The following is a 215010-nucleotide window of genomic DNA, read 5'->3' as shown; positions in this document are numbered from 1 at the left end:
CAATACTTTATACCGTTTGCAATAAGTTAATGTTTTTTAGGTATAAATTTCTTGGAAGAGGCCACTGTTCTGAGGTAGTTTTTGTAACAGTTAATTCAAGAAGTGGTTATTACATGTGGAGCCTGTGCCTCTTGAGCTGAAAGTTTTGTGGAGAATGATGGGTGTGTGCATTTAGCTGGTGAGTTGTGATCTATTTGTCTTCTGTCAGGAATAACACATTTGATGCTACATTAGTTCCATCTAATGGAGATACAGGGAAAATTAACATCTGGTTTTGCAGTTGCTTTTGACTCTGTAGCTGAAGAATGTTATCTACTGTGTGCCTCTGTTTTAATTCAAGAAAATGCTCCTGCGAAGCAGATTGCTTCTCATTCTGGGATGTACCTTGTAGACTTCTGTGGTGTTTTGCAGGATTGAAATTCCTTCCTGTGAGCAAATGTTTACATATCTAAACTCTAAAAGGCCTAGAAAAATCTACTTTGAATATAAAAAGAGGGTGGTAGGGGAATATATTTCAACATCTTTCCTAGGTTACACATGGAATACATTGCTCTTTGGCTTTAGAATCTCTGGCTTTTAAGCTGGCTAAACTTCTGATATCAGTGAATAAAATTACTGCAACTTGATGTCATGCCAAGACTTTTCCCAAGAGAAAGCTGTCTTTATCTTGTTTGGCCAAAAAAGTTGTTTAGACTTGCTTTAGTTTCTGAAGAAAGGGTGAGGTCTCCTCAAACACAATTTTTTTTCAGCTCAGCTTAAGATCATGAAGCTCAAAGCTCCCTGTTGTATCTTGCCTTGTACTTTTTTATTTCCTGAGGCAACAGAAGTCAAGTGACAGGTACTGAAGAGCTTTTAAAAACTGTGTCTTCATTTCCTGAATTAGTCAAGTGTTACTTCATCTGTCATGAACTTATGTGCAGTATTCACCTACATTCCTCCATTTTTCACACCTTTTTGCTGTTACCTGGGGTTGCTCATGTTCCTGAAATTATTCCTGTAACAATGCTGAATGATGTTATGGTAGGTGGTGACTGGAGCCAAAAACTGCAGTAGTTCCTTGTTTTTTTTTAATCAGAAAAACATCTCAGCTTCAGTGACTTAGTTCCTCAAGAGCCTCAAATGTTGAATTTCCATTAGTACAGCAAACTGAAGTGGGTTGATTTCCAGTTCTGGTTCTGATATATATTTGTGTAACAGTAATGCAGAAATACAGTCCTTTTTGAAAAAAAGAAAATTAGCACTCTTCCTGCGTGGTCTTTCAAATGATTATGTGAGAACTTGGTTTTGCCTGTACTGCTCCTCTGGTGCTACAGATTTACCTGTGGATTTGTGATTGCTGGAAGCCTCAGTGGTTTTACTGTGACTGTCTTTTAAAGAAGCTGCTGCTGGGGGTGATGATTTGGAAGTGGTATGGAATACAGGGATATGAACAATTTAAATGTACTTATTTGGAGTTCACTTTGCTGCTTGGTTTGGTTTGTGGCAGTTCCCAGGTTTATGCTGGTAGCCACATGGACTTCTGGAAGTCCACATGTTGGAGGATAAAGGAAACCTGGGCAAAGAGGTCTTGTCAGGCTAGTTGGGAGGTAAGTTCTTCATGTTTTATTAAACAGATGGGATCTTTCAAGAGCCTGGGAGAATGACATTATTACCCACAATTTTCAAATAATGTGTTTTAAAGTGATTGCCATGTAATTTAGTTAATATTTCTCCTATGGTTTTTAAATGAAAAAGGATGGAGTAAGTCATAATTGGATACAGTGCCCTGGTGAGTTCTGGTGGATGGCTGGACCCTGCCCTCAGCCTGTGCTGGGGTTTTAGTCCTCAGATGAGTTGTGGACATGACCAGTTATTTAAAAATAGGTAACCAAAATTGTGTCATGTACCTTGAGTAAGGCATTTTTATTCATGTGCAGGGGAGATAATGACAGATTGAAATCACAGCTGGTTTGGGTGGTTGACCAGTGCTTTTGTTTATCTGCACAGTGGGGATCACACCCACCTCAGGAGCTCCTCTGGGGGTCAGTGGTAACTGGCCCCAGGTGCTGATTCAAAAGGGGTTCAGGAGTGCAAGGCTGCTCTGACAGGGAATCTTCCAGGCTGCCAGGACTGAAAGGAAATACTTCAAGTGGTAACACGAGAGAGATTCTTGTACTGGCATATGGAGGTGCTTTTAACAAAGGAAAGTCCCTGAAGTAACACTAAGATAATTGCTGCTTCAAAATAACTGCAATATCAGAACAGAGACAGCGTCTCTGTAAGGGTTAAGGTCAAAGTGAGATGATTTTCCAGCAGGAATTTTCCTTTCTGGTACCTTCACTTAGTTACTTCCAAGTCAGTGTAATGTAAGTGCTGTCATTTGCCTTGTGGATGCTGGTTCTATTGTGTCTCTTACTGCAACATTAATGAAAAGGCATAATGTGACTGGCTCGAAGAGAGGACGCTTCCTAAGCTTCAGCCAGCTGGAAATAACTGAATTTCTAAGGAATAGCAATTTGTTTTCAAAGCTAAAGATGAAAACATGCCTCCTTAATCATCATGTGAACAATGAATCCAAGTATTTTTCTTAGAATTTTAGGTAGTGACCTCTTCTCAGTACATGTGTATAAGCTGCTGTGGTGTACTCTTGTGGAGTATTAATCTAGACCCATTTAAATAACTTGGGTTATTATTAATTATATTACCAGCATAATTAATGCATTTAATTCTCTGGTTTATTGAAGTTTGTTCATTCTGCCTGTAACGAGTTTCCATTGTGTTCTGATAGAGAATAATCAATCCTTTAGTGTGTCTTGCTTTTTAGTACTTTAGTGGCAGAAGGAATTGGTGGTACAGAACTTCTCCTGAGTGATTAGGAGGTAGGAGTGTGAGGATAAATGGGAGATGGAATTTTGATCCCTGTTTTCAGTTCTTGATTGACCTCCAAGATGTTTAATTACTGGAGTTTCCTGGTTTCATCCCTAGCAGCGTGGGATGGTCATCTCACTGTAACATAGAGGTGCTGGGAGCCCCACATGGTGTTTATGGAATGGTTGAAATCCCTTTAAGGGAAGAGTTTTTCCTTATCCTAGAAGGATTTCAGTTTACGTGGGAGTGGTGAGGTGGGGCGGGTGGTGCTGTGAAGGGACTGGCTGGGTGTCACAGATCCCAGAAGGGAAGGTCAGCAGGTGCTGGAGAAGGACAGGGGATGTGTCTGAGTCAGTGAGGGGCTGCAGGGGGAATGGAGACTGTGGGAAGAGCTGTAGGTTTAAACAATCCCAATATGAGCATGACTTTGGGGTCCTGGGGAAAGGCTAAGGCTGTGGAAGCCTAAGTAACAAAGAGTTTATCCTTTGGAAAGGAATATTCTTCAGGGAAACATGGATACAAAGGATACGCTTTGTGGTGAATTTTGTGTTGGTTTTGGTGGCTTAGATCTCCCCCCTTCCAGCACCCAGTCCATGGATCCCATCAAAGCACATCTTGAAGGCTCTTGAAGGATCACTCGAATAAGAAAACTTCACCGTTTAAGAAACTGAGACAAAACAAAACTGGGACACTGACTTGCCCTTCCAGCCATCCCTGCCTTTTCCCAGTAAGGAGGAACACCAGAACATTTTGGAGTCCACAACCAGGCTTGGTGATGTTGGATGCCCAGACAAGAACAGCACCATGAGTTGGCCACTCTGCTTTTTGTGTTCAGAGCTACATCTCTGCAGCTCTGACAGGGGTCTGGGCACTGTGGTGCAATGCCCCTTCCCAAACAGTGACAGGCTGTTGGGGACTTTTCCTGAAGATGTAGAGAGGTACCAGAGCAACTTTCACAACTGCAAACAACAGCATCAGCTCTGTGGGACAAGCCACTGGATCTGTGGGATACCACGTTCCACTGAACCTCCATGCATCATTCCAGATACAAAAATCTGACAGTGGCAAATCCAGCTGTGGCAAGGATTGTTTATTAGCTGGCACTTTATTTTCAGCTGTGAATGAAACAGGACAAGAGAAGACTGAGTCAAACCCTCTTTTTTTTGTGCCTTGTGCTTGGAATAAAGAAGACATGCTCTCTGTGACAGCCATAAGTGGCAGAGACTGGCATGAAGAAACCCTTAGTCACAGAAGGATGACCAAGCTGAGGCTTTTCTCAAACCAATGGTATCTCTCCTTGCCTAACCCTTGCATTTCCTGGAGTCTTGTTCAGACTTCCAGATGCTTTATGCATTCCTTGCTGGTGGAATTTCAACAACAGGTGGAATTGTTTGGTGTCTGAGTCTTCCAGACAGCTGCTGAGAATTGTTCTGGTCAAATGTCATCATCCTGAGATGGATTGTAAGCCCACTTTCTGTAGCCATCTTCATAAACCCCTTCATCTTGTAATGGATGGATGAATAATCAGAAAAGCAGCTTTTATTTAAGGGCCACCCTGCAGCCAGGCCTGTGAGAGATCAGTGGGGCTCCTTGGAAACCCTCAAGGTTTAGAATGCTAAAGCTCCGTGTGAAAACTGGCTTTGTCACAGGGAACGGGTTTTTCTTCATTTTGACTTTTAAGAAAGTGGCTCTGTGTGTGTCTCAGGGGTACAAATTAAAGAGTAAAATCCTGTGGGTTTGAGTAAGATGCATTTAGATGACAAAATACTTCTGCAAGTTCCTGAGAGAGCAGATGTTTACCTGTGTGCAGATAGGTATCATTTGACTTCTTAATGCCCAAGCCTAAGGGATAAAAGAATTAAAACAACTGTATCACATTATGTAAAATTTCCCTTTAGTCTACCCCCGAAAAATGTGATGCAACAGAGAATTCCCTGAGGATCAAAATAGTGATTGGAGTTTTTTAAAAAATAAAATGCCAAGATTTTTTATAATTAATCCTAGATTAGGAAAAATAAAACACTGGTCCTGTTTGTGTATATTTAACAATTCTCTTTCATGATCCGTGTTAATATTAAGGCTAGTGTTTAATTCAGATGCTGCACAACTCATGTTGTGCATAGAGGGATGTAACACAATCCTTGTGTTCTCCAGACCAAAAAACCCCATTTTTCTCTAGAAATTATTTTGCGGGTATTAAGGGCTGTTATTAGTGGAAGTTGGGAGAGGTGGCTGGAAAAGATGGGTTTTCTTTGCCCTTTCTCCCTCCTTTATGCAAGTGCTAATTGAAATAATATTGCTGATGCATAGATTTTGGAGTAAAAATTGTGATGAGGGAAGCATCTGTGTCTGGGGAAGTTGCAGGGAGCCCCCGGTCCCAAATCAAAGGTGGATGTGACAGATGGGTCAGCAGCCAACACGTGGTGGTGTAAACTCTGTCCTGTGAGTTTTGTGCTGGGGCTGGAGGGAGATCCCTGACCCCAAACCTGCAGCCTCGTGCTTTTGACAGCCAGGCGAGCAGCACAGCTGGGCCTTGTCCTCCAGCTGCACTGGCCATGCTGGAATTCAATTTTCACACAATAATCCAAAATAATACACCGATATTACAAATTATTTTATTCCACCATGGTTTTTGAGGTGTTGGTGTTCCCCACCAGGCCTGGGGCCCTGCAGGGCCTTCGCTGTGTCTCAGCCCTCGCCGGATCCAACCTCCAAGGCCACAAGAGCCTTGTGCCGACACCTCCCGCCCTGCCTCGGCCTCGGTGCGGCCCGTCCCTGTGCCCTGGAGCCACTCCATGACACCGCTGAGGTACCTGCAGGGCCCGCACGGGCCGGGCACGTGTGAGTGTGCGGGAGCCGGGCCTTGCGCGCCCAAGGGGGTGCCAGGGGTGGGTTTGGCGGCGCGATGGCCGCTCTGGTGGCGTGTCCTGGGCGGTGTGTGGGGACAGGAGCCGTGCCGGGGTCGCGGACCCAGCGACGGGGAGTCATAACCTCCCTCACGGCCCGGTCCCTGCAGAGGGGCAGCGCCGCGGGGACTTTTGTCTGGCCTAAGGTGCGGCTGAGCCAATGGCAGATCGCCGGCGGTGAGCGACAGCCTTCCCGCCAATCACCAACAAAGGGGCGCCACCGCCCACAGCCAATCACCGCAGAGCAGACGTAGTGCTTCATCAATGGGCTCTTAGCGGTGAGGCAAGGCGCCTCGGAATAGACAGGGAGGCGAGGCAAATGGGAGAGTGGCAGGGCGTTGTCCAATAGGAGCTCCAGACTGTCTTTGAACCGCCCAATGAGGAGGCCGAGGGTGGGCAGGGCTTGTGGTGTCTATAAATAAGGCGGCGGTGCGGGCGGCGGCCGCAGTTGTCACCGGTAGCGGCAGGGTCGGTTGACGCGAGGCGCTCGGACCCCGGGACCGTCACTGTACAGAGCCCTTCCCTTGGTCCGGCCTCCCGCCATGACCACCACGGCTACGTTCTCGGGCATGGACCCCAATGGCAGGAACAGCTCCAGGTGTGCGGGGGCTCCAGGGCCGCTGGGACCCAGAGGGCGGCGGGTCTGGGGGTGCCGGGGAAGGCTTGTCCGGAGCGGCTCCCGGCGGTGCCAGGGCGCGGTGCTGGGGCGGGGGCTCCGGCCGGGCCGGGGCTGCGGGCGTGCGGTTCCTCCCGGCCTCTCGGGCGGGTTGGCCGGAGACGAGGGCGGCCGCACCCACCTGGACGGGCTGTGGGGGCATCCCGGGAATCACCCCGTGCCCGGGGGAGAGAGGCGCGGGAGCTGCCGGGACCCGCCCGGGCCGCTCGGTGCGGCCCCGCCGCCGAACAAAGGAGGGAGGAGGCGGCTCCCGCCTCGCCGCGCAGGCACGGCGCGGGGGCGGGGGGCACCGCGCCCCTCCGCCCAAAAACCCGCCCGCCTCTCCCCCCATGGCCGCGGCCCCCGCGCCCCTCAGCCCCGGAGCCGCCGCGGGCTGGGTGGGGCCGGGCGGGGCCGGGCGGGCTCCATTGTCTGCTCTCCCGGCCCCCCTGCCCGCGCCGCTCCGCCTGAGGGCCGCTCGCTCCGCCCGGAGGCCGCGGGCCGGGGTCGCCCCTTCCCGGGCTCAGCCCCGCTCCTGAGGGCGGCAGGGGCCGGGAGGGGAGCGGGGGAGCGGAGCCTGTCTGCAAACAAAGAAAACTTGTCAGGTCGGTGCGGGGGAGATGCACCCGCGGTCTCGGCAGCCGCAGCTGGAGAGGATCGTGTCGCTTTCCACGCGATCGTGGCTTTTTTCTCTGAGGTTTTGGCCTGACAAAGCGGATGCTTCCTCTTCCCCTTTGGCTTTTCAGCGTGCATTTTAAAGCGAAAAAAAAAAAAAAAGTCTTTACAAAGCCCGTCTCCAAACCTTTCAGCAGAGCTCTTCCTGGAGCTGTGGGTGGATTTTCGGTGTGGACGTCACTGGGTATCAGGTGGAATTTTAACAGCGTTTCATTGCTTGGAGTGTTAAACGTGGCTTTCATAAAGCAGGTTACAGCATTTCCAGGCTGTAAGAGGCTTCTAATAAAATCTGTCAGCCTTTACCTGAGGCTCCTAAAAGGGATTATTCCTTTTTAGCAGTTCGAGTGATGGATGTATTTTCCCCTTTCAGTTGCCTCTTCTGTTAATGTCATTAAGTCTGTCAGTGGAAACTGTTGTGGCCCTTAAGAGAGTACTGGTTTCACTGGTCTGGTAAAAGAGGGGATCTAAGGTTTGGGAACAAGCCCTGCTTTGAACCTGTTCTTCAGATTAGTAACTGCAGCAGCTATAACGATGAAAATAAACCCTCTATACGTTTCCTCAGAGAATAAAAGATAAAGGAGTGATTCAAGACCATTACACGACATCTTGATTCAGAAAGGAGACAAAACAAGTCATAATAAACCCTACTCTCCAGTCAGCTGGGATCTTCCCGTTAGCAGCTGAGCATTAGTAATCCTTAGAAAAAGAATTTTGCTAGGAAAGGTATTTTTCTGGTTATGTAACAGTAAATATCCATGTCACACACGTTTAGGAATTTCCCTTGCCCTTGGGGTGTTTGAGCTTTGTAGGCTGGAGAAGCGTTTTTGTGTTGCAGCTGGAATGTAACAGGCAGGAATTCTCCCAAGATGTGAATTGTACAACTGGACACACTTTGTGTTGAATTCCCAGGTTTAGAGCATTAACAAGCTGGGTACTGATTCCTGTTATAACTTCAATTTCTTAAATTATTTGTTAAGAAGGGCAGGTGTGCACCATCCTTAGTTTGTCCTGGTGTTCATTTTGGAGCCCTGAGGTGTTGAAAGCCCAAGAAGCCCCAGGTTCTGTTGGTGTCCTCACATCTCTCTGGGAGTTCTGAAAGTTCCCACTCACAGTTTTGTTCTCCTGCCTTTTGTCTGGCTTCTCCAGCTAACCCAAGATCTCCTGCTTGTGAAAATAAGATCAGGAGGAGTTTATGTTTTATTTTCTTTGCTGCAGCTGTTCATTTTGGTTGGATTCTGCAGGTTGGAAAGCAGACTGCAGTCAAGCTCTTGAAGTACTGAGCAGGCTTCTTTTGTGTCTAAGAGCAGATTGTTAGATTGAGGTTACATATCTGGAGCTTTGTACACGTGTCTCTCCTAATAATAGTCAACTCCAAGCTGTTTAATTTCACCTTTTACTTCCAGACCAGCAGCATGCTGCAGACTTGGGTGTTTTCCTGAGGAAACAAATCTAAATAAAGGCTGCAGCCCCCAGCCATCAGTGGTGCAACCTGTCTTTTGATTCAAACTTCAGTCTTCACTCTGCAGCCAGTTTGAAGATTAATATTAACCTTCCCAGGGTGCTCTTAAAAAAGCTGGAATTTGACATGCCTGCATAGTTATTTTTGTTTTTTTATTTGGCTCACAGTGGTGGGAGCAACCCTTGGTGTGATACTGGATGGAACCAAGGGCACAAGAGGAGCGTGAGAGTGTTTTATTTTTGTAAGTGCCACTGAAGAGCAGTGGAGATAACAGTGCCAGGATGGGATTCTGTCAGGAGCTCACCTGGCTGGTTGCAGTGATGTGCTGGGAGGGGAGCTGGGGCTGGCACGGGCTGTAAAGGTTTTCTGTCCACAGGGTGCTGCGTCCTCCCGGCGGCGGCTCCAACTTCTCCCTGGGCTTTGATGAGCCCACAGAGCAACCCGTGAGGAGGAACAAAATGGCATCCAGCATCTTTGGAACTCCTGAGGAGAACCCACCTTCCTGGGCTAAAGCTTCAGGTAAGGCTGTAGTGCTTTGTTTCCACATCTGCTGATGGGCATTGATTCATTTTGTGGCTGATGCTGCTGGTGTGGAAACCAGAGTTCCCTTCCTGCTTGGTGCTTTGGGGTTATAAATGATGTCTGCTTGCAGGGGATTGTTTATTTCTCATTAATTTCTTCCAGAAGGGGGGTTATGCAAGTGTTGGGCATGTTGCAAGCAGAGAATTGTATTTTGGATGCAATTTCTCCAAGTTCAGTCACACAAGTGGACTTGTATCTTAACTATTTGGAGTAGCACTGATCGGTCTTGGTTATTCAGAGGAATTTTAGCCTTGTGTTCTCACAGATTGGGTTTAAGCTTTCCTTTCTGCAGAGCACTGCCAGTAAGGGTGGCCTTGGGACCCCAAACTCCATCTCTTTAAATAAAGACACCCTCACTGCATGGGGTGCTGCTGTAAGACAATAATTTGTAAGTTATCATCTAAAGGACCAGAACTTTTTAGAGTGGTAAAGTTCTAATTTCAAAGAAAAGCTTCTCCCTAAGTACCCAAACCTGTGGCTGTTCATGATCTGCTTTCACATGAAGTTTATCTTGCAACCTGATTAGAATCGATCTCTGCTTGTAGGGGCTAAGCCAGGTGAAACCAGAGACAGCTGTGAATCCTCTGGACCACAAAGAACAAACTCAACTGAGGCAAACTGTGGAGACTTTGTAGATCCCAAGGTCAGTACTTGACTACAAAGAGCCTGATAATGGACAATTGACACTCTGTGTGGGGTTGATTTATCACGGATGTTCACACAGTCGGAAGCATTGTAGGATTTGAATCCTTTCTCTCAAATTTGTTTTTTTCCTGGAGGTTCCCCTTTCCATCCGATACTCTTCCAGTATGCTGAGGAAGGAAGGGCTGGATTTTTCACAAGGACCACTTTGTAGAGCTCTTAACCCATCTCATTGCTGAGACAGTAATGAAGTGATGTGAAATCTAATTTCAGCTCTGTGTGATTGTGGGTTTAAACATCTCAGAGACAACAGTTACTACAGCAGACTCTGTGTGAGTCTGACAAAGAACTTGGTTTCACATCCCAGCAAAATCTTACCTCAGCAGTATCAATGCTTGTTTTGTTTTAATAACACCATCAGGTGTGTTATTTTCTATATAATCTCTTTACCTGATAGCAATATGGAGCATGATTTGTACTGCTAATGGTGTTAAGTAAAATTTGTTAATGTGTAATTACATTTAATGTGGAAAACAGGGTTCTTTTGAAACACAGTAAATTCAGTAAAAAAACAGTAATTTGTCTGAACTTAGATCCCTAGAAATGTAGGATAGCCTGTATTTGCATGAACAAAATGGAAAAAAAAGAAATCTTGTTTAAAACTCTCCAGCCTTTGGTTTTCTGAAAAGAACTAGGTAGGTAAATAATTATCTCAAACATTGTAGCAGACACCTTTTATCTTAGGTTTTATTTTGGTAATTGGCATCAACCACCACAATCCATTTTTGTTGTTAATTGTAGCTTTGAGTCACAGAACTGTTCTTTGTTACAAAGAATATCATGTTTCAATTTAGCAAATATAAGTGAGTTTGTTTTCTGTGGTATATTTTCAGCTATAAATTTAACAGTTTAGTCTAATTCTTTCTACTTAATTGTTTTAAATACTGTGGTTCTCAGCTTTGCAACAGATTCTTCCCATGTGGAACACTTCACTTTTTTTCAGTAGTTCAGCTGCAAACAGCCTGAGACTTAAGGTGATACAATTGTGTCAGATTCTGTGCTTTTTTAAAATCCCAATTTCTGCAGTTTCACTGTGTGATTAGCAATGTTAAATCTATGAAAGTTGATAAACCTGATGCCATTGAGGAGCCTTGGCTGCTGCCAAGATCCTTTTCTTTATGTCAAGCTGCAGCCTGTGAACACATTCAGCATGTAAAGAACTGTTTATGTAGTGAAGGAAACTTCATAGGGAAAAAAAAAAAAAAAAAAAAAAAAAGCTGATTTCTGTTTCACAAATGAAGTCAAATACCCTGGACAGAACAAATGGTCTTGGCCTTGCCAGCAGATAAATGTTTGGTGTTGCAAAGAGTTGCTCAGTAGAAAGCAGAGGACACTCAACTCTTGCTTGTTGCTGTCAGTGTAATTTTTTTGTCCTTCCTGCTGAGCAGTGGGAATATTCTGAATCCTGTCAGTGCTGCTTGATGTGGGATGCTCTATACAATAAAGTGTTTTTACCCACCTCTGTCCCTCACTGTGGCAATAACAAATGTGCCACTTGTCATCAGGATTACTCCAATATCTGTTCCAACTTTTAGAAGTGTATTAGACAAATAAAGAACTGGCTAAATTATAAGTCAATCCATAAGAAATGGTGCTTTCAAGCCATGATTTCAATCTGCAGAATTATGAGTGCAGAGCCCACTGTGCCACTCTGGGTTCTGTCCCTCAGAGCCTGTTGCTGCACTAAAAGTGCCTCCCTGAGTCTGTGGCTCAGAATGTGGTGCCACATAGAGCCCAGTCACCATGGAGGAGTATCCACTCCATGGAATAGGAAAATGCTTTCTGAAACATGGAATGTAACATGTTTTTCTCTCTTTTCTAGGGAGGAGATGTTGGTGGTGACATTTTTGGTGAGTAACTTCCTTGGACTCCTCTAGTAAAAGCCTGTTGCAGGTGGCTTTGCAGTAGAAGAGGATGTGGGATCTATAAATGGTCATTTGTTAGGAGAGAGGCAGCCTGGGCTTGTCCTTGGAACCCATCAGATCATCAAAGTGACCAACTGCTTCAGTGGAGTTTGGGCATGGAGGGAAATGGTGCTGTTGTTCATCAGGGTGTAGAGAACAGTCCTGTTGGTTTGTTTTGCCAGCAGCTGTTGGTGTCAGGATTTGTCTAAGTACCAGAAGGTAAGGTGGAGACTCTTGCAGAGAGTTCAGGTGACTGAAAGGCCACGCTGCTGTTGAAGTTGCTTCTAGTTAAATAGGACAGTCAACAGAAATGGTTTTAGTTTAGCAGTTTCCTTCTTCCCCATACAGCAAACTCCACGTTCACAGAAAGAATCAAACCCAGCTACTGCTCCTGCAAGTGTTTGCATTAACCAGCTCTTGACTTCCTGTTGTTTTTTAAATGCTGATTTTTGCCAAGGAAGTTCATCTGCATACTGCAAATCTCCTGTAAACAGGCATTTCCCCTTCAAGTGCTTTTTCTACCTCTGAGGCTGGAAATGTCTCCTTTGCAAGATTCACTTCAGGAATATCTGACTTCCTGATGACAAGAATGTGTTTGTTGACTGCTGCTTTCCAAGTGCTACTTTCAACACCTAAGACTGGTGGGACGTCCCTGAGGCCATTAGCACCTCCATGTCCTGAAAAGGCTTTGCTGGGAGGGGGGGGAGAGCTTTTCCAAAACATTTCCACTACCTCAGAGTGATATCTGTGCCCAAAATAAGTGTTGCCTTTCTAGCAGGCAGCTTCTAATCCAACTGTACAGGCTCTAGGATTTCTTTCCCATGTCTGTGTGATCTTAATTAGCACTTGTAGGCATCTAGAGTTTATGCATTGAGTAGGAGGATGTGGTTTGCTAATACAAGAAAACTGCTCTGAGGGCTGTGCTGTTTTTCCTGGTGCTTGTTTAAACCAGCTCCCCACAGGGCAGAGGAGATCCCACAAACAGCAGGGAGGTGAGAAGGGCTGAGGTGCCAGGAAGCAGAAACAGGGTTGCCTGGGATCAGGACAGCTGCCTGAAATTTGGAGTGCAAAGTGGTATTCCTCACTTTTTTTTAAAAGTTCACATTTTCACAGGTGTTGTATTTGTCTTTTGGTTTGTTTCTGGCAAGTGACAGTGAAGGAAGTTCTTACTAAGGGTCAGGTGAATCTATGCTGGGAGGAAGTTAAAAAACAAGTGTTATGGAAGGTAACTGGGATTGTTTCCTGTTGTGGCCATGACTGAAAATTAAATCTTTCAAGGTGCCCAAGATGAAATAAAAATGGCAGTCAAAGGTTTGAATGTTAAACTTCCACTGATGGTACTTAGGAAGGAGCAGAAATTAATAACTCCTGGAAATGGTGTCTGTGGCAGATACCTGAACATCCTGATGGATTGTTAAAGGAACTCCTACCATTGATTGCTTTGTGTTGTAGCTCAGTCTTGTTAATCTGGTTGTCACTCCCCTGGATTTTCCTGCTGTGGGGTGGCAGACCTGGGCTGCTGAACATCCCCCTGGTACACCTGTGACTTTGTACTGGCATTGTAGGGCTGTCTCTGGGGTTTGGGAAGGAGCAATGAACACACCTCCAAGCAAAAGCTGTCTGCTGACAAATTCACAGCACAACCAGATTCTTAATAGGTTTCTGTCATTAAAAATGTTTATTCCTTTGAATGTAGAAATTATTTTCTGTATGTAACTGATTATAAAACCCCAAGTATGTGTCAGGTGGGATGTATATATTTATTAATCAAGATTGTCTAGGGAAAAGAAATACTTTGCAGCAGGGCTCTTGTTTCCTCTTTGGGAGCTGTAGTTCCTTTCTGGACATCAGAGTTCCCAGTGGCTTGCAGTGCACTCAGCAGGGAGATGGTTCAGGGATTAGACCCTTTCTGAGGAGGGAAGAGCTTAAATATCTTCTCTGATCCTGTTGGTTTTATCACTTCACACATCAGGTTGGCAAACTTCCTTTGATAATGTGGGAAGGGCTAACATGTAGCAGCTACACAAGGAGCTACAGAAATTCCCCCAAAGCCTCCTGGCCTGGTAATTCTTGTTTCTTTTGTGATCCAGGGGCAGTGTGAGCTGAGTGAATGTGAGCAGCTAAGGAGAATTAGACAGAGCCCAATTGAGTGTCAGCAGTGCCTGACTGTAGATGACCCACAGGAAGGTGGAGCCTGGATCCTGCACAGTGCTGGGACTGTCCCCAGGCAGGGACATTCAGCACTTGCTGAGTCAGCAGCTACAGCAGCTTCAGGCTTAAAGTGTGGGATAACTGTTTGTTTGAGCTGTGCTGGGTTAGGGAGCACAGCAGGGAATCTGGAGTGGGGATTATTCCTGATTCCATGGGGCTGTGCTCAGATGCTGGAGTTCTTTGAGGTTATTGTAAGTGTGGATATGGAGGGAGTTCAGTGGACACAAGTGGGGTTTTGGTGTTTTTGATAACATTTTGCATTGAATAAAATAAACTGAGTTCTCACAGGATGAGAGAAAAGCTGCTGTTGGGGGTAGGAAGAATAGGAGGCAGAGGGTAGGACTTAGTTACTAACTTTCAGGTTGGAAAAATGAGCTATGGGAGGTGATGCTGGATGTGGTTTTATTCACTGCCTTCTTCTGTGACCTGGAAAAGGCAATGAACAGTGAAGTCTCCAATTTTGTTAGTGATATTACCTCTTTCAAGCAGTCAAATTGTGCTGATGGTGGGAAAATCTCACTGCCAGGACTCAGCTAAATGAGACAGGCAGGTATAAAGGCAGGATAATCCCTGTGTAAGGAAGTGTAAAGTAATGAATCTAGGGGAGAAAAAACCCAAAAGCTAAACTATTGCAGCCTCATGTTCAGCTCTTTGCTGTGGTGCTCCCAGGATCTGCCTCAAGCCCTTCCCCTTGAATTTCTTTGAGTTGTTTTGAGGTGCCAGCAAAATACTGAATGTCATCCAGGAGAGGATGGAAAATTACATCATTTTTTCTGTAAACAATGATAATACCCCCATATCTTGAATTGTATAGAGTCCTTGACACATGAAGGGCAGGGGCTTGTAGTGGAGGTGACAGGGAAGGTGAAGGGGAAGATGAAGGGATGCAGTGGCTGCTCTGTGAGGGGAGATTGGGATAGTTGTGCCTGTTCAGTTTGAAGAGAAGGCTGGGGAGGGAATTTCATCAAGATCTACTAAATCATGAAGCTTAAGCTGAATGTGCAGCAGTTCTCTGAATTCTCCCAACCCAGAATTAGTTATCATGAGAGAAAACAACAGGATCTGTTGAAAACAGGTGAGGTTCATCCTCACCCCCAATATCAGGGGCTACTTGGTGCTGATTTGGGCCTTTGGCTCAGAACTGGTCATGCTAATCTGTAAAAATGGAGATGCTGATGTACTTGCTGTACTCAATTGTCAACAGTGCAGATACATTAGTTGTTTGCTCCAGTATCTAAAGTGCTTCCTGTGAAGAATTCCTTCTGTGCCCTGTCTTCACTTGTGGTTGCTCAGAAGGATTTAAAAGAAACTCTCAGGAGCTCTCCAGGGAGTGTACAATCAGAGCCCCCCCATGCATGGCTGTTCCCTGGTGTGTCCTGTGTGAAGCCTCAGAAGTGTGTCAGATCTCCTTCCCTCCAGTGAGGAAACTGCACTGGGGATGCATTTGAGCTTTTGGTGGTGCTGCTGTTGACTCCCAGCACCTGCTCAGACCTGAGTGACAATGCCAGAGTCACAATGCTGGCTGATTATATGTAGAAGACTTAAACCTTAAGCTGCTTTCCATCGAAAAGAATGAATTTGCTGGTGTCCCCTAATAGCAGCTGGGTGAATGTGGCTCTTGCTGAAGGCCTGAGACTGAACTGTAAGGCCTCAAATTTGATCTGAGAAACACTTCTGAGAGCTGAGTCTGGCCTGCCAGTGGGTGACAGCACTGGAGTGTGTCTGTACCCCTGGACAAAACCGACAGGAGCTGAGCTTCCATCTGAGCCAGGCAAACATCTGGCTCTCATCATCCACATCAAACACTTTAAAAGCTTCTTTTCTTCTAGAAAACACTGAGGCTGATGTAGAAGCTGCCCCAGGTCAGAGTGAAGAAAAGTCCCTGCCTGCTGCACCTGTTCCTAGCCCAGTAGCACCAGCACCTGCACCCTCCAGGAGAAATCCACCCGGTGGCAAGTCCAGCCTAGTGCTTGGTTAAACCTTTCCCTTCCTGACTGTTTTGAACTTGTGTCTGTTTTTTTCCCCCCATGCTTGTGATCTGCACAACTTGAGCCTGACTGTACATCTCAAATTTCTTTCATTAAAAAGAAGCACTTTATGTACTCCATCTTTTTTTGAAATCCAAGGGTTTTTTCCACTTCTGTCCTGTGTTTCCCCCAGATCTACTGGAAGTGACATGAGTGTTTTCTAGTGATAGACTTGAGGGAAAGCTTTATGAAGTATTGTAATGTAATTCAAAGGAGAGTAGCTTGGTTATAAGTGTGCTTAGAGGGTTTTTGTACTGAGATTTTTTTTTTTAGAACCCCTTAGCTTTACAAGGGTCTAGAATCCTGGTTAACCAGGCCAGCACACAATCAGCAAGAGCAGTCCCTTCCTCCACATGTGGGATGTAGGGATCTAAAAGGCTTCATTGACTGCATGTGGTAAATGCCTTGAGCCCTGCTGTGCCATATAAATCATTAAATGGTTAATGTACACCATGCTGCCTTTAAAAACAATCCTGATACGGGACTACTATGACACAGGGTCTGTGCCAAATAGAGGGCTGATGACCAGAGCCACCTGGCCTAGTGCTGGGAAGGGGCTGATTCAGACTTTATTCAGTAAAGGTGGAGTGGATCATATGAATAAGAATTACAGGGCATTTTTTTTTACAACTTGACTCAATGATGTGCATGATCATGCTGGTGCTTGACCATGAGGTGAAAATCTCATCCTTTAAAGTGTGTGTTGTAATTTCACAAAGCTGGATTGTTGCTTAAAAGTAAATAATATAGAAATTTTGAAGCAGTGTTTCCTGTGTGGGTTTTATTTCACGGGTTTGGGTTTGCTTTGTTCTCTGTTGTCCTTGTCTCAGCCAACCTGCCCTGCTCTAACAGAGGAGAGTTCTTTCACCTGGCTTGAGGTCACCATTTGCCACCTTCCCCTGAAGAGAGAAACTCACTTCTCTCTTCATTTTTGTCTTCTGGATCAGAGAACTGTGGAATAAGGCTTGATACATATAATCTGTTTTATCCAGAATACTGTTTTTTTTTTTTCCTCAAGAAAACCGAGAAAAGCTTATTTTCCTCATTAAAAAGGAAAAAAAAGGGGACCCTAAAAAGGGAGGGGATGGAATTGAGGGTGAACCATGAAGTTCTCTGCAGCCCTGGAAGGGCTCTGCTGCACAGAGGATCTGTATGGAGCTGCCGTGTCTGCTGGTGCCTTTTCCACCCTTCTCCTGGAAGAACAAGTGCCTGAAAGCAGCCTGGCTTTCCAGATTCCTGCTGGAGAAGCCCTGCCCTGGGGTGCTGAACCTGCCGGACTGGATTTGCTCTGACGTGCCCCTCCTTTCCTCCATCCCTGCAGCTGCTGTGCGCCATGCCCTGCACCGGCTGCATACAGAGCACGGGGACTAACCCTTAAATTAATATTTCCTTTGCCAGCCCCTGCCCAGGGGCCCTTGTTACTGTTCCTCGGTGGCTGCCGAGGCTCCCTGGGCTCTTTCTCCTCGGGGCGGGGTCCTGGCAGCCGCATCCCCCCACTGCGGGGTCCCGAGGGGTGGCGGGGGCGGCTTTTGTGCCCTTTTGTGCCCTTTTGCTCCATTTCCGCTGGAGCCCAGCGCTGTTCCCACCAGGAGCTGCCCTCGATGCCATCGCCCCGCCCCCTCATGCATATTCATAGAGCTCGTACATATGGATGAGCCCCGCCCGTGCCGGAGCTGGGGGCGCTGCTGTGTGCCGGGAGCGGGATCGGGATGGGCAGCGCGGCCGCTCCCCTGCGGGTGCTGGTGGACATGGACGGGGTCCTGGCCGATTTCGAGGGCGCGGTGCTGCGGGGATTCCGCGCCCAGTTCCCGGCGGAGCCGCGCGTGGAGCTGGCGGAGCGCAGGGGCTTCTCGGTGCGGGAGCAGTACCGCAGCCTGCGGGAGGACCTGGCGGTGAGTGCGGCCAGCACACCCCCTCACCCCGCTGGGAAACCCCTCCCTGACCACTGCACTGTACAAAGCTCAGCCTGGCACCAGGGTTTTTTAAAAAAACCTTTAATTACCTGCAGGTTTTTTTGTCTGTGTATGCCTAGATGGGATTCCTTTAAGGAATATTCACTTAAACAATAAGTCGTGTTTGTTTATGTAAGGTAATAACCAAATTCATGGCTACTCAATATACTTACAAGTTCCTAGTTCCAGGAACTTTTGACCATCAATAGTCATCGATCAGAGCTCTGGCAGTTTGGAGCCTGTGGAAATGCTGACTGGATTCATACTCTGTCTATCAGCCACTGCCAGGAGCCTGTACTTCTCTATAGGACAGAAAGGAAATTAAATTATCATTTCTTAGCAGTAAAAACGCCCAGGGCCAGTACAGGATCTTAAAGTGAGCAATGAACTTCTCAGGGAATGTGTTCAGCACAGCCTGGATCAGCATCTGTTCCATTTCCTTACAGAGTCATTGACTATCCTGGGGTGACCAGAAGGAAGGCTGGAGTCTGGATTCACAGTATTTCTAATTTTGCTTTGCAAACCTCTCTGTTACTCATTCAGCCATTAGCAAACATTAGAAATGGCAACAGTTTGCATGGCCAGAGGATGTTCCACCAGCTTTCTCCTGCTGTTCCTGATCTCTGACCTGCTGTGCACTCGGCTTGTCAGGGCATGCAAAGGGAATATGGATACAGGATTTCATTCTGTACAAACCCAGATAAGACAAATATAGTTCTTGTCCTGCTGTGGAGCTGTGTGAGCCCGTACAGAGTGCTCAGGGAGCTTTGAGTAGGTTATTATTCTGCTGCAAAGCAAGAGCAAGAACATGAGTAGGTAAAGAAGAAGATGGTTCAGTGAATGGTTTGATGGCAGAATTCCCACACACACATCCCTCTGTAAAGGGCTGCTTTTCCTTCTGGAAGAAGTCACTGATTATCAGTACACAAATTAAGGCTGCATGAAACACAAAATCAGAAATACTGTGAATCCAGACTTCACTTTTCCTTCTGGTCACCCCAGGACAGCCAAGGACTCTGTAAAGGAACTGGAACAGATGCTGATCCAGGCTGTGCTGAACACTTTCCCTGAGAAGTTCATTGCTCATTTTAAGATCCTGTACTAGGCCTGGGGTTTTTTTACTGCTAAGAAATGGCAATTCACAGTCATTTCACTCCTGTTCCATAGTGAGGTAAAGGCTCCTGCATCAGAGTAAGGGACAGGAGTGCTGGATCCAGTCAGTGTTTCCACAGGCTCCAAACTGCCAGAGCTCTGATCGATGACTATTGATGATCAAAAGTTCCTGGAAGCAGAAACCTGTAAATATAGTCAGTAGACATGAATTTGTCTATTATATTACATAAACAAACATGATTTTTTGTTTAAATGAGTATTCCTTAAATTAATCCCGTGGACAAAAAAAAAAAAAAAAAAAAAAAAAAAAAAAAAAAAAAAAAAAAAAAAAAAAAGCTGCATGTAATTCAAGGGTTCTATTTCTGGAATCCTCATTCCCTAATTTGGTTCGTGCTCATCCTGTTCCTCCCCAGACCTTAGGTGTGGCAATGAAATAACCAGATAACTGGTTTGGATCCCACCCACACCAGCAGTGGTAGAAAGCTCTTATCTTGCTGTTCTGGCCTGACTTCCTTAGGAAATGAGCTTTATGGAGCTGTGCTGTGTGTCTGTCTCCTTCAGTAATCTCTGGAGCTTTGGGCTGGTTTAGGTATGTTTAGCAAAACAATAAAGTTACAAAGATTTGAGGCTCCTTTGGGTTTTATGTAAATGCCATACATTAGTTTAAAAACAGAGCCTAAGTTTGTTCTGCTGTGACTCTACAGAGTGTCTGTGGGACAGGAGAATCCCTGTGGAAAGTCTCTCACTGGCTCCAGCTGCAGGGAAAGCTTTGGCAGGAACCAGCAGCCCACACAGGGCAGTTTGTGGGGCCATGTCTCCATGCAGGGAAACTGAGGCTGCACTTTGTCAGTACTGAAAGGAGGGGGTGAGCTGGACACCAGGGGGTCAGATGGACACCAGAAGGTCAGATGGACACGAGGCTGTGTCAGGCATTGGCTGTGTCTGTCCATAAACTTCCAGGGTGAGGGATATTCTGATATTCTTGTGCCAGGGCCTGGGAAGTGCTGTGGTGATGATTTATGCATCACCTCTTCCTGAGTGGTGTTCATGCTTAGTTGGTGCTGAGCAGCTGCCCCTTGAAACTTGAGACATTACTTCATTTTTGTTTCTGCTTTGATTGCAAGTTGATAGTTATTTTCACACTGTAAATCCATTTTATTTAGAAGGACTTCTAATCCATTTTATTTTGTTGAAGATTTTTTCACTGCCCTCCTGTGTGTGACCATTTTGTTGGTGGGGATTTATCCCTCTGTTTCCTGGCCCCAAGCAGTTTCAAGAAAAGGATTCAACATCCCCACCAGTGGTAAAAATTTCCAGAATTATTTTTAAGTCCTGCAAATGGGAAAGCATAGGGACAGATACAGTCCCTCCAGTTTTGTATCCAAATTGTTCTCTTACTAATAGAAGTTAAAGGGAGATGTTCAGCATCGATGGCATAAAAATGAGGAAAGAAAATGGTTTTACTTTCTTTTTCTGGTCACTTTTTTGTGAGAGGAAGTGGCTTTTGGTTCCAAGAGTCATCAAATCAAGTTTCTTTCACCAACAAAGCCAGACTTTTCTGTGACGTGGTGGAAACTTGCCAGTTTCTGGTGTCTTGCTGTAGGATAAAAGAGCTTTCAGACAAGAGCCCCAAGTCTGTAATTCAATCTCCTTGGGAAGAGCTCCAGGGAATTGTTGCTGGGATCAGGGAGGCTTTGCATGGAAACAGAGATTGGGGCAGATTTGATTGCCACGTCTGAACCTAGACAGGCTCCTTAACCTCTTTTGACTGCCCTGTGAAATCAGGCAGAGCTTCCAACTTTCTTGCTGTTGATTTATGAGCATTTGTAGGTGGTGATAACTGAGTGAGCTTCAGGATCTGGGAGTCTGGTTTAATGCTGACTCTTCCTCACTGCTGCTGAATTGAAATGGGTTTTTGTTGATGTGCTGCTGCTGATACAGAGCAGGGAGACCTTCAGCTGGACTCTTCTAAGCAAAGGCTGCAGCCTGCCTTTAAAGAATACTAAACAAGAATTACGTTTTCCAAACTGTTCAGTGGCATGGGAATGTATGACTTTAATGCTTGCAGAAAAATGCTGCTTTGACAACTCTGAAGTTCACTGTGTTACCCCAAGGAAGTTAAGATTCATGTGTCTCAAGGTAAAGATATATTGGAGGCTGAACCTCTCTGAAGGTGAAACTTGGGCCTGGAAGGGGCCTCAGCCCTTTGTGCTGTTGTGGGTCCTTTGCCATGATGGGATGTGGGATAAGGAAGGGGAAAACCCATCAGCTGTGACCTGCTGTGAAACACTCACTTAATACAGGCCACTGAACAGTCACCAGGGAGCAATTCCTAAAATTAACTAACCAGAGCTGGATTCAAACCAGTAAATTTCCTAATAATAAAGGGTGTGAAAATGTCTTACCAGTAAATTAAGAAGAAAAAGGACTGGAAGGACAGTCTTACCTGGAAATTGCCCTGGAGATACTGTTCTTCCTTTCAGAGGTTAAAGATTCCACTGTACTGTATCCTATTAAATACCTTTTTGTCCCATTTTTGGTAACATTGCTCCTCCAGTAATCTTGTTTCTTTCCTATTTACACTCACTTAAAAATTATTCTACTTTTAGAGCTAACCTCCTTCACCACTTGTTTATCATTAATTTCCTCTTTGGTTCATGTGGCATCCCACCTCCCTGTATGGAAGGTGGATTTACACTGAGAGCAGGTGCAGACACAAAAGGGATAAAGCCTTTAATTGCAGAGCTCAGCCCAGTGCTGAGCCAGGTGAGGCACCCTCAAACCCAGCCCAGATGGGGCTCATGGGGTGCACAGGTCACCTCACAGAACCAAAGGTTCTTGGGGAAATGCAGGGATCACCTCTGAACTTCCTGCTGCAGTTTCAGACTCTTTGGAGCAGACTTTGCACCAGCCCATGACCTCAGGGGAGCAGCTCCATCCAGGCTGGAGCCAAGGCTCCTTCAACAGTATTTTAAGTGGGTGATTGAAAATCAAAAAGCAGCAAAGACATGGAGCTTTCCCAGTGTTCTCATCCTCATCCTTCCCTCCTGCAGAAAGAATTCCCCCCAGGTGTGGCTGTGCTGGCCTGACCTTGGCACAGTCACCACTGTGCCCTGTTTGCTCTGAAGAAAAAGCGCAGTGCCTGTGTCTGCCCACCCATCCCGGGTGAATTCCTGAGCCCTCAGCTAATCTCAGCCAAATGTGACAGAGGAGGAGAAGTCTCCAGCTTGTTCCTTTGGTTTTCACCAGAGTCAGATGAAAGAGCCCTGCTGGGAAGGGGTGGGGTGGGAGCTCTGCCTCTCTCAACCCCCCCAGAGACTCCAGTGGGTCAGGGCTGGTTGTGGGAGCAAAGCCAGGCCAGGGTCAGCTCTGCCTCCTTATGAGCCACCAGAAAGTGACTTCTCCTTCTTGAGTGCCCAGGCTGGACCTTTCCCAGAACCCAAAGGTGAGAAATTTTATAATTCCCTCCTGGGCAGAAGCACCAGGCTGTTACACAGGGGGTGACTGGAGGGTGCTGTGACAGAGCACAGCCACTGCTCATCATTCTCTGCCTCCTGCAGGACAAGGTAGCCAGTGTCTATGAGTCACCTGGCTTCTTCCTAGACTTGGATCCAATTCCAGGAGCCCTGGAAGCTGTGCAGGAGATGCTCCACATGCCAGAGTAAGGACAGTTTGCACCCTGCAGCCCTTTTCCAGGACTTTCCCCTGCCTAACAAAGGCTGTTTCTTTTCAGTACTGAAGTCTTCATTTGCACGAGCCCTCTCCGGAAATACGAGCACTGCGTCGTGGAAAAGGTGGGAGAGAATTGTTTTTATTGTGTTTAATGTTGCTTTTGCAAGGTCTTTCTGTTTCATACTACCCCAGTTGGAACTACTCCTTTCTAAAGACAGTAGCTGCTCCAGCTTCCAGGCTTCCCTCAATCCCTATCTGAGCAATAGCTTCCCATACACTGAGCAGTAACTCAGGACAGGGAATCTCCAAGTGCCACATGGTGCTGAATTACTGTGGAGCATGTGAGCCCTGGGCTCTTGGAGCTGAGCTGGGACCAGCTGTGTCAGCAGGTTAACAGCAAAGGAACTGTTGTAGCATGGCCCACAGGGGATTCCACTCTGGAGAACCACCAACCAACAAAACATACTTCAGTCTAAATCTGGAACCTGAGATATCCCAAAGAGGTCAGTGCTGTGTTGAGGAGGGTGTAGTGTTGGAACAAGTCCTTTTTGCCCGTGGCACGAGAATGGAAGGGGGACTTTGGTCACTGGAATGACTTAGATGAGTACAACCCACGTGCTCTGGGCAAGCAGCCAGTGCTTCACACAAACTCAACAGTTGAGCACAGCCAGGGCAGTGCTGAGTGAAGGCTGTCACATAAACAGGTTTAATCAGCATCCTGGGCCACAGCCAGTCTCCACGTGGGGATTCCTAGACATAGATGAAGGTTTACAGGGGGAAGAAATTTCTCTGTTAGGGCTGGTCTGACATGAGTGATCTGCAAACAGCACAGTGGGATTTTCTGCCGTTCCTTGTCTCTGCAGTATAAGTGGGTAGAGAAACACTTGGGACCCGAGTTTGTGGAGCGGATTATTCTGACCCGAGACAAGACCATGGTGGCTGCTGACCTGCTGTTTGATGACAAGGACACCATCCAAGGTCTGAACAGCATTTCCACAGCTGGCTGCTGGCTGGGGAGCCACCCCCAGCTGATTCCAGCTTTTCCCCCTTCCCACAGGGGCAGAACCGAACCCGAGCTGGGAGCACATCCTGTTCACCTGCTGCCACAACCGGCATGTCCAGCTGCCAGCCCCGCGCCGCCGCCTGCGCTCCTGGGCCGATGACTGGAAGGGCATCCTGGAGAGCAAGCGCAGGCACTAGTGCAGGAAGGGGATGTTGCACTCTTCCCACTGCCAGGGAACAACCGGCCCGTGCCCTGCCATGCCCAGGAGGCACTGTCACTGCAGGGATCAACCAAAGTAAGAAATGAACTGCTCCTGTCAGAGTGCTCGGGGTCTCTGGAAGATTGCTCTGCACTCAGTTAATTTCTGTAGTGTTTGGGATGTTTGCTGATGGAGAAGAGAAACTATAAACTCCAAGCAGCTGTGGTTGGATTTTTGTGTGTTTAACCTCGCTCCTGTTTGGTTTGTGCTGTCTGGGGGCAGAGGGGAGAGAAAAAGAGGAAGAAGGCTCTCAAACATGAGCAGATGCAGTGTGGGTGTCTGTCAGGAAGCACTGGCCTCAACAGTCAAACCTTTTAAATTTTAGGTATTTAGCCACCCTGGCTATTGGGTTTTCTCTTGCCTCATGGCTGATAATGAAAAGAGACTAGGCTGACTTCAATTTCTTGGCCCGTGTGCTTGAGTAAGAGTGGGCAAAGGCTGCAAGTGCAGGTAAAAATATTCATGAGCTCACACAGAACTGATTACACAGCATTTAAGTTAATGTTTTATTAACAGAAGCTTTTACAAGACAGCTGTTCTCATGAGCCAGACTGCCATGAGCCACTTTTTTTTTTTTTTTTTACCTTTCTCACCAGTGGTAATGAAAGACAAACTTACCACTTCTTCATTTATAGGGTAGCTACAGCGTGCCCTATGCAGTGATTCCCTAGCTGGCTGCCTGTGCCATAATTAGAGGATGGCATAACTAGTGCCACAGGGATGGAGAGATTGTGAACTGCCAGGGCAGGGAAACTCCCTTCTCTGCAGGAGGAATAAATTTCTGTGACATTTCAGTGACTTGAGTCAACACTTAATGACACTTGTCAAAGACACTGAAGGGGAGAGGTACAGCACAACTACCCCAGAAACTGGAGTGGATCTAATTTTGCCCAATAACACAAGCAGAACACCCCTCATTGCTGGGAAGGGTAATTTGTGCAAGCCGGGAGCTGAGCTGCACTTGGCAAAGTACTTTCCAATGTGCAGCCATGACCTGCTTTATTTTAAATATTTGCTCGCAGGCTTAGCTGTGTGCTTGGCCCAGCTGCCATGTGTTAGTGCTGTTCCATCCTGTTTGTTAACACCAGCACTGGTGGGATGAACTCCCCTCTTTAAGGCTGCTCTTGACCTGCAGAGCAGAGAGCGACAACAGCCCCGCTCAGTCCTTGGGCAGAGGAATCCCCACTGCCGTGTGCCTGCTGAGGTTCCTGGCCTCCTCCACCTGCGGGGGGCTGCAGTAATCCTGCAGGAAGATGGATGCCAGGTTGCTGAGGCGCGTGTTGGCCGAGAGGGAGAAGCGGAGCATGCACTCCACCACGGGCAGCGCCGTGGTCTGCGCCCGCGAGCGCGCCGTGGTCAGGAACATCAGCGCGGTCACCGCCGACATCACCGTCTCCTCGTTGGGGCTGGACAGGCAGTTGATGATGGGCTCCACCCCGCTGGCCTCCAGGATGTACTCTTTGTTTGTTTTATCCAAGCACAGGTTGCAAAGGCCACCTGGAACAGCAAGAGGAAAGAGTTTGAGGTGATGCTCATCCTGTTTCTAACATCCAGATCTTCTGTATGGATGGAAAATTCTTAACCCTAGTTCCCTAGGCTGTGTTTTTTTGATCCTTTCCAACGATTTTCCAGCAGCACATTCCTCCTCCTGTGTATCATTAGAGGGCACTGTTAGTGCTGTACATAACTGCTTCCACAGAATGATTCCAGGAATGCTCACTCATCCCTAAAGGAAGACACAAGCCAGCAGTTTATTGCAGGTGCTATAGAAAGGCAGATAATGCACATAACAGAGTTAGTAGCCAAGCACAGAATGTTTGCAAATTGAAACTTTGAGATGCAGCCACAAACCTTAAAAATCAAATACACTTAGTATCATTTCACAGAACTACTCGCAGCATCTGGCCCTTCAGCTTATATTCAGACCATGAAAAATCACAGTAAGGCAGTTCCTCAAATGATTTATTAAAAAATGTCAAGTAAGTATTCTAGCTGACCAGTTGCCAACAGCAGAATGGTTACATGGATCTGTACAATGTATCCGGCAAAAATCTATGTATTAATGACTGCCTCTCTACAAGGAGAGACTTCAGTAAAATATTAATCAGGTAGTGTTTAGGGGAAAAAAAACCCACCAAAACTTTTTCCAGATAGTGTATCTTCATTAAGCTCTGTAAGGACATGGAGGGACCTGCCTGTCTCTGACTTCTCTTCCGCTGTGCACTAAATGAGGTTTTATCAGCACAGTGTGGGTTTGTTTTTGGAGTCCTGCGTGAATTGGGGGCGGATTAAGGAGCAGGCGGAGCGCGGGGCCGGTATCCCCCGAGGGGGCTGGGGCAGCCCTTACCCATGGCGAACTCCACCAGGGTCTCGTTCTCCTCGGTGAGCATATCCAGGAACAGATCCAGCACCTGCAGCTGCCGCAGATACTCGTAGTTGCTGGGATCGTAGGCGAAGTTGGCCAGGTTCGCCAGCACCTGCTCCTTGGCCTCTGCAAGGGAAAAGGGCCGGTGTGTGTGAGGAAACGCTCCACACGGAGAGGGCGAGAGAGCGGCGGCGTTTGTTACCTGTGCTGTCCGTCACCTGGAACTCGGTGACGAGCGCCTGCAGATACTCCAGCCGCCCCAATTCCATGGCGGGGCACCGCAGCGGGCTGCCCGTTCGCCCGGGCAATGTCGGCTCAGGGCCCGGTGCACCGAGGACCGGGCAGGAACCCGCCGCCTTCGCCCAGCAGGAACAGCCCGCCCGCCGCCATTTTGTGGGCGGGACAAGGCGGCGCCGTCTCCCCCCAAGCGGGGCGGGAGCGGCCGCCATTTTGTGGGCGGTGGGAGGGTCTAGTTCTCTCAGGGGGAGAGGTGGTGGCTGCTCCTCCTCTCTCTGTAAATAAATTATCTATAATTATATATTTTATAAATTATATATATTTATATTTTATAAATTATTATATTAAAATGTATTAAATATAGAAAATTAAAAAATGAGCCTGTGTCGAGGTATTTGACTGTCCCATTATATGGCAAAGCTTTGGTGTTTAAACGCTTTGTTCTGTGAAGCAGCTGACCCTTTCCCCACTGATTACGCACTTAAAGAATTTTCACCTCTGTATATGTTTTGCTGCTCCATCCCAATGATGCTGTTCCAGTAGTAGTGCTGCTCTTGGATCAGTTCCAGTTTAAATAACGAGATTGTTCATGAAGCTGAGGGAGAAAAGGTAAAAACAGCACAATACGTGTACAGTGAGGTAAACTACCTGGGGAAAAAAAGAAACAAAGCCAAGGAGTGAATTAAAAGAGCAGCAGGTGATTCCACCTGGGTCGTACAATGGAGCAATTCCCTTGTTTTGAACTAACACAGCTCAGCAAAACCACCACAATTTACATGTTGCAAGGGGGTTCAATTGTGGTTCATGTCGTGTAAATATACAAGGTAAAGGTTAATAAAGATCATAAACTGTAGGAGTGGACTCTGCAGAAATTTGCACTGCTTTTATTGAAGCAATTACATGCATGGATGTTCTCCTGTGGATAAGGCAAGGAACAGGCCGTGAGAACATGTTGTCTTTTATCTCAAATACAATTGATTTTCATATCAAGCAAATTAGTCATGGAGTGATCCACATGGCACCGGTGACAAGAGTGGTGCTGATAACCCACACAGCTGGGGGCACTAAAATGTTTGCCCATGACTACATGAAATAGAAGGATGAGCTAAGAAGCTTCACTGAATGCATTACTGCTAAAAATGTTAACATTGTAATGTTAACAGAACATGAAAAGGAAGATATTTATTTCTACCTGGTATAAAAGTTTAAGCCATGCTAAGTGCTGGTAACTTCAGCTCTTAGCATGATTATTGATCAACTGAAGTCAATATGTATTTAATGTCTAAATACATACCTGTATTTTAACTGCATATTTGAGTATATCTATCTGAAAATGATCAGCAAAGGTGCTACAAACTATTTCTATATTAGAATGTTTTGCTAATGTAGTAAGAAATCTTCTAATGTGTGCCTTTGTAAGTGGTAAGTGTTGATGTACTTTGAAGCCTCGTCTGTCATTAAACAGAGGGTGAATGAGTAATGTGGGAAAGCAGGAGCAGAGAAAGCAAACAGGGAGCCAGTCCATACAGAGCTACTGGGATTGACTGATAAGGGGGGAAACCGTGTTTAAAAAGGAAAAATGTGATTACTTCTGTTTGTAAGAACTGCATTTACCCCCCAATATTGGCTGTATAGTTTAATGGTCTGAGTACTCAAAGCACTTGCTGTTTGCCAGAGCAGTTCCCAGAACATGGGCTGGTCTAGCTGGGGTAGTCACAGCTCCAGGGCCTATTCTCGTGACTTCCACAGCACACTGAAGTCAGAATTCGGGAAATTTTAATTTCTAGTATCTGTTTATTTTCTTATAGCTACTAGCCATGTCTGCAAACAGCAAGCCAAGCTCTTAAGTTATTTTGCACTTCAGAGGTGTCTTAGAGTGTGTAAGATTGCTGTAACTCTTATTGCTATTAAATTCAAACAAATAATATTAATATTAAACTTTCCCAAGTATTTCCTTGGCAGAGAATCTTAGGCTTTTAAAGATCGTGATCTTGCAGTATTTCAGTGTGAACTTTCCAGTGAATGTTTAATTTTAGTGAGGAAAGGTTCTTCTTGCCAAAAATGCTTATTTTGCGATGGTCAGAATAGCTGCAATGATAAAGGGAGCTGGGGAGGGGAAAGATGGGGAGCAAGGAACATTTAATTCTGTTCAATTTTTGTGGCTCTGCTGTTTTTTTTTTGAGATCTGTAACCTGGCTGAGTCATTAGTGCTTGTCCCAAATTAAAGCCAGGGTTATTTTACTGTCTGCAGGTGTTAAAGAAACTGCTTCAGTGGGGCTGCAGTTGCCTTTGTGTAAAGGGATGACCTTAAACTAATGAGGGGAACTTTTATTGCTTTATTTTCCTTTTGGTCCCTAAGATTCCTAAGTGAGTGTTGCTGCACCTGTAGGATCCTCTGAGGGGGAATATTTATTATTCTGTAGCGTGCTCAGGTCCCTCCTGTTATCCTTTGCCAAGCTCCTGCTCAAGGCAGCTTGGAGTTCAGGTTGGAAACACACATGGGAGAGGAAATCTGTGGAAAGGAGAGGAGGGGGGTTCTTTTCTCTGCTATGGGAACTCAGACATCTTATTCACCTGTGGAAATACAGCACAAAACGTTCTTTATTGTCTGCTGAGGATTTGCTTCAAACCTGTGGGTTGTGGAGTACTTTTAAAGGGTCTGTTAAAAGTAACCAGGGGAGACAACTCTGTTTTCAGGCTTGAGTTCTATTAAAAAGGTTTCAGTCAGCAAGTTGAGAAATGTTAAAATAACAGGTTTGTGAACTGGTTGTTTTTCTTCCCAGAAACCTCTTTGTGCCTGCAAATAAGTCCCAGTGACGCCAGTGATGTGTCTGGGAGTCTAAAAAGCATTTCTGAAAAGCACACTCCTCGCCTTCCATCCCGAATTATCTTGCACTGCTGTGCACAGTCAAGAAATGATCAAAACAGGTCTCTGTGCCTTGGTGAAGGAGGAGCTGATCTCTGTGTCAGCTTCAGCTGGTGAAGATTTTTTGGTTTTGCCCTGTTTACATTTCTTTATGTAGCAGCCAGGGCAAAAGCATTACAGGTGAATCAATTGGTTCCATGCAGGAGGTGCCTTCCATTGCTCCTCCACCTCACCTTTGTTTCCTGTGAGAAATTTTAGTGGAAATTGTAGCTTACACCATATCTTGCCTGTTTTGCCCAGGACATTTGTAGCTGTGCGATCTGGGGCCTCATATTTCTATAAGAAAACAAAGAGAATCTAGAAAGATGAACAGAATTTAAAATTTAAGAATTACACACAGAGAAAGTGGCAATCTGTTCAGCTGCTTAGCTGTTTATTTGCAATGGCAAGAAGAGATTTGGGACTGAATCCCTTTTTATTGCTTTGTTGTGAGAGAGAAAACCTCCTCATTTTCCTAGGAATGTACAGCAGTCTGTTTTGGTAAGCTGAGAAGCACCAGTCTCTGTTTACTTCATAGTTATGGACCATGTAAGCATTACATAAGTTAATAAATACATGTGATGAGAGATTAGATATGTATATCTCCCACTAATCATCTTATTTAAGGATAGGTTTGATCAGGAAATGCAAATCCCTCTGGGTCCGTAATCCCAAGGCAGTATTGGAGAAGATACTGAGCTGTGAGAGCAGGAAGGGGTGATGGCCCTTCTGTATAAAAGCCACCTGTGAAGCCATCATAGTCTCTGAAGATCTTGGAGTCAGTTTTCCAGTGGTTTCATCCAGAGTGGTTTTTTAAAATTGGTTTGTTTGCTTTGTTTGGGGAGCTCTAATGAAAACTGTGGGTTTGTCACTAGGAATCTGATAGGACAGTTCTCCAGATATGCACTGCAGCTGAGTTTGACACAACAGTTTTTAGACAGGCACTGTAGTTCCATTTAAAGCTGTTACTTCTTCCGTTTCACTCCTATTTTGTGCTTCCATCTTTTTGATTGTTCTGATGTGTTGGGTTATCTTTATCTGCATGCTTTATGAGCTGTTATCCACGCCCATTGGATCAGGGATGATACAGAATATGAACAGTTTGCATCTTGAGCTGATGCTGCTGCAGCCATTGCAGGGACAGGCCTAAATCCTGGGAATGTGGCAGAGAAAGCCAATTACAGTCAAAGCTGTATGGATAGAAAGTCAGAAACACTGCCTTATCTCAGTATGCTTTCCCCACAGGTTTCTTTGTAAGTTCCGCTTGTGCTTATAAGAAATATAAGTTATGTTTGTACAAAGTTCAATATAATGAGAATGCTGATGTAATCAAGTTCAAAAGTCTAAGACTAAAGAGCTGAATTGATCTCCTCAAAGAGGAACTACAGTTGCTTTGAATTTTGCCCTATAAAAGGATGTGTATCCTTATTCTTAGGTCTGATGTCACCCCAAACGGGTTCCAGTTACCACTGAAGTTTACATGAGCCATGTAAACTTCAATCCTCTTTTATGATATATTAAACAGCACTTGAGATATCAGTAGTTATAGAAAGCAGGCACTCCAAGGCTTGGTGTGTTGTTTTTTTGGGTTTTTTTTGAGTCTCTGGAGTTGAATTTTGAGGCTTTGAAACTGTCCTTGTCATGAAGAACTCCTGTATACACTTCGTAGGAGAAAATAGTTGATCTTACTAGAGGAGTTCTACAACCCACGCAGCTGCTTTTGTATAATATTTAGAGATGTGGAAAAATAATAACACACTTCCTATGGAAGGTGTTTGTCTTGCCACGCCCAACATGGGATGCATACAGGAAGCCTGTGCACCAAAATTGCATATTCAGATACGGCAGCAATACCTCTTTGTGAAGAGCTACCCATTAATATGTGTTATCCAGCACTTCCAACTGGAACATGCTTGTGAAATTCCAGTGACTTCTTAAGGTAGTGACTTAACCCAGTTGAACTGTCACAGCTTTTGTCTCCCATCACTGAGTCCCTTGGCTGTTATCCCATGGCTGTTATCCCATGGCTGTTATCCCATGGCTTGCTTTAGGAGAGCTCAGATCTCTGTGCTTTGTCTCCTTGGTTGGTACTGGGTTTTGGGCTGGGCCCATGGTCTGGATCACTGTCTTGGAATCTGACAAGGTCCTGTGGAGTGGAAGTGCAAAAGGAAGATGGCAGTTGTGGAAAGCAGACTGGTTTTTCCTCATCTGCCATGAGTGTTGGGCAATGTGTTGCTTTGTATAGACCCCTTCATGGTGTTGCTTTTTTCCCCCCTTTATTTTCATATGCTCGTGATGTACTCAACTGCTGGAGGGGATTGTCTTTCAGCCTTTGGTTCTGTTGCCGTTTCACTGTATTGATATCTGGAGGGATTGTCCAAATGTGCTTTGGAAGCCTCTCTCAATTTGTTTTTTTTTTCCAAAGCACAGAAGCTGAGCCCCATAAATAATGCAGCCGATATCAGGAAGAAGCTGGAATTGTAGAAGACGTAGTGGAAATCACTGGTTATGTCTACCAGGAGACCTGAAATAGAAGTCATAGCTTAGCCAAAGAGAAGAGGCACACTAAAGGCCTACATCTACATGAATCTTAAACCTGAATCATTCAGCAAACTGCCATATACAAAAGACAAGCATTCTCTGATTATTTAAGTTCTCTTCTCAGGATTCTAGTGGTTGTTTAGTTTGTTATTTGTAGTTTGATACTTCTGTAGAAAGTATTTCTCAATACACAGAGAAATCAGGAAAGAAAGGAAATTATTCTTTTTCCCCAACCTGCTGCTTAATTTTGTTTGCTCAGCAGAGGACCCTTGTGCCACTGCCACTCAGTGGCTTTTGAAATGAGTGACCCTAGTACATCCTAGGGTAGAAAATAGAACAACTAGATAGAGAAATAGCTCAGAAATTTACATAGTAAGGTCTCTACACTGAACATTTGTCTCTAATCCTGGGTAATGAGGGATAAGGAAATTCAGAGAACAGCAAGATTATGACTAACATTAAGTGACCTGGATATAAACCATTTAGAAGCGTGAGATATCAAGGGAGTAATTTAACACTAATGTTGGAGATGGAAAAGTGATACTTAGGCCAAACACAAAAGCCTTCCATAGGCTGCTTATCCATGTGGAAATGCTGGAATAATGTTTATTTGCTTGTATTTTTCAGTCAAGATTGGTGATGTTTCTTTTATGTAGCAGATTTTAGGACTATAAACAGAAATGGAGCTGGTTTTACTGTGCTTTGTTTTGCCCATCTGCTGCTCCTGTCAGAGATGACTAAGAAGGAACCTTTTTTGCTCTTAGAGAAAAGTGACTGACATGCTAATACCAGGAAGTACCATGAAATACACTGCATGTTATCATCACATTATTGAACCAGATATAATTTTCCTGCTGAGTAGCCACAATTCATTGTCTGGAGAAAAGAACTGAAGCCTGAACTGAGGTTGACATGCTCAGGTTGACAGTTGTTGTTTGTTAGTCTTTTGAATTTACTGCTGTGCTGCAGGAGCAGGTGTGTCTTGGACAGGTCACTTAGTGGCATTTGGAGTGAACTGTGAATAATTTATTGGACTGAGAGTCATAACTAGCTCCTTTCTTGTCTCCAGAGAAAAAATAATACGCTCCAGAACTTGGAAAAAGATTGAACAGAAGCTTTTACCATGGGGCTTTTGAATAATGCAGGACTGGTAATAATTTTGAAAACAAATAATTTGTTTAATGGGATGTTTACAATTCCTTGAGACTCCATGGATAAAACTGGCAAAATGGTAAAAAAAGTTCATAGTAATTCCTATCAGCTTCTTGCCACTGGAAAAAAGCTGTCATTGCTCTCATATGTATCAAATCACTTACCAAGTGAGTAATTTTTTCACTTTGCTCTTCATGCAGCTGCAGAAATTACTTTCCAGCTGTCAGAAGAGGCTGATGATTCCTTTCCAACTCTACCTTTTATACTGCTCCCTTTGCAAAACTCACCTACACCATGGGTCTGGAAACTCCCTAATTCCTCTTCTTGATGCTCCCAAAAACTTGTCACCAGTTTCCAAACCACCACCTTTCCCCCAAAGCACAGCTTTTATAGCCTCTCTCACCTGTGAGAGGGGGCCCAATGAGGTGGGCAATGCTCTCTAGGATGGTGAAGAGCCCAAGAGCACTGGAGAACCTGTCCATATCCACCACATCCATCAGCACCTGGAAGAGGAGCGCCCCGACACCGCTCATGGCTATGCTGAGGATGACACAGTAGAGGATGAGCACATTGAACTCAGCTGAAATGACACAGATGAAGTTGCTGAGCCCACAGAGGAGCGCGGCCAGGCTGAACACGTAGATGCGTCTCCCTGTGAAGACTCTGTGTCCTGAGAGCAGCCCCGTGAGAGGGCGGATGAAGATGTTGATGAACCCGATGATGGAGATGAGGAGGGCTGCCTTGTGTTCCTCCACCCCACTGTGGATGGCATAAGGCACAAGGTAGACATGGGGTAAGACAAACCCCATCATCATCCAGGTCACTCCAATAGTGTAAATCTGGTAACCTTTGTTTTCACAGAAGATGTCAAAAGCCAGGTACTTCTGCAGCACCTGGAAGCATTTTGTCCTTCTGGTGTCCTGCTGGAGCATGGGGTGGTGAGGAGATGCTCCATTGGACAGTTGTGTCTCTTCTGCTTTACTCTCTGGCTCCTCTTCGGCCTTGGCAGAATGTGGAAGTGACTCTGATGCCATCTCAATGGGTCTCATGATGGCTCCACAAACACAGCAGTTCAGTAGTATTCCTCCAAAGATGAGGAAGGTGTTTCTCCAGCCCATCTCGTCCAGCAGGTACTGGGACAGCAGCGGCCACAGCGTGAAACCGAGGGAGACGCCGGTGGAGGCCATGGCATTGGCCAGTGTTCGCCACCGGACAAAGTAGTAGCCCAGCACAGTCACTCCTCCCTGGAAGCTGAAACATGCTCCCAGACCTAAAGGTGAGAATAAATGATCCTTCTTTGTTGTCTTAAAGGGTGAAAAGAGCCCAAATTCAGGGTGTACCCACAGATTGCTTCATCTGCCATTGAAGCATTTTCTGACCTGCCAGGCCACACAGCCCCCAGGGATTGATTAATTCTCAGAAATCCCACACCAGGGTTGAAGAAGAATGTTCTGTGTAAATTAAACTATTTGTTTTCTTTGGTATAGTAAATATATTGATTTAAACTGACATTTTTCTGGGACACACTGCAATTCCTAAAGTTGTTATGGAATTGTTCATTAAAAACTTGGGGTTTATACCACATGCAACAAGCAGTGCTGCTTTCCTGATGGTTTAATCAGGGCTCAGGGAGTTGCTTCTTTTTCTCCTTATGGAGCAACCACTGCTTAACTTGCAGGATCCAGCAGGACTGGTTCTAGAGTAAGGAATTAATTTCTCAGTGTTATTAAAAACCAAGAGTTGAATGTCAGTTACATAGGAGAAATATTTGGAAAGGAAAAGTTCCCATCTGTTACTTCTGTTCAAAACTAACAGGGTCTTTTGTTAGAAAAAGATGTCTCCATTCTCCCCCAGTTTGGGAGTGGTGAAATACAAGCCCAAAGAACCTGGGAAGGATATTATCCCAAAACATTATGTTCCAAGATTGGAAAAACGACAAAAAACCCCTCCCTTCTTCAAAGACAAAAGACTGAGAAGCTACTAAAGAGAACAGACATCCTTTTTCTCTGTTTTATCCTCTGGAGACCTGTAGCTTTTTCCAGAGAGAAGCACTTCCCAGTGAGGTTGAGTGGGTGAGGTGTGCGCTAAAGGGATGTGAAGGCCGAGTCTAGTGGCTGTAGGATTCCTGCTGTGCTGGGAGGCTGTTGAGTTCTCCTATTTCACAGATGAGTAGGAAAATGTGACCACTTAGTCGGGGCTCTCCCATTTCCCACCTCCCATTTCCCTGCTCTCTAGTACATACCAGTGATGAGGCCAGCTGTGAGGTACAGCTGGCTGATGGACTTGCAGAAGGAGCTGGACACCATTCCCAGCCCGCTGAGGAGCCCACCCAGCATCACCACAAACCTGCAGCCAAATCGCTCCACCAGGATGCTGCAGAGGGGCCCTGGAAGTAGACAAGGAAAAGGGAAGCATTTAGGGAGGAAGGAAGTATTTTGTACCAGCTGGATTGCTGTAATTATTAAATAATGTAGTCTAGAGACCCTGAGGGTTGTCCCAGGAGCTTAATGTAGTGGGGGAGACAGGAAGAGAAAATATATTCTATGATCCTCCCAAGTGCTTGGCCAGCTTGTTGGCTGAGGGGAGGTCTGTGTTCTGCTGGGATTTTGGCCATCCAGTAGGATATGATGGATTTTCATTAAAACCCTTGGAAATGGACTTCTGGTAATTCCATGAGGTTATGATAAATTGCTTGTTAATGACATTTAACATCCTTCATTTTGGGGCAAGGAAAGATTAATTCACACCTGCAGCCCACCAGTGGGAAGGTGCTTCTCACTGCACGCTCTGGCAGAAGAGGATCTGAAGGTAGAGTTTATTTTTCTGTTTCCTCAAGGATCCTCAAGGTTTTCAAGATTTTACTGACCTTTTTCCCAATCCTGAACATTTAAGGTTATGGAAGCAAATGCAAAATTACTGTAAGCTGCAGAATTAGGAGTCAGTCAGTGAAGGGAATATAACCTGTGGCATTTTTGTGACCTAAATCAATGTCTGGTATGAAATAAAATCCCCACAGTCAACTGAACAGTGGAACATTATTAAAATTAGGAGTGCAGCTGTCTGTATTTTGATCTGCTTGGGAGATTTTCGCCTCAGACTTCACTGGCCTTTGAAAAAGTGTCCAGCAAATGTGACTGGATTATTTTTCCTTCTGCTGAAGACATTAAGGATGGCTCTGCTGTTTAACTAGCCCAAGAAGGCATGAATTGAACACTACAAAATAATGAGATTGGTTCTAAAAACCATTAGGGCTTTTCATGATTACTGGTTACTCATGATCCTGGTTACTTGTTGTTTGGGTTTCAAATGTTATTTCTCACTTGCCTGGGGCTTTTGTGCTTTCTTTTGCAGGAATAATATCAACAAAAGTGCTGCATTTGTATGAGTTAGTGCAGAGTGTTACGTGTGCATGGATATCTAGGAGAAGGAACCTGTTAGAGCCTGAAATCCCCTTTTGGAGACCAACGTAGGACCCTGAGGTCCCTCAAATTATCATATAACAAAATAATCATTAATGGCTTTTACCTAGGAACGTAGCACCAATAATGGAATATGTTTGGCTGGGTTATGAGCTATTGTTTGCCCAGTGCCCTTGCCCATTTCCTTCCATACCTCTCCTGCATGAAACCTTCTCCAGGTACTGGCTGCTCTGAGAACAGGCTGCTCTGCCCATACCCTTTCCTCTTCCAATTTTTGCAACAAATAAAATTTTTCCGCTTCAATTCCTCTGAATTAAAAAGCATACAGGTGAAGAAAAGAGAGTGGCACCTCTAAGAGATACTGGTGACAGCAGCATGCAATTTTGGGAAAGAATTAAGTGCTGAAATGATGGATGTAACAGGAGAACCTGAATCAAGTAAAGCCTGGCCCCCTACAAAGGAGCTCAGAAGTTACAGCAAAAGCCATTGCTTTGCCTGTGAGGGAGGCTTTGCTCTTTGTTTATTTTGTTGTTTTTTTCCTTCTGGTTTATGTTACTGCTGCCTCGTGCTACTGGAGGACAAGAACAAGCCCTCCTCTGCTGTAGCATCCTCCAATAGGAGACATGACTGGCAAGCAAAGTAGAACTTTCTGGTTGTGCCCTGACAAATTCTATTGTGAATATCAACACAAGGCTATTCTTTCCTTACCTAATTTATAACTTTTGGATCTCTGTATTGGCTGTCTTTGTATTACCTTTTACTGTGGTTCTAATCTCCTACACAACAATTACTTCATTAAAGATGACAGGATAATTGACATTCCTGTGGATACTGCCAGAGTTCTCCTTCCTGGACATGCTGGGACCAAGCTGCTTCTGAGACCATTTCCCAGAGCCAGCAGGTCCCAGTTGGATCCTTCCCACTAATCACAGAAGGATCACAGGGACTGGAAAGCAGGATGGGGAATGCCCAACAGCTTCCAAATTCCAAGCCCCGAGGATACCAATCTATTTCTGCTGATTCTCAGTGGTGATTCCTCCTTTTGTCACTTCCCTCGACATTTCTTTCCATCTGCACTTTGATATTCTAGACTCAGCTGTTTCTGCTAAGGTGCAAACTCTCAATTCCATGTAGGAATTTATATCCTGCATAGGACAGACTGAACCTGCCACAGCCTTTGCATTGGTGTGATTCAGTGCTTTGAGGTTGGTTTCTTTTCCTTTATAATCTAGTATCAACTTTCACCAGTATTGGAAGGGGGCAGGAATGAACTCAGAAGCTTGGATACATGGGCAACACTGGGAACTTTCCTTCTGTTAGCTGGTAGGGTTTGGGTTGTCTGTTTATCAGACAAGCACAGGATTTGTATGGGTCACAAAACACAGACCACTCATTGGGAAGTCCTTGAGCTGCTGTGGATTTGGTTTTCTCTCTGCAGAAAGAGAAAAGAATCCCCACATCTGTGTGTGGAATCTGAGACCACTGCCCTGTGCTGCTCCTATATTTTATTTCAAGGGGAAAACCAGTGATTCACTCCACTATCCTCAGAGCACAATGCTCCTTCCAGCCCCACAGCCGGAGGGTGCTGCCTGACCCACATTCTGCACTGATCCAGCCCTGCTCACGTCCACCCTGATGCCTGCGTAGGTGTGCACTCCGTGCCACCGCCCAAGGAGCTGCTTTTAAGGCTTTGCCTCAGCTGGCAGCTCTGAGGAGCTCAGCTTTTGGCATCTCTTCAGCCACAAAGAATGGAGCTGTCATGTGGCACTTGGAAGGAGATGTGTTCTCGTGGACAAGATGAACCAAGCAATCACCAGAGCTCCAGCACTGTGTGCTGGCTTATTCAAAGGGCTTCTGTGAGAAATAACTATGTTCTTGCTGGTCTGGAAAAACTGGGCTGAGAAAGGGATTTGCCTTCTTTGACCAAGGGTCTTGGCTGACTCTGAGAGTGACAAAAGGGAACAGGGAATCTGTGGACATTTAGCTTTAGACTGTGGGATCCAACTGGCCTGGAGATGCTGTGTGCTGCCAAACAGCCACTACTTGGACTTCCCAGTCCCTTCCACCACCCACCTTAATGAAATGCTGAAAGTATATTCATTACATCCCCCCCACCAGCAGCACAAGGGCAGGAGGTGGAGGAGGCCATTCCCTGCCATCACTCACCCCCTCCGTGCAGCACGGCCACCATGATGGATGGGAACCACGATGTCTGGCTGTTGCTGGCCTGGAACTCATGCTGGAGGTCCGTGAAGAAGACACCGATGCAGCAGGGGAAGCCCAGTGTCAGCCCCTGCAGCAGCACTGCAGACAGCAGCACCATCCATGCCCATCCCTGGTCCTGGGGCTGGGCAGTGCCACGTCTTGCTGCTTCTCCTTGGCACATGATAGCTCCGTTCTCCTCTAAGCCAGCCTGCTGGGGAAGGGAGTGCAGCTACCAGGCAACCCTCAGCCCAGCAAACAGGCCTTCAGGGAAGAGCTGATGGTGTTCCCGAGGCTCAGAGCACCGGTGTGTCCCACACCTTTCCCAGCTGACACTCGACTTGCTCTGCATTTCTTCCAGCACCTCCCTTCCTTCTCGCCACAGGATCCTGGCACCGGATTGTTTAAGAAACCACTGCCTTCTCCTTTTATATTTCACAAGACTGTGACCACAGCCAGGTAGAGGACAGGACCACACCTCCTCTGAGATATGCTTTGGCTTTACCTAGTTCCGCCCTTATTTTCCTTTTCACCTGCTTTCATCATACGGAGTCCCCTTGCTGGCAATTGCTAAGGTCACTCAGGCAGAGGAGGAAAAACTGCGAATGCCAAGAAAAATAGAAACCCATAAAGGTTGTGGGTAACAGCAGAGCTCAGTGTGAACCTTTCAGGAAAACTACACCTACCTACAAAGCGCTGGTGGTGAAAAAACATTTTAAAAGTCATTAATTAATTAGAATCCAGTGATGGCAGATAGGCTTTTGCTTTATCTCTCTAGATCTAGAACTGCTTCTGAGAGATCCCTGTTTGGATTTCTGTGGAACTGACAGCATGAAACATATAGCAATAGCATTCCCCATCTTCTCCACATGAATAAACATGCATAAAATAATAATCTCTGGCAGCTGGATGAGCTCAGAAAAAGTGCCTGTAAGGTTACTGCACAGTGCAATATTTACTTAGCACTCAAATAATAGTTTTGTTTTTTTTTCCCTAAAACAACAGCTGCATTTAAGTTTTGTGTGCAGCTTTAGAGATGAATAATAGTTTGATTTTGCTCATTATTTCAAATATGCCATGGTGGCAGAAAGTTAGTTTCGTACCTCAGGCCGGGACCAGAATTGGTCAAACGAAGGGCGGCGCAGCCCGGTCAGCTCATGGCCCACGGTCAGACCCTTCTGCTTCAGTGGCGACTACAGCCTTTGATGAAGCCTTTTGCAATATTAACCTAGGCATCATTTCTGTAAACAGGGCTCTTATGCTGGCTGGCTCACAGCCAGAAAACTAAAAAAAAACAAACCCCAAGGCTGGGAGCAGAGGGGGCCCGTGGGAAGGGGCTCTGAGATGCAAATCACGGTGCTGGTGCTCAGCACACTTTAATCCTTTGTCCACTTTAGCTGGCCGCAGATAATGCAACTAATTCAAGTGCTTGTCTCTGTGGTGTGAATTAGCTGGATGACAGCCTAAAACCTCTCCCTGGCAACAGCAAACCTGAAAAAAAAAAAAAAGAAAAAAAAAAAAAAAAAAAAAAGCAGAAGCACAGCTCTTCTCTGTTCCCAGCTGCCCTGTCCAGCCTTTGAGTTTGTCCAGCAGATTCCTGGCTCTCGTCACATCTCCCTGGGCGCCTGCTTACGGGGGAGAACTCTCCAGTGGGGCTGTGCACCCCGTGGCTTTCGTCCACCTTCTGCCCCTGGCTGCAGGACACCTTTCCCCTGCACAGCCCGAGCTGCACAGTCGCTGAAGGACCCTGGGGACGTGCTGCCAGGCGCCACATGACCTCCTCGCTGCCTCCTCGCTGCCTCCTGCCTGCACAAAGGTAAAGGAACAAGTTTTTTCCAGCTCTGGCTTAGCAACAAGCAGCGCCGAAAAAGCTCGGGTTAACCCTTCCAAGGTATCCGGATAGGATGGACAGTATGAAGGTGGAGGTCTGGTGTGTGTTGTCCTGCTCCTGTGGGCTGGATGCTCTCAGGTAACATGCTCTCAGTGAACGTGACAGGACTGGGACAGCTGTGAAATGCAGGCAGATTTTCACACGCACGTGATCACCCCCTGTTAGCAGGGCTGGGAATGAGATTGGAGTTCACAGCAACAGGCACACCTGGGTGCCTACAGCAAACAGCGTGCTTTTGTTGGGAGCGGGTGAACAGTGCAAAGGTGCTTCTCTCTACCAGCCTGTGGCGCACCTGAGGACATGTGAGTGCCTTGGATGGACACGGGGAACAACTGCCTTTCTCTCCAACCACTCTCTGGCAGTCACTGTCTGCCTTGGTAAGCTCATCCTCTCCTCTTCGTGTCTGAACGTTGTTTCTTCTTCCAGTGATCCCCAAGACATCAGTGTTCAAACCTTGGATTTCCCTTGCTGTTGTGGAGCAGTAGTGGTAGCTGTTTATGGCAGCAAACAAGAAGGGTTCACATAGTGACTCTCCCTTCTTCTTCTGTGCCTCAGTTTCCCTCAGCTCCAATGGGGGACAAACAGCTGCTGGCTGCTCCCTGCAAGAACACAGAGCCCTTTATGCCAAGAGACATGAGGGCCTGGGGAATTTATGTAGCTCACCTCAAAAGAAAAGGTTTATATTTCACAAATTCAGGTTTATGTTATGCAAATTATATTTATAGTCTTCAGTAAGAACTTGTAGCTGGTGGCACCTCTGCAGGGAGATGAGCAGCCCATTTTTTTCTCTAGAGCCAGTGAGGAGGGAGACCCAGGCACATTGTCCAGCAGGGAAGTCAGGAGTGTGGCTGGGGGGAGGCAGAACCACTGCCCAAAGCAATGGGGCTTGGAGGGGTGTTTAGAGACTGCACAATGCCTGCAGCTTGAGAGCAGGAATGGGAATGGAGAAGAAAGTTTCTCGCACCTTCCTGCCTTTGAGCTCAGCCCTGGCATGTGCTACACACATATTTTATGAATGTGTAAAATAAGCTGCATGTACAGAAGCAAGATGTTTACTGTAAACTGAGGGGGGTGGAAAACTGCCTTTTGGGGACACTCAGTGTTTGTTGAGGGTAGGAAAGCCAAGCAGTTATCTTGGTAAATACCTTTATAAATGACTTTTTAAGTACCTTTTTGTCCTGATACCATGGCTTGCTTTGCCATCCTCTCTCATGTAGCTTATATTATATCCCAGCTGACTTCTCGAAGGTCACCCAGGGAGGTGACAGCAGAGAATCCAGATTTACCTCTGATTAAAACATCAGCCCAAGCACTATGGGCTTGTTTCTGCTGGATGGCACTTGTCAGCAGTTGGTTGCAGCCCTCAGGGGAGAGGCTGTGCCCAGGGGATGGTGGAGGTGGCTGCAAGTCCCCTGCTCTCTCCCTGTCCTTACCAGCACCTTGGTAAACCAGCCCTGTGCTCAGGAGCCTCAGCAGCAGCTTTGGGGCTTAAAAACATGGTTTAGTGGTGGCCTTGGCAGTGCTGGGTTAACTGTTGGACTCAATAATCTTAAAGGTATTTTCCAACCCAAATGGTTCTGTGATTCTTTGTGTTTGGAAACCCAAGTGCAAACACCTCAGAGCTTGCAAATCACACTTGAGAAAGACCAGTTGAATTTGTTCCAGAGAACCAGATTAGCAAATCTTCTGGCACATTGATTCTTGCAGAGGAAGTGTGGGGAGTTGTTTGGTTTTGGGTTTTGTTTTTTGTCTAAAGCAAGGGAAATGAAGTGAAATTTCAGCTATGGGATTGCAGAGTGCTTTGTGCAGGGAGCTGTTCCTGTGCCTGGTTCAGTCACAAATTAAACTCTTGTTCTGATCCATCCCTTGAACGCAGACAGACCCAACAGAAACTGAGATCTCAGAGCAGCTGAAATCAGGTTCCTGAGGCTGGGACAGGATCTGAACAACCCTGGCAAAACCCCTTCAGACCAGCTCTGCTAGTACTGAGAAAATGGTGCTGTGCCAAGGATGAAGTGCTGGTTTATCCTGAATTTTTCAAGAATTCCTATAGCATCACTCCCACATCATCTCCCTACAAAAGGGGATCAGGGTCCTGCCTCCACTAATTGGTCTTAATTAGCTTTAGCAGCCTCACCTGTGTCCTCTTCGACCCCTCCATCCTGTTTGTTCCCCAGTTGCATTTAAGTCCAGGTCCTTGCATGGATTGCTTTTTGCTCAGTTTCACCACTACTTTCTGCTCTCCTGGGTTGACTTTGGGTCTGCCTGGCTGCTCTGTGCTCGTTAATCACTGACAATGTGGGTAGAAGACCAGGTGAGAAATCTCCCTTTTGGGACCAGGCTTAATGGCCATTAGCCAGTGCTGGGAATAACAGGGCTTAGCCTGGAGATGGAAGATGAGGAGGCAGCTGGCACCAGAGCATGCACTGACAGCTCCCATTTGCCTGCAGAAATTCAGCAAGATGTGGCTTGTCCCTGCTCTTTATTCCAGTGGCTGGTGGGTGACTGCAGATGGTCTGTGGGCAATGCTGGCCCTTGCCCTCCTGACTGCCACCATCCCCCTGGTCCCCAACTGTCCCAGAGCCTGTGCTCTGTGTGCAGGGTGTGGTGCCAAGACATTCCCTGAGGCAATGGGGATATGGAGATGAGTCTGAGGAAGACATTGCATAAACTCAGACTGGAAGTGGCTTTGGAAGTGGCCCTGGCTCGTGCTGTGTGACATCCTAACCTGCCACACTGCCCAAGCCTGCCCTGGGAGTGGACAGAGAGAGGGACCAATGGTGGCATGGAGTATCTGAACAGATGGAGGTCCTTGCTAGGAGCCTGGCTGAGGTTACTGAGGATATCTGGAAGCTACTGGCACTTTTCTTTCAACAATTGCCTGCACTTGGGAACATGAGGAGGGGATGAGGTTCCTGGGAAAATGAAGCTTTTCAAGAACTGAAGTTACCTTGTAGGAAAACTCCTGCAGTGGGTGAGGATGTGGCAGAGGAAAGAGGGAACTGGGATATGATGCAGCTGTGGGTACAATTTAACCCTGCTGCTGGGCATCTCTTTCATAGATTGACATTTTGATCTTGAGCAGTGGCTGAAAGTTCCCTCTAACAAGCTTTTAATTATCATTCAGTCAGGTTTTTATTAATAGGGAATAAGGGGCTCAGTGGGAATAGGATGAAGAGAAGTGTTTCCTTTTGGCTGACTGCTGGATACATGGAGCAGGTGGAGGAGGTTGTGGGGGGTTGAAGGTGTTCAGCCAGAAATTTTGGAGCATGGTTTTTAGGAAGCCAGCTGGTTTTTGGGCTCCAGCTATTCAGCTTTGGCTCTTTGGCTCTCAGCAGATGCTCTGCCATCCCAGCCAGGCCCTGCTCAGATCTCCTGTCCAAGGAAGATGTCCTGCGCTGAGGAAGATAGAGATGATGCTTAGAGGTCACAACAGGGTAGGAGAGAAGATGCAGCAACTCAGTGCTGACACTGAGGCTCCTCCTGCCCATACCCAGAGAGATCACAATGTTCAGTTTTGTGATACCTGGAAAAGGAAAGGCAGGAAATCTTTACCCCAGTGGGAAGTGCAGGTCTCTGTGTGTCTTATGGTCATATTGTTAGGGGGGGAGAGTATGGAAACAGCAAAATGTGGCCTTGAGCCTTTGTTTCATGGGCAAATCCCCTTTGGTTTGGCAAATATGACCCTTTCCTTCTTACTTTTTACATGTTTCTTTGTATTAAAATTTTAGATAAAAACAGACTGGAATATTATGTTGAGGATGACCATTTATTAGGTGTTTTCTATCCCTTTAGTGTCTAATCTACCTGTTTTTCTAAGGCATCTTGAACTCAGTGCCCAGGTTAAAGGCCTGTCTCCTTGCTTGGTTGCCCAAACGGTTTTCCTCATTTTTAGACACTGTCATTTGAATTCATCAGGATCACTGGTGCATGTTTTCCTGGCTGTGGTAAAGGACCTGCTGCCCAGATGGCCCTGAGCTCAGGGATATCCTTGGTGGCACAGAGACCAGTGCAGTTCTCAGCTCACTGATGAAACTTGAGGACTCTGTGCACTTCAGACTCCTGATGGACTTGGGTCAGACTCTCATCTGCTGAATTCGGGGAAACACCTGGGAGAGATGGAGGCCCTCAATAGGAAATATTACCGGAAGGTCAAATATCTTTTGAGATAAGCCTTTGCTCATCTGTTACACCACAATCTGAAGGTAATTACTAGGGCATTGCAACACTCTTTACTGTGGTTTGGAGTAACCAACGTGTTTCTCCAGCATAGAAAGCAAGAGGGTATGTGGCAGTTATTTACCCATGTGAAAGTTGTAAACTTTTAATAACTGCCTCAAAACTAGATCTAGGTGGAAGGGCATGGCCAAGGTCCTGGTTTCCCAAACAAGTTAGTAAGCTGAGTTGAAAATACCTCTGTAGACAGATCTGACTTGATTACTTTGTTCCGGGTGAGGGTGGGCGGGTAAGTGACGAATTGACCTTCGTCTGTGTGTGAGAGCCTGAGGCAAAGCAGAAAAGCGTGTGGAGAGGTTGTGCAAGATGCAGGTATGGCTGTGGCAGGACCTCTGCACTGTTGCATTTCAACCTCCCACGTGTGCACAGGGGAAATACAGCCTCAGTTTCCACTGCATTTTGCTGGAGCACCAGGCCAAGCAGTTGGATGCTGATAGGTGCCTGACACTAAAACCCTTTCCTATCTTTAATGTCAATTACTATTTCCTCTTTGTCCACAGACACGAGCAGGCAGGCCAGAAAAGCAAATTAATTAATTGTGTTCCAGGCAAAACTATCAGGGCCAAGGTGAGCCGCCAGCTGGGGTGACTAATGGGAGTGTTGTGGGAAGGTGAGCAGCAGCCCCAGGGAACCTGGTGGGCCCTGGACACAGCCTGGGGGACAAGAGGGAGCCTGAGCCTCTCTTTCCAGAGGAGGATGTGAAATTGTTCCTTTTATGTGCTTTCCAATGAAGAAAAGTCTGATGAGGGGGTTTTCAAGTCTCTCTGCCACAGCTTAGTGCATGCACTACCTACTGACTTTGGCTATCAGAAAATCTGTGGTGTGTCATCACTCATCTTTCCCCAAGCACCTGGCAAAGCTGCCTTGAGAATTTTTTTCCCCTGAGTTGTGTCTGGGGCTAGGAGGGATCAATCCTGTTGTGGGCAGCTATGAAATCCCTTGGGTGTTTTTGTGGCACTGTTCACCTCCTGCCTTGCCCCATGGACAGAGCCCCTGACTCACAGGAGCTGCTTGTCCCTGGGGATGTGCCTTCACTGGGTAACCCACATCTTCTTGGGCCAACAGAGTCTGGAGGCAGCCTGGGGTGCTCTGATCAACCCAGACAAGAGTCAGGGCTGTAACCCTCTGCTGAGGCCAGTTCTGCTGCATCCACCCTTTTCCTTCTGCTGCTGCAGCAGGTCTAGAGCAGCCTGGGTTTGGCAACACGGAGAGCAGAGCTTTGTGCTCTTGGCAGCAGCAGGACTGGCACATTAAGAGCTGATGTACAGGGTTGATTTTTATTTTGGGTAAGTTAGCACACGCTGCCAATCCTGCATGAGCTCTCATTGCTTGGAAATGCTGAGGCATCACCTGTTTCCTGCAGCAAGTAAAGAAATTAAGTTTTAAAGGACTTAATGGGTTTCACATCCTTGGATGGGACAGTGAGGGATGGTACAAAGACCTGGCAGCTCCAGCTTGTGGTTTCTGTAGGAACCTGTGAGTGATGTTTGTGTCTCCTGCAAGGTGAAATGGCATTGTGTTAGAGGCACCTGCCTGGCAGACTTGGAGCTGGTTAAAGGTCCTGCACAAAGGCTTTTCCAGCTTATGCAGCCTTACAGGACAGCCCTAAGGTGGGGTAGCAGGGAGGTTATGGCATTATGTAAATGCTGCCTCTAACCTGAATTTCTGCTGATAAGCCTCCCCGGTGAACAAATACATGTGTGGTGTCAGCAGTGCCAGCCCTGCAATTAGAGAAATGGGTCAAGAGGTTTGAAAATACTGTCTTAAATCAACTGAGGCTGTGTGTGTGGTGACTTGGCTCAGCCATGGTTTCTGGTGAGCTCCCTGCGTGGGGAGAGTCTCATCCTCTTCCACTGTGCTGGTGTTAAAACCTGGTTTGGGGATGTGTCAGCCCATCCCTACTCTGTGGCTTTGAGCTCCTGTGGCAGTGAGAATGGAGATGGGCAGCCTTCAGAGTACCCACAGGAGGCAACAGTCACTTGTAATCAAGAGCAGGATTAATTCAATCCAAGACTTCCCATTCTTCACTTGTGTCCTTGCTCTTCCTTTTCACTGTGTTGGGCTGAATTGCCAATGTCATCCAACTTCCAGTCAGACCCTTCCTCCATGTGGTCCAGTGTCGAGTAGGGGTTTAGTAAATTCCAGTGGAAAAATAAAATCCTCTTCCTGTTTTAGCAACTCACATTTAGTCATTTAGTGGTTGTATTAATGCTCTACTTGCTTGTGGTTACCAGTGGAAATTGTTAGGATAAATGTGGAATTTGAGATTATTTTATAGATGAAAACATCAGAAACAAGCTTCAGTTGTACCTTTATCCCTGAAAGGAGCCTAGGAAGACTCCAGAATCTTATTAGATTCTCCTTTTGGCAAATGATAGAAGTGAACTGAAGCCAGGAGCAAGTGTCAAATCTGCACATTTCTTCCCCCATAATGCAGTATCTGTGTCGTGCAGGCAAAGCAGCAGGCTGCAGACTGTTCTTCAAGCTTTTCAAACCCATTCCAGAATCTTTATTTAAAAAAAAATAAAATCACAGCATCTCAACTGTTATTCAAACACATTTAATAAACAAAGAGAAACAGTAGCAAAGGGCACTGACACTGACAAACTGTACAAAACCTCCGGGTAGAAGCCCCCGGCCCGGCTGCTCCGGCCCCTGCCCCGCAGCCAACCAGGCCCCCTTTGCCTCAGCCCACTCAGTCACCCCTGAGAAAAATCAGTTTTTAAAAATGTGCAGAAACAAAGACACTTCAAGAGGTTATTTCCAGTCTTGCCATAATGGAACAATTTAGGCCACTGGGAGAGTTTTTAAAAAAACCAAAGTGTCGTACGCTCCATTCCCAGGATTAATGCTTTAAAGTGAACCTTCCCAAGAGGCAGAAGCACTCTGGGACAGCCAGTAGATCCACCCCTGCTCTCCTACTCTACTCACCACAACATGCTACACTTTTTTAGAGTGAATGGGACAAATTTCATCCTAATTCAGCACTAATTTTGCTATAGTTGTGACTGAGTGAAAGGCAATGGAAGGAAAAGCCCTGTTTGAGCACAGAAGGGATGCAAGTGATGCATAATGCTGAGACCAGCCCTGTCTCAGGGTAAAGGTGACCTAGCACAGTCAGGGAAGGAGAAATCCTTCACTGGGAATGTACCTGCTCTGGATGGACTTCATGTCTGGTCCTAAATATCACCCAAAACCTTGAGCATCCAGTACCAATGATTGGTTTTCTGCCATAAACTTGTTCTGCTGAACTTCAAATGACCCTGCAATGGCACCCCAAGAATCCATGGTCCCCTGGCACCTCATCACTGCCAAAAGCAGCACGAAAGGGAAAACCAAGATGCAACTCTGATCTTCCTTGTGCTCATCAGTTAAGCAGCTGTGCCATTCACCTGCTAATGGTCACTTTTAGGCTCCCTGTGGCTCAGAGAGGAGAGTGATGGCATCACTGCCTCAGGCAACCCTCCAGTGGGCTCCACCTCATGTGGCATTTTCGGTGACACAAAAAAGCCAGGGAAGTGTTTGCTATTCATATCTACTTGAGCTGTACTGCACAGAAAGTCTCCCTCTGCAGCCAGTGTTGCTTTGAGCTCCATGGCCTAACAAAGTGTTCAGCTGGCATCAATGTGACAAACACAGCCTGACCAGTTCCTGTTGCCTTTAGTTTGGTATTTCTTGACCAGTTCCCAAAAACTCCCTCCTCTGAGGAAGGGGAATAAGACAAATGAGAATGTTAAAGGGCTTTTCAGGCTGCATACATGTGCTTCTTGATTTCCTAGCTGTGAGCACAGACAGTGGCTGAGGCTACAGGATACGGACAGAGGAGGGAGATCTGTACACATCACAGTGTTGTTCAGGCCCAGCCAAGGTGTGCAGTCTGATCACACCAACACCAGCTCACCACCACGTTCTCAACAGGGCAGATGGTGGGAAGCAGAGCTGAGTTCTCAGTGTGATGGAAAGCCAGCTGTGATTTAACAGCCTGTCACTGACACAACGTGAATTCAAAGACATTTGGCACAGTCTGTTCTTACCAGGACTAATCTAGCACAGACAATTGACCAGTCTGTCTTGAGAATGAGGCAAAGGCTCAACTGGAGGTGCACTGGCAAAGCAGGATGGAGGACAGGCAGGAGGATGTGCAGAAGGACTGGAGAGAGGCAGAGCACAGCAGTGCCACTCGGTGTCTTTGCTGCACATCTTGGTTGCTGAACTCTTGGTAGGACCCTCTCAGCAACAAGTGGTTAAGATGGAAAACCTGCCTAATTCTGTGTCAAAACTTTCAGGAGAACATGGGTAGCTGAAGCCCTCCAGAAAGGAGCCCAACCCCTCAGTCCAGGTGAGGAATTTTCTGGTAGCTTATTGAGAAACATCTGCTCTGAGCTTGTCAATGTCTGAATTCCAGCATCTCTGAAGCTTTGCTGTAATGTCAGTTTGGGACTTGACTGAAAATGACCCAAGTGCTGGGACACTTGGGCTGCAAAGAACAAAGCCAGGATGAAAGGGGAAAAACATGCAGCAAATTCCTATGAAATTCCATTTACCAGACTAGGAGGGACATGCCCTTGGATAGGGGTGGCACAGAATAACAGAGGGGAACCTGTGACTGCAGTTTGGCTAAGATTAGAATTCAAGAGAGGCACAAACAAACGTTTTGCACATCCATCCAAGGCATTCCAAAAAAAAGAAGAAAAAAAAAAAAAAAAAGAAGGAAAGAAAAGTCACAAAAGTTGACACATCACTTTGGACAAGAAACATTACAATAGTTTGGCAACTTTTCACCAACCCCCCCCCCCCCCTCCGTGATGTCCCTCTGTAATTTGAGGTGATCTCTTAAAGGTGGGGACATGAGAGGGCTGCAGGTAAATCACTGCATGTAAATAAGGGATCTCTTCCCCACAGGATCTCATGGAGTCAGACAAACCTACCTGCTTGGTACAGTACAAAAGAAATTCTGCCTGAAGCCCTCCCTGGTGAGAGGGAAGGAGACAGAGCCCACACAGCTGGAGACAAACAAGGCAAAGCTGAACTTGGCAGCAGCAAGTCCCTAAACCTTGTGACCTTGCACCAGGCTAAGATATGGCCATGGCAGGGTAGATGGAGGGGAAGATGTCACCACTCTTCCTCTGTGGAGAAGTGTAAAGGACAGGACTATCACTCTATCACTATTTTGGGTGAACACAGGCCTCTTTGTTTATGCATGCAAAGTAATGGGCTTTGGAAAATACCAGGAGCCCGTGTGTAATAGTGTTACCAGTAAGACCTGTGTCAGATGGACACACAACTCCCCTCAGATCTAAACTCAGCTCTTAGGCATTGAACAAGGAACAAATACAAAGCAAGGATGGAAAAGTTTGTGTGGGTTTTTTAGGAATGGTTGTTTTGTTCCTCCTTTTAAAGCCCTGTTCTTCAGATTTGGGGGAGAAGGGGGGAGCACCGCAAGGTCCCTGCACTTTTCTGGTGGCAGACCTGGGTGCAAGAAATGGCACAGCACAAATGTGGACCTTCCCCCCCACAGCAGCCTGTGGAAGGTGGGACTGATTACAAGGGCCTGAGGACCTGAGCAACCTCCACAAAGGCTCCGACTGGGAATCCGGCCCAGCCATTGTCGGAAGAATTCAATACAGCGCTGGCCAAGAAAATAAAACAAACACTTGTGGAAAGGACTATCCAACTGGAAGAGTCTTTTCCTTCCTCGGTTTCCAGGGTAAGAGAGAAGCCTTTGGTTATGACCAGAATTATTTGCCATTGGCAGGACAGGCTTGGCTTTGCTTTGCATTAGCTTGGTTACTGTACAAGGGCTGGGCTGCTCTGCCCAGCTGGACTGCCCTGTGACATCTGGGAGTTTAATGGAGTGGACACTTGAGTTACATCCGGGATCCTCGCTCCTGAAGAATCTGAAACAGAGGAGACCTTCTGTAAAAACCTCAGACAAGTTTAAATGCAAAAGTTCCTGTTCAGAGTCTTTGTGGTTTTTTTGCAGAGAAAGGAAACAGGGACTAATGTGAGGGCAGCTTGTTTACACCACCACAACAACTGACAGGCTGGTTAAGGGTGAGGAGCCCCTTCTGTAGAAATCCTGCTCAGGGCCTGCCAGGAGGTAAAGATGTTGCCTTTTGTTTCTATTCTGGGGAGAAAAAAAAAAAAAAAAAAAAAAAAAGTGGATTCATAGAATGGTTTGATTTGGAAGGGACCTTAAAGCTTATCTTGTTTGACTCCTGCCACGGGCAAGGACACCTTCCACTAGACCAGGCTGCTCAGAGCCCCATCCAATCTGGCCTTGAACACTCCCAGGGATGGGGAGGATTGAAAGAGAACAAAGATCTTGTTTCTCCCTGCAACATCCTTCAACCACAAAACTTGACTAACCTCAAAGGTCCCTGTTACTCTGTTCTCCCCCTTCAGGTTACTCTATCCTTCAGTATTTTGCTCTTAATTTGGAGTGCACAAAGAACCTTAGCTCTTGTCCTACAGTAAATCATGAAATCTTCCAAGAGGGGATGATAGAGAAGTCAGTGGGAAAGCTGACCCACAGAACTACTGCTGCAGCTTGGTGCAGGAAAGGCTTTTCTTTCTAGGGGAATTCAAACTGATACATCTGAGCAAGTGCCTTACCTTGGCCTTCTCACTTGGCTCCTTGACAATGCCATTGGTAGAGTTGTTGAGCTCCCTGGACACGACACAGAGGAATTCTGCCTGGTCTTCATTCCCATAGTTATAGGAAGATCCAATGCTGATCAGCTGTGCAACAGGAGACAGCCAAGGTAACTATCAACGAGTCTTGATTTAATTCCTACAGCTGCTGTGAGACAGGACTGTGGCAGGAGATCTGTCGTGGCCCCTGCAGCCTCCTGTGTGTGTGTAAGGCAGGGACACATCAGAGCTCCACAGCCCTCTAGTGGCACCTGGAGCCCCGGGAAGGAATTCCAGCTGGAAACTAAGGCTGAACACACCATTAGAACACAGCCCAGTTTCTGAGGGTGGAAAAAGGGAAAACAGATTGTGCAATATATAATATCCAGTTCACTCAGACGTGGGCAGGCATTGCAAATTGCCTGGTCCTTGCTGAACTCAGCTCTTAACCTGCCTTGTGACTGATGTGGAAATGGGAATTCTTTACCCCAGGCAGATGTTGGATTAACTGGGGACATGTGGCAAACAGACACCATCCTTTATGTGGATGCTGCCAAGATGGAATCTGGTGTCTGTGTAAACGGGATTATATTCTATTACTGTTGTGCTGAGGGGGTCTGGACTCAATCCAAGAAATCCCATCTGTCCCATTCATCATTATGACATTAAAAGGACATCCTGGAGTGCAGAGCTAATTTGTCATTTACAACTCAGTTCTGCTTTCCAGAAAATAAATCCAAGTCATCTGAAGAGAGCACTGTGACTCTTTATCAACAGTGGGTATCCAAGAAACTTTAATGGGCAGTGCACCTTCACATGCATGTCCTAACAAATTTTAGAAGAGCCAGCTCCATATTTATAGATTATAGATTTGAAAACTAAGACTGGCAAAGATCTGAAGGTGCAGGTTCCCATGAAAGGCACTCCCTGTAGCCTTAAGGTTCTGGGGGAAAAGGTATGGATGTGTGAAAGGCAGATTCTATTAATCTATTGCTGCTGGACAGCAAAACCTGGGTGCTGGAGAACTGCATTTCCATGGAGCAGTGAGTGGTTCTTGGTCACAAGATTCCACTATTTCCTCACAGGGGCAGGTTTTTGGCTGCCTTTCCACTCTGAGATAGTTTTCAGGCATTACAGAACAGATCCATATGAACAACTGATGGAAAGTGCTGTTCCCAATGCTCTGCTTCACTTCATGTCAGCACATTTCCCACATCCACTTGTACTGAGGCTGGGCTGAATGGGAGGACACTGCTGTAATCCACAGAGCCTATTCTGTAGTTTCTTAATATAACACACAGGCCAGTTGGCTCCAGTTCTCCCTCATCAGAAATAAGAGAACTGTGTTTGATTCCAGAAACCAGACCTGGAACTAATGCCATATGTAACTGCAGTGACACCCAGCCCTGGAATCAGCTGCATTGCAAAGACATCTGCAGGAAGTTCTCATGTCACTCAGTGCCTCTTTAGCAAATGCAGCAGTCATGGCTTTGAGGTTCCAAGAAAGGTCTGCTCTGGGTTTTTGTGGCTCTGGTAATTTTCCTGGACAGAACTGTTATACTGTGGCCTGGTGTATGTGATGGAATGCAGGAGAAGGGAAGAACTGCTCTGGGATTTGACAAGGAGACAAGAAGTCCTGACAGAAAATGAAATATCTCTGGCAGCTTGAATGACTTCTGTTCTCCCCTGTCAGTAACTGGACACAAGTGGATTGCTGCTCAGGTCAGGCTGCTTATTCAGAAGAGCAGAGCAGTGTGAAGTGCAACTCAACAGGCAACTCTGCTTATTCCATATCTAATGTTCAAAGGAATTCTGCCATTTTTTAATAATTGTACCTGCTCAAATTTCCATCCGTCGGACATGGTGGACACCATCTGTGTGAGCTCCTCCTCTTGGCACTGCAGCACTCTGTACACGTGTTTCACAGGTCCCTGGAGCACAGACAACAATTGCTGTAGTTTAATCATTGCTTCACTAGTATCACTCTAGAAAATTAATAAGGCACTCCTGCTCTTGTCTTAGGAAGGCTTTTTTATTCCACTGATTCCAAAAGAGAACCATATGCCTGGCACTCTTCTCTTAAAAGCTTTCTAGATGTCTAAGCTACAGTGAAAGCAAAACTTCTTCAGCTTTCACAGCCATTTGCTGCTTTTTGAAAACGTTTCTGAAATTTGATCTCCTGGGTGTGCTGAAATCAGCTGAGCATCAACGGGAAAAATGTCATGGAGAGACAAAGGGAAGAAATGGTTTAGAGAAGGAAGAGTTTGAGCTGTTCCTTACCACAGCAGTATGTTTTGCTTTATAACCACCCATTTCTGCTCTTGGCCCCTCTCCTGTAAGTGTCCCTTGCCTTCCTTACAGTGCTGAGATGACTCAGTGTCTGTGCTTGATAAAGCCACACTGGAGACTCTTTCCCAGCCATGCCCTGCCATCCCCCTAACAGCATTGATTCCCCTGTAACTGCTGAACCAAAGTAGGGCTGCTGCAAGGGCTGCAGCCATGCTTGTCCTGCTGTGGCCCTGCAGTGTCTGTGCCCCAGAGGTGCATTACCTGGGAGGTTCTGTTCTCGTTGTCCCGTATCCGCTCCTTCACCAGCCGCACCAGGGACGCGATGTTGTAAAACTCGGCCTCCTCCAGCACCCCTGAAAGCACAAATTCTCTTACTCTGCACAGGCTACAATGAAGAGGATTCAACACAAGGGTGCAACACCTGCTCCTGACTCCAAATCTAGCCCAAATGTCAGAATCCCAAATGTGACACCCACCTCCTGCTCCCAGGTTAGGAGGAAATGCCTGACTAGCTGCCACCTGCTTTTGTGACTGAAGAGGATCTTTAAGAAAGATTATTCCCCTGTCCCTGGGATTATCAGAAACCTCATGGTACAATGTCTGTTTCTTCACCCAGCCCCATCAAGGGAAGCCCTCAGAGCTGCCTGTTTGGGGAGAACCATGGTCTGTGAGGGGCACATGGGCTGTAATAGACCTTGTGCTCAGCAGAGCAGTGTGGGGTGTGCTGTGAGCTGCAGCCTTTGCTTTTGGGAAGACACAGAATCTGATGACTTAACCCCCTCTAATGAGCAATTAACAGCACTAAGAGCACTCCTGGGGAACTTGCTCACTCCCTCACAGCAGTCTTTGGTTTCCAGGATGTGCTATCACTGCCCTTCCAGCCTTGCCTGGTATTTCTCTCTCACCTTCCTCTGCGAGCTCCTTGTTTATGATGAGCTTCCCGTGCCGGAGGTAGTTCAGAATGGGGCCAAAGTAGGTGGGGTCTCTGTCAATGAGATAAGCCCCTGTCTCATCCTGGGAACAAAACAGGGACAGCTCAGTGGCACCAGAAAAAAAATTCAGTCTAACACAATAAATTGAACAGTTTCTCACTGAGAACTCTTTGTATTCATTTGCCTGTGGGAGGTTACAAATGATGCTACATTTAAACCATTTTTCCTTTTTCAGTATCTGATCTAGAAACGTTGCAGTTCAGTAATTCTGGCAGATGCCATGCAGGAAGCACTTGTACACACAGTTTATGGACCTGGACAAAAAAGGTGGGCTTAGGAGGGTTTTTTTCACTGCAGTAAGAACCAAAACCTGGCAGTTGTGTTCTGGCCAAGCCTCTTCTCCAGACTAGTTTAACCAGGAGTCTCTGGAGGAAAATGGGATCTCCAGTTCCAGCTAAGGGCACCTGACAAAACAGTTCATTTTTTCCCCCTTTCCACTACTGCAAACACACATTGCAATGTTCCAGCCAGGTGTCCAGCAATACAACTGCTGTTGGCATTAAATAACCAACAACTGGCAGCCAAAAGCATCTGTGGAACTGCTCTGAAGCGCTGACAAACCCTCTGCAGAACTCTCACATCCCTCTCTTAATGACTTTAAAGCTTTGTTTCTCCTGCCCATCTACTCTAAAGCAACAAGAAACTGCAAACCCACTCTGAAATCTCTCCTCTCCTCACTGATGCTGCTGCCTGATACTTCAATCACAACCAGGATTTATCTGGTTATTAAACTCTGAATGGAGCAGCAACAGACTCCACTAATTCTGGCTGAGCCACTCACAACACATTTACACCACCCTGGGCAGCTGATCCTATGAAAACCTGCAAGGGCAAGAATAATTGTTTGCAAAATCCTTACAATAAACTGCAGTGGCTTCAAAACTGCCCAACCACGCAAGGAATGTACACCACGATCTTTTATGAGAGTGAAGTAAAATATATGAAAAATAACCAAAACAACAACAAACGTGCTCAGGGTGAGAAATTGTTACGTTCTTGTTTTTAGGAGTTTCCTTCCCTGCTGTAATTGCTGTGGGAAGGTGGGATGGGGGATCAGAACCGGAACCATCCGGATGTCACAGGCACGGGGGCAGAACCGAGCCCCGTCCCCAGGGATGTCCCCACCTCCCTGCCCGCGGGACAAGCCGATGATGTGTCAGTGAGGTACCCCAGGAGATGGGCACAGCCCGGGCCGCACGGGAGGCTCGGGGACAGTCGCGGGTGTTCCGCCCGTGGGACGAGTCCGGCCCCGGTGACCAGGAGGGGCTGTCCCGGTGCGTACGGGGGCTCCCGGCTCCGCGCGGCCTCACCTTGTCGGAGCCGAGCTCGGGCCCGTCCTGGCAGCACAGGCGGCACAGGAAAGACTTGGGCTCCCGGCACAGCGTCTGGCGGGTGCTCACGAAGTACGTGCCGCCCACGTTCAGCCGCACCCACTTGGAGGCGGCGGCGGGCGGGGACGGCGCCCCGGCGGACCCCGCCGCCGCTCCGGCCGCGCGGGGGCTGGGCGGCCCCGGAGCTCCCCCGGGGCCCGGGCTGGGCGTGCGGCCCCTCGGCGGCCCCTCGGCCATAGCGGAGCCTCAGCGCCCGCCCGCCGCCATCGCCGCCCGCGCCGCTTCCGCCCCGCGCCGCTTCCGGGCGTGACGGCTTCCGGCGAAACTGCGTTCTGATTGGGCGACGGGAGAGGAGGGGGCGGGACATCCGGCGGCGGGGACGGCAGTGTCGGTCAGTGAAGGTGAGAGCGGGGCCGGGCCGGGGCGGCCGGGAAGGGCTCCCGGGGACGGGATCTGACATCCGAAATCCCGAATCCGGGGGACAGGACAGGATGGGGCCGTCCTCGCTGTCGGGAGGCTGGTGGGAGGGGACAGGGGACAGCGTGAGGTCGCGGCGGGGCTCAGGAGCGACCCCCGTGTCCGCGTTCTCTCCGTATCCCGATCCCTCAGTGTCCCCGTTCCGTGACCCGGCCCCTTCCGCGTCCCCGTCCCCGGTGTCCCCGTCCCCGGTGTCCCGCCCCATCCCGCCCCCCGGAGCCGCCCTCCCCGGCCGCTGCCCGCGGGCGCTGTGACCCACCGCTGTCTCCGGGCCAGGCGGCGCCATGGCGGGACGCAGAGCTGCCCTCAAGGCCGTGGACTGGGCGGCCTTCGCCGAGCGAGTGCCCCCGAACCAGCGAGCCATGTTCAACGCCTTGAAGACCCGCAACGACGCGCTGACGGCCCGGTGAGTGCCCGCCCCGCTCCGGAGGGGCCGCTCAGCCCTCGCACAGCTCCCGCCTGGGACTGCCGGGGCTGTCGCCGCCTGTGCTCCCGCTGGAGTGTCCTCGCAGGTATTAAAGCAGGTCACCTTGAGGCGGCTGGTGGCTTTTTTTGGCAAATCACCTTTAGTTAATCTTCCCCAGGGTAAACCCACAGCTGCAGTTCAGTGAACGCACTTTGCTTTGGCAGAAGTTTGTCACTGTTAAATGTGACAAATTCATGTGCAGTTCTCAAATCCTTTAGTATCCTCTGTCTGATACAAGTGCTGCTGTGGCAGGGAGTGTTGCTGATTGCCTCTGGCTCAGTGCTGTGTAACAGCCTTGTCCTGCCTTAAAGGCTGCACCCAGAGGGGCTGAGTTCTGCCTGTCTGTCCAGAGGAGGCTGTTCCAAGGGCAGAGGGGTTTGCAGAAATGCTTGTATCAAATCTGAAAGAACCCAAACTGAACAGAGCAGGCTGTGCTGGGGCTCAGGCTGCTGCTCATGTCTGCTCTGCTCCCCCCCCAGGTTGGCTGCACTGCCAGAGAAGCCCCCGGCCATCGACTGGGCTTTCTACAAGGCTCATGTTGCCAAGGCTGGAATGGTGGATGAGTTCCAGAAGAAGGTCAGTCTCCTTGCCAGCTGGGTGTTGCTCTTTGGAGTTTGACTGGGGCATTGAGAGGAAAACACTGGGATTGGCAGAGGAGGTTGGTTGTGTCACTATGGGAATTTGCCTCCCAAGACTGGAGGCGCCTGCTGGGCTCAGATGGGTCTGGGAGCTTTGTGCTGGGGCAATAACTCTGTCATAGGGTCAGTCTGTGGTGTTGGGCCTTCCAGCTTCCTTACAGGGCTGTGAGAAACGGGTGGTGGTGTGTGTTCTGGTGGGCAGGACAAAGGAGATGGCTGGAAGCTCCTGGGGGAGCAAGTGCTGCTTGGGAGGGACAGGGGACACCTGCACTGATCACTTTTAACTCATTAACTTACATGGTTGTGAGCAAGTCCTAGGAAGAAAGGAGGGAATGCTTCCCTGCTGCTAGGGAAGATGACCTTGATGTGAGGGATTGTTTCAGTCAAAAAAACCTTACAAAAATTTGTCTTTCAATTTACAGTTCAGTGACCTAAAGGTTCCTGAGCCAGTGGATACACAAACTGCCAAGATTGATGCCCAGGAGAAGGAAGCTGTAAGTGAACCATTCCCTGCTGCTGGGGTTGTCCTTGCCTTCTGTGGGGATGGGAAGGGGTGTGCCCCTGCAGGGGCAGGGCAGCCTGAGCCAGGGCACAGCCCTACCCTTCACACACGTCCCTGGCTTTCTTAGCAAGGGGATCCCTGCACAAGGAAGGGTTTGGCTGTTTGGGATCTGCTGGAGATTCCATCAGTTACCCAGTGTAACAATGGATTTTAATGCCAGCTGAAAGCACGGTGGGGGTGTGTGTGTGCAGGTTTGCTCTGGGTCAGTGTCTTTATCACACCCACACTCCCCATGTCCTCTGCTTCCCCAGGCCAAGAGCACTGCTGAGTACATCCAGGCTTCCAAGGCCCGCATCGCCCACTACGAGCGTGAGGTGAGGCTGGGCTGTGCTCAGGGAACGTTCTCTGGACCCCACCCTGGCACCCCCTTGCTCCCTGGGTGTGCTTTGCTCCTTCCTGCTCACCCCTGACTTGTGATGTGTCTGTCCCTGCTTCCACAGCTCCAGAAGCTCAAGACCATGATTCCCTTTGAACAGATGACGTTTGAAGACTTGAGCGAAGCCTTCCCTGAAACCAAACTGAACAAGGAGAAATATCCATACTGGCCCCACAAGTCAATTGCTGATCTGTAAACTGGTCAGGGAACAGTTTAATGACTGTCAGACTCTGTGATCTTATAAATAAAGAGCTTTCTCTGTCTGTGGCTGAGATCTTAGACATGAGTTCTGAGTAACGTGGAGCAATACAGTAACTGGCAAACATTCCACTTTTCCTGGATTTTGTGTTTTCTACCCATGAGCTTGTTTGGTAGCAAGGACCCTGTCCTGGTGATCAAACTGAGCCCTCTGAAATGCAGATAAACCTCCTGTCCCTCTCTGTAACCCTGAGGTGCAGGGAATGGAGCAGCAGACAGTTGTTCAGAAGTTTAACATGTGTAGCCCTTTGAGATTCTGGAGTGCATTTGTGTGTCTGGAGTGTCCCAGGACTTCTGCAGGTACAGGTCTGGGGCTGTTTTCTGGGCTGATTGTGATTGTTTAGAGAAGCCAGTTGCAAAAGGAGTTGACGGAGTTGAGATGCACATTAAAAAAAAAGTTACTTTTTTAGTTATTTTTAAAAACACCTAATTCTGGTGCTCCTTTTCTCTTTGCCCTGGGTTTCTGAATGCTGCTGATCTCACTGGAACTCACAGAAACAATAACAAAGACTTGCATTGCTTTATTTAATAATCTGAGGTGGAATTCTTAAACACCTTCCCTCAAGATAGAAACTCCTCTAAGAGAAGGCAGTCCCTTTCCTCTTGGTCATGTTTGGGGTCAGAACGAGACAGGTAGAATGAAGGTGTTATCCCAGATTTTACAACTCTTTTATTCAAATACCTTAGTAGCCCACAGAACACTTCAAGAACATTGGTAGTTCTACTGAACCAGAGTACAAAGCACTGTGCATGCAGATCTCTGGTCCTGTGGCTTTGGATTTTAATTAATTTAATTTTATTCAGGCAAGCTCTGTGAATTGATCAGGAACAAATTACAGCAGGGTTCAGAAGCAACACAGTAGAGAACAACTGAGCTGGCACTGGGCAGAGCTGATCTTCAGCTGCTCCATTTTACAGAAATGACAGTAAAAAAGAACAGGGACAGGAAGAGGTGGCTGTAGAGAAGCACCTTCTCCAGAACTGGCAGAAAGTGGTCCAGCTCCTGCCGCTGCCAGAGGTGCTTGGTTGGCTGCCCTTGTCCCTGGGCCTCCTTGGGAGGCTGCAGCAGTTGGGGGCCCCCCTTGGCCGGGTTCCCTGGGGGTCTCTTGGGCAGCTTGTGTGGGTCTGTAGGAGCAAAGGGCAGTGTCAGCACTGGGGCACTGTTTGCCCCGAGGAAACCCACCCTGGCTCCAACAGATGTGCAGGAAAATGCCCCAAACCTCCTCTGTTAAAGGTGTGATGGGTTGTTTTACCTTTCTGGAAGCTTCTGAGGGCCTTGTCCAAGTGCAGGGATTTGCGCTGCTGGTACAACAGGAAGAAGGTGTCTAACACAGCCATGATCATGAGCAGGAAGGTGCCCAGGAAAAACACCACTGCAGAACAACAGGAAAACAGAAAACTGGTTAACTGGCATTTTCTTATGTTCCATTGCCTGGGGGAAAACAGGGAAAGTAACCCCAGCAAGCTAATCAAACTTAGCTGTTCATTACTTCAACAATCATGAACGTCTCTATAAACACCCACAGACCTTCCTTAGGGCTGCTACTTGGGGAAAAATCAGTTTATTTGATAAAGGGGGGTACCTATTATGGGTGGTTTGTTGGAGGAAGTTGGCAGGCTGTTGTTGAGAATCACAGCCAGCATGGAGCTGCCGAGGATGATGGCAATCTGGAAGTTGATTTTCTCCTCAAGAGAACTGGGTCCAAACAACACAGCCATGTCCAGCAAGTACAGGGCACATGTTGGGAGGATCAGGTTCAGGATATAGAGAGTGGGTCGTCTCTGCATGGAAATCTGTTGAGGAAGATGGGGGAAAAAATTGATGAGCAGGAGATGACTCCATGTGTTGGGAAATGCTGGTCACATAATGTAAAAAATTGTCTGGTTTTATAGTGGGGTTTTTTTTGGTGCCAAATCAGTGCAATATAATATGGAAGTGCTGCCATACCTTGTAGGTGACCACAGAATATTCTTTGTCATCCAACGCTTCTGTGAATTCCACGATGCTCAGGTTGGTGAACTTCCATTCTCCATCAGTTAGGAGGAGATTCTGTCTGTGTTGCATGATCTCAGCTGGAGTCCGTCTCATCTTCATGACAAAGTCTGTTACTGCTTGGGCAGGAGGCAGAAGGGGGAGGGAAGTTGAAGAATGGAGGAGTTTCTTAGAGGTCAGTTATTCTTCTCCCTTTCCCGCCCAACTGAGAGTGTGTGCAGATGGGAAGGGAGAAGGTTTCATGCACTGCTCAGGTTTCTCAGCCCATGAGGGAGAAATTAAAAAGGTCTCTGCCAAGAGGCTTGGCTGGACCTCTGGGAATGTGGATCAGAGGGGAAACGTCTGGTGAATTAGGGCAGTTGGCATTTGTGGATGGGACGGGTAAGATTTTGTGTCACCTCTGCTTATATTTCAGCCTTTCCTGTTGGGATGAACTCTAACTGCAGTTTGAATCCCTGAAACTGTCCTCTTAATGGTTGGATTTGATGCTCTTGGAAATATTTTTCAACCTTAGGATTCTATGATTAATTTCCTTCAATTTCCATGGCTTTCAGCTGTGTTTAAAGACCAGTCCTGCAGAATGCTATGTGGACAAGTAGCAGTTTTGCAGGAAGCCTCCTAGTCTCAGGTCTCTTGGTTTGTAGAAACCAGTCATGGGAGGGGCTTGCCACAAAACATCCAGATTGCTCCAGAGATGGCGCTTGGAATTGTGCCAGGACAGAATGGCAGCATTTTAACTCATTTTCCCTGGTCTCATATGACCTCAACCCCACTGTGAGCGTGTGGTGCTGCTCAGGAGCCCAGGAGTCACCAGGGCCCATCTCATCTAGTCTTTCTTCTCCAAATTCAGCCCAGAGGTGGTAAAGCTCAGCCTGCAGCTGTACCTGGGTAGAGGAATGAAGCTATGCTCACGTTGCACGTCTGGGTGTCGAAGGGGAACTTGAGGATTATCAAACTGCACGTCAGGGTGACCTGGAAGGGCCGGGTGGAGTTGAAGCTGCCGTTGTGCATGAGGACCATGTAATTCAGCTCCGGGTTCTGCCCGCTCACTCTGGAGGAACAGACAGGGAGAGTAACTGAGCCTGAAATGCTGCCTCTGTCTCAATAAACCAGGCTGTGAGCACCCTGTTGGGTGGCTCTGAGCCATCATCCAGCCGTGGGATGCAGCAGGAGGAGAAGAAACCAGGGCTGGGAGAAGGGCTCATGATCCCTTTGGGACCAAGGTTTGCTGTAGCTCTGCACCTCCTGAGCAGCTCCTGCCCCTCTGCCCTCTGCTTTCTGCCCTCACCAGGGCAGGGGCTCATTCCTGGCTCTGCCCCTCACTCCTTTCTCCCTGTGGAGAGCTGGTGGAGGTGCCCATCCCTCTGTCAGACCCTCAGTGCTCTGTCCTGTATTTTTCCATATACTACCAAAGGTCACTTTTTTCCTCAGCAGTGCTGGTTTCTGCTGCTTCCTCGGCTTTAGCTACAGCCCAAATGGGATATTTCAGGAGCTGTTACAATATTACAGAGCCACTAAGTGCTTTATATAAACTGTGGTCACCATTAATCTAAATTAGGAGTCTCTGGGTTACAGAGAGCTCAAGGGAACAACTTTTAGCCATCTGATTTTATCCTATTTCCTATAATAAAACTAACAGTTTGCATCCATTGTCTTTCTGTTAATCCAGTGGATCAAAATGAAAGGGGAACCTACCTCTCTAAGATGAAGATGGGGGGCGACCAATATGTATCCATGGGCAGAACGATTTCAGAAATATTACAGAAATCCTGTGGGTCCCAGGTTGCAAAAGGGTTTTGCCATTCCTGAGGGAAGAAGTTGCAGGAGAGAGATGAGCTCTAGGATGGGCACCAGGGTTTGTGTTGGGCATCAGGAGAGAAATGCTCTTGAGGGACCTACCAGGTTCAGGACGAAGTAAAAACTGACTGTCTGGAGCTTTTCCACCTGCAGGAACAAAGATATTTAGCTGATTTTCTTAGATCTATCCAATGCAGAACCTATTTCCTGAGCACAGACTGCAGTAACTGGGCTTGGGAGGAGAGCTCATGGCTCTTGATCCTAAGGCTGAAGAATGGGAGCACAGTCCAGTGGTTAGGAAAAATAACAGATTATTGTTAACATTTCCATGGCAGTGTCCTGCAAATGCACTGCCCAGTTCAGGCACTCTGCAGGGGTTTTGGAGCCTCCTACAAAGCAGGCTGCTCATCTGGGGGTGACTTCTGGAAGGAGTGGGAGAAAATACTCCAGATCTTCCAAAAGTGCTTTCCAACAGCAGAAAGCTGAAGTGGAAGGGGCGAATTCTCACCCCTGTGGACTTGCTGTCAGAAGACTCAAACCCTGGCCTAGTAATAGCCCAGTTTTCTGTTGTAAAGAATCATTTTGGGTCCTTACCACAGAGAGAATTGCCACCAGGAAGAAATCCATCTTCACTTCTACAGGCTCCTTCAGGTCTATCTTGGGCAGAATGTACGTGTGCAGCTTGTCATGGGAGGAGATGTTCAGGTAGTCAACAATGTCATAGTAGGTGCAGAGGTACTTGGGAGCAGCCCCTGCTGGAAAGAGAATTCCACTTGAAACACAAAAACATCAGGCAAGACCTCAACCTGCGAGAGATGCAGGTTGTGGAGCTGTGGATGCGAAAAACATTGTTAACACACAAAAATCCCTTCTTACACAGATGAGAACAGAATTCCTCGAAGGTTTTGCACTTACCTGTCCCAAGAGAAAAGGTGAGGATGGCTACAAAAACTCCCTGCATCATCTCCTGCTTCCAAATAAGGAGGAGAATGGTGCCCTGTGTCTTATGAACTGGTTCAGGACACGTCACTTGTTGTGTGGAAGTTGATTTGATATTTATTAATGAGGGATGGATTTTTGTAAACAGACGTTTTATCTGTTAGAAGGAAGAATTTGCTAATGGTTTGATGCACTCAGCTGGCTCTTGGGAGTAGCCTTTAGCTGTGGTCAAGGAAAAATAAGGTCATTAAAAAAAAAAACAAACAACAATTTGAGGGAGAGGAAAAGAAAGGGACCATTCCCACAAAGAAAAGGCAAAGAGCCAGAGCTACTCAGTAGCAAATTTAGTGTCATTTACAGGGCTGGGAATTTACTGCAACCCCACTGAAATGGATCAGGAATTAGTACCTGTGAGGCTGAGGGCTGCTCTCCTTTGAGCCCTGTCCTGCACTGTGTCCTCATTTCCCCCTGAGCCTTCTGTGCACCCATGGATTTTCTGGTTCTGCCTCCTTGCTGATCTCCCATGCTCCTTATGTTCTTTTCTGAGTTTTCACAGGTAAGATGAAAGACTCGGAGACTTCTGGGTTTTTTATCTCTCTGTGTTTTCCTCTGCTGCCCTGCTCTACATCTCTGCCTTTTTTCCCTGTCATCATCCCAGTGATCCTTGTGGGTCCTTTCCAACCCAGGATGTTCCATAATCCTGTGATTCCATGAATGGCTCCAGGACAGCGATTGCGTTCATCAAGTCCCACACCTGATTCCCCCTCTGGCAGCAGAATTCCCCATGGCAGGGGATGGTGCTTTCCCTGCCATCCCCCCTGTCTCCCACGGACTCCCCTGCCCCATTGCCATCCCCCCCTGTCCCCCGTGGAATTCCACGTCCCCCACTCATGCCCATGTCCCCCACGGACCCTCGTGTCCCCTGCCCTCCATCCATGTCTCCCATGGACCTCTGTGTCCCCCGCAGGGCCCTGCTGTCCCCACAGGGCCCCACTATCCTCCACAGGGCCCGCTGTCCCCCACAGGGCCCCATGTCCCCGCTGCCCCCACAGGACCCGCTGTCCCCCCTGTCCCCGGCCCTGCCCGGGGCTCCCAGAGGGGCGCGGGGGCGATGCCGGGGGTTGGCACCATCACTGGAGGGCTGCACTGCAGCGACCGCGTGGCCTAATGGATAAGGCGTCTGACTTCGGATCAGAAGATTGAGGGTTCGAGTCCCTTCGTGGTCGGTATTTTTTTCCCCCCCTGTTTCCCCCCCACTTTTAAACCATCTTTTTCCCGTTTCTCCCTTTGCATCTCTGCCCTTCCGGGGATGGAGGGAGAACGCGAGCCCGGCTGGGGGGCGGCGCTCCCGCTGCGGCTCCGGGCCGGCCCGGGGGTGGCCCCGTCCCGCGGGTGGCCCCGGGACGCCCCCTCAGCGCGGGGTCGGGGGCGTTCTCGCGGGCTGGGGCGCGCGCCCTGCGCAGCCCCAGTGGCCTAATGGATAAGGCACTGGCCTCCTAAGCCAGGGATTGTGGGTTCGAGTCCCATCTGGGGTGAGCGGTCCCTTTTGTCTCTGCCAGCCCCGTTTCCACGCTCTTTCTCCCCGTTTCGGTGCCGCCGGGCCTCCTCCTCCTCCTGCCCCTGCCGGCTATGGCTGATGGTGGGAAGACATTCCCCATTCCCGGGGGAGATGGCAGGTGAGGAGGTTGATGCGCCAAGAGAGCTCAGAGGTTGGACAGACCAGGGCCTGTCCAAGCTCGGCACTGGGCACAGAGCCCCATGCGGGGAAACACCAAAAAGGGAGCTCGGGGTGGTCCGTTATGTATTTTGGGACAGGGAGGCCCCCACGGCAGGTCCAGGCTCTCTCCAGGTGCCCAGAGCTGCAGCTGGGATGATGTGACTGTCTGCTCCCGGCCAGTGGTCCCTGATTCCATTTCATGGAAAAAGGAAACAACGAGGAGCGGCTACAAACTGCTCCAGGCTCGGGTGCAAAGGTGGATGTTTTGTGGTCCCAGAGCTCAGGTGAGGCTGTGGTCGAGGGGACAACAACTAGCTTTGCTTTATCTACAACTTGCTCTGTAGATAAGAGGAGAGGTGCTCATGAAAAGCTGATTTTTGGAGGGATGTTAGTGAAAAGATGGCTCTGGCCAGGTCATGGACATCCTTCAGGGTGTCCCAGAAGGCGCCAAAGCAGAGCAGATGTGGTTGTTTAATTACCTTTTTCTGGGCAGAGCTGGGTTTTTCTTGAGTCAGGGAATTTCAGCTGCATTTTTCCTCTCCTTCCAGGTACTCCCTGCATTACCAGCTGCACCCAAAACACAACAAGAAGCCCATTGATGCCGGTTCATGTCCACCCTGCATGGAGGACCTTTCCTGGAACAGGACAAGCTGGCATGGTCGGGAAGCTTTACTCCACCAGAAACCACATTTCCACCAGGGGCTGGTCAGTGGGGTCACCGAGCTCGGCTGGGCTGCCCCGGGGCCAAAGCCCTCCCTGTAAGTGTCTATGGGAAAACGCCCTCTCAGATTGTTGCATTAAAAAGCTGCATGGAGGGTCTTTTCCTGTGGAGTTAATGGATTTTAGGGGCAGCTGTGGTCAGGGTGATGCCACACCAGTAAAACACAAAGTGAAGTTTCTTTTTAAGTAGTTTTTATCTCCAAGGTGTGGGAGATTCTGCTGTCTGGAAAGCAACAAACCTGCCCAAGCCCTGGGCACTGGATCACTGATTAAAATACCTTTATGTGGTGGGCTTCAGGAAATTTTTTTGGGGATTAGATGAGAAATGGGTTTTGGGGAGAGCGGCTGCAGAAGGAGGAGAACAAACAGGAGGTTAATGAGGTGTTTTTCCAGTGTTGGGTGTTCTGCTGGGGCACAGTGACACTGTGATGGTGACATCTGCAGGGAACCAGTGGCATACGGGGACCTCCATCACCAGGGTTGGATTGGTAAAGCCAGCCACACTTCCAGAGGGATGGAGAGTGGGGGATACCCAGGGGTGAATGTGGGGGACACCCAGGGGGTGTCAGGGGACATCCATGGAGCCTCCAGTGTGTGACACTGCCCGAGAACATGTTTGTGGGTGACCAAGTGGCCTAATGGATTTGATCTGATTTCAGATCAGCAGATTGAGGGTTTGAGTCCCTTCGTTGTTGTTTTAAAGCCACAAGAGGCACTACAGGCATTGGATTCCCCCACGCCGGGAGTGGGCAGGGGATCCTCGTGGGGTGAGAGTGACCTGGGGTGGGAATTCAGGGGGCAAAGCTGCCTGTCCTGGGGGCAGATTTAGGGTGGCTCTCTGCCAGTGAGGGGCAATTCACACCCCACGTCGAACAGCGCTCGGGGGAGGGAGAACAGGAGCCCGCGGGTGGTCTGAGCCCCAGCTGGGGCCAGTTTTTGGGGAGAGGAATGGGCGGGGATAAAGTAGGCTGAGATTTCCCACTGCCGGGTGAGTTACCGGGGGCTGGGCTGAGGCTCGGGTTGGTGTCTTCCGGTGGGAAATACCATCTCACTGCCCCTTTTGCGTGCGGGATCCGGCCGGAGCAGGGGGAGTTTAAGGCTCTGACAACACCCCAAGTGGGACCCGAACCCGCGCCCCCTCCCTTAGGGGACCAGTGCTTTGTCCACTCGGCCACCGGGCCCGAAGCTCCCCGCGGCCCGCCCCGCCCCGCGCTGCCCCCGCGGGCTCCGGAGCGATGGCCCGTTCCAGGCCCGTTCCAGGGACGGGTCGGGGCCTCATCGCACCCCAAACCGGCAGCGCCCGCTCCCCACGGGGCCAGAGGGGGAAGGAGGCTGTGCGGGGATCTCCATTCCCCCCATCCATCCCTACCTCGCCTTGGGAGGTGTGGGAGATGGAGCGGGGCGGGGAGCGGGGCTCGCTCTGGGGATGTTCAGACCGGGGCGGTCCCAGAAATACCGAGCAGGACCTTCCACTCTGACTCATGTTCACACTCTCGTCTGGCCAGCAGAGAGTTAAGTGACGGCGCCTGAGAAAAGCTGTTGCGTTGCCCCAGTGGCCTAATGGATAAGGCATTGGCCTCCTAAGCCAGGGATTGTGGGTTCGAGTCCCATCTGGGGTGATTCTTTTCTGTGCCGAGGGCCCGCGGGGGTTCCGGGCTGTCCCGCGGAGGTTTTGGGGTCGTTCTGTTCCCTTCCCCTTCCCGCGGCCGCCGGGGCTCCCCCGCTCCGCACCGCGCCCCTTCTGGCGTCAATCAGGCTTTTTTTCGTGCTGTTAAACCAGGCACAACCTCGGAGTCTGTTTTTAACCCCTGAAATTCCCCAGCTCCTCCACGCCCTGGTGTCAGGCGCTCGTCCAAGCCTTTACGCCTTTGCTTGAATCAAACTTGTTCAAATCCCAGGGGAAGGAGCTCCGAGCAGAGAGGGAGGTCTCCTGGGGATGGGCAGGCTCAGCTGAGGCTGTTGGCTGGATGGTGATGGTGGGAGGACGTTCAGTGTCACAAAAACATCGGAAGCAGCGACATCCCCGTGTTTGTAAAGGGCAGGGCACAGCACGGAGCTTCAGACACCTTCTGTACCTTTGCAGGGACCTCCCTCTCATGCCCAGGGAACAAGGGGATTCGCCATCCCTGGAAGTGTTTAAAACGTGTGTGGATGTGGCGTTTGGGGATCTGGTTTGGTGGTGAACATGGCAGTGCTGGGCTGGACTTGATAAATCTTGGAGGTGTTTTCCACCCTGAATGATTCAGTGATTCCTTGCAGAAAAGATTTTGGTGGGGGGAAATGTGGAATGAGGTGTCTGCTCCTGGCGCTGAGCAGGAATGCAGAGGTCAGAGCACAGAGCAGGATTGTCAGGATGCTTTGGGAGTGCTCCTGTATCCCCCCAGGGTTCCATTTTAGGGAGGATCTGGGCTTTAAATGCTGTTTTTGCAGATGCAAATATTCTGGCAGGGGAGAAAAGCTCCCCTTCCAAAGGGGATGCAGCAGAGCCCTGATACCTCCGTGTGCCCCAAATAAACCCCAGGGATGATTTTCCCTCTCTTATTTGAGGTTTTCCTAAAACAGAACCACCTCTCTGCACCCCAGGTGGGACTTGAACCCACAATCCCTGACTTAGAAGGCCAGTGCCTTATCCATTAGGCCACTGGGGCCCTGCCAGACTCCAAAAAAAGGGTAATTTTGGTTTATTTGAGTCTCTCAGTAATCCCACTTGGCAGTGGTGAAACACATCACGCCACAGAGCTTCATTCTCCTTAAACAGAGTCCACTAATGAGCCTGGAGGACCCATCCAAAGGATTTTGGTGTCTCATTTCAAAGGCCAGAAGCCTCCTGCACTCACAGGGTGAGTTCTGTCTCCCAGTGCTGAGATTTCTGCCAGATTCTGATGAGGCTTTAGCTTAACCAAATGATGTGCTTTGTTTGGTTAGATAAAAATCAACAAACGAAAGTTGAAAGGAAGGAAACAGAAGGAAAGAAATGGGATTCTCTAAGGGATGGACTTGATGATCCTTGAGGTCTTTTCCAAACTGAATGCTTTAAGATTCTATTTTCACTTAGATATATTGTTGAGACTGCTTTTACTCTTCCCTTTCTTTCCCCAAAACTCTCCTGTAGCTTTCCTTTTCAGCAGAAGGGGGTGCTCTGCTGGAGCTGCTTGAAGAATACAAAGCACATTAAAAAAAAAAGAGTGGCTGACAAAAATCAGAATTTTTAGTTCCTCTCAAATGTGAACAATAATTATTCTGGAAAATGACTGACAGGCCATCACAGTGTATCACTGGCTACAAAAGAAGGTGTTAAATATTTTTATTTACACTTTCAGGCTATTTTTATTCAATACAGCTCATGAGTTTAGCATCATCTACAGCTGCCAACGCCACTTCTTTAAGAAGATGGAATGCCAAGGGCTTGGATCTCTGCTGTTCTCAGTCGAAATCTGCCTTCCTGCTCTGTTTTATAGCTGAGTGTATTTTTTTCTGTCGTAGCCGTTCACGGTTCATTTTTTCCACCCTAAAACAAAATTAAAAGATCCCTCAGTGCACAAAGAAAACATTTAAATATTCAACTTCTGAGATGTGATGAACCAACATACATCCTCAGGTAAGAAAAAAACAGTCTTTGTTTTGGGGATATTACCCAGCAAAGCAGTTAAAATCTAATGGATTAGTGATATTCCTTAAAAAAGTAAATTTAAAGGAGGATGAAAAAAAATATTTAAAAATGGTGCAAACAAAACTGTGTAATGTGATAGCCTGAACTCAAATAAAGACCATTTTAATGCAGATACCTCTCTATGAGTTTCTGTGTTGTCTCCTTAGACACCACCTTGGGTTTCTCAGTGGCCTCGGTGACCATGGTCCGGATTTTCTCCAGGCAAATCGCCAGATTCCTCATTTGGTAGCGACTCTCCTCTGAGGTTACAATCAACTCACCAGCCCGGTTTATCTTATTCCTGTGCTGAAGGGATGGGAAAATGATGTGAGCACTGAAACCTCGTTGGAACTGTCTTGTTCTGACACTGAGACACTGAAATGAGGGCTGGAAGGGGAAGGTTGGTACCATCAGAGCCATTTTTTGTCTCACAGCTTCGGGAATCCAGTCGGCTGATTCCAGGTGGAACCGAACCTCCGCCTTGGAATTCACTGGGGGAAAAAAAACACAGGGACTTTGTTTCCATGTCACAGCTTGCCTTCCTCAGATTAATGGGATAATTCAGCCTGATCTCTGTGGTTTTCAACACGGGATGCTTCCATGATGAATTTCCTGGAAGGTCACAATTCTTTTCTCGCTGTATTTTTACACGCTGCCCTACAAGACAAACTTGTACCTGTCATGGTATTTGCCTTTCTAGACACTACAGAATTTACTGCCATCCACTGCCTACCTCATTTTTAATGGCAGAACAGGCAGTATTTTAAGTTTATTTGAATTAAGCTGAGAATTTATTGCACAGTGAACTTTCAGACTCCAGATGGCTCTATTAAATCTGATCTATGGGTAGCAGTGGTGTTCCTTGTGGCACCTGTAGCAGGAATGATCCCTGTAAGTGTTCCTGGAGCATCAAACATGTTACCATTGTCTCCAGCACTATGAAGACTCAGACACTGTTAAAATGCAGGGTGATGACAATGACAAATAAGTGTCCAGCAGCGTGAAGAGCTGTTTAACTTCAAATTCTCAATATTTTGCCATACAGTACAGAAAAACAACCATAAATGGTGTTTTTTTTCCCAAGGGAGAAGCTGTTCCTCACCTTTATTAACGTTCTGCCCACCGGGGCCGCTGCTCCGGCTGTAGGACACGGTCAGGCGAGCTGGAAGAGAGGGGCAGGGGCTGAGCCGGGCCGAGCTGGGAGCACGGACCCGGTGCCCGGGGGCGCTGCCTGGCTCCCGGCACGGTGTGCTGGGCTGGGAGGGGGGGGCTCACCCATGGGGATGTCGAGTGCGGGCGGCTGCAGCTCCTCCTGGAAGAGACATCGGGGGCGGTGTCGGGGGGTCTGGGGGGATCCCGGGGTGTCCTCGGACAGGCCCCGCCCCTTTCGCTCCGCCCCGCCCCATGACCCCGCCCACCAACACCAGTACCCCGTGTTAACCCCGCCCACCCACAGCACTACCCACGGTGTTAACCCCGCCCACCCAAATAGACCCCGCCCCTTACTATGATCCCCCCAATTGGCACCGCCCCCTTATTAGGACCCCGCCCAGCCAATGACAACGCCATAAATTCCCGCCCCCCCGCTGTCAATCAACCCATAAACCCCGCCCAGACGCCGTATTCCTCTTTCCCCCCGCCCCTCTTCTGACCGTGGTACGGGCGGCGGTTCCGTCCTTCCGCGGAGGGTACAGCTTGTCCAGGCTGTGGGAGCTCCGGTATTCGGTGCCGGCCCAGTGTGAGAACCGGGGGCACAGCAGCGCCAGCCCCGGTCGCGGTCGGCACAGGCCCCTCAGCGTGTGCGCCGCCATGTTGGCCCCGCGGTGCGCTCCCACCAGGCGTCCCCGTGGAAACGGCGGCCGCGCGCCGCGTTCCGGGGTGGGGCGGAGGCCGCAAGGGGGCGATTTAGAGGGATAAAGGGGCTCCTTTGGGGTCGTGGGGATGGATCTTGGGCGTGTGATGTTCGTGTGTGGCGGGGAGGTGTCTGCAGCACTAATGGGAGCTGTATGGGGTTGCCAAGAGGGGTATGTGGGGCGTCCCGGGGCCTGTGGGGCACCGCGGGGGATGAGGGAGGCCAGGGCTGGTCGTGGTGTCTGTGCCCCCCAGACCTGCGTGTGGCCTGTGCTGAAAATGAAAATACTTCCTTTTTTTTTTTTTTTTTTTTTTTTTTTTTTAATGTATTGTGTCGTTTTTGCACCTAGAGTGCCTTAGTTTACACATTTTTATCCTCTCAAGAGCGCTAAAGAGTTACATACAAACACACACATATATATATATACACAATTATTTCCTTGAATGCTGATACAGCAGCGGTGGATGGAGGATGCAGGGGAGTGAGGCTCTTGTGGAAATCCTTAGTCTTGCTGGAGCTGTCAGGTTGGCTTGACAAGAAGGGTGTGCGTTCCAAAGGGGCAGGGATTGCTATTCCTGGCAGCAGGAAAATGCACGGGCAGGGATGGGCTGTCATTTCCTCTGGTGTTTTGACAGGAGCTGACAATCTCCTATTTAAAACTGTGGATGAAGCCAAAATGGGTGTTCAGAAGCTGATACAGACTCTGTGACTGATCTGAGCTGAGTCCCACCCGGATAATCCATTTAAAGTCAAGGAACTCAGTCCTCGGGAGGGAGCAAGTCCTGAACATGGATGGTTCTCTGCCCTGGCTGCAGCCGAGCACTTCAGGGCTACAGAGGGCTCCTCATTTTGCTTTAATCAAACTTCTGAATCCTGGAGTTCTGCTACACTGCCCTTGTCCAAGCTCAGCTGAAAAAAAAAAAATGCTTTAAGGAAAAAAACCCAGAGCTGTCAGAGGCAAACCATGCCATCTGGTGACCTTAATTTCTAACAGGGAACAGGTAAATGTTTGTGATTTGTAGGGGGATGGGTAAAATACTCAAGGCAGGATGACTCATTTACCAGCTGTTGTCAAAGATGTCTGGTGGTTGTTGTGCAGGAACACCCTCCAAGGACAGTGCCACAGAGGGGCTGGGGAAGGAGCTGGAAGGTCACACAGGTGAAGCCAGATCAGTCTAAAAGGACATTTGTCTGGTTTTGCTTCATTCCCACACTGTGTTGGTCCACACAGCCTGGAAAAAAGCTGAGTGATCTCTGCTTGGATGGTTGGAAACTGCTCTCCCTCTCTGACAGGGCTTGGGATGGCAAGGCCTGACTTTGGTGTGAACCAAGAGAGCCAAACCTTTGGCATTCCAGCTGGAGAAATGAACTGCTTTGTCACTGAGGAAGCCACCTCAGCCCCTTGGTGGTCACTGGTGAGCAAAAGCTGCCAAGAGCCATCCCAGAAACCTGAGGGAAAAGGCTGAGGAGTCCAAAGATCCTCTCTCTCCTTGTGTGAGTGAGGGTACAGGCTGTTAATGTAGGAGGAAGGTCCCTCAGGGCTCTGAGGGGCTTTCCAGAAGGTCTCAGTTGCTGTAAGAGAGGGAAGATGCTGAATCCTTCCTGTGGAAGCTCGAGCTCTGTAAATCCCCTGAATTTGTGCTTTCAACTGGCCCCTCCCTGTTTATAACAACAGGTGCCCTTCTGAAGGGTTGTTCTGGCTGGTGGTACAGTGGGAAGCCAGGCCAGATCTAATGGAACTGCACGTGTCTAAATGCCACCTTTCAAATTCACCATGAAACCAGACAGTTGACAAGCTCTGCCCTCATTGATTTTAATACTGTAAACTGAATAGGGTCACTGATTTTGCCAAATTCTGAAATTAAGAATTATTTCCTGTGACATTGTACTTTTCCTCATCCATTTTAATTGCATGCAGCAATTTTCTGTCATGAACCATGGGGGTGTGCTGTTAAGCAGCTGCTGCTCTCTGTTACACCAGTTTTTCTGGCAGAGTGGTTGCTCAGCACTCTCTTGTTCCCTCTCAATGGAGTTGTGTGGCTTTCCTTGGTGTTCCAAAAGCAATTGGAAAAGTTTAGATCAAAGGTGGCACAAAAGGCCAGAAGATGCTTATTTCCTCCTCCTCTGATCATTGAAAGCCTCAAGGCAGGAATCAAGTGACTCTGACTCACACAGTCAATCAGGACGTGTATATATGGCCACTAATATTTTTGGATGCAGAAGGAAATTGCCCTCAGCACTTTGCTGAACATGCCACTGATACATGGCAGCTGTGCCTTTGTCAAGCCAAGTACTAATATCATGTTACTTACATCAGTCATTTTTGGATTTGTGGTTTGCAAAAAAGACCAAAAGAAAAATAGGATTCGAATTGGGAGCTCAGAAATTGTGTGGTTTTACAGAGACTTGTGAGCTGACAAAAGAGGGGTTTTATTGCGTGGCAGTGTTGGCAGTCCAAGCACACAGAAATGTGTGTTATATAAATAATGCAGCAGAATAGTTCAGCATATTCTCTTTCCTTTCTGCAAGAGTGCCCGAAGCACTTTCTTGACCCAAATTGTACATGAAAATCAAAGAATTAACTCTTGTGCTGGGCTTAAAAGTAAAAAGAACTTTTTACTGAGGAAAATTGGTGTTTCTTTGTATTTGAGAGGAAAATAGAGCATTTAAAAATATGTTTAATGTTTTGTGCACTTAACTGTGATGCTGATCCACATGGGATTGTTTAAAACAGAAAGTGAGGGTGATTCCCTTCCCACACCTTTGGAGCATCAACTGACTGCAGGGCAAACACTGCCTGGCTTAAACCAACACTGCTACAAGTGCCAAGTCAATGGAAATCAACAACCCTTCTCTTGTTGTTGTTGTTCATTTTTATTTATTTTATTTTATTAGACAACTGCTTTCCATTATAAATAAATAAGGCATGAAGGTTCTCCATACTGTTACAGAGCTGGTAGCCACAGCCGTGCAGGCGGCTCCTGATGTGTCTGGGGCCAGGGGGCACCTGGAAATGCAGAGTGTGGAAGAGCAGAGCAGGTGGTGGTTTTGAGGAGGAGTAGGAGCTGGTTTGTGCATCACACTCCTGCCAACTTACCTCTGTGGTACTCAGTTTAACAAAATAGGGTGTTTTTTATTTTTTTTTTTCTGCATTAATTCCACATGGAGTGGAAGAAAGGTTGCTCCTTGTAGCATCAAAGCCCTGGACGTGGGGGATAATTCCAATTAACAGTCTTCCCCTTCCAAAGCTACGTTTGCATTTCTTTATCTCAATGTTGCAAAGGTTCCAGCTGTTGACCCAAGATTTTGGGATGTAAGCTGGTGAAAATAGAATCCAGATGTAGCTGGTGGCTGCTCCATGTGGGTAAGTTGCTTACACTGAACTGCTGGGTTTTGTGGCTCAATGCTCAGGGTGTTGCTGAAGCTGTAATGAGATGCTGCTTCTCTGCCTAAAACACGTCTGACTGTACAAGGTCATCATGGAAACTGGAAACTGGTGATTCCTGAGACTGCAGTGGCATTTTGGCTGCGTGTTTGCATGTCTGTGGAAGCCAAAGTGAGGAGATTTCAGTGCTGGAAAGAGAACTGGAACATGAGAGGCGACGGTGTCTCAGCCAAGAAGGATTATTTTCAGCAGGAAGCTGAAATCTGTCCTCATAGCTGGGGAGGTGGTTGGAGCAGGAGTGAGGGGTGATGTGTGATCCATGCTACTGCCAGGGCCAGACTCCTGACCCAGGAGATGCTGCATCCCCTGGTTTGTGTTTGAGTCTCTGGGAGTCAGTTTTGTGAGCCCGTGCAAGCTGTTTTTAAGGAATTTGCTACAATGGGACAATGACCTCTTGAAGAGCACAGCACAGAGAGCTGGTACCCAGACCATGAGATAAAAGTGTGTCTCTGATATTGTAATAGCACTTCTTGTCTTGCTATGGGAAAGCCCTGGGCACCAAGTTCCTACCAGGCACAGTGCTTTACCTGGGTTGAAACACCAGGGCAGACTTAAAGTGAGTAAATCCCATATGCCTGCAAGGTCTGGGGAGCGTGAACTGAAACAGTGAGTGACGCTGATGGAGATGGAACAATCAGTTTTATGTTTCTCTTCAAGTTTTTCCAGTTGCAATGAGCTTGCATTGTAAAGAGCTGAAAAACCTGACTGGTTAGAGAATGGCTTAAATAGCAAGACCATACCACCCTTTGGGGAAGGCAGAGATAGAAGTCTCTTGGGTTCAAGCATAGGTTCTCAGCCATAAAACCTAACTGGAGGGCTGAGCTGCTGTGCTGGGGCAGCCCTAAAGTTCTGATGGCTTTTTGTTTTATTTTGAGATGCTTTACTCCAGCTGTGGCAGGATGCTGGAGTACATCCAGGCTTTTGCTTGCAGATAACTGGGCTGTAGGACAAGCTGAAAAAAGGTGGAGGGGAAGATCGGTTTCTTTTCTTTCATAGTGGGGTTTACATTGCTGTTGTGATGTCTGGCAGCAGCAGTAACTCATGCAGAGATCCATCATGTGGTTTCTGAAATCCTCTAACTACAATGTACAATTGTCCCAACGGGTTGTCCAGAGCCTAAGCTTAAAAAAGTGAGTCGGGTCCCTGTGACATTCTCTTGCTTGCAGACCTCTCGAACCTTCAAAGCAGAGGGGCCACCTGGCATTTCCTGGGGCTCAAAAGAAGAAGTGGCCATTGCAATTGCACGTGGGAGCTGCGGAGAGCCAGGACTCATTTGCTGCTCTTGTTTTTCACCTTTGTGGCATTGATGTCCGCTTTTGTTTTCTGGATGCGGGAGAAGATCTCCTTAAAAAGAGCCTTGTACTCGGGCTGGCTCTGCTCCAGCCGCTTGTCCACGGCCTCCACGTGTTTGCTGATGGTCTTCTCCATGGTTTTCCTCTCTTCCAGCTCATGCCCCTCTCCCCTGAAGTCCCTGAAGGAGCTGTCGCGGGAGATGGGCCGCGAGGTCTGGACGCCGGCGTGGCGCACGCTGTCCTTGTGCTGCCGGCACTTGCTGAGGAGCTCCTCGTACTTCTCCAGCAGGGCGTGGTACTGCTCGTCCACCTCGCGCAGGATGGACATGCCGCGCTTGCGCACGTTGTTGGCGTGCAGGGTGTAGTTGCCCTCGTGCCGGCTCACGGCGTCCTTGGTCACGATGGCGTTCAGGGCCGTGTCGCTGCAGCTTTTCCGCACGGGGTGGTTTGGGGAAGGGGTCATGGACGTCCCGTGGCTTTTCCCTCCCTCCTCCTCGGACAGGTCGATGTAATCTGCTTCTGGGGCATTGTTCAGCGGCTCGAGGAGGGCTTCGGACAGGTTGTCCTCTCTGCTGAGCAGGTACTTCTTGACTTGTTTCATCTGCTGCAGCTCCAGGAGCTCTGCCTCCAGCTCCTTGATGCGCAGTTTGCAGTTCTCCATCTCGCACACCCGCTGCTCCAGGTCCGAGTACTCCTGAATGACCGAGGTGTACTCGCGCTCCACCCTCTCCTTCCGCTGTTTCTCCTGGTTCACCTGGGATCTCAGCGAGTTCACCATGGCCTGGAGACGCTCGTTCTCCCTCTCCAGTGGCTTCTGGTTGAATTCTGTGGAAGAGCTGTGGACCTGGAACGCATCCTCATACCTGAAAGAGGAGAAAGATACTTGAGAGTCTGACCAAGTGATACTCCCGTGATGGATTTGTGTTTTATTGTTATGGAAGTAGTTCCACTGATGTCCAGAAAGGACATGAGCTCATGGAGTGAGATGTGCCTTCTCCATGTGCCAGGAGACCACAAGGTGGACACAGACAAATCTCTGTCCCACAGAACTTGCAGTTTTATTGGAGTAATGAAAGATAGGAGGGAAATGAGAGCCTAAAAGGTAAAAGACACATCTGGTTAACAGACAAGCCACTGGCATTGCAGTGAAGCAAGAATGAGCATTCAAGTGCTAGCACTCTGAGCTGAAAGTAGGTGGCTTTGGGTTTTTCCTGGGAGAAACTGCACCATGGAGTTCACCATCTGCCCACTGCATATGGTGACAACCCCAGACCCACCCCGCCAAAACCCTGAAGCACGTGTGCTGCTTTGTTGCCCTGTGTTTGGGAGGTGCTCTGGAGGGAGTGAGAGAAGACTTACACAGCAAGGCAGACAGAGATTTTTGATAGAGGTGCCCGTTCTTCATTGCCTGGAAAGTGGTAACAGGCACTTCCCCCTTCCCTTCGGGAATTTGGGGTTTCCTCCTCAGTGAAGCACCCGTGGCATCCCCTTTGTTTAGAACAGATTGGAAAAGTGCAACCTCCATGGCTTCCCCTGGGAGGCACAGCTGTGGTGGGGGGTATTGAACAGATTTCTAGGCACTGAAGGGCAGCCTGACCTTCAGACCCAACTGTGGGGCTGCAAGGGGACCCAAGGTCCTGTAGTGTGGGGGAGAGTAGGACTGGGGGACTGGGGGAAAAAGAACCACAGAGGCATTAAATGGATTTTGCTGGGGGTCAGGTTATGCCCTGATTAACATCCCCATTGCTGCTGCAGTAAAAGTGTCTTTGGTTCGTATCCTCTGGCAAGAGGATGTTTTCAGTAACAAAGTTTATTGATTGTTTATCTATTTAAAGAACCCTTTTTTGTGGACAAAGCTGAGCAAGAAATGCCCTCATGAGGTCAGTGAATTAACACAATGGCCGGGTTTTGAGGAGGATTAAGGCTGCAGCAGTGCTGATGGTGTTTGTACAGCACTTGGCAGCTCATGGAATATCCGGGTGTGTGACTGGTGTTCCTGGGGAGTGCTGGAGTCATGCAGCACAAAATGCACCATTCTCAACTGGTTTTGCTAAGCCTGAGGTGCTGGTGCTGTGCTGGAAGGCAGCTGGAAAGGGAGAACAGGCTGTGCTGGTTTGGGAAGTATCACTGTTCTGGGATCATGAAGGCTCTGCTCTGCCAGCACTACCTTAGGTAGGTGGGTTGGTGAGAGGAACATCCCCCTCCAGCTCCAGCCGTGGGTTTCGGGCTCTGATGCCCAAATCTCTGTGTCTGAGGGGTTTCTGTGCACCCCCAGAGGGACTCACCCTCCACCTCCCCTGTTTGTGGGGAGCAGTTTGGAGGGGTTGCCAAAGCCAAGGCTCCATACCTGGGGCTGGAGCACAGCTCCTTAAGGCAGGGGAAGGTGTGGATGGTTCGGCGCCGCTCCCTCTTCTCCCTCCGGATGCGGAGCTGCTCCAAGCTCCGCATTTCCTCCACCTGCTTCTGCAGCTCCTCCACCTGGTTCTGCAGCCCCTCGATTGTTTCTGTCAAGCTGCAGGGAGAGGAGGGAGCACAGGTGAGGAGTCAGGTGCTACAGGTTCCTAAAAGGTGTTTTCCTATGGAGAAATCCAGTCTAGGGAAGGTGTTTTCAGTTCTAGTGTGTGCCCTGGGATCATGACAACACTTGTTTTCTGTTGGTCTTTCTCTGTGTGGTCACTCTTGAATGGGGTCGTCTATAAAAAAAGGCCAGGGGGATTGATTTGAGTCCTTCTGTCCTCAAATCAGTTGGCTGAAAGAGTCACCTCTGGGACATAAGCACTATCCTGGAATATAAGTCTGCACTTAAAACAAGCATCTATTCCTTTTGTTTATCTTGTAGAGAAACATGGAGACTGGGCAGAAATTTTGTTTTGTTCTGTCTGCAAATAGTTTGTAAAACACTCTGCTCAGAAATTCCTTCTCCACACAGTTGTTTGCAAACAATGCTGCATTACAAGGACATGGCTTAGGCTGTTTGTAGGGATGACCTTGATCATGGGCTTGTTTTAGGACAGAAATATTATTGATAAACTGGTGTTTCAGCATGGCCTAGCCAGGGTTTCATGAGTTGCTGGATCTGTGCCTGGTTTTTCTTCAGAGATGTGTGCTGGGGATCTCCCTGATAGGATTATGTGCCTTTTCTCCAAGGAAACACATCTGAGGAGAGGCTGCTGTGCCTCTCTCCAGGTAGTTTCATACACTCCTTTATCCAGCCCTTGTCCCAGGGATGTGTGTGCTGTGGCTGACCCTTGCTAACCAGCATTACTGCAACACACTTGTGTTCCAAGTAGCTGCAAAACTGGGCTGATACCAAAGGGAATGGCTCAAACAGCAATGACAGGGTGCACTTTGGGGCAGGGGAAGGGCAAGCTGAAGGCTCTTGGATCTTGAAGGTCCAGGGGAGGCCGTACCACTGGATCTTCTGTTGGGAAGTCTTGCTTTCCAGCACAAGCTTCTGGTTCGCCAGCTCCAGGTCCCGCGCTGTCAGGTCCAGCTGCTCGTAGACCTTTGCGTGCTGTTCGTTCATCTGCCGCAGCATCTCCAGTTGCTTGGTCAGGTACTGCAAGGGAAAGTGAAGCATGAGCACTCCACATCCAAAACCCATTTTTTTTCACAAGCAGAAACTCCTACAACCTTTGCTTCCTCTGACAATGTGTTCTGTGGCTCTGCCTGGTTGAAGCCTCTTCCACAGATGAAATATTCATCCCCTTGACCACTGTAAATATTTTTGTGTCTAAAATACGACTGAACTTCCCCTGCCCTCTGTGAAGGTCACTAACCTCTATTTCTCTCTATTCAGCAGCTTTTTTATTCCCAGTACCAAAGAAAGTTGATATCCCTGGGACTGAAAGTTGACTGAAATTGGCCAGTTGGTTACTGGATCGTTTGACAGATCGATTGCAGAAGCTGTGTTTCCCTGGGAGTTCAGGCTAAAACTCTGAGTCTGTGAAATATGAGACCTGTGGTTTCTGTGGATTTGCACACCCTTTTCTGTAAGTCTGCCATTTCAAAGTCTTATCCTCAGAAGACTAGGAGGGGGCATCTATTCAGATGCCCAGTCTCAGATGGGGCCAGATTCCAGATCCTATGGTGGATGTGCTTCTGACGGGTTGCTGGAAGGGAGATGGCTAAATACATCCACTAGTTCCTTCAAACATCAGCTGTCTGATCTCTACAGGATCATGTGCTGCTCTTGTGAACTGGCAGCCCTCCTCTGCCCTGTGTCCTTTTAAATCAGGGAGTGTCCAATCTTTTTAAACTCATAGATCCCTAGGAGGTTTCCAGTGAATGAAAACTCTCCCAAGGCACAGCAGGTTTAAGCCTCTAAGATCAGTTCTGTGAGCTCTTAGAAATACTTAGAAATACTGCCCTGACCCCACAGGATGCTTGAAATGGGGGTTTAGATTGCAGCTTTTGGAGAAAGAGCTATTTTATGCCTCTGACAAAGGGAGCTGTGTTATAGGGGTGCCGAGGGGCCAGCTGGGAACAAACACGATTCTGAATCTCTGGGATCAAGGGAAAGCTGCAGCAGAGCAGAGAGAAATGAATGTGAAGGCTGACGGATGTGCAGGGGAAGGCCAAACGTGACCTAGATGCAGCCTGGTGCCAAAGTCTGGTGTGCACATCTGGGCAGGGAGTGAGGATGTGAGAAAAGGGCAGATGCCTGTTAATGGGGGAACGAGACCCTCCCCAGGGCTAGGATGAGCTTTAATCCATCAACAGACTTTCAAACAGACTTTCAAACAGACTTTGATCCATCCTGCTTCAGGCGCTCACAGAAGATACTTCAACTTCTGTGCCCCACAGCACATCCCTGCCTTTCTGCTGGCGCTCGTGGAAGTGCCCCTTTCCCACCTTCGCCCTTAGGTGGCAGCGGTGACCAAGCAGCCCCTGTCCCCACCCCTGTCCCCACTGTGTCCCTACCTCAATCTCCTGCACTTGCTCCTCGTTGGTGGCATACATCTGCTGCAGGGAGTCCTCCAGCTCTTTGTTTCGCTCCAGCAGTGTCTTCCCTAGCTCTGCAGCCAAGTGCAAGTCTGAAAAGCAGAGGGACAAAGCTGCTGCAGTTCCTACAGCTCCATGGCTGGGTGTGGTGGGATCTCTCCACCCCAGAAAATGCCCCCACACCAAGCACAGCAGCACATTTTTCATGGCACTGGTTTTACTGGCACGTTTTGACCTGGATGCATGCTCACAGAACATACAGGATCTGGCCTCTTGTCTTGCTGGGCTGCAAGAGCAAGGGGAAGCTGACCTCAGGACTCTGCAGTTCCTCAGTGCAATGATAATTTGGTGCTTTACTGGCTGCAAACCCCTCCTGCACTCCCTGCACACTGTAACCAGGATCAGCCCAGGATCTGGGCTGTGGCAGGTGCTCAGCCCATCCCCTATCACTGAGAAGTGCTCAGCGCCCATTCAGAATGGAGCAAAGGGTTGGTAAAGCCCTGCAGGGCCTTGGGGATGCTCTCTAAATTACATTATTATCTCTAACGAAGGGAGTGCCTTGCCTTCCCTGTCAGCCTCCATCCATCACCCACTAACAGACTGACAGGAGTAATAAAACCCCACGTGGCCTGAGGGGGCTGGAGGCACCTCTCAGATGTGCTGCCCTGGCAGTGACGCAGCAGCCAAATCCAGGGCTCTTTCCTTGGGGCAGCCCCAGGGAAAGGACAAACCACTTTGTGCTCACTCTCTGCCACCTCTAAATGCCCTTAGGAAGCTACTGAAATACTTGGACTTCAGGAGGAATGCAGGGAAAAGTAGATGTTGATAGTGTGGTCAGTTTAAAATGCTGCTTTTGCTGCTGGGGAAAGAAAAAACCTCCAGGTCCTGTGAATCCCTGGCTAAAGTTTAAGCACATAGGTGATGCTGTTTGTGAGTCTGGGGCAGCACAGTTGGCTCTGAGAGCAGCACTTTGCTTTCACAGGAGCTGGTTGTCTTCTTAAAACCTGACTAGGAGCAGGTGGGCTTCATTTTTCTTGGTGCTTCTAGAGGTAACAGCTCTCAGGATGAGAGAGTGAAAATCTGACCTTAATCCTTCCAAAAGGTAAGGAAACAGGTGCTGGTGTGCATTATTGCTCTTTCTTTCTCTAGTGTGGTTATCATGCAGCTGTAGGTAATTAAGGAGTGACAATCCTGCAGGGTGTGAGGGGACCTGGATCTCCTGCTCTGGCATTTTCTTCACCTGTTGTAAAGCTCCCCTCTGGTCTGCATCTAATGATTTGTTTTTGCAAAGGCTTTGCCAGGGCTGAGAGTAGCAATAATTTTCTCAAGTGGTTCAATCTGCCATGCAGTTGATTGGGAAAGAGTTGATTTGGTCACTAAGACAAAAAGGGGAACCAGGATTCCTGGGATGTATTCTGAGCCTGGGAGAGCCCTGACCTCTCACACATCACAAAATAAGGCTCACACTGACATTGGACACAAGTGCCTGCCAGGGGGTGATCTACAGTGCTGTCAGTGCCTGGGATGGGGCTTTTCCTGAGGTGTTGTGGGATGTGCTGATGTGTTACTACTTTGTGTGTTGCCTGTTTCTCTCTGTGTTTCTCTCTGCTGGCTCCCCAGATGTGGTGCTGCCAACAGCTGCTCAGTACGTCCTCAAATCTCCCCTTTCCATGGGAATGTGCTCTCCAGCTGTGCCCTGCATTGCAGGGTGTTATTATTAAAAGGGCTGTGACCTTTTTAATTATAATCCTCTTCATTGCACAGTGACCCAGTCTGAAAGCTGCAGTTGCAGCTCTCCCTGCAATCAAGTTATGGGCATGTTTCCCCATGGACAGACCTCCTCCACCTATTTGGTTTTTTCCAAGCACCAAATTTCCTTAGTTTTTAAAGTGCCCTTGGGAGACCCGAGTGCTTGCTGCACCAGCTGGGGCTGGGGGAACAGCCAGATGCCAGCAGAGATGAAGGATAATTTGTGCCTTTAAGCTGCTTGGGGCTGTATTTAATGTCAGCACCACCTTGCCAGAGCCAGTGCTGTTGCTGGAGAGTGGCACCTTGGAAATCACACCCCTGGCAACAAGCAGGGCCCCGATGTGGAGGTGTGTAGTGAGAGGGCTCCGTGCTGTGCTCCAGGTAATGAGTCAAGTGTGTCCCTGTCCCTGTGGATTACACCAGTGCTCTCCCACCATATGGCATCCAATTTAATCAGCTGGGGTTGAGTTAAGTGGATTAGGCAGTGCAAGATCCTGCATTGTAATTTAAAGGGCTCTGTCAGCAATAATTTAATGGGGGAAATGGGCAGCGTTGGGGGATGAGTGGGAAAGAGGAAGGAACGGGGCTTGGCTCTGAGGAGAAAATTGAGTCTTCGTTTCCATTTTGAGCACAAGGGCCTGGGAGACTCCAGGCTTGGAGGACATGGGGGAATTGGTTTTTTTAGTGTCTTTTAATTGCCTCAGCCATTGTCACACACACTCCCTCACTTTCTGGCTGGCAGCCAAAACATCCCTGCTAATCCTGTCTCATCCACCCCCTTTTGCCTGAGTCCTCTTCCCCACCTGTTGGTCCCCTCAGCTTGTGGGGCTGACTGGAGGGAGGGGATGCTGTGGAAGTGCTTTAATGTCATCTTTAGACCAGATCCCTCTTGATCTTTGTACTAATTGTGCCTCTGCATGGGCTGAGGGAACACACAGCTCCTCTCCACAGAGACCTTGGGAACCCTAGGCTGAATGTGAAATTTCACCAAGCTGTTTGGGGGAGAAGAAGAACTGTTTAGGAATTCAGCAATCCTTTCTACATAGTACTATGGTTTTCTCACAATTTTTTGTATTCCTCATTTGCTTCTCCACTGTCAGATTAGCCAGTGCTGAAGGACTTGCCCTAATTTAGCAGATATGCTGATGCCTCCCTTCCCCCACCCCTCTGGATGCAGGAGGAGAAATAAAGTGCCGTGTGTCCTCTCGATGTGCCCCATCCCTCCACATCTTGCCTGTACTGAAGGCACCACACTGCAATGGGCAATGCTCAGCTTCAAAAATGGGGTCTTGATGCTGCCAAATCCTATCAGGAGAGAGCTGTGGATGCAGAGTGTTTGGGCAGCCCCAGCCTGGTGCCCTCACTGATGTGACCCTTCCAATTAACACCAGCCAAGGAAACACGCTGTGTCCCCAAACAAAGGGCTGTGCCTGTGCAGCAGGGCAGGGAGGGAGGGAGGGATGGAGGCTGCATTTCTCTGAAAGCTGCCATGGGAAAGGCCTCTGAACACGGATGATGGGGATGAGAAGAGAGACCATATGCTGGGAAGGGAACGGGAGCTGAATCCAGGCAGTGCTTGGTACAGGGAGCAGGGCTGGGCAGAACATCAAGGAGGCACCGTCCTGGAGCTGCAGAGATCAGCAGCAGGCCAGCAATAATTCTGCTATCTCTGTGCCACTGAGGAAACTTGAAAAAACCCATCCTGATCCAAAAGCTGTAGCAGGCTGCCTTTGATGGAAAGAGGCTGACGGGCAAACTGCAGGGTATTTCCTCATGGCAGCATCCTGTGGTGGATGTTCCCTGCATGGGGCTGCAGCAGAGCTGGTGCTTCCCAAACCTTGCAACGAGGCTCAAAGAGGATTTGGAGCTGTTTCTGTCTTCCCAGTGCTGGCCTGCATCTGTTTGAGCAGAGTAGTCCACCACAGCCCTCTGGAGGGGTTTCTTCCCTCCAGCATCTCCTGGTTGTGACTGTGGGAGAGCATAAGCCTGGCGTTGGGAAGGTTTTGGCTGCTCTTGGCACGACGATGATCTGGTAGCTGTTCAGATGCCCCTCATAAATGCAGCTTTCTGGAGGAAGTCACTATCTGGTGCAGCTGCTTTGGACTTTCCCCTGTCACCTCTCTTGACAGCGAGGGACTCTCATATTTAGGTTGTGAGAGAACACACTGGGAATGCTGCACTTGGCTCCTCACCTTTAGTAAACCATCCCTGTCCCTGTCCTGCAAAGCCAGCAGCTTGCAGGGGACACAGGAGTCCTTTTCTGTGTGGTGCAGATGAGCAAGGCTTTGTGGATTTGCAGGTCCTTTTCAGCTGAGCATGTATAAAGGAATTACTTGTGGCCCCTTCCTAAATGTGAGGCTGTAGAAAGGGCTGTTCCTGTCCTGTGCTGCACATGGTGAATGCATCTGCTGAAGAGCAGGGAGGAGGATGGGGAGGTCTCTGGAGGAAGCTCAGGGTGCTTGTGAGCTGATGGATGGGGTACATTGAGAGTTAAGAATTGATGTTTAATGCTGTTGACGTTTAATGGCATTTGCTGTCTGCTCCATTACACATGGGTACTTAAAGTCAAGGGTGGGTGCAATTATTCCTTTCAAAGTCTAAATGAATGAGCTATGCTGGTTTACCCCTGCATAGGGTATACTTGTTACTCATTTATTTTCCTTCATAGTTGCAAGGGATTGTGCTATCTGAGTATAATACAATAAAGATCAGCTTTTGTATATCACTTACTGCTGCTCCATGGCAGGTGGTGGAAACAATCTCTGTACTTGGCCTGTATAAGGCATTGCAATGGAACTTGCTGGGGTGCAGTGAAGCAAATGCCATGTGGCAGCATCTCAAAATCAACCTGAAGAAAACAACCTGAAAAAGCCTTTCCAACATGCCCATGCCACAGAAGACAGTGTTTCCCAAGGCCAGCCAGAGCTTCCAGAGAGTCACCAGTGTTACTGCTGAGATGTGGATTCCCCATTGCTTTTTACACTGGCATAACTCAGATATTGCTGCTCAGTTCAGCTTTGCACTTGGTGTTCTGTGTGGTTTTTTAGGAGGATCTGCTATTTTGGTGTGGTGGGGTGTTCCACAAAGGCAGGGCTTGATTTGTAAAACACCCCCAATGAATCAGGTGGGGAAAAGCCTCTGTTAGGGCTGGGTGAGAGCAAACAGGGTGCCTAAGCCTCTGGGAGCACAGCTGCCTCCTCCTCTTCTTTCTCCTCCTTTCAAACTGTGGCTCTTGCTGGGCTGAGCTGATGTTGGTCACAGTGGCATTTTTGTTACCCTAATGAGATTTGCTGGATTTCCTGCTTGGTTTCTTTCCTTCCTTTTCTTTCTCTTGCGTAATCTGTTTCGTGCTCCTGTGCTGCCTCTGGCTGTGCAAGTGTCCCTGGTGGGGGAAGCTCAGGTGGTGGCAGGGGGTCAAGACAAGCCCAGTGCACTGAGAACAGCTCCTTCCACGCTATCTTGAGCCCCCTGAGCAGAAGTGGTACCACCAAAGAGTGGAAATCCCTGACAGGGGGCTCAGGGACACACTGTACTGTGCTGTGCTGCACAGAAACCCTTCAGCTCTCTCAGCCTCTGCTGCTCCCTTCCTTGCCTTGTATATTTTTCAGTCATCTTTAACATTTCCTCTATCAGCTCTCCTTTATTCTTCTCAGATGCTCACCAGACTTTTTAGATTTAATTATCATCCTGCACCCCAAATTCTCCCCTGTATATTAATGCTTGTGACCCAGGATGGTCACCTCTGCTTATGAGCTATCTCTCTACAAACACACACAGAGCTGTCCCATCCCCGTGCCCACAGCAATTGCTGTGCCTTTTGCCAAGTTGTTAGAGCATGAGAACACAGAGGATGTTATTAGACCATGGCTGAGGCTCCATCTGCATCTTTTCCTGCTGTTCTCTTATCTAAACAGCCTCAGTGCTTGTGTTTGCCTTTTTAGGCTAAAATGGTTTGAAAGAGCTTGGTGACTGGTGGCTCCAAGGCTCTGATAGTGCACCTGGATCAGAATGTCCTAAATAAATATATACAAGTGGGGCTATTGAAGAGAAGGAGTGAAGAAAAAGGAGGGAGAAAGGCAGCTTGAGCTTTTCTGTGTGCGCTCCTCCCCCGGGCAGCAAATCTCCAACTAATTAATTATATTGGGTTGCAGAAAACCGTGAATAAAGGCTTCTACTCTTTTAAAGCTAAAGACACAGATGTGGATGGCTGCCATGTGGCTAAACTCCTCTCCCCTGTGTGTTTTGGGAGCAGGAGGTTGTAAGTGACCCAGGATGGACAAGGAGGATGTGCACCAGGGTGTTCAGCACAGTGCTGTGCATGTGCAGAGCCCTGAGCAAAGGCACCCTGCGAAGGACAGGTCACTGCTCACATGGCAGGGGATGGTGCCCACAGCGCTGGGCTGCCACAACTGTGTCCATTCTCCTGCCCTGCTCCTGCTCACACAACATATTCCCCTACTATGAGCCATTCCCAGCCAACTTGGATGTCCTTGCTCCCCTCTTGCTGGGGGGAGGCAGGTGGAACCACTGATACTGAGTGATTTGGACACTCGGGGAGCAACTATTGCAGCACAACTGTCACTTTGCAGCTGCAGCAGCCCCCAAGACCCCTGCCAGCACTGCCACAGCTGATCACTTCTGTCTGCTACCTCTTATGTCCAGAGGCATGTAGGTACAGAGACCTTTCTTCCACGTGTTACAGCTAAATGCAGAAACAGCCTGACCCTCTGCAGCAATGCCACAAACTTGCCCACCTCTTCTCTAGCAGCCCATTTTCTTGACATTTTCTGAAGAAAAGTGTATCATCTTGCAGGGTGTTGCCCCACTCCTGTTCCCTTCCCATCTGCTGGGGAGTTCAGGAAGCCCTGTTCCTCCAGGTGCTCAGCTCACAGCCCAGCTGTCTTGTGCCTGGCTATTGGCACAGGCTGGAGATGCTGCCCATGTGGGAAGAGATCCTGACCTCAGATGAGTGATCAGTGCTGTTTGTGCAGCTGCACAGGGCTGTAACCTTCCAGTCTGGGTTTGCAGGGAAAGGGAGTGATGAAATACTTGATGTACTCTCAAAATGATGTTATGTCTACCACTAGTCCTGAACAGGATGCAGAACAATACTTCTTTTGGGGGCCCAACACCAGAACCAGTGTCCCTGACAGTTGTGCTGCAAAGACTGATGCTCATGGGTTATATGCTGTGGTGCTCCTTGCTCTGCCTCCTGCAAACACCACCTCCCAGTTCAGGTGCATTCCCAGGACTCAACACTTCCTTGTAGACCAAGAAAACTTGGAGGGTGGCATGATCACATCCTTGCTCCAACTGCTGGTGCAGCAGCTGCATATTTGGAAGATGCTAGCATGGACCTGGATATTACACACTTGAAGGTCTGAATTCTTCAGGGAGGAGGCAAATTAACTGAGCAGGGCCAGGGCAGGTGCACAACACATGGGATAGGCTACAGTGACTTCCCAGAAAGCTTCAGAGGAACAGTCTGTCTAAACCATTGGAACTGTTGCTTTTTGGAGAGATGGTTTATAACTGTTTGCTAAATACACATGGAAAAAAAAAAAAAAAACAAAAAACAAACTGGAACATAAAATCCCTTTGAAATTCCCAGCTGTGCAAAAAGCAGCAGTTGTGTAGCATCTGGTTTCCTTCCTCTGGGGTATTCTGTATTGGAACTATTTTCCTAAATTCTTGGCCCACATACCTGTTTTTGGGCAGATTAAGCAGAAGCTTTGGAAACCCTGAAGATGTGTTTGGTGTGAGCACACAGACCTGTTGGAGTGAGATGAGGTAGGAATTTAGCACTGTGCTGCTCTGGGAAAGCCTTTTGGGAGAGGAGACAGAGTGTGTGAGTGCAGGAGTGAGTGAGCAGTGTGTTATCCTGAGTGCTGGCACTGCCTTTAGCAGGAGCAGGATGGGACCCTGGTGCTGTCACTGCTCCTGCCTGTCACACTGAGTCAGTGCATCCACCCTGTCATCAGCCAGCACTGGCTGGTACAGGAGCAAAGAAAGAGGATTGGAAAATGCTGGGGTGCAGGGACAGCTCCACGTGCAGGGAGTTAGTAGCTGGTGCTTTGGCTCCCTGTCCCTCAGGCTTAGAGCCACTGGAGGAAAACGTCCTTCAGGATTCAGACCATAAATCCTTCGTGCATGGCCTTGCCAAGGAGAATTGCCACTGTTAGCTGATTGTTTTAGAATGGGAGATATGGAAAACTCTGTTTGGTTTTTTTTTTCCCTCAGGTTTTTTTTTTTTTTGTTCCCTTTTTCCCTTTTCAGCAGTTCCTCTAATTCTGCTCTCTCCTACAGCTGGAACTATGTGCCTGGGTTCAGCAGATGTGGAGAGGAGCTTCTGGTCTCTCACTGAAAGTTGCTGTGCAGGGCTTTCTTGTGCCCCTTTTTCTTGCTGCCTTTATGTAACAAGGGAATTTTCACTCTAGGAAAATACATATATATATATATATATATATATATATATATGTATATTTCCCCCCCATATTTGGAGCCTGTCAACTAACCCATCTTCTTATTTCCTTGTCTCCTGTGACTTTCCTAGTCCCTCTTGTCATTCCTAAGCAGCTCAGCAATTAGCCACTGAAAACTTTCCACTTCCATAAGCTACCTGCTGTACTGTACTGCTAAATAAATAAGTGGCTCAGCTACTGCAGGCAAAGCTCTGTCCTTCTGGCTTGCCTCTGGGGAGGGAGGGGAGATAACTGCTGTGCTCCTGGAGGACAGAAAGGTGTGTGCCTTGTCCCTGGACTGCTGGGATAACTGCCTCATGAGGGGCAGAATATGGAATTTCACCAGCTCCCCTGTGCAGTGAGTGCTTTGGGGAAGCTGATGATAAATTGCAGTGCTTTGGGCCATGTGGGTGGCAGCATGGATCCCCTGGGCTCACCCCAATGCCAGGATCTGGTCATTGGAGCACTGGTGACCCTGTGTCTTTACACGGGTGAGTTGGGGGTGGTGCAAACTCAGCACCTCGTGTCATTTTCCTTCTTAGTACTCAAGCAATCAGATGCTTGGCAAGAGGAGGAGGAATTAAGAGAGATCTTTAAATCTGGAAATCTGAAGACCTTTAGAGGTTACAGCTGTAATGTCCTAAGCCTGCATTGCAGATGGTTTGGCCCAAATGTTTCTGTGGCTGCCCAGAAGGACAACTGGTCTCTCAGTGGCAATAAGGTGATCTTCTGGTTCTTGCACTCCCCCTGGTCCTGCTGCCTATCTCAGAGCAGTAAGAGGCTGTTTATTGACATGGGAGGAATCATCCCACACTTACAGAATCCTAGAATAGGCTGAGATGGAATGGACCCATCAGGACCCTCAGGGCCAACTCTGGCCCCATGCAGGATACCCAAGAATCCCCCCATGTGCCTTAGGCTGTGGTTAGGTCCAGGGATCAGAAGGGTGGCTTTGAGAGGTCTCCTCTTGGGTTACACTCTGCTCTGAGACCTGAATGCTGGCAGGAGACAGTGAGGCTGGGAAGATCAGGGAATGCAGTGGGATGACTGCAAGGAGGATTCATCTTGTGAGATTGCTGCGGGGGAGATGAAGGCTGGAAGTGGCTGGCAGAACTGCTGTGTCTGTTTGGATCCAGATGCAATTGAGTTGGCACACAGCCCTCCCAAACACAAATGCTCCTGATGAACAGGAAAGGTGCCCCCACTTATCTGCAGCTCAGACTCTCTAATTTTAGCTCATTCATTCTCTTGGGGTCTGGCTGCACGTAGGCCCTCTGCACAGGGTGTGATGCAACTGTAGCCACATCATCAGTTTTCAAGGGCTGGAAAAAGGTTCACCAGTATTTTATCCTGGTTTTAACACTTAGAGGCACAGACTTCCTGGCCCATGGAAGGCCCAAAGCAGCACTGATATCTCTTCATGCTTACAAAGCAATAAGCTAAGTCATAGTATGAGAGTATTGCAGCTCCATTTTTGCCATTTTCCTGAAATCAGAAAGCCTTCCCAGAGAGAACATTATTGCAAAGGAAACCTCACAGGACACCACTGCTGTAACCATGTCATTGCTGAGGGCCCTGGCTGAGATTTGAGTCTCTGCTTCTATGTGCTAAGGCATCTTGGTACAATGCCTTAAGCTACAGAGTGTTACAGTGTGCAGGAAACAGGTAAAGGCATCTGAAAGGCACTGGCTTAATCTGAACAAGGCTGGAAGAGCCTCGAGGCTGGGGACCAGATCTTGCTGCTTCCAAAGCATGTGGTGGATGCACCCAGTTGCTGTGGACACTTCAATTTATGGATTTATAATTTTGAAAAAAAAAGGTTACTTTGGCAAGGTGAAGCTCATGGAGGATGACAAAGAAAGTAACAGGTGCTCAGTGTGGAGCTGGAAGCATGATTTCCACTCTGGTGCTAAAATGGTTAATTAACATAATCATCACAGAGCTCCCAGTTAAGCCATCTGTTGCTTAGCAAACAGTTTTGGATGTAAATATAATAAATATTTGATGATGCTGTGAAATGACGATAAAGGCCCACCAACCAACTGGTTCACAGAAGAACCTTCTCTGCTCTCCTAGCTTGGATTGTTTCTTGTTTCTCCCACCCCTTGCTCCTAAGGATCAGTGTTTAAGCCTCTGCTTTTGTCCTCTGTCCTCGCGGTGCTGCTGCCAGGCCAGGCGTGGGTTTGTGTGCGACCCCGGGCTCTTGGCATGCCAATCCTCTTAGCAATGCCCCTGAAAGCCACGCTGGGTGTCTTGTGCTGCCCTTCCACCCCCATCCCCAATGCAACAGCTCCATGGCTGTGCCGCCACCAAAGACCTCTGGGTGTCATGCAAAGGCACAGTGCATGTGGACAAAGTCTAGCACTGTCCTTTGTGATGCTTTGTGCATCATGCAAATTAATTACGGTTGTAATTACCCCGTAGGACCTTTCCATTTGGCTGGTTCCAGTTAAAGCCTTCCCACATTTCTCCTTGAGTCTGTGCAAGCCTGTGCAGCCCCTATTCATATACAGGAGGCTGCAAACCCACAGCTGGGCTTTGTTTTGGGTTTGTGTTTTCGTCCAGGTCTGTATGTGCTGAAAAGTGGAGCCTGTACCCAGCATCAATCCATCATCTGGAGACAGTCATTCTGGGTTTAGGCTGCTGGGACAGAGTGGGAACCTGGTCTGCAGTGGGAAGGTGCTTTTATTGTTGTGAGCCAGTTGTACAGTGCCAGTGCTGACTCATGAACCTGACACCAGGGACAGCATTAGGCTAAAAATCAATTGGTCCCATGTTGTTCAACACTCCCTATATTCATCCCTAGTTCTGCTGTTCCTCAGCCTGCATCCTGCCCCTGGCCCAGTGCCCAGGCCTCTTGTGAGCCATGGGAAGACGTCACCCAGAAATGTGAATTTCTGAGCATTCAAAGGCTGCACTGTTTATCCAGCTGATAGCTTCATCTCTGTGCTCTTGGCTTTGTTTGAGTGTTGTGTTTCAAAGAACAGGGGCCAGTATCCCACTGCTTCCTGTTAATTGAGAAATTGGGGTTAAAGCCCAGCTGTGACAACCCCTGGGGGACTGATTATCATTCCTTGCTGGGCCCCTGTCCTGCAGCTGAAGTTGTATAAACTTCAAATCATGACATAATGTATTGGAATGACGGTGGGCTGAGGCAGCGCAGCTGGAATGCACATCCCTGCTGACTGTCAGCTGGGAAAAGCAAATATAAACCTGTACCTATAGTGCCAGAGGGGAACTGTGTTTAGGTAGGAATGATTTTTTGCTATGCATTGGGAAATGAGTTCTGCTCATTCCTGGGCCACTGGCCTGAAATGGGACTTCTTCCAGTTATTTACTTACTGTGTGTTGACTCAAAATATTAAGATAAGAAAAATAAAATCAAAAAAAAGCCCCAAATACTCACAGGCACCAACTGTCCAGCCTTAGGATAAACATTCCATTGAACTAGGTACAGTTACTTCAAAGCAAACTACAGAAGTGAACATTTATCTTCTAACAAGGCTTCTTTTGCTGTTTGAAACTTGGCCTTGATGTTTTTTCTTCTCCTCCCATATTTCTCCTGGTTTTATGGTCGACTGGAAAAATCTCCAGAAGTAATTAGGTGACTAAGAAGGTGAAGATCCCCTTGGATTTGAGCTTGGACAGCAAAAGCTTTTGAGAAAGACTTTCAGCATCCTCAGCAATACATTATTTCCCATGTATTAATTTCCAGCTAATGTGCCTGGTAACTCCACTTTGGACTACTCTGAATTAAAAGCAGTGTCATAACTACCCGCTTGATTCTGCCTGCTGCAAGTTTTTTTGGGCAGCCAGCCTCCTTGAAGGTATAATACAACAGATTATTTACTGCCCTGGTGCTTAGGACAGCTCTGGGCTCCCTGCCTCCATCCACCGGCTTTAAACTTTCCTCGGCCAGGACGGTGGTTTGGAGCAGCGGAGCTGAGATTTGCCGCCGCAGGATGAGGCGCTGGCTTTGCCAACCAAATACAATCCAGAGATAAGGTAACCCACCCTTCCCTCCCCGGGGTTTGCCCGTTCTCTTGCCCGCGCATCCCCTGGCCCGCCATCCTTACCCTGCTCCAGGTCCTGCTGGTCGTACCAGGGCTCCTCTTCCTCGCTCTGAAACTCCTCCATCCTGTCGGCGCTCAGCATTTAGCACCAGCGGCCCGGGGAGACGCGCAGCATCCGCCGAACGGGGGGCCCGGCGCCTCGGAAGCGCGGAGCGGGAGGGATGCGGGGATGCGGGAGGGATGCGGGCAGGGATGCGGGAGGGATGCGGGCAGGGATGCGGCCTCGGCACCCCGGGCGGGCCGGGAAGGAGGAGGTGGCACGACGTGGCAGCCGGTGCCTGGCCGCTGCCCCGGCTCTGCGTGCCCGGAGGGGCGGTTTCCTCCTCCTGCCGAGGCCGGGGGCGGCTCCGGGGCGGGGGAGGCAGCGGGGCCGGGGCGGCGGGGCACGGCTCGCACAGGGCTGCGGGATGCACAAAGGAAGGAAGAGGGCCCGGCGCAGCCAGGCAGATCCTCGCTCCGCAGCTCGGTGGGGACCTCTAGCATGGAAATGCTGCAAAGAAAACGGGAGAGAGGAAAGGGGGAGGTGAGGCGAGACCGGCCTCCTTCGCCTCCTTCTTCTCCGCCTCCGCCTCCTCCTCTCCGCCCCGCCGAGCCGGGGACAGCGGGCTGGGCTCTGCGGGCTGCGGGAACGGGAGCTGTCCCGCATCCCCCTGCCCTGTCCCCCCGCTCTGTCCCCCTACCCTCTCCCCCTGCCCTGTCCCCCTGCCCTGTCCCCCCGCTCTGTCCCCCTGCCCTGTCCCCCCGCTCTGTCCCCCCGCTCTGTCCCCCCGCTCTGTCCCCCTGCCCTGTCCCCCCGCTCTGTCCCCCGCCCTGTCCCCCTGCCCTGTCCCCCTGCCCTGTCCCCCTGCCCTGTCCCCCCGCTCTGTCCCCCCGCTCTGTCCCCCTGCTCTGTCCCCCTGCCCTCTCCCCCCGCTCTGTCCCCCCGCTCTGTCCCCCTGCCCTGTCCCCCTGCCCTGTCCCCCCGCTCTGTCCCCCTGCCCTGTCTCCCCGCTCTGTCCCCCTGCCCTGTCCCCCTGCCCTGTCCCCCCGCTCTGTCCCCCTGCCCTGTCCCCCTGCCCTGTCCCCCTGCCCTGTCCCCCCGCTCTGTCCCCCCGCTCTGTCCCCCTGCTCTGTCCCCCTGCCCTCTCCCCCCGCTCTGTCCCCCCGCTCTGTCCCCCTGCCCTGTCCCCCTGCCCTGTCCCCCCGCTCTGTCCCCCGCCCTGTCCCCCTGCCCTGTCCCCCTGCCCTGTCCCCCCGCCCTGTCCCCCTGCCCTGTCCCCCTGCCCTGTCCCCCCGCTCTGTCCCCCTGCCCTGTCCCCCTGCCCTGTCCCCCTGCCCTGTCCCCCTGCTCTGTCCCCCTGCCCTGTCCCCCTGCCCTGTCCCCCCGCTCTGTCCCCCGCCCTGTCCCCCTGCCCTGTCCCCCTGCCCTGTCCCCCCGCTCTGTCCCCCTGCCCTGTCCCCCTGCCCTGTCCCCCCGCTCTGTCCCCCTGCCCTGTCCCCCTGCCCTGTCCCCCTGCCCTGTCCCCCTGCCCTGTCCCCCCGCTCTGTCCCCCTGCTCTGTCCCCCTGCCCTGTCCCCCTGCCCTGTCCCCCCGCTCTGTCCCCCTGCCCTGTCCCCCTGCCCTGTCCCCCTGCTCTGTCCCCCTGCCCTGTCCCCCGCCTGGCAGCTCTGCCAGGAGCAGGGCTTGGGTTGGAATGCCGTGTCCTGGCCTTGCTTGGGGCTTCACGGTGATTTGGGGTAATTACCGGGACCTCTCAGCGCGGCTTTCAGTGCCTTGCTGGGTTTGTGTGGGTTGTTCTTCAAGAATAACATCCATTCCACCGTATCTGGGGCTGCAAAAGGGGACACGCCCGCCTTACAAACAGCCCCACATGTCCTCAGCGTGGTGCCTTCCTACTACCTTATGTTGTTTTGTGTTCTGATGGGAGATCAGTGCCTCTGATGCGGATTCTTCTTTCGTTTTTCTTATCTTTTGAAGGATGGAATGAGCTTAAAATTCAGGGAAATCAAGATTTATAAAGTTCTGAGGAGGAAATGTGTCTGTTAGATATAAGTAAATTCAGAAAAAAAAATTGGGATTTTCATGCTTGCTTTCCACCTTAATGGATATAAGGGTTAGAGATGGTGGTCTTTTCCTAGCTGGAGTTTGGCCCAAGGGAATTTTTTTTTTTTTTTTTTTTTTTTTAAATTTTTTTTTTTTTTTTTTTTTTTTTTGGTGCTTGTCAGCCCTGGAATCTACCAGAGATTCTAAGATCCAAATCAACTTCTGTGACAGTGACAGTGGGTTTAGATAATGAGGTTTTTTAGTGGCGGCAGTGGGGTTTTTTTAGGTTGATGTGGTTTTGGTTTTTTTTTTTTTTCCTTATGATGGAACTCCATGGATTTATATTTGACCGCATTACCTTGCAGTGGTGCCTACAGAAAAGGCAATATAAAGTGTCTACACAAGAGCAGCAGACTGTGCATCCAGAAAAAAATGGGATTTGTGTCAGAAAACTCCATCCAATCCAGCAGTGATAGGCAGCTAGGAGCCTCTGGATGATTAAAGCCAGGACTACTGCTAAGCTCTTGTGTACAGCAGCAGAGGAGGGGGATAGAGATGGGAATAAGAGAGGAATTACAGACAATTCCTCTCCCCTTTTCTCCTCATAGACCTCTCCATACATTCTGAAAATCCAGTGGCTGCCTGGAAAGTCATCCTTAGTACAGTCACAGACCAGAATCAAGGAGTCTCTTTAACTCAGCATTTATAACTCAGCAAACACAATCAAACACTTCTGGTGTATCTAAGAGAAAGCCATTTCTAGGTCTTAAATATTTTTCTAAGCAATTTTAATACAAAAAAATGGGAAATCTTAACTTTCTCACACCTACTGAAGAGTCATGTGGACAAAGCCCTTAATGACATGCTTCAACTTTTGGTCAGCCCTGAAGTGGTCAGGCAGTTGGACACGAGTTCTTCTATTATTTGTGAGAAATACTTGCTTTTGAAAAGTATTCTGTTCCTAACAATAAATTCTTATAATTTATATTGTAGCCATATTGAGTACTTGGATGCAAAGCTCTAGGCTGTTTGGCAGCAAAAGGCTGCCATGATTTTGTGAAAATATTGTGAAAATATGAAAAATCCCACGATTTTGTGGAAATATTTTTCCTGTAGGTTTTACCAGAATGTCTCAGATCTGACATGACACTCGATCGAATCAAACATCACTCCTGTACAGGTTATATGCCAACAAATGAGAATTCCCACAGTCTGCCCCAGCTGGAGAATCAGCACACTGCTTTCTTTTGCAGAACGATTGGAATTACCTCACTTCCTCTGGAGGAAGGAGGTTTGCAGGGCTGAGCATGTGAAATGTAACTCAGGGACACCAAAAAGGACTGCTTGCAGTTCACAGAGCCGCCTGGAGCAGAAAACCACCACCATGGCTTCAAAGGCAGCACTGAATGCCCTCAAACAGCTGCTTTGGGGTGTTCAGTGAGTGCCAAATCCTGAATTCCCAGCGCCCAGGGTTATAAAACATCCTCTCCTTGTGTGTGGGTGGAATTTCATTAGGGCTAATGGGCCACCGGGCTCCTCATAAGGTGCTCGAACAGGGTCTGTGTTAAAAGCATCCTTGTTTATGGCTCCTTTCAGCCCAGAGCCAGGGGCAGACTGGATTTGGCTGTTGTCCTGGATCCAGCCAGGGGCAGACTGGATTTGGTTTTTGTCCTGGATCCAGCCAGGGACAGACTGGATTTGGCTGTTGTCCTGGATCCAGCCAGGGGCAGACTGGATTTGGCTCTTGTCCTGGATCCAGCCAGGGACAGACTGGATTTGGCTCTTGTCCTGGATCCAGCCAGGGACAGACTGGATTTGGCTGTTGTCCTGGATCCAGCCAGGGACAGACTGGATTTGGCTCTTGTCCTGGATCCTCCCTGCGCCTCTGCACCATCTGGGCTTGGGCCCAGCGTCCAAGAGGGGCTGGTGAAGGTCTGACAGAGCTGTCACTGGGCCTGGGCCTGGCAAAGGAGCTCCTGGGGACAAAGGCTGCGGGCAGAGGAGGGGGGGAAAGGGCAAGGAAAGGGGAGAAGCGGTGACTTGGCAGCAGAGGAACTTGATGCAGGGATAAGGCAAAGGATGGAGCAGAAGAGAAGGGCTGTGCAGGAAAGAACAGGCCAGAAGGTGGAGGGAGGGCAGGGAGGAGGGAATAGCGAGGAAGGAGAAAAGCCGTGCTCTGCCGTGAGGGGAGATCAGGCAGGGTCTGTGGGGAGCAGCGTGGGAGGGAAGGGGACGGAGGGAAGCGGCTGCGAAGAGCAGGGAGAGAAGGAAAGAGGGAAGCGGCGGGCGGATGACACGAGCAGGTGGGAAAAGGGGAGGCGGCGGGGCGGGATGGAGGGATGGAGAGCTGGCGGAGGAGGAGCCGCGGGCGGAGAGGAGGGCGGGGAGGGCCGGGACCGGCGAGCCCCAGTTTGACAGCGGGAGGAGGAGGAGGAGGAGGAGGAGGAGGGAGGCAGCGGGAGCCGCGGGCACGGGGATGGCGGTGGCGTCAGCGGCGGCCCCAGAAACGGCGGCGTGAGGGGACAGCCCTGCCCGGCCCTGCCCCCGCCGGGCCGCACCATGGGCAGCGCCGACTCCAAGCTCAACTTCAGGAAGGCGGTGATCCAGCTCACCACCAAGACGCAGGTGAGGGCCGCCATCTCGGGCGGGGGGCGAGGGGGCCGCGCCATTTCGGGAACCGCGGGGGCTGCTCACAGCCGGCCCTGCCCCCGGCGCTCCTGTGCCCGGCCCGGGCGGGTCCTGTTTGCGGGGCCGGGGCTGCACTCACGGCCGGCCCTGGGCAGGTTACGCGGCGAGGCCGTGCCCGAAGGCCGGTGAGGCTCGGGGCAGACCCATCACCGTGTTATCGGTGTGTGGAGGGGCCCCGGCTCGTCCTCAGACCTGGCCAGGGCCTGTCACCGCCGCTGGTGATCTCTTGTAGCAGACGCTGCTGTCATGAGGGATGCCCACAGCTCCTGATGGATTCAGCTTGCGGGTTTACATCACACGGTTCGCCACTGCTCCCTTTTCTGAATCCTTTCCCCCATCCCCGTGCTAATGAGTGGAGAATCATGCCCTGTGTTTAAGGTAATAGGAGATGGAAAGGGGTTTTGGGCAATTGTGCTGTTTGCAGCAGAGGTTTCCATCTGTGAGCGGTGAAATAATGGTTTATTTCTGCAGGCTGAGGAGGAGAAGGAGTTAAATGAAAGTCAGGGCTGTGTGAAGGGAGAGTGGCTGCCTAAAGGTCTAACATATGTTGTGCCTGTCCTGGGAGCTTCCTTAATTTTTGTTTTAAGTGGAGTGCCCAGTAGCAGCAGCACACTGGCAGAAAAAATAGTAGCCTGTCCTTCTGTCTAAGGAGCAGAAGGTTTTTTCTCTATTGAGAAGTCACATCTCAGGTTCTTCTGAGCTACAATGGAGAACAGCTGTTATGATCCACCTTTAGAAGTGAGGCAATAACAGCTGCCAAGAAAACGTGGGGGAGATGGCAGAAAGATAGTTAATGATGGGGAATGAATTCACAAGAAAAGGGTATGGATGCAGAGGGGTAAAGGGTGGTAAGAGAAAATCTGTGCAAACTCAAGAGACAGGCTACCACTGGGAATTGAATTATAGATGGATAAGGCTGTGGAAGAGCCTGGAAAAAACCACGTTTATACTTTCTAAAGCAGTATCACATTTCTCTCCATAGCTAAAGAATGGCTTTTGTGAATATATTCTTTAAAACCACTAGTTGTGAATGTAAGTAAACAGAGAAGTGGGGGAATCAATATTTTAAGGGAGTCTTCCAAAGTCTCTTCTGCATGCCAAATGGTTCAGAGTATCCTCTGCTTTGGGCTCTCCTTCCTTCATGGGGAAATGTGCTTTTAAAGTGAGATTGGGGGGTGGTAAATCAGGCTTAAAGGGCTCTGCCCAGTCTACTGTTCACAAAGAAAATCCTGTATGAGGCAATCCCTTGGATCAGCAGCCTCTCCTCCCCTGGTTTATCGACCCATGTAAGGGAAGAATGTTCACTGGGGCCCAGAATAAAAAGGAAGGAGCAAAAGCTTCATTCTTGGCTGGATTCATTTCACGTGTCTGTGGTCTAGGTGAGACTGACTACCTGTGGAAAGGGGTGGGGTGTTGGCGCTCCCATATTTACATTCTGTAGAAGGGCACCGGTGTTTGCTTGTGCAGAACGCGTGACTGGGCCCTCCTGGAGCCTTCTGATCTCTCACCAGCAGCAAACCCTCCTGGTCCATGGGATCCTGCATCCAAAACCAGGCTGCAGTCATGGACAGAGCCAAATCCTTCCGAGCTATTAGAACTCTGAGCTCAGAATGCCTGTGAGATGTTCCTGTGGCTCTGGTGGGAGGAAGTGGTTGAGCAGAAGTCACTTTTCACTCTTTGGTGAAGGTATAGAGTTGGCACAGATTTAATTTTTTTCTTAAAAACAAGTTTTGATAATCTCCAGGCTTTTCTTAATTAAAAAACAAGTGTTCCCATGTGAGCATTTAAAAAAAATTAAATAAATCTGTAAGGAATATAACACTCTAATGCTCACAGCACATGTGGAGCCCAGAACTTGAAAGTGGAACCAAGTCTGGATGCAAATGGAATTTACTTAATTGATTTTTTTAACTGCCAAAGAGAAACTCTGAAGGTGTAAGAGCGTTAAAAAAGAAAAATCACTTCAGAATTATTTCAGTGATTAAAAAGGGCAGTATTACCAGAAGGAAGAGATTAACTTATGCCACAGATGTATATTTATAGTCACACATGGAGAAATGGTCTTTAGGATTTTTATATTGTATGTATATAGTACATTACACTGCACACATTATACTGGTAGGGCCCATCCCTTTGATAATAAAACAGATGTGCTTCATAATAGAGCATGTGTGAGCCCTCCCAAATTGCTCATAAAAGTGCAGCCTATTTAACAGATGAAGGGAAACATGGATTGTGGATATGACAGTTTGTCAGGGCTGGTCAACTGCAGGGAACTGGTCTGGGAGCTTTAACTGCTGAGGAACCACCTTTTCTTTTCCCAATCAGCTGGGGTTCCTGCCAGCAACCAGACGGAAGATAAGAATTTTTGATCTTGTCTACCAGCTTGGGAGATTTTAATGGGAGCTATGCCTCTGTTTTTAAAGTGACAGAAAAAAATCAAACATGAGGGACAAACCCCAGTCCTTTCCTTTTTCCTGGTGTGGAAATCCAGGAGTACAATGGGCTGTTAGCTTGAGTCTAATAAAAGCACATCTTGTTGCTTGGAGAAGAGTTGGTCCCTGGCAGACCATTTCTTACGGTGTTCAAGCTCGACTCAGCTGTCCAAGAGTCTCAGGTTGATCAAAAGCAAAGCTGTAACTAACACTTCACACAGCTGACTTGTCCTGGGCTTTCCCTGCCAGATTTCTACAAATCCCATTTTCCGGTTTGCTTTGCAACGCTGTCTCTGCTGTGAGAGTGAAGAGCTGGTGGTAGACTTGAAGTCTCTCATTGATTCTGCACTGCTGACTGCAAAGATCCTATAGAAAAAAAGAATATTATTGCTCTGAAGCCTGTGTAGAGGTGCTGTCCTTGGCAAGAGGGATAAAATCTTAGTAGTTATTTATATTTTGAATAAGTCTGTCCCCAGGCTTTCCTTTTGCACAGTGGCTCAGATACAGGTACTACAAAGATATGTGAATTACCTCAAACTAATCCCTGGCCCTGCAGGGTTACCTGATCTAAAGCTCAATCAGGTGCTGTGTGAATGGTCATTACACACCACAGTTCTGCCACATTTGGGGTGAAAGGAGCAACTGCTGTAACACATCACCTGAGCTTCTGCAGGACAGGGCAGGGATGAGGGACTTGCTCTGCTCTTGAGCCCCAGAAAAAGGAGAGCCCCTGCTCCAAAGGGTTGCTGCCTTGGCTGGTGGGATGCCTAGTTGGTGTGTTGGCAAGAAGTGAAAAGAGAACACACTGGGCAAAGCTAGTGGCTGCTTGTCCCTTGGTTCTCTGCTGATGGTCTGTAGCAACCTTAGAATTAGTTTTAGGACAGCCCTCCAGTGGGGGCCTGTTGGAGGAATTGTTAGGAATGGACATTTGATTTGAGTTGTAAGTGCAGAGAGCTCTTGGTTGGGAGGAGGTACACACACACACACACAGAGCCAGAGTTTGTGAGGAGCTGTGTCTAAAAGAGAAAGTGAAGATGGTGCTGGTGTCAGGCTGAGGACATAAAACAAATAACAAGTAACAAATAGGGGAGACTGTGCCTTGGGAGCTTTTCCTGTTTTTAGGACATGGTCAGGCTGTCGCTGTTTTCCTGTTTCCTGTGAGGTATCCTGTTTGCCTGGGGATTGCCTGCTCAGGCTGTGATTCTCTGCTCAGTAACTGGCATGAGCCTTGTGAATGAAGTGTCTTCCTTTCCTAACTCCTGCAGTGTGTGTGTGGTGTGCTTCAAAGAACCTGAAACACAACATTTACAACTAGTGAAAAACAAAGAACGGAGGTGTCCAGAATGACTGGTTTTACCTTTGTTTGGCTGGCGTGCAGGTGGGAGGTCTTTAGTGAAGGCAGAAGTCTCCCTCTTTGTCTGCTCTGTCACATCACCTTGGATCTGCCCACTGTGTCCTCAGCACCACTCTGCTCTACAGTTCCCTCACCCCTTTGGTGTGGAGCTTGGTTTGGGCATCAGTCTCTCTCTGCCAGTCAGCTCTGTACCTTCAGCAGCCTCTATCATGAGGTGTGTGTGGGTCAGGAATTTCCTTTGCTCTCCAGATGTGCCAGATGTGTTTCCAGAGTAGAGTCAAGCTACTGATTCTTCAGTTCTCACTCTCACTGCTCTGCTGGTGCAAAGCTGGCTGTCTGCACTATGCTGGAGGAACATGAGGCTCTTTCTTACCTGTGCTGAGGATTCAGCTCCTTGTAAGCTCTCTGATTTAAGCACTGTCAAGGCTAGGGGTCCTCTGGGATTTGTGACTGCAGCGTGTGCTGTACCAACATTTGTACTTAAATCTTGACATTTCCAAATGAAGATATTCCTGGCTGGTGAACAAGGCTGATCTAGGTCTCTGTATTTCTTTCCTCTGTGGGGCTGGATACAGTCTGTTGGGTGAGCTCAGCTGAGGAAATGGATATTTAGATCCCCAGAGATGCTGCATGCAGAGTACAATCAGCTTAAAAACAGCCAGTAATGTTCTATCAAGGGGACAAATATTACGTGGATTGAGTAGCTTCATGACGACAGGCTGGTAATTAAAACAGGGGGGCAGTGGGGATGTGAGTGACTCAGTACCGAATCCACGTCCCAGGATTGTACATGGAATACCATTTGTTGATGAAGAGCTGATATGCTGCAGCTATTAAAAATGCAAGGTAGCGGTGTTTTAACGTAATCTGGTTGCCAGGATGGCAGATGAGACATGAACGCTGCTCTACATCCAACGCTGCAGCTCAGGGAATCACCCCTGTGCTTCCCTCCTCCAAGGGGCTGCAGTCAGAGTTCCTCAATCCATGTTGTGCTGTGTCTGTAAAACAGCGGCTGTTCAACCTCTGAGGAGGCCTCAGGCTAGTGGGAGGTGAAAGGATCGGTGTCTGCTGGAGGGAAATGTTTTTCTGCTTCCCCTCTAGAGGAGAGTGAAGGCATTATTTATGCATGATGCCCAATTAGCAGCAATTTCTGCTTGCTGTTGTCAGTGGGAGTGGCTGTGGCAGGCGGCCAGGATGTACATGTGGCAGTTCTACATGAGGTGTGTGGTTTGAAATGGGGTGTAGGCTTTGTAGGGTATTTCATGCATGACATAGATCGGATTTCCAAATACTTGGCTCTTTTTGAGGAGAACAGTTAGAGATGAGATGTGCAAAATAGCTTTCCTTCCATTTAAGTGTTTCATGTCCAGGTTACAAAGAGCTCAGATCCTTCACATGCTCACCTGAAAGTCAGGCTGTGAATATTGGGTTGGATCATTCCTGCAGATCCCCTCTGAGGATCTGTGATCTTGAACCATTTGGAAAAAGTTGCTCTTCCCTTGGGAAGAGGTTTGGTGGGATCTTACTTTGGTGTCCAGGTGATAAAGTTAGGTTTTCAACACTAGGGCTGAGTTATTTGATGTTTGATCAAATAAGATGTCTGAGCACACATGGGGTTTTTTCTGGTTTTGTTTTTAAAGACTGGGGAGTTGCTTGGGCTGGTTCATTGCACGACTGGGAGGACTAGGACCAGCAGCACTGAAGCATTAAGGCAAAGACCTGCAGGGCAATAACCTGCTGTACAGGTCTGGGGTAGCTGGCCCCTCTCACTTTTTTGCCTTTGGTGGTGGTGACACATCCCATGCCCATGGGCTGGGGCTGTTAGTTCAGGCGGTGACAGTGAACAGGGCATTGCAGCACTTCCCTGTGTCAGAGTTGTGAATGACCTGTTCTCCCGTGAGTGGCATCTGAGCTGCATTTAGACACAGCACAGAGCTGGGCAAATTTTCTGCCTTCTACAGCAGATCTGGGAGTGGGCAGGAGTTGTTTGAATTAAACACACAATCATATTTTTGTCCCTTTCATATCTGACGTGCAAGACCCACCCAGTGGTGCTGATTATCACTAAGGTGAGCGCTGCTGTTTGCTTTGGAGCTGGTGCTGGCGGGAGGCTCCTCCTCACCCCCAGCCAAGCACTGGGGGTGCTCAGGAGCAGCTCTTCTGGCCTGCCAAGTGTGCCCACACAATGGCTGCTTGAAACTCGTGGGAAAGCTCAAATTTTCCTCTTCTGACTGCAGTCATGGGTCCATCTCTTTCACACTGCTTGTCATAAACAGGTTTGTATTTATCCCACCCCTGTAGGTGGACCCCAGGGTGGGATGAGCACTCCCAGCTGTGTTTGGGCAGTGCCTATTCTTGGCAGTATTAGCAGAAAATCTAAATGGAAAGAGGTGTGTTCCCAGGACTGGGCTGAGCTTCTGAGACACAGGTTTGAAGTGGATTGTTTTCTTTGGTCTCCTTCTTCCATCTCCTCTTTGAATGGCACACTTAGTGCTTTTTAAGAACAAAGCCTTGGCAGCTACCGGCTGCACTGAGTCCAGTTCTCTATAAATATTTGATTCTGAAAGATCAATTGCGTTTTATCTGTTAGTGCTTTGAGGTGGGTCTGTCAGTTCTGTGGGTCTGTTCATGCCCTAATGAGATGTCAGTGATTGCTTCCTCGAGATTTTGGTTACAACAGAAGTAATTCCAGTGCACACTTAGGGCTTCCTTGGCTTGCTCTGAAGGTGGCAGAGTGCACAAGGACAGCCTGGCCCATGTGCAGTGGTGAAGATCTTGGATTACTTGCAGCAGTTGTAGACAAACATGAAGCCTCCTGTATGTCTGAAGGAATGTTCATTTTGGGAGATAAACCATCCAAAGCCCTGGAAACAGGGGCTGATGTACAAAACCATTAGTTGTAGCTACTATGTTTTATTGAACCTCTTCTTGCCTCATCCCATTCCCAAGCCGGGCATAATTGCTGATGATTGGATCCTATGGAATGGTAGTTCTACATCTCTAAACACATTTGTCTCTCCACAGCCTGTGGAGGCCACAGATGATGCCTTTTGGGACCAGTTCTGGGCAGACACAGCTACTTCAGTGCAGGATGTCTTTGCCCTTGTACCAGCTGCAGAGATCCGAGCCGTGAGAGAAGAATCGCCTTCAAATTTAGCAACTTTGTGTTACAAGGTAAGTTTGGTGTTGTTTTATTTCTTAGAGCTGTGCTAGCAGGGGTGCCCCTGGATCAACAGCAATGTGGTTTCCAGGAGTTGACAGGTACCTTGTACCACACAATGTGCTTGATTGTCCCTGTCTCCTCCTGAGGGTAATTCTCAACCCTTCCTCTCATAGGTTAGCACAGACCATGGCTGGCATTTGATCAATTTGGAGCTTTGTTCCTCTTGTCTCCTCCCTGTGTTTTACTCTGTCCTCTTGGGTCTTGCTCTATAAACTGCTTCTTTCTCAGGGGGCTTTCTAGCAATGCTGGCTATTTGTGGTGAGGCTGAAGCATCTTGTTCCTTGTCTGCACCTAATTGCACCTCACCATGCACCAGTGTGCTTCAAGCTGAGATCCCAGACTGTCACTGCACAAATGCCTGCATAAAGTTGGAGGAAGATCTTAAGACTTTTCTTCCTTCTGCTGAGATAACAGAACGTTCCTGATGCTGCTTCTGGTGTCGTAACATGCTTGTATGGAGCACAGGGACATTGAACAGCATTTCCTACCCTGCCAGGTTTGGCAAATTGTCAAGCTGATGAGCAACAGCCTGAGACCTACTCTGCTTGGGAAAGTGGAGGTGTTAACAATGCTCCTGGTCTGAGCCATGCCAAGAGTAGCCTTGAATTTGTAGTTGAAACATTTAGAATGGCATTTTTCCAGTTTTAAATAGCTGCTGCCATCCTGTTTTTCTTTCCTCCTCTACAACGTGTGAATGAAAGTGAATCATCGTGAAGGTACCTCTGACTGTGAATTGTAGACACAGGCATGTAGTGAATACTTGAGAAAAAATATGAACATGAGGAAAGCTGCAATGGTTTTTTCCCCCTTGGTATTGGCTTCTGGCAATGAACAATTTGGGAGTAGAGAAGGGCTTAGGAGATCTGTAATCCCTTTGACTCCGTGTCTTCTTTTTTCAAAAACCAAGACTAAAATATGGTCTCTTCTCCCTACTGGAAGTTGGTGTGTTGGGAGGCCTTATGACTGCAGAACTGTTTATCCATGAGCTGTAGATCTCGGGGATATCAGTGTCACAGGAGCCCACAAGGCTTCAGCAGTTCTTTTGCCAGACTGAAGGCCCTGACCTGTGCCATGTGCGATGTGCCACTGGACTTAGAAATGCTGTGTGTTTGTGGAGAAATGTCATTTACAGTCATGGCTGGAGATTCAGGCTGTACAGTCATAAGTGTGCCTGATAAAATGGTTCAGCTCAGTTGGTGTGTGACAGGCTGGTACAAACAGCACTTAATACCCATTAATGCAGTGACGCAGGCTGGCAGAGTCAGTGACCCAGGCAGTCTGCCGTGAAAATAAGCAGGGACACATGACCTCATGAATTAAAAAGCAGCAAGGTGAATCCTTGTTAAATGTTTTGGCTTTCATTTCCCCTCTCTTTACCCTTGGGATCAGAGAGTAAGAGCAAGTGGGTGCAGCCATGGAGGGAAGAGTGCTTTTTTCTATCTGTGGGTAAAATCTCCTGTCGCTGCCTCCTGTGGCTGTGGTTGCTGCCTGGTGAGACCCACATCTATTCTGAAAAGCCCAGTGACCCTCCACTGGCAGTTGCAGCAGCCTCTGGATGGGCCACAGTGTCTCAGCCCAGAAGCTCTTTCCAGAGCAGCAGTGCTCTTCACAGAGGCAGTGGGGAAACCTGGGCTACCACCCTCTTCTGCAGCAGGACCTTGACAGATGCTGCTGGAGGCTGTACCCGCACACCTCACACAGGCATCAGCTTAGCTCTCACCTCCTGAGTCAGGAGAGGTCCCTGCTGTAATCACACAGACAGAACTGTCAGACTGTGTTTCTGTGTGATCATCCCCTGCCAGCACCTCACATGGTACAGCACAGTGCTGCTGCCTTGCTTCTTCCTGCCTGGATCTCGGGTACTTGCTGCAGCTGATGAATCTCACCTGCCCTTTCCAGTGCATGGAGCAGTGCTGGAAGGAGCCTTCTGGTGCTTTGGTTGTCTGTCTCACATGGCACCACATGTGCTGCATGGGTTAGCTCTGGCATTTGAGGTCTCTTGCAGTGGAACAGCAGAAATTCAAGAAGGTCTGTTTAAAATCATTAACCCTGTTTTTTACAGAGTTTCAAACAGCAACAGTGCCATGAAACTGAGAGAAAATGGACTTCAAGAACTGCTTCTAAGTCTGTGTGAGAGTATCACTAGCAGGACAGACTTGTTCTTGTTAACTTGTGCCAAGGCTAATGCTGCCTCCCTTGGTTTTGTTTCCTTCAGGCTGTGGAGAAGCTGGTGCAGGGAGCAGAGAGTGGCTGCCACACGGAGAAGGAAAGACAAATTGTCTTGAACTGCTGTCGGCTCCTCACCCGTATCCTGCCTTACATCTTCGAGGATCCAGACTGGAGAGGTTTCTTCTGGTCAACTGTCCCTGGGGCTGGTCGAGGAGGGGTCTGTCTCTTGTCACTTATTCTTTCTGGAGGGTGATGGGGAGGCTGCAGTGCGAAGACACTATGTGTATTTGGGGGCAATTTTATTCCAGTTATTTCTATGTGGTCAGAAATTAAGTGGCACTTTCTAAATTCTTTCCCTTCCTTTGGTTCTTACTGCATCTTTGAATGTTTCACTTGTGTGTGTAGCTGTAGGAGAGCACTGATATGTGAGGAAGGGCTTCTCCAGTACAACTTAATGAATATGAGAGCTGTACTGAAGGCTGTATGACTTTCTTAGACTGAAATGTCCTTGTTCCATTAATTACAGTTGATTTAAGTTTCAATTCAAAATGCAACAGGGTGTCATTTGCACTAATTTTACAATGTCACATTTAAAGTGAACAGTGCCAGATAAGCTCCTGGCATCATGTCTGAATACTCTGCTTATGAGCTGAGTGATACACTTTTATCCAGGGCGTAACCTGGGAGATGGAGCCCACAGCTGAGCAAGAGTGGTTAAAGAGTGGTCCTGTTTCTGGCTCTGTCAGTGACATGCATAAACCTGGGGAGTATCTCAGCTTCCCCACATTCCTCTGTCTGGGGAGCAAGCACAATAGTGCTCTTTTGCATCCAAAAGGGATGGAGGAAAAAGTGTTTTAGGATCTTCTGCAAATAGGAGGAATAGCAGCACTGAGAGCACAGCTGAGTTATACCAGGAGTATGTATTTGCCTGCTTGGTCCCTCAGCAGCTGGTCTGTGCATAGAGAGCCCTCCCCTATGAGTTTCTGATCTGCAGGTTGGTGTGGCTGTACTGAACAATGTGGTTCTCCTGAGTCTAATTGCAGTGCACTGTTTTTGGGGACAGTTATGAAGGGCTGGCAGTGGTTGGTACAGTGTAAACTGGCAGCTCTTGCTGTCTGTCCATCACCTCTAACCTGCTTTTTCTGAGGGCATGTCAAAAGGAAGTTCTGGGTGGTGAAAAGGGAAGTCTTTGCTAGTCGTGCTTTGTAATTTGTGTGATTGGGAGGGTGGTGGTTGTCCATCCTTTCATGCCTGCAGGGGCCAGGGAGTGCTGGAGAGGCTTAACAATGGAGGAACTTGTTTTGGGAAGGAGCATGCAGGGGTGCCTGGTGCTCTGATCCAGCCAGGCTGCTGTTACTCCTGTTTTTCCACTTTGTTCAGCACCTAGAAGAGTTTCTCAGCCTCAAGAGTGGTGGGGTCACCCCAAGGTGATCCAGCCCATTCCACGTGTGCTGTGTTAGGGGACCCTCCCCGAGTGTGGGTGGAGCTGTTGTGGTTCAGTGTCCTCAGTCATTGAACCAAGTACATTTAACCTGTAAGGCTGGCATAACAAATACAGCCCTGAGGTGTTAGGAAAACTAGGATCACATACAATCTGGGGCAACAGCTTTGCTGTCTGGTGGCTGATTTCTGTCTGGGAACTGAAGATGATGGTATGCCTAGACCGTTAGTAAATATCTCTGTGATTATCCTTGATCTGCTTTGTGATGGAGTGATGGATGGCAGAGCTCCCTGGAGCCATGGCTCCTCCCTCCTCAATGGGAGTCTGTATTGTGTTGAGATCTACTGGTTTGTTGTGTGTCATCATTTTGGATGTAGATGGTACCTGCAGCCTGCAGGGACATTTTTTCTGGCAGTCAAGATACTCTTAGCAAAAATCATTCTTGGAAAAGAAATCCCCTTGGACCTTGATGGTTCTTGTTTCACCTCTTGTGCTCTTGACTGTGAGCACAAGTCAAAGCATCTTTGCTGGCTCCATCCATCCTCTCTGTGCCTATTCTTACATCCGGGCTCTGTTTGTGGTGTCCTCCCTGCTGTCACTGAGACAGATTCAGAGCCACACAGACCATTATCTCCATAGCTGCCTGCTGTGATTGAAGAGCTGTGTGTTGTGCTCAGGCTGACAGAGGCCTGGCTGAGGTAGATAAGCTCCTGCCATTCCTGCTCTCCGCCTTTCCCTCCAGCACCGGTGTGTGGTGGGAAGGCCTCCCAAGCAGGATGCTCTTTGACAGGCAGGATCTGGCAAGGTTTCCCATGGCAACAGCTGCAGAGGAGTAGCCATGCGTGCTTGGAGAGATTTCTTTGAATGCTGGAGATGGCACAATCCTCTCTGCTGTCGTGCTCACCCTGCTGTGGCAGGCTGGGGCAGCTCCTTGCCTAATGCAAGGAGCCTCACCCTGTTCTGTGACCTCCAGTTCTGGGCAGCCCATGCAGAAAGAGCTTTGAGGCGTTTTACACCTTATTGCTGCTGGTTGGCTTCTCCCCATTGCTGTCTCTGTGCACCATCCAAATCACCCTCCTTCACGAGTGTAAACCCCTCTTCTCTGTCAATGCTGCTCTTTCCTTTTGTCTTCAAAAGCCAAGCCATGTGGCAAGGTGTACCCAGTGCTACTCTTCTTTTTCCCTTACATCTTCAGGCCTCTGTCTGCTCAGTTTGCTGTCATTAAAATCTTGTTCCTGTTTAGTCATCACCATCCATGGGGAAATTTCTTTCCTGTACTGTCTGGGTTTTTGTTCCTTTTGTTCCCTCCTGTTCCTGTGTAATATCTTGCCTCCCCGTGTGTTTTTGGGGAGTGTATCTTCTTGTGCTGTGGCATACTGGTGTTACTGTGTGCTCTTTGCTCACCCTGACCTGACACTGCTCTTCTGTTTGTGACTTCAGGGAGATGAAGATGATGAAAATGCACGACCACTGGCCGAGTCGTTGCTCCTGGCTGTCACAGACCTGCTCTTCTGTCCCGACTTCACTGTGCAGAGCCACCGGAGGAGCACAGTGGTGAGTTGGAAGTTGAATTGTGAGATTATCTGCATAGAGGCAGATTAGCTGCATGGTGGAGGGGACTTGGGAAACCCCAGCAGCTTTCTGCAAGCCTGCAGGGAGGAAAATACTGGTTTGTTGAGCTTGAGCCCACAGTGAGTAATGTTGATCATCATTTTGGATTCATGGTATGGTGTTTGTGTCTTCTAAAACAGATATTCTGGGGATGAGTCTCAAATGGAGTGGCTGACAGCTACCCCCACACTACAGCTCACCCCTCAGGAAACGGTGGTTCTGCTGGCAAACAGTTGCTCTTCTGTTGTTGCCAGCAGAGCAGAGACCTTTAGCACCTTGTTCCTTTCTCTGGCAGTTTGGTGCAGTCTGGGGCAGGAAGCAGCTGTTGGCCTGCTCCTGTGTGCTGTGATCTGAATGAGTAGATGGTCTTTGTTGTGTCTTTCCACCTCTTCTCCCTCTTTGTATCATGGCAGCAAAGACATTTAAATAGGTTCTGATCCTTATGATGACTGTCAGTACTTCAAAGGGATTTCCTGAGGAAAGGATCTCCTTCTAGATGTGCTAAGGACAAAGAACAGATTGTGGTGCATCTCCTGCCTTCTTTCTCCCTGCCAGTGACTCTTGTGTTTTCTGTAGGTTCAGTCTATAAACAAAAAAAAAAAACAGTGCTTCTTTTTGGGATAGATCTGACACAAACTAAAAATGAGCACGCTAAACCATGGTGTGTTTGATGGCTGCAAACTTCCTTGACAAATCTGAGCACTGAATTGATTGCTTGGAGTTTCTGAGTAGTGGAAAGAGAGTTGAAATCTGTCATCTGGGGCTGAAGGGGCAAGGCTGGAGCAGAGTTACCCATGGGCTATGAGTAAGTGGTGCTGAAACAGATGAACTTGCTGTCTAATGCTGTCACCTGGGGTGGATTGCACAAGACATGGTGACAGTGGGTTTTCCTGGGTTTTCCCCCCACCACTTGCACCTGCGACTTTTCCCTTGCCAGCAGCCAGACTGGTTTTTCAGGGTTCTGGGCAGCTGGAATTAGACACTGAGATTGTGAATGATTTATGTTCCATGCTGCTGGCTGCCCGTCTGCTGCCTGCAGCCTCTGTAGTCTTTGTTGAGCTGACTTTCCCTCTCTGGGCTTGGTCTGGCTGTAGCTTAAGAGCAGAGAGATGGCTCCCACCTCCTCATATTCATGGCAGAGCAGCATGTGGCCCCAGAGATACAGGTCGTGGTGGATGTTGGCTGAAGTACCACTGAGTAAAGAGGAAGAACTGTGAGACAATGGGCAAAGGAGACACAGGACTGACTCTTATTTTCAGTGAAGTCAGCCCTAAAATTATGGCTGGAAATGTGGGCTCCCTCCGTTGTGCACTTCTATCCCTGTGTTTTATCCCTTGCTTGCAAAGGCTGAGCTGTTTGAAGACATCAACACCTGCTTTTTCAGGCCTGGGGTGGGGCTTCTGTACAATTCAATTGTCCGGATGCTTCTCTGCTGTTATTTCCTAGAGAGAGGGGCTGAACTGCCTTGGATATACCACCATTGCTGCCAATTCTGGCTCCTGCCTTCTGTGATTCAACCTCTTATTTCTCCCGCAGGACACAGCAGAAGATATCCACTCCATTGACAGCTGTGAGTACATTTGGGAGGCAGGAGTGGGCTTTGCTCATTCTCCACAGCCCAACTACATCCATGACTTGAATAGGTAAGAGCTTCTGCTGAGGCAGAATGGAAAGAAACTGGGCTCAGGAGAGGGAGATCTGGGGGAGATGAGCTCTCTTTGCCTCCTTGAGTATCCATGATTCCCAAGGAGCTTTCTGCTTGCTCCTGTCTGAGATAACAGGACTGGCAACACAGGAAAAAACCCAGCTGACCTTTTGAGTAGCTTGTTGTAATATAAAATGGGAGTCAGACTGTCTGCAGCAGGAACTGGGTAAACACTGCTGTTCTGGAAATGCCAAGGAGCTCTGTACTGGATTTCTTTTTTGTAAGGCAGCAATTCTGCTGAGCTGTGTCCCAGTGATAGCAGTATGGCTTAGAAAATGAAATGGGCTTAGCTTTCTCTCAAGAGTTTCTGGATGGAACTGAACCTTCCTTACGTGTTGTTGTGGTGATTGTGCTTCCTATGCCCAGTCCTGAATGACTCCAGGCCTTTACTTCTCCTTCCAGGACAGAGCTGCTGAAGCTACTGCTGACCTGTTTCTCTGAGGCCATGTACCTGCCTCCCTCCTCAGACAGCAGCAACACCAACCCCTGGGTGCAGTTTTTCTGCTCTACGGAAAACAGGTGAGGGTAGAGGGTGGGGGGCTGGGTGCCAGGGGGAGAAATACCTTCCAATCTGTTCCATGGAGTATTTTGGTAACAGGGAACCATAGGACTTGTTACCTCCAACATCCAGGGGCTGTTCTTTTACTTCATTCCTGTCTCATGTACACCCCAATAATATTTCTGCTTAGTGAGAAGTGTTCCTCAGCAGCAAAAGGAGAGTCTGAGCACGGTGCCCACTGGAGTTTGCTGCATAATTGATCCCTGCCCTATGGCAGGTCCGTTCCCTGCTGTAGACCCTGTTCCCTTGGGGAAGGGGATGATGGTGTTGGTGGCTGATGGATGCCGCCCTCTAGTGACATTGTACCTCTGGGACTTGCAGCTCCTCAGGTGACACTCACTCAGCGTAGGGGAGCACAAACCCGGCTGGAGGCTGAAGAGATACAGTTTTGTCTTTCCAGAGGCTAGAGAGCTTTGAGGTCCTTTTCCATATTCACATTTTGCACAAGATTCCCCTGAGAGCCCACGTGGCCTTTTTCACCTCCCCTCCCCTTTCAGCAGTAGTCCAGGAGCCCCAGCTGGGAGCTGGAGTGTGTGCTCTGGGGTCTGGGCTGCTCAGTCATGGACTGCTGTCACAGGTTAGAGAAGATGATGGTGTTTTTTCATGGTCCCAGACTCCTGGGGAGAGATATACCTGTCCCCCTCCAAGGCAGTGCCTTTATTTTCTGCTGCTGCCTTCTGAGAGCATTTGCATTTTCTCCTCCTCAGACATGCACTCCCACTCTTCACCTCACTCCTGAACGTCGTCTGTGCCTACGACCCCGTGGGTTATGGGATTCCTTACAACCACCTGCTTTTCTCTGACTACCGTGAGCCACTGGTGGAGGAGGCGGCCCAGGTGCTGATTGTCACCTTGGACTATGACAGCTCCACCAGTTCCAGTCCCACTGTAGATGGCACAACCACTGGCACAGCCATGGATGATGTGGATGTAAGTGATCCTGGAATATGTATTTGCTGCTCTCCTGAACTCACTGGGGTCCTCTCACACCTGCTTATATTGAATGTTGAGCTGTAGGACCCAGCACTGCTACTCCCCTTGCAGTCTGCTCTCTCTCTTCCAATCCTGCTTCAGTCTTGTAGTCGCTAAAGACCTATACATGGCCAAAATACTAGATTTTGGTCACTGACTTGAATCAGGAGCATGTAAGTGAAAAGTCCTTGACTTTACTGTTCCATGCAGTGCTCTGTTTCCTTGCATTTAAAGCTGGATCATTCAGAGCAGAAAGCTGAAGTGAGAGACTGTGGTGATTATACTTCAACTTCCTGAATACACCTTGTTGCCAGTAAGCATTTCCCTTCTTTTCTTTGAATGCAGCCTCCTGGACCAGACAATCTGTTTGTGAATTACCTCTCAAGGATACACCGGGAGGAGGTAACATGTTCCCATCCTGCATTGTGCCCTGTTTGATTTCATGCTGATTGCATTAGCGCTGGGCCCACCACAGTCTCTTTCCTGATCTGTTGGCAGGATTTCCAGTTCATCCTGAAAGGAGTGGCTCGCTTGTTATCAAACCCACTGGTCCAGACCTACCTGCCAAACTCTGCCAAGAAGATACAATTCCATCAGGAACTCCTTGTCCTCTTCTGGAAACTCTGTGACTTCAACAAGGTGTGGATCTGCTTCTTGCTGAGCTTCACCTCAGCTTGGCTGCTGTGGCTGTGGCTGGACCAGGCCCTGGTGAAGGGCTGTGGTGGGTGGTTGGCAGTGGCTCTGGGGTGCTGTGATCATCAGCCCCACTGATGCAGGGGCTGGGGGTCTGGCTGTAGGGACAGCCTGGGACAGGGGCTGCAGCTACTGAAGGTCTGTGCTGGAAGCAGGTTCTGTAGCAGGCATTATAACTCTACAAATAACAGTGGAGTTGATGAGGTAGTGCATACACCAGCCTTTCTAATGTTCTTGAGGGATTGATTAGCTTGAGACTGCCTGTCCCAAGTCCTGTGCATGGTGCACGGTATATGCTTATGAGGTCTGAAATCCTCCCCTTTCTTCCAGAAATTCCTCTTCTTTGTGCTGAAGAGCAGCGATGTTCTGGACATTCTTGTCCCAATCTTGTATTTTCTCAATGATGCCAGAGCAGACCAGTGTAAGTTGGTTATTTTCAATATTTGGAACGATTTGTGTTTGACAGTTGAGCTATAATGTTTTTGAGATGCTTCCTCCCTACCATTTGACAACATCTTGAGTGCATGTTCTTGACCTTCTACAGACATGGACTGGAGTTGTCCAGTTAATTGGGTTTTAATGTTTGTGTGAGGCTAAAAGCAGGACACAATCTATCCTGCAATATAGGGAAGGGAGATCCTTCCTTAGCATGTGTTAACATTTTGAGTCCTCATGTTGAAAATTGTGTCCCTGATCCAGTGAAGAGGGAAAAATGAGCAATCTGCCCTTGCCATGGGAGTAAATCAGGCATAACTCCATTATTGTGTAGTGAAGTAGTCAGATCTTCCCTACAATAATGATGGGTTTACATTAAAATTATAACAAAAAAAAGCATCCAAGACTTAGCACTGATAAGACTGAACACAGATCTGCTTGGGAAGGACACTGGTACTGACAATGAGGGAGCACTGTGTGGGATGTCCCTTATCAGGATGGTTTTGTCTGTGCAGTTTTTTATCAGTCCCACAGTGTTTCTCCTCTCTCCTCACTGCCCCTCACAGAGTTCCACTGGCCTCACTGTGACGTGTTTTTCTGTTTTTTTCTCTCCTTGCAGCACGAGTGGGCTTGATGCACATTGGGGTCTTTATCCTCCTGCTCCTCAGTGGGGAGCGCAACTTTGGGGTGCGACTGAACAAGCCGTATTCTGTACGAGTGCCTATGGACATCCCTGTCTTCACAGGGACACATGCAGACCTGCTCATCATAGTGAGTACAGCCCAGCACTTCCTGAACTCTCCTAGCTCCACAAATAATTGCCCTCCCTAGACTGAAAGCCCACTAGCTAGGAAGTGTGTGGGATGGACACTGTTAACCTGAGGTGATGTGTCTGGCAGGGTGCATATGCATAAGGTGCAGATCCATCTGCATGATATGATCCCAAAGAACAGGACTCCTCATGGTGCTGCACTGCTGTCATGAGTGGGTGGGACATGCCCTCTTGTTGGTAGGGAAGGCAGGAGATCTGGCTCTGTCCCAGGCAGCCAGAGGTGTGTGGAGCACATCTGTCAATGCGGATAACAGCAATACCAAGCTCAGCCCTACAGCTTTGGATTGCTGCAAGTTTCATTGACCTTTCAGTCTGCCCACAACTCTGACTGTGAGCAGCTGAGTGCTTTGCAATATGAGTCTCAGGTGCTTCCCTTCTGTCATGTTCTCATTTGCCAGAGAAGAATCTCTCAGCAGCTTCTGATAAATCTCCAAGAGGAGATTCCTATTAAAAGGAGTAGAAAGAAATCTGCCCACCATAACTGCTCTTGACACTATGTGTTTTGCTCTTGCATTCTGTTAATCTCAGATCATCTCTTCATTTTAATTATGCTTAGAACTTCTCTGCAGACATGCTAGCTAAAGGTGGGAAGGCCAAGATTTCCAATGTCTGCACTGGTTACAAGGCACTTGAATCTTTCCATGTCTGAGGATATAGTTAAAAATAGAGCAAACATTTGAGTTAGAAGTTAGCACTAAAATAAAATGTAAAATTATTAGTTCTGTGGTATTTCAAGCAGCTCTCATAAGGGTTCAGAGTCAAAGTCTATTGGAGGTGTCTCTAAGGTGTCTCTTACTTCCTGGTGGTTTGGTTTTGTCCCAGGCTGCCTGAACATTCATTGTGGAACAGCTCACAGTCAGTTTCTGTTTGCATTGTTATAGGGCCCTAGTCACATTCCCAAAGGATTCCTTGTAAATGAAAGCTTGTGCTCCTGGAGTGCAAGTCTGCAGTGAGAGCAGCCTTCCCCACCTGTGTAATTGTGGAGTGTGCAGGGCCCTGCCTAGGAAGGAATGGTGTCAGGAAGCGATTAGTGTGGGGGTGGCACTGGTTTTGGTTGAGAGGATGCTTCCAGTAAGGTGCTGCCTTGCTCAAGAGCGCCTTCCTTCCACAGGTCTTTCACAAGATCATCACCAGCGGGCACCAGCGGCTGCAGCCCCTCTTTGACTGCCTGCTCACCATCGTTGTGAACGGTGAGCACCGTGTGGGGAGAAACCACAGCCCACAGTGCTCTCACTCCCTCTCCCTGTGCCCCTGCCTGTGTTCCCTAACACTGGCCAGTGCCTGCTACGGGAAACTCATTCTTTCCAGCCTGTTCTGGATAAGATCTGCCTGCATGGTCAGATGGGGCAGAGGGAGGGACAGCAGAGTCCTGGAGCTCCCTGGGGTGGCAGCAGGACATTTGCTGGCAGGCTTGGTGAGGGTAGTTAGCAGTATTGTCCCTTTCCAGCAGGGAGTGCCATCTCCTCACGGTGGTGTTGCTTCCCTTGGTGAGTGCCCAGGTGGTTACACTTGTGAAGCTTTTCAGAAGGCACAGCAGAGGTGCTGTTATTAGTGTAAGACTAAACAAAACCTTCCAAAAGCAGCAATGCTTCCATTTACTAGGCAATATCTCTGTTTCATTTGCTTTGTATTTGGAAATGTTTCTGTGGAACCGCTTGGCTCAGCTATTCCATGAGGCTTTCTCAGAAGTGCAAGAGTGGGAAAGTCATAAAAGCAACATTTTTAGTGGTGTATTTTTGAGAATAAATACACCTTGGTTCTTTCTCTAGTTTTCATTTGTTTTCCCTCCACAGTGTCTCCATACCTGAAATCTCTCTCCATGGTGGCTGCTAACAAGTTACTGCATCTCTTGGAGGCTTTTTCCACCACCTGGTTCCTATTCTCTGCTGTCCAGAACCACCATCTTGTTTTCTTCTTGCTGGAAGTTTTCAACAACATCATTCAGTACCAGTTTGATGGTAATAGACTGCTTTATTTAGTGGGTTTGCAGTAGTTTAGTCCAAGAAGAATGTCAGATGGAAGTTGAGAGGAAGTCCAAGGAAATGAGAGTCAGTGAGAAGTGTAGAAATCAGCTACATAGGACTGAGAAGCTAGATTATTAGATAATCAGCATTGGGTCCTGGCCCAGGCAGATTTGGGTAGAGCAAAATGAGATAGTATCTAATTCTCAGCTTTAATACTTCAGCCCTCCTGCAGAGGGTGAGAAGAAACATAAAGTGAGTATGTAACATGTAAATTGTGACTGGCTGGATGTTGCTGTGGAGCTGCTCAGGTTGCTCAGCAGTGTAGGTGGTGGGACAAAACAACTTTCAGGTGCCTCTCAGTTCTGCTTTGGCAGGTCTCTGAGGCTGAAGACCAAACCACCTCATCCAAAGAAAGTTCTGATATTTGATACTTTCCAGGAAATAACTTTCCCTCTTAATAGCATGACAGTCTTTTACCTAAATAAATAATAAAGTAAGGTCCCTCAACCTGGTCAAAATTTAGTGTTTTGCTTTAACTTGCAAATCAAGAATGGCAATTCTTCCCTGATGGGAATCTTGCATGTGGCAATTGTCAAATCCAAAACCATGGATGTAGTTTGTGGGTGTAATTTGTGTTTTATATTAGAAGATGGTTTAATTCTGTGCTATCCTGTAGACAGTAAGAATTCTGACCTTTTGGCTTTGTTATTTCAAACTTGTGTCTCCTCAGATTAAATGCCCTGATTTGTTTTGTGAGTTCTTTTGAAGATGGAAAAACGTTGAACCTTGGCTAGTAACCCTTTCTTCCAAAATAGATGCTAATATGTGGCTTAAACTGTCCTTTCTCTTCTCAGCTGTTTGAATATCCCTCAACAAGCCATTTCTTGACAGCTTTCTAGTCTAGGAAGGATTTCACTGAATTTTCTAAACTCCTTTGTAACGGATAAGAGGATATTGAGCTCTGCTCTTTCTTCCCTGTGCCACTGCCTTTGTGGGTGGGAGCAGTGAGGCTTTGTGTACCCAGCGAGCTGTGCTGGGTTGGCAGAGCTCTTTGAGCCTTAGTTCTCTGTTCGTTCTGTTGCTGTGATTCCCAGGGAACTCCAATTTGGTCTATGCTGTTATCCGCAAGCGAAATGTCTTTCACCAGCTGGCCAACCTGCCCACGGACTCCCAGTCCATCCAGAAGGGGCTGCAGCGCAAGAAGAAAACCCCCGAACCCATTTCTCGCACCAACTCCCAGGATGGGGTCTCCATGGAAGGGTCACGCCCTGCTGCCCCTGCTGAACCCGGGACACTGAAGACCAGTCTGGTGGCTACTCCAGGTGATCTTTAGTTTACCTTTGGACAGGAGAGAAGTTTGTTTTCTCTGTGGGATACGGTGTGGACTCACCCTTTCACTGGGTGTGGAGAGATTAAGAGTTTACATTTGTGAATAACTTAACTGGCTTTCAGTCTGAGTTTCACATCAGTTTGCCCAGGCTGATCACAAACAAACTGCCTTGAGTTTCTGTCCTCTCAGACTCAGTGTCCACATGGCCATTTGTCCTAATCTTGACCTTTTGCCTCAGGTTAACTCTATCCATGTGAACCTGTGTTCCTTCTTCTCAGGGAGCATTTTTGTAGAGAAAAACTGCTTTGGGGTTGTGAAATCAAAGCTGAATCTTGCTTCTCCTGTTGAAAGGGGAGCTTTTCCAATATCAGCAGAGACACAGGATGTCCGTGCATAGTGAAGAGCCCTCTGCTTTTAGACATATTTAACTTGTGTGTCTGAGCTTTTCCTCTTTTGAACACAGGGATTGACAAGCTCACAGAGAAGTCCCAGGTATCAGAGGATGGGACCATGCGTTCACTGGAGCCTGAGGCTTCCCAGCTGTCCCCAGAGGGAAACCCACCAGCAGCCTTGAGTGATGGGGAGCCCTGGAGTGGGGTAAGGCCAGACACTGCTGTGCAGGGAAGGTCTGGGTGTGAAGTGAACAAAAATGAGGGGTCAGAAGAAGAGGTCAGTTGGCCCATTGAAGAAGGGCATCGCACTAAAGGCAGTGTGCACACGTGCAGTGCCCTGGGACACAACGTGGTTCACAAGGGCTGTTGCATCATCCTGGGTGTTTCATGTTTGTGCTATGACACAAGAGTTGAGACACCTGAGTGAGCTTTCTCCAACATGAAGACTATGACAGAGCAGTGAGTGCAGAATTGCCAGAGGATGTCCATGAAACCTCCTGATCCTGATGTTTTCAACTCAGGTTCTTACTGCTGGTTCTTTTTCATCTCCTTTGGGATGGAGAGCTCTACCAGAATCTTTTAGCTAGCTGGTGCTGTGAACAGTGATTTTAAAGGGTTATTTTCTTCCCTCCTTCCCACCATGAATATGGAAAGCGAGGTTGAATATGTCATTCCTCAAGAGGCAAGAGTTAATAGGTAGGAGTTGCTGGGAGCCTACCCTTGGAAAAATGCTCTTTTAAGATATTCCAGAATGGACACAAAAAAATCCCAGAGATACTCAGTATCTCTGAAAAAGCTGTAGTCTTTAGCTATTTAATCTCTGTGCCAAAAGAAAGAAGCATGCCTGAACAGTCTCTTGTCAGTCCTGTTTTAACTCTGCCACAGTGGATTGTTCCAGCAGAGTGTCAGTAGTGATGACTGGAGCCGTGACCTTCCACAGGGTCCTCCAACTTCATCAAATATTGCCACTCTGTGGGTCAGAGCACATGGGTTTGGTGAATGAAGGTTGGGTGAGTTTGACATGTTCTAGGGACAGGCTGAGCTGTCTTTCCTAGTAGTGGTCTAGAAAATCTGGGGAGAATATCAGCAGAAAATGGATTGTATTTCTTACTCTTAAGTGTGATTTGCACGTGTTTGTTTTTATTTGTTAAAAATAATGTTTATTGATAGGATGCATCACATTCCCGGCGGGATCGAAGGCGTCTCTCTAGTGCATCCTCCAGTGGACAGTGGACTCCCACTCCTGACTGGGTAAGGGCATCTGGACAGAGGAAATTTATAATGAGAGAGTTGTGGCAGAAATGCCTCACACTCCCTGCCCCTTCCCTGCCATCAGAGGCTCTTCCAGAGCAGCATTTCCTCACAGGCATTTGAGGTCAAAGCTCCAGGACTTTAATCCAAAACTGACATCTGCAAATAAATATTTTATTTACCTGTTTCAAACCAATGCCCTACTGGCCTCATTGGATGCCTCATAATTCTAGTGCTCCCGGAATTATTGTATTTCTCCTGTGCACTCAGTTCACCCACCACCTTTGTGATTATTGTGAACTTCATTTGTTGCAGACATTGTGAAGACAGCTGTAAAAACCTGCTAATGCAGCATACTGATTTTCCTGCTGCTTTCCTACCTACAGGTGATGTCTTGGAAGTCAAAGCTTCCTCTGCAGACAATCATGCGGCTCTTACAGGTGCTGGTCCCTCAGGTGGAGAAGATCTGCATTGACAAGTAAGATTTTTGGAGAGGAAGGGCTGTGTGGTATTTAAGGAGCAACATGAGGTTGGCAGAGCTTGAATTTGGAGGGAATTTCCCTAAGGGAAATGGTGTAAAGTTTAATTGAAAGCATCCTGGGCTCAGCAGAGTTGTTACTTTCCTTGCCAAACATGTTTGATCCCTTCACTCTGTTTACAGAGGGGAGGGCCTGTGTTCTACTTGGCCACAGCTCAGTCACTGTTTGTTTAGGCTGATCCTTCGTGCTGCAGCAGTTTTGGAGGTGTCTGTGGGACATGCTAAAGATGCTCCTGGTCTGTTTCTTGGCAGGGGTCTCACGGATGAGTCTGAAATCCTCAAGTTCCTGCAGCATGGCACCTTGGTGGGGCTGCTGCCAGTGCCTCACCCCATCCTCATCCGCAAGTACCAGGCAAACTCAGGCACTGCCATGTGGTTCCGCACCTACATGTGGGGAGTTATTTATTTGAGGTAAACCAGCTGGGTGCAGCTTTTCTTGGTCTTTTCCAGACTTTTGGGAGGCCCACAGAGAGAATTGCATGCACTCAGCCAGCTCTGGGTTATCTCAATATTCACAGGATAGAAAGATGATGTTCCTTTGGAAGAGACTGGGATGAATCAGCTGCTCCAAAAGTTTGAGTGGGTGACATGCAGGGGGTTATTCTGGAAGTGCTGCTTGTTTGGAAACTGGCAGCAGCAGGGAATAGAAAAGCTGCCCAGAGGGTCTGGTGCAGAGATTTTATGCAAAGCTCTGGCTTTGCAGAATGTAGATACTGTCATCCCTGTAAGGTATGTTGTCTCTCAACCAGTGATTTCCTTTTATGCAAAGCTGAAGGCATGCTGTGCAGCCAGCTCCTATAATCATGGCTGTGAGATTTGAATTCTATGCAACTGGCCACAGGGAGTAAAGTGGCTCTTGTCTTTCTCTCTCAGGAATGTGGATCCCCCAATCTGGTATGACACAGATGTTAAGCTGTTTGAAATTCAACGGGTCTAAAGAGAGCACTTACCTCTACTGAGAGAAATACACTGGATCTGAGGACTGCGGCGTGCTGCTTCATCACAGCTATTCCTGCATTTCACATCCAGCTGAGAGACCAAAAGGACAATCACTTCATTTACCTCCCTGTCATTTAAAGCTTTAATTGGGATCTGCTTGGACATCCCTCCCCCCAGCTCACTTCTCTTCCCTCACCCTTCACTATGAACCTTGAATTAAAGATATCTAAGGGATTGTCCATTGTTGTGGTTGCACTAGAAATCAGACTGTTCTTAGCTCCTCTGTTACTCTTTTGCTTCTGGATGTGGTTTGGAAACCAATCTGACCCTGTCCTTGCCCTGGTCAGAGTCAACATTTAATTGAAAATGCCTAGCTGTAAATTGGGTGCAAAGGGAGAAGCTGCTATTCCTGCAGGAGACAGGGTTTGGAAACTGCAGTTACTTCCATGGAGCTCCATAAAGTTTCCAGAGCATCCTTTTTGGCTGCAGGTGTCTCCCTGGTGTCTCCCAGTTGCACAGAGGGAGGTCTTTCCCACCTAAATGAAAGGAGAAGATGTTGAAGGAAAACTTTGTGTCTTGGTTCTGAATCTCCCTAGTCCTTTCCTCAAAAGCTGCTTGAGAAATTTTGTTGGTGTGGCTCAGAAGTTTTTCCTTGGTTTCCAGGCCCAGCAGCCTGTCCTTCATGGTGGGCTGTTGCAAAGGAGCCTGTCTTTACTTTTGAAAGCCCTGTTTAATCCATGTGAGCACACAGGGAGGAAGGGACTGGCTCAGTGAGAGCAAGGAGAAGAGACCTGACTGTTAAACTCTTTCAAGTCTTCTCCCACTGGCTGAAAGGACACTGTCACCTGGGTTTGAAAGGAACCATGTCCTTCCATCTTTGTCTGGCAGGCTGATGCAATGCAGGGAGCAGAAGGGTCTTTTGCACACTACTGTTAAGGCAAGGGTTTGAGGGAGGCACTCAGGGAAGTTGTAGGAGGAATTTGGAAGTTGTAGGAGGAAAAGCATCTCCATGTCAGTAGGGAGTGGAGAGTGCTGAGGCAACGATTAATTTTTCAGGGCATTTTGCTTATTGACCAAGTTACTGGATCTTGAATGTATTGAGTCCCAAGCATGCATAAATGTTGGGAAGCCAGGATGGGAATTGGGAGATCTGCTGTTGCTGGCTTGGCAACATCATGGGGTTACACACTGGTGAGTGGAGACACCCTGGGATTTGAATCAAATTTTGTGTTCTCCTGGGAGGGGCTGCTGTCTTAGACCCAAGTGGTCTTTAGACAATGAAATGTAAGGGGTCCTGTCATGAACTGAGACCTTTCCCTTTCCAGCAAAGCAGAGTCCTTGGTGCTCTTTTATTCAGGCTCTTGGGAGGATTGCTGGCCATGAGCTGTTTGCTACAGGCTAGACCCAGTGGCATCACTGCATGGAAACAGGTCTGTTACATTAAGTAGAGGGACAGTGTGACACACTCTGTGACTTGTAACCCTGGCCTAAGCTTTGCAGCTGCAGTGGTTAGCAGCATGACCACCCTCTCCCAGAGAGCTGCTCCAGTGTGCTGCTGGCTCCCACTGGCCTGTAGTCAGGGGGTTTCCTCCTCTGGGCACTGAAAGAGGATGGAGTCCCAGGCCAGTAGAAACTGAAATAAAACTGGAACAGTTTTCTGAAGGACAAGAAATATGTGAAACAGAGGTTTTTCCCCCACCTGTCTCTCATCTCCAACCCACCCAGCACTACTCCCATCCTGACCCCACCTCTGTTTGGGTGTAAATGGGGTGAGGGCTCTGTTTCACTTGGAGAATCTCATGTATCAGAATGTGATTTGGTGGGGCCAGACTGATTGTATGGATTGTATGGCACTGGCACCTCACAGCTGGAACGGGGCCTCCCGTGTCCCACATGCTTTGCCTCTTCCCTCCCATGGATCTGCTGGTTCTCATGATCTCTTCCGTCCTCTCTTTTCTGCTTTGTTTCTTTGTGAGTTCCTCTGGAAGCCTTTTTGTTTGTTTCTTGGTGTTTGGAGTCTGATCCTTGTTCTGTGGAAATCAACTTGCACTGTAAACTCTTTGCTTACTTATGGAGAAAAAGATAAAGATTGACTGAAACATGCACTTGAGTACTTTGTTTTTTGTTCCTTCCCCAGAGAGAGGTTTATAATCTTCTTTGTCTTATGTTGAGATGATTTATGCCATGTGGGGACCATGGTGTGGCTCCCTCTGCAGTGTTAATTTTTTTAGTAATCAGAAATTAAGATTTGACTCTGGAAAATGAGCCTGAATTGTGTGAGTTTGGCTGTTTCTGTGTTTATAGCATCATCAAAGATCAAACAGGATCAAGTCTCTTGAGTTAGTGAACCATGTGCTAAAACCTTTGTGCAGCTGAGACCTGTAAAACAGGCACCCTGGCCCTGGGGGTTGTTAGGAAAGGACATGGAGGGCCTTGACTGTTTATCTGATCTGTGGTGGCTGTAGGTGAGAGTTGGAGCTGGTGGCCTTCATTCCTGTCCATGCTGATCATGTCTTCAGTCATGTATTCAGTGTTCATTCCAAAGTCACCTGCTCTGTGAAAGCTCAGTAACTTAAACCAGTGTTTTATCCATTAAACTGGATAAAATCCAGGTCATGATTCGCCCATGAAATGCCATCCTCCCTTGTCCTCAGGCTGTCAATCACTATGAAGATTTGAGGTCAGACCTTAGCATGTATGTCCTGTGGATCCCGTGGTACAAACACTGGCATGAGAATAATAATTAACTTTATTGGAGCCTAATTTATCCAGCTGTTATTACATACTTGTGTTGACATGGGCCCAAATACAAACACTTATTGGGCAAAGTTCATGCTCATGCAATCAGTCTCACTTGGAGTTTTACAGAAAGGTGCTATCACTGCCTGAATGCTGAATCCTTGCTGTTATTGTCTTGGGGAAGTTTGGTTTACTAGGGAATCCCAAAAAGCCCCCATAAATAGGCTCTAATCCTAGACCCACACTGACTCTGGGATTGATTTACCGAGGAACAGAAGCAATAATGAGAATGCCTTTTGTACCATGCTTGGGTAAGGGTCATGACAGATTTTGATTGATTATAGAGCAGACCTGCTCTTAAATGTCATAGAATCTCAGAATGGTTTGAGTTGGAAGGGACCATGAAGCTCATCTATCATGGGCAGGAATTCCTTCCTCTAGGCCAGGTTGCTCAGAGCCCTGTACAACCTCTGAAGGCAAGAGCTATTTAAATGAGTTGACTTTGAGCCCATTGAGTGCAGAGCACACCCAGAGGTTTCACAAGACATGCACAAAAATTCAGTCTCTTTATTTCCATTCATCAGGCTCTGGATTTGGGACCCATAGTCACAAGCCCCTTGCTCTCCCACATAAAGAGAGCAAGCATCCCTATAGAACACATCCTAATGGGTCTTTGGTCAGACATAAACCTCACTGCAGCTACCTTCCTTTGTGCATGGTGACCTCCAGAAAGGTTCATGGATGTGCAAGGCAGCAGCAAGGGCTAAAGTGTTGGGGTGGGGAGAAATTCAAAGTGGATGTGGCAGTGGCCTGCTCTTGAACTAGCCCCATGTGTAATGGGACCTTGGCTCATCCACACTGGTGGTAACATCATCCCTGGTGAGTAAAGATCACCCACAGTGCTTCCCTAGTGATTGCCCCTTGAGGCTCTGGGAGTGCCTGTAGGAAGAAGTAGTGTTTATTCTCAGTAAGGCAAGGTCATTTTATAACTTTTATTTTTTGATTGCTTTTGATTTTCTGAATTGGTGCAGGCCAGTCTTTGTTGCTTTTGCTGAAGGCTGCCCTTGCATTCTTTTATCTGGAAGATCTCAATAGGAGTTGGTAAGATCCCACTTGCTGCCAAACAGCATCCACTGGCAGACTGCATGCATGATTCCTGAGAGCAGTGAGAGTTTGTTTATGGGCTTTGAGTCTATTCTCTGTGGTGGAAATGGATAATATGAAAGAACCTCTTCTGAAACTCAAGGCGATGTTGTATAAGGAGAAGCCCAAGCAGAAGCTGGAGCACAAAAATCTTAGAAGGTTCCATGTGCATATCTTGCATCTCATTATGCTTGGAGGGAGCATAATCTGGTATCTGCTTACTGCATCTTTGTTCAGCATCACTGATTCTCCCCAGCCCCTGGGTGGGGGCCCAGCTTGGCTCAGGCTGTCACATAGACCTCCAGGAGCCCCCCGACCGAGTGCATGCGGTAAAACACGCCCAAGGGGAGTCCGAAGTTCACGATCACAAACCAGGTGGAGTAGCCATAAAATGACCTTTCCATTCCATTCTCGAAGAGGGGGTGAGCCCCAAATGTGGGCATGATCCACAGCTGGAGAGATGAGAGGGAAAGAAACAAAAGTCAGAGGATGACAAACTGTCCTCTACTTGCACCCTAATCTCAGCACTGGCTCAAGTTGGGTGGTTATAGGAATATTTCAGGAGTATCACAGTAGTCTCTCACCCAGGGAGGAGAAGGCAAATCCCACAGTTATGCTGTTGACTCCTTGCTGTAATTAAAATCCTGTTGCATCCCTGGAAATCTAATGAAAACCGCATTCTGCCCCAGCCTGCTTCATCTTTCTACAAGGTTTCACTCTTTCCCTGGGCAATGTGTTTTCACTGGATTAAGGCTGCAGCATTGATTCAAGATCCCAGACCACAGTGTACTTTACTGGCTGAGTTTCAAGCTTGGAGACTCATGTTTACAGATATTTAATGCTGGTACCCCACATTTTCTTTCATTAAACACCCTTAATGAGTGTAATGGGCTTTTTTTGAGAGGCTAAAATCTTGGCAAGTAAGGATTGATTTATTAGCTGTCTCCTCCCTGCATCCATGAAATCCAGTAATACTTGACTCTAAGGGGTAAAAGAGAGACTTTCTAATTATGAGGGTGGTGTATTAACAGCAAAACCAGTCTTGACTTGCCTCACCAGTAGGCTGAAACTTGGTGGGCAAAGGTTTTTTGTCTGGAATACAAGAGAAAGACAAGAGATCACATCTGTGTCACAGGTCACCGTGGCTCAGCCGGAGCTGTGACAGAGCAGGGAGCACAATACTTACTATGATGTTGCACAAAACCAAGAAGAATGAGATCTCCCTCAATGCTCTTCTCTTCCAGCTCAGGTCAGAGTAGGTTTGGATGTAGGACAGGGAAGCTTTCCGGATCTCTTGTCCCAGCTCCAGCACGCTCATTCGTCTCTGGCTGTAAGCCTCATGATTCTGCTCTTCTTTAGTGTCTTCCTCCTTGGCAGGAGGTGTCTGGCTGTGCTCCTGTTTGCTGCTCACCGTGGTCACTTCTTCCCCAGGCAGGTCTGCAGCCACCGTGAGCTGCCCGGCTTGGCCGGCGTGTTTGGGCTCAGTTGCTGCTACAACGCGCTGCCGGTGGAGCCCATCAATGACAAAAACATTTTGGGTGATGCTCTGAAAGATAAGGAGGACAGAATAGGACAGGGAGAGGCTGTTCAACAGGTCCCTGGGGTCAGTGGCCACCAGGGCCACGATGGAGAAATAGGACATGCCGATTTGGCCAAGGGCTGCCCCCATCAGCAGGACCACGTCCAGGCTGCGGGTTGGGTTCTTCAGCGTGTCCAGCTCCTTCTTTTCCAAGGCATGGATGATTGTCCCGATCATGGCGCCCACACTCATCAGGGGCAGGAGCACAATGTAGTAGGAATAATAGATCACAAAGACCTGGGGGCTGGGGACCAAGCTGGTGGCCTGGATCTGGTACATCATGAAGACACAGGCCCCGATGATTACAGCACTGGTGCCCAGCAGGGGCCCAAAGACCACCCCCTGGAGCTTGAATTTGGGCTTGATGTGTGGGGTGTGGTGGTGGCTGATGCGTCTCCCCACGTTCTTCCACATGACGTAGAGCACGGAGCAGCAGACCAGGCAGTACTCGGTGTTGAAGGGGTAGAGCAGGATGTAGCCCTTCTGGAAGACTTTGCAGATGGTTGTGTTTGGACATGTGCACAAGGTAGTATCATTGCCTGGAGCGTGAGAAGAGGAAGGTGACAATTAAGAGGGAGATGGCCTGGATGTCACAGCTGTCTTTGGGAGTTTCTTTGTGTGCAGGCACAACATGTGTGTCTGTGCCTCAGAAACAGGGATCAGCAGGAAGTTAAATGGCTGCTGCTCAGTCCTAAAGGATGTGAGGATTCAGAATAACACAGTTTAGCTAATGTCTTTTCCTACTCATCGTCAACACCATAGGTGCTGGATGAGAGACTCCTCTTCCTTCACAACAAAGCCTTCTCTATTTCTACCCCTGGACTATTAGATTCCCCTTTGCTCCTCTATATCTTCAGAAAGAAGACCACAGCAATTACATTAACCTCTTGTAATCTGGCAATCTTATGCTTGCAGTTAATAGGAAAAAATGAGCAAAAATGCTAATTAATTTATGGTGGGCTTTTCCTTTCCTAGCCCTCAGTTTCAGAGTTTCATAGCAGATCCCCTCCCTTCAGGCGAAAATCTTCTCCCCTTGCAGCCCATTTCCTTGAGACCTCCAATAATTCAAATTCCAAAAATAGGGAAGTTGCAGTATTTGGGGGAACTGGAGATATCTGAATTACTGAGACCCTGACACTCCCCAGAGAAGTGCACCAGGACCAAACCTGACAGAATTCAGGAAATGTTTGGACAATACTCTGGAGCATGTGGTGGAACACTCGGAGATGGTTTTGTACAGGGCCAAGAATTGGACTTGATGATCCTTGTGGGTCCCTTCCAACTCAGTGTATTCTGTGAGTTGTTTCCCTAGAAGTGACCTGTGTCAGCCCAACAGCAATGGGGATGTGAGGAAGGAGCCTTGCCTGCAAACCGCTCCTCCACCTCGCGCAGCTGGGACTCGATCTCCATGTGCAGGGTGTCGTTGGTCACGGCCAGCAGCCAGAGAAGAAGGTTGGTGGCTATGGTCAGCATCAGTCCACACCTGGGAGGAGACACTGGACTCGTATAATATCTGGAGATGGTTCATGGCCAGTGTGCGCTTCCCCTCTGGCTGGCCCATGCACAGGTTTGAGCACACACGGGGTGTTCGTGCCTGCTCTGCCTGAGCCCGTGGGGTGTGGCTTTGCACAAACACAGCTGAGCACATTCCCACTCTGCCAAAGGAGCAGGGCAGGAAGTGCCTGGGGAAACTGCCTTAAGCTGAGACATCTCCCAGTGATAGGAATGGGGAGACCACCCTCCCCCACCCTTCAGTCTGTGAGCTGGTCCCTGAGACAGACAGCAGGGAGATGTTTGGGAGGAAGGAACAAGCTTTGCAGCACTCCAAGGCAAAACAAAAAACTGAAGGCAGCTGGTGAGCCCAGGTCAGTGGAGGGAGGATGGGTCTGAACAAGGCATAGTTTGGTTCTTATGTAACCCAGAATATAGAGCCTGTGCAGGATCAGATAAACACAATTCTACCAGGAATCATAATGGACATCACAGGCAGAGAGGAAAAGTTTCTTTAGAGCAGTAGAAGGCATTTTTTATCCTCATTTTTTACCTGGTGAAGTTGTGCTGGACTTGAATGCAGTCCTTAGAGTGATGCCACAGAAAGTAAGCCTGCAAGTGGAGAACAATAACAGTGTGAGCAGAGTGAAGTTGGCAGCTGGCTGCACACATGGTGGAAAGGGACAGGTAGACAAGGTACAGGTCCAAGCAGGAGCAAACCTGCCTCTGTGCAAGGGAGCAAGGACATGTGTGCACCTGCACCCCAGTGCTGAGGCAGGTGCTGGCGTCCTTGGGTAAGGGCAGCATTTAGGTGTGACTGCACTGAATGCACATCCTGGAGCTCTGTTTTCCTCTGTCCTGTCCACGTAGGTATTTGCTGCTGAGGTGAGAATTAGTTTGCTTTTCAAATGTGGCTTTGGGTCTGTAAAGAAGAGGGCTGGTGTTGAATAATAAGGTGAAAATGGTGGGAGATATCTTTGTGTGCAAAGGATTTTGTTGGGTGGGTGGATTGGCAAATACAAAGAGAGGCTGAGGCTCAGACTGGTGCAAAGACAGTTCTGGCAAACCCTGAAATTTCCTCCACACCTTAATGCTTTCAATGCTCAGGAGAATTCCCCATGTTTATTCATTTTCCCATGTCTCCCAGCTTTCCCCCAACCCTGGGGCTCCCAGAAATGGAACAGAGAGAATAAACAAGCTTCCAGAAGGGTGATGTGCAGTACCTGGGTGCAAATAAAAAGGATTCCAATGGTGGGGAACACAATTTCCACCCTGGATTTGCAGTGGATGAGGATTGTGCTGTAGCCAATCTGAAACACATTCAGGAGGATGCTGCAACTGCCAAACAGCAGCACTGACCCTAGACAAACATCAAAGGACCAATAAATAAACACAGACATATCTTTGGAGCATCTGATCTTGGCTGGGAACAGGAGGCCTTGTCCTTCTTGGATTTGTGTGGAGCTGACAATCTTTCTCCTGAAATTCTCATCATTTTAGGAGAAGAGGACAAAAGAGAGTCTTATTCCTGGACCTGAATGTGTGCTTTGACTGGTTAAAGGTGTTAGGAAAATGCAAGATATTTTCTTGTGCTTGGATACAAGGTGGGATTCTTGGGCTTTTCTGTACAATCTGGAATTACAGGGGTCAGTTAATGGTGATGCTTTCTGCCTTGTGGAGGAAACATGAGATGACCACAGGTCTGCTAAGGCTTGTAGCAGGAGTTTGGGACCCTTTGATTGTTTCTCCTTTTTGCCTTGGACATGTCTCTGCAGCTTTAGGTACTCAAGTACCTTGTAGCTTCCTTCAATTGATTCTCCTTGGTTAGTCAACCAGACAGTGCCTAACTAAAAACTCCATGATAGACCAGAGGAAGGGCTGCTGGGAGAGGGGTAGTTTCTCAAAGTGGGGCAAATACTGAAGGGAAAATCTCCCAGGAAAGCCTGTGTGTCACTGGGATGTGACTCAATGGGTAAGAATCCCTCCCTGGCAGTAAGGCTGCGTGGATGTTAAATGAGGATGATGGTGACATAGGGCCACTGGTGCTCTCCCCTCAATTTTCAAAGTGCTCCTGCCTAAAACCTTTCCTATGGTTTTCCCACAGTGCTCAGTTGCTGTCCTGGAAAAGAGTTATGCCTGGATTGCTCTTTGTGAAGGGACCAGAGAGTGAAGTTTGACTGGAGGCTGAGGGGAAGCCGAGTTTCAGGCTTTCCTGGCTGCTCTGGTTCCACTTTGTGGCACCCACTGTGCCCATCACCCTGACAGGAACTGGGAGATTCCCAATGCCCCAACTGCACATCCTATGGCATTTAGCTCTTGTATTAACAGGACAAGAATTTCTTTACCTACCAAGTCTTTGGAAGAAGACATGAGGGAAGAAATAAAAGCAGAACTTACCCCTAATCCAGATGGCTCCAGCATGGGAGTCCCTGTAGAGCACTGCATGTGGCTGCTGGCTGGTGCCCAGCAGGTAGTAAAGAATCCAGAAAAGGCACAAGACCTTGAGGATGGAGAGCAGGATCCAGACATCTGCCAGAGTGATGGCCACCTTGTTGAAGATCATGCTGCTGATGAAGGCACTGCCCAGAAACACCACGTTCACAGCCAGCAGCCCTGAGAAGAGCTGCCCAGCCTTCTGAGCCTGGCGGTCCCTCTGCTGCAGCGACGAGCAGTGACGGTACAGCCAGAACTTCTCATAGTGGATCTTGGAGGTGTCTGCTGGGGCTGATGCTGACCTGCTCCTGCAGTGATGGCAGGGCCTGGAGACTTTCTTGTCAGACATGGCTCATCTGCCTGGGAGTCCCTTGCTGTGTTGAAAAGAAGGGAGGTTTAAAGGGGGGATGTGCTGAGATGGGAGGTTGTGTGGTGACTTCTGTGGTGACCTCCCTTCCTTGCTTTGCAGCTTCTCCTTCCTTCTCCAGAAGCTGGATGAAGGGGAAAAAGAGATTGGTTTTTAGCCCAGGTTAGGCATTAAAAATTTCCCAGTGGACAGAGTCATTGCAGGGCACTGGGGAGAGGCCCTTCTCCCGAAACCTGTCCAGAGACACCAGCATTAAAGTGGGTGTTTGATGTCTCTGCCCTGCCCCACCAGCACTAGGAACTGCTGGGACCAGAGGTGTTCAAACCATTCCCACCCTCACCTTTCATAGCTTATCCAGCCCTGGGTTCAGGTTTTCTCATTTCCTGTTGTTGCCATAAGGATTAGGTGGAAATAAAGAGCAAGCTCTGACCTGCTCTGAAATTCAGAGCTGTTTGATTTTCAGTTAATGGGTCCAACCTCTTCCTTTTGCTTTTGGTCTCTGAGAGTTACAGGCTCCTTGAATGGTCACAAAAATTGTGGCAGAGTTGGAGAGAATAAACAATGGATCTGTAAAATTTGGAATAAGCTGCTGGGAGAAGATCCAAACTCCCACCCAGGTGGGTTGAGACTGGGAAACAATTAGTACCTTTTTTTTACTTTCTTTTTCCTCTTGTGAGGAGGCTGTGAGGACACTGACACAGAGGAGCTGGAGGGATTGGCCCAGGTAGACATTCAGAGTCTGGGAGCTTTTCCATCCATTTTTTGGTAAAATCTTGGTAAGATTCTATTGTTATTGAGAGGGAAATCTTGCTCACATAAAATAATCAAGCAAGATCAGCCTCTATAGATTTGGTACATGGAAAGATGCTTTCATTCCAGGGCATGGCTCTGGTTATAGCAAAGAGTGGCTGGACTGAAAAAAAACCCTGAGATGTGACTGAGAGTGAGGGGAACCTGAAACATTCTGTGGCAGGTAGTCTTGGGGAGGGATTGTTTGAGGAGGGATTGAAATTTAGTGTTTCCCTTTTCTTTTGCATGTGCACAGATGTGCTCTATCTGCCCTTGCCCCTGGGACTCTGAGGTGAGCTGATCCCCTGGGGTTTGTGGCTGGCAGCAGGGATTCAGCATTTCTCTCTAAGTTGGTGAGTTTAGAGGGTCCATTAGGAGAGGATGGACCTCTCCATGGAAGGAAAAGATTAATTTGTGTGTCCCAGGATGAACCCCCAAGCCCTGAATTCCTTGGCACTTCTCTTGCCTGATCCTAAACTCTACCCCCTTTTTCTCCAAAATTCTTCTAACTTGGTAGCAAAGAGGCAAACTCCCATCTCTCTTCTAGGGCTGTAACTGCTCTGCTCTAAAGGGAGTTAGAGGCCACAAAATCAGCAGGAAGCCCATTCAGGCTGCACCAAGTGCCCAGAAAGGGCTGCCCACAGGGGGACCCAAGCCCTTGACCCTGTAGCTGTGCTGTGGGGAGCAGCCAAAGACAGCCCTTACCTGCCTGCAGCTCCTGCTGCCCGAGGAGCCTCGGATGGAGCCGATCCCAAAGCAGAGGCTGTAATGTCACAGGATGCACAGGAGACTCTGGCAGGCCAAGGTGCAGACAGGAGCCGTCAGGGCTGCTCCTCACTAAATGCAGCCTCTGCTCCCAGCCCATTGATTTATTTTCTTTCCACCTTGTTTACTTTGTGTCTATTATTGTCATTACATTAATTACTCAGTGGGAAGCTCTCAGAGCTGCCATGGGCAGCCAATGGGGAACAGCTCCTTTATGCACCTGCTGGGTTGCCTCACACCAACAGGCTCAGCTCATGATGTGCCAACTGGTAAAACCACAAACGGTGGTGACTAATTTGTGCCATGGCTCAGGCAGGTGTAGAGCTAATCTCCTGGCACAGGCTTGTGCTGGGAGTGCTTACCCACCTTGGCCAAAATCCGCTTGAATTTCCCACTCCCTTGTTTTTAGGTCGATCCCAAGTTTTATTTTTTTTTCTCTCACATGTGGCATTTCTTTTTGCTTTTATCCAGGGCACAAATCTTACCCAAAAGGTAAAGCTTGCAGCCCACCCCTGCACTGGTGCAGGAATGATCCAATTTGATGCCCTTTTTGGCAGAAAGATGCTTTTGAGGGTGATAACTACAACCTACTAATGCTGACTTCAGAGTGAGACCCACATCTGCCAGCCCCAAAGTCTTGGCCATGTGTAGTCAGCGATGCTTTAGGTCCAGGCTGTGCTGTTCTTGATCCTTCTCCTTTTGCAGGGCAAACTGATTCTGGCTTGGGACTCTGTGGTGAGCTCATGCCCCAAGTTTCGTGGCTGGCAGGAAGGGATTCTGCATTTCTGAGTTGGTGAGTTTAGAGGGTCCATCGGGGAGGATGGATCTCTCCTTGGAAGGAGAGGACTTATTTCTGTGTCCCAGGATGAACCCCCAAGCCCTGAGGTCCTTACAGCTGGCAAACTCATGAACTGGGAGTTCAGAGCCATGAACTAATTCCCAAGAAGCTGATTAGGAGCAGGAGTGGGTGGGGGAGCACAGGTTATCGTGTGTGGGGATGTGACGAAAGGGATGGAAAACAAGACTGAAAGGGGCCCATTTCTCCTGGGTGAGAATTCCCAGTGTGTGCTGGTGCAGCCATTGTTTGATGTCTGCCAGCAGAAGGGTCATGTTTAAAGGCTGACCAACCCCTTGCACTGCTGTGGTGGAGCCCAGGTGCTCTAGTCTGGGCAGGTTCGTGAATACCTATGGCTGGGTTTGTTCTACCTTCCTCCAAAGCATCAGCATCTCCAGCCTGTCTGGATGTCCTTGCTCCTTGCTTTCATGTTTTGAGATCCCCTGAGTACAATTGAGCTCTGTCAGGGGCCTCTGGTCCTGAAATCATTAGGGAACCTGGATACCCCAAGAGCCATTGGTAGCCCCCTTGTTGGCCAAAGCCAACTATTTCTCTGCAAGGCATTAACAAACCTGCTCTTTTTCAGTGCTATGATCCTAAATTGGGGTGGCCATACAGAAGTGGGAAATGGAGCCATGAGTCCGAATGTATCCTAAAGTTTGGCTGAAATTGGAGGTTTTTCCTTCAAAGGTGGGTCTGAAATAAAATGCTGGTGCCTGCTGTGCTTTGGTAATTTTGTCAGTGAAACTGGGCATCTGTGTGGCAAAGACAAGACATCCTTCCTAGCCTGGCTTGCCCTGTCTTGTCTTTGGAGCTGAAATTGAACCCAGAGGAGTTTTAAAGCCTTGGGAGATGGGTTAATCCTCCTTACTTGGTCCTTAATTTGAAGAAGAGCAATGTTTTACTGGAATTTATTGACACAAGTTTAACTAAGCCATTAAGTAAGCAAGCCTGCAGAAGAAGGGCAGGAATGAAGAAGGTGAGTCCCAACTCACTGGATCGATCACAGAAATCACTGCCCTGGAGAAGCTGCCTTTACTCAGGGGTTAGCAGAAAGCTGGTAAACGTTAGGAGTGATGTTTGCCCCTGTGCTATCAGCAGTGTGCTTATTAATGGTGCTATCTGTGCACTTAGCAGTGATAAGAGCCCGGCCGGGCCCAGCTGATCTGTAAACAGAGCCCGGGGAAAGGAGCTCCAGCCCAGCCTGTGTGTTTGCCCAAAGGCCACCTGAGGAACGCGGGCTCCTCACATCTCCCCGGCCAGCCCACGCCCTTCCTTTGCCACTGATAACTGCTCCAGTGACGTCTCCTTGGGGCTGACAGTGAGAGACCTCTGGGGTGACTGCAGGGAGCAGCTCCATCCAGTGTGGGTGAGGGTGAGCTGTGCTGCCCTGCCCAGCTCTGTCCCTCCATCCCTCTGATGGGTTCTGGGCTATGGCCTGGCTCCACTTGTGAGTGTGTCTCTATTTTCCCTGCTGACTCTTGGTACAGGTCCTGTTGACCTCCTGCCAGCACTGAGCTCCTTCTCACTGCCAAGGACCACTGGGAAATGCCTCCTCTGCCACCACCTCCTGGCCTGGGTCTCAGCACACTGCTGGAGTCAATACCTCTCCCAGGCACCCTGTGCTGCAATCTCATCCCTCATGGCCAGCCTTGTGACCTTCTCAATCCATCCACTTTCCATCTACTACACTGACAGATAATAATTAACTTGGATTCCTCCCGTCTCGGACACACCTCAGAGCAAATCACCCAGATAAGTGGTTTTGTTTTGGTTTTTTTTTTTTCCCTAATAAAACAAATCTCGCCCTCAAATAACAGATGATTAAGAAGCAGAGGAGGGGATGCAAAACCCAGGTAAGGGGTGGGATGATACTTCAGGCCTGACCCTGGCTATGGCCTTCCAGGCTCTTTTTCTGAGCAATGATTTCTCATCTCCTGCTCTTCATCTCTTCCTTCTCTTCCTGCTCTCCCTTGCTGGCTCTGGCCCTGTGTCCCTCAGGCCGGGGTCTGAACTGAGACCTTTTGGACACTCACAAAGTGTCTCAAGTCCTGGGATGGAGCTTCCAAGCTCAACCAGTGCTGAGCTCCTGCCAACCCCCGGGCAGTGATTTTTATTTGTGGGACTCAGAGTTTCACCAAACCTGCAGCACAGCAGGTGCTCAAATCCCTGGGAGGCCAAGGTGGATTTTATGCCAAAGTGGGTGAATCTGGAAGCCCCTGGCAGGACCTGGCGTGCCCCAGGGCAGCCCTTTGCTTTCCTGTAGATCTTCATTTGCAGCAACAGCCATTTAAAGAGTCACCCTGAGGCACATCTCTGTCCTGGTTCCCCATCCCTTGATGAATCTCTGCTCCATAGGGATGCTCTGGCAGGAGCAGCCAGCAAGATGCTGCTGGTGGCCTTGAGGCCCAGCCTTGTTCTCTGCTCACCCAGCTCCCTTGCCTCAGTTTCCCTCCCTCCAGGCACAGAAGACAGAGGTGGCAGCAGTGCTTTTCTGCAGGGATGTGACGAGAGGATGTGTGTACACAGGGCCAAGTGTGATCCCTTTGTGTAACCTGGGCACCCTGTCCTCCCCTCCCCACCAAACCCTCCATCAAGAAGGTGTATCCTGCTCCTTAACCGTGTTGTGAGGAGCTGCCTCCCAGGTCTGAGGGGAAAGGAGCAGGGATGCAGCAGCCAGCAGCAGTCAGCTGTGTCACCTCCCAGAGGGGAATCCCAGGGAAAGGCATGGATTTGTGCACTTAGGATGTGGCCTGCTGCAGGGGTGTGCCTGGCTTTGGGTGACACGCCTGGGAGACTGATGTGCCAAGGAGTTGCTCAGGAATGTCTGGATGATTCTCTATCAGCCTTGGAGTGTGGCCCTTTGCACAGTAACTGACCATGAGCTGATACCTTTTAGTATCCCTGAGCACACAAGAGGGTTTACATGAAGTTTTCTTAGGGTTTGGATTTTTAGGTTTTTTTGGTTTTTTTTTTTTGCATTTGTGCTCGCCTTCCCTCTAGCTATATATATACCTCCCTATATTTATATACCCCCTTTTTTTTGGTATATAGCTGGGGTTCACTAGCTCTTTCCCAATCTACTTCTTCTCCCAAGATACGTATTTATGGCTGGAGAGCAGAATTCAGTCCTTGGCTGGAAGCCCCTGTCATCCCTGTGTCTGCAACCTGGAGACACCTCAGGCTGGCCAGGGATCCTTCTGGAGCCTCTGCCATCCCCAGAGCATTTTGTTTTATCCAACAGAACTGTTGTCCTGTTGGATAAAGGTTGTGGCTCAAGGTGACCCACCACCCTGGAGTGGTTGATTTGGGATTGTTGTCTGTATCAGAGCTGTTGGAGTTGTTGGGGGGCTCTCCTGACACCCATCCTGAATCTATTTGGCCCCAGAAGTGCCCCTACAATAGAAGAGAAGAGAAGAGCAGTCCAAAGTGTGGCCTGCTTGACCCAGTGCACCCATTCCTGGGAACCTGGGAGCAGGAGCCAGCAAGAACACGTAGAAAAAATCCTAGTGTTCCCCCTGGGAACAGATTGGGTGATTAAAAGTGTTTTCTGCCTGTGTGTGCTCAGCAGCTTCAGCTCAAACAATGTGTGGAGCCGTAAGCAGGACTGACGTCTGCACTGTTTGCGTCTCTTTTCTGACTTAATTTCAACTGCAGGAGCCACAGAATAATGAGGCTTTTGTTTTAGGAAAGGTTTCTAGAGAAAGATTTTATCTTTACCAGATCAATGGTAAAAAACAGAACCAGGCCTTTGCAGGGTCAGTTGGGCTTGGAAAAAAAAGACTCCCAGGCTGGTGAGGGAAAGGCTTTACCCAAGTGGAGATGCTGGATCAGTGCAGCCCTCTGAGGGCAGGGGAAATTGGGGGTTCCCCATGTTCTACCCAGTTCAGAGAAAGGCTGCTGGCAGACAGGAACACTGGTATCAGACCAGATGGAGATACTGGTCCCTGCTGGTTTGGTGATCTGGGCTTGGAAGGGAAGGTGGTTGGAAACACGTCAGCCTGGGCTGTGGGGTGGAAAATTGCATCACTCCATTTCAAGTACCATGATTTCCATTTATTATTTTTTCTTTGGTGGATGCGCACACGTCCGTGGGGAAAGGCTTGATGATTTCTGCCACCTCTGCAGTGTTTTTTATTGGAACGATAAACCCTGATGGAACAATAAAGCCTTTATTAGAACAGTTAAATCCTGATTTCTCAGGATGCAAACAGAGCTCAGCTGTGCCAGTTTGACATGCACCCTCCTGTTCTGGCAGGGAGTGCTGTCTGAGGCTCTGCTTGGATGCAGAGTGCAGCAGAGGGGCCCATTCCTACCTCCTGCAGCCCAGGACTCCTGCTCTGAAAGCCCCCTCAATCATTTAGTGGTTCATGGAAAGCTGCAAGCACCCAGAAACCTGAGTCAGGGCCCTAGGATCTGGGTATTCTGAGCCTCAAAGCATGCACAGGCTTGAGGGTGCAGCACCAGCATCCCTTCAGGGCACTGGAGATCAAACTGGCCACAGCATTGCATTGATTTCTGTGTCATAGGGTCCCTTCAGGAGTTCAGTTACAGTAAAAATCAATAAATAACTTTGCGTACAAAAATGTTCATATATTTTTAAAAAAATCATTATGTATTTAAAAACAGAAAAAAGAAAAAAGAAAGATCTCTTTATTATCCCCCAGACTGTATTGCCCACATCATCTTTATGATTCTTGAGCCCTGATTCAGGAAATCTGAGAAAAAAAAGAGTGCTAGAACAATCCCATATCAGAGCTAGTCCAGGACCACACGCACAGCTCTTCCTCCTGGGGAAGAGGAGGCTGCAGTGATGCTTCCCTGGAGAGGAAGGCAGGGGCTGGCACAGGGAAGGGTTGAGAGGGCCCATACACATGGGCAATACAGAGAGGAAGAATTAAAACATTTCCCACAGCCTTTGGTGGTCACCAGTTTGTTTTTCACATCTCTGCAGGGAAGTGATTTCTGACTGGCCGTACCAGGAGGTGAAGTGGTTTCCCTTTCTGTCCTTCCAGGCTTGTGTCAGCCCCTTGCAACCTCCAGCTCTCTGTGTGCAGGGAGGCTCTGACTGCCCAAGGGTGCTGAGAACACTCTGGAAAGTCCATCAGAGGCATGGAGTGAACAGGCTTTACAAGGAAGGTGAGTCTCTGCACGAACCAAGGGTAATCACCATGACCCCACCCTAGATACCTTCCTTTTTTTTTTCATCTGTTCTCTTTTAAGCTTTAAGAACTTCAGACACACACAGGCACATCCACGCATAAGTAGCAAAAATAAAATCTGGACTATGTTTGGATGATCTTCACTGACAGTTCATAAACACCCCAACACTGCAAGAGGACATGATTCAGGCAGTGCTGGAGATCCCTGGGAACATCTGGGCAGTTTCCCAGCCCTGGGGTAGGAAAAGAGTGGATTGCTTAAGGAGGATCTCATCTTCCTTGCGAGGGAGCTGTTTAGGACATGATGTAGACCTCCAGCAAACTGGCCACAGCGTGCATTCGGTAGAAGATCCCAAAGGGCAGGCAAATGTCCACGATGGCCGGCCACATGGAGTCACCATAGAAGTTCAGTTCCGTGTCATTGTCAAACTGGGGCCGGGCACCGAACGCTGGCATGATCCAGAGCTGTGGGAGGAGAGGGGAGAACAGCCCTGCAGTCAGAAAGGTGTGTGGTACATCAGGGACCTGCAGCCACAGCTGCCCAGGAAAGGAGCAACCTCCTAGGCCATGGGTTTCAAGAACAGATGTGCTGCCATTTCTCAAGAAAACTCAGACTTCAACCCACATATTTGTCACTTTACATCCTTTCTTGGGGGGTGAAGGGAATGGTTTAATTTACTTTATTGTTTTTAATAAGCTATCCCACACATCCACTAATACACAATAAAAATACTGAATACTGAAACTGATTGTTCTCTTGCACCCCCCTCTTGTGTCTGATATTCTGGTGATAAGCCTGTTGATGTAGCCTGAAATGTCTTAACTTCAGGGCAGTTGCCGGGATTTTTTTTTAGGAGACAAGGGAATCAGAATTCCAATTTGTATATAAATAATTTATAAATATATTATATATTTATAAATGTAAATATATTTATATAATTTATAAATATAACTAATGTACTTTCTGTACAGCAGAGGCACAGAAAGGACTGTTTTTCCATAGGCCACATCCTTTCTTTCAGACTTTTCTCCCTTGTGCTTGTAGCCCTCTCCTTCCCCCACAAACTCTTCTCCCTGCAGATATACTCACTATGATATTGCTCAGCAGCAGGAACATGGAGATCTCCCTCAAGAACTTCCTCCTCCAGTTCATCTTCTTGGGGGCAGGGAGGGACCTCACGAGGTCAGAAGTGTGCATGGTCTCCGTGCCAGGGGCCGTGCCGGCAGCCAGGGCACTGGCAGTGTCGGGGACCCGCAGGGACACCGCGTTGATGTTGACAAAGGTGAGCCCATAGAGATCCTTCTGGTGGGACTCATGTTTATGGTCCTCCTTGGGGGGCTGCCGGTGGAGCCCCTCGATGACAAAAACGTTCTGGAAGGTGTGTTGGGCGATCATGAGGAGGGCGTAGGTGAGGTTGAGGGCACTAATAGTGTCCCTTGGAGTGCTGGCCACGATGGCCACAATGGAGTAGTAGGAAATGGCATATTGCCCTAAGGCTGCCCCCATCAGCAGGGCCACGTCCAGGGTCCTGGTGGGGTTCTTGTGCCGGTCCATGTCCCTCTTGTCAAACCGGTAGATGACGGAGCCGCCGATGCAGACAAGAGACATCAGGCTCAGACAAACAATGTTGAAGATGTAGTACATGGTGAGTGCTTGGCTCTTCTTGCTGGATTCAGTGCTGGAATTTACCTGCACCTCGTACAGGATGAGAACTCCCAAACCGCTCACGAGGATGATGAGGCCCAACATGATGCCTACAAAGAAGGTCCTTCGGAAGAGCCTGAACTTCAGGCGCTGAATGTGGTGGGAGTGGTGGTCTATGAAACGTCCAACGTTCTTCCACATGACATAGACCATGGCAGAGGCAAAGAGACTGTACTCAATGTTAAAGGGGTACAGCCAAAAGTAGCCATTTTTGAAGATCTGGCAGATTTGGCTGTTGCAATTGCATTCTTCAACTGAGCTGGTTCTCATTCCCACTGAAACAAAAAGAGACAGACGCTGTGGTATTAAAACAAGGAGCCAACACTTCTCTCTGAAGAACTGGATGTTTGGGGTCAGCGAAAATTAAGACAAAGAACAAAAGAATATGTGACCACTTTAAAAACAAGGATGCTTCACACTCAACTTTCTTGCGTCCAGTTTCTTTCTTAAAAAGTTAACTGTCAGGTTAAATCTTTTTTTTCCTTCCCTTCTTCAATCCCATCCCATTTGTACAGAGTCTTCCACCTCTCTGACTCTTTTCTGACAAAGGTTAGGAAATTAACATCCAAACTTGGCTTTTAACAAATCAGCCCTGACAAATGTCTAAACCTAGCTCCAAACAGACCTTCTGAAAAGGGACAAAATCTGACTTGCAGGGGAACAATTTCTACCTGATGGGATATCTCCCTGGACCAGATGGCTTCACAAAGAGGCAGATTACCTTTCAGGAGCCACCTGAAGATTTCCTCTGTCATGTTTTTCTTCAGCTTTGAATGTGCCTTGTGGACAGACTCGTCTGTCACTGCTGACATCCACACTGCCAGGTTTGTAGTCAGCGTTAGCATCAAGCCACACCTGCAGGAAGAGGAGGAGAAGGTTTGTGACATGGAAGCAGTGGCTCCAGGCTGTGTTTCTCCCATCCATGGCTTAGCTGTGCTCAGAGGGACTGTGGCATCTGCCTGAAGTGGTGCGAGGACTTCAGTGGCCCAGGCTAGAAATCTTGATCCTTTGTTTGCTGTCCTCACTCACTTCCTATTTTCATACTAATGAGAATTAGCAAGGCTTGATTCCCATTGTTGCTTAGAAAGAGCTTCTCGATAGTGAGAATAGATCTGAAATGGTCTCCAGTAGATCCAGCCTTGCAAAAGTGGACAAGATCTTATTTTAGCCTGAGGCTTGCCCACTGCATAGTTATCTTCCTCAGGGAAGAAAAAGGTCAACTATGAATCATTATTTAATGATAATTATTTATTTAATACTATCTGCTTTGAGTAATGCTTGTATTCTTGAATTGAACCCCAACCCTGATAGATCCACAGGTCATTAACCACAGCTACTTGAGCTGGGATCTAAGTTTAGCTGGAGATTGAGCAGGTTTAGTTTTGGACAGCATTAAGGGATTATTCCCTGGGTACATTTTAGCTGTGTGAGGCAGCACAGAGTGCTCGTGGGGGCCCAGGTGTGCTGGGCCAGTGGGACTCAAGGAGCAGCAGTGCTCACCTGGTAACATTCAGGTGCACGTGGATGCAGTCTTTGGCAGAGACCCACAGGAAATATGTCTGCAGGGGAAAGAAAAAAAGTTATTTCCAGCAAAACAAGAAAGCAAAGCACAGCCCTCTGAAGGAGGGATCTCCCTGCAGAGCAGAGCAAGCTGAAGCTTCTTTTCCATGGGTCCATCTGGGCTCAGCCTAGTTCATAGTGCTGGCCCTCTGCTGGATGTTCTTCCTTCGCTCCCACTGCCATTGCTCTGGCCATGGCCACTCCTTGTTCTGTCTAAAATGTCCCTCTCTGGTCTCTTCCCTCCTTGGCAGAGAGTTCTCAAACTGCAAGATAGCCCCTGCCTTGGAGGCTGGGAAAGGAGGCCTGGCTGGCTGGGGGCTGCTCAGAGTTTGTGACAAAAATGTCACGGGATGGTAACAAATTTAAATCACTGCCTTAGAGTGAGCTGAGCTGCCATAAATGGAAACTGTCATGGTTGGAGGGAGATGTGGGCTGGGTTGGGGCTGAGTTAAGCCCTTGCATTTGCTGTGGGGGCAGTTGAACTAAATACAAGGGATCAAAGCTCCTTCCACTGGTGCCTGTCTCTCTACCACTCCCCAAGACAGAGCACAACCATCTCACCTGGACAACCACAAATATTGCCTGCACAATGGGGTAGATGATTTTGATTGCAGACAGGCAGCTGTAGAAGCTCGAGTAATATCCTATTTTGAACACATCCATGACAAGGCTGAAAATGGCAAATAGGATCAGGCCTCCTGTTGGGGAACAAGAATATCTGTGGTTGGACAGATGTGTGCACACATGGGCTAATGCAGATGGATGAGAGGAAGATGAGGAAATGTTGTCATGAAAAGGCTTTGTTTCTAATGCTGTTTTTCCTCTCCCAGCACCCAAATTATCTTGGCAGCAACAGAACCATACAATAATTTTGGCTGGAAGTTATTTTAAATCAGCCTGGCATGCTGGGGCTAACAGCTCTTGCAAAAGCAGTGGGAAACACACTGGTGTAAGTTACCAAGAGCCTTTGTGGATTCAGGGAGAGCTGGCAGTGAATCCAGTGCAGGGACCAGAGCTGACCTGAAGCAGGGCACACTGCCATGCCCTGGTCCATCAACAGGAAGAGGCTGTGCCCAGTTCTTTGCTGCTTCCCTTGTAATAACTGATGCTCCCATGAACTGTCCCTCCCACCCAGCACCTACCTCTCAGCCAGATGGGCCCAGCGTGGGAGTCCTTGCCCAGGATGGCGCCGGGGCAGCGGGAGGTGCCGGCGAGGTAGAAGATGATCCAGATGATGACAACCAGCATCATGACCGTCAGCAGGAAGAAGACGTCGTAGTCGTGCACGGCGATCTTCTCGAAGGCCCCGCTGCTCACCAGCGTGCAGGCCAGCAGGGCCAGGTGCACGGCCAGCAGGATGGAGAACATGCGCCCGCCCTTCTTCCACACCTCCTTGGAGGCAGGAGTGGAGGGGGGCTGGTGGCTGAAAGGTGCTGTCTGGCTGGAGGCCAGGCTGGCTTTGTCGTCCTTGTGCCCACAGCCCATGCTGCAGGGGGGGTGGCCGAGCTCGCTGTCCTTCTGCCCAGGCTCCTCAGTCATGGTTCAACCAAGGCTCTGCCTGAGGGTCAGTCCTGGTGGGAAGAGAGGCCCATGAGTGAGAGGTGCATTTGGAACAGCCCAGGACTGGGCCAAAGCAGGACACGTGATGAGGAGGACAGGATATATCATCACAGGAACAGGGAAGGCTGAGACAGGCAGGGCAAGAGCTCATTTTCAAACTTTCCTTTCCTGGTTCCCTGAAGGCTTTTTTTACTTAAGATGCTCTTGCTCAGGGAGATTCCAGGTCAGTTTAATGAAGTGTGTCTAATTGGTCACACAACATTTATGTGTTTACTGATGCAAGATTTGGAAAAGCACCAAAATCACTCACAGGATCAAATATCCTGGGGCAAACAGCCAGTGTGGTTTTAATTCTAAATGTCAAACAGTAAACATTCTGAGAAATTGTTATACTTCCTTGCTGAAGATCAGGCCAGTGAAAGGTAAGAAACCCCCAGGATTTTTTGGACCATCACATCATAATTTGTAGCAGTTCCTGCAGGAAGGGTGTGAACTACCTGAGTTGTCACACCCTCTAAAGCTCCCTTGCTTGTGACAAGTTTGGCATTTCATTGATTCTCAGTGAAAAGCCTGAAACAAAATGAATTAAGCATCCAAACGAAGCCATTTCACCAACCTGTTTTGCTGCCTGGGATCCAAAATCTCTGCTCCTGCCAGGCTGAGAAGTTTCCCTGTTGCTGCGGCTTGGTCAGTTGAAGAATTTATACCTGTTAGGACGTCTCTGTAATTTATACCATGTCTGGAGCTGACAGCAGGGCTTTGTGGGCTTCTCAGAGAAACTCACGTGATCCATTTTGTGCAATAGCTGATTTTGGAGAAGCTGGAAAGAGATGAGGAGATAAGGGTTATTTACCCAGCAAGAGCAGGAGTTGACAACACTGCTAAACATGGCATGGACTGCTCAGTCACAGGGTCATGGCCACCCCACCAAATCAATCTCCCTACCTGCATGAGGTCTCTTCCCTTGAGAGGAGATGGTTTAGGTGATGAACTTATCTTTGGCCATGATTTTGTGCTTGGCTTTCTGCTACTGGAGCACAATAAACATTGCGCCCCACCCTGTGCCATTCAAATCAGTCCACTCTATGCCTCGAAGGCTCTTGAGGAAAAGGAAGAAATTTGCATTTGTACCTGTTCAGTGCCACGGGTAACTCAATCCTTTCCCACCCATGGTGTCATCAACAGGAAGATTTAGCACTAGAGAAGGTCAGGATTTAGGGACTGGAATTTTTGTTCTCCTTTGCTGACGCACTGCCTTTGATTTTTCAGAGTGGGATCACCTTTCTCTGGACCTCAGGACCTTAACTCCTCTCCTTCTGATGAGTAGCCATGTCACAAGTCACAGGGCAAATATGTTTTAAATGTCTGGTAAGGGGACAGTTTCTGCTCAAGGTCCCTTTCACCCAGCTATGTTTTGTGGGGGACCTATAGGGCAGTTCTGTGTGGATGGGACAAGTTTTAGTCCTTGAAATGCCTCTTTTGGTGATGTCTCTGCTGCTTTCCCCCTTCAGGGCAGGCACAGAGCTGGAGCCATCTGCTGTGTGCTCTCTCAGTCCCATTCCTGCCCGCTTGTGTCCTTCTCGCTGCACTGCAGGGACAGCACCAAACTGGATTGTTTGGGGTGGGGAAGGAGAGCTCAGGATCCACTGTAGAGCCCAGGGAGAGCTCTGTGTGTCCCTCCTGTGCTGCACCAGCTCTGCCGGGCCCCTGCTGAGCCTTGGGGATTCCTTGGGGTGAGTGGTTGCAATCTCCTCAGCCTGCAGCCTTCCCCAGGCCTCCCAGAAGGAAATCCGAGCTGACAATGATGTTTTGCAGGGGTCAGAGGTTCAGAGGACCCTCGGGCTAAACGCGCTGGTTTTCCCTGCCTCTTTTGTCTTTACCAGCCAGCAATAGAGGAAAGAGTGTTCACTGCCTCGGGCAACGCTCCCAGGCCCCCCGGCAGCCACCGCATGGCCAACAAATTTAATTACTAACAATACAAGAATCATTAAATAACGTCAGTAATGAATTGCAGACGTTCCTGTGCTGCTTTTCACCTGCAGGATCCTAGCAACAGAAACCTCAGTGGCTCCTACATCCCATCAGGACTCGCCCAGGGAGGCTGAGCTGGTGCAAACGAACCTGGTGAGGTAAGCAAACCCTGCAGGGAGCAGACCCTGGTGCACTTCCAGGTGTCCCCGGGCCGTGTCAGTCACCCAGGGATGAATCACTGCAGTTTGCGTGGGTGCACCTGGCACTGCTTTTCGGGCCACCCTCCTGGCTTGGGGTGGTTTTTTTTTTTTTTCCTTACAAAAATAAGCTGCCTTTCTCACTGTTTTAGTTCCTCTGTGCTCATTGCCTTCCCAGCCCCCCTACTGTTATCTTACAGTCTTTTCCCATTTTTCCACTCTCCTCGCATTTCTCACCCATCTGATGGTTCTGTCTTCACCCTCTCCAAACCCTGTGCCTGCCCCAGGTGACACACACACAGTCTGGTCCATTCCCAGAGTCAGGACATCACAGCTAAAATGAACTGGAGAGGAGCAGGAAATTCCTCCTCCATGTCAGCACATCCCAGGGGACACAATCCCCCGCCACCGACTCCCCCTTGGGTGTAATGCACTGGGACACAAAGCTTCGTGCTCTGGTCAACACCCAGCCTTGGCTCTCCCTTTCCGACAGCAGAGGGTGCCCGGGAACCGGGAATGATGTGCTGGAGACACTGCCTGGGGCTGTCCAGGGTCTCACACAGCCGGGAATTCTGTGTCAGCATAAAATACACCAGAGGCCGGACACTGCACCCCCTGCACATCGCAGTTACACACAGGGTTTTGGTTTTTTTTTTAGTCTCCAGAGAGGGAAAAGAGGTGAGGAAGGGAATGTTTCCAGCCCTTATGAGTTTCCTTGGTTTTTCAGATTCCCGTTGTGCAGTTTGCTGTGCAATTCCTCGGAAAGCAGAACTCTGTGGGTACAGGCAGGGTGGATGGGGGACAGGGATGGTGACTGGGTCTTCCTAGTGACACTAGGGAGAGCTATAAATAAATAATAAATAAATGTGGGGTGTTTTTTAGGGAGGAAAACTGAGCTGTGCACATCCCTGGTATTACTTTGAAATCAGTCGCCAAACTACTCTCAGCAGAGCAGGGTTATCCATCCATCCCTCCATCCATCCATCCATCCATCCATCCATCCATCCATCCATCCATCCACCCGTCCGTCCGTCCATCCATCCATCCCTCCATCCATCCCTCCATCCATCCCTCCATCCATCCATCCATCCATCCATCCATCCATCCATCCATCCATCCATCCATCCATCCACCCATCCATCCATCCATCCATCCATCCCTCCATCCATCCCTCCATCCATCCATCCCTCCATCCATCCATCCATCCATCCATCCATCCATCCATCCATCCATCCATCCATCCCTCCATCCATCCCTCCATCCATCCATCCATCCATCCATCCATCCATCCATCCATCCATCCACACGTCCGTCCGTCCGTCCATCCATCCATCCATCCATCCATCCATCCATCCATCCATCCATCCCTCCATCCATCCATCCGTGTCCCAGCTCTGACAGGGCTGTGAGTGGAGCCCTGGGGGTTTGTGCCCCCTGCCCCACTCCTGCTCCTCCTCTGGCTCCTGCTGCCCCTTGTTTGAGATGGGGCAGCGGTGGAACAGGGGCGTATTGGGCAGGAAACAACCCAGCGGCCTTTCCGACAGCCCGCTGTGCTTTGGGGACACGGAAACTGGTGAATTGTCGCTCTGTGACCCCGCGCCGAGCCCAGCAGAGCGATGCTGTTTAATTGGAGCTTTCAATGCTCTGTGGAGCTGGTGAGTGTCACAAGGAGGCGCCGGGCTCGGAGGATGCTTAGGACCCAGGGGAAGCGCTGTGGAGCCCGGCTGGCTGGGCTTGGAACGGCTCCTGCCTCCCGGCAGGGACTTCTCAGGTGTCCTGCCTGGAACACGGAGCTGTGCGAGCCCAGCGGGGCCCCCCCGGCAGCTCCCCCCGCCCCAGGGCCGTGCCCATGCTCCGGGCCCCCCGGGCACCCATGTGCTGGCCCGGGCACCCCTCGGCACCATGAATGACCAGTACCACCGCGCCGCCCGGGACGGCTACCTGGACCTGCTGAAGGAGGCCACCAAGAAGGACCTGAACTCGCCAGATGAGGATGGCATGACCCCGACCCTCTGGGCCGCCTACCACGGCAACCTGGACGCTCTGCGCCTCATCGTCAGCAGAGGGTGAGTGCTGGCCACGGGGCCGGTCTGCAGAACAGACCAGCTGGGACCCCCTCCTTCCCCCTTCCCTGTTTGCAGTCAGTGTGCCCCAAAAATATGGTTTCTGTCCATAAAACCCCTACTCCTGTCCTCCCCGCTGTTACTTTTCTTTCTTTGTGGGAGTTTGAATCTAATGCAACACTCCTGATAACTGCTCTGTGTTCTCCCAGCTCCTCTGACCCTGTAAGTGCTCCCGCTTGCAGCGCCCTGGGTAGGGATGAGTTCCCCTTTCCAAGTGCTTTGTGATCTTTACAGGTGCTGTAAAGATAAGCACATTGTGTGGCTGACATGAAAAAAAGCCCTTTTAAGTGAGGGGGCAGAGAAAATAACTGCTCCCTCTGTCCCAGGAATGCCTGCAGAGGGATGTGTGCAGTGCCAGCTGGCAGTGGGTGACACTTGTCTGTTCAACCCAAAGCAAGGTCTCAGTCTGTGACCCCTGGGCAGCTTGTTGCATACACTTGGAGCCTGGGAAATTCAGGTTTTCCAAGAGCAGAAATTTTTTCATTTAGAATTATTTAGAATTTCTTATTTAGAATTTTCTTATTTAAGCCCTGTCTCCTCCCCAGGAGGGCCTGCTCCATACTGGTCTGTCTCTCTGTACCTCACCCTGGGCTGCATTTAGGGAGTTTATGGCTCCCTAAGTGTGGATGTGGTGGAGAGGTGGGAGTGGGATTGAGGGGACTTGTCACACTGGAGGGATTTACACCTTGGTTTTGGGGGAACCACTCAAGGTCTGTGCTAAAGCAAAATCTGCCATTCCTAATTCTCTCTGGGGCAGTCTGTGACTCTCCAGTTCTTACTACCCACCAAGGACACATCCCAGTGCTTCCTTCTGCTCCCATAGCTCTTCTGAGAACCTCATCTAAAGCCATCCAAGCTGGAATGGCTTCTGCCTTGTGCTGAGAGATTGGTGGTGCTGATTTTGATTTATGTCTTTCTAATATTGAGGGATGGTACTGAGGTCAGCAGCCTGTGTGGACATCACACCTCCTTGGAAGGGCTTCACTTCTCCACGTTGGGCTTGGTGGGCCTGTCAGCTCCCATGCAGGGATTTTTTGTCCACCCTGGGCTGTGTTAGCAGCTCTTGTACCTTGACCAGCCACATCTCCACTGCACCTGTTCCTGTGCTCTTGCCATCTCCTGATACTCTGGTTTGTGTGTGCAAAACATTCAGCCAGTACCTCTGCTGTGCTAACAGGCAGAGCTCCTTCAGCCATTGTTGTCCTTTCATTGTAAATCATTTCCTTTCTGAAATCCTGAACTGAAGGCTGTGTACAGGCTGGCTTTGAGAAGTCCTTGAGCACTTGATGCAGTAGGAGTGTGTTCAGGAAAACATTATTTCTGAGTCTGGAAGGGAGATAGCAAGACAGTGCTCTGAGTGGAGCATCCTGAGGTGGTCCTGGGTTGAGAGCCCTGTGATGCTTCCCTGGGTGGGGCTCTGTGACTCCCTGTGTGCCTCCCAGGAAAGACTGTGCCCAGCAGAAACCTGCCCAGAGCTGCTGTCAGGACAGGAATTCCTAGCTAGGGCCAGAGAGACATGGGAGGAATGCTCAGGGGATGAGACCCTGAAGTTAAAAATGGTTCCAAAGACTCTTTCATGGCCAAAAGGTCAATCTGGAAGGTCCAAGAGGTGGATGCCCCTCCATAAAGGCAAAGCCTTTTGGACTGAATTTATAACTCTTTGTATCAGTGTATCCCCTCATATTGCTCATCTCCATCACAGGCACCCTGAGCACCACTGCCTGCCCTGCCAACCCCATCCAAACCAGCAGCTTCTGCCTCTCCACAAAGCCCAAGGCTGCTTTTATAAACTCACATTGGATTAAAAGGTCCTTGTGGGCTCAAATCGTGTTCGAGTGCAACTTGGCTGCTGTTTAATTAACAACCTAATATACATTTGTTCCTGACAAGGAAAATAGCTTGGCAAAAGCCCAGTGCCCTTTACATGATGGATGGTGAAGCAAGGTGTGTGGCTGTGGGACTGCAGGATGTGTTTGCATTCCCGCATTCATCTCCGTGTGTCAGATCCTTGGCCAGGGCCACAGAGGGGCCAGCAAAGTGTTTGGCATGGAGGCTGGCACACCCCTGCACCCTGGAGCTGGCTTTGGGTCTGTGACAGGCAGGAAAGCCCCAGCCTGGGGACAAGGGTGCCAGAGAGGTGGAATTGTGCAAGACCCAGGAGAGCCTGAGGGCAGACCATGTAATTTTCTGTCAGTGCCCAGGATGATGTGCCACAGTATTTAAGCCTCGTTCAGAGATGAAACCTAATGCTGTGTCACATATTGTGACTATTACACCTGCACTATAACCACTGTGAGGCAAGAGGGAGGACCCCTGAGCATTTCGAAGTATCCCAAAATGTCAGGGAATGGCTCTCTGGCCTCTGCTGCCAAAATATTCCTGGTTTTGTTCAGAAAGCCCTGCACTATGAGACAGGGGAGTGTGGGTCTATGGCATGGAGCAGTGTCTGGGGGAGTAGAGGCTTTGGGGCTGGGCTGGCTCCATGCAGGGATTGGGGGGGAGGCATCTTCAGGGTCTGAGGGGGCTGGTGAGCCTCTCTCTGGGTTGCATGGGGATGTCAAAGCACAAGGTGATGGGGGAGTCCAAACACCAAAATCTTGCCAGTGCTGGGCAAGTTTGGGCACCAGTGCCCAAACAAGCTGGGACATTGAGGGCTAGGGCCAGGCTGTTATGAAATGCCCTAGTGAGGGTGGCCAAAGGAACCCTGAGAGAGCAGGGCTGTGGGAGGAGGCTCATGGGGTCCAAAATCATGGCTCTAATGGCAGTGCCAGGCCGATGGACACATCTGGGCTCTGTCATCAGTGAAGGAGCCTCATCCATATGCGTTCAGCAGATTGTGGTGTCAGGCACAGAAAGAAAGGGGAAAGAAATCCTTTGGTAGATCCTTGAGGGAAGCCTGTTGCCCCAACCCACAGGGAAGGTGTAATGCAGCAGGGTTATTGCACTGCCCTCAGCAGGTGGTGATGTGTCTGTGCCTCTGTGCCCCCTTTGCAATGGACGGAGAGAGGGTTTGGGATGGAGGGATCAGCAGTGGCTCATCCTCGTTTGCCACACAAAAAGCCTTTTTCTTCCTCCTGGCTGGGCTCCAGTGAGGAAAACAAACTCAATTAACGTGATGGCTGGGAAGAAGCAGGCAAGCTGGCATTTAGCATTGCAGTTTTTCAGACACAGTAATTCTTCAGTGTGGTTCATTAGGCACTGCTGTGGCAGTGGCAGGCACCAGTCCAGCTCCAGTTATAGGCAGGTCTGGGGGCCTTGGCTGGGATCAGCCAGGACTTCCTTAGAGCAGACAGCAGAAGTGAGGCTGTGTCTGCAGGTCCTCACTCAGCTTTGTCACCCAGCAGAGCTGGTCCTCCTTTTCCCTTTTTACAAAAACAGGGGGCACAGATACTTTGGATGTCAGTGGCAGAGGGGACAAGTTGCTCAGCCATGGTTTGGGGGTGGCAGTGGCTCCTGACATCAGCCAGGCTGCTCGAGGGCATCCCGTCACCCCAGCCAAGGCAGGGCTGCAGCGGAGGTTGCAGCCAAGGCACGTGAAGGTGATGTGCATCCTCTGCAGCCACAGGGCTGGAGGCCACGTGGGAGCCAGGCCGTGTTGGTGGGGACCTTCCCTGGGTGACGACCTGCCGGGAAGGTGAAGGAGCGGGGCGGGGCCCTGTTGCAGCTTCGTGGCTTCCGGCACCTGAGCTGTCTGCTGGGAATGAGGGTGAGCCCTGGGCACGGCCAGGTGCTGAACCAGGAGACATGGCCCCGGGCACTGCCCCAGCATCAACAGTCACCTGGCACAGGAACTGCCAGCCCAGCTTTCTGCTGGGACAAGAGGCAGAGAGCCCTGGCGTGACCCTCATCTACAGCATCTCTGCTTATTTGGGGGGATTTGAACCTGGAGGACAGCTGAATCCTTGGGCTACCACCCCCTGGGGAAAACTTGGTATACAGGACCCAAAGCTCTGCTCTGAGCCCAAACCCTCATCTTTTCTGCTCTCTTCTAAGCTTTTCTTGGGTCCTTGCTCTGACTGACTATGCTGAAGGTAGTGAGGATTGTTCCTCAAGCCATAAATTATTTTTTTTTCACTCTTCCCCTATCCAAAACCATTTTATGGGAGCAGAGACACTCTGCACCCCGTTGGCTCCTGCTCTGAGAGCTTGATTCCTCACACAAATCCATGAGCCAAAGATGAGCCAGCCCTTTGCTATTGGAGGAACTTCACACATGCAGCCAGGGAGGAACATATGTAAGTGCCACTGGATTTCCCAGCTAATTGGGATCCTACGGGAGAAGCAGAGGGGAAAAACCAGCAGGAAGGGAGTGAGCATGCATGTCATGGTGCAAACACAGTGACTCAAGAGATGCACACGTCCACCTAAGGGGCCCAATTAACAGTGTTTTAATAATGATTATTACAGGAGTTGACTGAGTGCTCAAAAATGCTTTGAAGCTGAGAAGTGCTGCACTTTACACCTGTTATTAAAATGTGTTACCGCTTAGTGGACCCTGCAGTCAGCATCTCCTCATGTGCAGCACCCCGGAGGTGAAGTTCTGCTCAGACAGACACCTGCCAGAGGGAGCACCTCATGTTTATTATCTGAGTTGAATCAAACATCTCTACTTTGCAAGTCACCGTTCTTCTTTCCTTCGGATGCATTTTTAGTGCCTGCGGCAGATATTTATAGGGCAGAGGGCCTGAGATACCTAATTTTCCTCTAATACTCTTGTTTCTAGACAGTGGAAATGACCAGAGAAAGCTGGTTTTGATGCTCTTTCCCCTCACTCTCTGAGGAAAGTAGACCTTCACATATGAAACCCTCAAGACCTCCCTGGCTTTGCCCTGTGCCCCCTGAACCAGACAGACCTGAGAATAGGCTCCAAAGGTACTTGATGGATTGAGCACTCACACACTTGGTTTAGGGAGCAAGACTGTTTCCAGTGACTCCAGTTCTCAGTCTCTGTCTACATCTGAGTGCACATACTCATTGGGACCCTCAGGGTGCCCCAGCTGACCTGCCCACACATGCCAGGCACACAAATGCCCTTTCAGAGCACACAAAACAAACCATCAGCCCTCCACGCACTGGAATCTTGACAGCAGCACCAGCAGTTCCATGTGGAACAGGTTCACTGGCTCTTTAAATCCAGCTCCATCAATAATTTACTCCTCTCTTGCAATTCATCAAATATTTATCCTCCCCATGCATTTCCCAGCCTGGACATGTCACTACGAGGGTAGAGGCAAGGGCTGGGGAGTTACTGCTCCTGGAAACTCGGCATTGCCAGGTCCCTTCTCTCCTTCTCTTGGCTTCATGGCTCTTCAGCCCTGTGATCTCCTGCCTTCCCTCTCCTCATCATCCATTTTTGAAGTCTTTTTCTCCTTCTATGAGAGATATCAAAGCCTCTGGCTCAGAAGTCCTGAAGTGTTTGTTTGGTTTATTTGGCCTTACAGAGTTTCAAACCTTTTGATTGACTTACTGAATTTGCCAATGAGCTCAAGGTTGTACTTACTATGTTTCTGTAAATTTAGTGAAAACATGTTTATGATGGAGTTGCTGTTCATGCTCCCACAGAAAAACCTGAGTGCACCTCATAGCAGCTCTCAGTGAGTGAAGTTATGAAATTCATGCTCTGGGTGCAAATAATCTCCAGCTCAACCTCTGGACAGGCTTTATTGCTTCTTTAAAGCCTGAGGATTCCAAACTTGGCATTACACTGACTGGGCAGTTCCTCTCTGTCTTGGCTGCCTCTTGGACAGTGTTGCAAACAGGCAGTGGGGTCTCTGTGTGGGGATGAATGTGCTGGTTGAGGCTTCTGGGGTTTGTGCATTGGCACAAAGTGATGAAGGTGCAAAGCAGGAGGGAAAAGAAATCCCTCTACTCTTGTGATCTCCTGCTCTTTCCCTGGAGAAGTTTTTGGATTCTTTGAAGCCAGACAAGCCATAGCTCAAAGCTCAAATCCCATGGGATTTGGGATAGGGTTCTGGGCTCTGCTGCTCCCAGCTATTGTCAACACAGACCCTAAAGCAGCAAGGAATTAAGTAACCCTTGCTGAAGGTCTCAAGTGTGCATTTAAGTAGTTGGACCTGATGATCCTTGATGGGTCACTTTCAGCTGTCTGCATTCTAGGATTTGCTTTCTGCACTCCTGGTGTCACCATGGACTGGAGCTGAGGTCTGTGAGGAGGAGGAACAGTGCTGGGTTCCTCTGGAGCTCACTGAAAGGGTGGTGTGGGAACAGGCAGGAGCTGTGCTGAGCCAGAGCTCTGCCAGAGCCCTGCTGCCCACGAGGAGCTGCTCCTGAGGGTGGTGGAGCTACCCAGCCTTAATAAAAGGCTTTGCCATATCCATGTGCATGGAGGGAGAGTGCCCTGTTGACAGATACTGCTGCTGGCTGAATCTCATTAGCACACACACTCAGGAGAGGGCTGGTGCCAGCAAGGGTGTGAACTCTCTCTCATTTCACCTGAGCACAAATACAGAGGAATGTGAGGAGGACAGAATATTCCCTTGAATCCCAGGTTTGTGTTTGTCCTGGCACAGGAGGCAGGAGATGCAGGCAAGGAGTTGTGTCCTGGCAGCAGCTTGCTGGGGCAGGGGCTGGCATGGTGTGGATGGAGATGCCACTGGCAGCATCCAGCTCTTGAGGAGTGCAGAAACCTAATCTCCAGTTTCTCTGAAACTGGATTCTTAGGATGTGCTAATACCAAAGTGCTTCCAGCTGTGCTATCGAGACCAAGCAGAGTACAGCAAAATCCTCCACAGAACCCCAGTGCCGAGGCCAATGACAGCAAAGTCACTCTTACTCTCTCCTGCCAACATTCCCCTTTGTGCCACAGATTTCCCCAGGTGCCAGGGAACAGGTGCATGGGAAGGTACAGCACTGGGGGCTTCAGAACCATTGCTGAGGATGGGTGTTCCATGGTGGGATCCCAAGGTGTCCAACCCAGGATGTGGCACACAGAGAGGCATTCTGGCATGCCCCCCATAGAGTCTGAATAAAGCCAAGATCTGAAGGCAGAATCTGACTAGAATTTAATGGGATATTTGAGATTCAAAATTTTATAAGAAGCTTAAGGTCTGAACAGGAATCAGACCCATATCTCAGTTCTGAGCTATTCAGAACCTGGCTTGCCTTTCTCCAGAAGTTGGTTTGATGTGGGAACACATTTTTCTCAAGACCTAAATTCAAGTCACATTTCCACAGACTTGCATGTGGGGCACGTGATTCCACATAAGTAGTACACCCCTCCAGAAAACCCCTTTAAAATTAAGTTGCAGGAACCAGAGGTACAGAGCTTGATATTTCAAGGACTTAACAGTTCATGGGGCTGCACATCTGGGAATATCTCAGTGGAGTCTGTCATCAATTCCTGCATGCTAACCAGTTGTTTTTCTTGCTGCCTAGAGGTGATCCAGACAAATGTGACATCTGGGGGAACACTCCCCTCCACCTGGCAGCAGCCAACGGCCACCTGAACTGCCTCTCCTTCCTCATCTCCTTTGGGGCCAACATCTGGTGCCTGGACAATGACTACCACACCCCCCTGGACATGGCAGCCATGAAGGGGCACATGGAGTGTGTGCGGTACCTGGACTCCATTGCTGCCAAGCAGAGCAGCCTCAACCCCAAGCTGGTGAGCAAACTGAAGGACAAGGCCTTTCGGGATGCAGAGAGGAGGATTAAGGACTGTGTGAAGCTGCAGAAGAAGCACCACGAAAGGATGGAGAAACGGTACAGAAAGGAGATGTCGGATAATTCGGATACCATGAGCTTTTCCAGCTATTCAAGCAGCACCTTAAGCAAGAAGTTCCAGCACATGTCTATGGTGACCTCCTTGCCATACTCACAAGCCACCATCCATGGCACAGCCAAGGGGAAGACGAAAATACAAAAGAAATTAGAGAAGAAGAAGCAGGTGGACGGGACATTCAAGATCTACGAGGACGGGAGGAAAAGCGTGCGGTCTCTGTCTGGTCTGCAGCTGGGCAACGACGTCATGTTTGTGAAGCAGGGCACCTACGCCAGCCCCAAGGAGTGGACTCGCCGCAACATCCGAGACATGTTCCTCGCGGACGACGACACTGTCTCCCGTGCCATAAGCGACCCGGGTTTGCACATGGACTCGACCCACTCGGAGGTCAGCACCGACTCCGGACACGACTCCCTGTTCAACCGGCCCGGGCTGGGCACCATGGTGTTCCGGCGCAACTACGTCAGCAGCGGGCTGTTCGGGATCGGCCGCGAGGACGGGGCCGCGCCGGGGGAGGACGGCGCCGACGGGATGGGGGTCAGACTGCGGAGCCGCCTGCAGCGCTCGCCAAGCCTCAACGACAGCATTGGCAGTGCCAACAGCCTGCAGGACAGGAACGCGGAGGAGCTGCCCTGGGATGAGGTGGAGCTGGGCTTAGATGACGATGATGAACCGGACACCAGCCCCTTGGAAACTTTTCTGGCTTCCCTGCACATGTTTGAGTTCATCTCCATCCTGAAGAAGGAAAAGATTGACTTGGAAGCCCTCATGCTGTGTTCGGACAATGACCTGAAGAGCATCAATATCCCACTGGGCCCCAGGAAAAAGATTGTGGATGCCATCCAGAGGAGACGACAAACGCTGGAGAAGCCAGATGTCATTGTAGACACTGAACTGTAAGTAGGAGCTGGAGTGTCTGAGAGGTTAAACCCTTCAGCAGATGGAGATGTGGATAATGTAAGGTCTTGTTTTCAACCTGCTTTGGAAGAGTAGGAGTCCAGGTAACCTCAGACCTTCTGTGTGTGGGCAAATTCCTGCTTGTGTGGAAAGGATGAGAGTTTGGAGAGGTGGCAATAGTGCTAGTTCATTACTCAACAACGTTAATGTAACTGGGCAGGATGTGAAGCCCTTGTAACCCATTTGAATGCAGACTGCTCTGTGGTCTGATGCTTCTCAGTCCATTAGCTGAGATTTTCAACCACACTCAGGCTTGTCTTGACTCTTCACCTTTTGAAGACATTAGGAAATCAACCGCAATTCCTGGTGGGAGCAGGCTGACGGCAGTGCCCAGTGGCATTGGGAATCCTTCCCCAAATGCTTGAGATCTTACTCAGGCCTCTGGAGATTGCATATCTGGGTTGGAGTTGTTGCTGTTTTATGATGTTTCCAGGGTTTGGTTGGTACGGTTAAAGGACTGTGTACCTGTCAGAGCGGTGAAGGGAAGGCCACATGTTCTGACAGCCCAATGCACTGTGTTGTTTGGGCTTCCCAAACAGACAGATATCTGTGTGCTGCTTTTACAGCCTTTCAGTACAGCTTGTTCTTGGACCCTCAGGGTGCTGATAGATTTTTCTCTTTCCCTTTGCAGATAGCAACAGCAATTTTTCTTTTTTAATGCTCAAGAAACAAACATAGTTCTAAGTTGCCAGAAAACACAAGCCAGAGACTCCCTTTCTGGGGCAGCTGAAAGCTACAGCCATCCCCACCAGTCCCACGGGACTGCTGCCTTGCTCTGCTCCCTGTCTGTGCGATGCTCCCAGGCAGTTCCTGGCATGGAGGGACGACAGCCAAGATTGCACCAGGCAGCTCCAACCTGCCAGCCTTCAAGGGACCATGGTCTCCCACTCGCTGGAGAAAGGAGTGAGCTGCACAGATGGCTGGGATGCTGCTGTCACAGGCTGTGAGACCACACCAAGCCATGAACAGAAGGAGATAATGTGATATTTTCAAAAGGACCCAAAATAAATAATTACAATCCATTCTTCCCTGAGCAAGTGGTTGTTTTTGGGTTCGGGCTTGAGGAGCAGAGGGTTCAGGAGTTCTGCTCTCTCTCCTGATTCTCATTTGGTGAGAAGCATCATCTTGTCTGGTGCTGTGTTTCTGAAAGGGAGTTCTGATGGCAGGGGTCTTAGTTTGAGATGTGTCAGGTCTGACTTTGGCCAGCTGGTGCCCAACAAGTCTGTGAGTCCAGTCTGTGCTGTCTTGAGGGCAAAATCCAGAATGAAAATGATGCTTTGAGCATGTTGGTAGTTGCCTTCCAGTGGTCAAATGGTTGTTTCACAGACACAGTGTTTCTGTCCCATCTCTCCAGGGCACTGAGCTGTGTCAGCAGTTTGTGAGCAAAGGACCTTATCTCTGAAATCCAGCAATTTCCCAGGACAGAGCACAGCACCAGGCTGCAGCCCAGAGCTTCTTCTGAGCATCCCTGATGCATCAGTGCTCAAAGCACAGCTCTGAAGTGCAGTGTCAGGTGTTTCCAGACCCATCCCACCCATGCCAGACCAGTGCACTCCCAGCTCTCCCAGCTCCACTGTGCCATTTTGCATGTGATCTATGAATGGCTCCTGGTTGCAGGAGTTTCTGGGGTACAGCAGCAGTGACATATCCTACTGAGGGAGAGTCAGCAGCCTGTGCCATGGGGTGTTGGCAAAGGGCCTGTTCAGGCTGTGATGCAGACTGCCAGATCAGAAAAATGTTACTGCACATGTTACTGGCATTGCTTATCCACTTTATCTCAGGAATGTAAATGATAAGGAATGACCTATGCGTGCTCATCCCAGGCCAGGCTGGGATTTGGACCACTCTTAGTCCCTCTGGAGCTGCAGAGGATATGGTTATGCTGGTTGGAAGATGGGGATTTGTTTGGTGTGAAGCAGGTGTGCTGCTCCCTGCCTGTGCTTGCCCTGGGTGTGTGGGTGTAGGGGAGGAAAATTAGTCTCTGCAAGTTAGAAATACTCAGGTGTTTCTCTGCCCTGCTGCTCCCTGAGTGGCTGAATCCCCTCCAGGAGAGTGTGGGGTTCCAGCCTTGTGCCCTGCACACCTAAACACCATCACTGCACTGAGGGTCTGAGATCTTTCTGCACAGATACAAACTGATTCAGTTTTTTAAAGCATTTTTGAGACCCAACAGTGCATTTATATTTGAAATTACAAGTTCTGATTAACTCTTGGCTCAATGTACAGGCAAAAGGGTGAGCCATCAGATGTGCTGAGTCAATGAGTTCTCCAAGAAGGCTGCACTACCCCAGCCCCAGCACTGTTTTCTTTGGTCCCTTTCCAAAGTCCAGGGCTGGTGTCCCAGCAGGGAGAGCAATGGCTTGGCTGATGTCACAGCTCCCTCTGCTGTGGGTCTGGGAGAGCAGGATGGGACCCACAGCCCACTGGGATCCACTGCTGCCAGCAGGACCAGCACCCTCAGGCCACTTTTCAGATAAGGCTGTGATCACGAAATTCATCCTCCTCCTCATGCACATGCAAACCTCATCCAAGTCCTCTGCCCCTTCTCTGGATAGCTGCCAGAGCACCAGCTGCCCACCATGAACCAGTCCCTAACCCCAATTTCCCCAGGGATGGATTGTGCCTTTTGGGTCTGTGCTGGGTGCAGGAGGGGAGTGATTTGCCATGGCTCACTCCAGTGCAATGGGAACCAGTTTATCCCAGCAGATGACAAAGAGAAGTGAATCTGTTGGCTTGGCACCCACTGGAGACTTTAGCAGGCCAGGCACTGGGATGTGGAGGGTATTTCAGAGCTCTAGGCACCTGGGGTGTGCACACTCCCTTAATTTTGCTGTTTTGCTTAGGAGTACCCAAGCAATTGCTGATGTTGAGCTGATGCTGACAGAGATCCTTTCTCGCAACTTGTCATTCCTTCAAAGAGCCAGTGAAAGGTTTGGTGACATGACAGTACCCAAGTGCCATGGGACATGACCCTGCAGAGCTAAAACCAAGCCCAGAAATGCCACTTTGGATCACCAAGCCCTGGGATCAGTGTGGTCACCTCTGTGACACAGGGAGAGACCAAAACTGAGCTGTGGCATCAATGCAGTGTGGCAGAGCCCAAGAGATGGGCTCTGTGGGATGAGGAGGGTGGACACGGGGTGCCTGTCATTGGCACCAAAAGCCCCAGAACAAGCACCTGCCTTTTGGAATTCATGTGTGTTCCTTGTCTTGAGGTTTGGTCCATGGTTTCCATCCAGATTTGTCCTACAAAATGTGGGGCCACAGCCCTTGCAGGACACAACTTCCAAAGCCCTGGCCAAAGAGGTGTTTCCTGCATTCCACACCCCTCTTTGCAGCTGGGCTGCTGCATCCCACTGGGCTCATGATGGAGCCAGGCTCCTCTTGCCCTGGACATGAGACAGGAACATGGCTGTCCCCAGGTTCTCAGAGCTCAGCTTGCCCTGTGGCTGCTCTGCCCATCGGAGTTTCCACGGGGAAATCTCACAGTGCTCATTACATCCACACCGAGAACAACAAGCTCCTTTCGGAGAGGGCGCTTGTGAAAGCAGGGTGGAGGCCAGGGCTGGCACACCCTGGAGAACACCCTTAAATACCCTCCCAAACAGAAACCCATCCAGGCAGCAGGTTTCCCTGACCTGCTGCTGCTGCTGCCAACCAGCAAACACCATCTCTTGTCCCTGCCTGTGGCACCAGAGCAGTCAGACACAGGGCACATCCTGCAGGGGATGCCAACATGTCCCCATCAGGAAACCAGTGATCCTGGGGATGGTTGTCCTGTAATGCCCCAAGTCACAAATCCCAAACTGCCTTGTGCCTGTGTTAAATGGGGCTTCCCAGCAAAACCAGTTCCCTGGGTTTACTTTGGACATGTGTTTGCTTGTGCCTGATGGTGTAGGAGGTGGTGTGTAGGGAATGGAGAAAGGCCAATGGGCCATGCCAGTGGTCCAGCTATGACATGGACACTCCATCCTTGAGCTGGACAGCCTCTGAGTCCTCTGCTGGAGGAGCATTGCTCACAAAATGCTGCTTCCCAGGCCCTGCCTTTATCCCCAGGCCGCTGCTGCAAGGGGGGATGTACTGGGACTCATTGGCACTCAGATGCTGCAGACTACAGTCTGGACTGGGGAGAGAGCAGGGCAGGTTTTTGGGGGTGACTGAGGTCATACAGTGGTGATGTTGGAGATATGGGTTTGCAGGCACCATTGTAGCATTCTTGCTTGGCTGCTGGGTACCGCTGCTGGCCCATGGGGATGTGGCTGCTTCCCCAGATTTCTGACAGCATCAGGTTATTTGGTTGCTGCCCTTGGATGGAACGTGTGCTCAGCCTTGCCATGTGGGACTGACATGGGAACTGAGAAAGGACATGGACTACGGGACACCAGGTAGGACACACAAGACACTAAACAGATCCTACAAGCAGAGAGGACCAGGGGGAGGCACTTTCCTTGGCCTGGAGCATCTTGTCCTCAGCCCTGCCTGGTGCTCCTCTCCCCCAGGCCTGCCTGGAGTTGGTGACAGCTGTAGTGCCCACACCAGAGGGTGACTCTGGGGTCCAGGACCTGCCAGGCCAGCGTGGGCCACTTCACCTCACTTGCTTAACTATTTCCTGCCCATCCCACCAGGGCTTCACTTCCTGGCCCAGCAGCTGAGTAATGCATAGCCGCAGGGAGGTGCATGGCCAGGATGGAGGCAAGGGGAAAGGGAATTGTTGCAGAGCACCCCCAGCATGCTCTGGCTTTGCTGTGCCTTGCATGGTGTCCCCTGGCAGCCCAGCACAGGGATGGATGTGGCACTGATATGGCCTGGGTTGGATGCAGCACCTCATAGGGGCTTTGCAACTGCTTTTGGGAGTCTCCGTGGCTGTTCCCAAAACAAAAGTGCCCCAAAAGGCAGGAGCATGGATACAACTCAGCATGTCTTCCAAGTGACACTGCTGCTGAATGGGATGGGAAAGTGGGAGAAATAAAGGGCCATTTAATTTAAATTCTGACTTCAGATATTAATTATTAATTTTCTACATTTGCAATTAATAATTTTTTCTACTTAATGCAATTCATAAGTACTAGCAAAATATCAAGCAATGTCATAGATTCTGAGACCAATTTTCTCAGGGCTGGAGTGAGCTCTCTGGTACCCATCATCCTGGCTTGCTCCCAAGAAGGAGCACAGGACACACCTGCAGATGGCACTGAGCATCCCAGGGGGGAGCCAGGGCACAGAAAGGTGTGAAGCATCACCAGCGCCCTGGGCCCACTCTGGATCCATCCCAATGGGCACTGACAGTACTGCTGGGAAAAGTCTGCTTGGAGCACAGGCACCACCTGATCATCCCAGGACATCACTGTCCCCTGCTGCTGAACATCCCTGGTCCCCTGTGACACCCAGGCTCTGGCACAGCCCTGAAACCAGCAGTGAGGATGGGCTCACAGAAACACTGCTGCAGGGAAATTGGAACTGGGGAAGTATTTTAGGAGGACTTGACTCGAGCCCAGTGATGGAGCTGGCTCTGTGTCACTCCACGTGCTGGGGTGAGAACACTGAGCAAGTCAGGCACAGCCCCAGCACCACAACATCCCCTGCAAGAACAAAGGGTCAGCTCAGCAGGGACACCTATGCCCAAGGGTGATGGATCAGCTCAGCAGGGACACCTATGTCCCAGGGTGATGGATCAGCTCAGCAGGGACCTGTGGGTCCCAGGGGTGATGGCAGGTGGGAAATCCTCAGTAGCTGGGACAATACCAACACTGGCTCCTCAGCAGTGCTGGCAGCTGTGACCATGCTGTGCCTGGGGCAAACACCTGCACTGCAGATTGATGCTCTGGATGGCCTATACATCCTGCTCTGTACACTTTAGTGGGAGAAAGCTGGGGGCAAAGGCACTGAGGGGGCTGTGAGACCCTTGGCTGGTGTGGGGCCAGGCCAATGACTCTCACTACAGGTACTGTGGCACTGCCTGCCCTGCAGGGATCCCTGCTCACAGAGCCTGAGCTCCAGGATGGCTCTGAGGGCTGTGGTGATCCCAGCTTTCATCATTATCTCTCACTTTCTTGGAGTGACAGAGACAACCTTCCTGCTGCTCCTGATCTCTAAGCTGCCACATTTCAGTCTGTACTTTGACAACAACTCTATCTTCCTGTTGCAGGACACCAAGCTGTAACACATCAGCACTGTAAAGAGCCAGCCCAGAAAGTGCTGGTGGGAGCAGGAGCAGCCATCACCAAAGGGGACACCTGGGTGAAGGCTGGGCCACACAGTTCCTCATGGAACTGCATTGGCTGGAGCAGCAAATCACCTAAACACAGACAGTAAGCAAGCATGGATGGAGTTCCCAAGGGTCCCGTCTCCTCTCTGTTGAGGCTGCAGCCACCGCTGCCTGGGCAGAGGTAGCAGCAGGCTCACCACAACACTGCTCTGGTCCAAGGACGGGCTCTGCCCTCACAGGAGGCGCCAGCAGCAGATCTGTCTGCCACAACATCCCTTTGTTCCCATCCATTATCTCTACCCCAGGGAACAGCAAAACTGGGCAGGCATGATCATGTCCAAAGCAGAGCCTGGGACCCTCACCCACACTCATCCCCCCGGACACTGCCCTGGGCTCTCTGGCTGTGTTTTGGAAATGCACCCGTGTCTGGGACGGCCAGACTTCACATTGTCCCCATCCCTGCAGGGCAGTGCCACCAGCTGTGGCAGTGCTGGTGACCAGCACAGAGGACTGTGCAGGAATTCCAGAATGCCAAGAGGCCTGAACAGGGCAGAGGGCAGATTCTGGAAGCCAGCCTGGTGCTGCCTTTTACATCTGTGGTGACAACCCCACAGCCCATCCCTTCTCCACAGCCACAACAAGCCCCGAGCACGGCTCTGCTCACCCGGGACGGCTCCAGACGGGGATGCCACCCCCAAACCCTTCCACATCCCCGGCACTGCAGACCTCTCATACCAACAGCCCTTCCCAGGGCAGGGGGATGCCCCGGGCTCCCAGGAGGCCAGAGAAGGCTGAGCACCACGGGAGCTGCCCGGGGCATCCCTGACCCAGGGGAGCCGCTACCTTTGGAGGAGCAGAGAGCCCAGCCCGCTCAATAACCGAGCTAACGAGAGCCGCTGTCAACAAGTCCGCGGCTCCTCGGCCGGCGGGGGAAGGACGCCGCTCCAGGGATCCGGGAGGAGAAACCTGTTTCACTGACCTTGCTCCATCACCGCCTTCCTGGCTGCGCCGTGGGCGTTCGGGGCTGCGGCGGGGGGCGAGCGGCTCGGCGGCCCCTCAGGGCCACGGCGAGGAGCAGGAGGAGGAGGAGGAGGAGGAGGAGGAGGAGGAGGAGGAGGAGGAGGAGCGGGGCCGCATCGCCGGCGGGCCGGGGCGAGGGGACGCGGCGGGAGGAGTTGCAGCCCCCGCTCCGTCGATGCCGAGCCTTGGCGCGGCTCCTCGCCTGCCTGCGGAGCCTCGCTCCACCCCTCCCCGGCTAATAAAGCCTCCGCCGGTCCCTCCTTTGCCACTGACTCACGGGCTGACCCAGCCCAATCCCCGAACTGCCCCGCACTTCATTTTCTGACCTACAAAGGCCGGCGCATCCCCACCACTCTCCTGCTCCTTTACGTAAGAGCTGCCAGCTCCAAACCGAACCCTGCGGCACCGGGACACTCCAGGGATGCCCGAGGGGCGACAGCGGCTGCTCGACGGCCGGGTACGGGCCCGGGGAATGGAGCCTGGCTGTGGTTTCCTGCACAGCCCTCGAGGGCACTCCCTGGCACCCACAAACAGCATCTCCCAGGGGCTTTGCTCGCCTTTCAGGGGCTGGGAAGGGGAGCTGAGCGGCAGGTGCTGGTTTTGGCATGGTGTCCTGCCTGCTTTAGTGGCAGGGAATGCCTTCACCCCGCTGTCCCGGTGCTTTGGCACCCCTCCAGTGCCCCTGAAAGCCAGACAGTCGGGTTTGGAAAGCAGGCCAGGTGGAGGCTTTATGGGCACCTGTCAGACTGATGGGATGTGCTGGACTCATCTCCACTCCTGGTCAGGGAGCAGCTCTGGCCACATCCTGCCCCTTCTCCTCTCACCTTGGAAAAGCATAAAAACACGCTGGTTTTTTTTCTTTTTCCCTCCTTCTTCTTTTATTTCTTTTTGTTGCCTTTTTTTTTCTTTTTCCTCAGCTGCTTTCACAAACAACGACAAGTGCTCCTTTGTGTGAAACAGGACTGTGCCCCAAAAGGTCCTGAGGTGGAGGATGAGCATCCTGGGGTCACAGTGGGGATCAGTGACAGCAGTGACACCCTGCGGGAAGGCTGCAGGGTGAAGGGCCCCAGGGTGCTCAGAAGATGCAGGGATTCCCAGGGAGTGAGACCCTGGAGCTTTGTGTCCCAGGGCTGGATGCAGTGCCAGGCCAGGATGGGTTGGGACAGGAGCTGGCTCAGCCGAGGCCCAGCACTGCCTGACGTAAGAGGTTATACAATGCAGGGCAGGCAGGGTGCTGGGAGCAGCATCAGCATGTCTGTGAGCAGAGCCCTGCTCCGGCTCCAGGATAACACCCACAGCAACAGGAACAGGAACAGCCCTGCCCTGTGCTGGGCACCCCTCACAAAAACCTGGGCTGGCAATGAGGGCTCCCTGACCCTCTCCAGGAGGCATTTTGGCTGCCTGGTGCCAGCAGAGCAGCACGGCTCCTCCCTGCTGGCAGCAGGTGAGAGATCAGCCCCCGGTATTCGGTATTCGAGGCAGGCGGCTGAAGGTGTTACTCACCTGGCCCGGGGCTGCTCCGCCGGGCAGAGATGCCACGTGCTCAAACTGCCTTTCCCAAGGGAGGATCAGCCTCCTGGGTGGCTTTCCATGCCAGGGGGAATGAGCAGGTTCCCAGCCCTCCCCAGGCATCCCACAGGCACCGGGGGCTGGAGGAGGTGACATGGAATGGGTGTCTTCTCTGAAGGGTACCACAATCTTGCTTTCTCACCACCCCAGGGACAGGTGATGCCAGTCCTGTGCCAGCCCTGACAGCAGGATAAGGCTGTGATGGGACTGAAGGCTAAATGAATGACCTCTTTACACTGTTTGTTTCCAAAATTATTATGTATGTAAAGAAGGGGTGGGAGCTGGCAGCTCTGACTCTCTCTCCTCAGATGTCCTCCCTGGAATCCCATCAGCCCTGCCATCTGCAAACCTTCCCAAGGGACTGAGGGCAGTCTGCCCTGCACTTCCATGGGACAGGGAATGGGCACGGGAACCCACTCACAATATCACTGTGGACTTGTCTTTTGGAAAGCTCATTTTATTGTCCAGAGGACTTTTTACTATGGGAAAGGGAGACCTACTGCTAGGGGAAAGCAGAGCTTACAGGGATATTTTTTCTATGTCTGACAGCAGGTTTTCTCCCACTCTGGAGCAGATTTTAGGAGTGCATTCCTAGGTGACAAATTGTCCCGTGGGATTGGGAAAAGCCATCAATCCACGTGAACCTGAGATTTTCCATGGGCTTCAAGGAGGCTGGTTTCACCTCTTTTTCCAACAAAACATGAGTCTTAGTCATCTCTCTGCCAGCAAATTTCCCAGTTTTCTGAGGGCATCACCTTTGCCACATACCAGAAGGAAACATCCTTCTTGGAAGTGGGCTCAGGGCTATATATTCCCAGAACTGCCTCTGGCCTCTCTGGGTAAATTCTGCTATCAGCTCCCTGCCTGGCTCCAGTTGGCCCAGCCAGGGATGTGGCTACAAGATGTGTTTTCCCTCAGATCCAGCTGCCATTGAGCCTCCTGGGCTGGCAGGTGCCAGAGTGGTGCTGTTGGCACCTTGTGAGCCCTGTGTGTGTTTCAGAGGAGCCCCCTGGGCTGTGCCAAGGGCCCCGTGATGCTCACGGTGCCACCGTGGGCTCTGCGGGAGGCCAGCCTTATCTCGCCGTGTGCCAACCTTGGCTCATTGTTGATTGTTCTCTTCCCAATCAGGAAGAAAGGTAAAAAACAAACGCTACTTTTTTCTGCAGAACTGCTCTCTGAGTCTCCTTTCCTGATATCACTGTCCAGGTCTGATGCTCCTGGAGCAGCAAAGATCCTCTGGAGGCACATGGTCATCCAACAGACCAGAAGAGCCCTTGCAGGATGAAGCAACAGCTTTAGGACTGAGCTCTTGTTCGTTTTGCACTCAACCTCATCCCTGTAGTTTTCTCCCTGAGCTCTCCAGTCCAGAAACTCCCAGAACCAGAGGATGGAAAACCCTGGAAATCTGGTGAGGATGCTGAGGATGGCTTAGAGGCCCTTTTGTTCCCTGGGCTGGCCAAATCTGCCTGCCACAACAGCCTCTACACCCACAGTTTATCCCTAACCTGGTTTCTATTCTAAGCCCTATTTTTTTTTCATGGGTCTCCTCCCTCTTTTGCTGTGCCCCACTTTGCCCTCCTGCCAGTGAGCTCTACCTGTCACTGACCCTGATCCCAGCAAAACCTGCCTGAAGTCAATAATAAAATGTACCAGTGAGGTGAGGTTGCTTGGGTCAGGGTGGCTCCTGCTTCCCCAGGCTGGGATTAAGGAACTGCACATTGGATTTACTTGCAATAGTTTATGGTGGGAGGGGAAAAGCAGGAGGAATGGGGCCAGGGAGACTTTTCTTTCATGGGAAGACCAACTGGAGGATTAACAGCTTTCCTGGTGTTTTCTTAGTGGCCTGCAAAAAAGCCATTTTTAAGGCACTGGGGATGGAAGGCAACTTCTTCACCCAGTGCTGCTGGCAGGGCTGGGTTTGAAGCCATATGCCAGCCAGAGCTGACCCACAACCTCTTCAGGGCTCCTCCAGATATTCCCTTGGTCAACTGGGATCCAGAGCACCACTCCTCCAAAAGGTATCATTAGAAGAATCATGTTTTTCCAAGCTAACTGGTTGTATGGGTCTGGCTGTGCTGATGAAATAGCTGCCAGGGAGCATGTGAGTTGTCCCTCTGGATGACAGGGAGCATTGGGCACTCGCTTGGAAGAAGAAACAAAAACTGCCCTCGGTGAGTGCCCAGTTCAGCAGGGCTCACTGGGAAGCGTGTAATGGGCAAAGTGGACACACTGAGTACTGCTTGTGTCCCTAGGCCTGACAGGAAGATGGAGCTGAGACAGACCCTCTCCCCATCCCCTCATCTCAGCTATAATCTCTGCGCAGCAGCCAAAAGTGGGAAAAAAGGTTACAGCCACACGAGACCGGCGAGGTGGGGATGGCATTCTTGGAGTCCAACTGGATTTGGGCAACCCTTTGGCTGCAAACCAACTTTCCAACCCGAACGGGTGACGCAGCACGTTGGATTCCCAGCCCAACCGGGTGGCTGACTCCCTTCCAGCACTGCCTCCCGGGCACGGCCGGTTACATCACGGCCCCGGCTGCCCTCGCCTACCCTGCGGCCGGAGCCGCGTGGGATTGGGATCGGGCACCTGCCCCGGGACCCTGGCACCCAAATTGCTGTTTGCACCCAGGGCAGCACCAACCTGCCACGCCAAGGAGAAGCATGGACACATGCCCAGAGGAGGGCAGTGCCCATCTCAGGTGCAGGGGCTGCATTGTGCAATCTCTCCTCTTGCCAATTAAAGCTGTACTTGGGGCTTCTTAATGAGCAGAGCGCTTTCTGTCTTACAGGAATTTGTGGTTTCCATGAATTCAAGGTGTCCTGATACCACAAAGAACAGGAACATAGTAAAGACATAGGTAATGCTCAGTACCCACCATAGCTCTGGTTTATGAAACTGGGCAAATGCAACAGCCCCAGCAGAGCCTGTTCAAAAACTCCTGGGGGAGAAAGGAAGAGGGACTCGGCCTTGAGCCCTGCACTCCCTCCCAGGCCCTTTCCCTTCTGGCATGTGAAGCCAGCAGTGGAAGCTGGCAGGGAGAACTGTCCCCCCAAAGCAGCTGTGGGTACTGACACTCAGCCACCCTGGCAGACCATCCTTGCTTGGTCACAGATCAGCCCAAGGTGACAAGTGCCAGCTAATGCCATCCCGGGGTCTGCATCCTCCTTCCACACACTGAGGAGGTTGGAAACGTCCCTCTGTCCTCAAGAAGGCAGAGGATGGAGCCTGGAGTTACACTGCCTGCACCGGATGGTAAAAATGTTGTGTGGGCGTCTGATAGGGAGCTGTTGGCCGGGTGCCTGCCTGCAGGGACATGTGTGTGGCCAGCCCCAGTGGCTCTGGTTGGGGATCAGAAGGGCACCTGGGAGCTGGGAAGGCTGGGGTTAGGTAGTGCCATGTTTACAGGTAGAAACATTTAATTTTTGAGGACTGGACGTGTAGAGTTGTGTCCAGGAGCATCATTCCAATTGCTGGCTGCTGACTGGAACTGGAGACACGGCTGGTTCCCTCCTCAGGGCTGATCCTTGCCAGGATCTTGACAGGACCCCACAGATGAATTACAGAAGAGCTGCCAGGCTGGCAGGAAAGAAGACTCACCCATCCCTTGGTGGCACTGTTGGTGGCAAGCTCAGCACTATGACAGTGGAGAAGGACAGAGCCCACGGCATCTCCACCGTGCACCTGTGTTGGGTAACACCTGGCCAGGCAGTGACGCCAGGGACACAGGGGTGGGGGCAAGCAGTTTCGGTCGGGGCAAGAGCAGAGGCATCCAAACCAGTGATTACCTTGGCCCTGAGCTGCTAAGTGGAGGAAGTCTGTGATTAGTTGACACCTCCAGCCAGGCTTTGGATTTTAAGCTGGGCTGGAGCAGGGGAGGATGACAACTGCTTTATTCACTGCTGATATATAAAACTGAAAACACAGCCTAGGCACAGTACCAGGATATGCTGGTGGTGGATGTGCAGTGAGTCCCCCAGGGGCTTTGGGGGTGCTCATGGGGAAAGGTGGGTTTTGGTGCTGTGTCTTTGAGCCCTGGGGTGGGATATCCAAGGGCTCAGGGCAGGGCTTTGTGTTGGGGTTGATTTCCATGTGCTTTGAATAATCCTCCCTTCACCAGCCACTGCTGTGAGTCTCATGCAGCCTTGGGAAATAAAGAAATTACACCTGGTGCTTATCCCTGAGCTTTGGGATTCTTGTGTTTGCAGGTGGCTACTAGAAAGGGAAGTGGGGAGGTGAACCCATGGCATAGCTGATACCAGGCATGTGTTTAACTCCACACAGGGAAGAATCTCTCACTCTGCCAGGCCATCCCAAGGGTCTGTCCCCACCCTGCAAGTGGAGGGATATTTGTGGTCTATCCCTGCAGCACAGCAGCACTCTGGAATAGCCAGAACCCAGAACACCATTGTCCCAACCCTGGAGCCAGATGGGTTCAGGCTCTTCAATGCCAAGTATCCTCTAAAGCTTACAGGAGTGAGGAATTAGGTTGATGTCTCCATACCTGGCTGCTGCTGGCAGGTAAATCCCAGCTGTTCTCACCCTGGGGTGAACATCACTGAAGTTTGTCAGATCAATTCCCCCCCTACAACCCCTCCAGCACCCATCTTGGGGTCAAATGGATGAGAAAAATACAGCAGCAAAGAAAAGGGTGGCATCAATGACACTGAGGCTGTGGGACCTCCAAGCCCTTTCTGTCTGGACAATGTCCTCTGTGGGGTTTTGCCATTCAACCACTTCCATGAGGAGGTGTTGGGGCAGTGCAGGGCAGCACTAGACCAACACAGAGGCTGGATAAGACCAACACAGAGGCTGGATAAGACCAGGCATTATCCACAGTTCCTCCCCCGCAGGCAGAGCACGACCCGGGGCTCTGCCCGCCCTGTCTCGCCGTCGTCCGGCCTGTGCCATGCAAACAGATCGGCCAGATTAGGCAGCCCTGGGATCCAGCTTCTTCCCGGAGCTGCTGAGCACGAGCGGGAAGTTTTCTGTGGCCTGAAATGGCCATTTGGGCCCTGCAAACAGTGAGATATCCCGGAAAGGGTATTTATTTAAGGTTCAAAGCGTGACCTTGCCAAGCGTCGCAGGGCTGGAGGATGTGGACTGAAAAACAGCCCTTGATAGATCTGGCCTCTCACCACCCTGTCCCAGCCTGGCACCACTGGAGCCCACACAGAGGCTGTGGCTTCACTCAAGGTCTTGGTCCCTAAGAGAGGACTCAGAAACAATGGGATGGGGCTCAGTGGCTGTGTCCCCCCAGCATCCAAGGTTTTGTTCCCTAGAAGGGGACTCTGCATCCCATGGGTGAAGGCTTGGTGGCTGTGCCAGCTCTGGTGTCCACTTGTTGCCCTGACACACAGATCAGGCTGGGTCTCACCTTTTGGAAGGCCATGAGCTCAAGCATCCCTTGGGAGCCCATCAACACAATTTCCTGCACTTCTGGTCAAAGGACAGTCCAAGCAGGTGCTGCACGGAGATTTGACTCCCTCTGGTGCCTACCCCGTGGTTCCCGAGCTCGTCCTCCTCTCTTTCCTCATTCCACAGGGGGGGAAGGTTTGGGGTGCCCCAGGTGGCCTTGGGGCAGCCCCGCGCTGGGCGGGGAATGGGGACCGGAGCTGGTCCCGCACCTTGGCAGCAGCTGTGGGGGCTCCTCGGCTGTGGAACTCGGGATGTGCCAAACACCCGAATTTGGGGTGATGGAGGCAGAGCTTTGCCTGCAGATGGAGCTCCTCGCTCGGCCGCTGGGCGCAGGGAAAGGAGTGGAGTGAGGTGATGAATCCGGATTTCTCCTTCTTGAGGACCCCACAGTTCTGCCAGACCCCAAAAGACAAAGAGAGGTGATGCTTAAGGTCTCCCTGCCGGGCAGGGGATGGTGGTAATTAATCTCTGATGGAGTAAATTACCCAAAAGCTTGGTCTGAAAGATGTGGGAAGAAGTGCCGCCCAAACCCAGGTATTATAAAAGTGAACCTCTGCAGACTCAGCGCTGTCAGGGGAAGGGGAGGTGATGGTTTTCAGTGTCTGGCTGAGGCAGCCACGGGATCTGGAGGTGTCCCACTGCCAGCCCCTGCAGCCTGAGCCTCTCTCCCCCAAGGAGGAGGAGGAGGAGGGTGTGCAAGGTGGGTGGCTGTAGGGAGGGAAGGGCTGCTGAGGGAGCTCTGCCTCCTCACCACAACCCTGGGGTGCAAACACTGCAGCTTTTCCACACTCCTGCATTTGGGCTGGAAACTGCACTTCAGAGCCTGCAGCAGGTGCTGTCCCACGGGCTGGGGGGACCCTGGGAGGGCTCAGCAAGGAAGCACTTGCAGCTGCTGGGTCCTGATGGTCTGACATATGTGCCAGGCTAAAATGGCCTGTTTTCCCCTCTCTGGGGAGCAGGGACATGGGAGGAGCTTGCTGGGATTGAGCCAGATTTGGCCTTTCTAGGGGCTGGGCTCAGTTCTAGGGGCCGAGTGGGTCAGATGAGGACAGTGGTGGGGTCTGATTCCCTCGGGATGGTGGCTGCCTGTGGGACCCTGGTGGTGCCTTAGGGCAAGGGGCAGCCACTGGGTCAGCAGCTGCTGGCCAGAGCTCGCTGCTTCAGGGATTATGTTGATCCTCTCCAGCTGCCCTGCTGTGTGCTGAAGGATTTCTGAGACTTACACATGTTTTCCCTGCTAAATTGGAGGTGTTTGTGTCCACAGTGCAAAGGCCAGGTCAGTGTTTGCTCTGATCTCTAAGATCTCAGCTGGGTCAGGGGAATTGTGTGGCTTGGCTGGTGTGTGGTGGAAAATCAGATGTAATTTGGGGTTTAAAAGTTTCTTGTGGAAATGGAGCTCTGTGAGGCAGCAGATTTAGGGCTCCAATCCTGAACCTGCTGACTGTCCCTATGGCTCTGCAGACTCTTCTTACACTTTCTGGTCTGTTGTTGGTATAGTGATTGGAGTCAATCTTGGCTGTACCTCTTTTGTGTTCAGCACTTTTCCTTAGAAACCAATATTCAGCCTCTCCCATGTAGTTTTCAACCCACTTTGTTCTCTTCTCCCAGGTGGTCTCTGGTCCTAGTGGCAGCACAGACTGAGTGATGCCATGCACCTGCCTCTCCCTGTCCCAGCTGCAGTGGGATCCTCATGGATCATGTTGGTCTTGGATGTGTGGCTGATCCCCACCCCCTCCTCCTCCTCAGCTGCCCCCACACAGCCAGTTCTGCCCCGTTGTGCAATGGCAGTTCCAGCACAGCTCACCCTTGCCCCTGCCAAATGGCACCCTTGGAGCAGGGCTGTCACTGTCCCTTGTGGTGACATCCGAGGTGTGACAATGTGTAGAGGCATCCGCGACTTACGGGGACAAGGGACTCTGCAAACCTGAGATATTCTAGAATATGTGGGTTTATTGCAAGGGTCGTGGGTAGAAAGGGCTTTGCCTTCAGCCACCAGCCTGGGCTGGAGGGAAGTCCCAGAGAGAGAAGGAGAGAGAGCAAGAGGGTCAGCTGGCAAGAAGAGGGGAGAGAGCTAGAGCAACGTGTCAGGGGTCAGAGTGCAGGAGGAAGAGAGCAGAGGTAAGAGCAGGGAAAGGAGAGCGAGGTCCAGAGAGAAATAGCGAAGAGGAGAGCCAAAAGAGCAGGGACCAGAGAGGGAAAGCCAAGAGAGTGAAGAGGGCGAAGAGAGAAGAGAGCAAGGTCCAGGTTACAATCCATTCTATCTCCTTTTGTGATGAATATTCTAATTTACAGTGACCAACCAATACAAGACACAAAATCCTATAGAATCTCCACACAGGCTATAAGAACTACTACATTACCATGTGTTATAGTTTTAACTCTAAAAACTCCTCTTTAGACTTTTCTGTTTTGCTCCATTGACCTTTGGATCCCTCAGGCAGCAGAAAGGTCTTGTTCAATCCAAAGGGATTCTCCTCCAGCTGCCCAGGCTGTTGTCTTCAGGTTATAGAGTGACTAAGGCTCGGTATCCTACAACTCAAAGTGAACTTCCATTTCTATCTCGATTACAGGTTTCATATTTTCAGAATCTTTTGCTAAGCAATCATATTTATAAGGTTTCCCTGATTCATCTTTCCCAACAACAATGAAGGTATGTATCTCTCAGGAACAGCCCCATTTGATGTATCTTTGGGTCTGATACCCAGCTTCCCTGGCCTGGCAGCACCCATGGGTGCTCTCCCAGCTGTGGGCAGGTGGCAAAAGCCATTCTGCTCATCAGAATGAATCACTGGCTGAGCTTCACACACCACCGTGATTGCTCAGTGCCCCTGGCTCTAGAAATGGTCTTTCCTAATGCATCCATTTACAGTGGAAATGAAACCTCAGCAGGTGTCTGATGCACTCTCAGCTCTGCCCCTTTTGCAGTAGCTGGGATTTTTAAATTTGTTATTATTATTTTTTTTTTTCCAGAGAATGATAACAATTCCCTGGGGCTTGGTGTAACTTGGGTGTGAGTTTTGCTTCCCTGCAAATCCCAGCAGTGATGTGATGTTACTGGGGCTGTGATATCCTAGTGATGGGTGTAGAAAACCAGCCGTGTTTGTTGCAAATCCATAGGGATTTCATGGATGTCAATGCTCATTAAGGTTTTGGTGGATCAGTTGAGTTAATTTGGGGTTTGGCAAGGAGAAATAACAAAGCAAGAAGAGATCCGGTGCCACAGAGAGGAACAATGGGATTTTCCTTCATAAAGAAATAGGGCTCTGGAGGTGCTGGTCTGTGCAATGGCATCCTCAAAGCTTTTGGATGCCAGTGTCTGGGTGATGAGTCAGGAGGCAGTGCAGTGCTGGAAAATGGGGGAAAATCATACAGAATCAGGTCAGAAGAGAACAGACACTCTGCGGGGGTCAGAGCTGGGTGCCCGAGCTGCGAGGGGCACACTGGGGGGGCTGGTCCCTGGCGGGGCCGCTGGGCTCGGGGCTCCCCGGGAGGGCAGAGGCTGCAGTTTGGGCAGGCGGGCACAGGCAGCCCCTCTTCGCTGTGGAAAAGGCCGATTTTCTCCCCAAAACGGCTCCCCTGTGGGACAGGCGGCGTTTGCTCCCTCTCCCTGGCAAAAGCGAAACCCTATCCCTGTGCTCAGTGCTCCGCTTGGGTTTCTCAGGGGTGTTCCTGGCGCTTGGCTCCTTCTCCTCCAACATTTCCATTGCCTCTCTCCATCTTTTTCCATTCCTTCCCTCCTCCGCTGCCGCCGCTTCCCTGCGCCCTGGCCGAGCATCCCCTGCCACGGCTACTCCCTAAACGGGCCAGGAGGGCGGATTATTGCCATCGCTCATCTGCATTCGCCCTCCTCCCAGTCCTCTCTGCTCCTCCTTCTCCCAATCGCGGCTGCCCCGGGGAGCGGGGCCGGGCTGCCCGGGCATGGCCAGGACGGGCTCCCAGCCGGGGATGGTGTGAGTAGGGGGCTCTGCTGTCCCTGTGCTGGGAGGTTGGGGGGCTCTCGGGCTGTCTCAGCCGGCCGCGTCCTCCTTGGATTGTTTTTTTTTATTTATTTTTCCATCCCTGCCCTTCCCGTGTCCTTCGGCGGCAGCAGGAGCCGGGAGCCCGCCCGGGGTGGCTCGGGGTGCGGGGGTCGGTCCCCTGGGGGTGACACTTCTCTGCTCAGCAGGGAGATGCCGCTGGAGGATGGGGACCCGGGGAGGCCGAGGGGACGGCAGGTCAACGGTGAGGTCGGCAGTGTCCCCCGGCTCAGGGGGGTGGGGGATCCCCCTGATGGCAGCAGCAGGACAGACACGGTGGCAGACGGCTGGGAACCGGGGCCAGCACCGGGTGACGGGGACGGGACCCCCGGGGGAGCCCCAGAGCAGGCGTGGAAGCCCGAGGAAGCCCTGATGACAGAGCTTTCGGAGCTGGTGCAGAAGGTGGTGAAGAGCAGCAGCTGGTGGGAACGGCACGGTGTGGACATCAGCATCCTTGCCTGCAGCTTCCTGCTGCTCCCGGCAGGTAACCTGGCTCAGCCCCTCCAGACATGGCCAGGGGGGTCCCCAGGGCTCCCAGTGCCACCTCATGACTGCTTTGTGCTGGGAGCCTCTCGGCACCTATTGAGGTTCTAACAAAGCCACAATAACTCCTTTACCTCGTGACTTGGCACACTCTGACCCCACAGTGGGTGACAGTGACACCTGGGGTACAGCCTGGGTGAGGGGACAGCGGTGTCTGGGGTACAGCCTGGGTGAGGGGACAGCGGTGTCTGGGGTACAGCCTGGGGTGAGGGGACAGCGGTGTCTGGGGTACAGCCTGGGTGAGGGGACAGCGGTGTCTGGGGTACAGCCTAGGTGAGGGGGTGGCACACAGGACAGCAGGTGATGTCCCACCATGGGACAGGCACACCATGGTGGTTTTGGTGGCAATGGCCCTGGCTGTGGTGGGTGCAGGGGAAAACAGTTGAGCGTGGGTCTCTGGTGGCATGGCTGGAAATCTGGGACCTTCTCTTGCTGTTGAACTCCTGGGGATGCTGAAATCCTGGCAGAGTAATGACACCAGTGGAACCCACATCCCAGAACTGAGGGGTGGGATCAGGCACCTGCAGCACTCGTTGCCATCAAGGCTGGAAGTGGCCAAATCTTCAGCACAAGGGTGAGGGTGGCTGGCCCAGTCATGAGGGCGATGAGGAGGCAAAGTCTGACTTGCATGGTTTAAATACCTGTAACTGTGGCTGAAGAACAGGTTTAGGGAAGTAGCTGGCGTGTTTGGGTGTAGCAACACCTCCAGCCTGGCTCAGAGGGCTGCAGGACATGTGCATGGCTGAGCTCCTGCCTGGCTGGTTTCTCCACAGGGTTCCTGTGCCTGCGGTCAGCCCAGGCCATCCCTTTCCTGCTGGGTGTCCTCACCCTTGGCGTGGTGCATCACACCCTGACCGTCAAGGGCAGCCACCTGGCCAGCCACAATGCCTTGACTGAGTCCAAGTCCTGGGGCAAAGTCTGGGCTGTCTTCTTCATTGAGGTGAGTGGGGCAGCCCCTGAAAACACCCCATCAGCACCTTGCAGTGGTGGGGAATGTTTGGGATGGTGGGAAAGGTTTCTAGTGCTTAACTCTTAAAAGTCCATTTCCAGACTGGTTTGGGGTCTGTGGGGTGCAGAGCATCTCCCCGTGGTGCTTCATTATGGTTCCAGAGCATCTCCCTGGGTTCCTCCCACACAAGCCCAAGCCAGGCAGTGTCCAACCCTGACACCACAACTTCCCTCTCTTCCCTCCCAGCTCTGCTCAGCTTTCACAGTTGAGCAGGCCACCTACAACCACGTGAAGATCCACCACGGCTACACCAACATCATCGGCCTGGGGGACTCCAGCACGTGGAAACTTCCCTTCCTGAACCGCTACGTTTACATGTTCATCGCGCCGCTCGCAGTGCCCATCCTCACCCCTCTGGTTGCACTTGGTACGTGTCCCAAGTGCCTTGGGACAGGGTGCTGGGTGTGGGAAGCTTGTGACTGCCCAGGTATCACCCCACCCAAGGGTCTTGCTTTGTTTGGAGGCATCACATTAACTACACCAGCCCCTGGTGGGACACTGGGGTTCAGGAAAAGCAGGAGGTGCTGTGCTTGCCTGGGGACCACATCTGCTGCATCTACTTTCTGCTGATGCTGAGAAAACACTTCACCTTTTCCTGGATGTTGAAATCTCTGGCAAAAGCCATGATGAGCCTGAAGAACCCCAAATCCTTTCTCCTTTAACTCAGATCTGTGGTCATAATGGGGTTCAGTGTCACACATGAGTCTCAGGTTGTTAGAGCATGGCACAGGGTGTTTGATAGCAATGTATGGGGTGGAGGATTGGGGAACTGCGGGGGCAGACACAAACAGCTTGGGCAGGAAAGGTGGTAGCTCCAGGGAAATAATGGTGCCAGAAAACAATCATGGAGAAGAGCCCAGAAAGCAGTAAGAGTCTGGGGAAGCAAAGCCCTCCAGGCTGCATGACCCAACTCTGGGCAGTGCCAAAGGCACGGACAATGACTTGGCAAATTTTAAGAAATGAAGGTGCATCCAAATCCTCTAAGTGATGATGCACAGCTGGATCTGCTGCTCTGGGGAGGCTCTCAGACCCACAGTCCAGCAGTTCTATAGGGTTTGGGCCAACCTGGAGGATGGGGAAGGTGACTTCATGGGCTGGGCTGGGCTAAGGGGGTATTGTCACACTGCTCAGCCTGACTCCTGGAGGAGCAGTGGTGGTAGGGAAACATCAACACCCCTCCCATGCACTGCCTCCTCTTCCTTGTGCAGATTTATTGAGGAATGTGGAGTGGAAGGCAGCTCTCCGGACCCTCTGCTGCATGTTTCTGGGGTTTTACTGCCACTATTGGCTCCTGCTCCATGTCTCAGGCTTCCAGTCACCGTGGTCTGCCCTGCTCTGCATGCTGCTAACCCGCTCCCTCCTGGCCCATCCCTACATCCATGTCAACATATTCCAGGTAGAGACCTGAAGCTTCAAGGTATTCCAGCAGTGCTGGAGACAGATGAACCACCACCCAGTGCTGGTGACAAAGCCCTGATGCTGCTGGCAGGAGCTTGTGTCACCTTGAGGCGAGTGGGTTCAGTTTTCACCTCCCTCGTGCTGATGTTGTCACCATAACAGGATCAGGCTGGTGGTGCTGGATGGAAAGTGGTGGCCCTTGGAAAATGTCGGGGCAGATGAGTGCAAAGGGTGTGAGGATGATGTTCTCTGCAGTGGCTAGCAGGATTGGGAGGGCTGATGTGTGTTCCAGGTGGTGTTACAGGCCCTGGGGTGGGGAGATACTGGTGGCTCTGAATGGGGGTGTGTTGGGGGAACAGAGTCCACAAGCTCCTTGGTGGCTCCATGGACAGACAAACACAACATGGAGTGATTTTAGGGACAAACCCAGCTCTGGGGCTGGTAGAGAGACCCCAAAACATGGCTCTTCATGCCCACACACAGGCAGAGCTGTCATTGGCTCTGCTGGGAAGAGACTGGGGAGGTGACAGGTGCCACAGGGTGCCCACCCTGCCTCTCCCACAGCACATCGGGCTCCCCATGTTCTCGGCTGAGCGCAAACCCAAGAGGATCCACCTCATGAGCCTGGGTGTCCTCAACCTGCCCCGCAACGCCCTCCTCGACTGGTCCTTCGGCCACTCCCTCATCAGCTGCCATGTGGAGCATCACCTCTTCCCCAGCCTCTCTGACAACATGTGCCTGAAGGTGAGATGACCCCACAGAGTGGCTGGGAGGTGACATGGGGATGAGACCACCATCTCCCCACCACCTCCCTCCCCCACTGCCAGACCTGCCTGTGCTGCTCCTTCCCGTGTTGGAAACTACTCACAGCTTTGCAACAGCCCCTAACCCACCTCCTGCCATCCCATTCCTGATTCTCCTGGGTTTTTGCTCCCTGCTCCTTCTCCTGGTCCCAATTCCAGCCTGCAGCAGCCTTCCAGCAGTCCAGGATCCTCCCAGTTATTTCATTGGGAAAGCATCCCCAGCATTGCACAGTCCAGTTTTTGGTTCAGACAACATCCAGACAAACCTCCTATCACTTTGGTCATGCCCTTACTTGCCGCTCTGAGGTGCAGGGTGTGTTCAGAATGTGGGCTCTGAGCACTGCCCCAGCTGGAGGGGGTCCCAAGGCAGGTCCATACACTGCCCTTCAGCACAGGATCACCACTCGGTTAGTGCTATGCCCATGTTTTCAGTGTCCTTTGCTTGAGCTCACAGGGCTGGCAGGACTTACCTCCCCCAAAGAGGTGTTACAGGGAAAGAGGTAATTAAGTCTGTGGCAACCTCCCAGTCCCATCACTGAGCTGGCTGTGTGGGCACGTGGGAATTATGATGGGTGTGAACCATGAGCATTTGTGGCTGGCTCTCATTAGAAGCCTCATTAGGACACCTCTCCTAATTTGGAATCCTACAAAGGCATTTTGCCCGGGTGAACTCCCTGTGATGCTGCAATTGGAAAACATCTTCCTCTTAATATTCACAGCAAAGATGCTACAACTGGTGCTGCCTGCTCCAGCCCAGCTTTGGGCATGTGGGATGGGTTTTCTGGGCATGTTTCAGGCATCGTGTACAAACACCAGGGTGTCCTGCACAGCAGTGATGTCACCTTTGCCTTTGCAGATCAAACCCATCGTCTCCCAGTACCTGAAGCAGAAGAAGCTGCCCTACAACGAGGACACCTACAGCTCCAGGCTCTGGCTCTTCCTCCAGAAATATGAGGAGCTGATGGTCCATGCTCCCCCCATAACAGAGCTGGTGGGCATCCAGTGAGGACTGTGGGGGCTGCAGCACCTGGGGGGCTGTTTCCCGCAGGGACGCTCAGAGGGATGGTTTCAGCAGGACCAACATCTCCATGAAGTCACGGTGTAGGAAACATCCCTCCCTCAAGTCTTGCTTTTGGCTAGAAAATGCACAGAGCCACTGCAGGGGGAGAGCCAGGTGGTGCAACACCAGGGACAGAAAAATCGGGGTCTCCCACAGTTATTTCCAGCCAGGGCTTTGTTTTATCCACTCTGCTTTCACACCTGGGGAGAGGAAACCCCTCCATCTGTGGGGGATGCGGCACCACATCCAGGACATCTGGAAGTGAGAAGCACCAGGATCTGTGGGATGTGGCTGCAGCTGTGTGGTCGCGGTCTCAGGGAAGGGGTGGATGGTGGGGAGGGGGTTGTGTCACTGCTGCTTGTGCTTTGCCTGACTTTGGGCTAAATCAGTCCCTTCTAGAAACAAAGATTTGGCAAATTCAGCCTTAACGCTTTGGGGTGGATTTCCTTTGTCACTGGGTTTTGTTGCTGGAGGAAGTCTTACTGGTATCCCGTGGTGCCCAGGGGAGGACTGGGGCAAGACCCTCACCCCGTGGGGGTGTCTGTGTTGGGGTGCCAGAGGTGGCCCCAGACCTGGTCATTGCCATGGCAAGAATCTATCAAGGGAATTATCTGCCAGAGGCAGGTGTCCAGGGCTTGGGAGACTCTCCCTGTTTAGGGAGGGTGAACTCTGCCCCCTGTGCTGCTGCCAGGGGGTGGGATGCTCACTTGGCCAGTTCAAGCCCCCTCTGGAAAGCTGTATCAAGCTTTACCAGGGTGTTCTGCTGTCCTACACCTGCAAGACCAATGACAAAGTCCACCCCAGTGTCACGGTGGGCAGCTGGCAGCAGAAAGGGCAGGTGGCCAAACTGGGACCAGTGTGGCTTCACTCTGAGCCTGGGGTTTGCTCCCTGGTTTGAGTTGTCCTCCCATCTGGGGTGGACCCTTGCAGTGCCACACTGTGGCTTCACAGGCAAATGTGTCCCACGGCACAGGGAAGCTCTGCCCTGGTCCTGGCCTGAGGCAGGGTGGCTGTTGCAGCAGGAAATCCATGGTGTCTTACTCCACTTCCCTCCACCACGGCCAGGAGCATCCTCAGATGCACTGGAGAAATGTCCCTGTGATGTGAGGCTGGAGCTGGGATGGACATGGCATCCCTCTGCAGACGATCCAGACTCAGGACAAGGAAGGGTGGCCCTGGATCCATCCAATGTGACCCGTTTGGCATCAGAGATGTTGAATTATTGATTTATCCTGGGCTGGGGCCCAGGGGCTGCTGCTGCACTGATCTGGTGGCATTGTCACCTCTATCCAGGCCCATGTGGGTCATTGATCCAGGACATTATGAAACACCCAAAGGACAAATTCCCATCCTTTGAGCAGGGGTGAGGCTGGGTCTGTAGGCAGGGGAGCAGCTGGAGGGGTATGGCCAGAGAAAATGTCCTGAATAGTCTGGGGGGTCAGAGACCCTCCCCAGTACTGACCCCCCTCAACTGAGCACCAGAGATAAATTAAGATAAATGTGACAAATTATTGGCATTCCCAGCTCCAGCAGGGGGCTGAGGGAGTATTAGAGGTGCTTTTGGTACCTCAGGCAGGGTAATCATAGCCTCACGAGTTCCTGTTTGTGGGCACAAAATGCTCTTTTGCCCTCTCCTGCTGCAAAGAGACCAGCCCCAAAATGTTCCCAAGCACTGGTTGGAGCAACAGTCTTTTTCCCAGCTGGATTTTATGGATGTTGTTTAGAGCAATGGCATCTGAAGGCAAGTGTTTGCAGGTCTCCCAGCCTCTGGGAGATGGCCTGTGATTTGGGAAATAGATGGATTATTCTCTGCCAGAACTGGTGGATATAGAAGTTAATAGGGGAAAGGGAGAATTTTGGGAAAAAAGGAGCATTCTGACACCTGTGCTTGGAACTCTCCAAATTTAAATCAACTGCTTTTGTGGATGACCTCTGTGGTGGTATTTGGAGTCTCCAGCCTCGCATCAATCAAATCCATGATTGCTGTGCTGACCTAAGGACGAGGGTTTGGTGCCATCAAAATTCCTGGTCCTTGCCACAACCCCTCTGAAGGAGAGGGTGCAGGAGGAGGCACAGAGCCAGCTGCCATTCTCAGCGTGCCTTTACAGAAAACCATCAACTCATTTCCAAGACCTGGAGAGAAAATGTGTTGGTTTTATGATCCGTATTACAACTGGCTCCTGGCTGTAAACTCCTCATGGTCTTAATTGCATTTAAAAAGCCCCGTCAAGCACTCGCCTGCGTGCTCGGGCATCTGGCCAGTTATTTAAATGTCTGCTCGGCCCTATGAGATGATTTTTCTGGCTGGTGTGTTGTGCAGGGCTGAACTGAGATGAGATGTGGTGCTCCTGCATGGGAGGCGTGAGCACCAGCATTTGAAATAAGCTGAATGATGGGGATGAAGGAGGAAATAAAGCAGAGACCATAGGAACGCTGGGGCAGGAGTTCTGTCAGCATCATTTATCCACTCTATGGCGTTAATGCTTTACCCTTTATCGAAGGATGCTGGGGGTTTCTCTTGGCAAGAACAGGGTAGCTGTGCAGCGCATGCTTAAAATCAGTCTGAGCTTTGCTTTCCCAGGTAGACCTCGGCAGCTGGTCGCTTTTTGGGCGATAAAGGGCCCAGGCAATTAGCAGCATCAGCGATGATGCTGCTGCGGGAGCGCGCCGGGTACCGCGGAGGTCTCACCATAGAGAGTGGCGGTGGGAAGGGGCCGCTCTTCCTTCCTCTCCTCTCTATGGTATCCCCTCGTTTCCGGTCAGCCGTCGTGGAAACGGCGAGCTGCCATTGGCTGGTGGGGCGGGGCCAGGCGGTGGCGGTGGGCGGGGTTATTCTAAGCAAGGCGCTGTCCCGCCTCGCGATTGGTCGGCGAGGAGGAGGGGCGGGGCCGGGCCGGTGAGGGGCGGGGCCTGGTGGCGGCAGCGGAACCGGCCTGAGGGGGCACACGTGTCCGGGACAGCCCCGGGACAGCACCGGGACACCGGGGAGCCGGAGCTGCGGGCCCCAGGGCTGCGGAAACCGCGCCCCGGGGGCTGTGAGAGGCGCGGGGCCCGGCACCCCCTGCGCGGGGTCGGGGGTCTCGTTTGTCACTCTGGAGCAGTTGACGCCCCGCCGGCCCCGGCCCGGCCGTGAGCGCCAAGGCCGCTGTCCCTGACCCCGGCGGTTCCCGCCTCCCCGGTGCGGTACATAAAGCCCGGCCCCGCTCGCTGTGCTGAGGCGATGGCCGGTGCGGCGGGACGAGCCCCGCTGGGTGGGTGTCGGGCTCCGGGGACGGGCCGTGCCGCCCCTGGCGGGTGGCGGCTCCTGTGGCCCCACGCCCTGCCTGTCCCTCTCCCCCGCAGGTCTGCGGCGGTGCCTGTCCTCGCCTGCCCCGGCGCCTCGGGTCTGCGTGGTGGGCAGCGGCCCCGCCGGCTTCTACACGGCTCAGCACATCCTCAAGGTACCGGGCTGGGGTTTGGCCGCGGGGCAGGGCGGGGATCTGCCCACCGAGAGAGGCATCTCTGCTCTCAGCAGCTTCTGGGGTGCTTTAGTGGGCTCCCGGCTCTGCTCCAGCCAGGTCGGTGTTGTTGGGGAGCTTCTTGGGGCAGCCCAGACCCCACAAAGTCCTCCTGGGCCTCTTTGGTTGGGGTAGGTACTACTGCCTTCATCCCTGCCTGCCCCTGGGCCGTCCAGTCAGGGCTTAGCTTGGTTGCTGTGAGTTCATCTCAGGTGATTTTTCTGGAATCTGCCTTGCTCAAAGTTGTTGTCACTCAGCAGGAATGACATTAACTGTGTGTTAAATGCAAATCTGTGGGATCTGCTCTCCTCCCTCCTCCTTCCCCAGCAGAACTAAGACACATGGGTGATGCTTTACCTTATGTCTGCAAATTTCAGTGCTCTGCGTGGTCAGGGCTGTTGGGAAATGAGACCTGAACCCAGAACTGGGCTGCTGGCACCCTCCAGAGATAGACCAGCTTAACACCATCATTAAACCCAACTGTGTTGTCTCTGGAAAATAGCTGTTACTAAGCCTCAGGGACAAATTTCAGGGCTGCTTAATCTCAAAAAGAGGCTGACTCAAAATACAAGATAACAAAAGCCTTGCAGCCAAACATCTGTCTAGGGCTCTGACCCTGAGGTGGCTCAGCCCAGGCCATCTCAGGGCATGGGGCATCTCTGCTGGGGACTGGGAGATGTCTGGCAGGTCCCCCAGCACCCAGGGTGCTGCACTGGGGGCTCTCTGATCAGTCCCCCGGGTACTGGATACCCACCAGGTTAGTGTAGGAAAGGAGCTCAGGGCTGGGTAGGGAGATGGAGCCCCATAAAATTGACTTGATGGTGGTTGGGGTCACTCTGTGCTACATCTTGTGGTCTGAGCTGGCAGTTAGAGGTGCAGCATCATGGAAAAGTCTGAGAGAGGCTGTTTCAGGCTTGCTGCAGCCCAGCCTCCTGCCCTGTATTTCCCCCAGCTGCAGACAAATGTTGCTGGGCTCCTGTGGCCTTTCTGTCCTCATCCTGACTGTGACTTTCCTCTCCCACAGCACCATGGCGGGGCCCTGGTGGACATCTACGAGAAGCTGCCTGTTCCCTTCGGGCTCGTCCGTTTTGGGGTGGCCCCAGACCACCCTGAGGTGAAGGTTGGTGCTGCCTCCCTGCCCTTGCCTGTGTAGTTGACAGTGATGGGTGCTGGTCACTGTCCCTCCTGGTGCCTCGGGCTCTCTGTGACATGGAGCTGTCACACCAGAGAGGTCCAGAGCTCCTCATTGTCCATGCCCAGGCCACAGATGGGTGACATGGGACACGTGGCATTAAGGGCTCTGCACAGCCTGGGCCTTGTGATGGGGAGTGCTGCTCCTGGTGCTGGTCAGCTCAGCCTAGAGCAAGGCCAAGGAGCATGGATGGGTTTCTTTGTCCCTGGACACTTTATGCCAGCAAGATCTCACCTGCTCATTGCTGCTGCTGTTTGCCCCTCCATCAGTACCAATTCTGGGAACACACAGATCTCCTCATGTGGAGGTGGGTTGTAGGTGCTCTCCTGGGCAATGAAAAGTTAAACCAAGGATGTCCCAACCATTTTGCTTTGCCTGGTAGTGAGTTGTACCCAGGAGTATCTGCTCTATCTGAGCTGGAGTGGACGTGGTTGGAAGTGTAGGACACAGGAGATCCAGACACAGCAATGTCTTGCAATGGTTCCTCTAATCCCTGGAGATCCTAAGACAAAAATGCCTGGATCCCTTTGTGTGAGGGGGGGAATAGACAGACTGCAGACACTGCCCCAGCTGTTATGGTGGTGTCTGTCCTGTCCCCAGCTGAGTCCATCTGGAGCTGCAGGGCTGGGAGTGGTGGTTTTGCTGTGTAACCCTGATCACTTAGAAGAAAAAGGTCTGGATGCCATCCTGCCCTGTATCCTCTCTTGAGGAAGTGGCTTTCAGGAAGGGTTGAAATGAGATGCTGGCAGAGGGGGCCAGGTGGGCTGCAAACCCCACTTTTGGGAAGGAGTTTTCCCTTGCAGTGGGGTTTATTCTGAGGGGCTGAATGTACTGGAAAGATCCTGTTCTCCCCAGGTGGGTGCAAAATATAGACTTTTCCTTTCACAAAGGGTGGTGGAGAGAGAGTGCCAAGTCACAGCTGTGCTTATCTCCCTGCGAGTTATCTCTGGCCGTTGGTAGATAAGAGTCTCAGAATAACTTGACTGGGATGAGGCGGTGCAGCATCTCAAGGCTGGAGGGGACGAGCACAGGGATCTCCTGTCAGCAGCAGGCCTTGGCCCTGGCTGTGGGATGTAACTGCAGGTCTGTGCTCTCTGCAGAACGTGACCAACACCTTCACTCAGACGGCGCGCTCGGAGCGCTGCGCCTACTACGGGAACGTCACCGTGGGGAGGGACGTGACAGTGCCGGAGCTGCAGCAGGCCTACCACGCCGTGGTCCTGGTGGGTACCCACTGCCTCACTGCCCCAGCTGTCCTGGGGAAGGGCTGCAGGGTTATTCTCCACTGGGATCTTGGGAAGAGTGTTTGGGTGAGGTGCTTCTGGGTGCCTTGTTGCCGTGGGAAACTTTTCCCAGCCTTGGGACAGCTCAGATGCTCCAAGACTTGTCCAAAGCCTGTGCAGAGGGTGTGTGCTGGGGCTTGGCATCAAGTGCAGGTCTCTGAATCCTCTCCCTGTGCTGGCCAGTGCTTATTTTAGCCTGCCATGGATTTGTCCTTGCTGCTCAGTCCTCAGCTTGTCATGCTCTGCCTTGGACCAAGGACGTTAAATCTGGCTCTGGAGCCGAGGATGATGAGGTGGATGAAGCCCCTGTGCTTGGGCTGTGTTTAGCCCTTCTGTTGAGTATCACAGCCATGCAGTGACCCTGGCAGCAGCTGGAAGGGGAGATTTGTGTTTTGGTGTCAAACCCTGCACACAGTGACATCTCTGACTCTGTCTGCTCCTTCCTCAGAGTTATGGTGCTGAAGACAACCGTGTCCTGGGGATCCCAGGGGAGAACCTCCCTGGTGTTTACACAGCCCGAGCCTTTGTGGGCTGGTACAACGGGCTGCCCGAGAACCGGGACGTGAGTACGGCCCTGTGCTTCCCTGCCCTTCCTCCCATCCCTCTTCCCATCCCACTGCAGGCTTTCAGCTCCAGATTAAGTCCTGAAAGGCCTGCAATTGGAAAAGATTAGCAGGAGCCATGTTAAATCCTTCTTAGATGGTACAAATGTGAACAATTTGCACATCAGTGAGAGTGGATTAGCTGGCTGTGCACGTTGGCAGCACATTTTGGCAGGGCCAGATGGGGACCTGTAGGGGTGGTGCCCTGTTTCCTGAGGAGCCTTTTTGGCCAAAACAGCTCCTGCTCCTAGGAGAGCAGGAAAGGTGGGAAGAGGGATTGTCTGGGGTGCCTGGAGCTGCTGTGTCTGCTTGGGGAAGAGGCTGGTGTGGAGTTTCCCAATCTGCATCTTCTCTTTTAAGGGCAAAGCAGGGTGGAAGGGGATTTGGGTGGTGGGAGCGGGTCTGAAGGGCTGGACATTGTGGATTCAGTCACAGCTGGGTCTCTCCCCACAGCTAAAGCCTGACCTGAGCTGTGAGACAGCGCTGATTCTGGGTCATGGCAACGTGGCACTGGACATTGCCCGGATCCTGCTGTCCCCACTGCAGCTCCTCAGGGTGAGTGATGGGTGCTCTGCACCATGAGGACAGTCCAGGCCCCAAATTCCCTCCCTGCTGGGTGGCTGCTGGCTCCCACCCATCTTGGACAAAACCTCAGACTCCTCTGTATTCAGGATCTTTCCCCCCAGGGAAGGCTGCTGCCTGTTGGGTGCACCCATGGGTTCACAGTCTGTAGGGAGTGATCCGAGGCTGTGGCTGTGACTTGAGTGATGCTGCTGAGCCCTCTGGATTGCTCTGCTGGCATCCAGAAAGTTGGAAATCCAGCATCATCCTTTGCTTTCCTATGAGAAGCAAAAGAGGAGCCACTTTCACTCTTCTGCCACCAAACCAGAAACTTCTGTCGGGGTTTATCTTTTTCAGCTAGAGCTGAGGGCAGCAGCCTGGTTTGAGCTGGTGGCACTGGGCAGACTGGTGGACCTCATCCCTACAGGCAGCTGGGAGCTGGTGTGCACCAGCTGCTCCATACAGCTGCTGCCCCAGATGTTGGCAGCAAAGGCTTTCCCTCTGGGAGAAATGCCATGAGCTTTGTTACAGCTGTGCAACAACTTCCTGTATTAATATCTAAATTAAATTTTAAAAAACCCCAAACTTGAAGGCACTGCCAACCAGTGACTAAAGCCAGCTGGGAGCAGTGCTGCAAAAACATGACACTGGTGTAAGTGCCAGGGTGGGCACGTAGTTCCCTTATAGGAATATTGGTCTGGATTGGTTTATCCTGGTTACCTTATGTTTCTCTTGTTTTCTCTGGAAAACATCGTTCAGTCTAGATAAACACATGATTGAAACACAGCACAGGATTTCTGTGAGGTGCCAACACCAGGGTGAGGCCTGGCCATGCCTGTGCTTGTGCTGGAGCTGCCTGGGGCAGGCAGGTGGTGATTTGAGCTGTGGTTTGCAGCAGGTCTCATCCAGAGCCTGTATATCCTGAGCTGGGAAGTTCCCCCACAGCATCTGCAGGCACTCAGAATGGAGCTCCCTGGAAGGCTTTGCTCTGTTAGCCCCAAGGTGAACCTGCTGGGTGGATCCCCCGAGGCAGTCACGGGGTGCTGGCTCGTTACCTCTGGTGCATTATGGCCTCGGAAAGAACATTCAGTGATGAGGGACCAGCTGTGCAAATAGCTCTGTGCAAAGGGAGATGACTTGTTTCCCATCCTCACCCAGGCTCTCTGCATGCACAGCCAGCTTTTCTGCTGATTTTTCACCTTCAGAGGCTGTGCCTTCCCCCAACTCCCTCCAGATCTGCCCTCGTCCCACTCTGCCGTCTCTGTTTTGCAGAAGACAGACATCACTGACAGCTCCCTGGCAGCTCTTGCCTGCAGCAAGGTGAAGCGTGTCTGGCTGGTTGGGAGGAGGGGACCTCTTCAAGTCGCTTTCACCATCAAGGTGAGGCTGGAGGTGCTGCTGTTTCCCAGAGTTGAGCCCCAAACTGCCTGTCCCTGGTGGGGAGAGGTGGTTTGGGGGTGAGTGTGGATCCTGGGCATCCTCCTTCCTGCACCCATTTCCTGGCTCCTCGGGCTCTGGGGCTGTCCTCTCTCTGCTGGAGGTGACATTTTCCTGCCCACAATTCCCAGGAGCTGCGGGAGATGATAAACCTGCCTGGTGCCAGACCTGTGCTGGACCCTGCCGACTTCACAGGCCTTGAAAGTGCTGTCAAAGGTGAGGGAAGTCTGCCATGCCCCTCCAGACAGGGACTCACCTTGGCAGGCAAGCAAGCAGGAGTGATCTGCAGGTGCCCAGAGTGTACAACAGAGAAACTCTTGTCCTGTACCTAATGCCTGCCTCGTGAAGGCTCAGTTACCATGGACTGTCACATCCTCAGAGTGCCAGGAGGCACCAAGACAAGTGCAGCCACCCAGCACTTAAAATCTGAGTGATGAGGGCAGGAGACTCAGGAGGGCTGAGGAAACCTTGCAGGGGAGATCCCAAGGCTGTTGATTTAAGAGCTTTCTATAGACCTCAAAAGAAAACACTGAGTTCAAGGGTGTCGAGAGACCTGCTCTTCTCCACAGGCTGCTGCCTCCAAGCACCAGCAAGACAGGAAATTGCAGACTTTGATTTGTGTGTCCCACTGGCCTCAAGCCTCAGGAGGTCTCCTGGTCACTTTGACTTGCAGTTTGTCATCTCAAAGGTGTCGGGCCCCCACTGACATGACAGACTCACATGCTGACACTGCCCTGACGTGGCCTTGGCCCAGTGCTGTGTCCCCAGGGGCTTTTGCTCATTCCTGTTGTGAAGATTTCTGTCTTTTCCTAGATGCTCCCAGGCCCAGGAAGCGGCTGACTGAGCTGATGATCAAAACAGCCCTGGAGAAGCCAGTGGAGGTGCAGGCAGCAGCAGCAGGGGCAGCAGCCCCCAGGGAGTGGGGGCTGAAATTCCAGCGCAGCCCCCAGGAAGTGCTGCCCAGCGCTGATGGGAGGAGGGCGAGGGGCGTCCGCCTGGCCCTGACCCGCCTGGAGGTACTTGGGGGGCTGGGGTGGAGCAGGACACTGTTGCATCCCTTGGGAATCTCTCCAAAGACAATTCTGTGTTCCCTGTTTGGCTGGAGTGGCCTCTGGCAGGCTCTGAGGGAATCTGGTACGAAAGAGCTTCTGGTACCACTAAGAGTTTTTCCAAAGGGAGCTTTTTTCCTGATCCTGTAGCAGAATGGCCTTTAGCAAATACCCAGGGGTCAAAGAAGCCAAAGGGGACTGGAGGGGGCTCTGCAGTGGTGACTGTGGTGGCCAGCAGCCTTTTCCTCCCTCTCTCAGGGCTCAGGTGACTCTGCCAAAGCCATTCCCACTGGAGCTGTGGAGGAGCTGGAGTGTGGGCTGGTGCTCAGCAGCATTGGCTACCGGAGCCTGCCCCTGGACCCGGCCGTGCCCTTCGACAGCCAGCGCGGGGTCATCCCCAACAGCTCGGGCAGAGTGCAGGGTGTGCCAGGTCTGTATCCCCAGGGACCTGCATGGACATGCTGAGCACAGCTGGGGGGTTGGGGGCTTTGGGGTGGGAAGTTCATTCACCAAGGGCATGGACATTGCACACCTTGGAGAGTGGAAACTGAGGAAATGAGCAGCCTCTATCAGGGGTTAAGATGCTGGCCAGTCTCCATCTCTTTTTAGGGTTGTCTAGTTTAGCATGGGGGTTTTACTGCATCCTGTTACTAAAATGACACAGCCCACACAGCTGCTCAAGTGCAGATCTGTATGTACACAAACTCCTGCCACAGCATTATCTAAGGGTCTGTTCACACCACCAAGGTGGGGAACAGGGCAAGGACTTGCAGCCAGAAGGGTCCAAGGCCATGTGCTGACCCCAGCCTTGCTGCTCCATGTGCCCCTCCAGGTCTGTACTGCAGCGGGTGGGTGAAGAGAGGACCCACAGGTGTGATCATCACCACCATGAACGACAGCTTTGACACTGCCCAGTCGGTGCTGGAGGATCTCCAGGGGGGTGTGCTGGATATATCCCCCTGCAGAGAAGGCTTCAGGCTTGTGGAGAGCATCCTGCGCAGCCGAGGTCAGTGTGAGGCTTGGTAGCAGCCAGCAGGAGGGTTCAACACAGCCAAACTCCTCCTGGATCTGTGAGGGAGCAGAGTCTGAACTATGGGAATGGATTTTTCTGCTGTTTCGATGTTCCAGAGCCCAGGGAGAACAGGACTTGAATTCTCTCAAATATGTGTGTCATTGCTGAGGTTAATGACCACTTTCTGGGAAGGGCCATTAAAAGCAGCACAGACCTTGGGTAAAATGTCACTGTCAGCTGCCGAGACAGTGAGCTATTGCTCTTGAGTGGTTTTCCTAGTAATCCTTCCAAGCAAGTTAGGGGAAAGATTAAAATGCCCAGGAGGGTAATTCGCTGTAGCTGTGTTTAAAGACATTCAATTAAAGTGTGTGTGTGTGTTTTGCCTCTTAAACTGTCTGAGGTTTAACAGTGAAGTGGAAGCATTTTGTCCTGAGGTGGTTTGTGCTCACTGTTGTTACGGCTCGCAAAGGTCTGACTGATCTGAGCCGACTGGAACCTGCCACCCCTCTCCTTGTGGTGTTAGAAATTATTTCTCCTTTGCAAGGCTGAGCTCTGACACTGTGTCAGAAAAGGGCAGGTTTTCTGCCATGTCAGGGCCCTACCAATGGGGAGGTGAGGCTGAACTTGTTCTCACCTGGTTAAGTTCTCTCTCCTGTCTCCTACCATCACCCCAGGAGTCCGTCCTGTTTCCTTCTCGGACTGGGAGAAGATTGATGCTGCTGAAGTGGCGAGAGGCAAAGCTGCTGGAAAACCCCGGGAGAAGATCGTGGATCCTGAGGAGATGCTGCAGATCATTGGTCACTAAAGCAGCAGTGCTGGGAATGTGGCACTGCTCCCGTGGTACCATCCTGAGGCAACACCAGTGGGTCAGAGCAGAGACTGGGAGCACAGGGCTCGTGTCTGGTGGTGGCTCTGGAGGGGTGTGTGACACCTGAACTCTGGGTTCCCAAAGTCTCAAGACCTGAGGCTGCTGGCTGGCCCCACATCCCTGCAGCCAGCTGCCATTCCTGGGGGTGATTCTTGTCTGTCTTTGAAGCATTAATGAATCATGAAGTGCAGGTGAGGTGACTCCTGGCCAGTCATTTCCCCATAGCAAGTTGCATGGAGAAGCTTCCCTGTGTCTGGCTGCCTCCCCTTTAAGCCACAAGCCAAATGGCTTTGTTGCCTTGTCATTGATGCCAGAGCAGGCATCTTTTAATAATGATTGTTTTTTTTAAATAAATCCTTCCAGGGAAGCCAAAATGGACCTGCAACTTGAGTCTGGTTTCTTTGTCAGCCACTGCCTTAACCTCGGAGCAGCCCCAAAGTGCTGCAGCTCCTGTGACGTCTCAAGGCAAGGCAGTTCCGGGTGCTCTCCACTTGTGAGCTCTACACAAGCAGAAAAGGGCATTAATTTGCCTTCTGCTTCCCACAGTTAAATCCCAGGAGAGCCTGGGATTTTTATGGGGTAGATTGGGATAACAGCCATGTAATTGCCTTGTTCCGGATCATGAGGGATCCTCTGTCCATTGATACCTGCCAGTGGCGACTGGTGCAAGCAGTGCCTTGAGCTCTTTCACTGGTGGGGTTATTTATTTTTTTTTTTGGCCTGTGTGTTTTGAAGCTTATTAAATGCTTCTCTTAGCCCAGATTGCCTATGGTGACGGTGTCAGGTTTTAAGCCAGATTACAAGCCGTGAGCTGCAATCTCCTCTTTATCCGTGGCGCAGGGGCAGCGTCAGCAGGGCCCCTTCCCTCGCTGTCCCCGACCCCCCCGTGCTCCCTGCCAGAGCACTGCAGGATTGCAGCCCCTCCTCCCTGTCTGTGGAAATGGTGACAGTGGCTCTGTGATGGAGGCAGAGGAGAAATCGAGCCAGGGCAAGCTCCACCTCAGCTCAGCACTCTCACGGCAGAGGACTTGCCCACAGGGCACTGTTCTCCCACCTCATCTCTGTCTCGACTCAAGGAAGGGAGATCTCTGACTTCTCCCAATTTTTTCCCTTTTTCTCTCTCATCCTTTTCTATTTAAATCTCATTTGAAAGCTCATTAAGATACTCAGGAAATGTGATAATGGGAACTCGTACTCAAACGAGCAATAAAGCTTTTGTGGAACAGCTGTTTGTGTGATGTGGCTCTCCTTACGTCTTGTGGCTGATGCAGTCCTGATGCTGAACTCTCAAACAGGAGATTACATCAATGCTGGGTTCCGAGGTGAATCAGAGCTTTGGGAAGGGGGGTGTGGAGCCAAGGGGGGCTGCACCTCCCACAGGGAGCAGCAGTTCAGGTTGGCAGCCCAGCCAGGACTGTGATGGCAGAGGGGTTGTTGTGGCTGCATCAAATCTGAAGGTTTTGGGAAGAGAGGAGATGGATCCTCCCCAGGATTTCCCTCCACATCGCCTTGAAGGTTGATGCCAGGGTGCTTTTGTAGCTGTGGTAAAGGCCACTGTGCTTGTGCTGAGCCTGGCACATGGCTGTTCCCAAACTGAGGAGGCTTCAGGGTAGTTTCTGGGCTGTGATAACAGATTAACAGGAGTGTCTGTCCTTGCTGAGCTCAGTGACTTTGCTCAACCCTGAACTTGGCCAAGGCCCTGGGGTTAACGCTGGTGTGTGGGAAAACCAAGGGATGGTGAAGGTCAGTGAAGGGCAGGGACAGGGGACTGAGCCTCACGGGCAGAGAGAGGATGGTTACAATCATGTAAATTCCCACTCAACACTTCCAGCTCCTTTTCCTCTGCTGCTTACACCCCCAAGCCCCAGCCCCATGTCCCGGTTTCTTCTGCCTCCCCATGGCTGTCCCTGCTCTCCATCCTCCTCGGGGCGCTGGGGTGATCCAGCACAGCAGAGGTCCCTGTCCCCAGCCGTCGGGTCGTTAGGTGGCGCTGGGAGCCCGCACGGGGAGCCGGGCGGGGATGGGGACTGGCCCCCTGGCCCGGGCAGCCTGGGGTGCCCTCGCAGCCTTCTGCTCTCATTCGGGGTCTGCTTTGTGGCAGAATAGCCTCGTGTCTGCCCCAGGCGTGTCCCCCCCGCGGAGGTGCAGGAGGGCAGCCTGGCCGGGCAGCCATCCCCTCCCCTGCCACAGGAGCAGCTCCGAGGTCATTCCTGGAGCAGGTGAGGAGCTGGGAAGGGGATGCTGTGAGTGACACCCGTCTGCTGTTGGAAAGACGCCTGAAACATTGAAAGTCGCCTCTGCCGGCTCTGCATGTGGATTGCCCTGCTTGGATGAGTTATGGCTCAGCTTAGCTCTAATGAGGCTGCATAAAGCTGCTGGAGGTCAGCATGTGGTGAGCGATGGCCGGGAGAGTGGCTGGACATGGCTCCCTGCTCCACGCTCTCCTTGCTGTCCCCTGTGTGCCTCTCTGCAGGGCAGCTGGGCTGGCCTGGGCCCGAGCTTGTCACACTGTGGGCTCATGGCATGGTTCCATTTGGGTCTTTGCAAATTCATGTTGCTGCTTTGCACTGCCGTGCCTCAGTTTCCCTGTCTGAAGACTGTCCAGACAAGCTCTTTGGGCTGCTCATGGGCTCCTGCCTTGGCAGAGCAGGTCTGGCACATCCCAGAAGCTCTTGTTGATGCTTTATTTTTCCAATCACTCCCAGAGGACAAGTGCAGATCTCTCACTGGCTTTGCTAGTTGACTGCCTGCTGAAGTTGGCCTTTTCCAATGAGCATTTAGAGCCCACAAAGAAGGAGCTTTCCTGTGCTCTGGAATAAAGGGAAAACCAGCTTGAGTTGGATCTCTGGCCTGGCACTGAGGAGCTGTGTTTCTGTTTAAAAGCCAGCTCGCTCGACCAGAAAAATGGTTGAAAAGTCTTTTCCCCAGCGTGGCTAATACCCGATTTTCCAGCCCCATCCCGTGGTGCAGAAGCGGTGTCTGGCCCCTCGCCGCAGAATAACCGAATTGCGGTACCCGCTGCCGGAGCCTGGGCGAGCCCGTCTGCGCCGGGGCCTCGCCGGGAACAGATGGCTCCGGAGAGTGCTGACTTCAGCGCCTTGGCTGAGCACAGCTCCGGCACCTGCCTCAGCCCACCCTCACTGCGGGCTCTCCCAGGCACATCCCTCATGTGCTCTTCCCCTCCAGATCCATCCCCACTCTTGGGCAAGGATGGAGAACATGTTGGCAAGCCAAGCTCTGGGGTCACTGGGGTGGGACACCAGCCCCACTGTGCCCACAAAGCCACTTCACTCAAGGGACAACGTCATCCCTTCTCCCAGAGGACCCCAAGCACGCCCTTGACTCCAGACCCACCACAGGCTCATGGTTCCCACGCCCAATCTTACAGATCCAGCCTTGCCAGGGTTCTGCACTTGCCAAAGCCTTGCTCATGGTTGAAGGGTTGTGTAGGGTCAGGTAGTGGTGCTGCAAGTCCAGATGTTTTCCCTCTGCTTGGGATGAATGACTTTGGAAATTGGGACTGCATGAGCCCATTTCCCAAGGTCAAAAGAGGAACAGAGGTGTAGGAGATGCAGATTCCAGGCAGCTGTTTCCAGGAGTTATTTAGGGATACAACAGCAGCAAATGAAGTTGTTGGCGGATGATGGCTGGTTATGCCCCAGAAATAAGTGATTTCCTTCCTTTCTTCCTGGGAAATTTCCATTTCCAGCAGCTTTGTCTGCCTCATCCCCAACTCTGGGGCAGCTCTGCAGGCACACACCACCCCAGGGGGAGGAATTATCCCTGCAGGGATAAAACCATCCCCGTTTATTTTTTGCTCCCTTAATTACAGTGAGGGCAGGACACGGTGGCAGCAGAGCAGAGCTGTGCCAGGCTGGAGCTGCACAGGATCTGTGCCAGGTGTGCACCATACACAGCACCATCCCCTGACTTCTGTCCCACCTTGCTCCTTGCTCCACTCTCTGCCTTGATTGTTTTTGTGGCTCTTGGGATCCAAGATACCAGCCACCTCTGTGTGATTATTGAAGCACTGAAGCCCTGAATTCTCTGGGGGATGGAGCAGATGAGGGAGGTGTGGAAGGAGGGGTGGCCCTGTCAGCTCAAGGTGGCATAGGGTGGAGGAAGAGGATCTACAGCTTAAGTGAGACCCAACAGGATAGTGACAGGAATAAGAGCACCTGGGCTCAGACCTTCTTAATTTTTGGCCAGGCTTCTTGGGAAGGAGGGGTTGGCAGACAGCAGGAAGCATTGGGATGGATGCAGGACTGGGATGAGTGCAGGGTGTAGGTCCATGGCCGAATCTCACATGTCACAGGTGTCACCTGCAAGACTCAGCTCTGCCAGAGGGACCTGTGGGCATCTGATGTCAGATACCATTAGTGGGATGCAGAGGCCTGTGGGGACAGCCCAAGAGGGCTGTGTCACCCAGATGCCACCCTGCCTTTCCAGGGACAGCTCTGGCTTTGTGCTGGCAGTGCACAGATGCAGGTCCTCTCCTTCCCCAAGTCCTGGTCTAGGGCACAGGTGAGAAACCTTACACTGATCTTCTCCTAGGAACAGGAGGCTGATGCTGGGGTTTGCCTTGCAGAGCTGGAGATACCAGACCCTTGGTGTGCTGCTCTCCTGGCTGGGGTTGGTGCTTTGAATAAAGTCTGGGGTGCAAGTTTATGCTGGAGGTGGGAGCTCCCGGGAGCTCTGCAAGGCTGGAGTTCTGGGGGAGCCAGAATGGAGGGGGCTGGGGCAGGATGTGGGGCTTTACCCCAGTTTAGGATGTGAGATGCCAGTGGGGTTGCAGTGGGCTCTGAGGAGTCTGCATGGAGCCCAGGGCACTTCTCTGACTGGTGTTGGCCTGTATGGGCCAGTGCAAACCTGGATAAACATCAGGGTCCCAACACGGCCCTTCCACATTCCCCTTGCTTCCCTGGCCTGGCTGCCAGCGAGCTCTTCCCTGCAGGAGGTGGCTGCACACCAGGAGCTGTTGGAGCACCGTGCCTTGCATTTATCAACCTGCTTACAGAGCCTCCTGCAAGAGGAGATGCCAGGGAAAGGCAACGAGGCGATGGAGAATCTGGCTGAGCTCCCTTTGCTGGGACTGTGCCATGGTTAAGGGACCAGCTGGGGTGCTGAGGGTCACAACTGGGCCACCACCACAGCAGTGGGGAGGAGGAGGAGGAGGATGAAGGTGGGGAAAGGCACTTTGTGTCTGTGCTGTCCCCACCCAGCCCAGAAAGCTGGGCAAAGACGGCACAGCATCCCCTGAGCGAGTGGCACTGAGGGGCTGGGGAAGCAAGAGGAAAAGTGAAGCTGCATTTCCTGGGCTTGTGGGCTTCATCCTGGGGTGCCACTGGTCTTCTGTTTCACCCTGGACTTTGTAGCCATCAGGACACTTTTTTTTTTTTTTTTTTTTTTTCTTTTTTTTTTTTTGTTTTGTTTGTTTGTTTGTTTGTTTGTTTGTTTTGTTTTGTTTTGTTTTGTTTTGTTTTTTAGATGTAGAAAGGACTTCAGGGATTTAAATGCACAAGTCAATTTTTTTGATTATGCAGAACACATGCAGCCCCCACAAGCTGCATCATGTCTGGTAACCCAGACCCAGCAGCAGGTTGGATTTGGGAATTCAGTGCCTTCTCCCAAAGAAAAAATAAATCTTGAGGGTTTTGTTTTTTAAGACATTGATGGACTTTGCCAGGAAAAGTGCAAAACTGCAGTTGGGTTCTCAGGGCAGTGGCTAACTGTGAGCCATTGGACCCAAGTGAGAGGAGATGTGGCTGGGGGGACTGGCATGAGGGTGTCACCAGCAGTCCTTGCCCTCCACTGCTTGTCTCCACTGCAGACACCTCCCAGCTGTGCCCAGCTGTGCACCAGACCTGGGGTTGTGTCTGTCTCATGTGTGGGGATTGGGCTGTGATGGGGAATAAATGCCCATGGGATGGGGATGCTGGGGGGTCATGGATGTGAGGGTGGAGATGGGTGTTGTCCCAAGTGTGGGGTTGCTGTGCCCCCCTCAATCCACCTGGAAGCTCTGCTGGGAAATATCTGTGAGCCAAGACCCTCTGAGGGATCCAGTCCAGGGAGCAGCCAGTGCTGGGAGAGATAAACGAAGACCCTGAGCTGCTGGAGGAGTAATAAAAGTATGGAAACAGCTCAGTGCTTCTATGCCAGCCCCGAAGGACCAGATCCCTGAAAAGCTGGTCCCACAGCCCTGTCACACTGGATCACGAAGGCAGCAGAAAGGGTTAAATGCAGCCACTGCCTCCTTCAATGTTAAACCCAAGACTGGCCCTTTTGTCGACCTGGGAGAAGAATTTGAGGTATTGAGGACCTGTTGCCAACCCTTAAATCTCTTTGGGCAAGAGAGTGGACAGTGCTGCCAGAATCAGGCAGAGGTGAGCCCGAGTTTGGAGGAGCAGGACACGGCCAGCAGGTACCCAGGACAGGATAATCCTGCATCCCCCATTGCCTTTGCACTGCAGCAGCCTCAGAGATTTGGCTGAGCCCTCCCGCAGAGAGAGGAGAGAGTGAGTGCTGCTTTACAGGGATTAAAATGTAGCCTTAGATGCATTTTTATTTTTTTGGCACCTCTTCCACCCCCAAGGTGGGTGCCCAAAGGCACCCACAGCACCTGGGCAGAGGGGCAGAAGGTGGCCAGGCTGTCTTTGGGACCAGGGATGGTGTGTGGAGCTCCTGCATCAGGCAACTCGTGGCTAAGCACAGACAGAAGATTTTTAGGCAAGTTGAAACCTCTCTGGAAACGGCCTCTCCAAGCCCAGCAGCCACACGGAGGCTGTTGCAGGTGTCTGCAGCGCCAGCCTGGGTGGCAGACACCCAGCAACCCATTTTGGTAGCCAGGCATCTGTCCCTGGGGAGGCAGAAGGGCCGTGCCTGGGCACGGGCACTGCTGGCCCCCGGCTCTGGTGGGGAGGGCAGGGGCTCCTGGGGTGATGCCCAGGGGTTTGGTGCCTCTGAGCTGGGACATGGGGAGGTTTGGGAGAATCTGCCCCACACAGCGGGGTCTGAGCTGGGCTCTAACTCCTGCCAGGTCCTGCCAGAGCCGTAGTCCCTTTGCCCGCAGCCACTGCCTCATTCTGGGGCAGAGTGGGCACCAGCCAGGGACAAGGGAGCCCCAGCAGGGCCCTGCCGTGTCCCCCCTTCCTTTACTGTATCTCTCCCCTTTTCTACCCCCCCTTCCCCCTTCCCCCAGTCTGTCTTGCTCTAAACCAGTGCTGCGGGATCAGCTGATGCTTTAATACTGGCCCTGGCGACAGCTGGAGGATGCTGCTGCCTCCGGGGGCTTTGTTCAGTGTCATCCCCCTCCCTGTGACCGGTGGGGACCCTGGGGCCGTCCTGCACCGCCTGGGGGGCACCGTGGTGGGCAGCGGGTCAGTGCCCACCAGTCCAGCCAGCAAAGGGATGGAAGACACGGGCGGGAGGGAGGGAGTGAGTGCAACCGCATTCCTCCAGCCTCACCGGGGCTAGGGCCGGGCACTGCCCACACAGGGAGTCTGGGCCGTTTTGCCATGGCTTTTCCCTCCTGGAGATGGAGGAGAGGGGAGAGGAAAGGAGAGGGGAGAAGGGAAGGAGAGGGGAGAAGGGAAGGAGAGGGGAGAAGGGAAGGAGAGGGGAGAAGGGAAGGAGAGGGTCTTGCCCCCTTCTGTCTCCTGGTGCCAGGAGAGGCGGGAGGTTTCTGGAGGAGGGAGGGCTGCCTGTCCCCCGTTCCCCCCCCCCCTCCACCGGGGCTGGCGGCCAGCCCCGAAGTTGCGGCGAGGCGGGAGGACACACGTCCTGTCCTTCCACCGCCCCCGGGCTCCCCCCAGCTCCATCCCCGCATCCCTCCCCCGCCGCTCGCGGCCGTCCCGCCCGGGCAGCGCCGCCGCTCCGGGCCGGGGGGAGATGGCTGCCGGGGCTCGGAGCTCGCCGAGACACCTGCTGCCACCGGGCCCCCCCCCGTGCGGCCCCGCTCCGCTCCCTCCTTCCCCGGCTCCCGTCGCTGCCTCCAGCCGCCGCTGCAGAGCCGCCGCCGCCGCCGCCGCCGCCAAGGACGAGCCGGGACCGACGGCGGCCGCTGTCACCCCCCGGCGGGGCCCGAGCCTGCCCCGGGGGGCGGCCCCGCGGGGGGAGAAGCTTTGGGAGGGCCGAGCCCCCGGTGGGACGAGCCCCGCCGGGGCCGCGGGGGATGTAGGCACCGAGCAGCGCCGGTCCCGTAAGTACCGGGCGGGCCGGGGGCACCGCGGGCTCCTCCGCCGCCCCGCCAGCAACTTTTATAGGGATAAGGCAGTTTATTTATTTTTTTTTTTTTCCTGGGGTGGGGGCTTTCCCCGCCTGGCTTTCCCTAGCCCAGCTCCCCCCGCATCCCCGGAGCTCCCGTTCCCAGCCCGGCCGCGGGACGGGAATGAGCCCCAGCCCCGGGCGCTGTTCTGGGGGGCTCTGCCAGGAGCGGGAGGCAGGAAAAAAATTTTGGAGACCTCCCCGGGTGCCAGCAGCCCTGTGTCCCCCGCCGCCACCTTGCGTAACCCAGCGGCAGGCAGGACACTTGGCGTTTATTTTTGGTTAATCCATATTCGACCTTTTTAAGCTTGTGCGTGTGCGGGGCCCTGAGCATCGCATCCCCCGGCCGCAGCCCCCGGCCCGCAACTGTTGCTGTCGAGGAAGGGGAGGGCGGGGAGGAAGAGGAGGGGGATGCCCGGTGCTGAGGGATGAAGGTTGAAAGGAGACGGTGCCTTGCCGGGGGCTGCCGGTGCTTCTCTCTCCCGAGTCATCCCCCCTGCACGGGGACAGGGAAGGTGAGGAGTTGTCTTTGAGGAGGTTTTGCTGTTTTTTCCCCTTTCTGAGGGGCTTCACCGAGGTCTCCTTGCACCTCAGGCAATGACAAGCCCTGGGACATCCTGGTGCCCTCCTGTGTGCCCCCTCTCCTCCCCAGATGGCTCCTGCCAGGTTTGGCTTTGCTCTGTCCTTTCCGTCCCCATCCCCTGGTGCAGGCTGCGTTTTCCCTCATTTCAGGCTCGGAGGCTTTTTGTTTTTTTTTTTGGAGGGAAGATAAGGTTTCTCTTTCCTGAGTGATATTTGGCATTTTGGAATTTTATTTCTCCCATTCCCGACGTGTAAATATCTGCATGAGATCTCCCTCTGTTGGAGCAGGGGAAGGAGTGAGGGCTAAAAAGGAGGTTTAAAACGAGGAGCAAACTTTCCCTGTTGCATTAAATTTACATTTCAGGGTCTGGTGAGAGGTGAGGGTTCTGTTGGTGCCTTTAGCGTGAGGTTTCTGTGAGTTTGGTGCACCAGGGGAAGTTGTGCCTAGGGAGGTGGTTAACCTGGCTCAAAACTACCCCAAAGCAACAAAAAAACAAGTGCCAAAGGCACCGAGCAGCTTTGTGGTGTCCTCTGGTCCTTGGGGAGGCTGCCAGGAGGTGGCATTGCCTTGCCCAGGCCCCTGACCCTGACTGGCCACTGGTCCCTCACGCAGCTGGAAAATCTCCCTTTTGGGAAAGTCTTTTCCCAAGGGACCAATTCCGCAGTGCTTCCTAAAAGGGGTTGAAAAACGTGGATTTTCTTTGAAGTTGGCAGGGGCTGTGCTGTGCTGAGCCCAAGAGCAGTCCCAGCTCTGGCAGTAGCTCTGGGATGGGATCAGCTTCTCCTCAGCCTCCAATACTTCCCTGCAATCTGTCACCCCCCAAAAAATCCCCAAATTCTCCTGTTCCCCTCTAGCTCAGTACAGAAAACAATGGGCTGGAAACGCATGGTCTTGGCCAGGCTGGAGGAGCCCTTTGCCTCCCAAATTTGGCAATTTTGGAGCAGCCCCATCTCCAACCTGCCCATGGAGCCCTTGCCAGCCATAGGCTCTCTGGCCTTAAACCCCTCCATCCTCTTCCTCTGGATGTCTCTTCATCTGCCAGAGGCTGTGCTGAGCCAGCCTGACTCCGTGTGGTGGCTCCGGATTCCTGGCAAGGATGGAAATTCATTGCCCTGCTTGTCTCAGCCCTGGCTGAAGGATGGGATGGGCCCATACCCACCGCCCCTCTGCTGCTGCCATTGTGTTCTGGCTGTGAGGGATGGGGATATTTTCCACCTGTGGCTTGGTCTGTGGGAAATCAGGTTGCTCAAGCCTGTCCCCAGTCACAGGCAGGAGCAGGGGGTGACAGAGCTTGGCATTGCAGGGGACGACCACTGGTCTGTGCCTGGAGTACTCGGTACTGGAAGAGGCTCCCGAGCTTGGGCAAGAGCTGAGTTGAGGAAGAGGAGTAAGTGAGGTGCCAGGGCTGACATGAGCAAACCCCATCAATCACCACAAGGGCCCAGAGTGTATCCAAACGTCCTTGAGGAGGGCTCAGACGGGCAGTGCTGCTGGCAGGGCGATTCTGTTTGTTTTGGGTGGCGTGTTGCTCCCCTTCCTCTCTGCTCGGGTAGCTGATGCCGGATTCCTGATGAATTATTTATCACAGGACTAAAAATACTTGGGAATTCGCAGTGAGGAGCAGGCAGTGCAGGCTGCCCTGCCACTGAGCTGGCCGTGCTGGAGCATGGGACGCTGCCAGCATGGCATGACTCACCTGCTGCCCTCTCTGGCCAAGGGGCCCTGGCTACGGCCATCGGTGTGGCTTTGTGGCTCCTGCAGCTCCACCAGCTGTGATGTGGAGTGGGGTGAGGGATGCAGTCAGGTCGGGTGAACCCCCTGGGTGATGGTGGGTGCTGGGGGTGGGTGATTCCCTGATGAAACTCACCTGGCTGAGAGAGATGCTGCTCGGTGAGCATCAGTGCCTGGACAGGTGCCTGAGCCTTCCTGGTAGCCATGGGGTACAGGAGGGAAATGTGTGGTTTGTGTTCCCTGTCTCTCTGGAGGTTACAGCCCCAGTGCTCAAATCTGTACCGAGCAGCTCTCGCAGGGTGCCCAGCCCGGCAGCTGTTGGGTTTATATCCTGCATTTCCAGTCCAACATGCCGGCAGCGTTTCGCAGTGTCCGTCACTGCGGCATGGAGCAGTGTTGGGGTGCAGGTCGCTGGGGCAGCCCAGACCCCAAATCCAGCTGGGACTCAGTGAGAGGAGCATCTGGCTGTGCTGAAGACACGTTAAGCAACAGCAGCTTTTAATTGCAAGTGACGTTTCTTAGCACCAGCTGGCACCTTGCTGCATGAAGCAACACTGGTGCGTGGCTGGTGCCACTGTGGAGGGCTGCTTGTCCCCCTCCTGCTGCCCAGCTTGGCATGAGTGTGACAGTCCTGGGGGAAATGGGGCTCAGAAGGGCTTGGATAGCCCTGGCCACAGGTTGGTTTTGCTGGCGGTCTCTGAGAGGTGAACTCCAGCACAGGGGTGCATCACTGTGGGCAGGGATGTGTCCCTTTTCAGGGGACTGTCACCACAACTGCTGCAGTGTGAGCACACACTGGCAGTGGGGAATTGGGGATGTGCCCAAACAGCCCCTGAGAGCCTGGATTTGGGGTGCAGACAGCAGAGACACCGTGTGAAGGGTGTCCCATCTGGGTGGATACTGCCAGCAGGGCACACACCGTGGGGGTAAAGAGAAGAAGGAGGAAAGCTGAAGGATGCTGTGGAAAACTTGGAGGGAAAGCTTGGAGATACAGAACCAGATAGGTGCATTGGTTGGGATTTTGTGGCAGAGAAGGGGCTAAGGTAGAGTGATGGGCGGGAGACAGGCAGTGGGACAGGCAGGGGACCAGCTACTTCAGTGATTCGCAAAATCTCAACAAACAGGGTGCAGAGCTGAACCATCCCTCAAGGGCAGAGCCTTTGAATATTGAAGGAGGCTGTCTGCTGCAGAGAGAGGCACCAAGGAGCTGCCAGCCCCTCCTGGCACCTCTTGCAGCTGTCCCTGGCTGAAGGGATGATATGGACCAATGTAGCAGTGGTGGCTTTTGGATGGGGTGGGAGGGCAGTGGGAGGGAGATGGTGATGGTGAGATGGGGACAGGGTGGTGGTGGGAAGCAGGGACTGGCTGTGAAGGGTTAGTGGCTGATAAAACTGGAGACAACAGACACAGCACTGAGGTGTACAGTGGGTGGCGAATACAACCCTGTACCCCATTCCTTCACCACATCCAGTGTCCAAGGGATGAGGGTCCCTGTGTTCTCTGGGGTCAGCCCTCAATGGTGATGCTCCAGGGCAGTGGGGAGGTCTGGGCAGGTGGGGCTGGGGGTCCTGGTGTGCGGCTGGATGCAAAGGCCTGTGTGCTGTGCTGGCAGGGACACGCTGGTGGACATGGGCAGAGCGCCGGCGCACACTCTGCTACTGTCGATGGTGCTGGGCTGCTCGGCCGCCTTCACGGACATCCTGCTGCCCGGCCCCGAGGAGCCCATGGTCAACGTGGCCGTGGTGTTCGGGGGCACGTCCTACCCCCTGCACATCCGCTCCCGCCTGAGCCCCCAGAGCTTCCTGGACATGCCCCTGGAGATCCACCCCATCACCGTTGTCGTCAACAACACCAACCCCAGCACCCTCCTCACCCAGATCTGCGACATCCTCGCCAGCCACAAGATCCACGGCATCGTCTTTGAAGACAACGTGGGCACAGAGGCCGTGGCCCAGATCCTTGACTTCATCTCCTCCCAGACACAGGTCCCCATCATCAGCATCAGTGGCGGGTCTGCAGTGGTCCTGACACCAAAGGTGAGGTAGTCACTTGGTGTTTCCAGGGGGGGATGAGAGAAATGAAGAACTGTTAGAGCAGGGTAGGTAAGGGCTGTGGAATGCTGGAGGGCAGAGGAACTGCTGGGCTGCAGCCTTTGGGATCAGGGGCAGGAATGCTGGATCAATGGCTGTGGCAGTGTGGCCAAATGGGGTGGTGGGACATGATGGGATGTTCAAGTAGGGGCCCCATGAATGGGACGTGGGAGAGGACCTCAGCACCCTGTGGAAGGACCTTCCCTGGTGTGCTGTGTCCTGTGTCCACCAAGGGATGGTGGGTTGGTGGCACTGGGGCTGCTGGGGCAGTGACAGGGTTATCACAACCTTATCTTCCTCCTGCCCTGCTGGGGCTGGATCCAGCCCTGGAGTGGCCAGGTGTGCAGGATGAAGAAGTCTTGCTCGGCTGTGGTGGTGATCTCAGGTACAGCACGGCTGACACAGGATTTCTGTCTTCTCTGCTCCTCACTGGCATCAGAACACTGCCAGTTACTGTCACCTGCCTGCAGGGAACTGCTGGCAGCAGGGAAAGCTGGAGCCAGGCTGGAGAGTCCTGGGTGTGGAGATTTGGGTTATCTCCTCATAGTGGCTCATCCCACTCTGCCCGGCCTGGATGCTGGAGGGGTTTCAGTGCTTGCTCTTCCCTGTGGCTGGAGATCCTGCCCTTCTTCAGGGAACAGATTTTGTGCTTTTCTTGCATTGTGGTTTGGGGCCCAATCTCCCTGGATTGCACCCCTACAGCCCTGTGTGTACCCACTGGTTCTCGCGGAGCACCTTGAGCTCCTTGAGGGTGGGTGGCAGTGGGTGCAGTGGGCTCTGGTTGGTGCAGTGGACTCACGTGGGTGTAGAGGGCTCAGATAGTGCCCAGAGCAATGGAAAAATATCCATGACTTTTTTGTCTGGGTGATTTTCTGCAGCTTTCTCCAGGGGTTGGGTATTTTGGGGTCAGTGGAAGGATCTGTCTCCTCCTCCCTGTCTGGGATTCCGTGGGGCTCACCCAGACTACTTTTCTAGAGATGGAAGGGGTCTGGGTGGCAAAACCCTGCTGCCTGCACATCACCTTCGGCAACTGCCATTCACTGAATCATTTAAGACAGAATCAGACCAATTAAGGTTTGCTAATGAGAGGCCAGATGGCTGGGGAGGTGGAGCGGGAGGGAAGGAGCCACACAGGCTCTGGCTGCAGGTAGTGAGATGGAGCAGGGATGGGATTTATGCTCCTGGCAGAGCTCTCACCCACCTCCTTCTCCTGGTTTAAGGAGAAACTGATGATTTCCTTTAGAGGATGGAGGAATTTTTGTTCAATATGCTAAGAAATGGATGTGAGGCTTCAGGAGTTGACCCTTTGCATGGGGTGAAGTTCTTTGGAGGAGGATTAGTCTGATTTTGGGTGTCTCCAGCCCACACACTGCACTGGTTCATGGCAATCTTTAACTTTTCATGATGGCAAATTCAAGGGGGCTTGGATGGGTGCAAGAGACCTGGATCATGATGCCAGAGCAGCCCCTGATCCCTCTCCTCCCACAGGAGCCTGGATCAGCTTTCCTGCAGTTGGGTGTCTCCATCGAGCAGCAAATCCAGGTGATCTTCAAGGTGCTGGAGGAATACGACTGGGGCTCCTTTGCTGTCATCACCAGTCTCTACCCAGGCTACAACATCTTCCTGGACCTCATCCGCTCCTTCACGGATGCCAGCTACTTTGGCTGGGAGCTGCAGGAGGTGCTCACCTTTGAGATGAGCCAGGAGCAGAGCAGCTCCAGGACGCAGCGGCTCCTGCGCCAGATTGATGCCCAGGTCCTCATTGTTTACTGCTCCCGAGAGGAGGCCGAGTATCTCTTCTCCATGGCGGAACAAGCCGGGCTCGTGGGGCCAGGATACGTCTGGATTGTGCCCAGCATGACAGTGGGCAACATGGAGGTGCCACCCTCCTCCTTCCCCGTCGGCCTCATCAGCGTGGTGACGGAGAGCTGGAAGCTGAGCCTGCGGCAGAAGGTGCGGGACGGTGTGGCCATCATTGCCATGGGGGCAGCCAGCTTCTTCCGTGCCCATGGATACCTCCCAGAGGTGGGGAGGGACTGCTGGACCCCCACTAGGGCCACTGCCACCAACAGCAGCTTCTACCGGTGAGGCCTGGGGACCCCCTGGGGTGGCTGTGAAATGGGAGGAGTGGGGGAAAGGCAGGGAAAGGGCAGGGGAGGAGGGGGATGGAGCTGGCGGGCAGCAAGGGTGGTGTTCACTGGGGACTAAAGCTCTTGGCTATCCATGCCTCTTGGCTGGGATTCTCCTGGAGCCTCTCCCAAGAGATCTCCCAGCATCTCCCTTGCCTTTCCCCATGTTTCTTGGCGACTCAGGACCCCTGGGGGTCTCAGGGGGGCTATCACAGCTCAGTGGCACCTCGGGGTTGCTGTGGCAGTCTGTGCATCCTCAGCCCTGCAGTGGGCCATCATCCTCGCTGCCTCCTTGCTGTAAGAGCTTTCTCCAGCTCCCCCCTGCCCCTTGCATGGGGGCTAAAGCTGGTCCCCAGCTCTCAGCCCCACATGTCTCCATGGGACCTGTGGCAGCCTGGCTGAAGGTGGAGGAGGAGGAGGAGGAGGAGCAGGGCTGTACAGTGCAGGGCTGCGCCACCAGGGGCTTACAGTCTCTGTGTCCCACCAGGCACCTCCTCAATGTGACGTGGGAGCACAGAGACTTCTCCTTCAATGAAGGTGGCTACCTGGTCAGGCCCACCATGGTGGTGATCACGCTCAACCAGCACCGGCTCTGGGAGATGGTAGGACCCCCTGGCTCCCTGGGATGGGCACACTGCAGGGTGGCTGTGCAGGGTGAGCCTGGGGCCATGCACAGGCTGGGGTCCTATCTTGGGGTGGGTTGTACCATGCAAAATCCAAAAGTATCATGGCTGGTCCCAAAAATAGCCATGGTGCCATGATGAGGATTTGCAGCAATGATAAGCACCAAAGCTCTTCCAAGAGTTGTCAGTTTTCCCTTGCAATTCAGCTGATAAGTTCAAAAAAAGTCAGAAATGTAGATGCCCACCTCTGGAGAACAGCAGACAGAAACACCTAGACCTGAAACAAGATCCATGAAGGGTTTTTTGGTAGTTTGAAATTATTTTGGGTAAAGTTTGGCCAGATTTGTGCTCATCTGAGTGTGTAGCTCGGGGCTCAGGAGGAAACACCTCACCCTGTGGTCCAGGGGTGTGTGGGGAAAGGGATGCTGAGATGAGGCTCACCAGGAATAAGCCCCAAATATGGGAGGATGGATATGAGATCGTGTGTGACCCACAGAGCCACTCACTGGGGTGGCCCTGTGCTCTCGTTTGGGGGCAGGTGGGCAAGTGGGAGAAAGGCATCATCCACATGAAGTACCCGGTGTGGCCCCGCTATGGCTCCTTCATGCAGCCCGTGGTCGACAACCGCCACCTGACAGTGGCCACCCTGGAGGAGAGACCCTTTGTCATCGTGGAGAACACGGACCCCAGCACGGGGGTCTGCGTGCGCAACACCGTGCCCTGCCGCAAGCAGACCAACTCCTCCCAGAGGTGAGCAGGGACATGGAGCTCAGCAGTTCTGCCCACCACTCACTTGGCACGTGGTGTCCAAGCTGCTCAAAGCATCTCTGTTTGGCCCAACCCATCTTTCCTGGTGTGTTTCCAGTGGTGATGGCCTTGTGGATCCCTACACCAAGCTGTGCTGCAAAGGTTTCTGCATTGACATCCTGAAGAAGCTGGCCAAGGCAGTGAAGTTCTCCTATGACCTCTACCTGGTGACCAATGGCAAACACGGCAAGATTGTCCGTGGGGTCTGGAATGGCATGATTGGTGAGGTAGGGATGGGTGTGGCTCAGAACCACGATTCAGCACTCCCTGGAGGGCACCACTCACTCCTGACCTGGGGCTTTCCTGGTGAAGATGGGATCTGTGGTGGGACTGTGGGCAGGGAACAGCTTGGCATGAGCTCCTCAACAAACAGACAAGTCAGACAAACACCTACAACCCCACAGCAGGTTGTGTCTGTGCCACTGCTCACTTAGGAAGCTTTTTTAAATTTTTTTATTTTTTTATTTTTTAAGGCAGAAATTAAGGCTGGAAATGCTGGAGATGAGGAAATTCCTGGGGAAAGTGGTCTGGGTCCCTCTGCTTGTCCCTCTGCCCATCTCAAGCCCAACTGCCCCTTTTCCAGGTGTACTACAAGCGTGCAGACATGGCCATCGGCTCCCTGACCATCAATGAGGAGCGGTCTGAGATCGTGGATTTCTCTGTGCCCTTTGTGGAGACGGGCATCAGCGTCATGGTGGCCCGGAGCAACGGCACCGTGTCCCCCTCCGCCTTCCTGGGTGAGCCCCGTGTCCCCTTGCCTTTCTGCAGGTTCATCCCATGCTTCCCACAGATGCAAATTTGAAATTGTTCAGTTTTAATAACTTTCAAGAAAAAAAAATCCTAAGTCATAAGGGAAGGAGATTGTGCTGTCGGCTTTGGGGCTTCTTCCTTCCCTGCCTGAATAATCCTTTTATTATGGAGATGGAGGCTGGAGACTGAGGCTGGGCTCAGTGGTTTTGTCCTCTTCATTTCTTGTGTGGAGGAGGGAAGATGGGTACGTGGGGGGATTTACCAGCTTGGAGCTCTGCTTTGGGGACCCATCTCTGCCATCAGCACCAGAGCCAGTGCTTAAGCTGAGTGTAGGAAACCACCAGTGCTAAAAGTTTTATTTAATAAGTTTTACACCAGCAAAGCTGCAGCCTAGGAAGGGGAGGAGACTGGCCAAGGTCGTCAGGAAATTCAGCTCGGGCAGGGCTCTCGGGAAGGGCACAGCAGCAATATCCCAGCTCAGCTGGCACTGGGCTCTTGTGTGGGGAGGGTGCAGGTGGGTGCTGGGGATGCCATGGAAGGTGGGACCATCAGCCTGGGCACATCCTCCTCATCCTGTTCCCCCCAGACCACAAAGCCCAACCTACCACAGAAGCAGGGTCACCTTCACCAGCCCCAGGGACAGACAGAGCATCCTGCCCTGATTTGGCAGGGCCAGGGTCTGCGGTCCCCATGTCCCCATGTCTCCTGCCTCTGTGCTAATGAGCCACATCCCCATCAGGGGAGGCCTCTCCTCCCTGACAGCGAAGGACACGCTGACAAATGGACCTCGGCAGCCGCACGTTGACGGCTCAGATGCATCCCCAGTGCTCCTGCTGCTCCATCCCAGATCATCTTGGGCTGGCAGGGGCTCATTGCCTGTCCCCACTCACGGGGGGCTCTCCCCAGGGCTGAGCAGGGCTGGGGGGCTGGTTCTGTGCCTGATGCAGGCACAGTCCTGTGGCCAGAACCATCATAGGGGACCACCTGTGATCCCATGTGAAACATTCCTACAGTGAGCCTGGAGATGAGCAGCATTTTGTAAACATCTCCCTGTTGGTGAAAACTTGATTTGGTCTAGGCAGAGAAGAATGGCTGCATCCCCCAGCTCTGCAGCAACGCCCTCCCCTCCTGATTCCCTGTGGAGCTGCTTGGCCATGGTGCTGCCAACCTCCAAGTCCTCTCCAAGGAGGAGCAATATGCAGGATGATCCCTCTCCATCCAGGAGGGCTCCTGGCAGTCCTCAGAGGGCCAGGGGATGTCCTTGGAGGCTCACAAAGTTCTACTTGCTTTGCAGAGCCTTATAGCCCAGCCGTGTGGGTCATGATGTTTGTCATGTGCCTCACTGTGGTGGCCATCACTGTCTTCGTGTTTGAGTATTTCAGCCCCGTTGGCTACAACCAGAACCTCACCAGCGGCAAGAGTGAGTTGGGGAGGTGGGAGCTGGGAGGGGGAACATGTCCCTGGCTGGGCTGACAATTCTCTCCCCTCTATTCCCTGTCCTTGCAGGGCCAGGAGGTCCCACCTTCACCATTGGCAAGTCTGTATGGCTGCTGTGGGCTCTGGTCTTCAACAACTCAGTTCCCATTGAGAACCCCAAAGGCACCACCAGCAAGATCATGGTGCTCATCTGGGCCTTCTTCGCCGTCATCTTCCTGGCCAGCTACACGGCCAACCTGGCTGCCTTCATGATCCAGGAGCAGTACATTGACACTGTGTCGGGGCTGAGTGACAGGAAGGTGGGGCTGATCGTTGGGTTGGGAAACCTAAAAAAATCCCTAAAAAAGCTCAACTTTTTAAAGTTACTGGCAGTGATGTGTGTGGAGCTACGCATCACTGCCAGTTGGCTGGGCATGAGTGCATGAGTAGAAGGCTGGCTGTGGGGAGGGGACATGCTGGGGACATGGAAAGACACGGGCAGCATGTGATGCCACCCCTTGGGGCTCACCATTGCAGTTCCAGAAGCCACAGGAGCAGTACCCACCCTTCCGCTTTGGCACCGTCCCCAACGGCAGCACTGAGAGGAACATCCGCAGCAACTACCCCGACATGCACACCCACATGGTCAAGTACAACCAGCGCTCTGTGGAGGATGCCCTCACCAGCCTCAAAATGGGGTATGGCTCCCTGAGATGTGGTATGGTCCTCCAGATGGTGTATGGCCCCCCAGATGGGGTATGACTCTCAGAGCTCCTCCAAATGGCATATAGCACCCCCAAATAACTGTGGCTCCCTGGAATGGGGTACAGGACCTCCCAGATGGAGAAGGCATTTTTCAACTGGGGTACAATCCCCTAAAAGTTGGATGTGACCCCCTCGGGCTGGGTTAGGCTCTCCCAGACAGGGTATAGCTCTGTGCATCTTCTCTGGATGAAGTACAGGACCCCCAAAACAGGGCACAGCCTGCTGCAGATGGGGTACAGCTTCATACAGCTCCCCTCAAAAGAGATGCAGCTCACTTCAGGTGGGGCATGGCTTCCTCAAGTGGTACACAACTCCCCCCAAGGGGTACTTCCCCTCCAAGAGACCCCAAGAGCACATAGACCCCTCTCCAGATGGGCTACAGCTTTCTGAAAGATCTCCTGAAATAGGCACAGCAATCAAACAAAAAAGGGGCTTCCAGACCCCCTCTCACCCTTGCTCCTGTTGGTGTGGCAGGAAGCTGGATGCCTTCATCTATGATGCGGCGGTGCTCAACTACATGGCGGGCAAGGACGAGGGCTGCAAGCTGGTGACCATCGGCAGTGGGAAGGTGTTTGCCACCACGGGCTACGGCATCGCCCTGCAGAAGGACTCGCGCTGGAAGAGAGCTATTGACCTGGCCCTGCTCCAGTTCCTGGGAGACGGTGGGTGCTTGTGTGAGCTCCTCGTTAGCCTGTCCCCATCCTCACCCCACCTCTGCCCTGCAGATTAACCCAGGGGATAGGGCTTTGGTCCTCAGACGCCGTGCAGCCTTCACAGCTGACGTCCTCATGGCAGGATGGCACTGAGGGATTTCACCAGCTCCTTTCAGGGGATGTGAAATCATCTGGATGTTGTGGGTGTCATTCTCTCTGGGGCTGTAAAATCCTGGAGACGGCTATGCACAACAATTGAGGGTCCTGAGGAGCAGCCTGGGAAAAGGACAAGTAAGCATGGCTGGGTGGAACATGGGCAGGGGACAATCAGGACCCTGGAGAGGGACAAGTGATTGGTGGGATGCTCAGACCAAGGGCAACAGAAAGCATGAGGTGATTCCAGCTCCAGAGGCTCAGGGGTCTAATCACCCTCCTCCACCCACAGTAGGGTAGAAAGAGGCAGGGATGTGCTTGGGAAAATGACTCCCGGGGTGGATTTTCACCCCCTGCACTGTTGTGCATGTCCCAGGTGAGACCCAGAAGCTGGAGACGGTTTGGCTGTCAGGGATCTGCCAGAATGAGAAGAACGAGGTGATGAGCAGCAAGCTGGACATTGACAACATGGCCGGGGTTTTCTACATGCTGCTGGTGGCCATGGGGCTGAGCCTGCTGGTCTTCTCCTGGGAGCACCTCGTCTACTGGAAGCTGCGTCATTCCGTCCCCAAGTCCCACAAGCTTGATTTCCTCCTGGCCATCAGCAGGGTGAGGGATGCTGACAGGGGCTTTCAAGGGGCTCAAATGTCTTCACACGGTGTCACAGGGATGGGCACGGCTTGGTGGGCATTGTCGTTTGACTTGCATGGGAGGGACCGGAGAGATTCTTGTTGATGTGAAATCATGGTGAAAAAAGGCAGCTTTGGGGGAAAGGGCTCAGTCCTGGGAATGACCCCACATCCTTATTAGCATCCCTGGGGAAAAGGGTGATAGAGGATGGTGTCACCCATGCTGACACTTGCTGGGGATGCTGGGGAGGGCGCGTCTGTTCTCTGCAGCATGAATTCAGCTCAGTAGGGTTGGCTCAGGGGGGCAGGACCCCACTGAGCTTGCTGACAATGAGGGGACCCCCATTTCTCCCTACAGGGCATCTACAGCTGCTTCAACGGGGTGCAGACCCTGTCGAGCCCCGGGCGGGCCCCCACACCCGATGTCACCGCCAGCTCAGCCCAGGCCAACGTGCTGAAAATGCTGCAGGCGGCCAAAGAGATGGTGACAACGGCCAGCGTGGGCGGCTCACTGGAGCAGGCCACCCGCACCATCGAGGACTGGAGCAACCACAGCGAGCGCCTCCAGACCACCTTCTCCCTGAGGACACCGCAGCTGGTGGTGCAGAACAGCACCGGCGCACACCGGGGCCCCCCCTCCGGCCCGTACCCTGCCGAGAGGCTGGGGAGAGCCCACGCTCCCAAGGGGGCTCCCCTGGGGCTGCCGCTGCCCCAGCCCGTCCCCGTGGACTCCCATCTGCACGGGGAGGAGAACTGGAGAGGGGCGAACGAGCACCCCCACCTGCTACACCCCCTGAAGTTTCGGGGCGGCTGTGTAGGGGATGGAGCCCTCGCAGGTTTCCCCCACCTCCTGGTGAAGACTTCTCCAGGAGGGGATTATGGGGAGCAGATGCTGGTGGGGAACCATGTGGGGGCTCCCCTCCCGCCCCCCACATCCCCCAGGGACCTCCCACCGCCGGACATCTACAGGGAGCACAAGCGGCCGCCGGGGCGGGGGGAGCGGCTGCAAAACAACCCCCTGTTCCAGCGGGACGGGGCACACGGGGGCTCAGGGACTCTGCCCCGGCTGCTCTCGGCGGCGGAGAAGAAGCGGGAGGCGGGCAGCGCCTTCCCGCCTCCATCCTGCTCCCGCGGAGCCTTCCCGAAAGTCACCAGGACTTGCAGAGCCAGGGCCGAGCCGGGGCGGCCGGAGGCGGCGGCGATGGAGCGGGAGAGGCCGGGCCGGGTGTCCGGGGAGCGCCGTCCCGCGGGGCTGCGGCGCTGCGGGGCCGCCCGTCCGTCCGTCCGCACCGACGTGCCCGACCTCTTCCCCGAGGCCGAGACCGGCCACGGCTCCGGCTCCCGCTGCCCGCAGCCGCCCGTCACCAGGCTGCCGTCCTACCGGGAGGCTTGTCGGCAAAACCCCCGCGGCGCCGCCACCGTGCCGGGCTGCGCTCCCCACGCCTGCCCGAACTCCTCCGCCAACCTGCCCCTGTACGCCAGACGCCTCTGGCGGGGCTCCCCGCCGCCCCGGGAGCTCCCCGGGCTGTATCCCCGGCGCTGGGACGGCGCCTGCAGGGACTGCGGGAGGCGCGGGGAGCTGGCCCTGCTGCGGGCGGACAGGAGGGACACGCCGGTGGCCCGAGGGATGGCGAGTCCCTGCGCCGGCGGGTCCTGGCGGCGGGTCTCCAGCCTGGAGTCGGAGGTGTGATGGGGGGACAGGGGGGTGTCCGCACCCCTCTGCCTGCCCTGTGCCCGGGGGTGCCCCCGGGCCAGCCAGCGGCTCCCGGCCGGGCTCCGGCCTCCCGGGATGCTCCAAGCGGCTCGGTGAGCTTTGGGGGGAGTCGGAGGAGCCTGGTACGTGCTGGGTCGAGTTCTCCCTACAGGCGGGGTTCCAAACGCATCGTCGCCGTTTCGCCGTCACGTTTCGGTTTCATTCATAGGACTCGAAACGCCATGTCCAGGTCATTAAAAAGACATTTCCAGCTGCCTAGGGACCCTTCTTCCATCCTCCGGGGCTGCCCTTGGCATCATGGATTCCCATGAATAATCGTGGTCCTGTGCGCCCCCTCCCCGTCCGTGTCCTGTTATTGCTGAGCCGCCAAACAGCCTCGTCCCACCAGCAAAGGAAAGCTGGAATAGAAAAATGGCAACTCCTCCGAGGGTTTGATTAGGAGCCATCAGCCTATACCTGCAGGAGCCGAGCACTGGAGTTCATGGCCCCTGCCCAGGTTTTGGGGTCTGGGCACTGGTGGCCCTGGGTTTGGGTGATGCTGTCACGGCTGCAGGGGAGGGATCTCCAGCCTGGCAGGGATCTCCAGCTGGGCACAGCAGCCCCGGGAAGGTGTGCTGTGGGGAATGAGAAAGGGAAAAAATCCTCCCACTTTCCCAGGCTGATGGAGCCATAAATCAGGTGTGATAGATGAGCCGGGTTTAATTCTCTTCCTGGACGTCTGACACAGCCCTTTCCCTGCCGGGCTGGGGCGTGAGCAGAGGCAGCCGTGACTCACAGCAGCCCCAGGCAGGTGAGAGGGCCTTTGGGAAATGGGAATTGAGGCTCCAGGGCCCCAGACTGCAGCCAGGGCTCTGCCGGGCAGTTCCAGCCCCATCCCAGAGCAGCACCACCAGGACTACACAGAGCTGCCCGTGTCTGGCTGGC

General features: G+C 50.9%; 15 protein-coding genes across 15 annotated transcripts; 8 read left to right on the top strand and 7 right to left on the bottom strand.

Annotated features, from left to right (window-relative positions):
• The first annotated feature begins 6201 nt into the window (after window positions 1–6201).
• On the top strand, window positions 6202–16734 carry JPT1 (Jupiter microtubule associated homolog 1). Its single transcript, XM_083874765.1, has 5 exons — window positions 6202–6351; window positions 8919–9061; window positions 9670–9767; window positions 11649–11676; window positions 15771–16734. The coding sequence occupies exons 1-5, from the start codon at window positions 6296–6298 to the stop codon at window positions 15917–15919; spliced, it is 474 nt and encodes a 157-aa protein (XP_083730891.1). The 5' UTR covers window positions 6202–6295; the 3' UTR covers window positions 15920–16734.
• A 915-nt stretch (window positions 16735–17649) lies between these two features.
• On the top strand, window positions 17650–24123 carry NT5C (5', 3'-nucleotidase, cytosolic). The gene is made up of 5 exons (XM_083874606.1): window positions 17650–17860; window positions 22594–22694; window positions 22767–22827; window positions 23569–23683; window positions 23763–24123. Exons 1-5 carry the CDS (start codon window positions 17678–17680, stop codon window positions 23903–23905), a joined length of 603 nt encoding a protein of 200 aa, XP_083730732.1. The 5' UTR covers window positions 17650–17677; the 3' UTR covers window positions 23906–24123.
• A 336-nt stretch (window positions 24124–24459) lies between these two features.
• ARMC7 (armadillo repeat containing 7) lies at window positions 24460–26734 on the bottom strand. Its single transcript, XM_083874607.1, has 3 exons — window positions 26535–26734; window positions 26315–26458; window positions 24460–25464 (listed from the first exon to the last, which is right to left on the bottom strand). The coding sequence occupies exons 1-3, from the start codon at window positions 26599–26601 to the stop codon at window positions 25127–25129; spliced, it is 549 nt and encodes a 182-aa protein (XP_083730733.1). The 5' UTR covers window positions 26602–26734; the 3' UTR covers window positions 24460–25126.
• A 4765-nt stretch (window positions 26735–31499) lies between these two features.
• On the bottom strand, window positions 31500–39300 carry SLC16A5 (solute carrier family 16 member 5). Its single transcript, XM_083874504.1, has 4 exons — window positions 38753–39300; window positions 35410–35553; window positions 33571–34437; window positions 31500–31998 (listed from the first exon to the last, which is right to left on the bottom strand). Exons 1-4 carry the CDS (start codon window positions 38970–38972, stop codon window positions 31757–31759), a joined length of 1473 nt encoding a protein of 490 aa, XP_083730630.1. The 5' UTR covers window positions 38973–39300; the 3' UTR covers window positions 31500–31756.
• A 10962-nt stretch (window positions 39301–50262) lies between these two features.
• KCTD2 (potassium channel tetramerization domain containing 2) lies at window positions 50263–56430 on the bottom strand. The gene is made up of 6 exons (XM_083874439.1): window positions 56140–56430; window positions 54743–54851; window positions 54099–54190; window positions 53384–53479; window positions 51531–51656; window positions 50263–50812 (listed from the first exon to the last, which is right to left on the bottom strand). Exons 1-6 carry the CDS (start codon window positions 56395–56397, stop codon window positions 50783–50785), a joined length of 711 nt encoding a protein of 236 aa, XP_083730565.1. The 5' UTR covers window positions 56398–56430; the 3' UTR covers window positions 50263–50782.
• Window positions 56431–56500: 70 nt separating this feature from the next.
• On the top strand, window positions 56501–58946 carry ATP5PD (ATP synthase peripheral stalk subunit d). Its single transcript, XM_083874745.1, has 6 exons — window positions 56501–56561; window positions 56914–57043; window positions 57583–57679; window positions 58164–58235; window positions 58555–58617; window positions 58744–58946. Exons 2-6 carry the CDS (start codon window positions 56922–56924, stop codon window positions 58873–58875), a joined length of 486 nt encoding a protein of 161 aa, XP_083730871.1. The 5' UTR covers window positions 56501–56561; window positions 56914–56921; the 3' UTR covers window positions 58876–58946.
• A 10361-nt stretch (window positions 58947–69307) lies between these two features.
• On the bottom strand, window positions 69308–71577 carry MRPL58 (mitochondrial ribosomal protein L58). Its single transcript, XM_083874358.1, has 6 exons — window positions 71405–71577; window positions 71028–71064; window positions 70855–70914; window positions 70161–70243; window positions 69889–70058; window positions 69308–69611 (listed from the first exon to the last, which is right to left on the bottom strand). Exons 1-6 carry the CDS (start codon window positions 71561–71563, stop codon window positions 69527–69529), a joined length of 594 nt encoding a protein of 197 aa, XP_083730484.1. The 5' UTR covers window positions 71564–71577; the 3' UTR covers window positions 69308–69526.
• Window positions 71578–74507: 2930 nt separating this feature from the next.
• On the bottom strand, window positions 74508–93650 carry CDR2L (cerebellar degeneration related protein 2 like; the record flags this gene model as incomplete). Its single annotated transcript, XM_083874923.1, has 5 exons — window positions 74508–77204; window positions 78689–78853; window positions 79752–79900; window positions 81265–81377; window positions 93572–93650. 5 exons carry the CDS (start codon window positions 93648–93650, stop codon window positions 76319–76321), a joined length of 1392 nt encoding a protein of 463 aa, XP_083731049.1. The 3' UTR covers window positions 74508–76318.
• A 4398-nt stretch (window positions 93651–98048) lies between these two features.
• On the top strand, window positions 98049–124225 carry HID1 (HID1 domain containing). Its single transcript, XM_083874366.1, has 19 exons — window positions 98049–98216; window positions 105093–105242; window positions 107507–107677; window positions 110342–110455; window positions 112049–112155; window positions 112620–112736; window positions 113484–113706; window positions 114094–114150; window positions 114247–114387; window positions 114772–114862; window positions 115496–115647; window positions 116820–116898; window positions 117502–117666; window positions 118767–118994; window positions 119466–119599; window positions 120565–120645; window positions 121032–121123; window positions 121436–121594; window positions 122057–124225. The coding sequence occupies exons 1-19, from the start codon at window positions 98151–98153 to the stop codon at window positions 122118–122120; spliced, it is 2391 nt and encodes a 796-aa protein (XP_083730492.1). The 5' UTR covers window positions 98049–98150; the 3' UTR covers window positions 122121–124225.
• A 2060-nt stretch (window positions 124226–126285) lies between these two features.
• On the bottom strand, window positions 126286–131856 carry OTOP3 (otopetrin 3; the record flags this gene model as incomplete). The annotated part of the gene is made up of 6 exons (XM_083874352.1): window positions 126286–126456; window positions 127191–128122; window positions 128918–129066; window positions 129628–129686; window positions 130298–130434; window positions 131472–131856. 6 exons carry the CDS (start codon window positions 131854–131856, stop codon window positions 126286–126288), a joined length of 1833 nt encoding a protein of 610 aa, XP_083730478.1.
• Window positions 131857–139719: 7863 nt separating this feature from the next.
• On the bottom strand, window positions 139720–144229 carry OTOP2 (otopetrin 2; the record flags this gene model as incomplete). The annotated part of the gene is made up of 6 exons (XM_083874304.1): window positions 139720–139890; window positions 140516–141405; window positions 141852–141985; window positions 142631–142689; window positions 143252–143388; window positions 143833–144229. The coding sequence occupies 6 exons, from the start codon at window positions 144227–144229 to the stop codon at window positions 139720–139722; spliced, it is 1788 nt and encodes a 595-aa protein (XP_083730430.1).
• Window positions 144230–148320: 4091 nt separating this feature from the next.
• USH1G (USH1 protein network component sans) lies at window positions 148321–157182 on the top strand (the record flags this gene model as incomplete). Its single annotated transcript, XM_083874922.1, has 2 exons — window positions 148321–148484; window positions 155937–157182. The coding sequence occupies 2 exons, from the start codon at window positions 148321–148323 to the stop codon at window positions 157180–157182; spliced, it is 1410 nt and encodes a 469-aa protein (XP_083731048.1).
• An 18035-nt stretch (window positions 157183–175217) lies between these two features.
• FADS6 (fatty acid desaturase 6) lies at window positions 175218–180662 on the top strand. The gene is made up of 7 exons (XM_083874791.1): window positions 175218–175401; window positions 175614–175951; window positions 176784–176950; window positions 177206–177386; window positions 178228–178415; window positions 178982–179161; window positions 180077–180662. Exons 1-7 carry the CDS (start codon window positions 175370–175372, stop codon window positions 180224–180226), a joined length of 1236 nt encoding a protein of 411 aa, XP_083730917.1. The 5' UTR covers window positions 175218–175369; the 3' UTR covers window positions 180227–180662.
• Window positions 180663–183500: 2838 nt separating this feature from the next.
• FDXR (ferredoxin reductase) lies at window positions 183501–192987 on the top strand (the record flags this gene model as incomplete). The annotated part of the gene is given in 12 exon segments (XM_083874731.1): window positions 183501–183572; window positions 183574–183720; window positions 184802–184897; window positions 186070–186192; window positions 186701–186814; window positions 187308–187409; window positions 188688–188795; window positions 188984–189068; window positions 189666–189868; window positions 190160–190331; window positions 190734–190907; window positions 191588–192987. Coding segments are annotated over 12 exon segments (1527 nt in total). The 3' UTR covers window positions 191719–192987.
• Window positions 192988–203985: 10998 nt separating this feature from the next.
• Window positions 203986–214062, top strand: GRIN2C (glutamate ionotropic receptor NMDA type subunit 2C; the record flags this gene model as incomplete). Its single annotated transcript, XM_083874739.1, has 12 exons — window positions 203986–204393; window positions 205936–206531; window positions 207064–207178; window positions 207738–207949; window positions 208065–208233; window positions 208590–208743; window positions 210051–210176; window positions 210263–210492; window positions 210710–210870; window positions 211412–211599; window positions 212120–212352; window positions 212731–214062. The coding sequence occupies 12 exons, from the start codon at window positions 203986–203988 to the stop codon at window positions 214060–214062; spliced, it is 3924 nt and encodes a 1307-aa protein (XP_083730865.1).
• Between the last annotated feature and the right edge of the window lie 948 nt (window positions 214063–215010).

Source organism: Zosterops lateralis (assembly GCF_965231275.1).
Source record: "Zosterops lateralis genome assembly, chromosome: 18".
Classification (NCBI taxonomy): Eukaryota; Metazoa; Chordata; class Aves; order Passeriformes; family Zosteropidae; genus Zosterops; species Zosterops lateralis.
This window is presented reverse-complemented; position numbering and strand designations above follow the sequence as displayed.

Bases quoted from the DNA above. Each gene is read 5' to 3' on its own strand.
- JPT1 (XM_083874765.1), top strand. From the start codon at position 6,296: ATGACCACCACGGCTACGTTCTCGGGCATGGACCCCAATGGCAGGAAC. The intron at 9,062-9,669 runs GTAAGGCTGTAG...CTCTGCTTGTAG, and splicing joins TTCCTGGGCTAAAGCTTCAG to GGGCTAAGCCAGGTGAAACC. The intron at 11,677-15,770 runs GTGAGTAACTTC...CTTTTCTTCTAG, and splicing joins TGTTGGTGGTGACATTTTTG to AAAACACTGAGGCTGATGTA.
- NT5C (XM_083874606.1), top strand. From the start codon at position 17,678: ATGGGCAGCGCGGCCGCTCCCCTGCGGGTGCTGGTGGACATGGACGGG. The intron at 17,861-22,593 runs GTGAGTGCGGCC...TGCCTCCTGCAG, and splicing joins GCCTGCGGGAGGACCTGGCG to GACAAGGTAGCCAGTGTCTA. The intron at 22,695-22,766 runs GTAAGGACAGTT...GTTTCTTTTCAG, and splicing joins GAGATGCTCCACATGCCAGA to TACTGAAGTCTTCATTTGCA.
- ARMC7 (XM_083874607.1), bottom strand. From the start codon at position 26,601: ATGGAATTGGGGCGGCTGGAGTATCTGCAGGCGCTCGTCACCGAGTTC. The intron at 26,459-26,534 runs GTAACAAACGCC...TTTCCCTTGCAG, and splicing joins CCAGGTGACGGACAGCACAG to AGGCCAAGGAGCAGGTGCTG. The intron at 25,465-26,314 runs GTAAGGGCTGCC...TTGCTGTTCCAG, and splicing joins CCTGGTGGAGTTCGCCATGG to GTGGCCTTTGCAACCTGTGC.
- SLC16A5 (XM_083874504.1), bottom strand. From the start codon at position 38,972: ATGTGCCAAGGAGAAGCAGCAAGACGTGGCACTGCCCAGCCCCAGGAC. The intron at 35,554-38,752 runs GTGAGTGATGGC...GTCTACTTCCAG, and splicing joins GGCCGTGCTGCACGGAGGGG to GGCCCCTCTGCAGCATCCTG. The intron at 31,999-33,570 runs GTGAGAGAGGCT...CTTCTATTTCAG, and splicing joins CATTGGGCCCCCTCTCACAG to GTCTCCTGGTAGACATAACC.
- KCTD2 (XM_083874439.1), bottom strand. From the start codon at position 56,397: ATGGCCGAGGGGCCGCCGAGGGGCCGCACGCCCAGCCCGGGCCCCGGG. The intron at 54,852-56,139 runs GTGAGGCCGCGC...TTTTGTTCCCAG, and splicing joins CCGAGCTCGGCTCCGACAAG to GATGAGACAGGGGCTTATCT. The intron at 53,480-54,098 runs GTAATGCACCTC...TCTGTGCTCCAG, and splicing joins ACGAGAACAGAACCTCCCAG to GGACCTGTGAAACACGTGTA.
- ATP5PD (XM_083874745.1), top strand. From the start codon at position 56,922: ATGGCGGGACGCAGAGCTGCCCTCAAGGCCGTGGACTGGGCGGCCTTC. The intron at 57,044-57,582 runs GTGAGTGCCCGC...CTCCCCCCCCAG, and splicing joins AACGACGCGCTGACGGCCCG to GTTGGCTGCACTGCCAGAGA. The intron at 58,236-58,554 runs GTAAGTGAACCA...CTGCTTCCCCAG, and splicing joins ATGCCCAGGAGAAGGAAGCT to GCCAAGAGCACTGCTGAGTA.
- MRPL58 (XM_083874358.1), bottom strand. From the start codon at position 71,563: ATGGCGGCGCACACGCTGAGGGGCCTGTGCCGACCGCGACCGGGGCTG. The intron at 70,915-71,027 runs GTGAGCCCCCCC...CCTCTCTTCCAG, and splicing joins CGCACTCGACATCCCCATGG to CTCGCCTGACCGTGTCCTAC. The intron at 70,059-70,160 runs GTACCAACCTTC...CCATCCCTTCAG, and splicing joins GACAAAAAATGGCTCTGATG to CACAGGAATAAGATAAACCG.
- HID1 (XM_083874366.1), top strand. From the start codon at position 98,151: ATGGGCAGCGCCGACTCCAAGCTCAACTTCAGGAAGGCGGTGATCCAG. The intron at 112,737-113,483 runs GTGAGGGTAGAG...TCTCCTCCTCAG, and splicing joins TTCTGCTCTACGGAAAACAG to ACATGCACTCCCACTCTTCA. The intron at 114,388-114,771 runs GTGTGGATCTGC...CCTTTCTTCCAG, and splicing joins AACTCTGTGACTTCAACAAG to AAATTCCTCTTCTTTGTGCT.
- FADS6 (XM_083874791.1), top strand. From the start codon at position 175,370: ATGGCCAGGACGGGCTCCCAGCCGGGGATGGT. The intron at 176,951-177,205 runs GTGAGTGGGGCA...CTTCCCTCCCAG, and splicing joins GGGCTGTCTTCTTCATTGAG to CTCTGCTCAGCTTTCACAGT. The intron at 177,387-178,227 runs GTACGTGTCCCA...TTCCTTGTGCAG, and splicing joins CACCCCTCTGGTTGCACTTG to ATTTATTGAGGAATGTGGAG.